Raw genomic sequence first — 288,358 nt, forward strand, 5'->3', positions numbered from 1 at the left:
CAGCAGGTAAGTATATGTACTTCCAGAAATATGATTCGTTGCATACTTCCGGTCAGTACCGCGAGGATTCTAGTATAACGTTACAACATCTCATATTATATATACCCATGTATATACATGTGTATATATATATATATATATTTTTTTTGTTTTAAATTAAAATCTCTTGTTTGTTGCGTGTATGCGCGTGTGTTGCATGTGCATGCATGTGTGTATTTTATACATACATATATATATATACGTATGTATGCCTACCTATATACCCGCCGGCATAGTTACGTGTATTATGTTTCTATCAATCAAAGTATCGGAGTAATCGTTAACTTTAATTTACTTTTAACCTACATTTAAGACGCACGTCACTTACCGGTTAGTAGTAGTAGTAGTAGTAGCAGTAGTAGTAATAGTTGCATTAATTGTAATAGTTGTATTTAGTATGTTATTAATTATTTATTATTATTTTTATTAATAATATTATTATTATTAGTAGTAGTAGTATTATAAGTGTCATTGTTGTTACTATTAGCAGTAGTTAATAGGTAAACTCCTGTTTCGACAATTTATAATCACGCGCACACACACATACATATATTTATGTCTATATATATGCGTGCATACATATGCGTGTGTATTATTTACCATAATAAATAGCGAGTGAATTGTGAGTAGTGTGCACAGTATAATGTATATTGTGTGTCTGTGAAAATTCATAACCGTTTCTCGCTCACGTAACAGTGATTTTTGTGTGTGTATACGTATATATATATATATATATATACATGTGCATATACATATATGTGTGTGTATATATATATATATGTATATATATATATATATACAAAAGTATACATATATGTATATGTATATAGGTATATATAATTATTCTTTCAGTTATAGAGATAGTTTTACCATTTAAATACTCATTTTTAATCATTATTTAAACATTATTATTACGGTGATTAGTAATATTATTAATATCATTATTATTATTATTATTCTTATTATTAAATATATATTTTTTATATTATTAAATATTAAATATAGGAACCATGTTGCTGGGTTTTGTGTGTGCGGAGGCTTGTGTCCGTGTTGTGTGTCACAGGTTACGTGCGTCTGTATTTTTGTTTGTGTGTGTCGTTTTCCTTTAGTTTAATTTTTTTTCCCTGTCAAAATAAGTGCGGCGGTTTTTTGCACCCTTCTATCGAGAGCCGTTTTCTCCCAAGAAATCCGACATTTGAATTTTCCCGCGTATCATGACCGTCGGAATGCGCGACTCCCGACTTCCGCGTTTTTTTAACATAAATTAGACGGTACGCTTGCGATTAAAAGCCGTTTAGGTAATTTATATGAAAATCTCGACTTGATTTTTGACTTAGGATTATACACGATGCTCGGTTCTCTCCCAGCTAAAGAGAACCTTCCCTCTCTTAATCAGGTTTCCGAGTCGCTTCATCTTGATTCTCTAACTCGCTCTCTTCGTCGACTTATAATCTCTAAACACACACACTATACATATACATATTTGATTCGCCGAATTTGCGATCACTAATAAACCGGGCTCGGGGGCTCGATTGCTAACGAATGATTCGAATTAATTGAACTACTATTATAACATGGTTTCGTGATCAACGATTCCAAACCATCGATTCGGTTGTTTTTTTTTTTTTTTCTTGGTAATAGTTGCTCCTATACTCGCGTCTCAACGTACATACATATATGCATATACAATCACATACATACATAGACATATATACCTACCGCAAATATCTTGCCGAATCGTATTCGCGTTTATAGGCGTAGGCAAATAAATATAGTAATTCACGTAACGTTACAAGTAGTACAGTGGTAGTAATTATTATATTAGTAGGAGTAGTAGCAGTAGTTGTTGTTTTACGATTTAGCATTTAATAGTTAGTTTATAGTTGTAGTAGTATAGCGTAGCAGTATTAGGATTAGTATTAGTGTTATTAGTAAGTAGTAACAGTAGTACAACATCATTTATTACTTTACATAGGAACGTTTGTCTGCCCAGCCTCGCTTTTCTTTTTTTTTCTTTCATTAATTTTTCGTTCTTTGCATCTAGCTTCAGGATCCGATTCCACATTTTATCCCCCCTTCGCTTTCAAGCTCGGTCTAATCATTTTTTCGTTTTCGTTTCTCATCATCATCATCATCATTACATCATTATTATAAATATCATTATTACTACGTTATTATTATCGATATCATAATTATTAGTATCATTATTGTTATTGTTGTTGTTATTATTATTATTATTAATGTTATTATTAATGTTGTTGTTATTATTATTATTATTATTATTATCATTCCCCAACCGTGACGTGTAGGAGATTCACATTAATTATATATGTTTATACATATATAATATATGTACGAATATATATATATATATATATATATATACATATATGTATACATACGCTGGCGTCGAAAATTCTTGAGTGCGGTACGAAGAACGAATTAACCATTACAAAAATAACAGACAATTATCACGTTACCGTATAATGTAATTGAATTTTATAAGGTTACACAGGGTGCAATGTTTTGTTACAGTACACAAGTTGAGGCTGTCGTTTATATATTTTTTTTTGTTGTTTTTTTTCCGTTCTTTTTCTCTTTTTTGTCTTCCACACCGTACATACGTATTACACATACATAGGCTGTCTATGTATATCGCAACATCGATGTAGTCAGTGGCAGACATAAGCTTGCGGCTGATGGTGTACAGCGTGAAAACGAGAAAGGATATTTCTCGTCAGACAAGTCAAGTTTCCGTATGCGAGGGCTGGAGGGGAGGGTAAACGGCTGACGATGAGCCACCACTCCCCGCACCTCTACGCGTCGCATTAAACTAGGCAAACGCCATATCGATGGCTGGATGGGTGATAGGTACATGAGACGTGTGTCTTTACCTCACAGGGTCGCAATGGGGCTGCAACGGGGCGCGGCGTCGAAGGCGATCAACGAAAACACCCCCGTTCGCCAGGTGGCGTCTTAGCGCGCTCCGGCCAATGCAGCGACCTCTTGCATCAGCTTCTGCCGCTTAGCTTCCGGTCCGTTGTTGTTGTCCTGATTGGCGCCCTGGCCACTTCCGGTCGTCGTGGTGCTTTCCGCGGCCGCCCGCGCCGCCAGCAGCGTTATTTGGTTCACCACGTCCTCCATCTCGTCCGTCAACGGGTTCACCTCCTCTCCCGGGAGCGGATTCATACCCTGAACTTGAATCCCCGGGCTGAAACGCACTCCCGTTTCAAGGTGTCCACGGTGCTGAGGCGATTCCGCGTGCCGTCGCCAGTCCACCAGTGTTTGGTACGTCGACGCGGAGGGCGAGGATGACGATCCGCTCATCTTGTCACCGCACAGAGTGCACGCGAACCGCTGTTGCACCAGCCGCAGTGCTCCTCGACGCTGCTGGTGGCCCAGGTAGCACGAACGCTGGTGCGCCAGAAGCGACGACTCCGACGGATAGGCTCGGCCGCAACGTCTGCACACCAGGCACAGCTCCGCCTCCACCTCCCTGCAGTGCGGCGGCATCGCCGCCCCCGCGTCACCACCCGGCAAACGCACTGTCTCGAGACCAGGGTGGTTCGGGTCCTGCTGCAGGAATGCCTGCATCAACGCCCGCGGCACCTGGACCTGCGTTCCGCCCTCCACCTGCAGCGACATCAACGGCCCTCCGGAGCCTTGACTGACAGATTGACTTTGGGTCGCTACTGGAATCAGAGAAGAAGAAGGTCTGGGCTTAGTTATAAGGCTCGGGGTTCGAGCGGAAGAGTCTGGCGGTGTTTCGGGGCTGGCTGCTTGGATGTATGGTTCGATATTCCGAATGCAATTCTGGATTCCGAAAAGCATTAACGGTTTACCTGATTCACAAAACTATAGAAACAAAAAAAAAGAAAAAAGAAACCGTTCGAAAAATTTCCACTTGTGGTATTTGTACCAAAGGTATAACTTTATAGTAAAAATGATATTGTGCAAATTCAAATATCATAAGCTGTGATACCAATAGTTTAAAAAAATGGTTTTCTAATTAGAACGTTCGTATTCATTAAACTTTTAGGTTTTTAATCCGGTTCTTGACCGGACAGATCTCCGAAGACAATCCTAAAATATTGTCACAATAGCTATAAACTTGCTACTAACAAGTGTTTGGGATTACAGTATATTCCAGCGTTCGCTAACATTTACCATAATACAATTTTACACTCACTGGACTCAGGTCGATTGTGGAAAAAATTATATTTACATGTACATGATTAAATAAACATGAATAAAATTTTATGGATTGTGTAGTTTCAGTGAAAATCCGACAACGATTTACCCATTTGTAAATTCTATCCATTTCTTTTGACCCTTCTTTCCGAATGCCGAATTAAAGTTCTTGCATTTACACTCAGCTATCGTAGTGAATTGCGACAACTTCGAAAGTCAAAAAATTTGTCTCGCCTCGCAGCGACTAGAGAGTAAATAATTGCAGACTGATTTTACGATTGGAGAAATTAATAACCGTGACGTGACTTTTCCAAATTTCTTGTTTCTACGTTCCTTCATCATAACCTACGTACTTACGGCTAACTAACTTCGGTGTGAAAATGTATTCAGAAACCTGTTTAGATAGGGGACAAGTAAATTGCCAGTTATTAGCGAGCCGCGGGCAGAATCACATTGACAGGATAATTCCTCGGCACTGAAGCATGTATAGATAGACTCAACGTTTTCGATTAAATTATTTATACACCCGAGGGAACGGTGGAAGCCCGAGTCTTGTCAATGCTTCCCTCAAAGCATGGCGACTAATAATTTCCCGATGAAACAAGAATAAGCGTTAATTTCGTAATTGATCAATTAGCAGAAACAAAAGTACGTGTATAGCTATATTTAAATTGGTTCCGTTGGTTGAGAAGAGCGCGACACTTACAAATAAATTTTCTCAATATAAAACCAAAGAAAAACCATTTTTTCAGGAATGACAAAATCGAATCGAGGAAGAATTATCGAGAGGCGGTCGTCCTCGGTGGGTGAGGTTGGTCCAGATGAGTGAGTGATGAGCAGTTATGAGGCAGGAAGCGTTAATGATAGCCCTGCTCATTCACTCAGCCCGTCTCGGTCGCTCTACTGTAATTATGAACGTTAGGGAGACACCGCAGGGAGCGAGTAGTATCAAAGATAAGAAGGACAGTTGGGTGAATCGAGGGAGGCGAAGCTGCGGATAAAAAACACCAGGGTGTTAATCCACGGGGACGCGATGAGGCGAAAGGTGTAAAAATTCGGGGGTTAATCAACTCATCAAACGGCTACGACGCTTTAAATTGCATGCAAATGGAGAGAGGCGTAGGCACCATATACAGCGTTACACTTGAAACTTCCCAGTTACTGCCGGTGTGTATACTAACCGAATAACAACTCACTAACACATGTCTTGCTGGGCTGAGGGCCACTTTAGAGTGTTACGGGCGCGCTTAATAGTAGTGGGAAACGATTTGAGACACGTTAGGCCGAGCGACTCGTTGCAGCCCGATATGGAGTCCTGCACTGATCCTAAGACGGAAATATCAACAAGATCGTGTAACGTTACTCTCATCAACTTCGGCGCTTGTCACCATTTGAACTCTTTCCTGTTCTCTAATTCATTCAATTAGCCAATTAAAAGTCACTTCAAGTGCTCTTCGAGTACGGGTTCAAGCCATTGGAAAGCGACTCCTGGTTCAAAGTCACTTAACCCGTACCCATTCCTTAAAGTTTTCAGTTCGTTTGCAATTGAAGATAGTTACCTGACGGTCACCCGCCGGTCATCAACGATACCAAATTCGAATGTAAATCTAAACTTGGCTATTGATGACTTTTTGTCAAGTTTAAGTCAATGCAAAGTCGTTGGAAAATCTCTGAGCCCAGACTCAAGTGACAATCATGTTCGAAGTCAGTCACTTCCAAGTGCACTGAACCATTCCTGAGAGTTCGCGGTCTGTTTGTCCGTGGGGCAAGTCAGTATGAACAGCCATAGCTCGGTTAATCGTTGCGGGATCTCGTGAGCTCGGGATGAGAAGGGTGGAAGGAGAGGCTGCGGACCGCTGATGCTCTTGAAACAAACGTACCGATTGAGGCGTCGGTTATTACGGTTAATGACTGCTGGTTATTTCTTTGAGTGGCTCTGATTCCCCCAGGCCAACTCCATCGTATCCCATGCTCAATCTTGGGGGGAATAAGAAGAGGAGGGAAGGGAGGAAGTAAGGACCGCCACTTGCCGAACCGCGGAACGTTTCCGTTAAAATGTGTCCAAATATGTGTGAGACACCGAATACGAGACGGACTTTGATGATTGTCTTGCAGGCTGCTCCCACGCGCAGCGGTTCTCAAATTTTTGTTGCTCATGACTTTAGTTCTCTTGTCTCGACTGGCTATAAACAGACTGCGGAAGAAACGCGGATTTTGTTTGTCCCGCTGACAATGAGAGTCCCTCTTCCAGAGATTGAGTGCCGGCTACATGTGCTGGAAATTTGTTCCCCGGGAATTTACGATCTGGTTCCCCCATCCATGAGCCCAATACGAAACACTACAAGAGCGAATATAGATCCTTACTCTACGATAATCTAAGACCCAACTGATTCGAACGAGTGTTGAACTCCTCGCTGGACGACTATTAACCAACGGTGGAAGTAGGGATTACGATTTTTTGTGATCGGCCAACTGTCTATGATATGTATAAACTTTTTTCGTCGTATCACGGTGTCGAGAAAGATCGAGGGGTTCACTGCCGTGCATGTATAATTGCAGGTAAACACTTGCTTGGAATTCCGTGTGCGATGGTGAAATTTTTGGATTCACGATGACGAAGAGATTTGCAAGAGTTGCACGTACCGCACAGTCATCACCGTGTAACGTGAAAATGAGCTGTCTATACCCAATGTAAATCTGTGATAGGTACGCGATACTTGCGTCAATTTGTACTCGTTTCGAAACGGTTTTCTTGCATTTGAAGAAATATCCATTCTTAGCGTAGACAGGATTCTCGATTGAATCACGAATGAATTTGAAGTGAAAAATTTGCTATATCCTTGATTGGCTCCCAGAGTTTTCCGAAAGGGTTAAAGACTTTTTTATGGGGTTTCACATACTCTTTTTCACCTTACTGTCTTAAAGACGAATTTATTCAATTGCGAATTCAGTCAACTACAGATGTAAAGTGTGTTCTTCGCGAGTCGAAATAAGTCACCTTTTCTAATCAGAGTTTAACTTAACTTATCGTCAATTTATAACGACCATTCTAACGTGACGAATAGTACTAAAATAAATTACCGCGAGAAAGTGTAAAAAGTTCTCCAATCTGCAAAAGCCGTGCAAAAACCGAGACTCGTATCTTTCGGCGGTTCCGCGGAAGTTGAGAGGTGCTAACTCGTGAATTAATTGGAAAGGGATATTTGGAATAGTCCGAAATCCTTGAGGTTAGTCAGATCGAGACCGGGTCGTTAATTGCTGAAAGAAGGAGAGGTTCGCGTAGCGCGGCCAGATATGCACAAAGTGAAGATCTCGGTACAGGGTTGAAATTGTTTTTCAGCTGCATGCGCAGCCGAGTCCCAGGATGGATGGTGTAAATTTTAATTAGCAATCAATAAATTCACGCGTGCCCTGGTCAGCGGAGGTTGGAAGAGCGAGTCCTGAAGGTATCGCTTTTACGACTGAGATCTCCGGCTGGCGTGCAGCAAGAGCGGCAGCATCACCATCAGCTCGGCTCTCCGAGGTCTCTTCGAGTCTCGCCCGTCGCCCGTCGACCAGATAACAGAATTAGTCCCGCACTAATTTATTTCCTAATTCCCGGCCGAGTGGAGGTGTGAAACACCCGACGCTCCGGCCCCGCGTGGAAAAGGACGATTGGGCCTCTCGGGGCCCGAGGAGCGAGAGCGAGAGACAGCGCAGCGGCGAGTGGAATGCTCTCTCGCCCACGCCTCTCTCCGTCTTTCTACATTTGTGTGCATGCGCCGGGGCCTTCGCCCCCCTTCGCTCTGGGCCCGTTCGCGCGAGGAATGCGCCGTCGCAGTACTTTGCGCGGACGGCGTGCGCCGCTCGCCTCTAGTAGTAGCTGCGCTGCGCATGGATGTGCGGACTGCAATATACTTATACTGCAATCACAATCCAGAGAAGACGTTGACTCGTTGACTCGGCTTCTCGCCGTCCATTAGGGCGGGTGGTAGGAGAGGGGGGGGGGGGGGGGGGGGGGTCGGTTTACTTGCCGTGATCCTCGCATCTCGCACCGCGAGAGCTCGCTATATACGGTCCCGGAATCGCAACGAGATCGGGGCCCGTCAATGTTCCCTGTGAAAAATATTCAACCTCTCGAATCATGCAAGTATTCACTCTCGTTAACAGTTGCATCCTGATGATATCGAGTTTCCGTGAAATGCTGCAAGTACTGAGTTGTATCCACAAACATCGAAGTTTGCTGAACTGGGGTCTTTAATTATTTTGGAATAACTATGCGAATTTTTTATTTTTCTATATCTGTGTATATTTTTTATTTATCGCTTTTCGACGTCGAAAGTGACGCATCTAAAAAAATGACGTTTTTGAATTATTGCATTCTAGTGAAGTTTAATGCATCGTAACTTTTGATGCAATGAATAATGCAAACTTTTTTAATACGCAAACTCTCCGCCAAATGGCGATTGATTATTCTTTGAAGTTGATACCAAGATTGGTATTTGTAAGAAAAATTCTGAAAAAAAACTTTCGAATCACGCTGGAGATGACCAGATCAAAAAGAGAATCTTACGAGTATCGCGAATTCGGTCAGTGTGAGAAAAACGAAAAGAGAGAGTAAAAAATAGTCCGAATCTACACACACGAAGGTTACATACAAGAAGAAGAAGCAAAAAAAAAAAACCTGAAAGACAGGGATGTCTTCCGTGATAGCGAGAAAGATCGATCCTCGAAAGAGGCGTACAAGGAATCCCTGTTAATGGATTTGAACATCTTCATCGCGAGGAGGAAGAACGGGGAGCGGAGGCGAGCGTACCGGGTGGATCCCGAAGGAAGGGCGTCGGAATTAAGATGCATTTGCATCCATCGCGAGGTTCCGGACCGTGGCTGGATTTTGATAGCTCGTAAAAAATCCCTTGTTAATTCCAGGCTCGATGCGATGCGTGCCATGGCAAGGAATCACCTCTCTGTATTAATTAACCGCGCAACCGGGGTGTCGGCGACCTTCGAGGAAAGGGTCAGGGGGCTGAGGGGCCCCGCTATCGCAGCTCCGTCGGACAAATTAGAATCACTCGAATTCGATAGCCGGGCAACAAATGCCGGCATTTCTATGCAAACGGGTCGTGAACGTGTTAGGGACCGGCCCTCGGCCCCCGGCCTCTCCGAGACGACGCTGCAGTCCCTTAGTGACTTTATCGCTCCAAGACTCGTAAATAAGAGGGGGCCTAGATACCCGCGACGCACCCGCCTACGTGCCCCTTTCGAGGATGCCCATGCACCGCACGGTCGACGAGATCGTATTTGTGCGCCTCTCGCTCTTCCTCCCTCTCCCTCTCTCTGCTCCACCAGGATGTCGTGGGATGTTTAAAAATAAACTCCGGTACGGCTAATTGTCGCCCTATCAATCGGCTCCTCGGGCCTTAATCCAACCACCGGGAATAACGTGATATACACGCGTGTTCACACGCGGCAAACACGTCGCAGTTAAGGAGGGAGGAAGGGAGGGGGAGAGCCGACCCGGCACACATCTTCTTCTCAATTTATCACTCGAATAAAGTCGTTAACCGGAGGTATTTTATTATCCACCCTCTTCTTTTATTTTCTCACTATTTTATACTTGCTTTCTTTGTTCTTCGTTATCATTCAGAATTACTTTATACACTTTTCGATATAACAAGAAATTTGCATTCGGCATCGATATGTGTTCTGTAAGAGAGAGAGAAAAAAAAAACAAAAAATCAAACCTAGAGAGCTTGGCCTGACAGTGTTTGTTTCTCATAATGATTCCAACTAGTAGGTACATTAAATATTTATGGTTCCTGTGAGAACTGTAGAACATTGTAATATCTCAGTTGTATGTCGATTATAAATTTTTCTCGGTGTGGCTTCTACATACTTTCCTACTTCTTACTCACCACTATCTGACATGACATAAGTACCAATTACTAGAATAGGTGTACTTTATCACAGGAGATAGTTTCAAAATAAACATGAATGAATTTCTGGCCCTTGAAATTAGCTCACAATCATCGTACGTAACCGATGTTTTAGATGTATTTACTACTACGGTCTATAATCACTTCCGTTAATTACAAAACTTCTTTCGATTGAATTCTAATCGCGAAATCTTTATCAGACGTTGGATACACATCGATTTTTTTCTGGAAGATCAATCAAAACTATAGATTCTTATCGCGAACAAGGAGCACCCTAATGCACTAGAAATCTATATCGAAAATACGTGGTAAAAACGAAACTTGAAACGATAAAAATACAGTAATTGAACGGAGGGAAAAAGGTGGGGATAAAAATGTTGAAATCTTCCAAAATAAAAGGTTAAATACAACGAATATTCAAAAACGAAAAAAACCACCTCAGATTATAATGAAATGTAAAGAGCCGTAGTGTAGAAAATTAAAATCAAAAACGGTGAATGCCGCGGCAAAGTAGGTGGGCAAAGCGTAAACATGTGTGTACACATCGTCATAACACCGCGGTATAATGTACACAGCGTTGTTTGAGAGAGGGAGAGCGAGAGAAGAAGAGAGACGCAGCAGTGTGGCGATTTGTTATAGAAGCATGTATGCCTGACGTACACACGTAACGCATCGGGTTGATTGGCGGCTGGTATCACCGGGTGTCAGGCAGGAAGCCGTGTATTATCTCTGCAATTGTCTCTCACCCACCCCCGCCGACCCCCTCATCACCCCTCGCCGCCCCCCGTGCTCCTTTTGAAGCGGGCGGTTGTTAACGATAAAATCATTATCGCCCCCCACCCCCGCCCCCCGTACCCCGTCTACGGTCTCGCGATTATCCAATTAATAGAAGGCTGTCCGTCCGGATCTTTAATTATTTAAATGCTGCTCTACACCGACTGCCAGCCATAAGCCAGCGAGCTGGGGGACTACGACGACGACGACGACGACGACGATCAACACCCGGTCGTTCCCTCAGCTTCGAGAGGCCGGTTATATGCTCTTGGGAAACGCTGTTGTACGCTGTGATTTCGCAGCGCTGCACCACGCAGGAAGTGGGAACGAAATACGCAGAAATAGTTGAAACGAATAATAACAGCTTGAAACCGAAGTGTATTACCTATACTGTAGGAGTTGTAATAAACGAGTTGGTTCTTTTCTCATCCTTGTCTCTCGATCGCGTATAATATAACACGCAGACACAGACGTGGACTGTCGTACAGAACCGCGCGTGTCATGGTGAATTAAGAGTCGTTAAGGTATCGGCTGGTCGTTAAAAATAATTGTCAGTCGGGATATAATTAAAGGGTGGCGACGGTCGAGGGTAAGGAACCCCTTTGGTAAAAGAGAAGGAGACGAAGGAGACGAAGGAGAAGAAGAAAAAGAAGAAGGAGAAGAAGAAAGAAGAAGTAGTAGGAGAATAAAGAAAAAATACGGTTTATGTGAAAGCCGGTGTAGCCACCCCTTACACCCCCTACTTCTCAATCTGCTTACGCTCCTCGCTGAGGCCTTCTTTATCTTCGGCTTGTATTTGTTGGCACATCGTTAGGAGACCGGCTGCAGGGGTGGTTGGTTTGAACAGCGACGGGGGTGAGCGGCCCCCAGGGGTGGATAAGGGGTCAGCCCGGGTCGGCGCGATCGAACAAGAGAACTTCTCGAGTACGTAGCTGCTTGTTAGGCAGATCCGCGGCGAGAGAGAAAGCCAAGCCAACTCGCTACGAATCAAATTCTAACCCCCATCCCCTGGTTTTCTCTCGGCAAATACTTTTTCAGGGAATGATCGTTACTCTGCTTGGAAAAGTGGATGGACAGAAAGATATCGTGCGAAGTGCAATATCGATGAAAAATTTTAATGATTTGGAGTTTTTGCAGAATTCTTTCATTTTTTTCTTTATAGCGAGAAGCTCTTTTTTTTATTTTGTTTCTTATACTCTGATTACTTAGTGGCGTTACTCGGGGTTTTGTTCCTTAAGATTGTCTCGGCGTCCCTCTTATTATTTCCATTGTTTGCATTTCTTCTTTTTCTTTTTTCCATCACGTTTTGTGCTTTTTAATATCCCTCAGTCCTATTTTTACTGCCCTGCCCCCGCTTCCCCTGCGGGGAAGGAGAGTCTGAGATTTATTAAAATCCTACTGCAGGTTGCGGTGAAGCGTGCTCGGTAGAAGTGCCTCCTCTCGTTCCTTTTCCCCTCCCTTTCCGCCCCTCGACATCTTTCTTTCTTTTTTCACTTCTTACTTTTTATTTGTCAAGTATTGTTTGCGCCCCTTGGGTGGTGCAGTGAGGTCGTCTAATTAGAAAATTCTCGGCGACCCTTCTTCCTGCTTAAAGCTAACCTTTTTATACCGTGTAACAAGGGGGTTGTTGGTTTTGGTTTTGGTCGTCATCGTCGTCGCAGCTTCGACTCCGCAAGAAGCGAAGAGGGGCCAGGCTCGGTAATTATTATTCAAATATTTTTCTTTGCCAAAGTTATGTAGGTATATATATATATACAGGCGTGTGCCATTAATATTCACAGCGTTGTCAGCGTTCCGACCGCCCCGTTCGGTATATAATTCATTCCAGCGCGAAATACGGTGAAGATGCAGTGAGATAAATAAGCGAGGGAAAAAAAAAATCAAAGAATATAGAACAAAATTTCTACCTCTCTCGAAACGCCGCTGGGTTTCAGATGCAAATTAGCGCAGACAGTTCTAGGGAGGCTCGGGGTGTCGCACCTCTGGGTCTTCTTGACTCGGGGGCTGCCTTCAGGCGCGATTTCCCGAGTGCCGGCCAACCGGCCTTTGGCTACAGGGGAAACGGCGCGGTAATTAGTAAGAGGGGGATGGAAAGTAGGGCGTTAGTGTCGGCAGACGGATTAAGAAGCCCTACAATTATCAGCCGTCTCCCGTAATTGAGATTCATCGACGGCCGCCGACCGGCTATAACGCCTCGACTCGAATCGCGTCCTCCTTCTCTCTCACGGCCGACACCTACGGACTCACAATGAAAGATTGACACCTCGGATTGACCGAATTGAAGCTGCCCGCCGGAAGTCCCGACCTCCGTGTCACGGAGAACTTTCCTCTAGGCGTCGGCAGCCCCGAATCACCCCCGGGAAGGACGGCCGGATACTGCTGTCGAGGCAAACACCGTCTTGGCTAATGAGTTAATGATCGAACTCGAGGAGGTCGTCCAGGAGCCACGGGACAATGACCTGTGATTATAAATTGAATTTACTCTCCAGCCATTTGATGTAACAATATATTTTTTTTACATTCAGTGGTTTCGTCAATTTTCCCGACTTCTTTCAACTACCACATCAGCTCAATTGCAAACACTAGCGATTACAAAATTTCATACTGCGAATAATAAAACCATTTTCATTTCATGGTCCATATACAAAACGAGCAATGTTTTCTGATTGTTGGTAATTACAGGGCATGTGAGTTTCCAGGAAGGAGTCAATGAAGTCAATTTCGATTCTCAGCATTAAATATGACCATGGCAATTCTAAACAAAATATCTATTACATTACAAAGTAGCCTCGTTCCTGGAAAGTTAAAAGGTGCTAAAAATTTAAATTAGTATAACTGCTTTGCTGTGAACTTTGTAACAACCCATTCATTGTTCAATAAAAACTATGCTATCTTAGTTTCTGTTGTCTTTTTCATGGATTCACCCTGATCAAAGATCACTTAGACTACTTCCCATTATCGTCATAAACTCATTTCTACGCAATAATCATTAGCCAGACTAAAGCGAGTATCACGAAGCCAGAGTTGCGATTACTAGATTTCTTAAATATTCCAGCTATCGATTGGTCATAAAACAGACCGCAGAAATCAGAATTGGGCCATATCTGTGCATGCAGTTACTATATTTCGCGAATTTCTCAAAGTCGGGTGCGCATCGCGGTGCCCCATATCGCGAGGTGTTCACCGAGGGTCCGTTTAGTGTCAACGTCACGGTGGTCAAAGGGGGTTTTTCTGTCTTGGCCGGTTAGCCGAGGCCCGTTTATCTGCCGTATGATCGGCCCAACCAAGGCGGTCTTGTCAGGGTGGCGCTCGCACCTGGTGCAGATAGTTGTCGGTGGATTTACAGCCTGCTAGGTAGTCGGGTGGAGTTGGAGCCTCGAGTTATCGTTATCGCGATCCCACAACGCGTTGAGGATCCGGGATCGCTCGCGTGCCGTTTGGTCAAGGTGTCGAAAAGCGACGTGAGCAGCAAAGGCTCATTCGAGGGGGTAATCACTCCTGAGGTTAGATGCAAGCCTGGCTTGAAGACTTGAGGACTTGAGACTAATTCGTGACTTCACGTGACTTTTTTTTCTATGGTTTACACTTGGACTTCAGAATGGTTACCACCTTGCGCATATTGTCGTCTGGTATCGTGTCACCCCGTTCAATTAGTCGGTCTGGTTTTTTATCTGGGGACCAGGACGCGTTTCAGGTGGTAACGGCGGAGAATTGATCGCCCCTTGAGCCTCTAATGCCCCGGAGCAGAAGGATCCCGTAATTAACCCGTTAGGAGGAAGAGACAGACGGAAACGAGGGTGTAATTAATTAGGCCGGCTGCAGGTCCGGGGACCGGCACCGCGGGAAGTTGACAACGGGAGGACTGCGCAACCTGTTGCTTCATCGTAGGATGAGAGGCCGAGGGCGGAAGAGTTTCGAGGGGCTCGGCGCTGATGCTGTGAGCCGGCAATTAACCCATCAACCCTTAATGAATGAACTCGCTCCAGCCTCGCGGCCCACTCCACCGACCTTCTCAACCCCATTAGCTAACTACCCCGGGGTATTTGCATGTCGAGTTAAAGGGGAGAGACCAGATTCCGGCGGACAATTATCGCCAAGCTTTGCAGCCGCAGAATTAAACGCCGGAGAGGATCATGCGCTCTGCAAATATGAATCAATGCCAGTGAGTGTTATATTGAGAGAGTAGAGGAACCCAAAGCGAGGAACAATGGTCACTCTTCTGCGGAGAATCACAAATTTTTTCAACATCCCACCGCTGTCACCGGTTCTTTTTATCGCTGGGACGGAGTCGCTCAATAGTTATCGTCCAGGCTTTTGCGGGATTAAATTGTAATTAGAATTTACAGGAGTCCGAGTCCTTTTTCTCTCGGAGATGGCGAGGTGGCGGATTGGAGAGAGACGGAAAAATCCAGCGGCCGCGAGTCCAAGGCAGTCGGGAGAGGGTGGCTGGCTGGCTGGCTGGCTGGCTGGCTGGCTGTTGGCCGGCCGGCCTTCGGACGAAGGCATAAACGTGAGTTATGTTAGCAGTTAGATAGTTGAATCTCAGTATTCCGTGGCGTGCTCTCTCGCCACGTTAATATCTTCATTACTAAATCATCCCCCACCGCCGGCACCTCTGCCTCTCCCGGCCATTTTCATCCGCTGACCATCTCTCTTCTATATGGCTATCTCTCCGAGCCTTCCGCCCCGATACGACCGCCACTCGCTAAACGAACTTTTGCTTGCAAAATCGTATTTTTTCATTTATTCATTTATTTTACTTCTACTCCTCCTCCTCCTTAACCTCTTCTTTTCATTCTCCAGGTTCTTTTTCATGTGATAAAAGAGCCCCACGTCGTATGCATCTCTGCTCCTCGATGGTATGCTTTTATATATATTACCTTATACGATCAAGGAGTCCGGGAGAAACCCCTTTCCATTTTCATTCAGAGCCGTTGATCTATAACCCTCGTTAATTAACCGCTTGTACGACTTTGGATTGTTCGAGTCTCGGGCTTATTTTCAACTTCTACATCGCTAATGCATCATAATTCTGAGAAGAAATTCCTCCTTCAGGTTAAGGCTAGAGAACACGAATTTCACGTCATAAAAAAAAAGTTTGTGATACGCTCACTATAATTTTATTTACCGGATCGGCTGATGGCCATAAATTTTCGTACCAGGTGTGAATTCTTAAGTTCGTTATAATTTTTAAACAACCCTGTGAGAAAAACGATGATCTTAATACTTTTATAATTGCAAAGAAGCACTTCTAGCAAACCTGTACAGTATCATTGAAATTTGTTTTCACGCCTGCAGCTTTGTTTAAAAATCATACGAAATTATAACAAAGTATTAAGCGGAATGAAATCGCGTGATATTTGTTAAATCTCACCCTTAGTCGTGAAGCAAAAGAAGAAAAAAAAAAAAAAAAAAAAAAAAACCTGAGAAAAAAAATAAATACAGGATAAAATAGAAGTTCGCGAAGAGAGAAAAAAGGCGGTAAGAGAGGGAACAAAAATCGTAGCGTATTTCTTCCCAGAACGCGTATAGATCTTAATACCGGGGGTTTGTTTCCCTTATGGTTAGAGAGCTGGTGCTGGGTTAGGGGTGGGGGGTTTCACGGGGGTACATTAGCAGAGTTATATTCCCGTGGGGCAAAGACGGGTAGCCCGCGGTGTATATCTTGGTTATTTTTTATTACGCCCGTCGGCGGCCGCGTAACCGAGCGCGTAAAACGAAGAAGAGCTGCCGGCCAGCGCGGAAGAAAGAAGAGAAAAAAAAGAGAGCGGACTAAAATCGACAACGGGGTAAAAATTTTCGCTTTCCGAGATCCAATCAGCGGCCGGTAATGCGCGTCGTGGATTATTAACTTCGTTAGCCACGCCGGTTGTTCGGGCTACCCGGGGGATGAAGAAGGGAGGCCTTGCGGATCTGCCCTTGGTTCGAGTCAGGCAACGGTATACGGAAAAGCTATTCCGCACGCGAGAGGGTACCGCGTTATATTTATGACGGGACATTAATGCCGTTTTTTTAATAATAGCACGAGACGTACGCGACGCTCATCGAGGGGTGAGAAATGCTAACACCCGAATTTGGGGTGCGATGCTACAGTACAGCGGCAAGGGGATGGCGAAAAAAATAAAATATAATAACAACAACACATCCCTGCAGCCGTATACAGGTCCGTGTGTAAAAAAGCTGCCACAGAGGGTGCAGCGGCGTTTTTTTCCTTTCTTCTTCGCTCGGCTCTTCCTTTTTTTTTCACATTCACCTACCCTCAAAGCGCGCTAGGCCGACCCATCCATCTTGCTTTCCATAACGGTAGACGCACGCACGCGCGCATTACCCCGAAAAATCATCCCTCTCGAATTTTAATATATTCGCAGACCGAGAAGAGAAAAAGGTAAAGGAAAAACCAAATTTCGTCCTGCTACCTGTGCGCTCGCTCATCTTCTGCAATAAGCAGACGACGACGACGACGACGACGAAGAAGAAGAGGAGTCGGCAGCACCTCGCGAGGCTCGTGTGCGTCATTTGAACCCGGGGCGCGACCTTGTCACCCGGTTTAGCCCCCGTCGGAGAGAGCGAACGCCGCCCAGTTGTCATGTAGATTTTTAGGCACATATGAACAGGCAGTCGGCGCGTGACGAGTTCTTTGTATCTCCACCGGCACGCCGAGCTTAGGAGCGCGTCTCTATACAGGGCGTCGTGTAGTCGGCATAATGCGAGAATGCATATTACATGTCCAACTGTTTGGGTAAACACGGCCACCCGCCTTTCACCGATACCCTTCTAACCCGGCTGAATTACGTCTCTTCGGTGGAAACAATACCGTCAACTCAACTTTTACACCGCGTTTCTCATCTCCCTCCATTATTCGTCGAGATTTGCTGATTTACCTGTTTTTTTTTTTTTTTTTTTTTTTTATTTATACCACGTTTACGAGGTGTCTTAAATAATGCGGGGATAATTGAGTGCGACGCAACGTAGAATACAAAAAGAATAAACGAAAGAACGCCGGTGTCGAATTACGAGTTCAGGTTTATCCGATCTAATTTGTGGCAGGGGATAATTCGGTATGTGGGGAAAAAAAATTTGGTTAGAAAAAAAGGTCTCACAAGAGGGTTGAGTTTACAAGTTTAGTATGCAGTTTATGCACTTCACCGTCAGAGGATACAGCGTGTGTACATAATTACAAGTGGCGGGGTGCATATAATAATCTTTTCGTCATAAAATCGGGGTGCGAAGCAAATTACAATCCTAACTAACCAGCGATCACGTTTCGCGCTTATGTTTGTTCCCTATGTTTAATGCTCTTCGACTCTCTCTCTATTTCTTTTTTTGCAGGCATTTTTCTCTCGCGACTTTAATTTTCCTTCCCTCCCCTCTTCATGGTCGCTGATACTTCCGAGCTCGTTTTCACCCCTCTGACAAGACTGACTAGACTTAATCCCTCGAATTACCCTGAGCTTCGCGACGTTTCAAATTAGCCGAGATTTAAGTAATTAAGTAACATCTTTTGTTTCTTGAGGCTTGGGTTCTGACTTTGGTGGAAAATCGCTGATCCGAGTAGCGGCAGAAGGTGTAATTGCATTATGGAATCGATCAGAACGCAAAAATGTTGCACATGCTCGAAAACTAGCGGAAATTAATCTGTCTTAAAAATTTTTCACTCCAAGAAAAAACTAAGCAGAAATAATCTCGGATATTTTCTGAGAACTTTGTACAGAATTTTCACTAGGGAAAATACTTGAAAAATTTGAAGCAAGATGTGAGTAAGCTTGCACATATATACGTAGATTAGTAGGCATGAAAATCGATAGTAAAAGCAAAATATCCTGCAATAAATTACATTCATCCGCAATATAATATTAACTCTACTATTTTCCTAGGCTACATTGAAACTACTTTTCCGCATAAATTCAGCAGGGTAAGTACATCGTAAATATGTAATATACAGTACGCACGTAGGTTAAATAGACAGTTACGTGAAATAATATACTCACTTCAATCGCAATTAGGCGTTTCATTGTAGGTAAAATTAAAGAACTACCGAATTATCATGTCCTTTGACACATTGATTACAAGCCACGCAAGCGACGTCCAAGAAAAATCTATCCTTGCAGTATTTTCTACTTTATTTTCATTTTACTTAGATTTAACTGCATTGATTTACGATTTTTTTTTTTTTTTTTTTTTATTTGCTACTTGCCAGGTTTTCAAGGGTCAATTTTTCCGGGTCGTCGTCCACGCATCGAGAAAGATATTTAATCTCCCATTCACCTAAGCACAGGCATACACACACACACACACATACACACACTCAAGTACAGGTACAATAGACGTAAGACGACACGTAGGCGTTAGCAATAATTGATGAATGTTACTGACCTGCTGTCGGCCAGCGCGTGACTGAGTCTTGGTGAGAGCGAGGCCTGCTTGGTCTACTTGGACTGCTGAAACTATGACAAGCATTTCTTTTTATTCCGTCCGAGAAAGGTTTAATTCGAGGTGGAAACATCTACTACTATACAGAAGTAAAATTTTTTTGTTTCTTCAGTGTTTTTTAAAAATATATTTTTTTACTGTTTGTTTAATTGTTTGGTTTTGCAATATTCTCTACGTCCATTTCCATTCCCTGCACAACGAATTACGACACGTATTACGCACCAAAAACACTCCATGGGCAATTTGATTCTAATCGTATTTAAATTTCGTGGCAAATTTGATCATTGATAATTGTAATTATTATGTATATAAGGCATGTGGTATAGAATTTAAATTCGCGGATACCGATAACGAGAATAACGCGAAACTTTCGGGTATTTACACTGCACGTTCAGTGACAAGAAAAATATAAAAATTAAAAGGAAATAAAAATATCATTTCTACGTGTACGTATCTCGCAGTACAGGCAAAGGCGTATGAAATGGGACACAAGTAATACACGTCTTTGAGACCAAAACAGGCCAGACTCTCACGCTCTAGTTGGCGCCTTCAATAACAAAATTGCGTTGAGAACTTCTTTTACTCAACGATTCGAGCAGCATATACCATATAATCTTATATTTGTATATAATACTATTCGACCAAACAAAAAAACATCCATTATACACACAGACCGGGGTAAGACGGGCGCACGCACACGACACGCACGCACACGCATGTATGATATGTATTTATACATAAAGCGAGTGATATCCTGAAAGAAAATTTTATAATCCAGCGAAACAATTAGTAAAAAAAAAAAAAAGTGATAAAGAAGTGAAGCCTAGAAAATAAAGTAAAATAGAAATTAACAGTATTACGTCAGAGGACACGCAGACAGTGGCGAAGAGTAGACACAGACAGATCTTAACGTACCCATTGTGGTGCACGTGATAGGTATTAAAGGCGTACATTTATACAGGCATAATGCCGTCGTATCGAATCGCGGGTAACGCGACGGCAGGACGTAGCGGATCGTCGAACAATAGAAATATGCTATAATTCTCACGAGTGCAGCTGCTCGATACATAACCGCGGCACGGTGTCGAGCGTGTTGGGCCAACAAAAAACTCTACACTTCTCAAAAACCAGAAGAAGAAAAAGAGGAAGATGAAGAAGGAGGAAGAGGAGGATGAGACGAAGAAGAAGAAGAAGAAGAAGAGGGAGATAAAGATCGGTCGCCTCAACTGATTCGTGGAATGTGACCCGGCGCTTCTCTCGATTCGACCGTGGACCGCCGTTCACCAACGATCAAGCGCACCGAGTTCGTCGGAAGAATTGGCAATGGCATTTATAAAAATAATTATTTTATGAAAGATGAGATTTTTCATGCTACACCGAATTCTTTTCGGCACGCTACGAATTGACAATTGAATTTCGCGCCTCCACCGCGCAGTGCATTATGTCATGCTCATCGGTTGGATTGAGACATCTGACGTCACGCGAGGTCAGAAGGCCGTTCAAACCCTGTCACAAAATCTCTATAATTTATTCCGGCTGATCTAGACGGTTGAGAATGCGTCGAGCGTTGATTCTCAATAAAGAATGTCATGGTAGGTTATAATTAACGGACCTGTGCTGTCTAATAGAAGAGTTATTATTTTTAGCCATTTACTTCTGGTAATTAAGGGAGAATTCATCCATAAACGAAATTATAGCCCGGATCTATCAAAATTCGATTAACACTTTACGACTCTTGGTATTGAAAATACGGAATAAGAATCTAATCTTTCCAAAGTTACAATGAGATTTTCAAGCTGTGTCTTTTTTTTTTTTTAATTACGTTTTCGAATTATTCTGATCCCGTGATGTGAAGTGATTAACGATGAAATTCAGTTCGACAAATTAGAGTTACACTGCATTAGTTTTTCTTGTATCAATTGCAATAGATATTGGACTACAGGTGCGTTATCTAGAGACTCTCGAGGTATTATTTTTATTGTTACAGAAACACTGTTCGGACAGGTTGGCCAATTAATTCTATCTGCTCGAGCCCTGATAAAAAATGTGAATAAACAGCAGAACCGTCACATTCTAGCTATCTTAAATTTTCAACACATTATAATCTCTAGACTCCTGCGAATTTTGACAGTCAACACCTGGCCGCATCTGATGCGCAAACAGATGAGAAACACGGTGCAAAGTAGCTGGGTCTAGAAATGTAATAAAAACGATGATTCCAGAAATCGCAAACTGATCAGTAGCTGATTCCTGGTCCTGACGAGATTCCGCGGGGGTCTGTAAGGAGCACATGCACGCACATAAGAGATGACGGAGTCATAAGTAAGGTTGCGGGCACTGCTTTGGTATCCAAGTATATACCTGGGCGGCGTTTCCGCGCGGTGTACATATATAAATAAAATAAAATGAAACGAAAACGAGGGAATAAAATGTGATTTACAACGGTGGAAAGACAATGGCCGAACGCGCGCTTCGCCACGATAATGTATGCGGATGGCGCAGACTGGCACGGGGACACTGAATTCTGATTGGTTCGCCCGCCAACCCGACAGGGCTACAACGGAAAGCGATAAATAACGGGCAGAGATAACTTCCAGCCCCACCCCCGGGTGCCCCTGCCTTACCTGCCTCCCTTCCTCCCGCGCCCCTCTTGACCCCCGATCCTCACCGTCGAACGTCGACGATCTTCCTCGCCGATTCCAATGCTAGGACGCGATTGATAATTGGCGTGAAACGCGACCCGTTATCAGGAAAATACCCTGCATAGAGCCGAGGAGGTGGAGTGCAAGAGTCGCCTTTGAACCAGGAACTGGTCAGTTTTCAGGTATTTGCTAGTGTCATCGATCGTCAGGAGAATCAGATACACCGACTGACGCAGTGTACAAACGTTTCTCCCGAATATCCATTCTTCACATGGTTGGGAGTTAAGCTCTTGGCGAATGACTGGAGGCAGGTATAGGTACCGAAATGTACCAACATGTAGTTTTTGTAACGCACCCTGTCGTTTCGGTAGACCTTTGTATACCTTTGTGTCTGCACCAGACGTTTTCCCAAAAGCGCCAAAAAGCACGTGTGAATTTGAACCACAGCTGACGTGCCCATGCATTGACTATAGGTACGGATAATCATTGATTAATTGGAGAATAGTTACAGGATATTTATTGAGCTGATGACTGGTGGCGTTAAACTGGGTTAATATGTAAAGAAAATTCGATTGAACGTATCATAAATGGGCGTATTTTATCGAAATTGCTATTCGTTAAGGCAAAAGTTTTTTGGGCGCCAAATTCTTCTCGTTCAATAAATCTTATTTGGATTTTTCGATCCAAATGTTCATTGCACCAGTTGTGTCCCTGCAATCATTCGCAGACGAGAGACCGGAAATCTAATTTCGTAGACTAATGCACTTCCACAGTATCAGACTGACTCGTCGACGATTCTGTGTAAAGAAAAAAAAAAAAAAAAATCGAATTGATAAATCAGAGACCTTCTTTCCATCAGCGTAATGAGCACATAAAATCCGAGTCGCGTTTCATCTCTGTGTCGATTGGACCATGGCCAGAAATCCACCCACGTCGCAACGAGCCTAATCACACTGAATGCAAGTTTCTCTCACAGAATCATCGGTCCGAGAGCGTTCGATGGTGCACACAACACGTGTTTCACTGCAATGAATGAGATGAGTTTTATATCAGGATTAAACTTGGCTGCGATTTTTATACCCTGAGTGGTCATCGTTCGTAATTTTTGATCATTTGGTTGCCTAATTGTCATGCTTGGGTTACTTTCGCAGTCTCAATAGGGAGTTTCGTCATATACTTTCTTTGTTCATCACCTTTGCAACTTTTTTAGTGGATGAGATTAGGGCAGTCCATGTTAAAATGCACTTTCACAATCAAGAAGTGTTCAAAGATGTGAATTTCGAGTTGGAAAACCCTGAGAGAACTTTTTTTCAAACAATTTTCGAACTAAACGATCGGGACTGCTCACGTTGCATCGAATCAGCCCAAACTAGGGAAATTATTCATCATCTCGGCTGTAAGCCGATGTTTCAATCGGAGTACGAAGTCACTTGTTGGAAGTTATAAAGCTCGGTCGAACCCTCCGAATTTCTTCCCGCACGGGTGGCCGCGAAAAAATTTCGTGGGTTTTCCTTTGGATTTAATAAAATTTAAATTTTAATAAAATCCCCAGAGATGCTTGCGCCCGAACCGACACCAGTGTGTTTTCCTCGCTCCCTCCCCCGAATTCCTTTTTCATTTTTTCCCCGTGGCACGGGAAGTCGGAAACAATGGCTAGGGGGGGTGGTTTAAGGCGATCGATCCCTTCGAGTCGGAGAGGGGGCGGGATGCGGGGGATTGCCTGGAACCGGGCGGAGGGCTTTACAGAAATATGATATTTCTCCCTCGTACCTTGTTAAAAAATATCCAATACCGCAAGCTCGACACTTCCAAAGCCCAATAACACCCTTTCCGTGGGCTGGAAGACTAAGAGGTGATCCAGGCGACGGATGAAAAATCCCGCACCCCCCTCCTCTAATCATCCGAAAAACTGCTTGGGCGTCGTTTTTCTCTTCTTGGACAATTTCGAAAGCTCCGTTTTGCCTGCTGAATAATTTCCCCGAGGTTTAACCTCCCCACGTTTTTACGCTCCCCCTTCTCCTTACCACCCCTCGAGAAAGCGATCGCTACACCGCGACGTAAAGGGCATATAAAACATCCCCGAAAATGCAGGGGAAGACGGTATAAATCAGCGACGAGTTGAGCGACGCGACGGCCTCCCCGAGTGTCGGATATCATGCGATTGTAGTGTAATAGGTGTAGAGCTTGGCCTATTGTTAGACGTGCAGTCTTCGTATGTATACAACTTGTGTGCTCACATCGACGCAAGTGTAGGTATCGCCAGAATTTTTATAACGATTCCCACTTTGTCACGTTATTTTACATTATATCACTCGAGACCGGGGCTTCTCGACGTGAAGATATGGGGAGAGGAACAGGAATACGATGTAAAAAAAGGAAGAAAGAAAAAAAGATACCCGGCATCCATGCTTCGCTCTTCTGAATAAGAGGGGCGCGATACGTGTAGTCGGTAGAGGAGTTGCATGTCTCGCTGAAATAGAAGAGGGTTGAGAGCGAGATAGAGAGTGTAGGAAAGAAAGAAGGAAAAAATATATGAATCCAGAAAAATCTAAAAATACATCACACGTCGCTTTAGCGAATGGTACGAGGTAGCGCCTAATCATTTCCGGATATCAAACAGATAAATATAACCGTTTTATTACTTCTCTACCCGCTAGTGAGGAGATTGTTGAAAAGTAAAAGGGACGAGAAATAATGTAAGAGTTTAGAAGCATAAGAAAAAAAGATACAGACCCACGTAACTCTCTTCGACACAGAGAATATGTACAGTTTCTGTGGAAGAATTGGTGAATTTTGTTGGAAAGAAAAACATACTAAATTGAACATCTTTTGACAAGATTGAATATTTGCAAAAATATATTTTTATTCTTGCAAAGAAAATGAATTATTTAATATTTGATTGATTTTCCGTCTGCTGTTATCGTTATTAGTTTTTCAACATGAGGTTAGGGGGCAATTATATAAAATAGCAATCGGGAAATGAAAGAGTTTTTCGCGAGGATCAGGACAACCGAGGGTCGACTGTATATAGGGGTGTGTTGGTGTGCATCAAGAGGGCGAACGACGGTGGAATATTTCGGGGATTTTTCGATGTGGAAAAAACTCTCTAAAGGCTTTTCCGAGCCGACGGGCAGCAATGCAAACCAAAAATCAAACTAGAGAGCCTTCCGAGCAGCCCCCGCGCTGCGCGAGCTAGCGAGGGTGAAAAGCCGGGCTTCCCGGAGGACGGGGAGACCGCGCGGGGTGTTGCAAATGTAGAAAAGTAGAAACGGGCGGCGCGGGGGAAAGCCGATCGCAAAAAGGGTATCGGAAAGAATGGCGTGAATTAGTCCCGCCGGATCAGACCCCTTCGATCGTTTCCAATACACGATACCCTGTAATGTATATCCATGTGCGAGAGAAAGAGAAAAAGAGAAAGAGAGAGAGAGAGAGAGAGAGAGAGCGTCGGGTACCTAAGGTAATTTTAAATTTACGAGGCAAGGGGTGCCTGCCCTAATTATTGTCCTTTCCCCCGACCCCCTTCGAGGAACCACGAAGATTTATGCGACTTCGGATGACTCAGAGTTCGCCGAATGGTGATTTCAGATCGATACGTACAGGCAGCATCAATTGAAAGAACTCTTTTCAATACCCGATACATTATACCCACATCAAAACCGTTACACCGCTCCTCCGATTTTAATAGCAAATTTCAGGGTTGGAAGTAAGTTGAAATTTTTTATTGATTCAAAATAGGATGACAAACGTCGAAATGCGGTTGGTTTAAAAAAAAGAACGCATTCTAATCACTTGATGAACAAATTCTTCTCCCGATCCTTTCAGTTTTAGCACTGTCGCGCGTTAAAAAATAGACGAAGAAAAAAAAAAGTATGAAAATGTCAAACCCCGTAAGAATCATCGCTTATACCCTCCTAACGAGGAATACCTCATCGATCAGTCGATTCAGAATCAGGATGGGTTTGCAATCCATATATGCACCTCATAATGGTTTATATAACACACAAGTTCGGGGATAAGGGGGGGAGGGGGAGGGCTGTTTGTCCCCAGAGACTGGAATCTCTCACACTGATACATCGCGTGGATTTTGTGTGCTTTTTCGATAAATGCCGCATAGTTTATTGTTGAAAATTTGATCGATGGATGTGTGCTGTAGGATCGTCACGCGTCGCGTTTTCGAGGGGCATTGAGGTGCCGTTGTGCCGCCCCCCTCGGCGAAAAGATTAAAGGCAGATTTCCGTGTTTGCCCAAGTGAGACCGGCGTTCGATCGAGTGAGCTGGCGATTGTAAGTGTACGTGATTGGTACGCTGCGAGAGTGGATGTATAATTCCGTGTAATATTGAGGTTTTAATTGCACCGCTATTTTATAAGGTGCTTGTAATTCCGGAAGCTGTACCGCGCCGTTTTAATATCTCGAGATTTCCGATGGCACTTTTCGCCCCTCGGATGAGAGAAGGAGGAAGGGAGGGAGGGAGGGAGAGAGAGTCGCGGGTCTCCCGGAGTCTCGTCTCCTTAAAAGCGCCATTTGTTATCCGCAAACTCAATTTTCTTTTTTCCTTTTCCCCTAGCCGGCTCGCTGCTTCCACCGCTTTCGTCTTCATCTCTTCGCGGACGAAATTCAAACGACAGGCCTTCTTTCCCCCGCCTCCCCGACTGTGCAGGGGACTAATCTTAAAAGAAGGAAGAAGTCGCGGGACGCTTTAATATTCTCGTGAGCGTCTCTTCTCTTCTCTTCTCTTCTCTCCTCTCCTCCCCCGTTACTCTCGCTCGCTCTCCCCATGTCTGGCTTCGAATTTTAATAACTCCGGGAATGCTCAGAATCCAATAATGTCCTCTCGTCTCCATACACGCACCTACACACCCGTCCGTCCGTCCGTTCGTCCATCCATCCGTCCGTCCATCCATCCATCCATCCATCCATCTGTCCGACTCGGTGCTCACTCATTCCACTCGTAGAATACGGTGCGCATACACGCGTCTCTACGTGCGCTCCGCGGCGCATCGCGCTCTCGCATCCCTCGAGAAATCTCATATTCCGGAATGACTCCGTCGGTTTCATCCCCTGCAGGCGCATAGAAAATATAGAGAGATAGAGAGTGAGCGCTCTTTGCGAGCGATAAGCACTCCGTTTGGGCTGCGTTAGTGGGCCCTAAGCCGGCGTCAGCGGGGAGAAAAATACAGAGGCTCTCTAGAGCGGAGAGAAAGAGAGAGAGAGGGTGAGAGAGAGAGAGAGAGGAGGAGAGTGTTCCGAAATGGAAATCGAGGGAAGAAGAAATAAGGTGGATAATCGAAGCAATCGGATAGTGGCAGACGGGCGCGGTGGTCTGCGAAATGAATTCCTCCCAAAGCGAAGAACGCCCACGTGGAGGATGAGGATGAGGAGGATCAGGAGGAGAAGGAGGAGGAGAAGGAAGAGGGCGAGGGAGACGCCCGGCGTTCGGATCGGGCCTCGAGTGCTCCAGGAATGATAACGGCGAACTAAGATTTGTGAATACATTAGCGCTTAGCCTCACCCTTCGCGCTCTCTCGCTATGCGTGCGCCAAGACCCTCTCTTCCATTTTCACCCTCTACTCCTCTCTTTCCCTTTCTCTCTCTTTCCATCTTCGATTGACTCAAGAGCGCGGCCTGAATTTCAACCTGAAGCCTGGCGGCAGCCTCGCGTTTACAGTATCAGAAGGAACGGGTAAAATGGTCTAAGCGTTCGGTAACTGACAGTTGTAATTTATTCAAAAAATCGATTGACCGTTTTATACTTCAATCAGCCTCGCATCGTCCATCGAGATTGCCGAATTTGTCGAATTCAGAATTAACTCGACTACGAAGAAAGCTAAAAGCGGATGAAAAGAACTTCGAGACTCCAATCGCTTGGACAAAATAATTAATCTATGAATAGCAATTTTCCGTTATAGCAAAAAATTCGCCTGCGACTTCTTGGTCTCCAAATCATGAATCGAGAACCACAAACCTTTTCTATTTTTTTAACCATATGTTATACATACACGAGTGAGACTGCTCCGCTACGAAAGTTAGTTTTTGGATTTGGTACGATCAAGGCGCAGGGTGGTCGATGACTGTGATCGCTACCGAGGCAGCGCCGTCGGTGAGATCGGGATCTGCATTCGGTGAGGAATAACGACGGTTAGCGTTACCTACCAGGCATCGAATTACGGGCAATTAAACACCTGGCGAGGTGCGAGCTGCGCGGCTCGAGGATGGCGTTGCAGTTGCAGCGAGTCCTGAGCGAGGCGAAGAAGGGCGATGCGGCCTGGCTGCGGAGCATTAATATTAAATGTTTCTTCCCGATGCACTCGGCATGGCCGCGGAGAGCCGAGCAGCCCGTGAGATCTCCCGATAAGATTTTTATAGTCCGGGCGAGGCGCGCGCATTGCTAAATCCTTACGACCCTGTAAATAACTCACTTAGCTCGTCCGAGAGACTTTCTTGCGATCCACTTCATCCGCGCATCGAAACCTCCACCTCGGATCCGCGACCAAGTTTTTTGTCACGGTCCTAGCGGGCTGGTGGATCCTCATCTGAGATCAAAACCACTCGCGAACACCGCGACTAAACCTTTCATCCCTCCTGGAATCTCACCGGTTCTCGTAGTTTCGGATGAGTTAAAGAACGAGCCGCATTTTTCGACCAAAATTTCCTATGGAATTCCAGACTTGTTTCAGATTCATTTTTGAGGAAATATACCCGCAGCTTCTTTAACTCAAGAGCTGAAACCATGGTGGCAACTGGAATACGCTCAACTTCGATACATCTAACAGCACAAGAGTTTGTGCAATTTTGTAAACGAAGCTTTTAATAGTCTGGCTTTTACCTCGACAGCTCAGCTCCTGCAATTCGGTAAGACCATCAGTGAACTTCCGGTAGCCGGAGACTCGTGCGGCTCTTTGTGCCGGATCATATTCTCGCGTGACGAGCTCTGCATGCGTATATGAATATTGGATTCTACTTGGGTATTTCTTTTTCGGTAAAGGCTCGAAACCCACTGTTATCCGTATCCCGTGCTGCGTTCGAATCCCGAACTTTTAATTTGTCTGATAAGTTTTCGTCGCTTTCGTGAGCTGACGCGTATGAATAAGAAATAATTTCCCGTCGCGAAAACTGCAGCGATAACAGCTTCTCTGAATAATTGGCATCCCTTACATAACCGGAAGCGATCCCGGAAGTCGATCGGCGATTCGCGTGACTCGCGAAACCCTTCGAAGGAAGAACTTCGCGGCTCCCGGAGATCCGAGCGACTCGAGGTGTTGATCTCGACGTCTCGCCGCTTCGCGCAAGGCGCTAATTAATATCGTTAATCGAGCCACGACGCTATACGCGCCAGGCTGGCGAATGACGCGGCGCAAAGTCGTCGTTAATGGAGATTAGAGGCAGGTAGACCGTGAGCAAGCGACGAGCTCTAGCTTCGAGAACCGACGACTGACGGCCTCAAGATACCATAGAATCCGAACAAGCTGGAAATTGACTTTCCCGAACATTGCCAGATGCTCGAAAGTCAGCAATGGGTTAGGTCAGTGTGTCTAAAGTGCAGATAAGAATTTACGTCACGTACTCCTGGTGCAAAAGTACTTTATAATAATGTAGAGAGTGTTTGTAGAGTGTATGGGCCTCAAAATGACAACGAATTATAGTTTGGCGATTCAAGGATAATACGTCCACGGTGTTATTACTGAAAATGGTTGACCTATACTAAAGAACACTTTATGTATTGCTAATGCGTAACAACTGTTACTAAAAAGTAGTTTCCTCGCTTTACATACTCGTAGTAAACTGACGCATCTTGGGGTACAACACGATGGTTCTGCGTTTTTTTACCACAACGTATAACGGTGAGGATGAAACACCGATTCGACATCGAACAAGATCACGTTTGTGCATACACGCCTTGACCGATTTAAGTACAATTCATCATTGTTCTAAGTAAGCAGAGTTCGGTACTCTAGTCCGGTTGATTAAAAATGGGTTACACGTGCCTAACTTCGTGCTCGATAAATCTGACAATGAAACAACGGAGGCCAAAAGAACACAGTTCGACGCTTGGCTTTCACCCACGTAATACCCCAGGTTTGCGAGCAACTTCAATACTTCCCTAGTCAAGTTTCACGGGTGGGTTATACGTGTAGGTACACACGGCGTGGGTGGGTAGGTGGAGCGGGCAGAGGTGGACCACACGTGTATAACGTTTGTGTATAGAAGGGGGTGGGTTACCGCGGGGTGAAGGGTGACGCATTCCAGAGCCCATTCAGCCGGCCATGCTCTACCCGGGTTGTCCGACATGTTCTGTATGCAGGAATTGACGCGGGGGGAAGAAGAACGCGCCCGACTTAATTGTCCCTGATTTCTGTTTCTCCGATTCGAACTTCGAGTCTCCGAGCGACGTGGCAATCGAACCGGAACGGAAAAGAAGAAAATAAATAACTAACGATCACCGCACACCTACACACCTTTCCGATCAACTCTGTAAATAAAAAGCGAACAGGCATCGAAAACAATTATAAGGTGATCCTGAGATCAGCCGCGCCAATGATGATTGTGGATATTGCTCGATGATCCGTCAAATTCGTGGCAGTCGAGTCGTCAGGATCCGGAGCGCGTATACCGTGCGGGAAGAAGCGGGGCCTGAGGGTCCGAGAGGAGGGCACACGGTGCGATGACGTGACACTCTCTTCGGGTTAAGTGGCGAAACGTGCGGGCAAAAAAGGGGACGAAAAACCGCGACGAAACAGAGGCTAACCGCGGCTAAAACAAAGGAACGGGAACCCGAGGTGCGGAGGTGTGACGAAATGCCGGGGCCAGCAGGGGCCTTGCAGCTAGCCGCCGTTGCAACAGTCGTCGAGAAATTAATTCCTCCGGCCGGATCAGCCTACCGATTGTTTCAACTTTTTGCTCCGCCCTCCCCTTCAGCGCAGTTCGGAGGACGCGATAGACCCCGGTCATCTTTTCTCGAAACAGTATGTAGCCCCCGTTCCTCCTCGTGTTTATAATCGGGAGGAAGAGAGAGACAGAGAGAGAGAGAGAAAGATCAGGCCCGCCGAGTTGTGGCCGTTGTTCCGCGATTCTTGAATATATACTCTCCCATTGACCCGCGTCTCTTTATCGCCCGCCATAGCGGGATACTCGGAGGCGGTGATCGACCGTTTGCAGCGGTGGCTGAAACGCGCGAGTTGTTCTTCTCGATAAGGATGGGCGTGAGGCCGGGGCCGATACGCGGTCGTCAATCGCCCCGTTGTTCTGCATCGAATGAAGTTTAGCCTCCGATCGTCAATATTATACGCCGGTTCGTTTAAACGTAGTGAATTCCTACCGACTGTATGGTCCGTCGTCTGTTGAAATTTGATGCGCAGATGCTACGATCCAAGAGTACAGACACGACAGACTGTCCCTGACCTCAAAAATGTCGACAGTATTCGGTTTGAGATTAGAAATTGCTCTCGGTTTGCAGCGCGTGCGCATTAAATTTTAGCAGAGGACGAAGCATGCAGTCTTTAGGAATTCACTCTGTATATAAACGACCGAAAGACCGGATTAAGAAAGAATGAGCGCCGAGAGATGATCTTCGGGAAGTATGTGCCGGGATGAAGATGAGTCATCTCAAATGTTAAACGCTTAAATAAGAACCCCGTGAACAAGGAAAAGGAAGAGCCTGCTAACAACAAAAGAAAAATGAGAGGAGTAAAGGGAAGAACGCGAACTCTGCGAAGGGGTGCAGAAACACCGCGCAGTTCTTCTTATATATATTTTATGCGGAGGGAGGGGCAGCCTGCATGCCGTCCGCACATGTGTACCCGGCAATCAGCGAGCATTGAGGGGAAAAGATTATATTAGTAATAAGCTATTGATATTTCATGGCTCGAAGACCGGGCGCGTAAACGCGGACAATCGCTGGCTGCTCCCTCTGGATCTAGAGACCATCGTAGGTACATCTAGACTCTCCTTCCCCCTCCCCCCATCCCCCCACCCCCGGCTGCATATTCCCCGGAGATCACAATCAAGGCGAAAAATAATTTTCTACCCCGCAAGGCTGGAGTTTCGCAGATCTTGAACATGTACGCCTTCTCTTACCTACCGATGCGATTAAATTGATCACGGACCCTTCGCCACCGCTCTGCAGGGGTTGAAAGAATGACGTTGCCGCCAGAATTTTTGACGAAACTTATATATTTGGAAAAACCGTCGAGTTTTAGGTGCTGTATGAATACAGGGAGAAGGGATTCGTGTTGAATCTACCAAATATATGTGATAGGGATCGAATATGTACAGCGAAAGAAATATGTTTTGAATGAACAAAAGAATGATCAGAAAAGTAATTAATGCTATTGAATGAAACCATATTTATTTGAGTTGAAAAAATATTGTCTCCGCCATATTCGATAAATTGAACCATTTGTTTTTTAGTATAGGGTGCTGATCTAGGCTATTAGGTTGGTGACATTTTGCGAATTTCGTTCAGCGCCCTTCGGGGTTGATCGAAGGGGTGCCGAGGGACTCGGAGGCGACATTGAAAATACATGGATAATTGAACAAAGCCAATATAATGAGATTGGGGGAGGGGGAGGGGGGTTGTATAAGGTATTTTCCCGAAAAAAGTTCGAGACAACGAGTTTGATTGGGGTCGGCGTCCGGGGCGACGGGGATGAAACCGGGGGTGAAAAAGTAATCGAAATAAATCTAACGGCCGGGGGAGAATGGTGGGAGGATCGAAACAGAGTTGAAAGAAAGAGGCAAGAGAGATCTGTCGGAGGGAAAACGGACGGAAGGAAGTGAAAGAAACTCTTGCATGTCAAACGGCAGTTTTTAAAATACGCCTGGAATAAAAGGAAAATATCAAGGAAAACTCGGCGAGCTTCGAATATAAGGGATGATTGCCGCGGCTCGTACGGAGTTGCAGGGGTTGCCGAAAGAGAGTACCCACCTAAATAGAGTGAGAATAGAGGCCGGGAAGTTGGCTATCCGGGCGCGGAATCTAGGCCGCGGATCCTGCAGCGGTCGCGGTCGAGCGTTTCGCAAGGGTGGAAACCCCAAACGCCCAGAAAGTATAACGACACGCTGCGTGTAACCGGAGCCAAGGCTCTGCGGGCAGACGGCCTGTATGAGCTAATTTCAAATTCATTCTCGCACCCCGCCCGCACGCTGGAGAAAAAATCTCATTTTCTTTGCCCCGAGGGCCCCGTGGGCCGCCCCCAACGAAGGCGCACTACGCAATATTTGCCTAAGGAAATTCAGAAAAGTTTACACACGAACTGCCGCGCTCGCTTTCGCTTCTTCTCTCTCTCGCTCTTTTTCTCCGGGGCGAGTCGAGTTGCCTTAGTCAATTTTCTCTCCCTGCCGTATCTTTAGAGCCGCCCCTCTCAGTCCCCTTTAAATAATATCGCGCAGCGTGCTCGGGCCGTGTGTGAGTCAGTCGAGTGTTCTTCTTTCCACCCCTGCAGACTCCGGGCAAAGACGGGGCGGGAGTGGCGTTCTTCATTTTTTATTCCACTCACCCCGTCGGCCTCTCGTCTTATTTCAGTTCTAGGTGGAAGGAACGGCTGCTCCGCAGTCGGTGCCGTTATAAGACGTACGTTTCGGGGGCTGTCGCTTCGACGAAATAGAACGAGAGGCGAAGCAAAGTGTCAACTGCGTGCCGTCAAAACTCTCGATCGTTACGCCGCGTCGCGGGTAGGAAAAAAGAAGGACCGGTTTGAAATGATACCTACGTGTATACATAATAATTGTTTTCCCAACGGTGCGGTGCACACGTATACGTCCATACATACATGTATAACATACCAACCCGGCAGAACATTTGCTAGATAATTGTCGAGGCCTCGGTGTGGCCGGAGTCGTCGCTCGGCAGCTAGGCTTACAAAAACTTCAATTATTACCGCATTACGTCCAGCTTGGACGGCATGTGGTCGCCGTTACTGAGACTCCGGTTTCCCCGTTCGCCGCGGGTTGCGCGACGCAATATCGCTGAGGATCTCAGCCGACGGAGACTCGGAGTGATCTCAGACGCTCGTCGATTCCCGATCCGTTTCGTAATTGTTCTCAACCCCGCGACCTTGGCGTACGACTGCAGTCGGGTCGACCGCGCCCTTATGACCCAACCCGTAACCTCGCGCCGTCTCGTTATCTTGGAGAGATAGGCGCTCCCATCCCCCATCCCTCTCCCTCCGCCCCTGGCGCGGAGACGGAGACGTAGACGGGGACGGAGGAGAATAGGAAGGATGGGGTGTCTCCCTCCGACCCGCGCCTTCTTCTCTCCCCAGCAAAGAAACACCATTATCACCGGAATCCTTATTTATAGGGAATCGATCGCCACCGACGTATTCAAATCCCCGAGCGTTTTTTCTCGCATAGTAGCGCACACCCGTGTCCTGGGCACATAGCGACCCGACTCGACCCGGGGATCCCGGGTACGTCCTTCTTTCCGTAGGTTCGAAGCCCCGAGTTCCCCGCCCCAAGTCGACCCGAGTCTCGGAGTGTATTCGACCCCGCGCGTTTAATTTATGTCAACAATCGGCTCGGAATCGAACTGCTCCCGTTCACCCCCGTTCCCGAATTGTCATAGGAGAAGGGCTCCCCGAAGCCTCGTCCTCGCGCGTCGTTCGATCAACCCTTGGAGAGCTAGTTACCCGCCCCCGGTGTGCCAAAAAATCTGGATCACCCGACAGCTCCGAGGCATCGACTGATCTTCGCGGCGGTTATTTTGACTGCGTTCCGGCCTGCTCGCGGCCGATCATGCATACGTATAAGGCCGCGGCGCGGCGGTATAAGCGCGGACTGATTTGAAATGTAAACCGGACTCGGGCGCTCCGTGAACGCGGCGAACGGTGGCTGTGTGAAATTATTTATCCTTGTGCATGTGGCCTCCGGTTGGTTCTCGGGGGTGGGCGGCCGGCATGCTATTCGGTCAGTTTGGTGGACGGCTCGTCGGTCCCACTGTCCATGCTACGTCCATCCATCCACCAGACGTCCGTCTCCGGAGATTCTCTCTCCGACTCGGTTCAGTATTCAGGGAACGGAGCTCGTCACTAACTCCTGCTTACAAGGTCCTCCTTCTCCCCCCCCCCACCCCCTTCTTTCTCGCTCGCAACACATAGCTGCATACATTCTACGACCGTGGCAGACTCGTAAAGTGTGGCCGAGTCTTCTCTCCCGGTTTACGTTTGCTTTGTAGGTAACGCTTTTTCATACCGCTGTATGCCGGCCATCTAAATATAGCCGAGAATGCTGAAAGGGTTTGTTGAAAGGGGTATTACACGCGGCAGCGAACAAGAGCGGATTCCGCTGTTCACCCTGCAGCCCCCTTATACACCCGACTACCAATAGTCGTTACGCGGATCGGCACCTCGCTAATTTTCGCATAAACTTTCGATTCCCTTCAAGCGTCGTCGCTTATACGCCGCATTCGATAACGAGGATGTATCTAATTAGGTCGAGAAAAGCTCGGGGAAATCGTTCGGCGTGCCGCACCCGGCCGATATGACTCAGAATTTCCTGCTTTCGCATTGGTAATGATAATTCGGCCGGGGGCTGGGCGTTCCGATTAGCAATCAATACCTCGCGGTGATACCCCCTATTTTTAGCCATAACCATTAACCCCCCCGCCCACCGCCTGCTAATACACCCCTTGTGCCAGCGCACGCACGGTGGTATAGAGAAGTAAAAACGTCTCACCGCCGATGATAAAGCTCGAGCAGGTAGGTATCGACGCGGCATCCGCCGCAACCGCTGTGCAGCTTCTGTGCCAATGAAGAATTCAGGCCTCGGGTGAAATAAAAAAGCGGGTACCGCGGCGTCGGGACGCCTAGTGGACCCAGGAGGCGCCGGGCGCACGGGACACCGAGGACGAGAGGCATACCGAGCAGGCATTACTTGATTGTCTCCGACCCCAGCACGCGAACGCAAACTCGGACGACCTGCCATCGCGGAATCCTCGAGTACCCGGACCTTCTCGACACGCGGTCGGATTGGCCACATGGGACGAGCGGTGGGTCGCGCGTGCACGTGTATCTAATGAGAAAAATTCCGGCCTATACGTGACCCCCAAATCACCCTGCAGACGCAGGGTGCATGTACGTTACATGTGTAATGTACAAGGGAAGGAGAGTGATCTGCATTCGAGGCTGGTCAACTGTCAGAATGATCATGGAATTTCGAGCCTACGTTGGGCTAAACCGTTTCGAAATTCTATAACCATTCGAACTGATGAGCTAGGTGCTTCGGCGTACCGAGAACGATGGAAGAGACGTTAACTTGCGAGAGACTATTTCACCATACCGTAACTTTCTCGCGGGTTAGAGGTGTAAGGCAAGAGCATAGTTATACAGGTTCGAAGAAGTGAAAGAGAAGGGAAAAAAACAAAAATAACATAAAAAAAAAAAAAAAAATTAAACCTCAGCGCAAGAAGCAATTACTAAGATCGGATTCACACTTACCGAACGACAATTATCGTCTCGACGCGGTAAACGGATACGCGGGTGCCTGGGTAAGAAGGAAGGTGCGTGGTACGTGGTACGTGGCGGAGCCATTAGCCCTATAGCGTTGTGTAATTAAGCGATTAACGCCAGTCGTGATTAGTTAAATAAATTAAGGACAAACTCGCGAGCTGGCCTCGCGGTGCGAACGGCGCTGGTTGTGAGACGAGGATCGAGGCAAGGAAGGAAGGAACGAACGGGTGAACGGGTGTGTAAGAAACGTTAAGTGGTCCCGAAAGCGCCCCCCCTCTCCACCACTCCCCGCCCCGCCACAACCCCCGTACGGCTCCCCTGTAATTAGAGGCGTGCATAATTAAGAGCGCTGATTGTTGACACCAAGCGTTAGCGGGAAGGCGGCGAGGACTGTTCTCTTCTTCTTCTTCTCCTTCTTCGTCTTCTTCTTCTAGGGCGCGTCTCAATTAGAACCTCTTCCGAACGATACGGGGATATTTACCCTGTCGTTTAACGAACCGTTAATTTATTCCGTAGCTTCTTGTTTATTAATTATTCGTGACGAGTTATACACCGCGCCAAACTAGCGTCGATACCGTCGTTGCAAGACTCTCAATTCTCTCTCTTTCTCATCCCATTCATATGATATTACCCAAAGTCATCAACACCTCAAGGTGGTTCATCTCCGTGGCAATCAGGTAGACGATTGGTGTAGGATGCATCCGAACAGTGAGCCTCAGAGAGTTTCATGTTCCGTTTAACGTATTCCGGCACTTTCACACGTGCAGTGTACTTCTGTTGCACAATGAAGTCTACTGATTGAGGCTACCAGGGGCTAAAGAATCGTGATACGCGCTACAAAAGTGCGTTGCACTTATCCATCACTCGGATGAATGCCTTGTCAATATGCAATATATTGCAGCGATATCGGTTTGCCAAACTCGGCGGAAAGATTGGATTTAGGGGTTCATCGACCTCTGGAAATGCTGGGTTCATGAAGTGGAGTAAGTCGGACGTTGGTTTGAGCAGTCGAAACAATCCCAATGTAAAACTTAAAGAAGTGGCTGACACTGTGCAAATCGGTTGTTCCTGATATTTCTAAAGTCAAGGGAGGTTGGAGTTAAAAAACGAGGAGGAAAGTACACTTACATCATATACTAATAATTTGGCAAAATTGACAACACGATTACCTCACCGCTATTTTCAAAGCTGCTGCGACGAACCGACCCCAAGTTTGCGAGATGCAAATTCCGGTCTAAAAACATGGATGATGCGTGTTCCCGGATCCTCGATTCGTCAAGCTAAGCCGCGGGTGATCCCGAACGCCCACCACTCTACTGAGGAAAAACTGATTCCGGAGTACCGGATGGTTTTTAAATCCTCAGCGTGTCCGCGAATCTGTTAATGACGGGGCTTGGGGCGATCGAGTCCTCCTTGGTTCTTCTCTTTTCGCGTAAGCCACCTGGAGGTGGCGATCGCCGACCATAGAGAACCCGTTTACGTAAGAACCGACTATAGAGGATGGGTGATAAGATGTAGAGAGATAGCTGAATACGAGGAGCAATGATCGGAATTAGGGAGCGACGAGAACTCTCAAAGTAGCAGAATTAGTACGTAGGTACAGTAAAGGTCGATAGAATTGATGTTCTGGTAATTAGTAAATAAGAATTCAGAAGTTGTTTTTTATAAAAACTAGATATTAGAATGGTCCGAACGGTGCAAATTGAAGAATAGAATCAGCATGCTCGAAAATTCACAATTCGAAGGTAATTGAACTTTTGGAAAGTCAGGAAATTTGAGATATCACTTTATCTAATATATTACAATCGCGACATAAAGTCACAATCTCAAAAATAAAAAGTACGAAAAGAATTAGCCAAAAAACAAAATAGTTAAAGCATAGAATCGTTAATAACAAGAGAATGAATTTTCAATCGCGATGTCACAATTTTCGGTATTTTGACTGTGTACAAATCGAATCTTGTAGTGCCTCGAAGCATTTTTCAGTTATTCGAAATTCCAATCCCATGAGCTACACTGTGAGAAAAATTACGGTGAGAACTTCTACAGAGATAGAATGATACATTTGGTATCAACCCGATACAATCCGTTATTTAATTGATCTAATTGATGAAACGAATAGTTTTTTAGTAGTCCAGATCATCGAATTTTCGTCAATTTCACCAGGATCATTTCTCACACTGTATCTATTCCAAGAATATAACTTAGCTAAATCACTAGAAATGTAAGTGCTCGATTTTCGCCTGCTCAAAATCGCCGCAAGGACCCTTTCATCTCACGATCCGTCTACGTCTTAACTTGGCGCACACAGTCTCGATTAAGGGGAAGAGGGCGCGGTCGGTAACGCCGAAGAATATCTCGCTCGGTAACACGTGGAAGCTGTTATTTATTGTTATGGGATGGTGTGGAGCCGGGGTACGCGGCGTGTGGGTGCCCGATCAGACGCCTCCGAATCTGAGCCCGGGTCGTTTCCGCCGCTCGAACATCGCGGACACCCCGTATACCCACGCCCTGCTGTGTGTCCAACACCTACTGGCCGCCCATTCCACCAGCTTCAGCCGGGGCCCGGCCGTATTTAACCAGTGCGACCGATACCGATTCTTGGCTACAGAACGCGGCGAGACCACTAAATTTATCCCGCTCCTACGGGGTAACGTCTTTATTACCCGCTCACCCCGTGGTCTTAATTCGAGTCGGAGCACCCGGATCATCCAGCCGCTCGTGTCGCGATACTTGTACTTGATAGTCGCGCACATTCTCAACTGGGGCTAATCTTGTTGGGCCTGGTTTGGATTCCGGGTTTCAGGAGCCAAAGAAAGATCTCAGGATTTTCACCTTCGACGACAAAAACTTGTATCGTGTCAACGTAATTCCTTCACGTTCGTTCTGTGTATTAGAATTTGCATTCAGTCGGTGCTCTGGTGACTCATTTGCGTCAATGATAAACAGCTGGTCCACTTGGTTTGGCCTTTCATTTTGATGCTGTACTTATACGTTTGATAATAAATTCATCCTTGAATGTTGAGACGGTAACTTTGCATCATATTTTGAACGGTTACTGAGGCGGAATTGATATTTCTATGAACACAGTCACATCAAATTCATTGCTCATTCTGGATTTTTTCTAGCAGCTCGATTCATTTATATTTGCCCTGCGTATACATGTTACGTATAACCTGTGTGCAGACACTAAATTGGCAGTGCCGTCACTTATTAGTAGTAGGAAATAGCGGAATCTCGACTATTTTTAACACTTTCAAGGCGAGGCTGAGAACTCGCAATATTCCGAATGACACTTGTTGTATCCAGCTTTAGTCGTTCCGAATAGATGGAAAAAAAGTGTACTGCACCGAGCAATTAGTGTCGACCATTTGCTTCCAGAGGTCACGGAGACGATGACCTCGTTTCGGAAGTTTCACATGGGTGACCAAAGCCAGTGCTTGGCTTACTTCATCATCTCCCATTTAAATCGGAGATCACTATTCAGACGAGATTCAAGCCGGGTTCCATTGTGTCACGGATTCGGTTACGCCGGTCTGTGAAATTCGGTTAATTATTCTACTCTGTAAAAAAATTCTCCGTGTCAATCCAGCGCTACTTCAATTCCTCGGTGGTCCCCGATATCCAGTGTTGAACACCGCTTGTTGCTACTCGACAAAGCGTAATAGTATTCTGGTATAGGTGTATAAGAGAAGTTGTTGTGAAAGAGGTTGAAGTTGGTCTTATTCTTAGTCGATTATCATCGAACAATCCCGTTGTTCGCTCTTCTTGACCTCATCCGAACTGTCCAAAAGTAATACTTACGATATCTCATTGTCAGGTCAAACGGTCGTTTAATTCTTGTTCGTGGGAGAGAATGTCACGTTTACTCTAACAGCGAAAACATAGATTTACTCCGGCAATAGTGCTGTCAGAAATTTGAAATCGAAGCCAAGCTAACTATCATGCCAAGTTATCCAGGAAATCATGTTCTCCACTTTTTAATACTGCATGATGTTTGGCATTCATCAACTGTTCGATTATACGTATCCCGATGTGAGAACTGTGAGAATGGGCCCGCGGTTTTGCTCAGCGTCTATTTCGTCGCTTCTCGAACAGCCGTAGCCTGAGAGGTTCGAATTTGACTTAGCGAGGGAGAGAAGCCCCCTGGAGGTAGTTCAAGATCATTCCGGGGGCCAATAACTCCTCCCGACTTATTGCGAATGATCGGGCCGAGCTGTAGCCGGGACCAAGAGGGTCCCTGGAAGTATATTTTTACGAGTTGAGGTTACGCTCCTCCCGCGCCCCGCACCCCGGCCGTCGCGAGTCCAGGGTTCGACTCCACGCGGTGGAAGAATATAATTTACAGCCCTCGCCTCTCGAGAGCCGACTTCTCGACGCGTTAACCCGGCCGAGGAACGGCTTTAATAGTGTCTGTCCGTCCAGTCCGTCTGTCCCGCTGCTCGTCCGCCGAGGCCAGCACCTCGACTCCTTGTCCACGTGTGGGTAGTCGACTTGCGCGTCTTGCAGTGTGCGTTAAGAAATTCACGGCCTCTGCCGACCAAGAACCAAGGCACCCGCGACCGGGAGTCACACCTTTCGTCCTGCAAACGACGGGGGAGACTCGTCCAGCTTCATGCAGCCCCCAAGTCTGGGTTTAGCTCAACGCCACCCTCGCCTCTACCCAAGACTTTGACCTAGTTTCGGCTAGACGGCTAGGTCGCCGGTTGAAGGAATGCGTGCAGCTTCCTCTGGCACTCCATGATCTACTGGGTATTTAAAAAATGCTGACGCAGTGTTAAATTTTGTCATCATTGAGTAGGTTAACTAATTAAACCAGTCGAATAATCGTTAGCTTCTTGAGGCAGGGGTGAAAAATCTTCGTACCTTACAGGCTCCCACATTTTCAGCGCCGAACGAAGCAGCACATGCAGATTCCACTGCAGTGGCGATTCGGATTCGGCCAGATCATCATTTGGCAAAAACTGGACCACGGAGACTCCCACCATCGCTAACTAGAGCGGAATCCCTGATCGGGTGAAAAAACCCAGCACTGGCCGAAAGAATCTCGTCGCTTTGCTCGCTTTTTCCGATCTTTCGCTTTCTTGTTGCTCCAGGCGGCGAGCGTCCTTCTTCGGGATTCTTCGAGGCACCGCAGACAGCTTGGGGTCGACCCCCTTCGGTGGGGCACCGAGGCTCCCCGAGGAAGAAGAAGAAAAAGAAGAAGGAGAAGGAGAAGGAGATGACGAAGAAGAAAGGAGCCTCCGAGCTTAAGGCTCAAAACTCGAGGGGACGCAGGCGCCCCTCGTTCGCAGCTCCATACGCGGGGTCGAGGGCAATGAAAAGTTACGAGCTGGAGATGCTTCGGTTCCTTTATTTTTTAACTCGCGCCGTTTGCGCGGGGTTCGCGGTTCTCTCCTTACCTTCCTCTTCGCTGCTGCTGCTGCTGTTGCTGCTGATTCTTAGCTCTGCTCGACCATGTGCTGTTTATTGTATTTATTTTAACTGCAAACACGCCTACGTCTATATGCATTGAAAATATAGCACAGTTGGGCTCTAGTTTATGAAGGGTCAGGTCGTGCTGCCTTAGTCCGGACCGAGAGCACGGAGAAGAAGCGAGGAAGAGGGAGGACGGAAAGAGGCCCCCGGGCCCCCGGGCCCTCGGGAAGGGATGAGAGTCCGAGGGACTAACAAGACTCAGTTGAGTTAATAAGAGGCATAGATCACGGGGAGTGTGTACTAAACGTTCGAAATACAAGTTTCAAGATAAACACCGCGTAAATCAAAATAATTAGTCCCGAAGTAGGCTCGGGGTGTATATACATAAAAAATGTGTACACATCTACATACACGTACGACTGCACGATGCAGCCATATTGTCTTTTTGTCTAATTTATATTTCTCATTTTTTTTTTCTTCCTCTCCACCTCTCACAGTCCTTTTGAAGCCTTTCGACGAGTTATTAATTACTTCCGATAATTTTTTTGTTCTTCTTCTTTTTTCACATTCTTATTTGAAATTAATGAATATTAAAAAAAAACATCTTCTGTAATCACGGATCACCTGCACGCGCGAGGGGCGACCTCGTTGAAAATAACGAATGGCAGCTTGATATCGAGAGAGATTGTAAAAAGAAGAACAATCACCCACCGTATCGCGGTATAGACAACGGCGTTGCGTTTCGCTTCACCGATTCGATTCTAGTGGGCGCCGTTCACGCTCGTTGTTCGAATTTCTTCAAAACACAAGTCCGTTTTAGACTCTAAGTCATGGACATGGAATTAGCGCCGAAACAAGCCTTTTAAAATTAGTCATTACAGTCATTCGTTGTTGCTACTCTCATTATTGTCATTATTGTTTTTGTTTTTTCTTTCACGACAGTCGCTACATGAGAATGTGAAAGTCTGACATCCGCTTTGCGATAATTTGCTTCTTAATTCTTCCTGCTCCCGAATCAGCGCCTGCAATATTCTCATTCATCGGTCCTATTTTTTGACCAGGTAAGATTATAATAAGGCCCTGCGATTGGGCCTCGAGACGCGGTGACAAATGAGTTTAAGGGACTAACTAGAAGATAATAGAGCGAGCCATTCGTTCGTTGAGCCATCTGTGAGGCCGTTTCTGGCCCGCAGGTATAGGGAGACTCGCCGACAGGATGTCAAAATGACCCGAAGAGCATGTGTATATAGGTATATTGTACAAGGTATAAACATAGGAGTGAGAAATAATGCGAACTAAATTGATAATGCCTGCTGCACCCGCGCCGGATGTCGACGATAATTATTTACTTTTTAGCAGCCACCACCGTCGACGTCGTTGTTGTTCTTCATTATTATACTAACTCTTATTATGGGCACCTTGCGGGAACGAACTGCGGGGAGCGAGAGGAAGAGGGTAAAAAAAATCTTCAACCACCGAACCGAACGGTATGCTATATACGATAATCGTACGATGGGCCAGAGGCTTCGCCAGTCTAAGCCTCTCGGCTCCTTTCAGATTAGCAACGCGCTCAGCTATTGTCTACGTTTAAGAATTTCCACCGACCATGCTGCATCAGAGATTTTTTTGTTACATCCTACTTCTTTCTTTTCTCTCTGAAACTGGGGGTTTGTTTTTTTTCTAAGAAACTTTCTTGGACCGAAGTTTCACAAGGATTCGATCATGCAAGCTGCATCAGGCGTATAATACGATAGAGAGTGAATGAGAGTGAGTTTTGAAGCTTTATGAACGCTTGTATGTATTCCTCAGAAATCATCAATCAATACATTTTCTTTACCGAGAAGCTCTCAATTACTACAATACTGTGTCTCATGAGAAAAATCCAATTACGTTGACTTGATTCAGGAGCTTACATGTACAGAAAATTATTTCCTTCTGGAATAAAAACTCGTAATGAACAGAACTTTACGCGACGTTTTTAGAAAATTTTTCCTCTGCTTGTGAATACGAAGCAGACGAGGAGCGTGAAATGAAAAATTCAGAGGAAAATACCACACATACATAAAAAAAAAAAGGAAAAAGAAAAAATCCAGGTGATCTCAGATGACCCGGAGGGACCGAGGTTGGTGGGGTCCATCGACAGGTCAGAGGCGCGATTGGGGCCGTGATGAAGGGCGGGGAGTCGGAAGGGGGGTTACAGGCAGGCATAGCAGCGTAGAATGAAACGATCCTAAACCTAAACCTAAACCTAAACCCAAACTAAATGGAATGAAATGAAATGTAATGAAAAGCCCACGGCACCCATGGAGTCGAGATACATCAAGATTGGGCTGACGGTTGACTCCTCGGCGGGGCCGCGCGACGGCCGAACTCGCGCACGACGGGGGGCCCGTAAAAACTGGATCCTAACATACATGCCGCCTTGCTCTTCCAGACCATGCCCCAGGGATAATGAGGACAAACTTTTAATCCCGTCTCAATTACAATTCGCTTCGTTCTACAACGTGGTCTGGGTGTGATGCTCAATTTTAAGGTAGTCCTTCCAATTTCTAATCATCTACCGAAACCCCATAGGTATTAGGTCGTAAAGCATTAAGGAGAATGATGTGCATTGGAATACTTTGTGAAGCGTTTCTTCGCTGAGACATTCGATAAACTGTGTCTGAGTCGGTCTTTGAATGATCATGAATTTGGACGTCCGATGTCTTGGATATACTTTGCCTGCTCGATCCATTCATTTCGTCACACAAAAAAAGTAAGATTTGTATAACAGACCGCGGTTTGTTGTATTTGACGAAGATCCGACATTCCCTCAAATGATAAAGAGCCGAGACAATCATTACACCTTACGTGGAGATGAATCTCTATCGTTGATTTGATTTCTCTTGATGTACCATACAAGAAGATAGATATAAATTTTGCAGAAAGTTTCGTTTCCCGGAGAGGTATCGTAAGGCCCTGACGTAAGGCGCGCCCCAGATCTTTCGGAACAAGGTGAACATTGTTCAACGGTATTCTAAGGATCTGGACGAAAAATCCCCAGCTCGATGAGCACACACCTGGTTCTCCGGGGCGGCATTAGGCCGGATCGTGGAGGACGGTGGACCTCGGAAGGTGTGTGCACGGGCGGGCGGAGAGTTCGTTTGGTATATCTGTGAGTGTATATTTTTGAAAGAGGGAGAATATGAGGAGGAAAGGACGCAGCGTTCTGTGTGCTTGGGACGCTCGAAAGGGGCACCCCGGCTGTCCCCTCCCTCCGGCTGCCCATAACCAAACGGAAACATAAATGACAAAGCAGTTTCTCTCCCGAAATGACAAAGAATTTCGATTCTGAGATTACCTGGCTGCTGGAGGGCCCGGGATCGGGGACCGGGGTCCCCGTCAGGCCTCGAGTTTACGAGTTAAATTACACGGGAGAAAAGAATTTTATTCCATAGACCTGGTGGCGGCGCTCGAGAAGAGAGACAGAGAGTAGGACCCGGTGTCTGATAACTTTCGTGTTTCTATTCCGTTCCCCGTCTCTATATACGAATCACCTTTTATATTGCCTCGAATCACACCCGTCCTGTACCCACACCTAGTAGCCCCCTTTCTTCCTACGCCCACCCTCTTCGTTCTCCAAAGATTCTCCTAAGAGCCTTTTCCGACAGGGCATACAGGCGTCTGCTTCTTCTTTCGCGCGCGCTTCCTGCCCACCGGCAATTATCATCTCCGTACAGATTCCGCGTTATGGTTTAGAGACAGCCGAACAGATCATCCTTATGACAGACATTCGATAGTGTTTTTATCCGTTTCAACGGATTCTCTGCTGATATTTTATTCTAATCATCGAGATGAATGTGAATTCAGTAGTCACTAGTCTCTAAAACCACGAGCTGAAATCGATTGACCATCAATGAAGAGTTTCTTTTCAAGAAACTACAGGAACTTCCATCCCAGATACTCGTCAGCTAGAAATTTCGTGACGAAGAATGTTCCGCTGATGGCCATGTGACCACTTCTCGGCTTCTCTTGTTCAAATTGAATCCAATACCTGCCTTACCGCGTCTCATCAAAGTGAAGACTTCGCGTCATGTGTGCCTGACATATCAATGAACAACAGAGAAAGGAGCGTCGTCAAGCATACGTTATACCGCATCGTCGATCAGCGGCGTTTTAAATCCGTGGGTGAACTTTGTTCATTCTTGTAATGGATTGCGAAGACGGTTTCACCGATGACGTACCAGGTCGCGTAGAATAGGACCACTGTATACCTCTCCGATTCCTTGTAATCACTCCTCTCTTCTCTTTCCCTCTGCTTCTCCCCTTCAGCCTTCACGAGCGTCAATATTCGCAGTAGATTGTCGAGCACAGGTACCCCGTAGACTTCCGGAGCTGCTATATCAGCCTTCAGTCATATCTCTCGTTGATACAGGGTCACAGGGGCGAGGGGTGAGTGCCAGCAAGCGGTAGTTGAGTTCGAAACTCTGGTGTTTTTTTATCCATTTTCCCTTGACAGTTTAAAAGAATCAGTGGGATCCAGCGATTAACTAGCTTTGATCTCCGCTATCTTAACGATTTTTGAATTTTGTACGCCAATAGATTAGCCACTCTCCATAACTTCTTGTTCTAGGAAGACGGTGGTTGTGCTTTCACGTAGTAAATCGGTAAGTCAGTCAGCGTCCTATTCCACGAATCGTTTGGCATAGCCGCGTGAAACCCCCATTGACACGTAATAGTAGCAACGCGAGTTACGAGGCATAGTTCCGAGCGTGAAGTGAGCATGCGAGAAGTTATGCAGAATCCGGTACCGGCGGCCGATCGTTGGATTTGCGAGGGCCGATGTCGTAGGTCAGGGGACCCGCGGCTAGTCGAGATTTGCCTCTGCGGATCCGAGCGTCTCTGGCGTCTGGCGTCGAATCAGGAGAGAGCGGGTCGAAGAGGACGCGACGCGGAGGATGGTAGCCGCGACACGAGGGCGGGGCGGAGGGGGGGAAGGGGGGCCCGTGCCCCGACACCGAGGCCTCGCGGGCCCCGGAGAACGTGAGCCAGCCAATCGGCGGATGGGACTCGTCTTCGAAGACGGCTGCGGCTGCCTCCTCCTCCAACTCCGGGCCGCGGGACGACGCCTCCGCTGTCCTCAGGGGGGGCCGAGGGGGGCCGGCGAGTTATCTCGTAGTGTGGGTGCCCCACACGTTACACGGGGGGCTGCTGCCGCCTCCGACCCGTGGCCGCACAATGCCAGGGACGCTCTTCGAGGACGCCTATTCCGCGGTGACGCGAACAAGATTTAGTGCCGACGGGTCTCACCGACGAATGTCTTCGCCCCCTTTTCTCCCCCCCTACGAGTATTATACTCTACCTCCTGCCGCGGATTCTCAGTCTTGCCGGTTAATGTTATTAGGGATTCGCCAGGGGCCCCCGATTTTTACCCTCACGGTCTCGTGTTTATTCTATTCTTTCTCTGTAGGTAACCATTGCGATTATATCTCGCAGTTCTCTCTGGGTATCGTTGCAGGGCCTTGTCATTGCCCCCTGATATTCCACGGTTCGGTGTAAAGAGCCCACAACTATCTTCTCCAATGACCGATTTCTTCAAGTAGATTTCAACCAATTTTGATCGAAATTTTTTGCGTCGAAAATTGACGATGACGTAAGCTTTGTAAATTGTTGCAATGCTGACTTAGTGCTGTATACGATGTAGATAGACGTAAGCTGCAAGGCTATTCAGTCGACAACTTTATCCGCATACTAGTTCGTTCAAGTTCTCATATATACAATTATGCGACTCACGTAGACTCATGTAAGAATCTATTTTTTTTTTATATCCAATCAACGATCTCAATAATCTAATGAACATGTTATAACGCGAAAAGTGAATAACGATATTTCGTCGCGGATTATAAAATCTCGACTGCTTCCAATTGTCTGGCAACCTTGTGCGTAGTGATTATTCTAACGTTAAAGATCGAATGATTAATCATTGACTACGGACGCCGCGAACTCGGTAAGTGATACATTTATGCAGGGAGGACGAAGGCAGGTGATGAATTGGGAATCGGCGAGGAATTTCAGTCGATGCAGGCAGATCCCGATCGCGTATACGGGTTTTAACGCATTTACAGGTACATAGACATTCATCGACGTATACTAAATAATTAGGGTTCCTGCGAATCTAGCGCATATTGCCAACAATTCATGCCGTCGATACGAAGTCCGCGTTATTCCAAGATCGCGCCAGGACGATGAATAATACATATGCATAATGCCGCGCCGCGGGATCGCGTTAAGCATTCTCGATGGCGCATAAAGAATGGCAGCGTAACAGTATAGGAGGCAGGATTTCTCATTTATTCTTAATAAGTTGGGCCAAGTGCGTTATACGCGTGTGGAGGGGCGAGAAGCGCTCTCTTCACTGGTTAGTCATACATTTATATAGACGATATAACCGCGCAGGGGATGCTGTGCCCGATCTGTGTCGGTGATACCCGCGTATCTTTGTATACAACACATCCATGCGAGAGATACGTATCTCCTGGTTATTAATGTACGTCTGCTCCCCCCTCATCCCTTAACCCCGATCCTCACCAGCACCCGTTTTCCTACCCAAAAACTCTCCCCCCAACCCCAAAAGCAGTCGATGTCTTGCCAAGAAGCGCGGAAAATCTGAAATTACGCGAAAACCTATCCAGCATATTCGTTCGCGGTGCTCAAACCAGTCTGACATTCCTTTCTTCGAGGATGGGAAAAAGTCTGAGTCTTAAAAAAGATCCTACGAACCAGTTTTTTCTTCTCTTTTTGAGTCTTGTCTCATTTCTGACGCACGGGACATTGATTTTCACAAATAAATTTGTTAGATTTTCTATTCTTGTATATTTAGCTAATGATCAAGAAGTAGTAAAGCAAAATTGGTTATTTTATGAATCAATTATTAATTTTTTTAAATTCTTCTACGATATGACAACGAAATCGTGCTTATTGATGAGTACGAGTGTACGCATTACGTGCCGGATAATAAAAATGTGACTAGTGGGAGTCTCTAAGAAACTTTCTGTAATAGATTTATATTTACCTTCCTTCTGGAAACATATCTAAGACAAAATATTTTATCGCGTTATTTTTCGAGTTTTGTCGCCTGTTTTTTTCTTCTTTGCAAATTGAGTTCGATTGGGGTTGGGTAAGATTGTACGTACCGCACTTTACATACTCTTACAACTTGTCGCATTCACCTGTTCAAGAAAATTTTCGAACTTTGGACATATCAATGCGACACCTCAGAGCACGCCAACGATGTAGAACTTTGAAGATGCAATCAAATAATTCGATTGCCTTAAATTAGATGAGAAAATCTCACGTACGCACACATATCGACTGATGATCTTTGTTCAAAATTGACCGATTGCCGGGCTTTTGGGCGGCTTGAGCGTAACGAGCATTATATGTATAGACTCCATCTGTATTAATATATATATATAATTCGTGATTTGTCGGAAACATGGATTCGAGGGCCGGGTTGAGTATCGCTGGGCTTAACCGACGTAAGAATGAGTCTGTATTGATCACACTTGAGAAGCCTCCACCACTTCTCGAGTCCCTCATCCCTCCCGCCCTCCCCCGCAACCCTCGAGATATGAATTCCTAATACACAGCCGCGTCTCGAACGGTGGAAAAACTCGGTAACGCGCTTCTGTTATAGGCCCCTTCCCTTTTCCTCTTGTACCCTCTTCCCCTGATCGTCCGCGTTTCATCCACCAGACGTGAACCCAGATCTTGGCCGCTATCCAACAGCAATCAGAGAGATATCTTTACTTTAATTTCCTTACTTTACAGAAGTGCGTACATACGCGAGGCAAATGTGTTATGTAGACCCGGATCTATGCAACTCATCATCCACGGGTAATTTGAAATGCACAAATGAGAGAAAAGCCGTTTTAACGGGTGCCAAGATTGTTGCAAATCAGCAGTTGTAAGAGATGACACATTTCGATCTGAGCGAAAGCAAGCAGTGCAAATTATGAGATTCATATTTATCCGCGCAAATATGTACACATATATACATATAATTTTATGCAATAAAATTTTACGGCTAAATCCTTTTCTCCAAATAAAATATTTCCAATTCTAATTAATAATGGTTTTCTCTTTCTTAGTCTACAGTTGGCAGGAAAACCCTTGAGAAGCCGTCACTCGGCATTGAAAGTTTGCAATATAAAACTATAGAAAAAAAAAGACGCGATGAGATAGTTTTGTTTTAGTGTGTGATGCGGTTAATAATATGATTCTCGTGTTTTACATCAGAGAGGAGATAAGATTCTGTAAAGAATATCTGCCGCCGCTTGTCGCTACAGGATTTCAAGACGTTGTTGTACGAAAAGCGATCCACACGGTGGATGAATAATTGACGCCATTTGGGTGTTTGAATTCACTTTTTCTTTTATCGACGACGGGTAAGCCCCAAGGCATGAAGTAAAATACAGGAGTCAAACAGACGAAAGCCTCGTATCCGGAATGATAAGCTTTTAGTTTTCTTGGTACGGGAGGATCGATAGAGCGTTGAAGCGATTGAACGAATTGAAGGGCGTGGGTAGCTATACCTAATACATTCTCGATTACAAAGGCGTCCTCGGATAATGTATAATCGGTGTAAAAAGCGGCGATCAAGGAGAAGGAGGGGGGGAAGGGAGGGGGAGGGGGAGGGGAGGAGGGATAATGAAAGTGTAGCGCGTTAAAAAAATGTCGATCGCATTTTCCCCTCCTATGTCCTCACCCCATTCATTTATTCTCTCTTCGTTCTTTCTTTCCTTTTCTCACTAGGCACATGACTGGCAGAAAAGTATTGTGTACCTGTATATATAGGGCTTGAAGATGTATTATTATACACATAAGCGTTGTGTAAAAAAGATAGTCGGTCGCTATAATGTGAGACGCAGAGACAATTATACAGGCACAGAGGAGTAACGCGCTCTCTGACAGAACCTTGTTTTAATGGTATTTTTGCGGGATGAAAATACGGCAACGCGACGCGACGTAGTAATTTCATCTGCGAGGGAAACGCGTGGATTATGTATATAGGTACCTTATAGCTATGTAATACGCATTGCCTGCAGCTAAACTAAGCTAGCTATAGCTCGCTAGCTATCCTCTTTGAGCCGGGTATAATCGGGCACAAGCAAATTAGCCGAATAATTACAGGCGAGGAAAGCGGGGGGAGGGAGACGGGCTCCTCTACTCTACTCTCCTCTCCTCCTTACCTGAGGTTCTCGCTCTCTTATTTTCATTCCTACTCCTCTCTCGCCGCAGAAACAATAATCGTCCGCGAAGAATCGCGTCATTATACCTGCCTGCCATGCCTGCCTGCTACTGTCTCAAACAGTTATTATAACCGAGTTAAGGGGGCAAAGCTGTGGCGCGGAGCTGACGACGAAGAAGTGTAACGACGATATGGACGATCTTACTACGTGAAGGAGAGAATTCACCTTTACTTTCACCCGAGTAATTAACTTACGCAATTATAACCGCGGCCCGGTGATCTGCTGCCCTTTGTGCAGGTTGCCTTATTTTCTACCGATGGCTGTTTGGTAATTTTCGTAACTCAGTCACGCAGCGTGAATCTGCTGGTGTGACTAACAATATTTTTGGGCCACACGAAGCATGTCTGCTGCAGGAACTGAGCGTCGACGAGTCTCGAGATCATCACGAAGAGCAGCTGATTTAGGATCGGTAACCGTTAACCAGCCCCTTCCACGAGCTTAGAAGAGATTGAAACAGATACGTGCTGCATTCTTGGCAAGAATCGAGCTTTCATGATCCGAAGTCTCGGTTCCCCGGTTCTGGAAAACTTTTTTTGACGCTGTTATTTGTGGCATTTTAGGGTACCTGAGTGTTTTCATCCAATTTTGCGATAAAAATTAGGGAGAAAAGACGATTATAACGAATCAGTAATATTATGCTTTGTTATTATTACGTATTAAAAATTAATGAAAAAATTACCCCAGTTCAATTGATTAAATAAAAACAAAATTACGTCACTCATGCTGGATTGTTAATTACTGCGATAAAGTCTCCAATTGTTGAAATATCAATCTCTATTCCCGTTCAATTAAAGACTGATTGTTTTTTCAAAAACTACAAATTCACCCACGCCTTTTATTTGATAAAATCGTGAATTTTTATTTTGCAAATGCCGCAAAAAATGGATTTATTATATAGAGACTCTAAACGCTACCCCAAAGCATTTGAACCAGGATATCGAACAATGATTTATTTTAGAATCAGAAGGCGGCCAAAAAACATCCCGAACGAGTCATAAAAATATTTTATTGATCAGGCAAAAGGTTTGATTGAAATTTTGTGAGTACAGAAAGTTAGCAAGTGGAGTGTATAGAAAAAGTCAGAGTTGGGTTAATTAGAATCCGCGGTGGCGTTCGCGTCTATTGCACGTCCCGGCGTTCTAATCCTACAGGCATCTGGTAGCTGATGAGGATTCCTCGCGGACGCGGAGGAGGAGGATGAGGATGAGGACACGAGCGAGCGCGGTTGTTGGGTCGGTGGCGAAGCGGCGGAGCGAGGAGGAGCGTAATGCCTACCGGATAGTAATGACGTTGTTTAATGTTTAATCATAGCCGGCAAGTACGCGGGGAAGTATAATCAGAGTATAATTTGAGACAACAACTGGAGAGCCGCGTCCGCGAGGAGATCAGCGCGACGGACGGTTGCGGTCACCGCGGCTCCTCCGCAGCCTCCGTCTTCGGGGCGGGTACGAGGTTCGAGGTTTCAGGTACGTGTGCCTCCTTACGCCGCGCCGTCTTCCCCGGCTCATTTCTCTCCTCACATACGGAATTCCTTGAAGGCATGCACCTAGAGTCTTCGCCGAGGACAGCAGGCCTGCGAGCCAGGCACCAAGTTAGTTCGGACACGGTATAGAGAATAATGTAGCACATTATAGCAGGGTATTAGAGTGGCCGGTAGCCGACTGGTCAGTTTTTTGCCGGATTCCTGTAGCGCCTTCAACAAACACGCGGGGAAGGAAGATGAAGAAGAAGAGGAGCGACGTCGTCGTTCACTCGCTTCACTCACGAGTTTTGTAATTTTAGAACCTCGAGCCGCACACTGCACACACAGGCCGAGGTGTGCCTGGGTGTCTGGGTGTCTGGGTACTCCAAGACCCCGCAACATCCCATCGTCCACACCTCATCCCATACACACCGTTTCACCGAATACTTTCTCGATACTCTTCGATGTCTTCTACGGGCATCGATCCATCACTCACCTCCCTGCTTCGTCTTTCTTCGACGGCAAATTTCAACCTTAACGTTCTATGGCTCGTTTGAATTAACCCAACCCAGTGAAGCAGTTTACTGTACTACTTGTTATCAATGCTTTTATCTATTATTTATATTCTAAATAATTAGGAGAGAAATGGGTAATTCTTTCCGACGATTCGTAGCGGAAAGTTATGCCAGTTTATTTTACCAAGTTGCAGTTAGGAACGTTATAGTATAACGATTCGTGCTGAGGAAATCCGTTACTTCGTGATTTTGGAACTGTTTGAAATTCGGTAGACCGCAATAAAGGAAACAAACTCATATTTCGAAGTCTTTGTTCATTCAAAGTCATTGTAAAAATAAGGAAATAGTGATTTTTTTTCTCCATGTTTCGTAACAATAACGCTACTAACTTCAATCCTGTACATTTTTAAGGAGTATATTGAAAATTTAACCTCAGGACCTTTTACCAATTGAATCGTAACGCTGTTTAATTTTCGGCAAATCATGGAATCGCGATTTAAAATGCTAACCGTAGAGTTTTCAAGTTTGCCAATCGAGTAAGAGTAAAAAGTGTAAGTATTTCGGTGAAGGGGATACGAGGATTCCAGAAAAAAAAATTAAATTAATTATTTGCAATAAATTTTGCGTTACGCGGATTAGAAACCGATGATTTTAGCCTTCACAAGATCATGCGAATCGCGTTGTAGTATTGACTGGAAGATTTTGTAGCATCGTCGGGAGACTTCGCATCACCGAATCTCCCTCTCCCGAAAAGTAATTATTGGGCATGGTATCAAGCCAGAAGTTAAAGAAAGCGAAGGAAGCAAAAAAGCTGAGACACTACTAAAGAGAGTGTCACGTTCTGAAGTTGTTTCTTCCCCAGTTTCAGGCAACAATCGTGGATCTGTGCGCGTGTGCTTTGAGGCAACAAACAACAACAACAACAACAAGTGAGAAAACAAACAAACGAGGAAAAAGCACGGAAAATACGGGTCGAATGGCGGAGAGGGGAAAAAACAAAAATTGAAACAAAGAGGAGCCGAGACTGAGGATTGGGCGTCGCGGTCGCGTGCGGCTGGTTTGTCAGTCTGTATTTACACGACACGGCCCGTATCGTCCCTCTCTGAACGATCGCGGAGGACAATGGCGATTGTTACTATTCTTTACTCTCCGGGTGCGTTTTGTCCGATTTAACCCTTCCCACCTACGCCGAGCCTCTACGTGACCACCGCCCAGATTCGATAGCCTAGTTTCAGACTCGTTCCTTCGATCGCGGCCGATCAATTAAATCGCGCAATTTCGATCTCTCGATCCCACGTAGATAAGTCACGATTCGATAAAATTCACGAATCAGGCGTATTTTACGCGATTCTTTGTCTCTTTTTATAAGAGTTGTACACTTAATCGATTGATCAGAGACTTCGACTATGATCGTCTGTTCGATTGATCGATTAATCGACCCTTCCTATTAATTGTTTTTTTTCTTCGATTATTCAATCATTTGGAAAAGCATCTCGTTAAAGTCTACGATTAATCGTGCAGCCGCAGATTCTGTCTTTCAGAATTCAAATTCAAATCAGACTTCGTCGTTTAGATAGATCTGGGTAACGTACCAGATTTCTTTGTAAGCCGAGTTTTATTTTTTGCAAGTTATTAAATCTTCAAAAAAGATGAATAAATTTTTATTCTGTTAACGATTTCACGTACTGATATTTCTTCAAATTTATACACCTACAATTGCAAAGTTAGCAAAATTTTTTTGTGTTTCTAAAATTTCGTTCAATAACGTAGCGATAACTTCGATGGTGAAACGAATGACAGAAAAGTTACCCAAATTTATTTTCACTAAAATTTGAAAATTCACTTTAAAAATTCGCAATCGCGATGAATACTCACGTCATAATAGTCAATCGTTTCAGGGTAAACTGAGAAGCTGTTTTAACAGCGTATATTCGGCGTAGGCTATACTTGTGTCATGGAGTTGCACCGCAGGCGTGATTTTCCGTGAAAGAAGGCTATCCTCTTTCTTTTATTTCCTTTTTTTACCCTGAAAAAATAGCTGCCCCCTAATCGTACACATCGGCAATAATTCGGGGTGGCGTAACTGCGACCGAGCAGTGACTCACGCACGAAGTATACCCACCTATAATAGCTGCAGAACTGCAGTAATGCAACGCGTAGGTATATAATGATTTATACTCGACTCGAGTTAGGTTTATAGTTCGCCCCTCGTTCCTGCTGCACGCGGCTTTTTTCGTCCACGCATATGTACGTATATGTACGACACATGTATAGAGATGGACGCGTGTTCGCGAGCGTATATGTATAAAATATTTTTCTCTCCATTTTATTTGTTCTCTTCTCTTCCCTTTATCGCTGTTTTAGCCTTTTTTTAGGGAGAGAGACGGAAGGAGGGTCCTTCTCTCCTCTCCTCTCTCACCCCAATGGACCGACTGCAGATCGGGGAAAGAGGCGGCCTTCCTCTCGCCTTTATATTCCTCTGTTCCGACGTCGCCGGGACGCGTTCCGCAGCCTGGATATTGTAGATCGATATAATTAATAGCGTCAAAGTATCGGGTGACATATGGCCGGAGAAACTGTAGCGACGCGAGGCTACCACCACCACCACCATCACCACCACCACGAAAACTATAGTCAGCCTGCCGATTTATACATTGATATGTATAAGATTACCAGATTTGAACTATCGCCAATTTTCGATTCCGTCGAACCGATCAGATCCCAATTCAATGACGCGAAAATATTCGATAATTCCTTGTACGCACTTGGCAAGTTTTCTACACAGTTGTTTTCCGGTTTTGAAACTCTGGAGGAATAGTTCGTTGGATATTGCGAAGAATCAAGAAGTTAGATTCGATTCCGTTTTTACAGTAATTTTTCTCCTAATCTCAAAACTGACGTATTATTGAAACTAATTTTGTTTACTCTTTTAAATGGCACATTAATACTTTAGATCAAAGGATTGTTTTTGAACAATCGTGATTCGTTCAACCTGAAAAAGAACATAATATACATAATTTGTTTCGAAAAACTTGCTTTCTACGGTATAATGTAGAATCGAAATGAGAAACTGTTTTTCTTTCTCTCACAATCAGAGGTAATAAAAGGAAACCGTAACCGTCTGCTTTCCGATTTCCATACTACCTCAATGAGGGACGAAACCACGATGCGGTGCAGGAAACGCGTGGCGCATAAAGATCTGCCCATATTTTCATGCAGAAGAATAAATCCGCGACGCGTGTAGCAACCCCTTCAAAAATCCGAGTTAAAAGAAATCATCTGCAGGCATCTTTCGAGAATCATCTCGAGTCATATAATACCTGAGCGCTGATTTATTATACGCGGTGGTTCTTTCATGCGAATGTACATAATATGCATTTCGCTGCAGCGAAGTGCAGAAGCTGAAGTGCAGACATCGACTTCAGCCCTGCACCCGAAGGAAAAAGGGGCCGGGACTGAATAGCTTTGCATGCATGTCCTCTCGTCGATGCTGCAACTCTGTTCACCGACTGAAAAGTGGTTTCATACATGGGTATAAAAATCGCATACAAAATCACGTACATGGTCACGCGCCGTCTTATATGCATGCATAATTCCTCGACCCCAAGGATTCGAATTCGAATTCAAATTCAAATGAAATTTAGATTTCGGCACGCGCCCAGGTTTCCGAGTTATTCTTTGAACCCAAGATCTTCCACTTCTCCCCTTTCTTTGAACTTTTGTTACCCCCATCTTGCATTCACTTTATTTTCTGCCTACCTCGTCTCCGCTTTATCGCTGCACACGGGATTAAATAATAGTTGTATTGAGTCCCTTTTGCGCCCTCATCACGCCGATCTTCCCCAGCCGTTGAGGGTGTTCCACGCGTGTCGGAGGTTCAAACGCGCCGCTCTTTCTAGGTGTAGGGTATAGACTATAGGAAATCAATTTTCCCAGCGAATATTCCGGCTTTCTTTACTTTTTACACCCACCATTCTTATCCTTTGAAGCTTTTTTATCGTCCGTTCTCTTTACTTTTTTTTTATTCTTATTTTTTCCACCTTCTCTCTCATTTTTTATGTATATTCTTTTTACGCCACTCTCTGCAGTCCCTTGTTCGTTTTTTTTTCTTTTTATTTACACTTTTTTGAATTTTTTTCTACCTCTACCTCCCTCTCTTTCTCGCTCTCTCTCTCTCTCTCTCACCCATCACTCTTTATAAATGACCGATTGTCCGGAGGGATGCGCTGTTTACGCGAAGACTAGACGGCGTATAAACCCATGGCTCGCGGCCGGAGAAACAGAGTCCAGATTTTATAACCTATCTTCACACCGGAGCAAGTCAATCGCTTGCTCGATCTCCGCGTATCGGATTATGACTGCGACCGCACAATAGACCTCACGAAGACCGTCACCACGTCAATCGGGGGACCTGAGAATTCTTCCCAAACTGATCCCTTTTGTTGGGATAAAAATGACCGGTCTTCCTTTACTCCTCATCGATTGAAATACAAATTGAAAAAAAGAGTAAAGCGTAAAAGTAGATATAAGAAAAATGAAATTTTGAAGAAATTAAATTTAAAATAAGCCGAAGGTGATCCGATTTTCACTTGCATTTATGATAAAACAAGACAATTTTGCCATCTTCGAAGAAATGTTTTTTTTTTTTTTTTCATTTACGGTACAAACTGGTTTTATCAGTTACGTGAAATAATTCTTCGTTTTTCATAGCATGTCAAGGATCGTTCAGAAGATGATTATTTCGCTGTTTGCTCGAGGCTTGTGACACAAGAATAAATAAACTGAAAATTTGAAACTAAATTCAAATTGAATTTCATTATTCTCAATTATGCATAAAAATTTTAATCATGAAAATAACTATCATTTCTTCTTATTTTTTATACATATATACGGATACACGGATATACGACCTTGCGGTCTAGAATACACGCGGTAATTCCCTTAATTCCATTAATTTCCACCGAAGGATTAATCCCTGCTGCTAAACTACACCGGCAGTGCTTCGCTGTCGGTTTCAATATAACGTGTCCAGGATAGGGTGCGGTCTTCTCGAGCTAACTTTTACTCGACGACGCGTCGATGTCCAGAGTTGACGCCCGCATACGCCTAATTACCCATTTTCATTCCATCTGTACAGCTCCAAATATTTCACACTCCACAGTCAAGTGTTCCAATTGTATCCCTGATTTTTTCCCAATAAACTTCAAGAGTATATCAGACTATTTTGACGATTCATTTGTGAGACGTAATCGAGTTAAGTGAATGTGTATGCACTTCATTATTAAATCCTGCTATACCAGAGTTATTTAGATTTCAGAAGCTACGACGATGGATTTGATGTAAAATTATTTTTCAAATAGGTACAGTTTCACCCATTGATTCGTTCGTTCATTATTATACGTATATATACGTCCTTGAATATTACAATATATTGTCACCTTATGTGTGTTTTATATAGGTATATAAAGCTCGTTAGTCGTAATCTACACTCCAAATGATCTATATATGAAATATTTTCACTGTCGTTAATATTTTACTTCTAGATTTTTTTCTCTTTCTAATTATACCTTTTGACACCCAGTGATGGAGTTTGAAAAATGCACCGAGTTTCAAATGATAGAATCTGCCTCTCTAATTGTCGCTCCCGTCGGAATACAATAAAAAAGAATAAAATATAATAATAACGTAAAGCATAATCACCTATTGAAAATACCTACTGTAGTGAGTAATCATTTCACAATATTCACAGATACTCGTCCAATACATAAGGACATTTCCTGAGCGGTGGGAAATGGGAAGAGTGAAATTTTTGGGTAAGCGAATGGTTGATATATATATATATATATATAAAAAAAAAAAAAACGAACGACTGAAAAAAAATACTAAGAAACAAGTAATAAAAACGAAACGATAAGGTAATCTTGTGATAGTATAGCTTTATTTTAGACTAGAACGGAAGAAAATAATATAATAATATTAATAATATAAAATAATAATAATAATAATAATAATAATAATAATAATAATAATAGTAATAATAATAATGATAAATTATGTACATAAAAGAATGGGGTCGAACATACATAACATTGTTTTGCATTTATGGGTGGGTGACAGGGGGTGTTGGGGGTGTGAGATTTTTCAAGGGTAAGCGAAAAACAGGGACCATACCCTCGCCGGAACGTGGCAAAAATCTGACATAACGCGAGCCTGGCCTTAATATCGTGCTTAGTGAAAAAACGCGTAACATATAGTCTTGTTGTATAAAGAGTTGTGTGCATCGAGGAGGCAGCGATCCTCTCGCCTCGTGTATTTGCAATATATTCGTCTTCGTCTACGACTCATATTGCAAACTTACGCTCGACCAAGAAAAGACCGAGTTTGTCTTCTTCCTAAAAAATATACTATTCCGCAAATGTTACGATTTTGTTTAAATGCATGCGACATAATTCTCATTTTATATCTACGCAGCCGAGATTCGTTCGATTCTCGTTATTACAAAAGCACGACTGATTTTACCACATGTGTGAGACACTCGTGTCATGGCGAGGACAGGTCAATCACAAAAAAGGAGAAAGATGACGAGAGTGAGAGAGAGAGAGAGAGAGAGAGAGAGAGAGAAAGAGGGATAATACTACAGTTAGAATAATTGGAAATAAATCGTGACAATAAAAATCGAGAGAAAAAGCATAAATAACTAACGCCTCAAACAATAATAATAATAATAATAATAATAAGAATAATAATAATAATGTTGTCGATAAAAATAAAAATCGGCATAATGACAATAATAATAGATACAGTAATAATAATAATGACAATAATAATAATAATAATAATAATAATAATAATAATAATAGTGATGATGATGATGATGATGATGATGATGATTCTAATCGTCTAATGATACAATAGTGACAACGATAGCGAATCGTAGCTAGGTATAGGTACGTATAGGTATATACATATATGTATACATATACATATATATATGCATATAGTCTAGTCGTAATATGGATGATCGAGGACAATTCGTAGTCATCTGTGTGTATGTGTGTGTGTGTGTGTGTAGTATAACTATTGTGAGCTGGTGACCGTTACTGGATGTCGGAAGCGGAATTTCGTCGAGTGGAGGGGAAGAGAGAGAGAAAAAGAGAGAGTAAGCACTAGTTTTACGGGAATTCCAATCACCCGTAAATAAATTTACGATAAATAATGTAAGAATGTACAGGTGTGTGGGACGAAAATCATACAGATTGTTCTCAGTTTTATTTTAAACACCTGTGTAGAGTCTGAAAGCAATTGTCTGATCCATACAGGAGTTATTTTACTTTTAATTTTATGTGATTTTACATTGATTGAAATCATAAAAAATTAGAAATAAAATAACTCCAGTATGGTTCAAGCAATCGTTTTCAAGTTTTATGCGAAAAAAAAAAAAAAAAAAAAAAAAAATGCATTTAAAATAAAAGTGAGAACTATTTGCATAATTTTCACTGACCTGACGCGATTTCGACCTACGCGCCTGTACATCCTTTTCCGTGACGAAAAATTACGAGAGAGATTTGTCGAGAGAAATCTATTCCACGCGATTCTTCTTTCAACAATTTCACTTTACAATCAATGAAATTATTCGGTGAAAATTTCATTCACATGTTTCAAACTATAATAAGTAGGTGTGTGTACACAGAAGTTAAGTAGGGAACTACCAACGGTATATCTCTTCCTCTCCCCGGCGATCGACGTTCTACGTATACAGCAACCCGAAACTATACAGGAGCTCTCCAGGTGTCCAGAATTGGGACCTATCGCCACCGAGAGGACCCTAATCTGGCCCCGTAGAAAAGCTTTGAATTCGGACACACAATATACGTATACCTGTGTAACATTTACCTCTAGAGCATATTCGCAGTTATGACATTATATCATTGTCAATAATGTGAATTGTATAATATTTACAAGGGGTTTGATACACCAGATTTTAATTCGCGCGGCTTCTCAGGGCAAAGATCGAGGCGAGAATTGAAATGAGGAGAAAAAAAAAAAACACGGAAACAAACTCAAAGTACTAAAAATAAAAAAATCGCTACTAGATATTTTGTTCTAATTCATTTGCTGTTTTCTTTTTAATATATTCCTTTATACGATTAAGGGAATGATAGATAACGATTCAAGGGCAAGGGCGAGGGGATAGGGAAAGTTTTCTCCTATTATCCTAAGTAGGAATTAAAGCCGATATAGTCTGTCCTCCGTTCCTGGCTATACTATAATGAACTAAACGGTATACTTTTTTTCCTTTTTTTTCTCGTCTTCATCCATTTCTTTTACCATTACGTTTCTTTCATCCTACTATGTATATATATCCGTAATAATAATAATAATATTCTAGATGATAATACTAATCGTTTATTATAATCGAGTCAGTATTAACACGACGTAGGATATATCTGTATATGCTAAATTGAAAAATATAATAATAATGATAAAATCGATCGTATGTGGATATAAATTCTAACATAGTCTTTACTATACATAGGTATAACATGATTTATCATCGTTCTGTTTCTACTATCGCTTCTTCCGTTTTCATCGAATATATCTACTTGTTCCTCATCTCATTAACTTAACTTTACCTCTAATTGTTATTATTTCTTATTATTTTTATTTTTCTACGCGTTTAAAAAGAATCACCGGCGATGTCTTGTCCACGGTGTTACGTAACTCGATCGTTCTACGTACCTAGGTATGTAACAGGTTACTTTCTAGGATAATCAGGATGTTTAAAAAGAAACCTAAACGTTTCTTCTCTAGCTGCACTTTTTCTTTCTCCGCGTATTTTACCTGTTTACATACTTAAATCTCGACAAATCTACGTTATTTATTCTCTCTTGAAGACCGCATCTCCTTCATCGTGTCTCTTTCCTTTCCTCTCTTTTTCTATCCGTGCTCACTTAACGCCTAGAATAGTCATCTGATAGGAACTTTCAGTATTGCCTAGCTCTGGATATATTATTTACTATGTACTACTACATTACATAAAGATCATAGATAGATAGTTAGAAAGTTATAGATTCAATATTATGTATATCGCGAAGTATGACGATTTCGGGGAGACGAGTAGGAACGGCGGGTCTTTTTTTCTGAAGGCAAGAGGGGTGGGTGGTGTATATGTATAGGAATAATGATAAGGGGGGTTAAACGATAAATGATAAATGATAAATAACGGGCCCCCTAGATTATCACACGGGCCCATAATATACATATGTATATATAGATATAATAGCGATATAGGCGAAGGGGGTAGAAGTGGGAGACGAACACGTACGGCGTGACATCTTCCCCTTTCTTTGATCGACGAAAAAATATTTTTTAAATGAAAAACAAAGAATAAAATTAATTTTCCGAGCCGTGTGTATCGTACATAAATAAACATGTATAGGTAAAATAAACGCACGCATACGACAACGACAACAGCAACACGTAGACGCAATGATACATATACGAATAATTTATACAAAAGCTTGCCGTTGCGAACATCGACGAGAACGAAACGACGCGACTTCGTGTATATTTAACGTGTGAAAGAAAAGGCGGGAGATTCAAAAGTCGATGAAAAACGAAAGGAAAAATACCGGTTCGGCGCGTTCTCGTTGACGTTCCAACGGCTTAGCCGCGTAACTTAAGAGTCTAAGAGGTCGGCCAGACACTCACCAGCGGTAGTGGTGGCCGGTGTAGCCTGCACGGTGCCACTAGCGTGCTGCTGTTGCTGGGGCGGAAACATCGCAGTTGGATGAAGAAACAAGGATCCGTACATCATGTTCTCGTCGGACTGCTGTTGTTGTTGCTGCTGCTGCTGATGGTGACTGGCTGGCGTCGTGCCGGAAACAGCTGAATTGGCGTTCGCGGCCGCGACGCTGGCCGGGAGGATGGGGGCACCGGGTGTCGGCGGCACAAGGGTGCCGTCTTCGACGGCGACCCTCACCGACTCGATGTGCCGCCTGGAGAAGACGTGCTCCTGAAGAGGGGACTTGGGCGAGTACCGGACCCCACAGAGCCGGCACTCGTCGGGCCCCGTGGGTCCCCGATGCGGCGGCACGGCCGAACCCTCGGCCGGCAGACCTGCCGCCAAGCGAGCCTTCTTTTCCTTGGCCCTCGCGTTCTGGAACCATACCTGCAACTCGGCTTCATTAGCTCGCTGACCTTTCCTCCGCTGCAAGATGGGGAATGGGGATGCTGCTCACCTGGACGACGCGCTTCGGCAAGCCGATCTCGCGCCCGAGCATCTCGCACTCGGCCATCGTCGGCGTCTTGTAGTCGGAAAACAGGGACTTCATCACCTTCACCTGGGTCGCCGACATCTGGGTCCTGTACCGTTTTCCACCGCCACCGCCACCGCTCTGACTGCCCCCGACGTTGCCGCCCCCCAGTTGACCTCCGCTGCCGCCCCCAGCTGCCCCGTGCCTCGAGCTCTGGGTGCTGGAGGCGGGACTCGCGGGGCCACTCTCGTCGTCCAGGAACTCTGTGGTCTCGCTCATGCTGTCCTCGTCGCACATGCTGCGCTCCGAGAGGTCGGTCAGGGGTCCGCAGTCGCTGCCACTTCTTAGATGGCTCCCGTGATGCTCGTCAAGGAGTCCGCTGAGTCCCCCAAGGCTCAGTTTGACCGGCCTGCTAAGGTCGACCGGCTTGCTGAGGTCGAGGGGAGACTCGCCTGTGCTGGTAGTCTGTTGGGTACCGGTATCCTGTTTCCCGTTGCTGGTGTGGGCCTGAAGCTCGCTAATGTACCGTTTCATCGACTCTTCGTAGTATTTCTTCAGGGAGGCTTCCATCTCGGTGTTGAAGGGTGGAAAAAGCGGCGGCATCATGTTCGGCGTGCTTGGATTCGAGGGGGCCGACTCCATAGATAGTTCCTCGTCCGGTATGTTGTCGATGTTGACCTCACCGCGCGCTACCTGATCGGCGTGCTTGCTGCTCAGGTGGGACTCGAGGGCAGATTTGACTTTAAAGAGGGCCGGACAGAAGGGACACCGCTTGTTGATGACCTGGCTGTGCGCCCGGAACTGGCCTTTTCTCTCGCGGGCTCGCGTATTCTGGAACCAGACCTGAACAACACGCTTCTTTAATCCGACCTCCCGAGCTATCGTCTCGAGCATTTTTCTCGAGGGGTTCGACTCCACCTGATACTTCTGGTAGAGATAGTCCAGCTGCTCCGGCAGAATCGTAGTTCTCAGTCGTTTGTCTTTGGGCTGTTCGGAGTGCTCGGAAGTCGCGCGACCTTCGGACCCGGTACCCTCCTCAAAATCATCAAATTTTCTTTTCCGATCTTGCATCATGGCTATCAGGGGATGCTGTGTTTCCGTGGTCACGCCGCTCGTTGCGTTCAGGGCTTGCTGTTGTAAAATTCCGAATGGGGAATCGGGTGGATAGGCAGGCGGAAAAAGCGAAGGGTTCATTATGTGAACGAGCTGATGTTCTCGCCACAATTCGAACCGTCCAAACATCAAATTGCACTTGTCACACTGGAAGCTCCCCTCCTTCGGCTCGCTCTGCGCGATCTGCGGTTGTTGCTGCTGTTGCTGCGGCTGTTGAATCGGCTGTGGCTGTGTCTGCTGCTGAACTTGTTGCGGAATCTGTTGTACCTGATGATGGGGTGGCGTTGTGGTAGTGGCGAGAGGTTGCTGAAGCTGCTCCGCGAGGGCCGGAGCGTTGGGTGGATTTGCGGGGGTTGCGTTGGTGGTTGTGGTCGAGCTGCTGTTGCTGTCCTCCGAGCTAAGAACGGCCGCGACCTGGGCCGCGGCAGCCTGAGCCTGAGCGCTGCGTTTGGCATCCTCCTCTTTGAAGCAGTGGGTCTTCTGGTGTCTGATGAGCTCGTAGTACCGTTGGAACACGAGCAAGCATTTGTTGCACTGATAGTTGAGCCCAGGCGTTCTCTGGAATCGGCCAGCACCGTCGTCGCCGTCCCTGCCGCCGGGGGTGACAGGCTCAGCGGCTGGCTGATTTTCGTAAACCTTACGTGCCTTCTGCCTAGCATTTTGAAACCACACGACGATCACACGTGGACTGAGACTGAGGAGCTTACTGAGGTACTCGAGATCATCGTCCTTCGGATAGGCGTTGTTTTCGAAGAACTCTTGCAGTACCTTTATCTGGTAGTCCGTGAACCTCGTGCGATTTGCCCTTTTCCCTGAACTACCACCCGATGAATTGCTGCCGTTGCTGTTACCGCCGAACGAGTAATCCGCCGGACCTCTTCCCGGACTCAATGACCTCTGCGGCGTCAACGCCATCGCAGCCATCGCCGCAGGAACAACTCCACCGGCACCTGGCGTCGGGCTGGCGAAATTCTGCGGAGTCAATTTCGGCGGGAGCATCGGCGTGCTGGGGATGTTGGTTGTGGTCGTCGGCGCGAGGCTCGAGAGATCGTGATGAAGCCCGGAGAACACGGAGCTCATGCTAAGCGCAGGCGAATGCGGTCGAGAGTGTTGGCCCCCTGAGCTGCCGGGCGAATGGTGCTGCGGTTCGTCCGGATGCTGCACGTGGGATGGAGGCATTGTTTGCGGTTGTTGTTGGCAGTGAGGCGATGGTTCGGGTACTTCCTGCTTGACCTCGGGTAGCTGGGATGTCGTAATGGCAGAGGTGGGCGCGGGTGACGGCGACGCCTGCTTGTTCGGACTCTTGTCGTCGGCTGAACTGCTGCCGGAGACGCTTGAGTTCAACGGCGTGACCTTAGCCTCGCCGGTCTTCTCGTATTCCTCAAGATTCAGTGTCGTGCTTGGTGGATTGTTGAAGTTGTACGGACTGTCCTTGTTTCGCTGTCGTTCTTTGAACAGAGTGTTTCTGAACCAGTGTTTTATCACTTTCGGTGGCAAACCGCTCTGCGCAGCCATGTCAAGGATCTGCTCTTCCCCCGGTGAGTTGTTTATATCGAAGTGAGCTCGAAGGATCTTCAACTGTTCGTCCGTTATTCGGGTCCTCGCCCGCTTCTGCGACGCGGCGGCGTTAGCCTGTAACAAAGAATAAAAAAAAAGACACAGAAATGTGTCAAGTCAAGTCGGAAAAAGGGGAATTGAAAAAAAAAAATGTTTCGAACTGACTGAATGGTAAACTTACCGCAGCAGCCTGCTGTTGCTGTAATGCCAAGTGTTGCTTGGCCAGAATGTCGGCCTGAGCATTGATCGGCGGATAGCCGCTAGAAGCCCCCTCGTACGGTGGCGGAGGAAGCATAATAGGAACTAGCGGCGGCTGAAGATTCATGGCCGCGAGAGCCGGAACGTTCAGGCCTAGAGGAAGACCCATCATACCCATCATAAGTCCGGGATACTGCTGAAGTTGTTGCTGAAGTTGCGACGCGGCCATGGCATTGAGGGCCGCCTGCATTTCCGACATTTGTTGGGCGAGCGTCATTTGAGCATGTTGCTGCTGCTGCTGCTGCTGTTGTTGTTGTTGTTGTTGCTGATGTTGCTGTTGTTGTTGTTGTTGCTGCTGCTGTTGCTGCTGTTGTACGTGGATTTGATTAGCGGAGGGAGCAGTCGGGGTCGTCGAGTCGGTACTGGAAACTGGCGTGTTACTGAGTGCCGGCGTCGTCGCAGGTGTCGTCGACGTCGCCTCGGGAGTTCGGCTGGTGGACTCTTTACTTTCAATAATTTCGTCCTTCTCCTTGTCAACACGGTGATCTTTGTCAGGACTAAGATCTTGCGGAAGACTCGAGGCAGGCGTCGAGCTCCGGGGCGCCGTGGTGGTCGAGGATGAAGTGGCGGCGGTGACGACAACGGACTTCTTCTCGTACTCGCATTTGAACTGCTGCGCGTATTTTTCGAGGAATTCGCGGGGCACGAGGTCCCTGTGAACTTCTTCGCAGTGAGCCTTCAGGACCCAGACGCTACTGAACTCTTTATTGCAGTGCTGACATGTGCTGCGAGTCAACTCGGGTATCGGTTCCTCGTCACCCGGTTCCTCGCCTTCTTCTTCCCGCTCCTGAGCAGCTTGCGCGGCCAAGGCCTGCTTTTGCTGTTCCTGTTTCTGCTGCTCCTGCTGGGCCTGAAGTGCAGCCGCCGCCTCCTCTTCCTTCCGTTGGCGTCTTTGGTGATTTTCGTTGAACTGCATCACGAGGTCAAAGCCGAAGCTTTCCAACAGGTGTTTGTACATTTGTGAAGTCTTGTGTCTCGGTTGGGACAAAATGTCTTGAGCGATTGGTGCCACGGATTGTTGGGGTTGTTGTTGTTGTTGTTGCACGTGCTGCGGGCCAGGGGTCGTCGTTATCGGTGGTGGTGATTTCGCGGTACCGGATGAAACGATTTGCTGAGAGGCAGCCAGCTGTTGAAACAGCGCCAGAGGATTGCTGAATATACAGTAGAGCTGCTGATGGGTGGCGAGTTGTTCTTGACTAACGAACAATGCGCTACACCGTGGGCAGGACAGCATGTTTCCGTTATTGCTATTACTGTTGGCATTCACTGTCAGATTTCCGGTGCTGCACGGTGGGCTATTGGGACTCGCGGGAGATGGTTGCTCGATCAACGGTCGTCCCAGATCAAGCTGACCGCTAGCCGCGAGATCGGGAAGTTTGCTGGCTCTAGTCTGATGAAGAACGCTCCTCATGTGAATATCCAGCGTACTTCCCTGGGAGTAGGCGACTTTGCAGATGTTGCACTTGTAGGGTTTCTTGTCCTGGTCCTGCTGCAAGTCCGGGGACTCAGTGGGACTGGCTGGCGGCACGACGGATATCAGGGTATTGTTATTGCCTTGTTCCTGCATAGCGCGTTTCAGTTTGTGAAGATGACTTACGCTGTTGTAGTGAACTAGGAGAATGTTCTTTTGCGTGAAGCTCTCCTTACACACGTCACACTTGTAAGGTCTGTTAGGATCGAGATACTTCTCCATCGGGTATGACATTTTCTCTCCTTTCCTGTGAAGCAGAGTCTTGTTATGACCTGTGAGATAACTTTGCCGTGTGAATGCGACCTTGCACCGATGGCACTTGAACTTGCGTCCCGGATCGTGATATGAGTCTTCAGCAACAGGCTGGCTGTTCAAATAATCCTCGAGAAGTCTCTGTTCCTTGTGAAGCGGCGACGAGTCGCTGGCATCACTCTCCTCCTCGTCACCTCTCACGCAGTCTTCGTCACCAGTTTGTTCACCCATGATGGCTTGCCTCTTCAGCGCCTCCTCAGTCAGTGCCTGAAGCAGAGGATGAGCGTGCAGCAGGCTCTGTTTGTACTGGGCAAGCTCGTCCTCGTGAAGGTCAGCGTGGGCGGCTTCGAGGTGGCGCTGAAGCGCCTGAACTGATCGAAAGGAACGCCCGCACAGGGCACACTTGGTCGCGTCTCGTATCGCGTGGTACTGCGAATGCTGCTGGAGTTTTTCAAGCGTTTTGAACGCCAGACTGCACTGGCCGCACCTGTACTTGTACACGTGTTTCTCGCTCACAGCTAGAGTCGGCGTTGTGGCGGGGTGAGCTTCTCGGTGATGCTGTTGCAGCTCCTCCAAGGAGCGGCAGATCCTTCCGCACACATTGCACCTCGCGATTTCCTCGACTTCGTCGCCACCGCCGCGTTCGTTACCTTCCTCTTCCGGCTGCTGGTGCGGTTGCTGCTGCCTGTTTACGGTGGTCGGTGACGTCGGCGTCGCCGCGGGGGTCGACGTGCTCCTGGGATTGTTATTAAGCCAGTGGCTCTGATCCACTAAGAGTAAAAGCCTCTGAAGGCCGTCGGCGTTAACCGAATGTATCTGCATGACGTGCCTCTCGAGCGCTGATCGCTCCTTGAAGCCGTCTTGGCAAAGGGGACAAAGCAGGTCCGGAACAGACTCTTCCTTCACACCTTCCGGCTTCTCCTCGGAGTCTTGAACGTGGGCCACTTGGAGGTGCTGCCTCAGTTCGTCCCTTGAGGTCGGCTGGTAGGTGCAATAAGGGCAGCAGATTTCCTCCTGCTCGGTGTCAGCCTCCTGGTCGCCGTCCTGGTCCACGTCCGGTTCCTGCTTCACTTCGCTCCCGCAGTCACTGCCCTCCTCTCGCCGCTCTGCAACAATAAGATACACATTTTGCTCGTGACGTTATATTATATCTGGGGCGGATGCGATTGATTCTGTCTGTATGTGTGTACACTGTGTACGTGTGTGTGTATTTCTGTGAGTGAATGCACACGGATATTCGATCGCCCACGGGTGTTGGTAGCTCGGTTATTTCGCTGGAGACGGTCCAGGTTACGGTTATTGATACCGGCCCCGTTACCACGGATTTCTAAAGAAGCGTTTCGTTTAATTATGCTCCCGTTTTAATTAAAAAGAAAATCAATAGGTGCTGGACCGCGGTTATAATATACCAAATCGGTGACGCAAAACTGACGTGCGCCTGCCTGTGTGTGTGCAGGTACGTGCCTCTCTTCCGAGTGGGGAAATCCGGTTTCTTTTTTACGATCGTTATTACGCCTGAATTTTGATCGCCTTAATTGATGAAAATTGTAATTACTTTTCGGTTCTGCTTTTATAATACATTCTCTATCAATTGTTTTCTTATTTTGTTTTTGGGAATACCCGATTCCCATGTATGTGTGTGTGTGTGTATGTGCGGAATATACGATACCTTGGGTCATAAAGGCCTACAAACAACGCGTCGGACGCATGTGTTGTAGGCGTGCGTTAAAACTTGCGCACGATACGTACGCCGCGCCGGGTGCTGCGCCAAGGAGCCGAGACGAGCGGATGGGCCACGGGCTATACGATTAATAAATTTCTATGGAGTAACACGACCGATAAGTTATTCCACAGGACGTTAACTGGTCACAGGTATTACAAAGTTCGGGGTGAAAGTATGGAATTAAAGAGAATTGAAAATTGAGCCGGAGGCGGCCGGTCGGTCGGTCGGCCGGCAAGGCGCGCAGATGGATGCACGGCGAACCACGGGTCCAAAGTGCCAATAATAGAAGTTAAATTATAGATCAATGATACAAAAAGTAAGTAATGACCATTTCCGTGAAAAAATTTCGACTCGCGGCGCGGCGTTTACGCATTGTCCTAAACCGCATCCCATCGGGTAGCGTCAGTTGCTCAGAGCCTCGAGCGCGTGCGTATCGTTCGGTTTCGATGGCGTGCGTATACTTACATGCATACAGTATACGTATATAGACATGCATATGTACGCGCATATTTTCAGCACGCAGCTCCCCCCTGCCTCTGTCACACACATGCAACCCTTAGCCATGGGCTCGTACAGGTGGCGTGTGCGCTCACGAAGTGAAGAGAGACTCGACAGGCGTAGATTGTAGAACCCCGAGGAGAGTGGGCACCATATGTCACGAAATTACTATCATTCCGAGATAATTGCGAGATAATCGATCAGAGTATTCGACATTTATCTTTCAGAAGCCGCGTGGAGTTACAGAGAGAGAACGGGAATTCTCGCCGCGACGTTGCTGCGACCTACCTATAACGTATAAACGAGCGATATGCGCTGATTTCAGCCAAACCGAACGGGTACCGCTAATTACGCTAATGATTCTTGCTAATTACTGGGTACACGCTGAAAGTTTTCTCACAAGTGCGTTTCGTTTACAAGGCCAGCCGGCTAACACCGAGAGAGAGATACGGCAGTTAACGGATAGACGGATAGATAGAGAAGAAAAAAAAAGATATTTTATAAACGGCAAAGGTTTGAATTCTATGTACAAATAATAATTAACTTTACACGAGTGTGTGTATGTATGTATATATATATATAAACACATATTATACGCATACGGAAAAATTAGCGCTGGATATGCCACGTATGCAAAAGCTGGTTATTCCGTAGATGAAGAAATATAGGAATTATAATCGTCGAAAGAGACAGATTGTTTCAAGAGTTGAATTTCATTCTTCGGAGGGAAAACTTTTTTTTTCCCGTTCGTTCGGCAGCTCTTCAGGGTTGAGGGTAGTGTATTTTCTCATCATTGACAAGGACTCACCGTTAGTAGCGTTTGGAGCTGTCGGTGTCGACGGTGCGGTGGGACTGGGCTGTTGTGCCGGGGGTACATCCGGATCAGGCACAACCTGGAAGACGTCGCCGATGTCAGTGTGCGGCGCCTCGGATCCCTGAACGCCGCTCCTCCTGTGAAGCTGGTGGAGCTGTTCCATCTGAAGGTGCCTGAGCGACCTGACGTGCTGAAGAAGCGGGAGTCGATGCCTGGCGCTGAACCCGCAAAGAGCGCAGTGATAAAGCTTGCCGGGTGACGGGGTGTTGGCGCTGGCGTCAATGAGGTGTCGGAGAAGAAGAACCGCTGCTTCGTGCCTCGGAGATGCTGCGTGCAGGGCGAGTTTGTGGGCACTGTTAGTGTAGTAATCGCAAGCGTGACACCGGAGCTGAGCAGCACCGGTCGGCGAGGCCATTCCGTACTTCAGTTTCCACTCGTTTCTTGGTCCGCCTTCTTTCACGTGGTTCACATGCTGCAGCCGCTGAAGATGCTTGTCGGTCTTGCAGTGCAGCTGGAAGTTCGCTTTAAGGTTTGTCTTGTAGGAACATAGTTTGCAGACGAAATGCCCGGCTACCAGAGCCAGGATCTCGCCCTCTCTGGTCCGCGTTCTGTCAGCGGCAAGGTGATGGCCCAGGGCCTCAAGCGAGTCCGTTGCGAAGCTGTTACAGACGCAACAGTGGTAGAGGTGGGCCGGATCGGGGTCCGCGGGCTCTGGCGGTGGCTCCATGCTGTCTGGCGAGAGGCCGACGTCACTGGCCAAGTTGCCCATGGCCCCCATGCCGGTCATACCGCCCATGAGGTCCGGCGGAAGCTGGGGCGGAAGTTGGCCCCCGGTCATCATCTGTATAAGAAGAGCCTGGTTGTAGGCCATGTCAGCCAGAGCCGCCTCGGCATGTTGGGGTTTGTCGAGTCCCCCGAGATGCAGAAGCTGTTCGAGCTGCTGCTGGTGTTGCTGTTGTTGCTGCTGATGGTGATGCTGCTGTGCTTGTTGCTGATGGTGCGACTGAAGCACCGACAAGGTTTGCATGTGCTTAACATTTTGCTGTAGTACCAGCATGTTGTGCGTGTGCTTTTCGCTCGTCATGTGTATCCGGAGATTCCTTGCTACGTTTGTCTCGTAATTGCATACGTCGCAGCGAAAGGTAGGCTTAGGTTTTCCCTGCTGACTGGTCTGACTTGTTAGGTGAGGACTGTGATTCTGCTGATGATGAGGACTCCGCGTGGGCATCGGTGCATCCTGGGATGACGAAGGGTTGCTGGTGCTAGATGCACCGCCGCCCTGCTGAAGCTCCTGCATGTTGTTGAGGTGTTTATCGCTCTGCATGTGAATGCTGAGATTGCCTTTCGTCGTTGTCGAATAGTTGCACACCTCGCATCTGTACGGCTTGTAGCCGCAGGTATAAGTCTCACCGCGGGCTAACCGGGGATGAGGCTGGCCGGCGATGCAGTATATGCAGGACGTCTCACTCTCGGGGTGTTTCTCTTTCATGTGAATCTCGAGCGTCTCCTGGTACTTGTAGTGCCAATTGCACTTCGGGCATTTCAACGTCTTGCACGAATTACGACTGTGAATTCCAGCGAGGGGTCCGCCGGGTCCGGCCAGGCGACTACTAGCTAAAATAAGCTCACATTTTGGGCACTCGACGCCGCTCGGTCGTCCCTGCATGTGTTCCGGACATACGCCGATCGTCGTTCCGGTAAGGAAGTTCGGGGGCTGCTGGGTCAGAGCCGCGTACGACGACGGCGAGCCCTTCGTGCTCGGCGGGGGTGACGTGTAGTGGAGGGCGTTCGTCGGATCGGCATTCTTCGCCCACGCAGCCGCGCTTACCTGGGCCCCGGTCCACTGAGGGTGCTGGCCCTGGACCTGTGAGGTCTGCTGCTGACTTTGCTGATGGTTATAGACGAGGGGGTGACTCGTGTGGGAGGTAGGTGTCGTGGGCGTACTCGGCGACGGTCTCTGCTGCTGGGGTTGCTGGGGACTGCTGGGTACCCCGGGGGTGGTGGCGGGCGTGCTGGTCGTCGTCGGGGGTTCGTGCTCGTTCGCCGAGTCGATGCGCGGCTGCTGCTGGCCCTGAGACTGATTGGGCGAGGACTGAGACGAGCACGTGGAGTTTGTTACGGGTTCGAGGAAGCTGACAAGCGCCTGCTTGCCACGACCGACCTCCTGGATTATGGCCGAGGCCGTGGAGTGCGAAAGCACCTGCCGCTCGTCCTCCATCAGAGTGAGCTGATGCTCGACCTGAGCGTGCGTCACGAAGCTCTTCGCGTATCCGAAGCTGAGCTTGCAGATGAAACACATGAGGATCGGCTTGACGGGGACCGAAGCGGCGGGAGAAGGAGGCACCGCGATGGGAGGCGGAGGCTGCTTGCCACCCTCGGCACTCCGGTAGCTGATTACCCTGTAGCTGTGCATGACCGGGAGATCGGGGTTCTGCTGCTGTTGCTGCGACGATGATCGCTGCTGTTGCTGCTGCTGATGTTGCTGCTGTTGGTAGGCCTGGTGCGCGTAGAGTCGGGACACGTAGTAGGCGCTCGCTATCTGCGGAAACACCAGTGAATGCGGCACCGACACACCGCGTCCGTCGACAATGCAACCGTCGGGTAGAGAGTGCGAGTCATCCTCGCTGAGCTCGCTCTCACCCTCGATAATGTAGGCCGATCCGTCGGGGTTGTAGACGATTTTACCGTCGAACTTTTCTACGTCACCCCCCGTCGGACTCGGACTGGGACTGGGGCCCTGCTGCGACTGCGATTGCTGTTGTTGTTGTTGTTGTTGTTGTTGCTGCTGCTGCCCGGTGATCGAGGTTGTCGTCATCGCGCTCGTGGCACTCGTGTCGACGACGATCGGCGTCGGCGTCGGTATCGCGTCGCGGTTACAGGGCTCCGTCCCCGACGGCGGACTCGCCGTCCTGGGGTGGTGGGGCTGGTGGAGAGCGGCCCCCGCCGCCGGAGGGGACCCGCCCCCACGGCCGCCCTCCTCCTCAGGGCTCATCTCCGGCTTCTCCTGCGCGTAGGAGGAATTTTGAAAGGCGCCACCGGCGCCGGTCACCCCCTGCAAGTGGTGCTGATGCTGGGCTGCAACCAGCTGCTGGTAGAGCTGCTGATGCTGGCCGATTACGCCGGGCGAGGAGGAGTGCGGCTGCGGCTGCTGCTGCTGGAGCTGGGAGGGAGGAATGTTGTGGTGTTGAAGGTGGTACTGGGGAGGATGGGGCTCACTGGAGGGCATCACCCCGAGCGGCGCGCGCCAGCCTCACATCACCCGCGGCCTCTGCGCCTGCGCCCTCCTCGGCGTAGATCCTCCGCAAGGTATCACTCTCGATTCGTTAGCGCCGCTGCGACCGCCGCCTGCGCTTCCACTCGTCCGACGCCCGTCCTCTTCCCTGGCGGTCCTCCTCGCCTCCTCGTCGCTTCTGATTCTCGTTCTGCCCCCGCCTTTGCTCGACGACGCTGCTTCTGTTGCTGCGACTGCTACTACCCCGACACAACCCCAGGTCTCACCTGAAACAGTCGAAAAACACCGATTCCTTACTACTTCTAGATCGTCCTGCCGGCCACCCGTCTATACTCCACACGCCGGGGATACAGAACGAGGAACGCGGGAACAAGGATCAAAAGGGTTTGTAATCCGGACAAATACAGATAACGTGAAGAGACCGCAAGCTGCGCATACTCACGCGGTGACCCGACGTCGTCGTCGTCGCGGTCGACGAGGAACAAGGTTTCCACTGTCCTGGCCGCCCGGGTTACAGAAAAGCCGTTATACCCGAGCCAGGTAAGCACCCGGCTCTGTTTGCGGCCCATCAACCAAACTTATCTATCGATTGGCTCTATCCTCGTGTCGTCGCCGCGAAAGCAGAAGAGAGGGGAGGCTAACCATTACGAATCCACGTGTACACGATACGCGCGTTGTCGCAACTCCACAATGCGCGTCCTGTTCTCGGTCCGATCGGAAACCGCGTATCCTGATTCGATTTTCAATTTGACGCCGAGTCCCGGCTGATATTCTAGTCCGCGTCGATCCGCGATGATTTCATAATTGCCCGCCTTCTCTCAATTATGCACGCTGCCCGGTACGTTTCCCGAGACGTGCATTAACCGCGGACCCGGGGCCCGAGGAACGCGAGGAATCTAACGGGCGTGCGGGGATAACTACATGGGGGAGGACGACGCCGTGACGGCCCGGGGCCCGGGCCCCGTTTCCCGCTCCACCCCGTCCCGATGTGGGTATCCCTTCTGCACCGTCGTGCAACCGAGTGCATTACCGCCCGCCAACCGAGGAGACCCTAGAACTGCCTCGAGAGAGATTCTCCGCGGTTTATAGCTCGTGCGCTCCGCTATCTCTGCCTATCCCTACGCGGCCGGTCCCCGTAATCCGGACCCCAAGCTATCCTACCTCCATCTACGCCAGATTATACCCACTTTATAATGCCCCGTTTCAACGACGCAAGCGAGCACAGCCGAGCTCCTCGGCGCCTTATTCTCCGCGAAACTGACGTTTCACATGCTAATTCTTCGTAACCACCGTAGGCGTCACAACAACGACAAAAACGATCAAGATGAAAACTCCGCACGGACTTTGCTAATTCATGGACATGAAGAAAATCCTGTAAAATCTTCGTATATTATGATCCCAGGTTTTGTCGGAATACCGTGTTATAATAATACACGAGGCTGCAGGCGTATTTTCGATGTTTGTCTGGGCGTCGAACGACGCTACGAGCGGGACATCTGCCGAGTCTCCCTGGGCCCGACCACCCGGGGCCCTACGGGTCTGAGCGAGGCCCACCTGGCCGACGAGACGACGAAGCTGCACCCAAAAGTCTCGGCTTTCCCGTTTCTGGTAATAATTTATTATACCTGCAGCTCTGTGATCCGGACTGACGAGTGTTGAAAACGTTCCGTCTCTGGATTCGCGTGCGATGCATGTTTGCAAGAGCATTTGAATGGATCTGGATATTTCATTACGCCTAGACCTACACCCCCAACTTGAAAAGGCCGCGGAGGTGAGCGCCGGCAATTAAGTGATAAGATCTTAATTGTTAGACCGTGGCGTTCCAATTTGATGTTTGCGTTTCTAACGCAGCCGCGATCACCCGCAGGTAACAGCTGTCACCCCGCCGACTTGGCGAAGGTGAAATTATTCGCAAAAAATAGATTTCCAACGTCATGGAAAGAATATATCGTATACATATACCTTTAACGCGCACAAAGCAGAATACGGGCTTTTACTTGCACCCAAGAGGATGATCGGATCAGGAGAAAGTCCCGATTCGACGGCGACAATGCAACGCAGCGTTGTAACGAAAAGTATCGAAAGCGCAATGCGAGCCTTTAAAATAAGCAGGTGTTTGACGTTACACGGAAGTTCGGAAATAAAGGGAGATGTTCCGGCACGTATTGGCACAACGAGTGATTACATCGACTCTCGAGTGGGTAAAGAAAAACGAAAAAGAATCAAACGAAAGGTATAATAAGGCCCTTCTCTTTCCGCGTGGTCCCATTGTCCGCGGCACACAGCTTGACCGGAAGCCGATCTTCTTCGCCTTCGATGTTCCACCTCGCACGCGGCCAAATTCCATTCCATTACATTGGCCTCGTCGTTAAAAATTTCGGCGCACGCAATCCCGAAATTCGTAAAATAAGGGCCGCGATGATCTCTGCACTCGTGTCAGCCTATGTGAGAGACCGATGCTCTGCAGTTGGTCCAGCAATACACGGCGCTTGTTTGCCGCCTCGTAACTCTTCGTGCGCAACGTGGCACGGCTATTATTGTTATAGCTGCCGTTGTTATTATCATTGTTGCCGTTACACCTCTCCACGGCTTTCTACTTAATATACACGGCTATCCACGGCTATCCACACCTTGACCGCCGCCCGTTCCCTTCGTTATAACCACGCCGGCTTTGAGCCTTCGAGTCTACCAACCTATAATACCTACAATGCACGCCCCCCGCGGCAACTTGCGCACACGCGCTAATGCACAGTCTGCAGCAGACTTCCCGCCACCACGGGTCAAACTAATTAGTCCTCAACTGCGTTAGAACTCCGTTACGTACGCTTTGTACACGCGTGATTTGAATTTGACGGATCAATCGATAAGGTTCTAAGGATTCTCAAATAACGTCAAGACAACGATACGATTTCGTTGACAGGCATGCGAAATCAGACGAATTTCTTAATTCGCGACCCGCAATGGGCAATGACGATGGTAATTTGTCAGCTAGTACACACAACTGTCGCATTGATTACACTGATCGTCAATAAAGGTAGAGAAATAGTTCAATCAAATATTGATATTTGAGAAACAGAATTTCCTCAACTAACAGTCGAAAGATTTTTGTTTGAAGAGGTTCGAAGATTGTTGATCAACGGCGTGAATTTGATAGATTGCGATATATCCTCGGATCATTTGTGAGCATACATTGTAGGCAGGTTTACGAATGGTCTGCGGGCGGATGGTTAAGAATAACGAACATCCATACATACAAGAAGAAGAAGAAGAAGAAGAAGAAGGGGAAAGAAAACGATGCGCGGGGGGATAAATATGAGAGGCATGCGTGTGCGAGATGAGCCTTTCTCACGGTGCATTGGGATGAAATTATAAGGGAATGAGTTAAACTTGGTCCGAAGAGCCAAGAGGAGCCGAAGGGGGGATGTTCGCCGCGAGGAGCGGCTCCGAGGTGCGGCGGCTCGGAGGGGGGGGGGGGGGGGGGGGGAAGAAATCATACTTAATTGATATCACAAAGAGGGCCAGGCGAGTTCCTCTCGTAGAGCCTCTGGCAGGCCGTTGCAGCGCCATGCTTCAGTCCACCGAACCTATAACGTCGTAATCACTCGCTCTCTCGGGTTAAACGCCTCGCCTTGAGGATATGCCTACCTGCCAGACTGCCTTGTACCTTTGTCGAGTCAGCAGCACACGTTACGTTAATTACTTAGCGACTTTGCGCGGAGCACCGCGTGCGTGTACGTAAGAATAAGGGGCAAGGGGAAGGCGAATACCCGCAAAAGAGATACTCAGCTTTCCACCTACGTCGAAATACCCGCGTCCCGCCGGCCGCGGTGTGACCGCGAGTCACGGAGTCACGGAGTACTTCGTCATTGGTCCCGGGATGGCAATTTACCGGTAATGACGAGGACATGCTAGACCGGCTGTAAGTATTTACTCCCCTCCGCCCCTCCGCCCTCCGGCGATACGGTGAACGCGATACTAGTTATAAACTTGAGAGTGCCGTTCAGCTGTGGTGCGCATGTGTCTGCCTGTGCATGCAGGTTGTTCCATAGTCAACTGCACTTTGGGATTTCTCTTCACGAAGCAGTTATGGGGGAGGAGTACAAGCAAAGCTGCGCTTCAGTCCTTCTGGTTCGCCGGACTTCAACAGTATTAAAATCGTACTAATATCAGAGTATAACACTCGACTATCCTTCGTTTCCTCCGCAAGGTGGCAATATAACGTATCTATAATCATTCACTGTCATTTTAATGGTTTCATTTCGTATCTGGCACCTGAATTTTTCTCATCGGAAGGCTCTATCGTATGCGTACTTAATCCAGGTGATGAAAATAGTAAAAACTACCAATTCAATATTCTAGAGGACAGGCAAGAAATTAAATACTTACTACACTAGACATCTAGGGTACTAGGTGAGACTTTACATTTTACAAGTTTACTTAGTTTGTGCTGTAAAATCTACTGAATAATACATAATCGCTAACTATGGAAGCGATAGATGACGGTAGCCATATCGGATTAAGTTGAATTAGTCAAGTTTAGAGTTTCTTAAGTTAAGAATTAAGTTGTTGAATCATTTCTTGAATGCGTTTGTATTCCATGAAATTTTCTCAGTACCTGGACCAGATGTTATACCAAATACGACATAATCCCCCAGATTCTTTCCCGTGGTGTGTATAAATTTCCTTAGGTTTAACTAGTATATACTTTTCAGTTAAATCAATACAAAGTAATTGTGTCTAAACATTTCTTCAAGCTCACTCACCGGTATACATAACACTTGCCCGCGAGGTTCTGAACTGTATAAAAGAAGAGCGTAGGCAGGTTGTAAGGTACATAAAAAACGGGTTTGCTCTGGGTCTGACTAGGATACGCATTCGACGGTTCCCCCCTTCCCTCGAACTTTCTTCTCTTTCTTACTACTCGAAGCTGGTCGCGTCACTTCTCTTTCGTCAAGACTGTAGTAGGCATAGGTAATGAATAAAAATCGTAGAGGTGATTTGTCGCGCGCTTAATCATTGCCGTGAATCAGGGATCGGGTAATTTGGAGCGCTCATGCCATTCGGTGTATAACGACCGCTGTTTGTACCACATATTTTTTTCATACCAATTCACTTCCACCGCCTTCGACGATTTACACATGTACTTACGCCGTTCGTCGCGGCGCGTTAACCGTCCGTTAATTAATAATAATTACTTTGGTCCATCGGAGAGGAGCGCTCTCGTTCGAAGATCGTTATGCTGCCAATAACGCGCCAATAGGTCGTTCACATTTGTATGATACGGAGACTTCGCAATTACTCTTCTAAGAATCGCTAACGGACGCCAAATTTTTCAGCTTGCTAAAATTTTTCGAAAAACCATTCGCGGTTTGATGAAAACAGATTTTGTCCTGACACACGCTTTGCGTTTGAGGTTGATAAAAAAAAAAAAAAAAAAAAAAAAACAGGCACTCGGGTCTTCATTTGTGTCCATTACGTCGTTCTTCCCCTTTCTCACGTCCCTTTTCAGGCTGTTTTTTTCCCTCCTCTATACTTTTTTCCACCCAAGCGGCTAGCTAAACCATTCGAGATAGTTCTAGCTTCGCGGGGGTTAGCAGCGAGTGGGTTGGAGGGTAGCTAATGACAAAATCAATGCGACATAATTAGAAATGGCGGCTAACCGCCCCCACCCCTACGTCCGTCCCACCGATGGCCACGAGTGGCGCATACGGCGACGGCGAAGTCACGGGGTGACCAGGCCGAGAATTATTGTAAAAACATTCCTTAATCGGATCGATACCTGGGGTCGCGTCCACCTAAGGAAACAACTCCAAGTGGACACGAGGAAAGTGCCGAAGGCGCTTCGCGAAGTGCAAGTTCTGCAGTGCGATTGGAGTTGGACAGGCTTATTAGCTCGATACTTGGTAAACATTTCTTGTTTTATGGCAGCTAACGTTCCGAAGACTAAGCAGAGTGCCTGCCTCGTCACATAGCGACCCTCGTTTCAACGCGCGTGTAACTCATCCCACCCACCCTAATAGCTTGGCAATTAATCAGAAGTGACGAATAAGACGGGGTTAAACCGACTTTGGACAGAATAAGTCAGTTAGCGGAGTAGAGGGGCTTAATTTCTTTGCTAGTGGTGAGTTAATGGTCAGTTGATGCCATTCAGGAGTCGCGTCAACGGTCAAGCTGGAAGTGTTCGGAAGACGCTTGATCCTTTTATTCGACTAATGTTTTCTTCCACAGTATTATGGAAGAGGGAAATTATCTTGTTATAGGTAGTACGAAAATTCGGGCAGGGTCGTAACTTACGCCGATGGAACATAACGTTACATTTTGAGTCGTCTTTCGCTTATAACGAGTGAGATAACCGTTCTAATTACGTTGACTAGTCATCAGTCGAAATACAGTCAGCCTGACCAATCGATCTCGTCGGTACATGATCAGTGCTAATCAATGTCTGGTATGCGTTCAAGTTAGCATAAATCTGATAACCAGTTAATCGATGCGTTAAGAAAAAAAGTGCGACAGAATGTTGATTCTTTAACACTGTTTAACAGCGATCTGCGTTACGATCAGCACCGTCAAGACGCAACTGGTTAACGATCTTGCGGGGAATAGAAATAGGCGTAAGCGTTAGGTATAAGAAAACGTTGAAGAAGCATTAGCCACGGGTCGATTGGGACTAGAACGGAATCGGTCTATGCACTCGACTGGCATCACGTATGCGGGCGCATTGTCCGATGCATGAGATCATATTGCCGGTAATAACCATCGGTCGACGTGCGGCAATTGCACTCGGCATGGGTTTTCGCACAAGTGTCTCCATGCCCCCCTGCATCCAGTATCCAGCATCCAGCATCCAGCATCAAGCTTTTGGTTTCTTATCCCGCTCGTCGTCGCAATCAGCATACGAATCGGCAATCACCATTCGATTAGCATTAAATACTCGGGTCGAGTGTCGTAGCAGACTGCAGTGCAAGCAGAATGGTGGTGCTGCAGGTTTTTCTTCGTTCCTTCGTTTTTGTCGAAATGAGAAACTATCCACAGGCGCAGTGCGACGAGGATCAGAAGACAACAATGATAATTGCAAACGGGCGTAGAGGAATCCTGAATAAAGAAAAGGCTCGATCCCGGCTCAACGGGCTTTTCGGGCTTTCCTGGAAGCAGGTGACCTGGCCGCAGGTCGCGTTCCGGCCGGCGATGATGCTTCGACCGCTTTTCCTCGCCCAGGTGCACGTTTCGTGCCCGTCCCTTTCCTCCCCTTGAGCACCCCCATAAAACCCTTAGCTGGTCACATTGTTGTCGCCTCTGCTAACTACCCACCCGGTCGGCAGCCCCTCTCCTAAAACCACCCCCACCACCGTTTTTCATAAGCGTTATGCGCGTCTCTTTGCCGAGAGGAAAAAAGGCTATTTTTCAACTTTTCGATGGACAATAAGGAGGCAAACGACGACGACGACGACGACGACGACGACGGAGAGCGTCGGTTAGTAACCTGCACCAATACCGATGCAAGAGGATTCCCGGAAAGAGAGCTGCATAATTCTCATTGTCCTCTCGCGTGGGATCCTCGCTCTCCTCTACCGGCAGCGGGAGATCTCGGGAGGATCAGGAATTCCTCTATTCTTCACCTTCGGCGCAGCATCCATCCCGAGGGTGCCCAGCAGTCTGGTCTTTGTGCCGATCCGGGACTTCTTCGCGTATACATAGGTATATATGTATATATATATATTTTTTTTCAAACAAATTTTTAATTTCTTTCAACGTACCTCGAGGCCAACGGATCGAACCCGAGTGTTTTGCACCCCCCAAAGCGTCGTTCACCGGCGATTTTAGCGTCGATTTAGCGCCCTTTCGCAGCGGTAAGGGAGGCACGGCAAATAGAGACGGTCCGAACGGTACTAAACGGCGGGCTGATTCGCCCTCGGATAAAGTTAAACAAGACCTTGGCCGCCCTGCTGCCCATCGGCCTCTAGGCGAGAGGGACTTCTGTTACAGGAAATGCCAACGTTCTATTTATCCCCGGCTATGTTCGTGCAGCCCTCACTATGCACCCAGCTACCACTAACTCCAGGCATTGTTTTTTCCCTGTTTCCGTTATCTCGTTATATCTTTAACCCTAATTTCTCTACGATCTTCGTGAAAATAGTTTGTTAAAATGGCCAGGGGTAAAAATGTAGAGCAATCGGAAGATGGAAGGGTCAAAATATCGAGTTTTCATGGAAGGTGAGTTATGTGTTTCGTAGAATTTCTAAACGTAGAGAGTCGGAACGGCATAGAAAAGCAAAAGTGAGAATACAAATCGTTAGAACGGATAAGAATATAAATGTAGAACCGTACGATGTTGAGTTACTAACGTTGAGGTAACGAATCATTGAACAAAAAATAACTATCTTACAGCATGAGAATAACTTTTTAAAAGCTAACCTTCCAAAATCATGCTAAAGAAATTTTCTCGTTTCACAAATCTCAACATAGTAACGCTTCTATATTCTAATTTTTCACCATTTCATTCTCACCCGTTCAAATTTGAAATTTTTCATCACTTTCACATTCACATTTTCAATCACTCGTTAAATGAACTTTTCCCTCGCAATCTTATTCATTGCATTTAAGTTCAGTTTCTGTTTTCATATGATCTTGACTTCAATACTTTCTGCCAATGTCCAATAAATTAGCGTGATCTCCAGCCTGATCTGAGCAACGAAACGAATGATTTCCAATGTATCGGGATACGTAACGGGTACGAAAGATTTTCAAAAGATTTGTTTTCGCCATTTTTCTCAGTTCAAGTACAATTATTTGGAAACCAGGCAGGTACCTGTACAACCATAATCAATTCATAAACAAATTTATGACAAGCATTAGTGTTGAATTCTCGGAAGAGTTTATAATATAGGAAACGCAGCATTGTCCCAACGGGGAATCCCGGTCGATTTCCATCAATTAGAACCGAACCGTAAATTACCTTGAACAGCGAGACCGGCAAACGAATTCCGTACCAATATTTCACCGAATACATGGGTACCTCGTTTTTGCAATTTGAAATAGCTGTTTACCTAAAACTTATAAGTATTAAGAATAAGATAGCCACCCTATACATCGCAGAGGTTTTTCTTTGGCTTCGGATTAAGCGGTTCGGTAGTGAACTTGGGCCTTTGTCAAATAGTCCGTTATGGGCCCTTCGTGTGGCTATAATACCGGCGCGCATGCATCTTTTGTTGCAAAAGGTAGAAGGTACACGTCGTTTCGACTCGTCGTCCTCAATTTTTGCCTTCTCTGGATGACAAGAAATCGCGACGAAAATGCTTCACTTGATTGATGTTTAGTGATTTTTGTCCATTTCTTCCTCATCGTGTGAATTTTGTTAATTTTTTAGTGCATCAAGTGATTTTCATTACATCGCTAATGATTACTGAGCGTTTTACGCTGTCTTCGGTAGTTTCCGGATTGGATAAAAACACGGAAAATCGCAACAAATCACTGAACATCGCCTAAAACGCTGGGAAATCATTGAAAATTATTTGATAGACTGGAAATAAAGTCAATAATTTTAATTCGTTTGGATAGATTTCCAGTGATTTCTATCTATTTCTTCATCATCGTATGATTTACGAAGTTGAAGATAGTAACGTTATAGTAATGAAACGTTGAGAAAAAATCACTATTTTCTTATTCTTACATTGGTTTTGAACGAACTAGGGTTTCAAAATACGATAACGTTACCAACTTCAACATGCTTATGATTTCCATTAATTTCCAGTGAATACTGAGAGTTAAAAGTTATTTTCATAGATTTCCGGTTTGTATAAAATTACTGTAAATAGCATTAATTTCTATCGATTCCCTCCTTATCGCGTAATTTCCGTTGACCTCCAGTGGTCGGTGAAAAATCACTGTAACTCAGCTATAAGGCTGTGAAATGATAAGAAATCAATAAAAATCCCTTGATAAACTAGAAACCAACGGAATTCCATGACAAGACAGAGACTAATTGTGAAAGAATGTTAATGAACTGAAACTACGTGGCGGTAATTACCGCAAAAGCAACAACATTTCCCATCATTACGAACACTTGCCGCGCGATTTCTCCCGCGCTATCCTGTGATCTCCAAGTGATCGGCAATGATACCGTAGGATTTCAGTCAACTCGAATGTGGCGCGAAGCTTGATTGGAAAAAAGGTCTTACAGAGTGCCCCCAGCAAAGGAGCCTGTCGACGACGGGCGTCGCCGCCTCTTCGTTGCGGGTTACAGGCGTAACGTGCGTAGTTATACCGTGTAGGTATCCTACATAATACAGGTATACATATGTAGGCGCTGCGGTTCAGTGCAGCTCACTAATGTCAGAGTATTATTCAATTAATCATTCAACATCTGAGTCACTTCGATCGTTTACCGCGGTATAGAGAGAATCGCGTTATTGATAGTTGCCCACGAAGAAGCGGCCCTCCGTGTCACGCTGGCTCCGTACTTTCGTTGTATGTACTTCCTTTTCCCTTTTTTCCCTCTTTTCCATCCCTTCCTCTAACTTTTTATCCCTTTCCCCGTTTTTCTCTCTCTCTTGCTCTCCGGGTAATTACACCTCGTCCGCTCTGAAATTACCCTTCTTCTCTTATCCTCTCCTCGTCTTTCATTTAACGCACGTGTATCATTTTCCTTCTCCTTATAGGTATATAATATACGTATATGTGTATGTATATATTCCCACGTTAACCGATACGTGTCTAGTTTTTCCCCTTTTTCCCTGTCCCCTACCCCCCCCCCCCCCCCCCCCCCCTCCTATTTGTTCCAGGCATGTGCGTATGCACAGCTGTTTTTTCCTCTTCTATCTATACACATTGTGAATCTAATGCCTGAGGAGTGCGTGCCGCGTATGTATCACGTTAATAACTGAAAGCCATTATTTGTGTGTGCGTTACACGATCTTGAACATTCGTTTGATCCACGTCAGGTAGGTGCCGACTACAAGTCCGAGCTGCATCGGCTATACCGAGCAATTATTCTTCAACGAGTAGCCGTTCTACGGTGCCTAAATAATATATTGCAAACGCGGAGTAGGAAGCCACGAGTAGGTGTTCTATTTACAAAGTCTCAAAGACTATGTGAAAGAACATTACAGCATTTGATTTCAACTTGATGTATTAAAGAAAAAAAGAAAGAATATAATGTGTAACAACATCAGGTGCGTAAAGGCTTTGCAATTGAACTGAAATATAAGCAAATCGATGACAATTGTTACTGCGCAGTTACGTTGGTATAACTCCGTTGATTCGTTTCACTTGTGCAAATCCAATTAACTCGGTTAATTACTGATATCTAAAATAATGATCACGTATACGGTAATCAACGCCATTATGAATACACGTATACGTATAGTTAAGTAATCAGACAAGAATTACAGTCACAGTGAACTTTTTTTCTTTTATTTTTTTTTTTCTACCAAAACGAACTGCGAATTTTCAAGTAATTGTGGAATTTATTCTTTGTCATATCGAAGAATCAAAGGTACATTTTATCCGGTTAATTCACAAAATTCAGGCATTTTGAAAGTAGAAAAATAAAGAATAATAAGAATTATTCGAGCTAGAATTATTCATTGAAAAATAAAGTTCGTCATAAACTGTCTCATATCTAGGTAATATATAAATAATATATCAGTCGACAGATCAAGCGGGTGTCCAATATCGCATAACGGACAGAGAATTGACGAGGAATAATATGGTTATATGTATACCTGCAATCGTTTCTCTGTATAACATACCATGTAACATTGAATGAAATTCGAGGTGTTGTCATGATCTCCCGTGTCAACGCCGTAAGTTCAAGTTATATATATATATATATATATATATATATATTATCGGTAGATATGACGGTCCGAAAAGAAATGAAACTTAAAAGAAATGAAAGAAAACTGAAAGGAACGGAAAAAATGATCTAGCAAATTCAAGGCTGACGGAGGAAATGTGCATAAAATCAAACCCACAAACGAGCAGCACGAGTGCCTTTGTGTATGTGTATATAGCTTCGGCAAAAACTGAACCCGATTTAGTCTAGCCAGGTCTATATATAGCCCCAGTGGAAGGACGATCGAATGGTTCGGTTTATATGCCCGTGCCGTGTGTGCCGCATGTTATACCGACTATATACCTACCTGCACGCCTGCTATACGCAAGTTTCGACACCGTGAAGCGGCGAGGGAACGACGGTAGGAGTCGTAAAAAAAAAAAAAAAAAAACACAAAAAAAAAGCAAAAGAAAGAAAGAGGAAAGATTTACCTGACCTACACACAGGCACACACGAGAGAGAGAGAGAGGAAGAGTGCAGGGATGCTGCGGAGGCATTGATCTATCCCAACGATTTGGTGCAGCGGCCACACGCGCGTGGATCCTTTGCATGTGTGGTACTAGTTACAAATTTGTACATAAATTTCATCAGGTAATATATACGCGGAAATGTCTCATATTGACGATTCTAACAGTATGCAGGGTAAATCGGCTTAAATTTGTGCAATTTTTGATACATTTTACAAAATTGCTTCTACATTCCGGCGATCGGCAGTAAATTAAACCGATCGATATTGGTCCGATCGTCGTTAACGATTGGCCGATTCCTTCTGCAAGAATACGAAAGAAATAAAGATCGTTAAGATGCAGTTCGAATTGCATAGATGCAGGTCAATTTACAGTGCACATATATTATACGTATATGCATATGTTCGGTCGTCCATTGGATATTTCCACGAAAGAACCGAGGTAAAGAGAGATAATAAGTAGAGATTTGAGAGGAAATAAAGGAAGAGGCGCGAAGAGGCGGGCGGCCGAAGGATGCGATATGACGGAGGTGGTAACGGGCGATAAATAACACCGAAAAACACTGGGACTCGGTTAATACAACCGCTTCTCGCTCCCGTCACACATGCACACACACACACACACAGCACGCACGGTGTGTGTACACAACGTGTCCGACAGTCCAGTCTTCTGGCGGTTGTCTCCGGTAACGTAGGTTATATACGCCGTGGGCGCCCATTCACGGTTTCGAGTTTTTAATTCATTCGGAGTATTGAACCTATGCAACAACGACATCACGCCTAAGATATGCGAGGGAGTGGCTCTCCTTTCGCATCTGGGCCTTGGACCCGACTCGAGCCGACGCGTACGCTGTGATTATCGCGATCGCGAACATCGCCGAGAGTAAGGATCGTCTTAGGAATTGCAGGGGATCCGTATCTGGATCGTCGATCGGATTGATTGGCATTTGTACTCCTATTGAAAGGCATGAGGAAACTTTTGGTCGCGGAAGGTGGTTGCTCGGAGATCGATCCTTGCTTTTTTTTTTTTTTTTTTCTTCTTCTTTTATTTCATCATTACGGGATAGTCCGTGCATCGAGTGCTCATAAAATCTTTATATTTGGAAGCCAAGTCTATTCAAAAATACAAAATACTGAATTCTTATGAAAAAAGACGTTTTTATATTGATTATTCGATTTAACTAAACGGTTTAATGCACATGCGCTAAAAATCGAGAGCATGAACAGTTGTTTTGTGAGGACGAACAAGATTCACAAATTCAGATGACAGATCGTTGAGATGATGTGTGTGACCTTAAATTTTCATTCGTTTTAGGATTTAATTCAAATTCTGTGAAATGAGATATTGATAACGACACGATATTACAGACATTATAAAGAAATAAAGAAAAGCGGTTTAGTTTGTTTGTAGAAAAAATGCAGTTGAGTAAAACAAGTCACTTTAGAGTGAAATGAAACGAATCTACTATATTTGCAGCTATTTTTTCTTGCAATCTAACAATAAAGCACTTCTCCGCATACTTCTGATCTAGAGACAGCAACACTCGTTCAGTAATTTTTTTCTCACATGATTCTTTCATTGTTAGTCTCCTTGACATCAGAGAGACGTATATATGATAATATGACTGATGTTTGGTGCTTTCGAAAAAAACATTTTCTATCAGAGGACGCGACAAGCTCAGCATCAAAATTCATTAATTAAACTGAAACAATACATTTCTTGTATCATAATGACGACGCTTGTAATAACTTTTTTCGGAAAAATGTAATCGCTTTTTATATAAATACGCTCAAGCCGAGTAAGTACAGCGTCAGTTATATTCCGGATTGCGCTTAGCTGAGAGAAGATTTTAAGAGAAGGCCACAAGCAGCGGTGCCGAAAAGAATCGAAAAAATGGTGGAAGCAAAAACTCACTATGCATATAACAGATCAACTTTTTCAGCCGGGATCGGTAAAACCCAGAAAAACCTACACGGTTTTGTGCTTTTTTTCCGGGTGAGTAAATTAACGCCAAGCTTGGGTGGTCTGATGACTGAACACTTATAAAACTTCGGACTGAAACAATGTACAGTGACAATGACGCCGCGCGACGATGACGAGTAAAAATGATCCAGATTAGAGTAGGTACCAATTTCAATAATTATTTACGCGTTAATACGTTCGGGATCTTTTTGTTCCTGGTACAAATAGAAAAATTCTACCGGGTGACGCGACGCGTTTGAATCTCCGCTAAAGTAAGATCATGATAAGAAAAAAATCTGGCAACCCTCGCTTTCGAATCTGTTTCTCATCCGCTTCCTGCACCATCCCCCCCCCCCCTTTCTCTCTCTCTCTCCCTGTGTTTTTCTTTCTCTTTCTCTCCTCGACACTAAACCTGCCCGTCGATACGCAGCGGGCATAATACTGTTCTTTTTATGCCCCCCTCTCCCAAGGGTAGAAAAAGGGCGCGATACGATCCCCGATAAGATGTGTCCGACTGCCAGATAGTCGCACTCCGCTGCTGCGATCGTCCTTACACCTTCCGGAGAGCGGTAGAAAAGGATAGATATACGGTCATCCATCCTTTTCCCGAGCCTGCGAACCGCGAATCCATTCGTTCTTTTCTCTCTCCGCTAAATTAGTGGAATTCAAACGAGCCGCGCTGGACGACGACGGTCAGAGTTTTACTCCGAATTGTGAATAATTCTGGAAACGATGTGTATAGGTATATATAAATTGCGGAGAACGTCGGCGTCGAGGAGAAGATGAGATGAGACGCGAGAGCGAATCCCTCTCGAGGGTCCTGCAGGGCACCGAAGAGGTTCGGAGGCGAGGTTCACATATGAATGTATGTGAAAGAATTTGAATTCACCACTATTAATAGACTTCGGTATAAGTTGCCGACATCGTCGTCGTCGAAGCCTGTGTGCTTCGGTCACAGTATATTAATCGTGTCTCGTTTAAGCGTAACGCGTGAGCGGCATACAGACAATATTTTACGTCGGTAACAATAGATACCGGTATCACATGCGCCTCTGCATGCACACAGTTTCGCGCACTCGATATGTGTGCCCATTTGACGTACGTATAATACAACGATAATCATGCTCGGCGACGTCTCACGCTATATGTTACAGGGCCTTCAATCTCTGTTCTGCGCAATGTTCAAATCTCAAGAGACACTGCCTAGATTATGCACTGATCGCGGTCAATTAGCTCCTGTGATTTAGATTCCCCGGAACACTGCAACTCGACCCCTGCTGTTCGTTGGAATGGAAGTAACATAAGAGGACGAAGGAAAAAGAGTTAAATAAAATTCAAGGGAAGAGAATAAGAAATCAAGTTAACTTGTAACATGTACCCTTTTATGGGAGGCCAGTCAAAAGAAAAAACAAATTGCTTGTCCTTGTTTCTCAGCAAATTTTGCACGCGTAATGTCTGGATTTTTAACATAAAGCGTTAAGATAAAAGTGGGAATTTGGTCACTTGTTTTCTTGTTGGAAAAATTTCTTTAAATACGATTACTTTAGTCCTACACCGCGACGAAGAGACAGTGAAGCAAAGTATATTTTCGAATTGGAATTTCATATATCGTGAACTTGACAAGCGATAAGCTTTCATCCACTTCTAAATATCGATGAAATAACCAGAATTTGGATTGCATGAAGTACGTACTGTGATCACTTCACAACTTGTTTATCGCTCATCTTGAACGACACCCTGTAAGATTTCATGGATGTTTAAAGATGTCGATAAAGAAGCGCTTCCCAGAACTACATATTTCCATCTGTTCTCTCAATGAACGTCACACCGAGAGAAGAAAAAGATCAGGTCTTGGTAAAAAAAAAAAAAAAACTGGCAGAAAAGAGGTACGCATCAAGGTTTTTAATAATAAAAAAAAAAAAAAAAAATACCCATGCAAACTATATCTTAGACTATAAATGTAGGAGATTTTACTTTTCACCCAGCGATCTTCACTACTTCTCGAGTAAATTGTGCACTTTCCAAAATACATATTACCAAAACTATTTTTTTCTACAGTTTTACTTTTTTTTTTTTTTCTTTTTCAAGTAAAATTTGCTCATTTATTCTCTCCGTGCATGTAATAAGAAGTTTCAAAGTTTTGAGCTGACTAAAGAAATGAGACGAAAACTGCGAACGGTAGCCAAAGCGGCTCGAATTATGCCGTCCCAACGCATCAAGCACGTCACAATCTCACACAGACACGACGAAAGTCTGGTCCACGGACACGTGAGGAGTTATAGGTCTGAGCGTGAGGCAGTTCGAGCGGATGAGTGGACTCGGGGTATATACCTACTAATATCGCCGGTTCTCCGAGGTGCAGCGGGAGCAGAAGCAGGAAAGCTAGCTGTGTTATGAGGCGGGGGATCCGCAGCTATGACTACACAAGCCGGCTAACGAATGCGCCGGCACAGTCCGATAGTGTCGGAGCAAATTAATCCGACGAGCTAACGAATCGACTGATTTGAATATTCCCTCGAGGCGAGTCTCGGAGGCTCCAGACTCCCCAGAAATCCTGGGCGCAGGGTCCTCGCCTCGACCGGGCCAACCGCACACAGGCATCGCCACTTTCCACTCGGTGATATTCACCATTTTTCCTATTATTACCTACGTACCCTAGCTAGCGGTGATTTTAATCTCTCGGCCATAATCCGGTCGCTCGTCCCATCCGAATCCTGGAGTCTTTCTGCGGCAGGATTCGGAGGTTTGGACTGATTCATCTGACGATCAGTAATAGTTCCTGGTTATTATATGTTTTTTAGTTTTTCCTATTACCATGCATGCGTTAGGGATTTTCAATGCAGGATAACTTCGAGACGATTTGTGTACAGCGATAAAGGACAACGAGGAGGAAATCTTGGACACAGGCGGTTAAATTTCCCAAGGATTTCGACTACGAATTACCACAAGTGTTACGGAAGAACGCGTGAGATGATCAGTGCATAGAACTAGCGATGGTGGGTACTTAATTTCGGACATGGGGTTAATTTGTTGAAGAGAATTTTCTTATTTCGTTCGGTCAAGTTTAAAGGACGATATCTGTTTGGAACGGTCCTTCGATTAATGTAAGTTAAATATCGTCTCTTCATATATCATTTCGCTGGTACGTCTAGCTGTGATTTAATCTTGAATTAGAAAAAGCATAATATTATTAGAGAAAATGTTCTTCTAATAGACTGTGTCACCACCTCCTCAATGGCCGCCATTTATTACAACTTTACAATCACACGAGTCTTTTTCGTTTGCATTTCATGCTGAACCATTCACAACAACCCCCTGTCCGACTGTATGGCGAATAATGCGTCAGAACGTAGCTTAAAAAATTTGCATAGGAAGTTTTCCTTGTTGTTAGAGTACTTATTTTACTGTATTAAAATATTGGATTCAAAAAAGCTGTACTTCAAATCAGATTCTGATTCTATACCTATTTCAAACACAAAAGAAGGAATTTGAATTCATAATATGAAGTCTACGAAAAGAAAGTATATTAACCGGGAAATTCATACTTAAAAAGCGCCAGAAGAGCGCTAGTCGGAGTGACAATTAGCTGTAAGATTTTTCATTCAATTCCACCGTTAAAGAGTTTATTTAACCTTTTCCTCGAATTATTTCATTCTTCCAGTATTTATCGATACTTTGAAATTGTTTTCGAGAGTTTGTTCTGCCTCCCGTAAGCTTAGCCTGCAGGGAAACGAAACTCACTCATAACAGAGAGAGTGGATAAAAAAATTAGTTTCACGTCATAGGACGAAGACTGCGGACAAGTTACAAGGTGAAAAAAGACGTCGAATATTAGGCTACTTTCCTGTCTATACAACTGTTTCAGGTCTCGTGTCCCGTGTCCCGGTGTTGTGACACGGTACAGACTGCTCGGCCGGGGAACTACAGGGCTTAATATAATTAGTCAGTGTCGGACAGCGTTATCCGTCCCGAAGCGCCGCGAACTCGGGCCAATATGCCCGCGTCAGTATATCAGAGAGATACGGATAGATATGAAGAGCGAGAGAGAGAGAAGGAGAATATAAGAGGGGAGAGCGAGAACAGAAGAGCAGAGCAGAGCAGAGAAGAGAAGAGATCCGGAGCGGTGATGAGATAATCTGAACCGGATTTCGTCCGCGAAGAAGCACACATACCTAGCGAAGCGTAGTACGAGCTACTTCCAGATGTCTAATATGTGTAATAAAGTATAACGTATACGTGTGGGACGTTCGTTTATTAATTTCAATCGAGATATTATTATAACCCGGCGGCGAGTCGTCCATGATATCTCGATCTGCACTCCCTGGACAAGTACAAATGCTTGGAGATAGCGCGTGCCTTCCTTCTCAGTGTCAAAGTCGAATATCAGTACCACACCGTAGTCGGCTAATGAGCGAGAACCACGGAACTAGTTCTGGCATTGAAACCCGGAACCTATCGCCCGGTCTCGGATTCAAATTGACACCCGCATTGGTCGCCGGAAGTCAACTTGAGGCGAGCAAACTCATCCAATAATTACGAATCAAAGTTGAAGTGTCGAGCGAATCGAGCCGGGTAACGAGCTCTAATCACATTCCAGTGAGTTAAAGACTTTTTCGGTCCATTTGCAACAAGTGACACGCGGTACAGTAGTTATCGGTTCTCGTTACGAGTCTGAATCGGTTAAACAGATCAATTGAGTGAATGTCGGTGATAATTTTCTGACAGTTTCAGTTAGCAAGATGAATTATGTCGAGTCGAGAGACCGAAAAATTTGACGAATCCCTCGGTCTCTCCGCGGACAAACACTCACAAATGATTTCAAAAATGTGAGAAGACGAGGGTCCGTCACCTGTTGTAGGAAAGCAATGATATTAAGATTCCAGGAGTGAGTGACAGGTAGCGCGTAGCTAGGATAGTGGATTATGATAATCCGACTCATTGTGTCTAGAGTTAGGTCCTCGTTTCCCGCTGCATGTTTGTGTAGTGTCTAGGAATGCAGCTTGAAGAACGCCGCAGCGCACACATCTTGAAACGCCATACAGCGGAAGAAGAGACCGCAGAAGCGTTGAACGAGAACCGCGATTACGTTACCGAATTCCCTGCCACCCTAGAAAAGGAGCAAGTGCAAGTGGTCCATGCTTCTAGTCCCTAAACGTCAACCCCGGAACATCATCTTCCTACATCCGGTTGCATCCTCCGATGTAAATGAGCCGTGCACTCCTGCCGCACTTGCCTTTTCCGTTTCCCCTTCGCACCTTGGAATGTAGCTTTAAGACTATAATAGTGGAAGTAATCCAGGAATGAACGATTTGCACTATTTGTACATCGCTACAACTAGCCTACTCAGCTGTGATCGTCAGTAAAAGATCGTATTTCGCTTCTCGTTGAGTTTCCGATCGTTTTTTCGCAACTAGTATCGCCGTTCAACGGCAGCTGGATCATCGGACGAAGCGAGCGAGTATCGCCTGGCAATCAGCGCCGTCCGACTCCGGAGATTTTAACGCACGTCGCCGCTGTCCGTCGGAATGCTGCAGCGCTTCGTGCGCGAATCGCGTATTCTGCTCGGTGCGTAACGGCAGTTGCGGATTTTCCGAGGCGGTTCGATAAATTCAGCACGTGAGGCGCGCGTCATTCTTTATTTCATTTGACGTGAAACACGCGATTTCGACCCTCGAACACCGCGAAAAGACACGTAACGCTGTAACGATCCTACCGCTAATCGGTCTTATGATATTATATCGTTAATCGCAGAGGGGTTAAATGGTTCTGTTACAACTCTCAAGGGGTTTGGACTTGTGCACGTACCTGGGTTCATATCCTGAGAACGTCCAATTAGAAGTAGTAACGCACTGTCACTTTTTTTTTCATATGTATGTATAAAGGTATGAATTATAAATTCACAAATTTATCTTTCCTCGTTGTTTTTTAATATTTATATATATATATGTAGATATGTATGTATATATACATATAATACGTTTTTCGTTTTTGTTTTTTTAAATCTTCTCTATTATACTTTACAGATCTTTTTCTTTTGCCGATTTATATTTGAACACAAGGTAGATCATATAACACTCGTCTGTTGTAGTTTTCGTGTAATCCTTTCGTCATGATTTTATTCAATAAAATGAATATCTAAGGTCGTCCGGAGTCTGTAGGCTGCTCGAATTGGACACGCGCACTGCACATACGCTGCACTAGTTAAATGTAACTAATCAAGTAGGTAGATGTATAGGAACTTTACCGATTCTCGCCTTATATATTTCCTTCTTTTTCATGTGTTTCTCTTTCTTTCGTTATTTTCACAAACAGCACCGCGGTACACACATGTTATACAGTATCGGTGGAAGCAATTTCCCAACCAAGAACATTGAACATCCGCAAAATTGTCAACGACTACAAGGGAAACGGAACATGAGTCGTATAGTGAATGAGTGGATAAAAAAATTGACCGAAAAGAAGTTAAAAGAAGTAGAAGAAATGAAAAAGATTGGATAAAATAATGTCTCTTTTCGTATTTTATAGCACACTTGATAACGAAGTTATCTTCCGTCTTCTTCTTTCACTGTATCATACAGCTGCTTATACACTCGCGTTCATACTATCGTATCCACTGCCTATCGAATGATTCATTAGTCACTCTCACGCTGTATTTCATAATATCGTACAACGTATTATTAGAGTGATCGTTGTGAAGTTTTATCAGCAGGACAAGTTCACGTAGACGTATCGCACATCACATCATCATACACACGGCATAGATACACCCGCGATTGAGTTAAGATCAGTTTCTTGTACAAGGTGAACTTTGAGTGAAAAAGGGATGGAAATGAACTGGGAACAACCGAAACGTATATGAACTAGGCACAGAAACCGAAACGAAGAAAAACGACTGTGTCCACTTTGCGTAGATATTTTCATATATATATATATATATATATATATATATATATATATATACGTATACGTTCGTCTCTTGTTTACATAGGTATACGTGTGTATACGTGTGTACCTTGTGTTATTTGTCGTCGGGATAGCCGGGATATTTGATTTCTTTTTCGTTTCCTTTTCTTTTTTTTTTTCTTTCTTTCTATCTATCTGCTTTCCTCCCTCATCTCGAACGTATCGTATAACAGATGTGACATTGCTATTATCCTTTCTCGTTTACGTTATGCATACAGCACATATAATATTAAGTTCACCAAAGATTTATTTGATTTCACACACACACATAATACAACAGATCCGTATACAACGCGTGCAACATATACGCGCGTTACGATGACAACAACAATGCTAAACTATACAGTCAGCGTGCAGGTTGAAACGTCTCAAGAGTATTTACAGCACAAACGTTGACGACGAACATTTAGATTTAGTCCTCTCGTTTATTAATCAACAATGATATTATTCTGTATATATTATATATACGCCCTCGACGCGGTCTCCCTCCTTTAGTTACGATCAAACTTTGTTTTTAATAACTGCGTCGTACATACATATATGTATGCATATATACATATACATATATATATATATATATATATATGTATATATATATACGTGTGTGTTTGTATGGTTTTTTTTTATGTTTATTGTTGTTGTTCCTCGTTTTAAATGTATACACGTACGTGCGATACTTGATTACGTTTTTTTTTTTTTTTTTTTTTTTATTTCTGTTTATTGTGTTTTTTATACAATTGTTGTTGTTATTGTTTTCGTCGTCGTCGTCGCGTTACGTGGATAGAGAAATATATGTGATATTATTTTAATGAAGAGAAAAGGCCGGACAGCGATGTGCCCAGGTCGGGTCGCGCTGCCGAACTGCCTCGCTCCCCGCCCCTCCGCCGGTACCATCCTCCCCTCCGTTCTCGCCGAGATCCCCACCCCGTCGACAAACCTGCGACTCTACGCGGCGCTGAGGCCGTTAGTGGGGGCAAGGCGGGGCTCCGCCGACGCGGGGCGTCGCCGACGACGCCGCGACTCACTCCGTACCTCCGAGAACGAAACCTCCTCCCCCTCCTCCGCCACCTCCACTCCCGCTCGTCTAAACCACCTACGAGAACTCGAATCCGCGCGGCGCGGCGTAACTCTCCCTCTGTCGCTTAAAGAAGCACGGACGAGGGGTGTAGGGGCGAAAACGGGGGGGAGGGGAGGGGGAGGACAGAACGCGCGCACCCTCCCTCACGTATTTCATTTCTTCTTCTTTTTTTTCTTCTTCTTCTTCTTCTTCTTCTCATCGCTGCTTCAAGAGAGAGAGAGAGAGAGAGAGAGAGAAATGAACGAAAGAAAGAGAACAAGCGTTGAGTAGCACTGTAGGGGGAGGAATATCTCGAAGGCGCGCGGGATCCTTGCCCCCCCCCCCCTTCCCTTCCCCCTTCCAACCCGTGATGTGGATAATGCGTATGTGTGTGGGTGTGGGGGAGGCCAGGAGACACACTCGGTCTCCGGAGGAAAGGCGAGCGAGTTCTCCGGGGCTTAAGTCCTTTTTTAATAAGCTCCCCCTACCCGCGTATATACGAATCGTCCATGGACCTCGGACGCTGCCTTGAACCCCCGACGGCAACGAGCCTGCATCGGAAACTCAAACCAACCCCCCTTGCGTATAGGAATAAATAAATGCCGACGGTGTATATAAGGTATACATACATAAGGTATGTATGTAGGTACGCTTCTCAAACCGGCCATTCGTCCTATACCCATTGTAACGTGTATAATTTTATACACCTTGCAACTAGTTTCACACTTCGGCAACGTTGTACCGTCGACTATATAATGTCTTTGATGTAGAAAAATGGATGCGAAGGAAGTGTACGAGAGAACAAAAAACAATAAGAGATTGACACGAAGATGATAGCAGAGAATGAATCTAGTTTTACATTCTGCAATAATTATCGACGGTCCGTACAATTTGCGGGGCTTCGAACGGAATTACTGCGAGTCAATGATCCACGGTTGTGGCGAATATACTTGTTTCGCGGAATACTGGAAGCTGTCCAATATTTTTTGGACCGGGGTTGAGAACCGATGACTTCCGAACGGCCGTGACGTGTGTTAGGTTAGGTCCCAGAGTAAATTGTATGAAATTTTGACATCCGGTAATGTGGTAGGTAAGTACGGTTAAATATGCCTTTTCGAACGTGTTCAAAAATACCGGTGCATAGCGAGTGTAATACGGGTGGTTACGTGTACGAAAATAACATAATAAGATCGTTGAGTTAACGGACTCGGAACGAGGATAGAAATTGCCCCTTTACTTAAAGGTAGACGTACAGTACACTGTGATCAGTGACTGTTCAGGATGCCTGTTGCAAGGTGAATTCAACTGTGCCTGCAAGTGCGGAAATGAAACGCGTGAATAACGAAAGTGCGAAACGTTGATCGTAACGATCCTGTTAAAAAGTTCCTACTCTCCTCGATGCAGCATAATTCTCGTCTACTCACAAAGTGTCGGGAATGAACACAACGCGGTAACGATAACCGATGATATTTCGAGGGTTTAAAAGATGCCGAGAAGAGAGTATTATCTGGAGGTCGAGACCGTATACCAACCAACTTGTGTACAGATAGAGCTATAGTGCTTCCTCTCTGCCGCCTAGAAAAGACCCGCGAAGAAGGAAAGGAGAGGACGGAGGGCGAGCAGCAGCAGCAGCAGCACCAGCAGGAAGAAAAGTGAACGATCCTCTCCCTGCATGGCCTATCCATTCACAAACTCAACCTACCACGTGACTTGGCCCACCCTTACGTTGCTGACCCAGCCACCACGGCGGCTACCCGACCTACCGAGAGAGAGCTAGAGAGAGAGAGAGAGAGAGAGAGATAAATAGAGATAGATAGATAGATACGAACTCGGCTGGATCTATCCCATGCGAGTTCGTAGGCTTGGGTAGTCCAGTATTTTTGCTGTTCAAAGGTTTCGAATCACCTGGAGCGGTGCTGGATCATCCATTTCCATTCTTTTTATAACACCGATTCTACATGCATATCGATCCTCACGACTGTGATTATTGCTTGAGTAGGTTCTTTATAGGGTGAAATAAATTATGTTCAGTACAATTGTACTGTCGAGTAATCACATATGGCTTGCATGGTTACTACAGCAGCGTTGCAGTTTTAGAAGATTCGTAAAAACCGTAAACAATGAAACTGCGTGAGATTTGAGATTTCGGATGAACTAACCAACGGCAAGGAACGATCGGATGTACATATAGCTAGTAAAATCGCTCGAAGAAATACCATTGTTCCCGGACAGTATATGATCCTCGAGAAGGAAAGATGCGGCTGATCAGTCCGACAGTCCAGCCTCCTGCAATCATCACGTACTAACAAAGATTGCCAGGTGCAGTTACCGGGCAATATCGTACAGCAAGCGGGCTCTCGGCGGGTTCTCTTCTTATTGTTCGCATGCCTATATTAAACCGGGGATACAGCAGAATGCAGCACCTTGTACCGGACTGTAGGTGCATAAACAACTTTGTGAAATCCTAGAGGCCAGGGTAGGGCACAGGCGGCCGAAGTACCGCAGTTGAAACCTTTGTTCGAATTGCTACTCCCGTGTATAAACACACACACACACACGTACACCCACGAATGCACACCGCATACATGTTATACCTGAACTGGTCTGTACAGCGTGGAAACGCGCGCGAGCTGGGCTCGACGACGAGTAGAAAGAGGAGGTGAAAGAGAAGAAGGAGATGTGCAGATGGCAACTGTGCTGTTGCAGAAGTACGTCAGAAGCTCGGCTTCACTTTTACGAGGGCATCAAAACGCTCCGTGATTCCTTGGTATGCGCAAGGCGTATAAGGTGTATACCTATACCTACATATACCTCTGCGAATGGATGCATAAGCGGTGGGATTGGTATGTCCTCGAACACTCGAGCATCTCATCCCGCTTCTGCTCCATCTGGGAATACGGTAACCCGTGGTAGATGCACGGCGTCAAACTATACGCTGGACATGCAGAGATATCGCAACGAAGAGTTAAACCGTGACGATACGGTAGCCACGCAGGAAGCTGGCTATGGCGATGAAGAAGATGGGCAAGAAGTCGCGTAAAAACGTGCCGGGGCCCCACGGGGTCCCGGAACGGTCCCGCGGCGGACTAAACGCTCGGAATGCCTGCGAGTTACGAGGATCGCGAGTTGTTTGGTGAGAAAAAACGACGAGACAAGATGGGGGGAAAATGGGTGAAAATATCTGACCGGACAGCCAGGTGAATGGAGTTTTCGGTCCGGCCCGAGGTGGGCATGCAGGTAGGTGCTGGTAAGCGAGGGAGATGGGAGGGTGAGCCGACACCCCTGGGCTTCACCGGGATGTCTAGACGTCCGGGAAACACGTTTACGGTATCAAGACCTAATCCCGGATGATCAGCCGGCGATAAAACCACGAAGCTTGGTCGATATGTTGCGGTGTAATGATCAGAAGAGAGTGAAAAATGGACGTCGAGGAATGCGAGTACAGATGTTAAATTCAGAGAGACTGCTGTGCGTCGGTGGAGGTAAGGGGGGAAAAAAAAGAAAGAAAGAAAAAAAGAAAAACTTGAATGGCAGAGCTCCACGTTCAGGTAGACATAAAGGAATCCGAGGGGATGCGAAGCGTTGCTTTCGGGGGCTGTGAGGGGAGGCACGGTCAGCCGACGACGTAACTTTCAAACTTGACCGCGAGTTATAACAGGCTGAGGGACCAGACAGTTGGGCGCCTTCGACTACCCCCGACGGACACCGACACCCATACAACAACCCCGAACCCACTTGTGTACCCTCGCAAACGCTTCCAGGCTAGGCAAACCGTACCACTTGAAGCTTGTCACACAAGCACGTTGCGGGGAAAATAAACTAACGGATGTTTCGACCGGTTGACGAATGCTCGAATAATCTGCATCTGTGCGATCTGCGTGCGGATAGTTTAATCGAAGATCGCAATACGAAAACAAGGTGAATATTGATGACACACTTTCAGCAATGAGCGAATCTGTGACACCTTTCCAGCTGAAGATCATCGTAAGAATGGAAACAATTGGAAGATTTTTCAGAGATAAAAACTGCACACGTTAATTTCGCTGCATGGATCAAGACTGCTACATCACGCTGGTTTACTTTTCAACAGCCGTACGTGGTAAGGATGTAGAAAGTGAATGTGGTATGCCAGTCAAACGCTTTTGCGAATACTATATTCCGAATCGCTTATATTTATTAACGAGGACTCTCGCTAGTCGATTAGGATAGAGATTTAACGGATTATTCAGTGAATAATATACCATAATGTGAGAATTTGTGTCTAGCTTTGCCTGCTATGGTTAATTAAGAAAACTCATTTGTTTTCTCTTTCAGGAATTCTTCGACAGCCATTAAACTAGGATGCAAGATTCCTCTTTCAGATTTTTCTTATAAACTTACGAAGAGTTTCGCGAGATCTTTCGCATTTTTTCAGATCGTTTCAAGAGATTGCGATGAGACGAAACATTGTACAAAAGTGTGTAACTTACACCGCATAAAATAAGAATTCCTAGTTTTTTTCTCAGTTCGATAAAATACTGGTAAAGAAGTTGACTCGTCCGGTTGATCATTTCCTTTTGGAGTTCGCGCGAGAGGAGATTCTCTCTTTCACAATTATAAACGCACCGACCATGAAGAGAATGAACTCCTCGTACAACGCTGCGAGGATAATACGGAGACGTTTTCCTTCGACTACGTTTTACGAAAGACACAAATTATACCGAGCAGCAGGATGTATTGATATTCCGGTTCAGAAGAGTTCGAGGATATACGGCGGTGGAATGTCAGTATATTCTCGCATATTTCTGGTTCCCTTAAATCTTGTGCGTCTTTTTAATTTTGTTTTGCTAATACCTTCTCGGAAATGAGATACCTTCGGCATATCGACATCGCGTCGTTTCTGGTTTCGACTATAAGATGCAGGTATGGACGCCGGGTACACATTCACACATCCTAAGCGGCGCGCGGCGCGGCGGCAAGAAAGTATTCCTGCTGCCCATAATATTATATCCTGTATTTGGCAGTATAGACGGGATTCCGTAGCGCGAGTTCCCGCGCGGGGTCGGTGATTAGGCGGCCCCCGCCGCCACACGTAAACACACGCATTAGCGTCGTCCTCTCCTCGCACCCTGAACCAGGCCCGTCGACGACCTCCGTCCTCGTCGGGACCATCGCCGAAGAAGGGACACCGCGCCTCGCCTCGCCTCGCCTCGTCTCGCCTCGTCTCGGCTGGAACCGGCCGACCGAGAGCACTCTAATTACGGCTAATTTCGTTAATTACCGGCCCAGCGTCCTCTTCTCTTATTCTTATACCGCTATAATTCCAGGTCTCAAACTTTGTGTCTAGACTTTAAACAAGGTTTATACTCCTGCGGGTCCGCACCGCGTGCAGTATTCCCATATATACCCACGCTGCCTGATTCCTCCGTGAAGCTGAAGCTCGATGGTAGATAAGTCGGTTGCCATAACCGCTGCTTTCTCGTGAACCCTACCGTTCAATTACTCCGATTCTCCGTTATCATAAATTTTTTCGGTCCCGCGTCGACCTAGAACGGTAGCTGAATCCTTGTCCGCAAAATTTGAATCATTCCAATCCTCGTTCACCGTCCATTCAACGATTCCGTGTCTTGATTCGTCACAGATTAAGGTAGCGGAGTGGTCGGTTCACAGAGACCCTGATCTTCGTACCAATCCTCATCGAGGTTCGAAGATTATCGGAAGTCCGTTAGTCGAAGAAACGGGTGGACCGGATTTTGAAGCTCGTTGGCGATGGGATGGATGAACTTTCACCGAGGTTGACCAAGTGCGGCAAGGTCCGGCTTTTCGGAGGGTCCGAGTGCACCTGCGGGGGTTGACTGGGGGTCGAGGTCGACAATGCAACACCCGCCACCAGCCGGCCATTGTGATCCATTGTGGACTAGGTGTCAGGGGTCCGATTCCCGCCTGCCTTCCGCCGACAAGTCTTACGGCGTAATCCGTTCCGATTCCTGCACAGCAGGCTGGTTCTTATATACGATCCGTTTACGGTGAGCCCTTTCGGAACTGCTGATGTCACTGTGTAACCGGGATGACGTCGAAGACCAGGAGAGTTATTTACAACTCTTTGTTTACAATTTGCTGCAGCTCGCTGTTATATCCGCGTGTAAGAACGCACCGCGCCTGACAAACGTCCAATTAAACCAGCCGGGCGCAATCCGCAACTCGAAATCGCATTCCTCGCCTCCCTGCAGCCGCTGGACCCGTCTGTCGGACATTGTCACCTCTGGAGCGAGTGAGAGGGGAATGCACTCGCCGAACCAGGTTGCCGAGGTAGGTACATCGGTCACTCCCACAAATCTGCGACACGTTAGTCCTTCCGTAGTCGAACGATACGTTAACGGAAGTCGGTTTTGAGCGGGTCCGACTCGTTTGAAACATTCTACGTACGTGATCCCATCTACGCAGCCATGGCGAGTGTAACGTCGTGCATTCCGTAAATGAGGAGAAGCACGCGTGAGGATCGAGAGAAAAGCTGACGAGTCTTTGTAAATGAAATTAGGAGATCAGAATGGGAAAATTGGTGATGATAAATGAAATTTATGGAATAGGAGAAAAAGGTTACCGATGCAGGATTCGAGTGGGTAATGAACACCGAGAGTTCACACACTCCTCGAGTGTCTGTAATATCCTCATCCACGACGTTTTTACCCACTACAACGCCTGCCCATGATTACTCGGAGAGTCAAGTTTCAGTCACTTCGAAATGATGACAAACTCCATCCGATTAGCATATTCATTATAGGTGGCACACGGCACGACGTGTGTATAAGACAGAGAAGACGTAGTGTACGCCGATTAGCGGAGTATGAATATTTGAATCCTCTCGAATACTTCAGATCGTATGATAATGCGATCGAAACTATGAATAATCGTCTGCCCACCTTGCCTCCGAGCACATGCAGTTGTAATACTAACACAGTAGTTGTGCCCTTCTTACAACCACGAAGGTCAATTGCGTGACCAGTGACGTCACTGAGTTAGGAGAGCTTGAACCACATATATATTGCACGATACGTGAAAGGTCAGTAACACACTGCTCAGGCAGCGAGAATGAAATTCTTGGAGATATAATAGGACTGTGACAACCACACGCGTGTGTTGAACGCGGCAAATAGATAACTTGCTTGTTTTTTCACGGGATTCCGGTCACCGCTGAAGTCCGATCGAGGATTCCAAGATTTGGGAAAACGAAGTTTTAAGCAAAAACTACTGAATTTAACTTGTTTCGGCGATCGTTAGCGGAGACAACGCGTCAAACTCGTCAGAAATCACCCTCCGAGTTTTTCACGACGATGGCGAGCGAGGGGTGTTTGAAAAAAACGCGTGGAGATTCCTCGCGCCGCGGCTGGATAACCGAGTGAATAAATTAAGACTGGGCGGGTGTGCGTGAATAAATAAGAGTCGCGTGTCAGCGCGGGATCGGCGTAGATAGGCCGAGTTATACACGTGTCGTGGTGGGTGGTGATTAGATCGATAAGGTAATTACCGTTGATGCCATGCCGACCGGTTGGCAGCGCACGACTCGTCGTCACCTGTACGTTTTCAGCAAGGTCGATACCTACATACCTTATGCGGGATTTCTACGCTGCATATTGCATCGGTGGCACGCAGACACGCGGTATATTGTCTCGTTACTCGCGTCGTCGACGTCGCTTCGCGGGGCCCTGGAGGCGCCGTCGAGGAGCAAAACGAGCCGCGGATCGACGGAACCCCTGCATCACGAACCCCCGGCCCCGATCGGGCCCCGGACTGAAGTGTAACATATATGTATGTATAGGTGCAGTGATGAACGCTGCCGTCATCAGTCTGCGGGCGGCACGAGTTCGTTTAATATAACACGAGCTAAAACATGGCCGCTATCTCTCTCGTATCTCATGCAATATTGTTGTTACAGGTTCCGTGCACTATCACGTGTGTCATTAAGTGTGATTATATTACCCACGTTGTTATATAGCGTACGAGTACTAGCAGCCCGCTGCGGTTCCACCCGCGAATATTTCCAAATGCTTTTCGTGGCAAAAGTATCAGACATGGCCATATGCTTTCGGGAACTTTTTTCTGAAGCTTATAGTGACGTTGAAAATTCTTTAACATGAATTTCTCTATCTGTTGTAAGAGTTTAGTCAGCGTTCACATGAGTGTGTGATCAGACTTGGCTTACAAATATCGTTGTATCTCCAGAACTGTTGATCTGGTTGTAACTAAATATGATTAAGAGGTTATTGTAGCTACCCGCGGAAAAAATAAGAATCGAAATCGGTTCGGTAGTTCCAGTGTTATAAACGAACGTACGATTAAATAGACAGAGAGACGTCGAGTTCTATGTATACCGAGGGGTTCTATTGAAAGGACCTCCTCGACAATTGCAGTTCGTTCAGTTCACATGCGCAGCCAACTTCGGAAAAATGTTACTTTGGTCATTCTTAATATGCGAGAGGTTATGGTTGACCGTCGCATGTGAACCGGTCGATTCTAGGGAACTTGTTCTTATCGGTGAAGGTTGATTGCTTCATGCTGCGAGAATGAATGCGAGCCAATGAAAATTAAATAGGTTGAATCGCGCGCGCTACGAGCAGGTCTCTTCAAGAGAACCTCTCGGTATATCCGCAGCAATAACCACACGCGTGTACATCACACACCAGTGCTCGACCCTCACCCGGCTTTACCTTACAGGGTCACGTTGCAGCAGGTCCGTATCAATGATTCAACTCTAATTTTCCCTCCCACCCCCCGTCATCATGCGTTTAAACTCGATGATCTATTTAAAACTTCAGTTTATAGGTACATATGTATAAAGTCGTGGCTCGAGCGGAAGGGAAAATTTCAGTTTATACAGATTTCAGAAGTACAGAGCTACGGTTGCCCCAATTTATTTAATGAACCATCATTTTCAATTATTCAATTATTCAATTATTCAAGACTCAGAAATTACTGTTTCCGAACGGTGCATGAATTCTTCGGTTGCACAATTACAATCGTAAACAGCGTCAGCGTGTTTTAGTGGTTTGGTTTAATTTTTGTAAATCATTATTCGGTTTCAAAATTGTTTTTTTCCCAGTACGCATGGCTCCCTATCCTAACGACAAGTATACGTATATCGAATGATCCGTAGTCGGCTGAAAGTTGTGCAAAGTCACGGAGTCTGAGCTTGGACACTCGAGGGGTTGAGGAGTAGGTCTGTCGACTCACGATCAGAGAGGGTCCCGGGTGCCAGCGAGACCCGAGGCATCAGGCGATAATTAAAAAATTACAGGAGGCGGGTTGTGTACCGTTCTTCCCATTGATGCGGCGCCAGAAAATAACGCCCGCAGAGGCGCCGCATCGCCTATATATAGTGCGGGGACCAGGTGCGAAATTAGACGTCGCGACGTCGAACCTGCAGCTTCAAGAAAAGTGGCGCAAAATGAGAATGGGATCAAATTGAGGTAGCTGGAATTCATTCTGGAGACATGTACGTGGTTGAATGGCAAACAATTTTTTGTTACAATTATCGCTTAGAAATGGCATGAAATCGTCTAAAAACGTCTTCAAATTAAGTAGAAACTGCTTGAAATCGGTTGAAACCACTTCAAAATCGTTTGAAACAATTTTTCATAATTTTGTAACGATATGAAATCACTTGAAATTATGTAGAAATCGTTTGAAGTATGTTGGAATCAGTTTGAAGCCGTTTGTAGTAATTTAGAAACGATTTAGTATCGCTTAACATCACGCTGAAATTGTTTGAACCAGCAGCTTGGAACAATTTTTAAACCTGTTCAAACCGTTTGACATAACTTTAAAACAGTTTGGACTTGTTTCTGGCTCGATCCGTAAGTGAATGGCCCCTCGGAAAATGATTTGAACGGTGTGGCTTGTAGGTTCGATGCGACAGCCGGTGGCGTGCTGTGGATTTTTACGTTTTGAAATTTGCCTCGCGTTACGAGAAGAGAGATAATATTGTTTATATATGGGTGGATGGAAAGGGGGAGAGTCATGCAGCGCGGTATTTGGCCTCGAGAGGCAACAACAGATCAATAAAAATTCGCGACTCCGGCATGTTTCAATAAACCGCGACGCCCGCCTTCTTCCCGTTCCGCGGATAAGATTTTGTCAATATTCAATGCCACCCCCGATGGCACTCAGGGTCCGTCTCCCGGGTCTCGGTGTTTCCACAAGTGTTTCAAAAGAAGAAGTTTTTTCGTGTCATCGCGCCCGGCCCGATTTAATCCGACGTCGCGTCGCGTCGGGGGCTCAAGGCGGGAATTCGCGTTTGTTAGCGAGGTGAGGGGCGGGGGTGGACGGACGGCCAGCCGGCGTCGCGACGCTCTTAGTTTGAGAAAAATCCGCGAGATGGGGACTTGGCCGTTACACCCACGAGTTCCGAGTGCCAGCGGCAAGAAGGCGCGAAAGAAACGAACCGGCGACGGAGGCTGCCGCCCTCAGCTCGGCCGGTACTCGGCGTCGCGACGCTCCGACGCCTCGGCCACCCCGAGCCAAAGAATGCGACGAGGCTTCGAGGCTTCGAGGCTTCGAGTCGTGCGCTCCTCCGGTTCACTCGTAGGTAGGATAAACCCCAGATTTTATTCGCCGATTTGTCAAACTAGACCAGCACCAACTCCTTCTCGACCCAGCGATCCAGCCTTACCCTCTGCTAACCTCGAACTTAACTCCCGCCTGCGCTTCCCTGGATTTTATACTCGCCCTTTTATTGGTTAATGGAAAATCACTGAAACTCAACCTGATAGCGAGGACTTGAATCTCGAGCGAAATCGCGTCAGGATACGTTATCTTTGAAACTAAAAATGGCAAGATAAAAGATTCTCTGTAATTGTCAAAAAAATGTGTCTTAGGCAATCAGGATCCAGAGTAATTTCAACTCGGTGAGAATCAAAAACTAGAATCGGGACGTGAGAGAAGGATCAAATATCGAATTATCGAAGAACGGAAAACCCAATTCTTAGAATATTCCAGTGTAGAAAGCCAAAATGTTTTCTATACAATTCTAATCAAAAAATGGAATTAGAATGATTGATAATATATCAAGTCATAATCCTGGCGATTCTATATTTTACCTCACTACGTTATGACTTTTCCATTCTCAGACTATCTACATTTTGAAACTCTGTCTGAAATAGATTTTCGCATATTTAAAAAAATCGATGTTGCGAACCATTCCGGGATGAAGTCGAATTGTAATCTTATATAATGCATGGTGTAAATAAACACGAATTCACTTTTACATTTCCAGCTCACGTATCAAAGTACATGCATGGCAATTATTTTTACAAAAATTTTGCAATGAACCGTAGTATGAAAAACCGTGCATATATACATATACGTATAAGAATGGTAAAAAGACGGAGAAAAATATTCGATTCACGCAAGATTGAAGACAGACGTTCCCAACCTAATCCGACCCTGCGGCAAGAAAATTTTCCTTGACAATTTTCCCCGGATATTTTAAACCACGAAGATTTTCTCCACGGTATTATTGGCGGGTATTCGGGGTTGAGTTTAGGACACGACTCCTCTCCATGGTGAAACTTCGTTGTCATGGGAATATAAAGGAGGAGATATATACACAGGACGTTAGCAAAGGTAGAGAAGGTGTCATCTCCTCCTCTTCCTCCGGCTCCTCCGCCTCCTCGTTCGCCTCTCTCGCAAGACGGGAACTCGGGCTCCTCTTCGAGGAGGACAAAGAGCCCCGCTCGAGCTGAGCTTCGAGCATAGCTAACTAGCTGAATCTGAATCAATACCGACTTCCGTCCCAGCCAACCAGCCATAGCCAGCCAACAGCCAACGCTAGATTGCGATACGTCTGCGGCAAATACCGACGACGATTCCTCCGTATCATTTTGTGAAAATCATTTTGCCAAATTTCGACTTGTTTTTTGTCTTCATTTTCTCTCACGTGATAATCACAGAGTCAAATTTTCAGCTACGCTTATTTTGTAAGCAGTCCTTAATATTGTGGGGTAACTAAAAAATGCAGTTATATGTAAAAAATGAGAATGAATTTTGTAGGTATAACCCAAAAATCTAGTATGTCAGTATTCGCAACTATACATTTGATTCCAATTAAAATATTTGCTTGTATGAAACGTTCTTGAAATTCTAAAAACATGTAAACTGCCACTGATTTTACAACATTTTTTCAGTATAATTATAATAAATGAAATTTTTCCGTCCGTCACCCCCGCCCCCGAGCATTCGAGCTCTAAAAGTCCCCTCGAGAAGTTTATGGGCCTACGGCAGGGTCGGTTCGCTTTTAAAACACAAGGCTTATCTTTTAAGTAAAAAGCATGCCGCAGCTCCTTATTTCAGACGTTCTTTTCCCCGCCACTAACGCCGGATGTTTGATGGAGATTTGCTTGCACCGCAGATTATTATGCGTCGGTGTGCGTGTATTTATTGCACCCTCCTCGAGAAAGTGCAGGAAGTAAGAGTCCGCGGAGGTAAATAATAATTAATAACTCAAATTTAATGAAATATATAACAAAAAGCATGTCGCATTTTTATTCCCGCTTCGACTGATGCAGTTGCTGTGGATTCCACGCAGCCAAAAGTATCAGGATTTCGCGGAATGAGTATAACAACGTTATATGCTCCGCGCGAATTCCTCCTGAATTAGCTGTATTAGTCAACGCGAAGCGTGAATAAAATAATAAAAATTAAATAAAAAGACTAGAATCGCGGTTGAATCGATTTTAATTTATTATCACAAACGTTTTTCCTTTTTCCAGTCTCGTCTCAGGTGATTAATAACTGCAAGGTAAGAATTATATTATTCAATTACTGTACATTTATTGACGTGTTTACGGTTTTTGTCGTTTCGCCAATACGAGACTCGTCAACTAAAGAAAAAAAAAAAAAAAAAAACAAACAAAGAGCACCGGTCATTAAACACAAAATTAGCACGAGTGACAAGCTACTCGTGACAAATTGCGATTAAGTCCTCGCCGATTTTTTCTCTGTTCTCTGTCTGTTCTTTTTAGCTTCGCTTGGTTCCTCCACATCGCAGATGATTATCTTTTACATACAACCATAAGCGGATAACTTAAATCAGTGATTCTGAAATAAAGCAGTGACAAACAACGTTTAAAAAGATAGAAAACAAAAATAAATAAAAGACAATTTCTTCATCTTGACGCATTAATTATTTCTCTCAATTGCCGAAGGAAAGAGGACGAGGGGAATTCACCGAGTATTTTTTATTCGAGTTTCGCGAAGTTTGATCATATGTTACTGGAGTGGGTGAATTTTCGCGATTTGCCACGTAACGCAGCGGAGGCTTGCGCTGAAACTCTGGTAATACACACAGACACATAGAAAACACCGGGGCACCTAATTAGCTGGGGATATTTCTGTAACGTGACGTCAGTTTCAGCTGGCCAGAGGCCAGCTTTGTACCAAACTATAAACCATATATTCTCACCCACGCGCGCCTGCAATTAGCATCCCAAACCGAACCAATCCGCTCTCAACCGCGACTGCCTGCAGGACGATCAAAGGGGCGCACAGATATTTTCGCAACAAGATTGAGAAGAGTGGAAAGTAGAAAAGAACAACGATTCGATTATATGCGATAAAAATTAGCAATTAGTTATGAATTAATTTTTTCCTGAATTAGAGCATTTCAAATACTGTATAGAAAGTTGAAATTTCACGTAAATCTAAGAAATTTACGATTCATCGATGTTTTCCTTCAACGTTACCATCAGAAAATTCTTTTTGGAGATCGGAAAGCTAATTAAAAAAAATCATATTTTGGCCTTGAACTAAAATTTAAACATTCTCACCAATACCACGAGGAAAAAATGGAGGAAGGAGAAACCCGAGAAAAAAGAAATGGAAAAAAACAAGTCGTACAAAAAGTGAACCGAATTGTCAACATTGCTGGTTGAGAAATTTTCTCCGTTTCTTTTTTTTCTTTCAAATATCGAGTGATCGATGAGCCGCGTCGCGCGTTCACCGAATAGTTGCACAGCTCGGCGGCGATGATAGCTCGAGAGAGAAAGGAGGAGAGAAAGAGAGAGAGATAGTGTGAGAGCGAGAAGGGGAAAAGAGTGTGTGGTGCGTGCACGTGTTGCGCGCAACCATGTCTTTTGGCACTGTGTCTCAGATCAGCTGTGGGTTTCGTCTGTATAGGCAGTCACCGACCGACGGACCATCGACCATGGACCTACCTCAACGGTGAGACCGAGAGAGAAAGAAGGGGAGAGAGAGAGGGAGGGAGAGGGACTACTTTTCAATAGCTGAGGAGCTGCTGGTCTTGCTGTGCTGCTTCGTGAAACGCGCGAACTGGGTGTTGCACTCTTTAATCTTCTTCCAGGCAGGGTTCTCCGACTTTCGTCCCATATCCGCAATTTTTTTCGGCCCCAAATCGGGCCCAAAATTAACGAATAGTATGTCCTGCGGTTTGGGCCTGTGTGGTTCGGAAAAAGCTCGTTTGAAAGAAAGTTCATTTATTTAGACAGATAATGAGTATATTGTCGTAAGATTTTACGCACAAAGCCTTAATACATTTTCAATCCTTCAACTTTTTGCAGTAGTGCGCTGAAAATTTTCTAGCAAAAGTTCCTTGCGCGTACAAATTTCATTCGATTTTCCAAAAACATTTTTCAAGACAGATGTTACCGTAATCTCAGCTTTGTTGGAAGAAATTTTTGATCACATCTTTTTCATTAATTTCAGAAATATAAAAAACTCGGTATTATCAAAATTTCACTGGAGTCCCCCCAAAATACATTTGGACGCGGGCGGAGCTGCGAATACGAATAGCAAAATTTGCTGGTCCGCCGAATAAGTTTTCTCCGTGTAGAATTTCGTTTGAATGAAAATCCAGAAATGAAGAGGAGAACGCCTGGAGATTCGCGAACGCATGCGGACGTTTTGCGACCCCAAGGAATAGAGATTTGCTCGCGTGCAGACCGCAAGGTACGTAAATAACCGCGGCGTTTACGCGCCAAAGTCAGCGCGATCCGCGGTCTCCGGGTTCCTGAGCGGTTTGTGTGAGCGTAATTAATCTTCGTTAAGTAAGTAAGTAAGCAAGTAAGTAAGCGGTAAAGCCGTCTCACCTTAACCGTGAGCTTGTATGGATAACACATTCACGCATACGTGAGAATATAACCGAGAAGGTGAGGCGATGCGAGGCGAGGCGAAGCGATGCGATGCGATGCGATACTCGCGCGCCTGCAGTCGGGCTCTGATTAAATCTGAGTAATTAAAGGAGTTAACCTCAAGTTAACTTGACTTAACGCAGTCACGCCCGCTTGGCTACCTCGCCTCGCTTCGTTATGCATCTGCGTTCATAAGACCCTCGGTTATTGTAATGAACGTGGAGGAAGATTCCGCAATCAATATTTAACCAAGTTTTTTGCCATTTCACATAAATTTTTACAATTTTCCTAATTTCTGTTATACCTAGACATCTGATTTGTCAAATAATGGTGATTTCTTCAAACCAACGTTCGTTTCAAAAGTTTCCTCCATTTTTTTATTCATCATGTTTTAGAAGTTCAGAGAATAGTAATTTGGTTACTTTTCGAACTTGGCCAGCTTAACTAAATTCAATATGGATTCCAAAACGGTACTGTGTGACGTCATGTGTGCTTATATTAGAGTATTCTAGAAATAATAAAATTTTTTTGTTTTTCAAACGCGCGTCAAAATTTCGCTAGAACATCTCAAATATAATATCTCAGCCAAATATGAGCTCTTAAAATTGATATTCTCTTTCTACCATTTTCTATTTAAATAACACGTAAAACAAAGCGGAAAATTTTTGAATTTCTTTTCCTCGTAAATGCCTTGATTTATAAACTATCTAAATGCAGATTCTTCTAGAAAATTTTACACTCCGTGAAAACGTACTGAGATAGAATTTTCTCAACTCTATCCGATTTGGAAATATTCGCCTATAAAGAACGCGTCATCTTGAAAATCTCATATCAACATATTATTGGAATTTTGATAAATCCTTGTCACGAAAGCAAGAAGCAAAATTCCATCCTCTCAGAAATCAACTCCTTTAAGAAATTGAAAGTCTTTTTCGATGCGGCTTTAATATTTTGTAAGGTTTTAAGCCGAGAGGGTGAGTGTTAAAAAACCGCGGATGATGCAAAGCGCCTCATCTATAATTGCACAATTAATCGCACCCCATAATTTTTGAAAGGCTTCGCTCATTAATTGCCTCGCACAATTAACCCCTCGGTAGGTACTCGTGAAATGGTTCTGCGAGCGTGGAAAGAAAGATTGCGGTGAAGCAGCTGGCGCATAATAATTAAGCTAAAAAATGATCATCTTTTTAAACAGTTGTACGCTTTACGAAGGGTTGAAGATCAGTTCCTTCCTCTGTTTTCCCCCTTTCGTATAATAACTGCTCTTCTCTCTCTCCCTCGCTCTGTTTGGAGGGAGTTTGCAATGCCGCGGGATAATATTTGCCAGCAATTAACCGGGCGTTTGTAAACGAACCATTGAGGCCCCTCGTTTCGCTCATTGTCTTTTGTCCGGCGTTTCACGGATGCTGGAGAGAGCTCGAGCCGAGGGGTGGACCAGCGGCGACCCTCATTCTTTTCGTTTCTTAACAATTATCTTTACCCCGGGTAATCTCGCGGACGTGGCTCCTCTTTTCACCGCAAAGAAATACCCCTCTTCAACGTCTCTCTGCAGAAGGCCGAATGAGAGTAATAATAATGATAATATTTTATCCGCAACAAAGAACCGCCGCTGCCTCCGCTCGCTGTACCAACTTTCAGCCACCGTAATTAACGCGTTAATATTATCCTAAATACAAAAAGGAGAGAAGAAGAGGAAAAAGGAAAATACCCCTCGGCCCGCAGTTCACCGGATGAGAAAAAATCTCAATTATTATATTTATTCTTGCCTGCCTCCTCCTCGCTTTTCCATTAAATGCCGAGGGGGAAGATTCTCTCTCTAATTTGGCTTGATTATTAACAAAGAGAAAGAGAATTCAAATTGTGTATCGATATCGAGAGTTGTAATAATAATAACGCGGGAGGGTTTATTAAGCCACGTACCGCGAGGCGTTGGGGTCGGGGGATGAAATTAACAAGAATCTAATTACACAAATTCCTGTAGAAGGTAGAAGAAGTTAATTAAGCAATAAAAAGTCGCCGGAGAGAAAAGAGAGGTGAGGTACAGAATTTCGTGGGGTCGAAGAGCCGAGAAGCCGGAGTAAAATTAAAATAAACATCCCCTAAATGAGTCGCTGGATCCCTCGGCTAACAGGCGTTAATTAATTCCTCCATAGCAGAGGTTGTGAAACTGAAAGAAAGGCGAGAAAGGGAGGGGAGTTGGCTGGTTCTGACTACCGGAGGGTGATAACAGTGGGCGAGGGCAAAGAGGCAAAGAGGCAAAGAGGCAAAGAGGCAAAGAGGTATTAAACACCGCCAACCAGCCACTGTCTCAGTCTTTAATTAGCCACGAAGTGCTGTCGGCGCGAGGGATCGAGGGTGCGGGACTCGGAAAGCAACAGGTGAGATGCAAAGCAAGGGTTATTTCCATCCCCGGGACGTACAGCCCGTCCCTGCCACTCGACACGTCGTGCATGCATATTACATTACGTACATCGGGAATGACGACTTGCTAGATGAGTAATTACGTGTATATTGTGGAAGAATCGGTAGGACAGCGATTCACGCCAAAGAATTTTCCTAGTATTTTGGGGTGGGGGTGAAAAATTGGAAGGGTCAATATTTGGAATGACGGATGTATCGGAATTTCAAACATGTGAAAATAAAATAACGATAGATTAATTGTTCGAAATCTTGAGCCATTGGTTAGTAGTCATTCTAATCAGCGACACTTTCAAAAATCAACATTCCGAACAATTCAGGTTTCGTTATTTTATTTTCGCATGTTTGAAATTTCGATGTATCGGCCATTCGCAATATTGACCTTTCCAAGTTTTCACCCTCACCCATATTTTGCATTATAAGATTTTTATAAGGTTTTCATTTTCACCGCAAAAACTAACAGGTTTCGGATTCCACCGCGAAAGCTAGTATGTTCGTCGAACTGAAACGAATAATGTTTATATTTTACAACGTTTTATCATTCTTCGACTGTGTACTGTAAAATATACAAATTACGTATCGAAGTTAAAGAATCGTGCTGGTTTTCACGGCAGTAATTTAAACGTGTTAGTTTTCGTAAGAAGAGTCGAAATGGTTGGCTGATTTTTTCGTTTTGTGTCTTGAGTTCTTCGGATCGCGTCGAATTTTTAATACTGTTCAATTAATATTCATGTTATTCGATAATTGGTACAATATTTTCAAAACATTTAATCAAAGCTGTGAAAAAAATTTAATTGTCTAAAACTGTTACGTAATTTCTTAAATTTGCGGTCTGTAAAGTTATCAACGTTTACAAAAATCAAAATACTCAGTTTTTTAATTCGATGATTTTTTTCGTTGTCAGATCGTTACTCACACTGGTTGGAATTAAAAATGAGTTCTATTCAAAATTCACTTGAGTCCATTGATTAATTTTGAAATTTTTGGTATTCAGTTTTGTCTGAACAATATATTAAAATGTTATATTTCAAAATCTCAAAAACCTCCATTTTTTGGCGATATAGTCTACTTGAAGAAGAAGAAGAAGAAAAATCTCCGCAGTACAGATTCAGCATCGATATAAATAAATCGTTTACAAGCCATAAATTTCACAAGCTGCGATACGTTATTTTAAAAATCAACGATATTTTAAAGAGTGTTTAATATAGATTGGCAAATACTTGCGCAACAAAATTTTGAAAATCCAATAATCGTTGTGAAAATTTCACAATGTGATAAAAAGCCCATTTCCAGTTCTGAAACGTAACAGCGCCAAACATGTTTATGGATCGAGAGGATCGTTTCAGAAATCAAGACCAGAGGTCGAGACCTGTTGATTGTCGTTTGCGAAAGGAGTAGATTGTGGAAGGTGACAGCGAAGGGGTTGCAGGCGCGATAAATATGCGAGGTTAAAATCAGCCCTCTCCTTCTCTTTCCTTCAAAAGGGGTGAAAGCTAATGAAAAGTACATTAACGAGGAGCGGGTCTTAAGCGCGATAATTTGCGTTGACGGGGGCGTTTGGCGTCCCAGAACCCTCGCTATTTAATTACAGTTAAAACATCCCTTAAATATTATCGAAGGGGAGCGCTGACACGAAAGGGTTTAACATTGAGCGAGCCGAGATTCACCCTCGGTGAGGGGTGGAATTATTGCAGACGTAAAACGTGCCAGCCATAAGGCGAGGGATGTGAAGCAAAGAAAAAGAATGCAACGTAGCCTCGATGCACATTCTTCGGCTTGAAGTTCTCCGCTACGAAATTAATTGGTAACCTAACCTTGAACCTACCCGAAATCAGTGCAAAAACTTTTCCGAGCAGGTACTTTTAACAAGTCGTTATTTCAGGACAGTTCAACTCTTGTGTTAAGCATTGAGATTTGAAACATGGTCTCTCATTGTTGAGATTTGCATTCATTTTACTCGAAACCAAGCTTTTTCAAAATTCTTCTGAAATCTCGTACGCGTTGGAATCGATCATAGTTTTGGAAAAAACTATAATTGAAGATATGCTGAAGTTCGATAAAATCCGGAAAGGCGTAATGAATAAAAATCACCAAGCAAACTAACAATCCGAGTGTTTAGAATGTGAAAACACATGTTCAGGAACAAAACGTATAAGCTCATAATGACGTGAAAGTTCAGGCTCGTCGAGAATACTGTTACCCGCTGAAACTGTGAAAACTTAAAAAATTGCGTAAATTTTTGAACCATGATAGTTTATAAAATGAATATAAAATTACAATCATCCGTTCAAATAATCGTTTTTTATTCGCGAATATTATCGTACAAATATCACCAGTTCCACCCAATAACTTGAATGAAAATGGCGAAAGGGTGAGCACCCCGCTTAATTCCGCGTCGCACGCGACAACCCTCAGCGGTAAAACAGCTCCCCGTTTCTCGCCAGTTGGTTTTCCCCATCCCCAACTGTCCACGGATAGAAGAAACAAGTGAAAAGCGTCGGCCCGTGTCCTGTGGGGTGCTTGAGATCCAAGGCACGATCGGGCGAATCAACAGACACAATTAATCGACGAAGGGAGAAAACGAGGAGAACAAATCCGACGTCCGACGCACGACCCCCTTGGCGAAAACCTACGGACGTCCTTCACGGTATTTCTTATTTTCTTTAAAAAAAAAAATCCCCAAAAAAAGGGGAAAAAAAGCTTCTCACCCCCAAAAACAAAGGATGATCGACGCCCAGCCGCAAAAATCGTTTGATTCGGGTCGTCGTGTCAGCCGTTCGGGTTCGTTGGCATCGTTCACACGAGGAGAAAGGGGCTCGATCGCCTCGTGTGTGGGAGCCGGAGGACGTACGCGGGGGGGAGGAGGGAGGCTTTCCTATCCGTCCGTGGCCGACGAGAAGAACGAGTTCAGGTCTGACCGTGACCTACCTCTTGCCTGACGTCATCGCTATGTGCTCTATGCGAGAGTGAGAGCCTCGCGTCAAGGGACGATCGCCGTGAAACGAAAGAACATGGGTGGATGTGGATAGACGTATCCGCAATTCGTGTTTCCGGTAAGATAAGGAAGAAGTACGATTTAACCCGTTCACTTTGAAATGAAAATATTGACTGAAAAAGCCATTATTTGAGTAATTTTTTATAGAAAATCGTAAAAAATTAAAATCAAAATTGTACAATATAGTGTGCAAAAAAGCGAAGGTTCTCGAGATCAGGATGTTTTTCGGAATGTGGTGAATGGTGATGTGTTGCAAGTTTGAAGAAGTTGCAGGTTCGATAAAAATCAAGGGCATCTATCAAATTGTTGTGTGAATATTTTTTTTTTGTAGACGGAACTGAAGCTCGTTCGATGATCCGTCGATCGTCATCGATCAATCGATTATAACACGGTTGGAGAGAAGTTAAAAATATCGATCCTTTTGGAAAAGCTCTTTATATCTATAAGTTCGTCGTGTTGGTTATATCGCAGTATTCCGAGGTCTCAGCTTTTCATAAAGAAACAACATCAAAGCCAGTGAAAACTTTTGACGAGAAATTCGTTCTCTAAAGGTGGTTCGAACCTCGGGCGAAGGAAGAAGAAAAAAAAAAAAGAAATGTTTAATATTGTCGAAAACACAACCGTCTTACTTCTCAGTATCATTACGTAAAATATTTTTACAAAAGAATCTCAGTCCAATCTTTTGTCCTCTTTATACGCAATGAAAATCGGAAAGATTCTTCAAAAAAGAATCAGCGATGCTGACAATAATTGTGACCATAAATCTACAACCAGCTCTCTGTTTTCTTTCTTACGTTTCGATCTTCGGCTACGGGATGAAAAGGGAAACGAGCTGTAAAAAGTAAAATGAAAAGAAAAATAAGAGGAATTAAATAAAGATGCGATGATAATATAACGACGAGGCAAAAATAAAATAGAAAAAAGGACGACGCGAACGCGGAGGAATTAATTAGGACCGGGCAATCAAGGAGATAGCGTGTCCCAAAGTGGCGAAGGAAGAAGAGGAGGAAGAGAAAAGCGGAGGAAGGGAAGGGAAGGGAAGGGAGGGGACGGGACCACGGCGACAACGACGACAAGAAAAAGGTGTCAGTTGCCCGCGGTATAAATACTCGATCCTGTTTAACACCAGTCGAACCAGACTCTTAACTACACCCCCTCCCTTTCTCCTCTTCCCCCGTCGCCAATCCAAACCACTCATCGTGTCGAAGTTTGCTAATCACAGGGATCTTCTATCAGCAGAAAAGGTTCGAATGAAGGGCGTAGAATTTTCAAAATGTGAACATGCAACGGATGGCACGTATTATTTCAACTTCCGGCCAGACTCTTATGAGTAAAAATTTCGATCTGGCTGCGATTGCATATGTTGTGGTGTAAGATAAGATATGAAAGTCCTGCAATTTTTATGACTTCATGTTTTACCGTTTACGAGAATCACTTTGATTAGTTTTATAACGATTTTCAGCACTCTCTGCTCTTGCCGAACATGAAATCTGTTTCAGGGTAAATTTTTGGTAACTGCGGAAGAAAACTAAAAAAATACTTTAGTGTGTATTTTTCTACACATTCGGTTCTTCAGATCCGAAGGGGATAAGAATTAATTGTCTTCATTTGTTTCGTGTTAAAAAGTAAGTAGAAAAATATATAAATAAAAATAAAATTAATAATAAAAATATATATATATATATATAAGTACAAAAATGAGATGATGATTAAATCGGTATAAGTATTCCAGTGATATAGAATATATATTCCAAAAATTTGAGATTTTTTAAATACTTATACGGATTTGATTATAATCCTAGTTCCAACCGATACTGAAAATCTCAGGATAAGCTTCGAAATATAAACTTTTTTACTAAACACTTCGCATCTACTTAATACAGGACTAAAAACGTCGGAAAGAATATATATTATTCTTCAATTCCTTAAGATATAATTAAAAATTGATTAGATATTCTGAAAGCTGATACTTTTTCACACAAAAAAATAAATTAGGTAATCTATTTTCGGCTGGTTGGAAGTGCGAAAAATTTCAAGGTGTAAAGATTGAATTAAAAATCTTGGTATAAATTACAACATAAATGCATCCAAATTCCAATTAGTTAAAAAACGTGAAAAAATCTAGACCCTAATAGACTCGTCTAAGGTCGGTGGATCTTTTTCCTCGTCCTTCCTTTACGGGTAGTGCAAACGCATCCCTTTACGATGAAATCGCGCACATCATTAAGCGATTCGTTATACACGTCCACTCGGCAAGATCGCAATAACGAGGTGGAGTTGGGTGGTTACCGGTGGAGGCGAAAGATGGGGGGAGGGGGGGGGGGGGGAGTCAGAGGCTCCGGGTTTTCTCTCCTTCGCATGAGTTATTAAGATTCTTGCGCGCATGCCCGCTGTTCTTTCATCGATTCATAAGAATATCCTTAGCTCCGCTGGCTATTCTCTCGAGGGGTTGAGGCCCTCCCGCAGTGCCGCATCCACCTGACGTCTCGAGATCCCGTATTCAACGATTCCACCCCCGCCCCCGGCATTTTAATTTTTTCATCTGGGTGTTTTTTCTTTATTTTGTTTATTCCGTCAAAGGTCAGTTTATTGTTAGATGTTGTAAAGGCGAGTGTGTATGTTTGTATGATTGCTCTTGTGTACAATGTGTGTGTGACCTTATGTGTATGATTTGAATGACCTGAGAGACCGATCATGTGAAAAGAGGTTTAGCGAGCAGTAAGAGCGTGAACGTCTGTGCTATAGAGTCGAGCGATAATTAAAAGATTAATATTGATATGAAGTTTATTGCTTCCGTGTCTATTTTGTTAATATAATTCATTTGCTTGGTAAAAATCCTTTCGTGTGTACCGACCACGTAAAGTCAGACTATAATATTCATTCACAGTTAATATATTAACATTCTTGCTGAGTTTTTTTGTTATTCAAATTTTGATTCTATTCTTTTGTTACAATAAAATTTCCTTCCTGTTTAACAATTCCGTTCTCAGCTTGATTTCTATTTTTTCTGTCAAGAATAGTGCACACGGAATTCGTATTCATGTATATTTTTACTCTTGATAATTTATAAATAAAAAACAAAAAATTAATAACAATATTAAAGCATGCTATGAGGTAGCAATATATTACATTTGTTCGAATCTACTAGTACCTTGGAGGCCCCAAGGGCTTCAGATTTCGAAGTCTGGCTGGCAAAAGCAGTGAGTGTCTTGAGAAAGAGCAGAGAACCATATATCGTCAATTTACGATGTTAAGGAAAAGAGAAGTCTGCAGCCCTCGCTCAGCTGGCTAGAAAATTCTAGAAACGAAAAATGAAGACCCTTTATGTAAAGAAGACGAGTGTCTGTCCCCCAGAAAAAAGCGAACCAATAGAAGTCAAAATTACGCTATCTTTTGCCTCTTTGTGTCCCTAAACAGAACCTGCATGACACTTATTTGAAATATCTAGAGTGAGTTAGACCAAACTCGTATCAGGCCAACATCAATTATCCTTTATACTTACTTATTACTATTAATATACTTTATAAATTTTGAAAAAAAATTTCCATTCAATTCAGATACTCATTAAACATCGAACCATTAAGAACTCATTACGATTATATGAATAGTGAAATATCTGTCAATTATAAACATTAATAAGCGCAACATGGTTTAAAATTTATTAAAAACCAGTCTGTGCACCTCACGTAAATATATTCACACGCAGAGCGAGTCTCAAAGTAACTGCTGGATACAAAGTATTTTTTTAATATTTGATTCTTTTTGTTAAAACTTTTCAATCAAGAATATCACACACACCGTAATTGAAACGTTCAATCCGTGGTATTCTTGACACGCTACTGTCCGCGTCGTTCGGATAAGCATTTTTCACCCCTGCATGCAGTCCAGCCGATAGTTGAATAGATAAAAAGAAGCGTCTAAGCATCGTATACGAACACGCAGACCATTGAGTAACTTTTCCCCTGCTAAGCGAGATCAAGAAATGAGAAATGTGGGTGGGTAGTAAAAGGATAGGGAAGGGGGGTGGGGGAGGAGGGTTAAATTGCAGCCTAGTGATATATGCGTTTAATTAACCATAGAGAAGCTCGCTCCCGACTCTTGTATAGAGTGAAAGGTATACTGAGATATAACCTCGCGGCCGAGAGTGTCGTGTATATACTTAGGGTGGGGGTTAATTTTGTCCGTATACACACCCCAGCACCCTCCAGGAAAAACTTATAATGTGGGTCTAGTTAGCCGGTCGCGCGAGGATGAAATAATACTTCGGTAAGAGGTAAACAGGTATATACATGTATAGTGCAACCACACTGATCTCCTTTTCTTCTTCGTTGGCTTCAACCCCTTCAACCCCCATTCAGCCATTTTTATTTCGCTGGAGTTTAACCGAGTGCATTTGTTGTCTACGCGGAGTGATTAATCCATAACGTAAAACGGGGGGGGAGAGGACCGTTACTTCCGTTTCTTTATACTCGTTTATTATTATCCTTCTCCGTCATCGTTACTAATTCTTCTTATTTTTCCAAATCTTCTACTTGTTTTTGATACCTATACTCTGTGTTTTATAGTCCCGGCTTGTTCTGATATCTATGTGTGATTGACTATCATTTCTAGGTGTAATCAGCGATAACGATGTCATAGAACAACGACGTGGTGGGTAATAATGTTACAGAAGCTAGCTGGTGATACTTATAATATCGATTAGTATCTTGTGAATAATTTGTTAATTAATAACATGTGTATGTCAATTACGTGCTATTACATTGCCAATCGCTTGAAACACGGATATCCTATCTATAATAATATGGACTGTTTTATCGGTATCTCATAAAATATCACCTGCTATCTATTCCATCGGTTGCTATTTTTTCAACCATAATAATAATGATGTTGCATAAACGTATACGACAACAACCAAGTGCCAGTATATACATATGTTTAATAACAATCACCGAGAGACGATGAAAGTGATAATGACACGTCACGATGACAATGGCGACACAGATGACGATAATGACGATCGGAGAGTCATTTGTCTACCCTGAGTTCTATTTTATATAACTATACTATTATAATAATGGAAGAGTATTTTGCGGTGAGTGAAATTATCGGATAATTGCCAGGCTATTGTTGTTACTGGCGATTGAGGTTGGCGGTAGGTGAACACTGGACGGTGAATTGTGTTTCACGAGTTTTACACGACGTACATATGAGTTTTTGTTGATGAATTAACGCCGCTCGACTAATGACTCTGTATTGGTGTAATAAAGCCTGATACGTGTCGCGCTGGACTTCGTCTAATGTGTGGGTCACGCGTTACGCGTGTAATGGCATCGCTGAGGTACAAGGTAGGTACATCGTACCGACGACAAGGATACAGAAACGTGCGTGAGTGCGTGAGTCGGCGCACCGTACTAACGATGAAACAGGAAATGCCTCATAACGCGAGAGCGACTTCCGCCAGTGAAACAATACATCGGAATTGCCCGGAGCTATGATAAATCCGGCGTAATTCCACGATGAAGTCGAGTCTTCTTCATCAGCGTATTTTCTCTATCCGTCTAATTACGCGCATGTGCAAATATTCACATCGCAATGAAATTCGGTTTAAAATCAACGACGGAATAAAATTTCCATTCCCGAGTGATTTCCGAGGCGCAGCTTCTTTCTTTCCTATGTTAATCTCTGGTTGATTTTATGGTTCCATTTCTCCTACGTCCCGATCGACAAATGTTTACTTTGGATGGAGGGCGCGCATTCTTATCGCGAACAAGTGATAACGGGATGCACGTATTTGCATAGGTAGTCAGGTACGGTGTGTCAAGTCTTCGTTTAAGCTCGTTTTAAGTAACTTAAAGTAGGTAGAGATACTGATCTCAGAGTATAAACTTACCGTGGAGCAGCGCCGGCATAGAGGAATTAACGATTTGGTGTCTTTCTGCAACAAAGAATCGAAAGAAGACTATGATTAACATAAAACATAAAAAATTTCGCCTCAACTCCAGTAAAACCCGTCACCCAACGTCAAACACCTTAGTTGATAAAATCGTGTCAAAAGTCGCACGCAACTGTCCACTTCTACAGATTCCAGTTCACCTAAAACCTTCTCTCAGGCCTGCAAAGTAAACTGACCAAACCACTTTCCATGAACGCGATACTGTAATACAGAACGACAATGGTTACATATGGGGTGAAATTCATGCCCCGGAGGTGTTTGCACGTGTCTATGTCTGTTTGGAAAAGAAGAGGAAGTGTACGAACCAACCCTGCGTGAATGGGTAAAACCAGCGGTGGTTATACGAGGCCGAGGACAGCCTGGTGTATGATTATGTTTTACTTTGGCCGGCTCGGGCCACGGAAGCTCTTCGGATAATTTCAGTAAATGGGGTACAATTATTCAGGGGGGTGGGGGGTTGGACTTGCGAGTGCCGAGTGAAGGGTGTCGTTGGCGGGCCATCCGTATCGATTCTGCTTATTGCTGTGCATACGTGTCGAGTCGCCGATAGCAAGAGCTCAGTGGGATGGCCAAGGCTTGTGCTTTTTCCCCAACCACGTCCAGCTCTCCGCCGTAAGCTGCGGGTGTACAAATATCGTCCCCAGGTAGGTGTACTGACATGCCGGACTCGCTTCTCCGCAAAAATTACCCCCGGGAAAAATCACAAATAACACGTTTCCGCCTTCGCCGCGAAACCTCCAACCGTCCTACCATATGCAGGGTAGGAACGGTACGGTACCGGAGACACCCTTGTCATTCTCCCTTTCGTGTGTATCGTGCAGTCGCTTAGAAAACACGCTGCTTCGTCGCGAATCGATTCTCGCGTAATTCTTCACCTCCTCGAGTTTACGGAGGACGTCTGTACTTACTCATCTGATTGCGGTCTGACTTCTTGGAGTAACTCACAAAATTTTACTTAATTACGAGGTTGATAGGAGAAAAGAACAGTTTTTGAACCCAGTTATGAGCTCGCTGACCCCGTAAGTGAGTTATTTTCCACTTCTGGATCGGTAAAACTCTTGCATTCCGAAGATCGATTTCGGTTTTTTTTTAAATCTTCATGATTTGAATAGATTGTTTCTGTTCATTATTTATCTTCAAAACGTCAATTTTAGGATAAAAAAAATTTACAGACAGACTTCAGGACTTCGTTGTAACAGAGTTTACATCATTGCTTAAAACATATAAGGCTCTATCCAAAAAATATTTATACACAACATCTGGTCAGAGAAGAATCAAACTTCTGACTTCGATAGTTCTTAATATAATTACAATCAGGCATTATAGGTGTGAAGAATTAGGTTAATTTCTCATTAAATTCTATAATTACCAATCTGTAGTACCTACTTACAAAAAATGTGACCAAAACTTTTCACGATTCGCGCAAGCTTCTCGTAAACATTGTAAACTGATTCTATCAACTTATAAAAATGTTGATGTTCAATTGCAACATCATTAATTCCATGATTAAACACAACTTTCAGAAACAATAGATCGTCCTTTTAACTCAACGCCACCAATCAAACTCGACATATCTTACGATCGACTTGTATTCCTCCCTATTTCCACAGTTACTTGAATTACTTATTCCCTGTACAAGTACAACACACCTTATATTCTCGAAAACAGGTGCAAGCCATTGAGGTAACACAGTCATACCAAGAGACGGGTGTGCGGTGACCCTTACGTGTCTATACATGTGCACAATTATCCCCGTAGGTACAAGTACAAACGAAGTGGTATATGAAAGGGTGGCACGTCGCGACGCGTCGCGTCGCCATCGGCCAGGGGGTGATTACGACCAAGTAAGTGCCACAGTCCAGTTTTTCCCTCCCCTTCCAGCTCCTCCCTCAACCGCTCCGTACTTTCCGTCTTCGCCTTTTTACTTTTTCCTGGCTTTTCTATTTCCATTTCTTTTTCTCGGCTTTGTTTTTTAGTTCTAATTATTTCTCTCCTCGCCTTTATCACTGCACTTATATCCGTAGTTCGAGTCCACTGTGTAAAGACTCGCGACTACCAACCCCCGTCATCCCCCGTCTCACGGATCAATAACTTTCAAACAGTTTCCCTCAGCCAAGAACACAGCTTGCTTACATGGTGGGCATTGTTAGGGGGGCGTGTTGAACTCCGTAAACGGTTTAAAATTGGGAAAACTGATTTTAAAACACGTCCTCGGTTCCTTAATGAAATTGTGCGATTTCATTTTGTGTGCACGGTTTAACAGGGGGGTTATATGTATATAGAAAAAACAGACATGGTTGGAGTTACGTGCATATTTAATAAGAAGAATTTCTGTTGTGCAATAGAACTGAATCTGAATAAGTTCAAACAACACGAGCCAACAGTTTGAGAAAGGTTTCCTAATTGGAACGTTTAATATGATCGAACTCTCGTGACTTTGGGTTAATTTTACTCGCTCATCAGCCATCCTCAAATTGTCTGAAAAACATTTAAGATATTTCACGCTAATTGAATTGTCACAAGTCTACTCGTATCCTCTCCGTAGATGAGCATAGCTTATAAATTTATTTTTAGGTGATAACTGGAGATTTTCGCGGTGATGAAAATGATCGGAAAGAAAATACCAGAATCAAATAATTTTTATCGTTTCAACCATAAAACCTTTTCCTTGAAGTTTTATTCTAATACGGAACAGTGTATAATACAATAAATGTACTACACAATTTCAACAAATTGCAACCTGATTTCGTAATTTGACAATAAATATTTAGTAAATTCAGAATCATGTTTAACAGTGGACGGTGGTGATCTCGGGGTTTACCGCCATTGTCGAAAGCCACGTTGTTGAAGATATTTTCAAGCCTTACTTTCTCTCCTCCCAACTCTCGATTCAGGCAGTGAGGCCCATTCATCCTCGACGCTAGAGCTTGAACTAGACATTTTTCCGGACGCGTGAACAGCGCCCAGCCGGCGGTTCACCCCCGTCCACCCCATCGCGGGGTGGTGAGCTAGGAATCGCGGATGTCCATGGCCTACCCCAACGAAGGCGGTTAGGCAGCGAGCGGGACTCGACTCTTCGCTGTTTTCGCCTCGCCGAGGGCTCTCCGGGTTCACCAGAGATCGATATATCGATTGTTCGTCGTCGGCTGGTCTGGGAGGCGTCGGGGGTGGCGGTCGTCGACCAGACTTTCGGGGGGACGAAGCGTCGCGACGCGGCGAGACTCGAGGCGACCCGGAGGGTGCGGTTGAGAGTTTTCTTGCGGTGAAACTCCTGCGGGACGCGCGACACACGCTAGAAACCAGCACGTCGTCGCCGTCCTGCTTGGTCACTTGTTGCCGCAGCGCGAGCCGCCCTTTCCTCCGTTCCCTTTCGAACTTCCTCAAACCTTGCACACACCCCCTCCCCTTGTTCTACACCCCGGTCTGTAGCTACACGAAACAGATCACGCCCACGTGGCAAACTTTCCAACCGCTCGCCGAATATTGGATGCAGTTTTATCAAGTCTTTCGTTTTTTTTTTGTTTTTTTTCTCGGAGGGAGGAAGAAGGCAGAATTGCTACACAAAAGAAGAATTTCCTATAATATACGTAAAGAATCATGAAAACGTAGAACAGTGAAATTGAATAATTCAGGAATGAGAAATATTTTACTTCCTCTAGCAATGATGTACGAAATTACGAAAATTTTACATATTTCCGTGTTATTTATTTTCACCTTTCTGTATGTTGATTTTTTTTAATCTTTGATGTATCTTGTTTCCGACCGTGAAGTTCGTGATATGAGTTGTGGAAAGTCGTTCACAGTTTCATATTCACTTATACTTGATTCGGTGTTTATGTCCAGATACCGGCAGGTGGTCTTCAGAAAATTTACTTAGTACCTGTTTCCTCAGATAAATAATAATTTTTACTTACAACTCACGCAGAGAATTTTTACGCAAGGATCCCAATTTTTAAGTTAAAGTAACAAAATTTCATTCATTGTCGTCAGATCAGCTGTTTTTGTGTTCATCTCCAGTCGGTTGATGTATAATTATTTTTCATTCTCAAGATTTCTATATTTCCAAATCGTACGAATGAATTCTAATCTACGATCTCAATCTGCTTTCTTCGCATCGTTCCTGCCATACTGATCGGTCGCTTTAATATTGTATACACCAATTTCATTCAAATTCAACCTCTTTTAAACGAAAACAAAAAAAGGTGCGAAAGAAATTTGTTAAAAAAAAGTGGCAAACTTATTCTGGGAATCGAGACGTGAGATAGCGAGAGAGATGAGTAAAGGAAAAAAAGGTTGAAAAATGCGTCATTCGTTCGTTCATGTGCCTTCACGAATTGTATCCTGGATCGACGTGTTGATACGAACGAGAGGCAACGATGAGAAAGAGTGAGAAGGAGAGTATCGATATCAGGTTTTCCTAGTCAAATACAACTGGCCAAACAAAAGACACGCACGTCGATGAGGCAAAGGCGTGTATAGAGCCGTGGCTCACGGTTACCTGAACGATGATGTCTCTGATACACGGCAATTCGGAATAAGCTGCAGCCAACAACAAGCGGTCTCTTCTTAACAGGCCGCGAGAGGACTTTGTTAGTTCCGGGGCTCTCGGAAACCGGGGCCTTATCTCGGCAGGGCCTTAAATTATCGGTTGACGATATCGGTCCGCGTACGAGCTGGATACGTGTAGCCGTAGATAAGAGGTTAAACACCAGATAATTCCCGTCTCATCCCGCCTCTCTCACCTTTTCCCCTGTACTTTTGCACCGAAGACGTCGAGACACCTTGAACTAGCCCTCGATGCTCCAGACTAGATATCTCCCTCGGCAGTCGGGCTGTTTGCTCTTCGTACGACGGTGTTTGGACCTTGCTTATAGCTGATAACGGACAGCCGCTTTATCTCTGTGGATTCAAGCATATGTAGGTACGGGAGAATAAGAAGACGTTCCACCAATTTCTGGATCGACGCTGCGCGATGAATAAAGAATAAATAAATTAATGAAATATGAAAATTAGGAGAATACGAGCATTTGACCAACGGCCGGAGAATCACCGCGGAATACTGACCAGCTCACCACGAGATCTACAGGCTAAGCGCGCAGAGCAGCATTGATACAGTACATAAATAGAAGGCGTTGTCGGCTGTCTTGTCCCGGCTACCAGGACACCGGCAGTCCCTCTCGCTGAGAAACTCATCCCGAGGTTTTATATTTTCACTAAAACGTTGGTCAACTCAAACAGCCCCATCCTCTTATTCCTCGGTATATACGCCTGCTTCTGCTTCAGGATCATCGCCTCGTCCCCCCTGCAGGTATACAGAAATTGTGTCCCCGTCCGTTCCCCGGCTCCTTTACCGAAATTACCAACACCAGTCAACTGGCCCGCACTGCCCAGGTGGCCGTTCACGCAGGGTGCGCTAGGCGTCGGGTCGCTTATAGAAAGCCATAAATCGAGCGCTTTTTTCTCTTCCCATATATCGAATAATTCACAGTGCGATCCGCTTTTTTAGCTCGATTTTCGACACGTTTATAATACCCTCTCATCTTATCTTTTTTTTTGTATGATACTCCGCAGTTCGTCGATTCGAGTGTAGTAGAAACGCGTTGTAATTATGCGATGTAACGGGCGTTCCGTCTTGTATGTACATAAGAACGATGAGGCACCCTGTTTAAACGCCTGGGCACAGTTGGACTCCGGTCTTCTTCAGGTAGAGCGGATAGCCGGTGAGGGGGATGAGGGCCTAGAGTTTGTCCGTCTGTCTGTCTCTCTGTGAGGATGGCACGCATATAGCAGAGATTTAGTGTAGATTTACTGGTCCGGGAGTCCGGCTCTGACCCGAGTGACACCGGTCCGCATGCATCTCCATACATTAGGGAGTAAAAATGAGCGGAGGAAATAGGTAGTCGGAGATATGACGAAGACGAGGACCATTTTGATAATCGCAGAGTAAGCGAACGACGCGAGAAAATTAAAGGAGGAAACAGCGGCGACGGGTAAAATTTCAAGATAAAGTAAAGAAATGAATAGGCAATCGGCTTCCACGAAATCTGTGCACCCCAGCCGTGATCCGCGGGGGTTCCGGCAGCCTCGAAAACGCACCTTCGTTCATCTGGATAATTAATTGCTCTGTCGCATCGACGACGATCTCCATTCCTCTCGGAACAATTGTCTGGCCACAAGATTCCCGCATGAATGCGTGAGTACCGTTTTCTGAATACGTTCGTTATGTGGTTATAATTGTAAACGCAGAATCGTATCTTGAACTGGCAAAGTCGACAGCGACCATTTTCTGGCCAGAACTTCAGTTATAACTCAAATGATGAACGCCAAAAGTGGTTCGACTAATTGTTACAGACAACTACTGAAATCTAATTCAAATCACTACTTTTTATATTCGTCTCCGCAGTTTTCCATACACTGTAAAGAACAAAAAAAAAAAAAAAGAAACGCGGTGTGGACTTCTGTAATCGACTATACTTGGTTTACGATATTATAATGAAACTGTAATATGACAAGAATCTCATTCTATTTGTTATTGAACTTGCGAATCGATTTAAAAAATGAATGCTCGACTGCATCGAATTTTGGTTATTTTGTTACAGCGCTCCCTTCATTGCACCTCATAAATAAGGATTAGACTTTAGTTACAATCATTGCACGTAGTGTATTGTGATCAATTCGTGCCTGATACCAAAATTCACTGACACTCGGTTAGTGCGTTGAGAAAGAAATCGCGACAAGATGTAAATTCCGGATCCACGGTAAGAGAAGAATCGGGTCAAGTCTGAGTTCAAGACAAGGATCTGGTGGTGTATGAACGACCGTTCGGTATGATCCGAAAATCGTTGCTCGAATCGATACATATCGATATTATACGAATGCATGTTATACGTTGGCATGCATATGGATTGAATTACCGGTTCATCTATCATGGACACACGGATACAGGCATAGGTGAAAAATGTAGTCGTGTGTACCGGTTGTATGTTCTTTGAGAGTGCAGAGCTCTAGGATGCTGAGCTAGCTAAGAGGGAGGGAGAGAGGGAGAGAGGGAGGCCAAGGATGGCATTGTCGATGAGTTACCTTCGCACGGCTGGTTCTGAATTCGGCTTAATTTTTTTTCTCTCTCTCCCCCGTCCCGAGGCTCTCGCACTCTCTCTTCATTCTCGAGAAAAGAAATTAAAGACGCGGCCATCCTTCTGGAAGGCTCTTAAAATATTCGAAACTGTAGCTCTCGGGGCGAGCAGGACCATTGTTGGGACTCGCGTTCCTGCATCGAGGCCCCCCACGTGAGATCGGGGTCCCGCGGTAGTGGACAAAGGGACTCGACGGCGAAGAGCGGGAATCGGGGGGCGGCGAAGGACCAGCCTGCTTCACCAGGAGTCGAGGTGACTACGGGCACTTGGAGGCTCAATGGTGCGAACTCTGGGCATCCAGGCGAGCTGCGACGCTTTCCGTTGCTGCACGGGACTCGGGTTCGTTAGTCGCCCTCGCTGCGACTGATTGATTATTGAATCCGAAGGTAGAGAAAAGGGGGAAAAGGAACAGGAAATCGGACAATTAATCAGGCGTGTATGTGACGGGTGCGCGGGCACGTAGAGCCGATCGGTTATTTCTTGTCTAGCATTTTAATGAGCGCCTTCGGTTCTATTTAATCGACTGGGTAGGTACTCGCTGCTCGAGGTACCTGCCTACCTTTTCAACACTTTCATCTTTCCTCCCGTTCGAAGCCCCGAAGGTCTCCTAATCTCCGCCGTTCGATCGGAATCAGGTACAAACACAACGGACTCTTCCAGCCGTTGCGAACCTGATACAGTAGGTGCATCGTCGCTCGCCTCGAACAACCTATTTCTAGACGGGTCCCTTCCTCCACTCGTACTTACACTCAGTACAATAAATGGAACTGAGATCCGGACCTGCACCGAGCAGTTTGCTTCCAGCCGTCGGAAGCGGACACAAGCAAACCAAGAAGAATGAAATAAATCAGCAGTCAATCATTCCGAAAGAGTTTTCTCCTCTTTCATAGACGAGAGACGGAGCTTGAGATCGAAAAATCGATGATCGCCGTTCGCAGGCGCTGATCCGACGGATTGCCGATTCAGATTTGAGGTTTCGAGGTCGCGAGATCGGACTAGGTTGGGTAGCCGTTGATGATATGTACCTAGAACGAGCGGAGTGGGCTTAGATTGGGCTAATTAATTAATGCGCACGTCCTGTCTCGTCCCGTCTAATTATCTCGCTTGTCAGTTCGTCCGTCCACTCCGCTGCTAATTCTTGCCGCGGCTGCAAGCCGCTGCTGCTGCTGCCTTGGCTCTGTGTTGTAATTGTAATTATACTAATTGTGACGTCACAGGATGCTACACCTAGAAAAATCGCCGCTGACACTGACGGCGCAAAAATACACTCCTCCTCTTCCTCCTTCGCATCATCTGCCACAGAACGCGATAATTTATATATGTATACGCAGCGCGTATGCTATACCTACTGGAGTTATGCCGCGCAGCTTCAACGCACCGCGATATCGTCTCCTCTGTGTATAAAGCGCACACGAATAAAGTTGCACCGAGCGCTCCGTATAAGTAACGTTAAACTGTGTCAAAACAGCTATTTCCGATTCAGTCGGTGTTTATTTTGGCTGACAAAAGCACTGATGCAGTTGTCGAGTAACGATGGAGCGGCATACTGCGGTTATGAACCTCTATGCAGGCTGGTCAGATATTCCTCGATCGTTAGCTCGCGATATCGAACGGCTACTCTTCTTCACAAGCCACGAGGGATCGTGCCGGATGAATTTGAATCCGAAATTTATTCACTGACCGTCTAGCTGCGCACGGAACATTTGACAAAGCCGATTTTGTCTCTTTTGGATAGTTGCGCATACCCGAATTGTTCCACGATTTTTTACAGTTTTCCACGCAAATTTGAATCACATTAACGAAATAGGAATCGACTCACGCGTGTCATAAATAAGAAAAAAGAAATCATTTGACGAATGAAATTGGGCATTTTATCTTATAGCCGACTCTGAGACGAACCCATCAAACTTTCGATCATCGATTTTGGATAACCGAGTCGCGAGATATTGCAATTTACAGCGGCGCTAGCGCTGCGATACGCGCGAGTGACGCTGCGCGAGTCGGCGAGCGATGAGGTTCAAACCGTGATATCTCGCGATCGGATTATGCAAAATTGACGTGCAAGGGCTCATCGGATTCGTCTTGTGACCAGCTACGAAACGAGTGTTATAAACCGGCGAATATCCGCCGCGATGATTAATTTAATTTGTCGCCGTTTAACGGATATTGGATACCGCTTTGTTTTCGTTCGGATACTCCGTCTGACTCGTAACGATGAAAAGGCGGAAAGGCAGCGGTTGACCTACTGTGTCTCCTGAATCGATAAATACATGGCGTTGAAAGCGCGCCGCTCCAGGGAACACATGCACGGAGTGCGCATTTGCACGTGAATTCCGTGGGAGCACGGGAGCCTCGGCTATAGCATAGACCGGAAAAGGTAGTCGTCACGTGACCGTTCTGGCGCATAGGATAAGCGCGCGGGCCGCGCGCGCGAAATACCTGGCATTACATCGCCCGGCCCCCATCCCCCCCTAACGAAATATGCATTTACAAGGCACGTAGGCATGCACTGGTGTGCGTGCTGCGCACAGCAACCCCCAACAACGTGGCTACTCCTCCCGGCGATCTTATCCGGTGCCTTACAAAGTCGAGTTTCCGAGTAGCTGCATAGCAGAGAAACGGTTAGAAAAATGATTTCTATAGTTTTTCCCTCCTAGCCCCCTGCAGGATGCGATTCTAGTACCCATCGTAAATCGATCGTCCTTTTATTCTCCATTCTTATTTTTTTCCTTCACCGTCCCAGGAGCGCCAAGATCAACTTTCTCCCTCCTGTATTATATATATATTCTTTCGCCAGCTTCTTCTCTTTCTCTCCACACAACCCGAAAGATTAGAGATCGTCAAGCTTCCCTAACCAGCGCAACGTATATTTTAATTGTATCAGAGCGGTATACTTTTCCCTCTCTCTCTCTCTCTCATCTCGGGGCTCTATCGTGTACTTAGGTGTTTCGGCATTTGGGTATTTGGGTCGCGCACAAGGGGTTCGTATCCACTGTTTCTATTATTGGCCCCTTTAGCCCCTTTGCAACAGCTCCCTTTCATAAATATATACACCCCACACCCATACGCACACTTGAAATCGTACATGCACGCGTTTTATGCTCTCTTTCATTCACCGACGACGAAGGGTTGATCTAGACTCACACCCCTCCTTCCTCTCTCTCTCTCTCGCTCTTTCTCTGTCTCGCTCTCCTCGTTTGTTGCCGTCATTATTGTTATTATTATCATCATAATCATTGTTACTACCGCCACACACACGCACCCATAAACTCGTCATACGCCATCCGACGTAGCGCTGCAGGTATCTGCCTGCAGGTATAATGTACAACGTGTCACGCCGGGGGCGAAAGGAGAAGCCGAAATGACACTTATACGCCCGGGGAGAGATCGGAATGAGAGAGAAAGAGAGAGAGAGAGAAGGATAAAAAATAAACGGAGCCATAGGCACAGTGCCCGTTCGGCGGTCGAGGACAATGAGGAGAATTAGGGCTGAGCGCATGAGGTGGTGGGAATTTTGGAAAAGGAATCCAACAAAAATACTCACACAACCTGGCTATATTTCGGTATATTTAGAGCATGCAGCATGCGATAGAGCTGCGAAACGATTCCCACAGAAGGAGGATGAATCTTCTCCTCATCGGCGTCTAACACCAGTTCGAATAATGCGGCTGCAGCCACGCAGCGGCGAGCCTCAGGGGTTGTTCGAGTTACGAGACCGCTCGATTCTCGAAATTATAAGCTCCAACCGTCGTCTCTAATTTTCAAATCATTCTTCCGAGCTGCGCGTAATTAAATTATATCGGTTCAAAATTCGTCTCGAGACCAATTTTCCGGTCAACCCTTATGCCTCGATTATTGTTTTTTTTCCCCCGTGTAAGATTGTGAATCGTGTCTACCTACCTATGCGGATACCGATAATTCTTCGTAGGCTAAAGTCACGTCCCTCCTTTCAACGACAAGTGCACAGCTATTCACTCACCCGATTTTTACCGACGACGTATGCAAATCTATAAGCTGCATACATTCTGCCCGTGAAAATCTTCCTCTCTGAATGATCTTGGCTCGTGTCTGCCTGCTGCTCGTCTGCCGGCAACCCAACGACGTCACCACCTTTTCATCGATAAATATTCAAATCGTAACCAAATTTGTATTTGAATTTAAATTCAACGAGCTCGCGAGCGTCGCGTGTGCATCTTTTTATCTGGCCCCGGGTTTTTAGCTTGGGGACAAATAACTTCTGCGGGATCCAAACGTCCAATGAATCTTGACGCGTGTCTGTTCCTCCTGCTCGGGTTCTTACGGGATTCACCTTTCAATCTCATAAGTCAACCAAACTTTTTCCCAATAACTAGATTTTTACAATAAATACAGTTCAAACCTTATTTTTTTGACCTCCATACTACAAACTGGGGTAGATATTTACCCCACGCATTTCTTGTTCGTAATATCGTTCCCAGAGAAATAATGAGACTCGTAAGTAGATGAATCTTCCCGTTCTTTGATCACGAAGAGAATGGCGCATAGCCAAATCAGTTTCATCGAAATTTAATTGGTGGAAGATCCATTCGAAGACAAACAAAATTATGAAAATCAGTGAAAAGCTTATTTTTAAAGGTTCGCCTGGCGTTCTAGGATTAATCAAGTAGATAATCTGTATCCTCAAAAACGGTTTGCACATAGATATTTCGATGCTGACCTATCAGAAAATTTCTTTCCAACGACACAGAGAAAAATTTATTCCCTTTCGTTGTATGTGAAAATTGCTTCAGATTCAGAGAATACCGTGCATATCTGAATAATATTTAAATCTACTTTAGAATCGACAATTGCAATTAAAATTAGAAGCAGAATTAAATCGATTCAAAAGAATGGTTAGTGTTTAAACCGTTGTTGTAACGACACCCATTTTACTAAAGAATCTTCAAGTAAATACTTAAAGTAAAAAACATCCGCGTGAGGTAAGGGATGAACGCGTCCACCGGTATCGGAATTCCGGAGGTACCTGAAGAATAAAGTCGCGCGCCCGACACGCACGCGAATATAAGCCTGCAGCACGCTTAGCGAGTAAATGCAGTGTACGATACACATTATATTTCACCTTTCGGAATGTATTCAGATTCGTAAAATTAGAATTAGAATCGGAATTAGAATCATAATCAACGAGGTGAAATTCATACGCGCGTGCCGCGTGCAGAGATGCAAATTTAAAACGCAAGCGGTGATCATCCCTTTCAAATAAAAAATAGATATTCAAATTCCCACCGGCAGATGGAAATTAAGGCAACCGGCACGCGTCTGGATTTTTCAAATAGAATTTAGGACCCGGAGAGTCAGGATGCGCGTATAAATTCAACTCTAAGCAGTTTCTTCGAGGGCTTCGATTCGGTCCACCCCTTACACTCAACGTCGGTTTATAGGTGTGTTCGTCGAATATGCGGTGCATGCAATTTTACCAAACTTCACCGCGCACTTTCCTAATCCTCTGGAGAATTCGATCATAACGAATCTATACAGACGAGATTCAGGCATGTATAATGTAACCGAGTCGCAGAAATCATGACTTTGAGATTTTTTGATATACGATTGATTGAAAAAAAAAAAAGAAAAACTTAAATTATCACTGTGAAATCGCACACCCGTTACAGACCTTAGATCGATCCGCCTATTTTTGTCTTTGAAATGGCATAACCATGCAAGGATGGATTTATACAAATCACTGAAAATAATGTAGGGGAGGGTGGGACAAAGTGGGCATCTTAAAATTGTCGATATCCCAAAAAATTTTGGGTCAAAGTGGGCCCCCGAAAATTTTTCAAACAACAAGAGATAAAATTAACGACCTCAACTTTTTGTTAAATATGAATTATTCGGAAATCATTTACTCGAGTAATTGCACATCCCATAACGCGAAACGTTTGAATTTGTGCTTTAACCTCAACTCGTCAAAGTCAAATAATTTTCTGAACTTGAATTTATGATGACTTTTTCTCAAGAAAGCTAGATAATAATTTAACATAATTGTTCATAAGAAAACTGACATTTTATGCCAATTTTAGGCATTATTTTCTTAAGGTTCCCACTTTGCCTCACCCTTCCCTATTTCACTCAACTTCTTACAAAAGCTTCAAAAATTCCAAACGTAAGTTTAGCGTAAGTGTAGTTTGAGAAAATGAATAAAAAAAAAAAAACAGTTCCGACCTAAACTAGCGAAGTAAAAATTAGGCGAATTAGAGAATAGAAATATCTCCGATACTGCGATAGAGACGATATTCAGTAGAGCAATGAGAACATAAATGAAGAAACATCGGCGTAACAAATCGCGTGCGCCCGGCGACTCAGATCGTCTATATCTAAGTACATGCTGTATACGCACGAGTATTGCGTGCCTATATAGGTATGTACAAGCGTGCGTACGAGTTGTAAATCACGTATAGACACACTCGGTGAAAGTGTACTACATTAACGTTTTTCATTGCGTGATTTACACCGTTATTAATACCTTCCACGTTTAAATTATACACAAGAGTTCTCCGTCTCTCTTTCTCTCTCCTTCTCTCTCCGTCGCACAGTTTTGTGTTAGAATATGCATCCGCATATCATACTTACGTATTTACAGTATATACCCGACTTGTGTGTGTTCATGAACGCGATAATCATTGGCGACTATTCTACTTTTCCTCGAACTACCGAACTGATTTCGATTCTCTATTTTTTATGGACAGCTTCAAAGTCTGGCCAATTTTAGGCTATATTTCGTTACAACCGGATAAACATTTTTGGAAATATAGCGAAATTTGTAATTCTCATGCAATAGAGTTTAGGTTAGGTTAGGTTAGGTTTCAGATTAAGTCAGATATCATCAATCTTTATTCAAATTTTTTTCCTATTCCTATATTACGATAATTTTCATCTTATTTCATTAGATTTGAATGCGAGCGGAGCAGCGACGGACTGCCAGTATTGATATAAAATAATTACACCGTATCCCCGAATTATATGTATAAATTTTCTTGAATTAAAGTTAAGAAGCCGACGCTCCTTGCGGACAAAGCCCGCGATACCTGCGCGAGTTTACAGTACGCACATGTGCACACAGCCAAGTTCGCTCGGTTTTGTTACACGGTAAGAACCGTGCGATAGCCATGCACGGGAATTGCTATACCTGGATGCAGGGCACCCCGGGGGTCAGGTCAGGTCGGGTCTAACACGGTCTGGATGCACATACTCTCCTCTCCTGTCCTCTCCTCTCCTCTTAGCTCCTCTTCTCTGTCTTTTCTTTTTCTTTTAAGACCGTCGCAAGCTGTGAGGCCCCTGCATCCACGGGGTCTAAGTTCATATGCACGCCCCTGGATTCGTCGATCATGCGTCATAAACGTCAAGAGTCGTATGTGCAAATAAAAATTCAGAGACAGAATGATCAGAATTCGGATCGACTGTTGCATTGAACGATTCGAACTACAGTAAAATCCAAAATTAGGGTTGATTGTAATTTGTGTATAACTTTTACCAACTGCGAAACCTGGAACGTACCTTTAACTGTTCGGAATGAGTATTTAATCAAGAGTCATGAGAAGATAAAAACCGGTTTGAAAAGTATCCAGCAGTGTACCTATCCTTTCTATGTAATAAAAATAAAAAAGCTATATCGACAATTTGAGAAAAGATTTTTTAATCAAAACGTTGAAAACGACTAAACTCCAGTGTTTGTGAGTTTATTTTATTCGCCGGATGAATCTCCAGAGATGGGTTTAAGAAAATGTCATCAACGGCTTGGCAATCATTGGCGCAAACGAAATTGCCGGTGAGATTTCTCGGACGCTTGTTTTCTCCAAACTTCATTCGGCGAGTACAGCCATGGATTCATCCTGAACACGTCTTGGGAAAAATAATATTCCCGCAGCTAATAGAACGTCCGCGAGGGAGGGAATTCACAGGCCGCAGCGTTTTCCCCGTCGCGTGCCAACTGCTTGTAATTACATACTCGCGGGAGGAACGCGAGTTGCACGAGTTGACCGGAGCTTAATCGATTCCCGTACATTCAAGGAGCTCTCCTTGAGCTCTGAGGAGTTTTGCATGGCCGATGAGGGGTTGATGGCTCCAGCTTCACAGAACGGTGCGGCTTAACCCTGCAATTCGCGCCGGGACGCTGGGACTTACCATGGAAATCGAATGCCAATTTTTACACAAACTTAATACATACCGAAAAATTTTACAGAATTTAAAAATTTTTTTTTTTTTGTTCGCCATATTGGATCTGCTATTTTGAATTTGCGAATCTCGAGTTCAGATTCGTAATTGACGACCCCAAAAACCATATTCGAGTTTCCGTCGTCCTGCGGGATCGCTTTAAGGATTACTCTCGTACAATGTTAACCTGATAAATCCGCAATCTTAAAAATAATTTCTTTATATTTGTCCCATGTCCAAAAACCTTTTCAATTTCCGAATTCAGTCGAATATCAATGGCAAGTATAAATTTTTATGCAATATATATGAATATTAAAATATTAAAATATATGAATACAATATTTGAATGGCATGCACCAATTTCTCACCGATTCAAACTCTTTAAAATTTTGTTCAACATTTTTTCATCCCCGAAATACGTATCAGACAATTTTTTTAAATTTCGTACAGTCCCGAGAACAGACCAAAAATGTCCAGCATACAAATTTTTAACTGAAATTCTCGATCGTTTCAAAAGAATCTTCTTATCCATAAAGAATAGAAATATATTCTGTATAATCTCATTGCAGTCTTCATTTATTTATCTCTCATGTTGTCTCCGGGCATCGATACGAAGATTGCGAGTCCACCACCTCAGCCACCCAATTCGGGGGATGTTTTGGGGAATGAAAATCGATATGGGAAGGAATCGCGCGTTCATCGCGTTGTACCAAGTCGGCACGAAGGCGAAGGGTGGTGAAGGACGGTGGGGAAGGGGGGAGGTGGGGGGCGGTTTTCCGCCGGCGATCAAATATTATAAGTTTTATCTGGCGCCGCCTGCGAACCGGAGAGACTCTCCCCCCGCATCCCTTCGTCCCTTTCTTTCTCTTTCTCTTTCTCTCTAATTATCCCAGGCATGCGGTCGGGTCGATCTGCAGGCGAGTTCGCTCGACGCAAACACGTAATTACCAGTAAACACTCGGTTCGTTCTCCGCAGAGAGGCATGCTCGCCGTTATTAATAATCGGCTATTAAAACGAAAGTTGCAGTATTATATATGCACACGTATAATGCCCACCCGCAAGAGGCAGAAACGTACCGAGATGACGCGTATTTTTGCACTCGCGAATTCTCGCCGATTTTTATGAAGTGTCTCTCCTTGGCGCGTTTATAAGCTTTATTTTCCCCCTCCATCGTTATTTCACTCTGTTCAACACGTTGTTCAACTTCAAGTTATGAAAAAGTTTAAAAAAAAAAAAAAAAAAGTTAGGAAAAGATTTTCTTTTCAAATTTTTTTTTCGAAATATTTTAAACCAAGTTGAGGGGTGATTATATTTATATATACATTGTATATATTCAAATTTATGAAACTATTGCTGCAGTGCAGTTATGAAGCGATAATTTATGTTTTCGACGGTGATTCGCGATAATTGTTGTCCGATTTTTTTCCGCCGATTTTTTATGGTTCCTTTTTTTCTTCGCTTCGCTTCCTTTCGCCGCTAAGGGAAGAAGTTTTGCCTAATGATCGTGCGCGGGTGATTACCGTTAATTTGCCTCGACCCTCTTCGCCCTCGACTCCCTTGCTTTCGGGGTTTTCTACCGGCAATTGCGTTTCTTTCCATCCGTTTCCGAATACATATAAATCTACGATGCGCAAATTTCTCAGTACCATACCAACACACGCCAGCGAAGAATCTGTGTCTATTGCATCATGCTTTATGCACAAGGTAAAAAGTACCATCTTTCGACAGTTTTTTCAAGGATTTTATTGGTATAACCTGAGTTATTTATCCTGGCTTGAAAGTGAATGATTTTTCTTACTTTTATTGTATTTTTAACTCGAGACTAACTAATTTTTTGATAACTCGTTTGAAACTTGTGCGAAAGTTTCTTCGCCCTCGTACTTCTTTATTAAAAAACGAAGAAAATGAGACCTACAGGATCCTTAACGAAACGATCTAGTCGAGAGATGGAATTCAGAAGATTGGTGCGTATTTTCACCCCCCGTTACCGAAATAAGTAAAAAAACTAACGTTACCGTTCTAGGGTTAATCGTCGACAAGAGCTTCTTTCGATCCTCGCATCTTTTTTCAACCCCCTTGCGTAATACTTGGCGGGTTTCGATTCACTGAAAACGATTGAGGCACCGATTAGAACGATCGATAGCTAGCCCCCACCCCTAACAGGGGGGTGGTGGGGGGATTGAGCACAGGTATCAGGATACACAGCGTTTGTCTTGTGCACCTCGTGTATCGATATCGGGAACCGACAACCGGCGGTGGCGGTAAAACCTACGCCGTTGAGTAGGTAGGTACGAGGGGGTGGGGGTGGTTAAAAGAGAGGGAGGAAAAAAGGTGGAGTGGAGTGGAGAGGAGAGGCGGTGTGGGGTCTTCTACCTCTTTTCCCGAAGGTGTGCGCGCGTGTTTGTGCGCTCAGCCACGCGTTCGTAATCTTATACATGGCTGCTGCCAGGGGGTGAGTGAGGGGGTGAGTGGCGGCGTGGCAGCGGTGCCGGTGCGGTGGCACAGAGCGTCGCCTATTGATTTTTACTTCTAATGAATTCGAGCTAAAAACCCCGGCCCCCAACCCCCGACCCCCGTGCTTAGCCGCTTGCTACAACCCTCTGTTCCACGAACCACGCCAATCACAGCCCGGCATAATTACACGAAGCTAGCGACTCTTGCCGGCACAAACCACCCCCGCAGCAGACTCGGGATCCCGATAGTGATTCTTTACGCCCTGCGGGAAGAACCCTCGCCGCGAGGTGTGCGAGGCTGATTTGCATTTTTCGCGATTTCTCATCGGCAATGCTTCGTCGGTATTTGACGTGCGCCGGTAGATCGCAGGGTTCGATTTTTCAAAGTTTATCACTGGTCGGGTAGCTGCTTTAATGTGAAAATTGAAAGGAGATTATTTTTAGAACGTTTGCTATAGCTTGCATGCGAGCTGAATTGAGCAAAGAACGAGAGGAATGAATTCTCTCGATTGACGAAATTCTAAAAATTGACAGTTTGGTAACATATTTTTTTTCATTCAAGAATAACAATGAATAAAACGTTTCACGAAGAGGTCAATTGGAAGGAGAAATAGATACATTTTGTAAATAGAATTAAAAAGATTATTCATTTTCCCAAAATTTTTCTTTCAAATTCCTGATCTTATATACGCGTAAAAATAAGCCTGCCGCTGATGCCGAAGGCACTTGTAAAATTTAAGAAAACTTTTTGTCCTCGATGTCGTCGAAGGCGAAAGAGCGCAAGGGGGGAAATCGAATGGAACGGAATGGAGGTGTGCGTATGTATTATAGGGGTGGAAGGTACACCCACGGAACTGAAGCGGGTGAATAAAATCGATTGTGAAAAGTGCAACGTTCGAAGTGAAATGTAAAAAATAAGATGTATCCATATATGTATAAATGTATACAGGCGATACACAAGCGTATGAAAGTTTCAACGATGGAAAGAAGTAAAGAAGGAAGGATGGATGGACGGACGGACGGATGGATGGATGGATGGATGGATGGATGGATGGAAGGAAGGAAGGGAGGCTCCATTATGTATGTATCTAGGATGTAGAGGAGAAGAAGGTAGGGAGGGAGAGAGGGAGGAAAAGAGAAGCCGTTAAAGGAGCCTTTCGTTCCTCCTTTGCAGGGCGGTGTTAGGTTCTCACCGTCGAGTCGCGTCGCGTCGCGTAACGTCGAGGACGAGGGGATATTATTAAATCGAAAGAAAAAGGAGCCAAGAAGAGAGAAAAAAGTATACACGAAAGTATGCGAGAAAAAAAAAAAAGAAAACTATAAGTGTATAGGTACTTCGATTGAATCTATTTGCACGTATAGAAAATCAGTTAAAAAAATCACGGGTTTCCCTTTAGGACCTGAATCGTTCCCTTCCAAATTCTCTGCAGGGTCATTAATTCGTCAGGAACTTGCATGCTGACTATTATTATCCTGAACAGTACACTGCAGTTCTCAAATTGCCTTCAATCGCATTTCAGTCACGATGTTTCGATAGTTTTCATTTTTCTTTTCCGTTTTTTTTTTTTCTTTTTAATACTTATAATTTAATTTTCAAATAGTCGTTGATCCTTGCGACTATATATGCGACAAACTTGTATCGATCAGCTTGAAATCAAACCAAAAAACTATTTATTGAAGGTGAACGGGGTAATTTTTGAAGTGATTTAAAATATGTCAATATATATCGACAATCATAATCACACTAAACAGTTATATTTCTACGACATTTTCTTGTATGTAGTTAGACTCTTATTCTATAAACAATACTTATTGTACTATAATTCACGACTACCCAACAATAAGAAATCAAATTTTTCCCATTGTATAAGGTGCATAACAAACATTTCCCCTTACTGTTACAATTATTTCTTTTTTTCCTAGTTCGTACACGAAAACCGTTACATATATACAGGCATGTCTACAGGTAGCGATGTCATACATACACACGTATAATAGGAAGAAAAAAATTTACTTTCAGCGGGTGCACCGACACACCGAAGCACGAAGAGACGAGGACGTAGATACATACGTGTATACGCCGTGACGGAGATGCAGGCAAGGGCATGAAGGGGGCAGAGGATTGGGGCTTGCCTATTCCCGAGGGGTTTCGAATCAATCGATAGGGAAATATCGGCATAGGGGTGAGTTAGAGAAGAAGACGCTGCCTGCCTGAAAGCGCGGGGTGGATGCCGTATATATATATACATATATACTATAGTATATGTATGTGTTGTATATATATATATATATATATGTATAGGGTATGGGGATGCATAAGGGGTGGCATTAGTCGAGGCGACGGCGACGCCGGTTGCTCTGGACTCTCTGTCCTCTCGTCTCCTCTGCGCCGCTTTTCTTGAAGAAACTCTTTGTTCGCGAAGAAGGAAGAGTAGAAGGAGAAGAAGAAGAGGAAGAAGAAGAAGCTGGAGGAGGCAAAGGTGGTGAACGAAAAAGATTTCTGTCACCGCGCCCTTCCACCCACCGCCCCTATTTCGTTCATTATTTTTTTCCCGTTTCCCTTCGTCCTTAATTCCTCATTCTGTATATCATAACTTCGCTCTTCAGTCGCCCCGACTTTTCCTCCCGCCGCTGAATTCGTCGTAGCAATATTTATTCATTTCCGCCGCAATCACGCGCATCCTGTTACACGAGAACGTGATTGTTTAATTTCAACTTTCAAGTTTTATTTCTCCTTCTTCTGCTTCTTATATCTTGCAGCGGTTTGAATTACACCTTATCGTTAAGTTCTTGAAAAATGCATTTTAATCCTCGGCAATTCTGTCTTTCTCTCACTCACTTCTTTTTATTCCCTCTCATCGTGCCTCGACGTGTCGTAACTCGTTTTCCCTCCCGGATATTCATTTCTGGCATTCTTTACTTATCAACGTCGCTTCATCACCAACTTTACTAATATTTGAAAACTGCTTAGATCCTCATCCCTTTGCTCTTAATGACGATGTAAAATAATTATCTTTATTTTCTGACTTAAGGCTGACGTAAGGTTTTTGATTTTAACATTTTCTATTTTATTCTTCATCATTTTATACCTTATTTTTTTTTTATTATATTACCGTTCAGAATTGGTTTAATTACATTCCAAGCCTTCTTTTATTATCATAATTTGGCTATTTATCACGTGTGCTACATTTCATATCATTTTTGTATTTTCTTTATAAGCATACCTATATCAATCAAGCAATCAATCAATCAATCAATCAATCAATCAATCGATGAACTTCTCTCACGCTTTTCGATGCCTAACAAAGTTCTCTCCGCTTTAAAAATCCCGGAGACAGGAAGTTGGACAGAGTCCGTCGTATTCGCCTATTCGATATTACTTCGCCGTTCGATTTCTCTCTCCACGGATTTTCTATTCGTTCTTATAATTTCAAGATTCAAAACAGAATTAAGAAGCGCGAGTGACTCTCCTCGCGTGGGTGCAGCAGAGGGGGGGAAAGAAGATTCTTAGGGCACGGAAGGATGACCTACAGGTGTGCATACATACACGTATGAGGAGAGAACTCACCACATACGAAGAAGATACGTGGACAACAGGGACTGACTTCTTTTACCCATAAATACGGATTTAGTCACGCGGTTTACGAGCTGAAACGGACCGGGCGTCGCCTCCACCTCGCGCGCCTAAATTATTAAAGTCGTAAACGATCAGGATCATCGTCGTTAAAGGTCGGGCGCGGCGGCCCTCGAATGAGAAAAGCAAAAAAGCAGTCCTTGAGGGAAAAAAACTTAAAATTAAGGCCTTCATTTTTCAGCCCTCGTGATCGAGCTCAGCTGCGCTGGGAAAACGAAATAAATTCTCGCCAGAATCAGCTTCGCCTTAATTCAGAAACTATGGGATACGAGGGTAGAAAATTTGGGTATTCGTTGAATTGTTTCAGATTTGGGCATTTTTTTTTTTTTTTTTTTTGATCTTTTTGTCAAAGTCTGAACGAAGTATTTGAGTTTTTGTCGAACTTAGAAAAGTACCTCAGTAGGTACTCCCTTTCACTCATTACTATTCAAATAAAGTTTTAAAAAGTATACTATTTCCACTCCCTTGGCAATATTTTACAAAATAATTACGTAGTAGAGTTTAACGGTTGGATTGGCTTTGATTCAATCTCAATGATAACGTATCTGATTTCTTGGACGTTGAAAGGTCGGTTTTAGTCAGCAATTTTTTTCAAAAGGTAGGTACAAAAGATACGAAGAAACTTGAGTGAATAAGATTTCTTAAATGTAATTTGAGTGGGAGAAAGTCACATGAAATCTGGCATCGGATTCCTCATCTCAAAATTACCCTAATATGGAATAGTCTCATATATCTAATATCAAATCTGTATTCGTAATTTAGTTACTCACCGATAGGGAAAACGGCAGACGACTAGGTCTACTCCTTTCCTGCGACCTGAAAAATAGAAACGAAACTATTTAGAAAACGGGAATTGGTGTGACAAGTGACAAGTCTTATGTTTTTATTATTAAACTTTTAAAGACTGCACTCAGGCTAGAGTGAATCTTAATAAGCATGTGGTTATCGTTAATTACGAGTTAACATGATTCTGAAAACTACGCAAAAAAAAGCAGAATTTCGAAAAAGGAATCTTTTAAAGATCTCACTAAAAAATATCCTCAGTTATTTTTCCATTAGAAGAAAGAAAAAAAAAGCATGGTAAAGTAAGAAATTCATTCACGAAACCGAGGAATTCCATTCACTCGATTCACCTATTAGCCACATTTTATTAAGTAAAAAACAGGATTCGTTTGATTAAAATCAGTCTCTTTTTATGAATTCTAATAAATTTATTTCAATCAAAGCATTACGGAGATTTAATTTAATTAAGTATTTTGTTCGACAAACTAAACGACTAATCAGGATTATGTAAATGACCTGAATTTGCTGATTGTGAGTTGACCAAATCTTTATTACGCTTTTTATCCGGTCAATCGATCATTTAATATAACAACCTGATACTGAGTGGGCTAGAAAGTGTATTTTGGTAGATTTAAAAAACGATTTGAATCAGCTGTCGTCCAATAGTCGACAATAATAAATATCCAATAATCGACTAAAATTATAAATATGTATGCATGAATTAAAACACACATTTTTCAGGTCTAGATAGTCCTCATCCGGACCGTAAATATTGCTTAGAATATTCAACTTTACGGCGGTTAAAAAAAAGTTCGCATCTCAGTCAAGTGAGGTAGCTTCTCGTATTTCACAGAAACATTTAGTTTTCTAGTAACAGAAAATATTTAGTTGTTCGATATCGGAAAAAGGTGTCACGAGTTATCGTGGCCACAGCAAGGATACTTTTTCCTAAGGGGTTTTTCCGAAAACCAGGTCTAAACGGTAGAATTTTCAAAATTTTTCAATGAAAATCCTACCAAAGATTCTTCAAATGTTGTTCTTTTACAAGTTCAATAGTTTGAAAAAAATAATTCTTTTGTTACGTCGAAAAAAACAAAAAAAAAGTTATAGTAAATATGCTTTTTTTTTCATCCTCAAAACCCGCGTTGTAATCCCTTAATGAAGTGTAAAAATACGTGAAGATCTGTACTGTGTGTAAGAACCGTTCGATGGTGCAGCGGAGGGACTCGATGCTCGTGTCAGCTCGGAATTGACAGTCGAATCACACGAGTAAGTAGTAGAGAGTTACATGAATACAGTATATATGTTTGCATGTAGGTACAGTGGAAGAGATCTCATCCGGTAAGCCAACGTCAACTCGAGAGTTCGTCGCTCGGTTAAAAATGCAAATCGAAGTGCCCAGACTTTGACCTTGCCTCGCCTCCTCTCTCCTCTCTCCTCTCTCCTCTCTCGCCTCGCGCCTCTCGTCTCTCGTCTCTTCTCGTCTCTTCTCCTCTCTCGTCTCGTTTTCCTTGGGACCGATGGACAAGCCGTGATTAATTGTCCTATTATATTACACCGCGAGGTCCTTGCTGCTGCGGCAGAGTATGAACGACGAACGAATGAACGAATGAACGGTCCCGTCTTGCCTACTTCGTACCGTTACTGCAACGGGTGAGTGGGTGGCTCGATAGGAAGGCAGGTATAATTATTAATTACCTGCGAGAATGATCGGCACGTATGGATAAAGCGCGATTCAAGTTCAGCCGGCTACCTACCGATCTGCAGATTTTAAGATCCGCCAATTTATTCGCATGTAACCATGTACAATAACTCGGAAATATTCCCGTTGCTCATTCATTGATTGAGTAAAAATAGAAGACGAAGAATAATTAAAGAAGCAACTTCACGCGGAAGGAAGAAAAAAGATTCCTCGATATACTGCTGCCTGCACAGAAACGGCGTCTGTTTATTGCTGTTTTGCCAAAGGCGGAAAAATAATTCATTCCGATACGTTAATGTATGTATATATACGAAATAAAAAAAAAAAAACGCACGAGTGCTAAAGTTACTGAACTTTTATCTATCGTGCGTAAAAAAATTTTTAAACCCATATTTATGAGAGTATTTCATTAATTTTTTGACTATTGTATGGAAATACGATTATATTTTATAAAGTGGTAAGAAATTTTTATTTCAAGCTATTCTGTATGGCTGTGAGAAAAATTATTATCGATCTTGTATTAAAGATATGATAAAAAGCATTGTTTCAAACCATTCAAAATCACTTTAAAACCATTTTTAATAATTTAAAAATCAGTTAAAATCGCTTGACATCATAGAAAACGTTTTGAACTTTGTTCGGAATAACTTAAAATCATTTTCAAACGGCTTGAAACGGTTCCGAATCAATTATTAAAATATCCGTGAATGAATAGCCCCTCGGTAAACAGTATATTGGCAAGTCAAAAAATTGCTAACTATATTTACGGTTATACCATAAAAACAACAATAAAAAAAGAAAACCGGAATAAAAAAAGCCGTTTCATCGTACATCGTGTAGAACAACAAAATACGGTGAACAGTAAAGTACAGAATCAAGAAAAGCAGAGAGACAAAAAGGGCGAAAAGAACAGAGAAAAAAATATATGATCAACGATGCAGAGCGATTCGAGAAGGACAGAGAGAAAGAGAGAGAAAGAGAGAGAGGTAAGGAGGATAATGCCGAGGAAGGCGTGAAGTCCGGATCATGATCGCATCGTCCGTTGGTGGTCGATTGAAAATATTCCATGTTATAAATTGAATAGCAGCGCGACGAAATCAGTTAAACCAAGAGAGATGAAGGGGGGAGGAGCGGGGGGTGGAGAGAGGGAGGGAGGGAGGGAAATTACGAAAGCGGGGTCCTCGTCTCTCGGTCTTTTCCAGACCTCGAAGGTACGACAGCGACGGGGGGCAGTCATTTGTTGCTGTTTATTAATTCCTGGCAAGGCGAGGCGCGAGAGACAACCGTGTCTTCGAACCTTCGGTTCTACTCCGCGCCCACGCGCTGCCGCCCCCCTCCTTCCCCCATTCGAGGGACTTTCTCTCTTCCTCTATTTTTGTCCATAAGAAAAAAAAATGTCAATCTCTCTTTCCCTCTCTCTCTTTCTCTCAAGAATGCTTCTGATATTTCTCTCCTCTTCGAACTGCACCGCCTACCTGTAACACGTTTGGGCACGAGTTTGGGCATTCAGGAACACACACGCGGTTTATATACTCAGGTATTGTGTTCCGTAGGTGTAACATCCTCTACTGAAATTCAGCCGACGGTTCGGATCCTCGACCAATTTTGTCTCGTCAATTTCGAAAACATGAAAAATTATCTCGCGACTCATACCGCGGGGAAAAGGAATGTTATAGGCGAAATAAAAGTGCGAAAAAGTCACAGATGTTGGGGATACTCGTGTGTAGACAGTTGAATGAGCTTTAAGATCGTGACGTCAATGTAACGATGCATCTTTAGGAAATATCGTTACTCCGCAACTTTAGGGTCGACTTGAATCAATATTTTATAAAATCAACTTCTTTCGTGTCACTTTTGTCGATGTTTCGTTACGTTAAGGTTGTCAACTTCAAAATCGTATGATTAACTAAAATCAGAATTACTGGATCAGAGTAATAAAAAGTCTTTATGTTTTGAGGTAAGAGAATCTAAAATATCGTCTGAAGCGATATTTCGATCATCTGCACAGTTTTTTCACCGTATAAAATTTGGATATCCGAATCATTCGAGTGACTAGAGTCCGTCGAAATTTCTCGATTTTTCTGTGTATTCCAAAGAAACAAATACCATTTTTCTTAGTTTTCTCTATCATTAAAATCAGGGATATTAAATTGCACGATCAAAAATGCAGCATCGCTTTCCGCATAAAACGAAAGAAGTTGCGAGTCGAGGGAGCTTTTCGTTCGCCGACCGCGTCTCCAGGTCTACATATCATACTTTTTCTCTTTCTCTCATTTTTACACGCTGCAGTCTCTTTCGTTTCATTTGGTCTTATTTCTATCTCGCTCCGTATAACCGTTGTAGAAAATGATTCTGGCACGGGCTAAGAGATGTAAATTTATGAAGGCCTGAGAGGCCTCCGTATCGCGCTCCCTCCTTTACTGGTACTCGTACACGGATATAACACGACGAATGCACGCACGCATTGTTATGCTGACAATGAATTAATTATTCACTGATTAATTATACGTCCATGCATATAATAATATGCATGCGTGTATATGTCATGGAGGAATTTTCATTCTATGTGATCACAGCGACAGGTAGATGCATTAATTACTCTTGTCGTGTGAAATTCGACGAATGCAGTCTTGTTTCTCTCTGTATTTTTCGTCCTTGGTTTGAAAAAGAGTAATCAAAGCGTATAAGAATAAGCAAAAGAAGAATTCGAAATAAAAAACATGTTATACGCTGCAGTGAGAGAGAATTGTATATCAAGATCAAAAAAATTCTCATCATCTTTCTCCATTCTTTATTATAATTATTGTTCTCTTTCATTTTTTCCTCTTCTTTGGAAATTCAATATTTCCTCATAATACACGATTCTTTATATACAACAAGAGTACGTTACGCGTTTTTTCGCGAAGCATAAAATTCAGGTTAAGATCTCGTAGTGTTAGATTTCTTGGCGACAGCGCATGCGCGCAGTACAGAAAAGTCCACTTTCAACTCCCAGGACATAAAAGTAGTCTTTTCGGTACTCCGCACATGCGTATCAGCAGACTCACTCGACCTTTATAGAAACGAGTACTTTGTGTACGGAAAACACGCGTTGTATAAAATAATATGTGTAAAAAGCGAGGGAAAAAAGAAAATAATAAAAAGACAAAAGTAAAGAAAAGAAAACTTGAGGCGGAAAAAAATTACACGTGTGGCTCCGAACCTTCTGTGTATTATGTGTATCTCCAGAGTGGGAGCTGGCAAGAAGTCATCGAGCAATTAATTAATTAGCACTTCGAAGCCGAGGATGGTATAAGAGGTATATAATGTATAACCTATAGCTACGAAGATTCGTCTCCTCGTGTCGTTTACGTAGGCGTATAATATAATCGAATGGAACTTTGGGACAAAGTCATTAGGCAATCGTGCGGATAGGTATTGCATACGTCTGTATATCTGTAATAAACATGTACCAAGCATACGACGCGTTTGACGCACACTATCGTTGAAGGAACGTAAAAAACATCAACTATACGTAGAGATAAAGATTCGGCAGAGTTACACGACGAGTGGGTTTAACGTCGCATTTGTTTACGTGGTTTCTAAGTTAAAACATGAGTATATTATATTATTTTAGACCAGCGATATCACCTATCATAGAATTACGATCCTGCGCAGCTGTGTGCGTTTAATTAATTTTTCTAATCTTACCAACAATGAGAAAAATAAGAATAAGAAGAAGGAGGAAATCTAATCGCGAGGATGAGGAAGGAGAGCTTACGTTACTATGAATAAACGTATGAATGTATCTTCGCGTGATTTATAAATCATAATTTTCTCATGCTGATTGTTCCTTGTGTTAATTACACTTTGTCGTCGTACATATATCATATTGTGTGTGCGTATACATATATAGTGGGTTATACATTAGCACGTTAGTTTCAATCAGTGTCGTCAAATTCAAAGAACTGCAGTCAGGATGATTTGTATAATTATTAATTAAACGGTTGCGTAAAGTAATCAACGTCCACGTACGGCGCGGGAATAAAGGCACGAACTGCGCAACTTGGCTGATTGGTAAACTCACAATGGTAGGTATAACGTACATACATCGGTCTCTCATCGACTAATTACGTCGCCGCAGCATCTCATCGCCGTATTTATATATATGAGTCGACTCGGTGAGGTAAAAACAAAAAAGGAAGAATTTTATCGAAAAAAAACGAACAAAATTTTTAACGATAATTAATTATTGACGGAAAAAATACGGCTGTGAAATTTTCTACACATCAGGTACATGTACGTCTAACACGTACCTATATAACACGTACACACGAATACACACACGCCTTAGAGGAGAAGCATTATACACAATATGTGATCGTGGGACGCGAGTCTTTGCATTGCGTCATAGACGGGCGCGTTAATCTCGCGCTATTCGTTAATTAGTCATTAATAAGAAACAGACTGACTCACTGTGGTTAGGTATATAGGTATATACTGGCTGAGGCACACGTTCAACGCATTACCAGAGGGATAATTACGAATGCAAATTTTTCATCTACGTTTGCACACACGCTTGCTTGCGAGGAAAAAATAAACGAGGTATAAGACAACAGGAAGAGGAATTTGAAAATAAATTTATTTAAAAAAAAAACAATCACGTTCCTCTTCTACTTGCTTAGGAAATATAGTCAATCTTTTACAATATTGATTCGTGTGTTTAGTTTGTCTTTAACTTTTCTTTTTCCTCGTACGAAGCGTCGAGTGCGAGTTAGCTATAAATACATGTAACATTTTGCAATCTCGATACACTTTCGCCTCCATTATAACCAATATTAGACAAATTTTTATACGGAGTGAAGAGTGAGAAAAAACAATACAGCAGATTGTATTCGATCTTCTTTCCTCCGCAGATTAAAATTTTACCAATATTTATTTCTTCTCCTGAAAAGTTATTACGATATATATATATTAATTCAACAATTGTTTCTCATTTTCTGATGGATCACAAACGCGTTCATTGTTCTAAAATATTTTGGTATAGATTAATTTTAAAAAATCCAAGAGTAAAATAATGAAACAAAAAGTTGATAAAACGCTCGAGGTCAATAACTTGTGTTTTTGAAAGTCAAAACTACGCATTTGCAATAGTGGCTGCAGTGCTGGTATCCCGATCAGAAAAATAATGATGAATCTCTGTGTAAAGAAAAACGAGGTGTAAAAATATTGAATATATACTTGGAATTACTCAAGTAAAAGAAATGTATAATATTCATCTTCTCGATCTGTAATTTATTCCACTGTTATAAGAATGTTCGATTCTACTATTCAATCATTGACCGTTATAGGTATATATACGTATACCTACAATTTTGCGAAGTTGCAAGTATTTCTTCACTGTCAAAAATTTCAAGTAATTTTTCGTGTAAAATTTCACTTAATATTCTGCTACAAGATCCGCGATTTCCATGATTCATTTCGATTCAAAACAAATTTGTCCTCTTTGGAGTGAAATTCGTATAAATTTTTACAATCTCGAGTAAAATTTGAGAAGCCAGTATAACGGATTTCTACTACGCGAATATATTCAACAGGAACGCATGCACAAATAATGTTTCTAGATAAAATTTTAAAAATCCCCTCAACTCCAGAAAACGAGTATTGTTACTCCATAATCTTAAAATTTCTAACTGTTACAATAAAAATATATCCAATATTTCACTTGAATCAAAAAGAGAGATAAAAAAAAGTCAGGATTGTTCCCGCGTTACAATTGTGGAGGGTGGCTGTGAGGGGTGATAATTATCAAAATATCTACCTATGACGCAACGATCGAGACGTGTAACTTAAATGCAGGGGATGCGTTTGGCGAGGCATGCAAGGCTTGGTGGAAGGAAGGCGAAGGAGGAGGAGGAGGAGAAGGAAGAGGACGAGGACGAGGACGAGGAGGAGGAGGATGATGAGAACGGGGGTAGTTTTGAGGGCACACACACTGGCCGTCGTCTGCACTTGAGAGACGCGACGGGGCTTACACGTCGACGTAACGCGTCGGGACGACGTGGAGGGGGCGTCGGCGGTCGCTACGACAGAACTAGAGCCAGAAAGCGAGGGCTGTTTCACCGAAAGCCCGGAAAGCTCTTCCGCGCCGACCTCCCACCATTTCCCTATTTTGCATAGGGCCTGCGCCGCGACGCTTCTCCCTCTCCCTCTCTCTCTCTCTCTCTCTTGCTTTTTTATATTCCTTCTTCTCCGCTTCTCGCGACGCCCGCGTCCTTCCTCCCCCCATCGCCACCTCCCGACGCCTGCAGCGACAGTAAAATCGAGTATAAGACGCGTTTCGATTTGTCGAGGGTCAAATACTGGCTCTCGTTGTATTTTTATATAAATACTTCCTTTGGGGGGGGTGGAATAAATATTGAAGATTAATTAACGCGTTATGGGTAAGGACTAAGGTGAGGATAAACCATACAGAGAAGAGAGATTGTGCGATCTTGTCTTTTAAAATCAATTTACAAAATGCATGGTCCGGATATCTCTGTAAAGCATTTTTCATCTTCAATTAGCTTTCTTCCTACAGAATAGCAATTATTGATTAACAATTATCGAGTCGAAGATGAGAAAAAATTGAAAAAAAGAATAATAAACAAATGGTAGAAGATAAAAAATCCCCTGACGTAAAAAAAGCTCGCAACGTTATTACTGGAATCAAACTTGTATGCAATTTTTAGGATCTTGATTTCAATTTGACCGAAATCTGGAGGTCGAATGTAATACGAAACGATGAAATATTAACAAAATTGAGTGCGTAAACATACGTGTGTACTACATTGTACACATGTGATTAAATCGTGTATGTACGTAGAGCAGCGTTAGTTGCCCTGCGAATTTCATCGTCCTATAGAAATATGTTTTTCTCGAAAGACAAACGGGAGGATGAGAGAACGGCGGCTCGTGATTGGTAGATTTCAATTGGCCGGTGTTCCAGCTTCAGAGTGCAGAGGAAGGGTGGTTTCGACTCGGGTAAGTTGACGCCTACGAGTAATTAAAATGAGGGAAGGCCTGTGGGGGAAATCGCGAGATGGAAAGAGCTCCTCCTCCTCCTCCGTGGCGAGAGGGAAACCCCGAGAGAGAAAGAGAGAAAGGGAGAGAGTAAGAGAGAGGAGGAGAGGGTTGGTTTCCCGGCGATAGCGCATGTATAATTAGTCCGGGAGAGGGAGGATGGGGACAAGGGTGGAGCCGGATGTCCCGCGCATGATCCAGCATCCACACCGCCGAACCTGTGCCTCTCTGATGTATTCATAACGCCGGCGCCGTCCGTCACCCCCGAGGCGTTCACCCCCCACCGTTGACACATATAGTACACATTAGACTCTGTCAAATTATGGCAGTATTAGTTTTATTTTTTTTTATGCTCGAAGAAGGTTTGCACGAACGTAAATTCTTGTGCTGCGAAAAATCCTGTCGTAAATGTATGGGATTTTGAAGAATTTGAGGGATGCGCACCTCACGACGTGAGACTTTTTTTTAGCTGTAAAAAAATTGAAGAAAAACGATAGAGAAAAGTGGCGAAGAATAAATTCTAGAAATGTTCACAGAAGTGAAAATCTTCGATTATTTCCAATTTCGATGTTTCAGATTTTTTAAGTTTCTCATTTTCGTACTTTCGAAACTTTGACTCGTCGGAGTTACGCGCTTTCGACATTTTTTCCTTTTGCAACTTTGAGCATCGGGTTTTGGACGATTCAAAACTTTGATGTTACGTCAAAGTTTGATTTCTTTACTTTAAGTTTCACCAGCAAAAAATTCGGGTTTTGGGGCTTTCGAAAGTTTTCAAATTCGAAATTTCAACCTCGCGCTTAATTTTTTTATTTTCTATTCTTGTACTTATAATTCTATACTTCGGAAGGATTTTTGGTTTGGTAAAAACTAATGTTTACACCTCGTTCCAGTAAAAATAAGGCAAAACAAACGTTTTCAACAATATTTCGCAACCCTTACGAAGAGAGCGAAGCGACGCTGAATCCGCCGATGAGTTTACGAGGTCGGAAATATCCCGGCACCGTAATACGAGTCAGTCAATAAATAAGGAGAGGGTGGTAGGTATGTGCGTCGGGGGTGTATAGCTAGATATCGCGGGGGGGAGACGCATCGTTACGTGCTCGCGGTTTTGCTCGGCTATATACACGTGTTAATGACCAAACGTCGTCCCTGCGGCTCGACCTAATTGCGGCTGATGACACTACGTCTTTAGGGTGACTCTCCTCCGTCTTCACCCTCGCCCTCGTGTCTGTCGCTCGCTTTCTCGACGCCCGCAGCCGGTCCTCGGGACAAACCCAAGCGAGGAAACCACTTCGACGAACACGTGAAAAATTCTAGGCAGCGATTGCTTCTTCAATTTCCGTGGACCATGTTTTTTTGGATAAAACAAAGACGGGAATCGAACGAAAGTAATGTTTAGATATCGGAGAAAAATCCTTCTTGTAACCCAGCGATTTAAAACGAGATTTTGAATTTGATTAGAACTGTCCTCGAATTACAGAGCTGGAGACTCGATAATTTTATTCGATACCTTTTTATTCAAGATTTATTTATTTATACGATATTTCAAAAACACATTCACCAAATAAAATTGATTTACCACCTGTCCAATAATGTATAATCATGCAAGTACATATTATTGTACTTCGTGTCCAATTATCGGTGATAAATTTATTAACCATTGGGCCTCGGATACGAATGAATGAATAAATGAATACGACATGATTATGTGGTAAAACGGAAGTGAAACATAACATGTGAAAAAAAAACAAAAATGAAAAACAAGAAAAATTAAATAAAAAAAAATTATCATCCCTGGTAAAGATAATGAAATTCTTTCGTCAGATTATTAGGGGTTGACTTTTCCGGCTTGACCGGCTCTCGTATCTCTCCTGTCCTCCGTATCCCCGGGGTGCACGAGGGGGTTGAACTACGCGGTGCCATCGAGGACACGACACCGTCTTATACGCGACATGGGGGTGTGAGTTAATTAGACCGAGTATACGTAGTGCACGGCGCCTAGAAGGGGTCGGGGAAGGTCTCGTCGTAATATCTGCTACGTGCCACAGGTCAGGCCGCTTATTAAAAACATCGAGCACACTGGCTGGTCGTGCAGGACTGACTCCATCCCTTCTGTCCGTGCGGCGTATCTGACGCGGTATAATTTCAGCTTTCACCCCCGTGATAGGTTGAAATACAAGCCAGCCAGTGCAGCGGTTAGAATTTAGGAGGTGCGAAGGCTCGGGCCGATTTTTTAAATTGTCGTTTCTCTGGTTTCATTGTCAGAGAGAAAACAGGAAGTTGGTGTAATTACCCCGAAATCGAAAAGTTGAGTTTTCACTAGTCTCCATATTTTGAAGTTTATAGAATCACCTCCAATCGTTTTCAGATGAATGTGTGTATGTGTGCACGTGTGTGATTTATATGTGTGATGATTTTGGTCTCAATCGACGCGATTTTTACAAACTTAGAACTGATTAGAATTTGGCTTCAATCGGTTCGGTACGTTTTCAATTATTTGTATAAGAAATTTCGAAAAAAATCAAACAAAAATCATGATATCTCAAGAAGGGTTGAATGGATTTGAACGAAAATTGGTACTGAGAGGTTTTTTGGGTCTGAATTGGAATATCTAAGCTTTTATTTATGATTCCAGTATTTTCTGTCGCTATTTTTTTCACAGACTTTCGCATCTTATTACGTTTACAATAATTTGATAGATACTCAATCTACGACAATCTCGTAACGAAATTACTAAAGAATATTAATTTCCGGCCAATCAACCTTATCAAGATGCCTATTCAATAAAAGTTTCGATTACTGACTGATGTAATTGTGCAATGATTAAAGACGATTCGCCGATTGTCCATTCCTCGTATTCTTCGCTGCTAATGAGATACTTTCGCAAGAAAAAAAATCGAAAAAATGACGATAATAATAACAATGATAAGCAAAAACGAGCTGCTTTTTTCCCGCTTCTTCCTCATATATGTATACCGGCTCATACCTAATATTCTCCTTGATTAGTATAAGCGCGTGGGTGTTCGAGATCCGGGGTGGTTAGGGTGGGTGGTGGGATGGCTTCGTAGGGGTGTAATCGGGGCTCGATCAGGGCACCCTCGCTGTATTACATTAATGATATTGATTCAGAAAAATAGAATTTACCGAGCTGCGCTACTACGCTATTCCCGGTATTGTGTTATACCTATATATGTAGATACCTATACGCACGTATTTCCCTTGCGCAATACTCACTCACACAACTCACACCCTCTACTTATCCGCTAGCCAGTGCGTGTTTCCGGACTTTTTTTTCTTCCTTCTCATTTCGTTCACCTTATATTCTGATGCTGCGCAGCAGATTCGCCAAATTCCGAAATCCCTCTTATTAACAGATAATCAAACGCCCTCAATTTATCGCTACACGAAGGGAACGGAATTCTTGAACCAACGGAATAAATTTTCTTGGAGTCCACTCACTTCGATCTAGTATCATTCTTTTCATCCATAGTCTAGTAATTTCATTCTTCTTCATCAATATATTTTCAGACTATGCAATATAGTTCAGTACAACACGTGAATCAAAACTCATTTACACGATGATATATTTTTTTTTATACAATTTCAATATAATGATTATTGAAACTTTTCCGCGTAGTTCGCTTTTCGCTTTTGCTTTTCTAATTCCAAGGAAATTAAATAATCGAGACTCCAAGTCTCTGACTGACCGAATAATCTCAATTTCTGATATGCGAAATATCGGCGAAAAGAGCGAAGGTGCGAAAAAATAGGCGCAGATTACTTTTTTCCCTGACGATGGCTAGACAACCCCTCGAAGCCAAGGGTGGCTGAACTCGCCGGAGCGCGTGGAACTCCTTCATTTGCACACTAATGCGTGTTTCTACGTCTTACGCGCGGGTTAGTTCGCGCCAATTTATCATTTCATTTCATTTCTCACTTTTCTTACCCCCTCCTCGATCTCTCTCTCTCTCTTGGGCCTTTCTCTTCGATTACTCGACGTCTGGTCCCTGCGGGTAGTATAGACCTGTTCTAATGGCCGTAATTTCCAGAAGAATATAGAATATATATATATATTTTTTTTTCTTCATTCTCTCTCACTCCACAGTGTTGGTGGTTTTTTCTCTCTCTCTCCTGTCTTTTTTCCGTATTTATACCGATTGTAACAAATATCCCAGACCGATCGATACGGAACTAATCAATTATTGACTGGCCCGTGTCATCCGGCTTGTAGGAACTGCTTTGCCACTATACATACAACCTTTATTTTCTTGCTGTTGTTGTACTAAGGATGGCCGAAAATACTCGATTTTCCATTAAATCGATTATATTTTCCCCGATTAATCGACTATAATCAATTATTTTGCAAACCCGATTAATCGACCAGCTCGATTATTTCTCCTGACAATCGGTTTTTGGTTAAAAAAAAAAGTAATATTATTTTATGTGATCAACGTTTCGATTGTTTATTTGATACAATAAGTGAAACATGAATGAAGATTTCAACCTGAAGTTGAAGAATATTTTTAATTATACTATAGATTGTCAAAAAAAGTTTTCTACTATTAAGATTACAGACCGAAATTTTCGAAATTCGTTTTTAAGTACACCCTCTCAAAAAATTACGAAACAATCGATTAATCCATTAATTTGTGGCGATTTAATCGAGTCATGTTCGAGTATTTTTTTTCAATTCGATTAATCAAGTCATCGATTATTTTTAGCCGAGTGGCCACCATCCTTATGTTGTACGAATCGCTGGCTTCGAACAAAATAATCTCGGCGGCGAAAAAAAAAAAAACGAAAGAAAAGGAAGAAAATTATCCTGCAGCGTTAATTAAACTGCACGGCAAAGCGATTGCGGAGATTCAAGGAGAGAGAAAAAAGAATATAAACTTGTATTTGAACTAGCGCTGACACGTGTAATTATTAAGCATATATATATATATACATACGGTCTGCGATCACGTTGCATGTGAGACTCGTGATCACGTCGGCATTAACAAATATACGAACGGCACACGCGTATGGGTAAAAGGCGCATTGAACAATTACGAGCAATTAATTCAGGTGCAGAGCTTACAGGCTGGACTATATAATTCTACGGATAAGTGCAGGCGCATGTATATTCATAATATTCACACCGTGCCTGTGCGCATGCATATTCTCACAACGAGGGGGTAAAGCGGGGAGAAAGAGATGATGATATGTTGGAAAGTGACAGAAATAGGCATTGCGGCTGGTGAAATGGTACCTACGGTGAAATGACCCAGTAATGATCATGCATGTGATTTATCACATGACTGATGTAATTTTAACGATTTCGAGATAATATTATATCCGTGTGGCTATATAATATACCAGTCATAGTTAAATACGCCTGATATGACTCCGTCGTGTTTTTTCTACTTTTTTTTCCATTTTTTTGAACATGCAGCTGTAATACCTATGTACTGAAAATTTATCGATCAAATCGGATCGACGGCTGATACATGTATTCGTTACGCGAATGAAGAGTGGAAATCTTCTTCTGCTATTTATTTTGTTACGCGAACGTCATCGAAGAGTGCAAACACGTGACTGAACATTTCACTACCACGCTGGCAAAACTTTGGAAGGATTTAAATGAAAATAAAATTTATAACAATCCTAGTAAACCTAGAATCAGGCAAACGTCTCGTGCGAAATAGTTTTAGAGTAAAGATGAATGAAGAATCGCGAGAGTTTGTACAACTCGGTAGTCGATTGAACAAGTGCGACGTGTACGTTTAATGTACCATCTCAGAATGATGATTTCACCGCTCTGTATTTTACTCGAACGTTGGCAATGAGTGCCTGGCTCCAATAAGAGGTTAAAAATCATTCAAAGATAATCGATCGACGATCGATGGGTACGTAAATGTAATTACTAGGTGATTACATAAAGTGCAGCTACCGACTCACAAGGCGATTCAGGCTCGAAGAAAGTCTTTGACAATGAGAATCAGAGTCTTCAGATTTCTTTTTTAAATATTCTCGGGAATTAAGAACATAAATCAATCCGTTTCTAATCGAGAAGAATCGTAAGAGTGGAATCGAGGGAAATTCTAATTCATATCGTACGGAGAAATACTTGTCTACTAGTTTTTCCCAAGCTTGTGAATCGAGTATAGAAAATGATTATTAGAGTTATTATCGTTGGATATATATTGTAGCTAACTATTAATTTTTGGAGCCGAAGAGGGTGTACAAAAGTATATGAAATCACGAATTATTGTCAGACTGAAGTTTGTAACGTTGTTGTGATAATGCATCTTTGGAGAAACTCGTCATTTTGCAATTTCGGAGGATTATTCAAAATTTAGAAAACCGTTAACAGAGCATTAAGAAACTCAGAACTTGTAAATTCAACTTCTAAAGTTATTCCAAAGGTGCAAAATACTGCTTTTTCACTAACTTTACTAACTTCAGCCTCGCGAATTATTACGATCGAATATGTATCATATCTATCAATTTGTCGTTGTAAAATTGTTCATAAATTTTTGGTGACGAAAATTTGCGGCTCCGAAGCGTAAAGAGCTCTGCCTCCAACCTCAGCACCCTTTAGAATTGAAAAGACACGTCGGCCTCCCTTGAGAAGAAGCAATTGATTAACCCCTTCGGCGAAAAAGGCGAGAATCACCCTGAATAACGAGCTGCGGTGAGAGGCAAGAGCGTGTCGAGCAATGGAGCGCCGCGGGACCTTGCGTAGTTTAAAAGTTGGTTAATTATAAATTGTAATTAGTACAACAGTCGTCTTGACGGCCGTCCGGTATAACACACGAGCATAAAGTGGCTCGGGCATAAACTCGGAGAGGCGACGCGTATGCCCGATTAATTAACGCCCCTCCGGCTATGAATTATTAATTGCCAAGCCGCGCGGCCGGTTGCCCGGCACCTTGCAGACATCCGGCTGTCTCTGCACCCCGCGCTAATTACACCAGGGACGTAATTACGGGAATTAAGGAATTCGGTCCCTCGACCCGTTCGGGACACGTATGTAGGTATACCTACGCAGCTATACGCAGAGCGCGAGCGTGCTTCTTACAATGATAATACCCACCTCGCGCGTCGTCCACTGCTACTGATTGAAACTCTGCGGCTGGTAGGTATTTGCACAAATGGCGATAGTCTCGAACACACTCTCACACACTTCCAATGCCGCGCTGCACTAAGCACTCACACTTGCGCGTCGAAACATCCGTGCGCATCGAAGTCAACCGCAGGGTCCACTCGGGCCTCGATGGAAGAACAATCGTCATTTTCGCATGCTCGCTTAGAGTGCGTGGATACAACGCGCGACTACGATTCTCCGAGGGAGAGAATAGAAAGACACTCGGGTGTATATGGTAAGTAAACACAAGTCCCGCGTGTAGCCCTTCGTCGGAGGTCGAAAGGCACGTTGGCGTTGGCGTTGGCCTAGGCCGGCGAACACGTGCTCACCCAAAACACGCTGCACACGTGGCCGAGGTGCGGACGAAAAGAATTCAGCCGAAAGTATCTCGAGCGGAAACGACGTCGACGGTTCCCTTCTTATACTTTCCGACTCGAGTCTCGCCTGACAAAGAGATTAGAGCTGTCGTCTGTTCAAGCTGTCGGACAAGTCATTGTGCAGACACCGGGTGAACTTGACTCCGAGGATAACGTAGGACATTGCGGGTAATACTCGTGGTTGCGGATCGCGGCGAGAGGAAGGGAGATCGACGGCGTACTGCCGGTAGCAGGTCCGTCACGTGGTCGTTTAGCGCGAGGAATCGGAGGTAGGCGGGTGGATGGACGTACGGTTGGGTGGCCGCGCCGCTTCCCCCTCTCGATAACTTTCCCCCCAGAAAGGGGTGTTCGCGCGTCACTCGCGGTTTTCCCGTCGCCGTGGCGGAAGGGCGGAAGGGCGGAAGGGCGGAGGGGAGGGATGAAGAGGCGAGTAATCGCGGAGATTCCCGTTCGCAATTAGCCGCGTGGTCCGCGCGGGCAGCGTGCGCCTCGTCCAGCGTCCGACACGATACTACTACGCCCCCTCTCTCTCTTGCCCCCCTCTAGCCGTTTCCCCCCCCGATCGTCGCGGCGAGGTGCCGCCGCCTGCTGTCTGCCGCCCGCCGCCCGCGCCCGCCGCCTGGACACTCGTTAAACAAACGCCTCGGAGTCGTGACGTCACCTCGCGAGGCGTTCAATTTTTATACGAGGGTACCTGCCTGCCACCTCGCGGTCCCGATCCTCGTTAGCCCATTGTGCGGCCTCAGCGGACCTGTATTTCCAGTTAAGGGCCAGAAGGTCCCTTCAATTGGAATCGGAGCTTTCCGAGAGGCGCGCGAAATTCTGCGCCAAGCGATGATCGCGCTGCGCGTCCTTTGACTTCTCGACACTTTTCGACCTGTTACACCAGAGGAAATTGGAAAACTTACCAGATCGAGCGTGCAGCTGCTCTGCGCATGCGCGAGATGTGTCGGATTTTCACGCAGGCTGGCCACCACAATCTCCATCCGTCAAACGCGGATTGTTTGGAGATTCTGTAGGTGGTGAGAATTTTTTTTAGACTAAGCAGATCGCGATCGGTTCATGTAGCAATTTGGATGGACTTGGCAAACTTTTATTGTTAATTGACTGAAGGCCGATGACTGCTGAGATTTATCGCGACATCATTTTTCCAATTCGATACTCAACGCGGAAGAGTTTGACATCTCGTGTTTAGTTTTGAGTAAATTAGCTCCTCTCTTTTGCGGATATAAATATTGCGCGATATCGTCTCGCCGACCAATCGAATTCGATTGTTTTGCGCATGCGTAGTGCGGCGCTTAGCATGCTAAATTCTATTGTTTCTCCTCGTTATTCATCATGATTTATAGGTTGAGTTATAAATATAGCACATGCATCTCTTATTCGACTAGACTCTTTTTTCAATCTGTGTCTTAAACCGGACGAGCGAAATATGAGTAACGAGGATAATAACAATTAATTAGAGCACTACGATACTGTTCGGTGTCAATTCGACACTAATCGACCTCGTTCGAATCTATCCACAACAAATCGAATACATACGCTCTTCATTTGACGCGATTTATGTACCCCGCGTAACAAATATTGTTCTATGAAATATATATTGGTACCTGATTGAGAAAATATATTTAATGAATCAGCCGTAGTAAATTTACTATTTTTGTGACCTGTAAAATATTTATTCAATCCCAATAAACGTAACTTGGCGAAGCTAAAAGTTAGCCATAGCAGGCGACAATTGTAATAACCAAATTCCTCTTCTTTGAAATAAATGTTTTTTTTTCAGTTCGAAAATGAATTTTAGCTAAATGAACAAATTTTAATTTTTCTTACTGTAAAGCCAGTTCAAAATCTCTTTCGCGTTATTTTGGTACACCGTTAATTATCGTTCGACACTTCCAGAAAATTTATTCATATAATATCAAATATTATAATTGAAGAGCAAGAGATTAAGCAAAACTGAAACGGGCCAAGAAAATAGAGTAAATATAAAGAGTTCGCAACTTTTTCCTTGCATGTCGCATTTGAATTTCGGACGATAAAATTTAATCCGAGCAATTTTAGCCGCGTGGCTAGTCCAGGATGGTTCTAACATATGTCCTAAGTAGTGGGTATAACCTGGGTGTTGTTGCGAGTGTGTGCCAACGACGCAATCAAACCGCGCAGCCTCGACAATTACTGGCGTGGTTTCATTTTACGACAAATATAATTATTGTTGACTGAACACGGTCTATAATTATTTTCAAACAATGGCGCGAACAACAAAGTAACACATGAGTCTGTCTCTACTTGTGTACGTACATGTGTATGAATGTAAATACATAACTTTTTGTACCTTATGCGGATCGGGGACGACGACCTCGGCCGAAACTTGCCATTTAAAAACGGAGAATAAACTAATTCACGTTCGACAAGTAATTGTTACTAGTGAGTTATAAAAATTATTCGAAACTATGGAATTTATAATATATTTGGATCGAAACAGAATGAAATTTATGTAATACTTGTTATACCTCAACAACTTTCTTTCGAACATATTTTCCAAAAATCAAACTAATCGATCAACGATGAAGAAAGAATTGATCAATTGTCAAATACATTCAAAGAAGCGAAACTTGTCTTCCTATCTTTTTTTCTTTTCTCCTTCTTCTCCTCTTTAACCCTAAATCCTGATAAACCGCGAGATATAATTACCTACTCGAAGTGAGTGTAAGAGAATACAGACATAGGAACCTCAGCGATTCTGAAGTCTGACTAGAAACCGGCTTTACTACTGTTACGTCTATACGGCAAAGCCACGATATTCCTCGACCAAAATTGGCAGATCGAAATGCAGGTGCAATGGAAGGAAAGTACCATTTTCCCCAACATGTTTCCGTCAATGATTTGAATGTGGCGAATCTGGTTCGGCTACTTCGCTCCGAACACCCTGAGCACGCGTTCGAATGCACCATACGTGGTAACGCCACTTGGATTGCGTAAACAAAGGCACTTCCGAAAGCTGCGACGTTTTTTGCCGAGTTAAGTGCTATTATATGGTTCGCGTGTTGTTTAGCCTGGTTCGAGGATCCGCTGGGTTGGGTTGGGTTGGGTTGGGTTGGCTCAGGCTTAGGCACAGAGCACGTCGGTCACACACACGTTTACGCATATACAGGGTGTCCCGAGAACCGAGGATCTGCAGCTATCGTGCAAATTTGGCAAGACTTGCGATATCGTTGATTGGAAATCATCCACGGATTGTAGATCGCGGAATTTCACGTGGAGAGTGAATAAAAAAAGCGATTCACGTAGCAAACCACAAATTTTCAACAATTTTTTAATCGTTATACACACGTATTTTTGTCCAATTTTATAGAATAAGACTTTAATGTTTAAATACAGATGTGAAAAAAAATTAACGTTTAATTCTACGGTGATTGTTGTTTGTCAAAGCTATTTCGATGAAATTTAAAAAAATCATTTTACTACGCTGGAGACAAAAAAGAAAAACGTTTGAGGTGGTTGAGAACTCCCGAAAAGATTCATTCAATCCTTGTCGAGAGTCGAACAAAGTACTCGAAAATAGACTACTTAAGCTGATAAAAAAATAAAAAAAAAAAACAACTTCTGCAAATATGTTATAACATATAATGATTTATTTCCGACAAACGCCGATCAGAGGTACGATGGACTGTAAAAACGCGGATAACATTGAATGAAAAGAATAAAAATCGAATTAGCTACGAACGCCGGGATGAATCGAAACAAAACAAACGAGGCACCATTGACAACGAATCTCTACATACCTGTACAAAACTCAAAGTCCACTGCAACTCCGGAACTATCCAAACAACACAATTGGCAGAACGTTAACTTAAGTTCGATTTTTTCGGCCATCCTTGAAACACCAACAGATACACAACTTTTTAAAACCGAGTTTAAGTCTAGTCGAAAATACCGACGCGTAATCGACGTGTATTAAATGGCTGTTAGCCATGTCTTAACTGATTTTCAAGTCAACTAAAAATCGGGTGTAACACTAACTCGACTAGCTGACCGCAGGTGGCGCTAGTAGCGTAAAGCCCGAGTGGTTCTGGGTAATTTCCGTGAGTTGATCCGCGCCGTGAAGTGCGACGCGAAATTGTTATAAACGATATATCGAGGAAGTTTTACGCGCGGCAGTTGTTTTGTTTGTTGAAGTATGTTCGTAGTCGTGTGTCGAAAGTGATTAAAAGTGTTTCAACAACCAGAGTTTGGCCGAATATCCGTGAAAGGTAAGAAATTTTATCTCATCCGCAAATGTCCAACGATTTATACGACTTTTGGTTTCTCGTAAAAACGTAAACGCGTCAGTGACACGTCTGTGGTACGATTTGTACTTCTGTATTGATACGGATTTGTGACTCGCGGAATCCACCAATTTTGCGATGATGAGAATGAGCGTCATCCGATGGTGTGAATCGGTAGATTTGAGTGTTTCTTTTTCGTAGCTGGAACGGATAGAGGTATTCTCAATGATTGTAAACACGATTGACCTCGCGCTATCATCGCCACGTTAGTCGCCGATGTTGTTGATGTTTCTATTGTAATGTGATCTACGAGTATGAGAAGGTCGTTCAGTTTTATAATTCTATAGAATGAGGATTTTAGATTCAGTTTACTGACGACAATAATTCGGTTCCCTCAATTGCTCAGACGAAGTTTTTCGTAATTTTTCTTTTCTGTAATTGAAATTCGTTGATTTCAATGAATGATTTTTATAAAAAGACAAATTTCTCGTATACACGAGAAGCGTTATTTGTGAAAGTAGGAAAAACAAAACCGTTCGCGTATCTTAGAAGAAATATTGTTTGAGAATAATACAATAATTGTCGCACAAGATCACATTCAAGTTCTTAGTTTTTCTCTGTAAACAGCAATTAACTGAAACCGAGAATTAACGAAAGTGACATAAATTTGGCGTGTCGTTGATATTTCGATATTAATATTAGTGCTGTATAGATAGCTACAACGTCGGGCCAAGTTTTAAGTCATCTTACGTTACAATCAGATCAATAGTTTTTAAGTTGTAATGATATTTGAGGAGCTGAATTTCAAAAGGGTATCTTTTGATGAATTTTCGATTTTTTTTTTTTAAGAATCTAGTAGAAAATCCTAAACTCTATTGATATTTTTCATTAAGCTATATGAATTCAAATTTTTTTCGGCATAAAAAAATAATTAAATTTACGCTTGGGATCAAAAGGAGATTTTTTTGTAAAATTTAATAAATAATAATCATTTGAGTTTATCAAATCAATCATTTTGAGAGAGGAAATGAATTATTTTTGAAAATTAATGATCCATCGTCGGTATTTTGTGATTTGTTATTCATTTTAAATGGTCTATTTTTTATAGTGGTTTTATAAAATATGTTATTATTTTCAGAAATAAATAATTTGTTGAAAAATTTTTGTTTGTTTTGGATAAAAAAAATATTTTTCGATGAGATTATTTTAACCAAGTAATCCAGAAACATCTTTAATTATTTTAGATGAAGAGAAATTTTTTTGTAATACATTCGAATTAAAAAGATACATTGTTCAATAACTTTTGATCAAAAGGGTACATTTTTTATCACTTTAAATCGAAAGGGTACTTTTTTTTATGACTTAGGATCAAACGGGTATCTTTTTATAAATTTGGATCAAAAGGGCACTTTTTCTAATTTTAAATATTAATTGGACGTGAAATTAAAAAAAATTTTCAGTAAAAATTAACTCACGGCTTCTATCACCACAAGCACTATGCATGTGAGTAAAAAAAAATTAACAAAAAAAAATTATAGCTTAAAGTAGCAAGTTTTTTACTTGTATTGAAATAAAATAAAAAATAAAAAGATACCCTTTTGAAATTCAGCTCCTCATTTGTAAGAAAAAATTTGAACGGGATCATACACTCATGCGAACGTTGACTAAACTCTTAAAAAGAAGTTAGGTTTTAGGTTTCAGGTTTCAGTTTTCGGGTTAGGTTAGACAGTACAAAATCAGTCTTTAAGACCTTCAAATATTCTTAACTGTAGGTTAGTCTAGTTTAGGTTGGGTTCGGTTACTTCAAGATAGGATAGGTCAGACATTATGAATCTTCATTGTCACTTGAATAAAATTTTTATTTCGTTCCAAAAAAACGTGGACGCGAGCGGAGCCGCAACGGACTCTACGAGCCGACGTTGAACCTTGCGGATCACTTACGCGCTCTGGGCGACGATTGATACCTTCGGAACGTTCACGAGGTATCGACGTGAGGAGTATGCCTTACGCACGGCGAAAGATCGCGTGTTTGAAAATGAAACCCGCCACCCCGTACATGCCGGGAGTAACCAACACACGGCTCGATCGTCCCGTACACCATCATCATAATCATCATAATCATCACCGGGCACACCACACTGTCGAAATAAGAGGCGCATACTACGTTAGTACCTCGCACAGACGTGCAATAAAGCGATTGGTGGTGGTGGTGGTGGTGGTGGTGGTGCTGGATGGCGGGCCGAGTATCGTATTGTGATGCAAATGTGTCTAATCGGCCGAGGCAGTCGACCATATGTCCGTCCATCCGTGCGTCCGTCCGTCCGACCGTTCGTACGTTCATTCGCCGTCCCGTTTCGGGTCGCGTTCACGAACGCATAAGCGCGTAATTATTGCGCACACGAATGTGCCCTGCACGGGTACCTGAAACGCGCAATTTCGAGGAGAGTCTTGCGCCGGAGATCTTCGATCCTGAAAAAAATAATCGATTCTTCGATTCGTTGGAAAATCGATTTAAATAATGGTAAAAGTGGAAAATTAAGAATTATTTTTTAAACAGGTTTATGTTGAATTATCTACGTGTGTTGAAGTTGATTTCTTTTTTTTCTAACGACGAGTGAATAGAACGTGATTTTCAAAAGAAGTATTTTATTGTATAAGAATAAAACGATTGCTTGTTTTTGCGCATATTAATGATGTACAATTTCACCTTAAAATGTAAAAGTAGAATTAAAATATAGATTGAAATGTAATGAAAATTTTAGTTCCTGTGTCAAAACTCGTTGATAGTTTGCGAATCGAGAATCCGAACTGAATAAATTAGAAGTCGTTCAGAATTTAAGACAATCGACGAGACGATTCTTGGTGTGAAAAAATATCGATTCATGCGAAATCGAAATACTTATAAGAATCGATTCGAAAGATCGATTTCCTCCATCTTTTGTATCAATCTAGTTGGAATAGAGTCGAGATTATCCAGCTCTCGTTTGCACAGACACTCCGCTATCCGCCCCAGGGTTTATTGCGCACTAATTACGAAGCGCGCAGCGGCGTTCGAATAACTCGAAGTGCATTGGAAATCCCTGGCGGAATCCGCGGGGAGGAAAATACCACGGATAACAAAAATAGCGGAAATTACTCTCGTATGGTATAAGCTCGCGTGGCGTGGATCGAAGTTAGAAATTAATTAGAGAAGAGTGCCGAGAGAGAAAGAGAGCGAGAGGGCGGGAGGGAGGGAGGGAGGGAGAGGCAATCAACGAGCAGATGAATTAATGGCCGTGGCAACTACCCCTTGGAGATTCCGTAGGAGAAGCGAGATCCTCGCGTGTGTGAGACGCTGGCTGCTCGCCCGACTCTCTTATTCCTCCTCCTCGTGAAATAGTCTTACTACTCTACTTCGGCGCGGGGTGAAAGGGGATGAAGGACCCCTGGAATCCAGGCGTTATCGCCGCGCCGTGCCAGAGAAGACCCGGCAAACCCCCGACAATCTATCGCTCGATTTTACGCTCGGGGAGATCATTTGCTCGAGCGCAAAAACATCCCCCACTCACCCTACCCCCTCCCCCCCCCCTTTATGTGTACGTACATCGAGTTCGAGCTGGGTAAGCAAACAGCGGCGTCGGGGGTGCGCGTGAAAATTCCGAATTGGAAATTATATTTGGGTTGTATGTTTCATTCGAAAGGTTGATCACTCATCAATTTTGGTGTAAACTCGATTCCAAGATTTCTGGATTTCAAATTATTCCAAGAAATTTTCACGGATTTAAAAAAAAAAAACTTAAGGATTTTGAAGAGATTTGATCCGATTTTACAAAATTTCAAGTGATTACATGGGATTACAAAGTAGTCTAAAGATTTCAAGGATTTCAAAACACTCACGGAGGGGTGTTTGTTGTTTGTCAGTCCGAATTAAAGCCGTGCAATTAACTGATTGATCGATTATATGATTGATTGAAGGGGCTAATCATCGATTGATCCGAAAAATGGATAACGGAAAAGGTCGGTTAATCGATCAATCGAATGAACGATTCATCTGAATCCCCGATAATTCGAAGTCTGTACTGATTAATCGTTTAATCGCACAGCCGTATTTCAAATAGTCGAAATTCTGACTGGTACAAATTCTCATCGATTCAATCCCGAGTGATTCGATTCCGCATATGTGTATTGTTTAAATCCCAAACGGTTTTCCAATGAATTGAAGCAAACTTTTTGTTAGACATGAGGAACTTTCAATCCTATTTTTACCTTGAAAAGAAAAAAAAAACAATATTTGGATAGGCTTCCAATAAATATTTGCATAAAAGGCATTCATTTTCTCAGAGCGAAACAAATGTATTTAAAAAATAGCACTCTTCGCACAATTATTCACAAACGCAGCTACATATTTTTATTATACATTACCACAAAAGTATATCGAGCAATTTCTCATTCTCATTTTATATCATTCCCAGTCTTAAGCTTTTTTTTCCATATACGCTCCACTATAATATTTACTTCAATTTCCTCTCATTACTACTATATTTATTTTTCACGAGAAATTCTGTCCACCTATTTGCTTTCTCTCTTTCTATTTTATCGTGATTTGCTTATTTTTAGTATCCGATATTAACTATAGGCACATTAATTCTTACATATCTATCTATTCATCCATCTATTTTGGATTTTTTATACAATTATTTTTTTTCTGCGGATTTATAACATTATACAAGTTTTTTCTTCTTTTACTTTCAAGCGTATTCAAACGGACGAACTGAACCCGCTCGGAATATTGCTGATCTGAAAAGTTGACCCTGCAGGCGATATGAACCGAGAATTGGTTTTCTTTCAGGACTTTTGCAACTCGTATTCGTTTTTCTTTCTTTATATTTATTTATTTTTCATTTTTTTTTTTTTTTATTTATTTCTTATTCTGTTACCGGCGTAACCACTAACGGCTAATTATCGATCGAGGCCAACCCTGATCGTCACTGGAGGCTGCATCGCATGGCGGTGGTTGGACGAAGGAATTGCGCGACGACCCTGAGATCGGCGGTCCAGCTGCTCTTAGGCGGGGTGGAGAGGGGGGGGGGGGAGAGGAAAGGCGAAGGTGGAAGAGCCGTGAGGCACGGATGAGAGTGCGGGGAACGAGAGGATATTATAATGCGTTTATACTGACCAGCTTCCCACCCGGGGCGCTCCTGATCTACAGGCTCTCTACCCTGATCTGCATAAAAATTGTGGCGAGTAGGGCGACGCTTAATATGAGATCAGATTATGAGTCTACGGAGATTCAACTGCCCCCAGCGCCTCGGGACCAGTCGTGCCTCGGTATCCGGGATTTGGCAATCGCGAATTGCGAATTGCACGATCCGTCGTTGGACTGCAGCTGCACAGACTGCGAATACCTACGATAAGTTTATATGTATATGCCGCTTATTTGGATAAATGTACACGAAAGTACGTTATTTTACATTTAACGTTGAATAGTGTAGATACGGATCAAGGTTCAAGTTTTTTTTAAACTTATTCTGGTTCCAAATACGATTTGCAATTTTTAATAGTCACTCGAAAGTACGGGAATTACTACTCTTCGGTATTTTATCTATAGATTAATGTGTTTCAGAAAAAAATAATTGCGATTTTCACCATGGTACACCATAAAAAGTTTGTTTAAGTTTTTCTTTTGAATTGAACACTTTTTTCAATTCATAAAGAATCGTGGGTACAATTTTTTTTCATAGCTTACATTATTCGTAAGATCAATTTACGTTACGAAGTACACCGAAACTTGTAATATTAGGTCTCTATTTGATGTTTGCGAAGTGTATCTGACGACTTTTTCATTATCAATTCAATCTTATAAGATAGTTATAATTTAATATGACCTTTTAATTTAGGAGAATAAAATTCACGGTTGATATATTGTTGTGTTATAGATCGTGATCTTTGGGTTGAATATAAATGTCAGGAAAGAAATAATAATCGAAATACTAAAACGTGTTTCTACAGATTCAAAAAAACGTTAAAAAAAAATGGAAAATAAAATGAGCGCGATCTTCCACATAACTTGGAATGCTTATCTTTTGATAGAATCTTACTTTTAACATAAGCAAACTTTTAGGGGGAAAAACGTAAATTATTTTTTTTCAAACACCCTCCTATATATGCCAAAATTAGAATTCATTGCTAAGAGATTGGCTGGAAAAAGAAACAGTTATACAGATTTTTGAAGTACGCACATTGCAATTTGATCAATCGTTGCTTTACGAAAAGGTTTTTACAACTGAATTGATTGAAATATCATCCATAAAACAATTGATATCTTAATTTTCTATACAACTTGAAAATTCAGGAACTTTAGCCAATTGAAGTCCGACCGATGATCATCTCGCAGGGTAAAAATTACCGAGTAATTCTGTTTTTGTAAATGGTCGTTTTTTTTCGGAGTACGCCGAAACAGTACCTCGGGTTTACCACGAGCATAGAAAAAACTGGATGTCGTCCAAGAAATGTCAATTTATCAAGACTCGATCCGTATGACCAAGATTTGTGGTTCCAGTCGTGGCCAATTTCTGACGAAGCTGAACAAAACATTTTGTCAAATAACATAAAAGAAGTTCATAAGGTTTGAACAAATCCCCTGTGTTTCATTCTTACAGACGATTCGTAGCACTGTTCCAAATAATATCTTCCGTTTAATTCAATTACAACTCTCTTCAATAAAACCCAAAGCAACGTCGTATCAACGGTTTGTTTTCGCAAACACAAGAATCCAGACCGCCAACGACATTGCAAAATCACAACGATGGACTGCCAGTGAAAAGGGAACAGGGCTGAATCACACCACGGTAGAGACACTGTTGAGTTTCCACAGTGTCGAGAGGGGCGGATAAGGTGTTGCTCGAGTTGCGGACGAAGGTTTGAGAGGCGGCTTAAGCCGTTCGGAATGGTTTAAGATGGTTTATAATGGCGGTAGGTAGTCAAGCAGGCAGGCAGGCAGGCAGGGCAGAGAGCGGCGGTACCCGGCGATATATTTCTCTCCGCGCATTGTCTTGCGGGCTGCGACAGTCGAGCAGCCATTATATCAAGATTAACTCTCTTATGCGGAGCGGGGGAGAGAGGAAGGAAGGGAGGATGGAGGGGGGGGGGGGCAGGGCGCTGGCTGGCAGTCCCATATACACACAATTCCGTACGGGACGAGCCAGGAGAGCCCTGCAGGGTCCGTGCGGGGCCCTACCGCGAGATTATGGCGTCGCAGCGTCTTCGACCCCGTGGCCTCCCCGTCGGCGGAGGGTGGCGGGGGTGGCTGGTGCACGCCAGGCATCCCGCAGAAGAGGACATTATAAGGAGTTATGAGGTCCCGACCGGCACTGGCTCATACGTGCCCCGAGATCTCCTTGCGCGTGATCTGTGGCCGTTCTTAATGTCCCTTTTAATGTCCCGCCCCATCGGCTCCATCCTCCCTTTATCTTTCCGCCTCTCGGCCGGGTGCCTCATCCGGCTGTACACATTCACCCTGCGATCGCACGTCTGTCGTGGACCATTTCGTTCACGGATTCTTCCGTCGACGCGAGCCGAGGAACTAGACCAAAGTCAATGTCACCGACGACTCGTCGTGACCCACTGACTCGGCCCACCGGAGCTCGATCTTAAGCCAAGTTTTACAACTAGCCTTATTGCCTGTCCCAACGCGCACGCACGTGGCTTCTCCGCCCCCGCGTCCAGCCTCGCTGCCCCAGGAGGACGAAACCTCGTGGCTGCGTGGGCAAGTGGATTTCTATCGCCTATCGACCACCCGGCATGAATGGTCGGGAATGCAGCGGAGTCTCTTCCTCCGTCATCCGGGAAACCCGAGTTGGCCCGTTTCGATGTCCCGATTGATCGGGAATCGATGACCACATCCTTACTTCGACTAGCAGAGGGTTGCAGGCGGGAGAAAAAACGTCAAGGACAAACCAAGTCAGCCAACTTTGAGCGTCTAACGGCTGCTTCTACTCGCCGAGTGTGCAGGGGACCGTTCGCACGGGCCTGATTCCAGAAAGACAAGTACGGTGGCCCAATTAAACCGGGGAGTTGAATGGGCGCAGCGAAACTTATTCGACAGTGTTTCCCCTCGGCCTGCTCTGTTCTGGATCGCGATATCGGATGGGGATTGGCCATCAGCTGCGCTGGCCTTCTCGATTGTTCTTCTATTCGACAGGATCAGAGCCGAGGTTCTCTGGACGCCACGCTCCCGGCTCGTCGATGCATAAATTAATTCATTCGGTAACGAACTTTGCGCACTCCTTTCGCCAGGTGATGACCGGTCGGGTCGGGTGATGATCGCATAATGCCGGGGGTAGGAACCCTTGGACCGAGGATGGCTGGGGTGGCCTCCCCGTGTGAAAGCGAGAGTCCTTTGTCTTGGTACCATGCGAGGAGCGTATAGACGCGCGATCCTGCAGACTGTCCCCGATGGACACTTCTCAATGCTTATTGCGTTCCAACGGAGAGACGAAAAAATGTTTGCACGTTTTTCAAACTGGATTCAGCCAAGGTGCACACCACGCTATGGGGTGTGTACGGGTATATTAAACGCACAGGGTCGTGTCCTGTTAATACGGGAGCGTGACGCCGAAAATTTCGTACCTGACAACCTTATCTTGGCTTAGATCTGTTGTCTTATTTACTCGTGTTGTTTTCTTCTCTATCCTCGGTTTCTTTTGTTTTCTTCAGTTTTGGGACGGTGTTGTTGTGCTTCTTCTTCTTCTTTTTTTCTTTTTTTTTTTTTTCTTCTTCTCTTCTACTCTCGTTCTCTCTCCTTTTTGGTAACGCAGGACAAAGAGGACGGCAGGACGATGAGAAGGAGGCATGGGCTTAATCGAGCGTGAAAATACTACCGCTGGGTGCTGCTGCTGTTACTTCTTCTTCTCCTTTCCCATATCTTGTTTCCTCGACCGCTCCTGTCCGTATCCCGGGGCTAGTCTTCGGCCTCGGGGCATGAAAATTATGAAAACAAAGCCCGGCTTTTGTTTTGCCCACGATTTCACCTCTGCGTCTCTCCCGTCTCTCTTTCTTTACCGCTAAGTTTTGTGCATCGCGGTTCTTTTCAATTTCTCACCGCGTCGGCGTCGAGATCACCGTACAGTACGGGCGACCTTTGACACCGCCGAGTTAGTCATCCCGCTCGATGAGCCGGGCTGCTTCCATCCGTCTAGTTATACCAAAGAGTGATTGTCCCGTTTTGTCTGTCTTTTTCTTCGGCTCAGACCGTGTTAATTGGTCAGCGCTTTGTGGCCGAGCCGCTCGTACCGCGGAGGCGCGGAAGGTCTTTGCCCGATTCGCCGTCCTCGGCGCGATTGGATCCATTTCGTGTGGGTACGAAAAATATCGATCATCGGAAAGAATTGTAACGAAGCGTGAAAGTTGCCGCGGGATTTCATTATTCCTTGCTCTACGCGGGTATATGCGTGCTGCTTGCATCAAGCTGACTTGTCTTGCAACGCATAATGCATTCTTTCCTTCGAGCGACGCTTTCGAAAGGTGTCGATCGTTAATTTTTTTTTTTCTCTCTCTCTTTTCTTTTCTCAATAACAGAAACGAAGACGGATCGCCGTCCAGTTTCACACGATCACTCGAGGCGTCCTGTTTACAACGCACTTCCTCGGACGGTGATCGTTCCTCGAGGGAAATTTTACGATTTCACAGAAATTTTCTTGTCTAATGACTTGCGGCTCCGCTCCCTACCCCCTACCCCCTACACCCTACACCCTCCCAGCACCATTTACCAATAATATCAATGGGCCCGTTCCAATGGTCCGATGAGGCTGGGCACCAGGTATGCCACATGAACAGGGCTCGGGTCGCATGCGCGACTGCTTCTTCTAAAGAAAGACCTTTTTTGGTTATACACAGAGGCCACCTCTAGTTAATTCTCTCCGCACCGTTGCTGGGAAGGGATGGACAGGCGTCAGGGGAGACAAAAGGGGGTTGCGAGGTGGGGCTTTCCATTATTTGGCTGGTCGCATGGTCGTCCTCTACGACTCGTTGTTGTGCCCAGGTGAAATACTGTTTCTCACGGTGCAGCGCATGGCGTGGCCGGTGCACGGATAGATTCCACAGGTCAGCGTGGTCCAGGTAGGCTTTCAGCCCCATCACGCCACGATTAGCGAGGACCGTTTCCCCGATCCCGAGACTGGTGTCGCCTTTCCCTGACCCGCCACATCCGGGTTACTCGTCCTCGGAGATTAATCGGAAGAGGAGCGCGGTCAGCAGATCTGCGATATTTGCAATAAGTAAAGGTAAATTTGAGAAAAACACCGATTCCCTGTAGGGAGTTGCTTGATTTTGGCGTCGTCTTAGGTGCAGGAACCTCGTACCGGTGCAACGGAGTGATCCCATTGTCAGCCGGTGGGCTTGTAAAATGGTTAGATTCGTAGAAATTCCGGGACTCAACGTGAGGCCAACAAAGACCGAGGACAGGACAATGCCAAAAGGTATCCATCTTTGGCGTTCATTCACGAAAAGAATGAGCCCGGAGACCGAGGGAGCGAGTCCTACAGTCAAATAGGTTCACCAGGACCCAGTGCGTCACGCTCGAGGCAAACGGACGGCGCTGCGGAGAGAAAAGTGGTTTTAATCGGGAAAGGAGAGCCACCACATGTAGCAACCTTCATCGTCGAGTCGTAAAGATTCCTCTCTCACTGTCTCTCTTCTTCTCTTCTTACTTCTTGCTGGTTAAGAATCTGTTTTACAAAGCCATAACACGCCGCTCCTCGCCTGCTCCTCTGCAGCTCTCTCGGTTTCGGTTCAGGGGAATACGCACCCATCTCTTTGCCGTGCTTCTTCATCTTCGTATTCGGGGGACCGAGGCGAGGGGTCCATTCCGCTCCGCGGGATGGCCAGTAATAACGAGTGGTCGGTAAGTACATTGTCATGCTAATCTGGCCGAGACCTTAGTCCTCCTGGTCTAGCGCGGACCTGGACAAAGGGAGGAACGAGGAACGAGGAACGGGACCGGTCCTCCTTGAGGTGCGGATCCATTTTATTTCATAACGCGTTCCTGCCTCTCGGAGAAGCGCTTCATCCGTCCGTTATCTCTCTTCTCGCGGAATCTCCTTTCTCCCCGTTCGCGATGCGACCGAAACGTCTTCTGAATCCTCGTTCCGGCCGATATCGGGCCACGTGTTTTCCGAAGCCGGTTTTCAACGAGGGGATAAAAAATCCTGAAGGATCAGGATCGGGGCCGAGACTTCTCCATTAACTTTCTCACAATTAACGCTGACGCCTTCTTCTAATTCCGTGGGGACCTCTAGTCTCCTTTTTTCTCCCTCCTCCGTCGCTGTCTTCTTATTCTTCTTCACCCACATGCTGCACAGGGCTGAATTACAAATAACCGAATGTCTCCCGGATGAATCGAATCGCGTTCGAATTAAACTGACTGACTGAACGAATCCGAGAAATTCTTTAACCGATCTGTCTCGCTACGATGTTGAAGCCTTGCTCCGGGAGAACCGTCAATTTTCCTTAACCACCTTACTCGAGTAGCAGGGCCGTATCTGTTTCCACAAACAGTGACACCCGAGGGTGAAAGCCTTCCAATTTTACCCTGGAAAATTCCGATCGATAATTTTCGATCCGGAGACACGAAGAGCATCAAGATACCAGGACTCGGTTTTTCAGCAAAGTCCCTCGGCTCGGCTTCCGCGAACCTGGAACACCTTGGCATATAATATTCCATTGTGCAAGCGGAGCAGTTTTGCAAGGGACGTGTCAAGGTGACGATGAAATTTCGAAATAGATTTTTCCTCCTCCCTTGCAACCGTGGGCGAGTCGAGGGGCTAATTCGCGTTGGGTCAGGCCTGCGTGTATGAGAGAGGATCAGGTATACCTCGCCTACGTATAGTTTTCGGCCAGGTGTGCCTTTTGGTATTTCTGAGGGTGGTATTTCTTTTTCTCAGAGTTTATTGTTGTTTAGTTTACATAGGGCTGACCCGCTGGCATGGCGGTTGCTAAACTATTTGTTTACTAATGACGGATTGTCCTGATCCTCCCGGACACATTGTAAGAGTCCCACTCTCCTATCCCTCCTCCGGGCAACGGCAGCGGCACCGGTAATTCGGTCCTCTCAGCTCGGGCAGCCCGCCCTCTTCTACCACCTCATCTACCTACTCGCGAGGTAGAATCCCGACCGAGTCGTGCACCAGGCGTCGTGGGTGTCGGACAATGGAAGATGCTTGCGCTTTATTGCAAGCGGATTTCTCTCCGGAGGTGCACGCCGCGTGTATGCGTGCACGCGTGTACGCGTGTACGCGTGTAGGTAGGTAGATATAATAACGCAAAGGGACACCATTCTTCTCGGCAAATGTATCTCGAGTATATACATATATCTACGTGCAAAGCGGCTATTCTCCTCGCATCGCGAAATTAGTTCTCGAACCGATTTTCCCGGCCCGAGTGTAGGTACCTGCATTACGGGTATTATAGGCGCGATCCTTTCGGGTGGGGAATATCGCGGGCTCGTTGACCTCTTTCACTCTCGCCGAAGGCACTCCTCCTCCTTATCCTCTCCTTAACGCTCCTTATTCTCCCTCTCGCTCGGCACCCGGCGTGGGAGTGAGATATCGAGATCGCTCGCGGAAAGCATTGCCGGTACAATCTGCACGCGGGAATCGGTTATTTGCGAGCTGCTGCCGCAACGAGCCAACAAAAGCGGCGAGCTGCAGCAGGCCTCCATATTTCTCGAATCCCTCAGGTACCCTGCGGTTGCACATGCCCTGCGCTCGCCTGCCTACCTACGCGCATATTTTTAGCCCTCCGTAAGGAATTAGCCCCGTTTGTTTGCGCCGCTGACCCGCCATCGCTACGACTGATGCTGATGCAGCGGCGGAAGGTTGCAAAAAGCAAATTAATCCACCTGGCAACTGGCTACTTTAATATTAAAACGACCGGCCGGCACGACGCGGGCGCAAAAAATTACAACAAGTGATTAATCACTCTTAACACACTTATCCTTTTTTACCCTCCTCCTACCCTCTGCGCCACCCGAGAGCCACCTCAATGACACGAAAAACATCACGGTATACTCGTATAAAAGCGTACAGGCTGCGTCTCGCCGGGTATAGCGTCAATTTTCTCAACACCAAAGCGCGCCGAGAATTCTGCACATCGTTAATTCTGTTCTCGCTGTGTAGGTACCGGTCGCGGAGGCTGTAAAGACGAAATCGTGAAGTTTGGCGAAATTCTAAAACACGAGAAGACGAAGGGAAATTGGGTGTAGTTGGTTTTGATGAGGAAACTGCGAGCGGTAGGTACTGCAAATATAGGATAGAGAGGAAGTACCATAATAAGTAAATAAAGGAAAAAAGTAGACGCGGAGCTTAATTAAGGGAAGAAAACTCGCGGCTGCTCTTCTTCTCCTTGATCTTTTCTCTTTTCTCTCCTCTTCGGTAAGTTCCGCCGGGCAGCTCGCGGAGCCGATCCTAGCTAATTGGCCCCCACAGGTAATTACGCGCAATTAGGAAGGAGTAAAACTATATGGTGTATGCGGTACAAATTGGAGAGAAAGAGAGAGAGTGAAAGAGGGCGAGCTGCGGCTAGAGAGCTGGCTTTGGGAAAAGGAGATAGAGAGGCTAGAGGCCCCGGAGAGCAGGTACACAAATTATCTGGCGACGAAAAAACAACTGTGGAACAGCAATTAAATAATACAACGTCGCCACATAGTAGCGAGTGCTTGCAGCACCGTCGACCTCGTCGTCGTCGTCGTCGTCGTCGTCGTCGTCACTGTCTGATGTACAGGGTGGTCGGTGAAACATTCAACCGTTCCGAATACAAAGAACGAGTCTATTTTCACCCCGGTATTTTATTTATTCTTTTTTTTTTTCTTCCTTCTTTCTTCTTTGACCCCGGAATAAAGAACCTATGATTGGAATGTTCTCGGAACAATTTCGAATCGCTCGCTCGCTCGCATTATATACGCGTATCAGTCGTATTCACGTTTAACGTACGAGTCGCCGTTGGCTCGAATCGATAAAAATAATATGTGAAACTCCTTGAAGCGTGGGCGAAAGCGACAGACGCGGATGTACCGTACACGCAGTCGATTCGGCCCGATTTCCCCTCTCGCCCTTTATACCGATAAGTAGCAAAATGGATCGGGATCGATTATACGTGGGCTGCAAATCGTGGCGGTGAAAATGTGCGCCCGGAGTTCCTACACGATGAACAGACACCGGAGAGCTTCTCGGTGTAATTTATTCGCGAGCTTATATTGCGGAATCGGCTTCATTTCCGTGGGGTTCAGGGGGTGCGCAGGGATTTTTATTATCTTGTAACTCAGATCGAGTTCAAAATTCGTTTCTACTTTAGCAACTATTCTGAAATCGAGTTAGGTTAGACTTAATAACGAGGGTCAATGCTGACAGGAAATTCTAAAAGTTATAATCAAGATCATTTATAATTCTGATCTTAGTCTGTTGGCGTGCAGTAAAAGTTTATCTTCTGACAAACAGTCTGGTCGGATTAACAATAAAAACGACAATTTGCATAACTTTTATTGCGACACGATCGGCCATCACGTATTCCTCGAATTATGAAATTCCTCGGCTATGAAAATCGTTTTAAAAATCACTTTGAAGTGGTCAAGAATCCAGCAGATTTATTCGAATTCGCTTTACTATGGCTCTTTTTTTTTATCATGTAAACTTTGTTGAATACTTAATCTTACAACGGTGCATCGGTATTGATTGTAGATCAATGATTGAAAAAAAAAAGAAAAAATACATTTCTGTTCCGATGAATTTGTAGAAAATTGTCTTTTGCATAAAATCAGCCATCGTCGTAGAGTGAAAACTAACGATTCTTCTGATCTCATTCAAGCTTTTCTTCACAATTCCAGTACACTTTCTATTCATATATTTTCTGAGAAAACATTCTACCTTCCAAAGATATTATATCGACGATATACCAAACGTACGACTATCTCGTAACCAAAGGGATGAAAAGTATCGATTTTTAGTAAACCAGTCTCCTCCTCGATGGAACTGCCGAAACGTGCATCACGACGACTCACACGACGAAAAAGATCCGTTTCTTTTCGTAGTGAAACAATCTAAAAATCTCACATTATTTCTGCAGACATAGGTGGATGTAAAAAATTGTTTACTTTCGCGAAATCGACTTGCGGGTAAAAAAGGTGGATGAACGCACACACACACCCGGTATACATCTCGACGCACTTCGGGAAGGAAATATACCCGCCTTAACGTCGTGACGTGTGCTGCGTGGGGCGAGGCGGGGGTCGAGGGGTGGTGGCGATGCATTAGAGCAACCCGACTCATTACGGCTGGCACAATTAAGCCCCAATTTCAGTCATAATGGCCGCCAATCTGGCAACAAAAACCTCGGGAAAGGTTTCGTTGGATCCTCGAGACGGTGCAGCGTATAGAGTGTATTACCTACTCTCGGCTCTGGGCGACTCGAGCCTAGTCCGAAACAGCCGCGCCGCCATCTAATAACTAATAACCCCCCAAATTCATAGGTTGCGGTCCTTAGGCCCGACTTTTCGCTCTCCGCGTCCCGTTTCCTTCCTCTTTCTCCGCCAGTCCTGCAGGTTAGGGCGTTCAATTATTCCGAAAGAGTCGATTCTTGCGTCCGACTTACTTAAAAGTCCAATCTAAATGATTGTAAAAATTGAAAATTAATTTCAATAGAGTTCTAATTACACGATTTAATTTCATACCTATAAATTTTTTATATCGATCATATCTTCATGGAATACAATTTTTTTGTTACAACTTTTCTATTTTTAGCAACGTCTTATGTAATTTCTCACTTCGTCACTCACAAAAATTTTCGTTTCAGCATCAAGACTCGGAATTGCAGAATTGCAAGACTTTTCGGATGAATCTTGTCAGAATTGAACCGAGAGCATCGCCGTACAAAAGATGGGGAAAAAAGAGTGAGTATTTTATTTCACATAGATATGATTTTGGTTGGTGTTCTTGTTTTGGTAGCGAATCCGCTTCGCTTCACTCACCATTTTTGCATGCCAATTCCGCCCGATGCATTGTCCCCTAGACAATGCGCCAATAATTACGCTATAAACGGGAGCCATCAATGCATCCGCGTTGACACCATGGGATGGGTCTCAACCTCCGCATGTCGATACCGTTGCACTTATATTTTCCCCTGGCCGCTGTTCTGCCTCGATAATTGACGGTAGTGCATCCCTTCGGGAATTCCCACACCCCCTGAAAGTGTTTCTATCGATGGTTATACGCGGAAATGCATATAAATTTCTGCAATTGGGGATAAATTTTTACGATTATGTTGGGTGAGTTGTAGAACAAGTGTTCAATCAGCTTGACAAACAATCTCGCTCGGTGTACTTGAGAGAAACAAGCAACCGACGAGACAAGAGATAGTTTCGTGAAAATCAAGATTTGTGGCTGTGGCATCGGCTACACGAAGATCAAAGCCAAAGTGTTTAATTTAAGATACACTGAATATTCAAATCGCAGGGTATTTGTATCAACTATTAATCACCAGCTTTTTCTCCAATATCCATGCTTTCTTGACACCGATTTATTTCCCGATACCCGCTCTATACTCGGTTTATTTTTTCTAACAAAAACATGCAGTGTTCGTCGCTGCTTATGAACCGATTAAACCAAAGACTCGACATGGTTATCACCTATATGTGAAATTTTTGTGTACAGGATTTTTGGCGAACATAATAAATTGAATTGAAACTCGATCAGAGAAGTGGCTGCAGAATCAGCCACACCATGCACATCGTACCAAACGTGCTCGTGTTTGTTCAGCGAGTCTAATCTCTCGCCGTCAAGAAACGGTGGAGAAGAAGTCGAAAAAGGCGAAAGGTAACGTGTAAATGACTTGAACGAAAAATAAGCAAACAAATAAATGAATTGGCTGGCCGTGGATGTGCCCGGGGTCTGCTGCATGAAGGTTATACGCACTGTTCTTGGTCAGCGTTAGGGAACTTTAAGCGGTCGTTTAGTATGCATCGAAATGCCCGCAGTGAGACGCGGGAACTCGAGTACCTCGAGAGTGCTATGCGCCAGGACAGACTTTCCAGCGGGGCAAAAATAAAGCAAATCTCAGGCCTCTGAGTGATTTCGCGTCGCCTCTGGGCCCCTCGCCATGGACTGTGCACCATCTCATTTCCTCCTCACTCTAATTTTGCGCACGGAAAAGATCACGGCGTGGGTGCAGCATGCAGCGTGTTTGCAATAGTTGGATTTTTAGCGGGAATCGAGTTTAAGATGCAAATATTTTTAGCTCGATGAAAAGGTTTTGCCCATCGTTGCGCTTTTTTATACACTGAGAGTAATTTTCAATTGTGATTAGTGTAGTTCGTTCGTGAATATCTTCGATTTTCATCGTAATTGGAGAATGAAGTTTCGGGAATAATATGAAAATTAATTTTTTTTTAGATCTTAGCAGAAAATCTAGTACATGCAGAGAAATTATTTATTGAATTACCATATATATGCGGAAGGAAATGTTATTTGATTCAACTAAAAAAAAGTGGTCAACACAGTAATTTGTGTTATCAAGCGAAATCACATTTATTTTAATTAACAAAACAATTCTTTCTCCATATTTGGTAAATAAAACAATTTTTTAAGGTTTCACGGGGCGATATTATTTTGAATAAGTATTACTTACATCAAAAAGCAACTTTTCAGCGTTTCTTTTTCTCACAAAAGGCAGTTTTTCCACACGTTTTATCAATCCCATGATTCGAAAGTGATTGTAGTGTTAGATTGGAATTAGATTATAATGTTAGTTCGACATTTGCCAGTGTTGAATCGACGTCAGATTAATATGTTAGATTGACATTAGATAATGTTGAACTAACATCAGATTAGTGTTAGATTGACATGAGATACTGTTGAACCGACATCAGATTACGGTGTTGAATTGACATCAGGTTACAGCATTAGATAGACACCAAATCGTAGCGTATCGAAATCTACTCCCCGATTTTTTCTACAATGTACACGCTTTTCCATTGTCAAAATTTCAACGAACCATCGAATTCCATAATATACTTATCCTCTGAGATCCACGTTCTTTGCATCCACGTTACCTACGCCAAAAGGCATTTAATCCGGTGTAAAATTAGGGCGTTTTATTGGTGAGAAGAGGCGGCCAATACGGCAATCGCAGGCGTCGTTATGAAATAGATGAAATTGATTTATCGAGACAAAAGTCAGCGGGCAGAGAGTCTGGTTACGGTGGCGGTAGAAACTAACCGGGATTTAAGAGGGACGGAATCGGTTCCATTGTACCAACACCCACGAAACGACCCACGCTGCTCCTGCCGCGCATGAATTTTGCTACGGCGTGCGTGTGTCGATCGGTACATGTGTGTGCAGGTGCTGCAGAAACGGTGCGCCTATATATATATCGACGTTGACGCGGCTGACGAGGTAGCGACGATTGAACAACAATGCATTTGGTGTATCGTGATCGGTAATTAGTCCGGTTCCCATGCGGAATAATTATGCTCTCGGCTTACGGCGGTGCCCATCGACCTCCATTCTACCATGCATTGACTCAAACGGCCGATCAATCGGCTTGCTAATCGCCGTTTTCACCGCAACGCGAAACGCGACGCAGCTGGTGCTGCTACTGCTGCTGTGCTGACCCGTTACGTCACTTCCTTCCTTCCTTCCTTCCTTCCTTCCTGCCTCCGGATTTGTACCTACTCACGATCATGTCCGTAGGCTTCGGCCAGCTGTGTACCTTCTATTAGGATCGCGACGCGTGTCGACCTTTCAATCGATCTCACGTGCCCCCCTCTTTTCTCCTCTCTAGCTGATTAATTGATTTCGATCCCACCCGGTTGTATTTCAATCATTCTTTTAGGTCGATATGCTAATCTCGATGGCGAACAACCCCCAACGGTGATGTATGCTTGCTTCGATGACAGTTTTGTTGCACTGGTTTTCGAACGGACATTTTTATGGGGATCGATATTTGATACGCTATGGTTAGGACGAATTCTTTTATTTGTATGAATATGAAGCGAGGTGACATCGTGACAAAAAATAGAGTCAGGCAATAGATAGACGAGGTTTAAAAATCAAATGGTCAAAATCATTTACTCTAACTGTGTAATTGCAACTCTTTTGCACCTTATGGTTGTGTGACAACATCTACGGCATTATGAGGGATTTCGAACTTGACGTAACAGATAAGATTTGTTAGAAAATTAAAGTTGAGTAAATTTTGTTTCATTCTCTGCGATATTTAATTATTATATGTCACTCTTGAGATTCTGTATCGAGGAATAAATGTATTGTGGGTGAAACTGAAAGTATGACTTGATGTGAATTATTATTCTCGAGGATAAGAGGAAACTGCTTTTCAATCATTCGATGGATAGACGCTGCGAAACTCTTGAAGACACAGCAGAGGTAGCTTGAATTTTCGTCCGATAAAATTTTTCGTTGAGAGGCTGATATAAAAACTTGAAGAAACAGAAATTCCAATACATGCAGATAGTCGCCTAGCAATAAATCTGGGCAAAGTCAGCTGCTTGAAAAGGACACGGTTCAAGACTGGAGGGCGAGTCTCGAATGATTTTTCAAATAAAACTCAAAAGCAAAGATGAACCTTGTTCGATATGAATTGACTATTTTCAAGTTTCTTTCTTTACTTGCGTTCACTTTTCCTTTATTTTCGGTGGATAATAAATAATATGCTGCGTATATATTTTCTTTTTACATCCAAGGATCAACAATTTTTAGAAATATTATTTTCTACACATGTATATCGGCTAATTCACGGTATCAATAAATATTGCAGAGATGTAATATGTCTGGGAGAAGGAATGAGTAAACAAAACAAAAAAAGAAAAAGTGAACATCGTACAAAATTAACTTGCCCTTGCCCCGCTCCGCGAAAACGCCGCTCGTAGTAAAAGCAAGTAAAGAGTAAATGTACCAGGAGTTTATGATAATAAAAAAGAATAGTGTAATCGCACGTATCTATACCAGACTTTCTGGTTAATACAGTGACAAAAGTGGTTTCCATTTTGCATCCAGAATCACATTCTTCGGTTATTACTAAAAACGGTGATACTTGAGTCACACCGCGTAGTAACCATCAGAACTAGAAACTTCTCTCCGTGGAATGGTATAGGTAGGTGGTCGTTGGCTGGATGGTCGGCAGTATAGAATTACAGGAATATGTATTAGGTACATTGTAATTGCGTTCGGGTTTCGTGAGTAATTGGAATAACGGCTGGGACTGTATGCACGGACGCACGGACGAATGCGAGATCAGTAACAGTCACGTACATTACGCCTCTCCCCATCTCTCTTTTCCACCTAAATACACGGTGGGTTCGCGTTGCGCCACGTTTCTATAATTAGTGATGGTGCGCGTATAAGAAGATTCTTATTTTTATTTAAACTTGAGCGTCCTTGCTGCGACCGATTATACGTATATGTGTAATGTATCCAACGACGAGAGAGCTGCAATTCTCTCTCTCGAGCGTCGCGACGCCGCCGCAGCGAAAATCTCTGTAATAGACATAGACATGGTCGGATGGTCCAGAGTCGCAGGTGATCGAGAACGCAAGTTCGCCTTTATCCCCGGGATACTAGGCAAGACGTCCGAGGATTTAGCAATAATAATTATTACCGAATGTATTTTTTCACCCAGTCTCGTACCCTTGCAAAGTCGATCGCCCCTCTCCTCCCCCTTCATGCTCTCTCTCTCTCTCTCTAGTCGGCTCGTATCTCGTCCGATGTCCGCTGTGCGCTGCTACTAATTCATTGTCAGCTCGTGTTCTTAAAAACAAATTTATAAATAAAAATACACGGCCCCCGGACAGTGGTCCGTTCACTCTATGCAACGATCGGGTCTATTCACTTCGTCGCCAAGAAGAAATTAATTCACACCTACGCGAGTCGTGTTCCTACCTGAACCTAGCTGTAGGCAGGCCTAAGACACCGCACCGCGGAACGGGAACACAATACCGTGGCATTCCAGCGGTTGCAGGAATCGACGCCTTGACTCACCGTCGCCTTGCCTTTTACACCAGCTACTCTAGTGACATCGCATTATAACCACTTACTGTATTTAGAATCCTTTAACCCAGATCGAAAGTCACACTGAAGGTATTTCAGTCGCTTGTACCTCTTATGTTGTATATATATATATATATATATACATATACTTACTCTCGCACGGGTTCACTAGCCCGTGTACCAAAATGGATCGGTCAGACCATTTCTCAAAGATTTAGGATTCGAACGGATGACATCGCTCCTTCGATTCGATAACACCTCTTTAATCACTGGGTACTTACACCGATCCATACTTGAATTCAGTCAAACGGTACCAGAAAATTGCGATAATCAAACTTGAACCACCTCTAATAATTGACGTAATCGTTAGTTTCAATTACACACGTTGCGTAAGCTCAGATCATCCAATTAGCAAGCGATTCGTCGTCGTTCGACGCCGAGAATGAAAAAATGACTCGAACATTTGTCTCTTCAACTCGAAAGCATCCTTTCTGTCATTTGGGTCATCCACGCTGATTTTAGAAACCAAAAGCTTCAATTCCAAGTTCAGATCATTATATCCGCTGAAGATACTCCGGCAGTGAGAGTATAAGTGTGACTCAAAAATTGAATCGTCGGAAGGACGATTGGGGGGGGGGGGGGGGGGGTGGTACATAAGAAACGGAGAGAAAGACAAAAAGAGAGAGAGAGAGAGAAGGAGAGGGTGAAACGTTGGTTTGTGTGCAGCTAAACCTGGCTCAGTTAATTAGAGACGGAGGCAGAGCAGAGAGAGGATGGAGCGTGTGTATGTGTGTCAGTGTATGTGAGTGTGTGTGTCCAGAGAAGAATTACGGAGTGCCCCTCGCCTCCCCCGCTTCCCGACGACTGCTCTCCTTCCCTCCCCCCTTTCACCCTCTCCTCGCACTCTTTCTTCGTCGGTTTCGTTATACCGGCGATTCCTCCTTTCCTTCTCGCTTATTTGTGTTTCCCTGTGTTTGTTTAATCAGGCGCAGAGCTCAGTCTTCATTACCCGCACTAATTTATCTACCCTGTCGTACGCCTCTGCAGTCTGGCCTCATCCTCCGCCGCCGCCACCGCCGCCGCCGCCGCCCCTGGGGGTTAAGAGATTCCCCACCAGAGCCTGCAGCGTGGCATGGCTTACATCGACGAGAACCACTGTGGACACTTCGCGTCGCGGGTTTTCCGCTTTGCACCGATGCTATCGCCGAGTGAAAAAATCTCGAAGAGGGGCGGGGAAGGGGAGCGTCTTTCAGACCGCGTCTTCATCACAATTACAGATCCCCGATCCCGGACTCCCCCGATCAGAAGGGCGACTTCTGGGTCTGGATATCGATGGCAATATTCGTTAAGTCTCGGAACCGACTTATTTGTCGGTGGATACGTCGCGGCGTGCGAACCGGGATCACCGCGTCAATAAGGTGTTTGTTTAATTTGCGGATTCATCCGAGGCTCCGCATTTCCTCCGTCGTTCGAGCAGCGGCGCTCATCCCTTGGCGAGAGACGGGAGGAAGGGGTTCGTCCAAGACAAGAACACAAAGCGTCGGGAGTACGGCGCCAATTACGTAATCCGGGTGTCTTCCGTCATTTTAGCGTCGAAATCCGGGCGTCGAGGGCGAGCTCTGACACCCTGACGAAGGATCCCAGGATCCGGTCCAATATAGCATAATACGCAGGGCTTAGCTGATATTCCGGTGGCGTCCTCGTCTCGCTCGCTCGGTTCACCCTCTCTCGCTCCATCCTCGCGTCGGGAGGAAAGTCCCGCTCCTCCAGGTCCGGCTGGGCACGGTGGTCAGTGCTCCTTACCCGCCCGGCGCTGCTGGGGCCGCGTTGGTGGCGAGTCTGTTCTTAATTAACGCCCGCCTCTTTTGCTGCAGCCCCGTTCACCCCCGTTCAGCCCCGCTCAACCCCCGGCCGCTGCCCGGCTGCCGCCAGTAATGAGGGTGGTTCCGCGTATGCGTTCGTCGATGAAACACCCCCACAACCAGCGGCGTCGTCGTGACCTAGATGAGACGCGGGCACCGTCTAGCTAATTCCTTTCTTCCGCACTGACCGCCGGAGTAACTATCACGTCTCCCCCCACCCCCCTCCACACTCCCTTCTTCCTTCGTTATGTGTAGATATGTACCTATCCGCTTTCCTCCTCTATCTTCGCTTCTGTACTTACTTACCTTTGGGTCTCGAACTTTTTTTATTCCCCTCGGTCCATTTTTTTTTTTTATTAAATTCTACCCCCAACCGTCGGCCAATTTTTTAAACTTGAAATTATTTCGATGTGACTGTAAATTTGAGATATTATAGGGTGAAGTGCGATACGAAAATGATATCATTGTCAGATCGTTGGGCCAGAAATGTATTGTTTAATTTGATTACGTTTTTGAATTGAACCCCTTTCGTTGGATTTTTAGCTTCCTGTTTGGAAAAAGTAAAGATTCTGGAGTATATTCTGAAAGTTTTATATGCTTATGAAAATACAATCATAATTTAATCTGCATGAACCTTCCAGGGATTTTGAATTTTATATGGTTTTCGCATATAAGGGATTGAAAATGTAAAAAGAACGTTCTTCTGGCGATTCCTGAAGATCTACCTTAAAAGGAATTTGGTATTCGGAAATATCAGACATGTTTACACAAAAACATATTGAGCAGTAATTTTTTCTAACGCCAGGAAAGGCGAAGAATTTCAAGACAAAAGTTCAATTCAATAATGTGCTAAGATCGATTCACGTGTTTAGTGCAAGCGTTTAGAAAAGCGGGTCTGAAAAATTGTATGATTTTCATATCACGGTGTAGACTATTGACATAAATTAAATTTGCAGCCAACTAGAAATTCGTATACTACCAAAAATCTGGTAGAAAGTTGATGGATCGATCCATGTATCCGATTATTCTATCAGCTCGAAAATCTGTCAAACTTTCGTTTTACAATTTCTAAGAAATTCGTCATTGTCGTAAACTTTCTCAATATCTTCAGATCTTCCGCTGCGAACGTCTTATTATTTCTTTTGATCGTTTCCACGTTTGATTTTTTCATTTTTTCATTTTTCATCCTCAAAGTTGGAGACAAGCTAAGCAGAATAAGTCGAGAGCGAAACATGACGAGTTCATCGAGACGTCTCATTAAAAACTTTACTCACGAGGTCGGTGGATTTCGACTTGTATTCAATGTCAAGTTGCAGGAAAAATTGTTTCGAGAGATACGCAAGATGAGAAAAAGTTTTCAACAACCGTACCGATTTAATTGTCAAATCTTGTGTTGCTCGTTGTTAAACTTCCTTCAGACGATTTACACACGCGTTACAAAGGCAACAAAAACATTCTCACTCAAACCGACGTCGGCAAGACGTAGCAGGTATCACGATCACCGAATGCAAAATTGGATAATTTCTTAAAGAAAATGAATTATTCGAAGCCGTATACCGGCGTCCGTCACGGGGGTAAATTACACGCTGTCAGGAAGCACAATGAATTGTCGTTGTGCGTTTGGTAATCATATGTCTGGGGGGCGAGAGAAGGAACCAGCGGTAAAGGAGAGCGGGGCAAGGGGCGAGGGGGCGAGGGGGACGGGGCAAATGACCGCTAACACGACAGCCAAACTACAACCGTTATTATAATTCCCACTTTCGATTGAATTCATTTCTAAGCTTTTTTCCCCCCTCGCTCGCTTTGGCGATACGACTCTCCCCGGTGGGGTAGGGGGGGGGGGGGGGGGGGGAATCTGCGGCACGCAAAAGAGAGAGAAAAACAGCGGAAAGAAGTCGGCCACGATAAGGCTGAATGTGAAAATAAGTGGAACTGGGTAATAACAACGAGAATAACCTTTTAATTATAATCAGGAACGAGGGGCGATGGCGAATCTCTTCTTACCTTCACATCTCGAACGAAAATACGCACGCACACAGTCAGGGCGGTAAAATAATCAGAAGAACGGTGGACCTCGGTGTGGCCGGGGGCGGGGGTGGAGGTGGAGGTGGAGGTAGAGGCGCGTACGTTCATTGCGTGACCCAATCTATGTAATCACATAGAGCCTGCACAGCTAGCCGGTCGATACCGCAGATATATGTCCGCGTATACTTTCCTTCACAAGACGGCATGCATGTGGCGAGTATCGTCGCAAAGCGGTCAGTCTTCGAATCGTGCATCAGCTACGTCTAAGGCTCAGTGTCTGGCAATTTGACCGGAGGATACGAGACGCAGGATACATGCCTGCGAAACGCGTGATCTTTCTATTATTCAGGGCCTCAACTTTGGCTGGCGAACTGATAAGTTGCGGCAGTTCGTTAAGGAATAGTAACCTATATTCTAAGACGAGTGCGGAAAGTGGGAGATTTACTACGAGTGAGAAGTTTGCAACGTGAGCGAAGGTTATATACAACGAATATTTTTTACAACACCTTTGAATGAAAGTTTGATTTTAGATACAAACGAATCTGATGTAATAATTTGAAAGAAGTAAAGTCAAGGGTAATCACGAGGTACTTTAAATTAAGTTATCGAATATTGCGCATGCGCCAAGAAAATCCCAGCTTGTAAAATTGAAAAGTTAAAGCAAACGCATGCGCGAGACTTGTTTTACCGTACTGTTCAGAAATATGGTAATTTACGCACCATGCACAAACTTTGAAAATTTTAACTTCCAACCGTATGTTGAAAAAAACTGTTTCGTGATGTACCTACCATTGTTATTCAGACCTGTAAGTATTCGGATGAAATCATTTACCATTTGAGACAATGTTGCTTTGCAATAGTTTTTTTTTTTTTTTTTTTCTTTCATCAGCTTTCAGGATGTTTTTTTCTGAACCGGAACCATTCGTCATGCGTTCGGAGTGCACTAGCGTCGTGTCGTGCAATACGGACAGCGACTATTGTCTCATTAGGTAATTATACACGGTCAATGATGCCGCTGCACGACTTGGATTGTATGATCACTCCAAGCTTGAGAATGAATGAGTCCCATCGTCTGAATAAAAACTTGGGGAAAAGATGAAACCGTTCTAAAAATCTCCGGCGGTGTTATTAGCGAGTAATTTGAGGGTAGGTATTATATTAGTACTTTCAAAATAACGGAATTCCAGCGTTCTTTTTTTTCCATCAAATCTCAAGCTTTTCGGGCTATTACTTTATTCATCATAGCATACAGATATTCAGAGATCACCTGGACAATGGATAAATATAGATTAGTATAGATTATACGGTACAACAAGTGTTCGTTAGCAATTGCATTTCCGTCTTGTAACTATATCATGAATGTAAGATTCCATGAATATTTCTCAGGAAATTTGTGGGAATCCGGTCAGTGATCGGAATGTGCTCAAAAGCGTCGAAATTGGATGAAAAGCACGAGAGTCTAATCATTTTGACCGTTACCATAAAATATTATCTAAAACCGTTACTATCTCAGTATATTATTCGAATCCGTTCATCGCCAAGTTGACTTTGCGTCTCATTTTTCCTAACTTTTTGTTCGGACGGTGCTGCCGAATCATCCTCAAACGAGGCTGAATTTGGTTCCCAGCTTCAGCCCTCCCCCCGAGTCCCGGCTCGGTGCAGGAATTGCTTAATTAATTGATCACGCCTCGTCCAACGGTCCTTTGCGGTCCCGTATATCCTGCCACTGCGTCCTCCTCCTCTCCCATGCAGAAGAAGGAAGAAGCGTGAAAGAGGCCCCGGAATCGGCGACTCGCATCCCCTGCGCGCAATCGCCCGCAGACAATGGGGTGGTTTGACGGGCAAAAAACCGTCCAACTGTTCGTCCTCGACGGGCTCGAGGGGCTCGAGGGGTGGACGGGGATGAAGATCCACAGGGGTGCGAGACCGCGAGAGCCGATATTTGCGACGGGACGCGGTACAACAGGTTTTACCCTTTGTTTCAGCCGGAATTCCCATGCCGACCGGTGTCCGGCGGTCGTCCATCCGTTGCAGGGCGAAGGAAACCGTCGTCCTTTCGTCGGGAGGAGAGGGACGCCGAAGACGGTCGATAAACGTCCGGTAGTCTCTCCTCCTTGGCCGGATGCGGGGTGCCCTGCAGACGCATCCGTTTCGTTCCTGCGTTCCCTCGTCTAGTCCGGCTGGACGGGCGCGCGCGCGCGGATAACAGCAATTAACCCCCGTTAATAGAGACGATTGTGATTAATTCTCGAAGTTAATGACCAGCTACACGTTGTGGAGGCATATACGCGCCATGGAAAAATTAGAGACCATGATTCCTCCGGCCCGTCTTCAGGGCGAACCGAGCGAGAGACCCGCAGACCGGGCGTCGCGCTTCGCTGATCTTTCAACCGGCAATCACTCGCCTTACTTGTGGGACTGGGAAGAAGGTGCTCGCTGCTGTTCCTCTCCTTCTCTCCCTCTCTCTCTCTCTCTCTCTCTCTCTCTCTCTCTCTCTCTCTCTCTCTCTCTCTCTCTCTCGCTCGGTATTGCGCGCTCCTCGCCCCCGCGCCTCTTTCTCGGCGCTGCATGCACGTATGTATGTATGTATGTAGGTACGTAGGTACTTTCACAAATGAAGACCTAGGATGCAAAGTACCATTTCGGATGGAGTCAAGTTTTGGGAAGAGAATTCATTTTCCGGTTATACCTTTTACCTATACTTCGCTATCAGGATATTGAAGAACCGGTTCGAATACGCTTTTCTTTTTATTTGTTTATTTTTTCTTCCTTTTACTCGTCCTGCGAATAAAGCTACGGGTCGCTTTTACTCCACTTTTTTCCACTCGCCATTTCCTTATTCTTCAAAGCTTACCGCCTCGTTATACCTACATCGTATGTTATCCTAGATCTAACTTATTTCGTAATACAACTTCACAGCTGGATTTCTCGTTGATAGGTCTGGAACCGTGTTTCTATTACTATATATATTTATTAATACTGGGATAAAAGCATTTGAGAATAGATAAATTCGACGAATTAACACGCAAGAAACGAGCTGGAAGACCAATCGGAGACAATAATTTGCTGCTGAGATTCTGCACTTTCAATTAGCTATCTCAATTGGAATGAATTACGTATTGAATTTGCAATAACGGGATACAACTTGAGGAAAGAAATTGACGATTAACACGTGAATAAGATTCGAAGTTCAAAATCGAAATAATAAAAATGGTAGATAAAAAAGCAGATTCATGAACTCTTCTCGGATCGCGATCGTCAATTATTATATAATCAAACTGAAGTTATTCCATTTCTTCTTTTTCCCCTTACTTCGGTCGGTTGCCATACATTTTTCACACCTCAAGTCCGATTAGGTAGGTACAAGGTATGGCGTGTAACGTAAATACGCGATGTCGAATCTACTGCGTCCAAATAAATATGCGTTACACCTATAAAGCAAGTAGGAACGGATATAATACCTCGAGGAGGAGCCTGCGGTGTGGCAAGAGCAATGAGCTCATCGTCAGAGACCGAATTTAACCTGAGCCGAAGCATTTAAAAATAATTCGTAATTATCATTATTATTAATAGTTTGCACGCTCAGCAACCACTCGCAAGCTGTTCTCTCGCCTCGGGTCGAATCTGATCTTCGTCGATGAGTCGTGATCGTATAATTCAAAGCTCCGCGGCTGTTATAAAATTCACCACCGGACGCGGAGAGCATCGATATAATAATTCAAGAAGTATAGAAAAACCAAGAACCAGGCACGCTGTCTTTGATCGGATAATAATTCAAAATAATTATCACACTTTTCGCCAATTTTTATATTTTTTCCATGTCTCCTCAGTTTTAACGGCAGCTGAAATTCAATTTGTTGATTTCTTAACGATGAAACTTATGGAAAGCACGAAACTTGGCAATTTTCAATCAGTCAAGAAGTTTGAATAATTAATAAAACGCTAATTTATTACAGTTTCGTAGAATAGAACTTGACCTAGAAACAAAATAAATGCTCGTTAGCAAAAACATTTATTCGATGCTGATCTGGCACTGAAAAATACGATAAAGTAGCGAGTGCCAAGCAGATGTCGTATGAAATTCTTGGAAATTTCGGAAACCTGACTCACCGGGGCTGGCTATTGCATATTTAGCATTCTTTCAATGAAACAACGCAAGGAGACAAAACAATCGCTAAATTTGTATAATCTTCTTCTAAATATCAGTCGCCACCACTGAAAAATGATGATTGATTCAATCAAAATGACAAATATTTGAATTGAGTGATTAAAAATTGCGTCGGTGCAGCAGTAAAAGAAAAAAACATTTATTCAATGATATTTCTGTCTTGAAAAATTCATTGCCTTCAAATTTCCAGCTACGTCTTAATTATTTTTCTTTAATTTGTTTTGTTATTTTTTATCATGAAAGATGATATCGTTTTGGGTACAAAAAGAAAATGAGTTTTTAAGCTGTAATCAGAAAATTTGATACTGGTGTGTTACTATTTTTTTGTTTATCATTGTCACGAGCATTACATTTTATTGTAACCATTGCGATAATTTGATGTTTTGGAACAAGGATAAATTGATGTCAAGTCCTTATTTGACAGGAAAAACATAGTATCGATAACTACGATTACCCTAAAGAGTAACTTGTATCAAATTTTCTCATAATTTTCATAACATTTAAACTGTTATTCTAACGATGTTTAATTCAATAGAATATTCTTTCGATTAATTAAAAAAAGAAGAAAATTCTTCTCAACAAAATATCGCCGTTCAATAAATATCATACCTATATGAAGTGAATAGAACGAACGAGACATTTTTTAACATCCCCAACGATGCAGGGGAGCAATTTCCCCCTGTTTATGCGAGCCGATGGGGTACAGTGCCTGGGATATGCGGTTCTGATCCGGTGTGCAGGGCCCACACGTGGGTCCCCGGTTGCACGCGGGGGTAGGGGGTAGGGGGTAGGAGAATTCTGGTGTGTTTTTTCCACCGAGTTCCTCGTCGAAGTATCGATTGGGTTCGTATAATAATTACCTCTCCTACATTAGGGTCCCCTTTCCTCCCCTCTGCGCCCCGGTCTATTAGACTAGACGATTCCCGTCGTCAGGGAGCGATCGAGCCAGCCAGCTAGCCGGCCTAGGCTAGCAGCAGCTGCCCAGTCGCGGTGCCCTTCTTAATTAATTATTTAACCACGCCGTGAAATAAATATTCATCCTGCACCGTCAGCGCCGCCGTTAATAATATCGGATTATATTTTTGGAGTTGGGGTAGATCGATAGCCGGCCGCATCGCTTGTCTGCGTTTCACTCAATGTGGAAAAGACTTTCTCGCATCGTGGCAGCGTCTTTTTTTCATCTCGAACATCGTTCGGACGTTACCTACGCTTTTTGCTACATTTTTAAAATCCTTCTCAAGCATACAGGATTTTTGCCTCGAGATTTTACGAGAATTTTTCGTAGTCAAATAACTGGTTGGAAAAACTTATTCGTTCCAGTTTCTTCGCGGAATTTTTATGAAATAATCGCGAGTAGGTACGATCTTGTATATCTTATCATCTTCAAAAACGGTAATTCTGGTAACCTTCTTTTTTTTTCACGCAGAAGTAGCTTTTTGTCCAAAACCTTGTTCTTGTACCTTTTGTTTGCAGATTCCTGAAGCTAACTTTCCAAGGTTTACAAAAACAAACGTGTTATGTATTTGTATTAAAACAAAGTCAGTTCAATCGTCACATCGTAGTACCTTCACACTCACTTTGTAAAATCCTACTCAATTACAAACTGCTTAAATGGGTAAGAGTCACATGGTGTAGCCACTGTTGGACTTGAGCGAAATATTCTGTACTTCGGGAGGATTTTTGGCTCGGTAAAAACCGATGATTGGAAATTGTTCCAGCAAAACAAACGAAAAGAGAGAGAGAGAGAGAGAGAGAGAGAAAAAAAACAAATTTATGATTACGGTCCATTCCAAAAGCAATTACCTTAAAATACACAAGTGCGTCGTACAAGCGAGGGATAATCGTGGGTGGAGGGAAAAGTGGAGCATAAATCGGTGAAGAGTCGTGAATAATAATGCATGCTGGAAAGTGCGCCGCTGCACTAACTAACTACGCGGCTCACTCTCTTTTCTTCTCTTCTCTTCGCTTCTCTTCGCTTCTCTTCTCATTTCTTCGCTTCTCTTCTCCTCTCTTCTTGAACGGTCGAGAGAGCTTACAAGTCGGATGGCGTGAGTGGGTGGATGCCAGTCCGCGGGTATTTCTGTATCTAATTATAATCCTGGACGAGGGGAGCGAAAGGAGCGATGTGAGGTAGCGGAGTGTAGATCGGCTAAAATTAGACTATATAGTCTGCACGGCGTTATTTTATATTTCACCTCTCCTCTCCCCGTCCCCTCCCCATCGCGCCTTCCTTCTGCTTCTGCTTCTGCTTCTGCTTCTGCTTCATTCCTCCCTTTTGCTCTCAATTTGTAACCGAACACTCGGTCCTCCTCGTCTAACACGTCGCCCCCGACACGCCGCGTTATATATGCATCACATACGGTCAAAATAAGATGAAAAAAAAAGAAAATCCCCGCTACGAAGCACAGACAAATACCATAAGATCATAGTTTCCCTCAAACAATTCAACGCGGTTCAACGAGGCAAAATTTTTATTTTTCTGCTGAAGCAACTTTCCATCTCGATGATTGACTTTATTTTTAGGTTCACTCTTAGAATATAAAATAATACCGCACTGCAGGGATTAGTCATTTTGTTATTAACCTTAAGGACTCGTTTAGTCAGCTGACCAACGTACAGGTACGCATTCATCTGGATTTTATACCGGCTACAACCGTTCACCGTGACTCCGGCTGTAAACCTGCAGGTTCTACGGATCTAAAGTGCAGACGTTTTAATCCACTCTGAGTCGAAGGTCTGCATTCAATGAGGCTGTTCCAAATCCCTCGTCAATTTCACCACGAAAAGACGCATGGATTGAAGGCGGTCTGCTTGTTGTCTATATTGAATATCTGAACGTGCATATATTGAGAAATTAGATCGAATGACGGTGGCGCCTTTCACCGTCACGCGTTTCGGCATCGGAAGTAAGCTTGGAAAGGAGACCCAAGTTTGGTTAACAAATAGCTGAATATTTCATTATCGAATGATTTTTAGTTTTATTACAAGGTACGCGAAGATTCTTTTAATTGTGCAGAAAAGCCAAGAATGAAAAATGAAAAAAAGTGTCCGCCGGGATCAGAAATGAAGGAGAACAGGGGAATGATATATAGACGCCCACCTGCACGGGTTCGCCGATCATTCAGAAGGCTGGATCGATCGAGAGCCCTCGTGTAATTTGACTGAACGAGTGCAGGAATAGAGGAGAGAGAGGGTGGAGGGATTAAAGCTGGGCGCTTTGTTCAACGTCGCGGTGAACAAAAAGAAGGCTAGAGCTTTACACGAATGAAGAGAGAAAAAAAAACGGAGAGAGAGAAAGAGAGAGAGAGCGGGATAATATTCGTAGAAAAATAATAATAAAAGGAGAAAAAGACTGACAGCTTGTGATTAGGCACCGTAGGAACAATAATCACGATAATGACAGGTTTACACCCCTGGCTGAAGCCCTCTCCCCCCGCCATCCTTTCGAGGGGCGGAAGGGGCAGGGGTCGGGGGATTTGTTGGGTTAATTGTTGTGTGGCGTGTGGCGTGTCCGCGTCGTGCGTCTGCCGCACGCAAATGTCACTGCAAGGTACCGAAAAAGCGTATTCTTGTGTAACAGCGACGCAAACACCTCGCAGGGCAAACGAGCAAGGCACGTTGCTCGCCCAGGAAGATCTTGCTCGAAGGGAAAGAGAAAGGGAGCCGAAAAACGACGAGGGGAAAGAGGATTCCTCCTCTCGGGCTAATAGCTGCACGGCTATGCATATAACACGCATCGCACACGCGTGCTGCGGTACACCGTCGAAGCTCCCCCCCCCCCCCCCCCCCCACACACCCTTGCCCCTCGACGATGCTTTTGACATTTTTACAAGGTTAAACGGATCCTCTCGTCCCGCTATCTGCTGTCAATCTGGCATTTCGGCACGCTTTCGTTACAAGCCGGAAAATTCGTGACGAATTTCAATGTCCGAATGTTACTTTTGAAAGATCGGAAAAGGTTTCAATGATGGATCACGGAGAGATGATTTTTGTCTGGAAAATATATTCCACGCGCCGTGTGACTTGGCGTGGGTAATTGAAAACAACGGAATTCCGCACTGCTGGCCTTAGTGTATTACATAAATATAAATAGCTACGTAGTGTTCGGGGGTTGCCTTTTTCAACCTGGTACCGCGGGATAGATGCGTAAGTTTTTCCTAATGGAATTCGGTGGCGGTCTTGATTTTTTTCCGTGATGTAAACAAAGCTCTATAAATAATTAGAACCACCTCGGAAGTTGGGCTAATAAGTTTTACGGCTTTCCTGCAGAGCTACGATTCTTCTGATACATCAATTCTGGAGTCGCGGCTCTCGCGACCGGCTAGTAAAATTTGGGATCAAACGGTCGGCGCGGCGGGAAAAGAAAAGAAACAGATTCGAGTTGAACCCGTTTCGGTTGATGGCCTGAAAACACACAAACTGGAACAGCGCGTCAACGGGTCCACATCAAAGCGCGAAGGGATGCTGCGAGATGCGACGAGTTGCAGGGTCGCCACGGCTCTCGAGGTGCATCGTGCCTCAAATATATAAGTAACCTCGGGATTTCGTGATCCGTTTGTAACTAGCGCCCGCCGCTCATAAGGGCGTCATTAAGATTATATTTAGGTGTCATAAACGAAGATATGCGCCGGTGGCGAGCCAACAACTCGACCTCACGGCATCGCAAGCGCGTAGATGCCGAAAACGCGCTGCACATTTTCTCCCGCGACGCGAATCGAGACCCGGAAAACACGCGGACTAATTGCCGGGCGACGATTCGGCGACGGGGGTTGGATTCTGCATGGGAGGCGCGATGGACCCATTTTGAGATTGGACAAGGGGTTGGATATGCCGGGTATGCAAAGCGGGCGGTGAATTTCGAACGGTCCTGCGCAGAGTGCGGCCCTCACCTCGTGCTCGTTGAGCTGCGACCCTCCTCTCCGCTCCCCGCGGCTCAATCTTCGCCTCTCTCCGCACCTTTCCCTCTTCCCCAGCGAGATCAAGGCGCACAACACTGCAGCGTGGGCTATTTTACTTGTTACACCTATAACCCGTTGAACGATACGCCGCTATCCGCACCGAAACACCGTCTATGGGGTACAGCAACGTGTGACGAAGCTGCACGAAAAGCTCGCATCACACGGGCTTGACAGTTGGCCACGCGATTTTACTTTGACTGGTTCAAAACTGCGTCGCGCACTCTTTTGCCCGGTGCTTGTTTGCTTGTTTGTTTATTTGTTTGTTTGTTTGTTTGCGTTACGTTTTTTGTTTCTTATTTTCACGGACGTACGATCGACCCGCGACTTCCGGCGCTTACGGAACTCCTCGCACTTTCGACGAAACCCCCGCGGTTTTGCGAAGCCTCGATGATCCGCGTTCTTAAATCCGTTTTCCTCGGGAACGCGGAAAAGAGAAAATGGCTGCTCGCCACTCCGCCGCGCCTCGACTACTGACTTGCCTCCCTCGTTTCACCGCGCACACATACATTCCCGAAGCACGCACGCGACCACGCGCCAACACACACTCCCCCGCAACCCATACACGCTACCCCCGCGCACGTGTTCGCGCGCAGAACAGCTGACTGCTATGACACCGCCGCCGTCAACTCGCGTTCGAAATTCAAACGCAGGCGCCAACGCGCTCGAACAATCTACGCTCATCTTCGTCTGGCCAACTTTTTTCCTTATATTCCTTTGTTGTTGCCTTATATTTTCTTGTTTATATGCACTCTAGCGTCTAAGGTGCGAAAGAACCTCGTTCTCAGCTGTTTCAAATCTCGATTCAACGCTTCTCGACGTATCCATAAACGAAACTTGTTATGCCTTAGAAACGTCGACGATTCGAAAGTCTGGCTTCGACGGATACCCGGCTGCACCAAGCTCGGCTGATTTCACGTCTGCGTCGAATCGGTGTAACGAGAGCCCCTGGCCTAGTTTGCGCTCTTACCGCCTCGCGACGCTCTCGTCAGTCAGGGGTGAACATGGCCGCCCACCCGGCACGCGCAAACCCCTGATCAATATTTTCTACATATTTTACAGGTTTTCCTTAATTACGCGTATCTCGACGTCCACCTGCGGCACCGCTACACCCTCTGCCTTTCATCGTACCACTTCACCCTCGGTTCTCCTTGTCACCGCTTCGTTGGATTATAGAACAGCTCATTATCACCTCGTGTCATTCTTCACCCCTGCAGAAGTGGACAGAAGCGTTTTTCAACAGTCTTTAACGATTTTTCAACCTGAGCATAGATTAATCGACTTTGATAATTTCTCTTTAGCAATTTGTTAATTTCGGCAAAACAGATTTCTGCGAGAATCTTTCCGGACGAAATTTGTACAGTTCTTCATTACTTAACATCCGAGTGCGCGAAGTGAAAAGATGATGTTGGGGGTGGTATGACGAAGGGGGGAAGCGAAGTGTTATGAAATAAATTTCTATATTGCCAGAAGGAAAAATAAAAGCGCCGGCGGTCAGTTTTAATTAAAGAACTTGAGGCGCCAGCTGCTAGTTGCCCCGGTCGGTTAGTAGCCGGTTCTCTTATTTTAGATCGTCCGTGTGCAACGTGCGCGCGGGCGTCGGGACGTCGAGGTGGCGGCGTCGGCGTCGGCGGCGTCGTCGAGGTAGAAGGGGCGGGGGACGGGGGGATGGAGACGGGGATATTCCAAGTCCACGACAAACATCCCCCTCCTACGGGAAATACACACACGCGAACACGCCGCGATGCTCTCTGTGCCTCTGCAGCTACGCTACGGCTACCAGCTATAACCCACCCTTGTTCGACTCTTTTTTCCGACGTATCGCTTCATACCCGATTGATCATTCGACGAGCTTTCGTAACGCGTTGTTCACCTGCACGCGTGTAAGGATTGGACCGTTGCATGATTTTTAAAATAGAAACTCACCGCCTTATTCATTTGCAAAGTTTCTTTGAAGGCTGTATGTTAAACATACCGATTAAACTCTGCGATGCATCACAGTTTTTTTTTTTTTTTTTTTTTTTTTCATGGTAAACAACCTAGTAGACGTAATCTAGGGCGCAAAGTTTTTCAGTGTTTTCTTACGAGCGATTCTGACGCGCAATCGAAAGAGATCCTCACCTTGATTGGTATAATGAAATTCGATGTACAACTGGAAGGTTTTTGGTAACCAATAATCTGTCTGCTCGAGAACTTACAGTTTACATATGTAGAGAAGAAAGTTATTCCTTAGAACAAAACATTTTATCTGCTAATTAAATCATTCAATCTGAACCGAAAACGCGATCGAAGTATTAGTAGAATAAATTGTAAAAAAATTAGATTATTTGATCGAAAAAAATATTTTTTAGATAGAACTAGGTAGATCATCCTTCGGAATAAAAATTTTGTTTGAATACATAGGTGTATGTATTCAGGTGTCGCAAAAAAAAATTCCACTTTTCGTATTCCTATCCCTCAAGACTTGCAGTTCAATTGAGTTTGAGTTAACGTCTACGTCTAACATTTTGGAAAGGAAAAATTTGAAATCATGGGTATTGTATTTCAAATTAGGAGAAACAACGTTTCATTCAATCAGATTTTTTTTATTCCTCATTTATAAATTCTTATAAAATTTTTTGTATAAATTACAAATTAGGAATAAAGAAAATGTATTGAATGAAATTTTGTTTCTCTGAATTTGAAATACAATCACCATGGTCTCATATTTTTCCTTCCAAAAATATCGTCATAGACGTTGATTAGCTGTTGTAGTTAGAAACGTACTATGATCTATAGAGCTCCCTCTTCGCGAGGATATTTTTTTCTAACAAACCTGGAGTTTTGAGGGGTAGGAGCATGAAAAATAAAAAAATAAAAATTTTTGGACACCCTCATATGTATACATAATAAATGAATTTTACTGCTGTAAAAAATAAACGATGTACTTGTGTTAAACAAATAAGATTATATATCAGTGAAAAAATAATTTGAATTTTGAGTAATTTTATTGAATATAGGAAACTTTCCACCCATAGTTCGACGAAGTTTGTAAGAAATAACGGAATGCTTGCGCAACGCGTTCGTATAATTCCCGTTGGTTATAGTATAAAGAAAATCTGTATGAACAAACGAGCAATAAACAAGTCTTCCTTTTTATCCCCGGCTTCTTCTCCCTCGTCTTTTTATTTTCGTCTGGATATTAATTAGTCGGGAAATTTTTTTGATCGATCAATGTATCAACGTTGCATACGGCACGCCGATGGTGGCCTGCACCATCTCGGTGTGGTCTGTTCCTGGTTCCTGACGCCTTCGATTAATAGCTAATCATTAATTAAATCGAGCTCGTAGCCCCGGAGAGTGTTGCGGGCCTCGCGGGTCCCCGTTGCAGGGCCCCAGGGCGCTCGGATGAGAAGGCGAAGTTTTTGTTCGATCGTAATTAAAATCTCGGCTGATATTGAATGTGAAATTGTCGAAAACCGGGACGTTTGTTTCACTCTGGTTGCTCGGATTCCAACGGATCCCGTTCTTCCCCGATCGAAGATACCACGTATAGAAACCCGACAAAAAACTGGGAAAAAGGAAAAGCTCAACTACTGGAAAGGCGGCGCTGACAGCGTCGTTGTTTCCACTTCTTTACTCACTTACTTCGGCACAATGCTCCTGCGGGCGTCTGCCTCTCCTACCCAACCATGCTGGACCGGAACTCGCACGGCAGCCTTTTGTTTTGCTTTACGCCCCATTAGAGGGGCTAATTGCCCCCCTCATACGCGACCGCCTTTGTCTATCGCCTTCGGTTTCTTTTCTTTCTTCGCTGGGCTAAACCAATAGGGCTTGACGATAGATAGGCGGAAGAATTTATCGAGAAGTAAAAATCGAAATGACCACTAGGCAACAGAATCGAGGGGCTATTCACTCAAGGAAGTCGTGAATTTAACAGTCGCACCGACTGAGCGAAAATTTTATTTTTCATAGGTATTAGAAAATTCTAGTAAAATTGGTATCGTTTCAATGATGCTTTAAATACTTGGAAAATTTGGGTGTAAGCAGTTATTCAGTATGGTTGTAGTTGGGAATAATAATATTATTTTTTTTTTCTTGGTTTACCACGTTTCTTTATTTAAATAAGGCAACATCAATTCATTGTTGCACTAATATTAAATCATCACAAGAGTTACAAAAAAGTATAGTCTGGTAACCATAACGAAATAGAATGGACACACATGCATACTGAATTTCCTGATCATAGCTACAAAACTCATGTTCATTTCGTATCAAATGTTGATTTTCATCGGTGCGAAAATAAAATTGTGAATCAGTGGAACTTAAGACTTGAATGTTTTTTTTTAAATCCGTATGCATAATCGTTTCAATTCATTAACACCGATGTCGACTATTTTACATTGATTTATATCCGGTACGTGTGCGTTCGCGATTCTTCATTTTATCAAGTGATTTCTATTATTATATATTATTTATAGATATTTTGATTTTCTAATGTAAGTTTATCCCACCGTAAAATGACGTAAAATTGCTGTCAAATAATTGGAAACTACGTAATGAATTAGAAATCAGTAGGAATCACACGAAATCAATTATTTTGATGAATAGAAATCCTTGTACATTCGATTTCTAAGTGAATGGCTCCTCAGAAATAACAATACAACGATTGGGGACAAGATATTATAACCAGGACTTGAAGATTTTATCTTCAGAATGACTAATCGATCTACTTATAAGTTCCATTTTTAATACAAGTTAATTTTACAGGAAAAACCAGAGCAAAGTAGGTCCTGTCAAACCATCGATAAAAAATCTCTTTTACAGTTCTTAAATAGCTTAGTATACCTCACTTTGGCGGGAAGAAGAAAATTTCTTCAATGATCGCTGAAAAAGTGGAAAATCCGAAACTATTTTCCGAACATTCAATCGTCCCCCATTTTGTTACGGTCTACCCCAACTAATTATACAATATATGCAAGTTTTTCAAGTACTGGATTCCGGTCGTTCTATCCAACGTTTTTGCTTATTTTTTGTCCCCTTTACCCCTCCGTTTCCCGCAGGGCATAGCTCGAGATCCGGTGCGAATTTGAACGCTGATTCGCCCCCTCGCGAATTTCGGGCACGAATTTCGGCAAGGCCTTACTCTCGGATTTCTCTGAACCGAGGATGGATCGGTTTTTGCCGCGACGTCGGGTTCGCGGCGGAAAGAAGCGTCCGTTTCAAAGCCGAGTTGAGCTACCAGGAGCAGACGCGCGAGAAGAAGAACCGATTGCGACGCGTCAACACGCCTTTCGACGCCCGGCGTCGCCTTGGTGCCTTGGTGCCTCCGCTTGCCCGCCGATCACGCGTGCCTCAGGACGGCGGTCCCTTCGCCGCGTTTTTACCGCCCAGGCATCCCGCGAGCTAGAGACTCGGTATATTTATCGACTTTTTAACAGTTCCTCTTTCAAATTTATTACCCAACCCCTCCGCATTGTTAGATCATTTTGCGATCTTCGCGATACTTAACTCGGACACTCGATATGCGTATACCACCCGTCTTCTTATGCGCGCTTAAAACTTTCGCTGCGCATCTCAGTGGTGCGCAAACCTTTGGAATACAAATTTCGAACGTTGTCATTAGTTTTGGAAATATTCGCTTGTTTCACTTTTTATTTTGCACAGCTCCTGTAGGGGACGTGTCAGTCTCGAATCTCGAAAGTTACAAAAAACAAGTATACAAGGATTATCTTTCTTATTTGGATCTTCACTATAGTTCAAATTATGTGAAAAATTGGTTTGCTCTGGAAAGTTTCTTGCGTTTTGACTTCGGCTCTTGAAAATTTTCGATACTTGAATAATAATTAATTGGCAATCAATTGACAATGTGATGTGATTAACTATCAAACTGTGCCACTCGTACTTGCGAAAAAAATTTAAAATGATGAAAACAAAAAAAAATACACAAATAAAGACGGTAAATTTCGGTGACAATATTGTTTCTACAATAAAATTTTTCTCCATATCAAGATAATCTCTTTTGATTCGAAAATTTAAATTTGTTGATTAATCATCGTATGGCGAATTGCGTGCTAATTTTTTTTTCTCCGGGAAATGAGAAAAAATGTAGTGAAAGGAACTTTAATTTATATCATTAGAGAAGAATCGAATGCAATCAATCTAAACTGGCAGGAAAATACTTGTCTCGTGAAACTATGCTGATCATCCAAAATTAATATGCTTCAAAAAATAGGAGCTTAACCCTCAAACAATCACTGATATAAATTATGTTTTTGACTCTCTGATACTTATGACTCGTTTGCTTAAATTCTCATCAGCAATTCGCAATGGTTACGTTTTCACTAAGAGAAGAGAATTATTTCTTAAAATCACTGATCCTTTGTTGCAATTAACTCCGTTGTAAGTCCGCAGATTTCCAAATGACAAAAAAATAAATAATAATAATAATGTTAAAGTTAAACTGGATAATTCATTAATATTTGCAACATAATTTTTTGTCTCATTGAATACCAGTTTTTTCCACAACAGGTAATAAAAATTCCTCGCACGACTAAAAGTGGTTCGGTTGACCGCGGAGACATCGTTCTTCCTCAAACTGCTCGAGGAAAGATTTTGCCTAACCACAGTAATGGAATTTCTCGAGGTTTTCTTGCGGCCAATGATTCTGAACTTACTGAAAGCTACAAGAATTGAAAGTTTTTCTTTACGGTGCGTGCTGCTAGACCACAAATAATTTGTACCGAGTTTGCCAATCGGTTCTCAAGCTTTTACTAGTTTCTATGGTATTTGGTAGATAGAAGATAAGATCTTTCCTATCGAGTACCACAGAAATGAATTAGGCGAGGTCCGTACGTCAGCTGCTTTCCTGATTTCACGAATAGCGTGCTCCATCGGTTGAAAATACTCTCCGCATGGACCCTATGAGCCAATATATAAAGGACAATAGAACCGAGCGTCACAAGTCTGAAGAGTGATCATTGTCGGATAGGATGCGGCAATCCTTGGCTCGACGGAGAAAATCATAATAAAGCCAATAATTAAGTGACAATACACCGACCGGACTAGAAGTGGAAGTCCTTCTCTCGTTTTCTTCAGCAAGACCAAGGAGGGGTTTCCTCCTTCCTTTATTTTCCTTTTTTTTTCTTCGCATTGTGTGTCGAGGGCGACAGAGAGGGGCTTATTCGAGTAACGGGGCGATGAAGGAAGCCAGAACGAAACAATAACCAGAAGAGAATCGCACAATGCGGGAATTATTAGCTTTGCGCCGAATTAAAACCTCTCCTCCTCTCTTTCTCTCTCTTTCTTTAGCTAGCTTCGACCCCGCGGTCTCATCTCTCCTTATTTCATTTTTCTTTTCATATTACTTCACCGCGTCTTTCTCCTTCTCTCTCTCTCTCTCTCTCTCTCTCTGTCTGTCTTTCATCGTAGCTTTCGGCACCTCGTATTATCCTGCGGTGTCTTTATTCCCGCAGAACGTCGGGAATTGGAAACGGTATAAGGTATGACCGCACGACAATTCTAACGAGCGCAGAACCTTCGTTCCGCCTCCGCATTCTCAACGACAAAAGCGAGACGTAATACTAAAAAGGTGAAAGAGAAGAATGAGAAATGAGAGAAAAGCAGAAAAATAAAATACGTTATAGAAAAAAATAAGAATGTATAAGGTGAAGGTAGAAAGAATAATATTTCGCTTTGATATTTCACTTTCATTACTTCGCCGTACGGCACTGCTCACGTATCAACGAATTCGACAAATTTTCCGTGAAACTATCGGGGAGGCAAACGAACTTGCGCCGGATCGAGTTCTGCAGGGTGGCGTTCAAAGATCGAAAAAATCAAACTGTGTGTGACGAAATATCAAAATTTCGAATGGTCCAAAATCGGGCAAGTCAAAGTTCCGAAAGTGCGAAAATGAGAAACCTAAAAAATCTGAAACATCGAAACTGAGAATGATCGAAGATTTTCACTTCTGTGGATTTCTGGCTTGATGAAATTTCGCCACTTTGATCTTTCTCAGTTTTGGGTTTTCGATATTTCAACGTTCGGAATCCTGTTTATTCTGATTTTTCTTATTTTTCACACCCACTTGTTGGGTGTATCAACTACGCTGCTTCAACATATTTTAATTTTCGGAATTTTGCACTATCGAATCTTTTAATTCAACTTTCGCCAGCAAATAATTCGGAACTAAACGCTTTCGCAAGTTTTCAAATTCGGAATTTGAACCCCGCCTCAGTTCCGCGCATCGCTGCGTAGTCGAGTAGCTATCGTCGAGTTGAGCTACGGAGGCGAGAAAGAGACGACGCGACGCAGGATAGAACGGCGGACATGGCATGTCCCCCGCAATTATACCGACAATAAAACAATTTTGATAATTATCTCAACTAGTGTATGGGAACACACGACATTAGAGTGCCGCGACAGTGATTGCGAGTCCCTCTCTCGCTCTCTCGCTCTCTCGCTCTCCGGCAATGCGCGTGTGGGTGCGCTGCACAAGGTGCCCCTGGCGCACAACAGATTCGAAGGGGCATGGGCACCCACAGCGGTAACGCACGCACCCACACCCTGGACCCGCCTACTTATACCAACGCAAACCGTGGAAAGCCGAGTGTATACCTGAGCCAGGACACACAACGAGCCGAGGACAATAATGACAATAATTACCATTTATATGCAAGTGGCGTCATTACCTGCACACGAGTAGACACGCATTCAATTTCGTATCTAATTTGAATAATTTAAACAAATCTCGTTTTCCTGTCTCCGTACCTATCCTATACCACCTATATGTAGGTAGGTATACGTATCTACCTACCTACCTACCTACCTACCTACCTCCTTCCATCCAGCGACGTACCTGCTACAATCTAATTCGTTCGTTATACGTGCCCCGGTTACTCTGTTAACCTTATTATTTTGCCTCTCGCCAACGTGCGGCAAACACGATACGCTACACCGTCGGATATTGCGGGGAATTGATAAGTTGCTGGATATAGCTGTAATTGGGCTTCCAATGTCATTATGGAAGTATTCGTGTGCATGGGAAGCAGATGATTCGGATTATGCACGTGTCCATGAACGATGGAATGAAGCAAAATTAATATAATTAGATGTTTTTCCATTTTTTTTTTTTTGTATAGATCCTTCTCTAGGTCAAGTAAACGCATTTGACTCGACCTGGGTAATTGATTTATATACAAGTGCGATTGTCTGACAATGAGAGGCAGTTTTTTTCCTTGCCAAAATCCGGGGCTTCCTCGATTTGGAAGCAATTCAAAAATCATTTCCGAAGGAATACAGTCTCTATAACTAATCGTTGAAGACGAAACGATGTAATTCATTCAACGACTGGCTTGCTAACATTGTTTTGAGAAGATCGATAGCCGCTATTCCAAAGAAGAAATATCAAGCAGCTTTTCGTTTCCTGCTTTTCAATTCCCCCTGAGATTTTTTTCACCGCATCATAGCGCTCAGTTTAGAGAAATTAGTTGAAAATTGTTATTCTCATATTTTCGGATTTGGTAGATACTCAATTTCACAGCTACGGTAGGTACCTAATCGCAACGAACTCTACCTTTACGTCGAGTGATCGTGAGTTAAATGAAGCTTAAAGAGAGAAACGAGTTTCCTTGAAAACTGCGAAAGGATTTGAGAGTGTGGATGAAGATGCGTAACGCGGTCGAGTGACGGCGCGGTCATTAATCAGCGAGGGATGGGAGGCGAGGAAGGGAGAGAAGAGATTTGTTATATTATTGAGTTTGTATATCGGCGTGGCTAACGTCGCGCCGGTAATGAACGCTGAGTGCCCCTATCAATAATAATTGTAATATTTGCCCCGTAAGCTCGCCTCGCGGTCTATTACCAATTAATTCGGTCGTGCGAAATATGCAGCAGGGCTGGCTCGTCCGCGCAGTTATAGCGAGATGCCCGGTTGAGCCAGCGCGCGTTATATTGCCGTTGCGTTAGGCCTGCCGGGGTTAGGCTGGGTTATATATCGCGTCAGTCAAGTCGTCCAGCATTAAAAGTAATTACGCCGTGATTGACCGAAGCCCGGGTGAGAGAGGGACGGGTAAATCATCGGAGTGACGCACGTAGCTCGTTGCTGGCCTCCCAATTATACAATCAGTGAGACAAGAAGAAGAGGTGGCCAGGGGGCCGGGGGCCGGGGGCCCGGGGGCCCGGGGGCCACGATTTCGTTCCACTCCGGGCGAGAGAGACGGAGAGAGAGGTGCGGAATGGAAACAGAAGAGGAGAGAAGGATCGGAGGAAGGGTGATCGCGACGGCGAGGGGGTTGCCGACGGTGGCGGATCGAGAAACTTATCACGATCATTATTGTCTATTACAAAGCCGAGCGACCGCGTCTCGCCTCGCCTTGACGCTCTCGTGCAGCTGTCTCGGACACTGAGGCTGCACCGGCAGAGCGCGATTCAGTAAGGAATAATGGCACGGGTGGAATTGGACGAGTCCGATCAACCTCGATCGGAGTACCGCACGATCCCGCCGTCCTCGTCACTCGATGATCCTCGCAGGCTATCGGATATCAAAAATGATTTCTTACCGCGACACGCTCTTCGCTTTTCGCTCTGACAATGAAACGAAACGTCCGAAGAGGGCATGAAGGAATTATAAGAACAATAGTTTGGGATGATTTAATCAAGAGAGTCTTTATGAAAGCGACTCCGCTTGCAGGGATATCCGGTCTCGTAACTAGTTGCTAGATCACGATTTGTACATTCGAGGATAGCGGCCGAGTACTTGAGGATGGTATTCCATGCGGCGGGGAAGGTTTGAACGTGCGGAAGACCGATGATACCGATAGTGGCTAGTGGATAGTGGGATATGGTGTATAACGCGAAGAAGAGCGAAGCGCTGGTGGTGAACAGTTATACATGCGTCCAGGTAGGCAGATAGGCAGGCAGGTAGATCTACACTTAGTGGTTGACCTTTTTATAGCTGAAGATATAATACTCTTAGTTGAAATAACTGTTGTTACGTTACGTTAAGGTGAACGACACGAAATAGTTACACTTTTAGCTCTAACGCGGTATGCCATGCCGGGAGGCCTTTCTCTCCCTTCCACCTACATGCGCCTGATGAGAAAAGTAGGGACGTTTGTAATCGAGGTACCGGAATTACGCGAATATCGAGGATGACGAGCGAGTGAGGCGGGGGTCGAGAACCACGCCTCGAATAAGTGCACTGCGGTACACTGTCGTCGTCACACATGTGCCGATTCCTTGAGAAGATTACCAGCGAAGCGGGTGCTGCTTCGCAGACCGACACCCACATGTTCGCAGGAGTTGAGTCGGTATTTAGGAGCGCGGAGGAGGCACTGGTTCTGTCGTTGTAGGTCGGCGGCGGTTGGTCGTCGGCTGTCGGTTGGTCTTTGGTTGAACGACCCAGCCCGGATCCGTACGGCCCCACGTCCATACTGATCGTCTTCCGTCTCTGTCCTTGGCGGTCATAAATACACCCGGCGAAGAGAGCCGTCTCTCTCCTCGCGATACACACCTTCACCTACACGCCGCGCCGTCAAGCGCCTAGGTAGGCCACATTAAACACGTTCTTCATGTAGGTACGTGATCGGAGTCGCCCAACGCCGTTAACCACCGTCTGAGTGACGTCGCGGCGATGCAGATATCGCGGGAGGCTGAATTGGAGGAGGAGGAGGAGGAGGAGGAGGTGGGGGAGGGAGAGGAGGAGGCACAGGCTTTTCGTCACTTCTCGTCATCGAACTGCAGTCGATCTCGACGCGGAACGGTCCGATGGCCACGCAGCTACCGCGGATCCGTTCGCAATGCTTTATCCGGAGCTTCAAGGTGCTCGAATTAGTGAACGTTGACTGACAATTTGGTGTGGCTCGTTAAAACCGTTGTGTTTCTTTCGCGGATCGCCACGCTCGGTCGATCGCCAGGCTCCCGGCGTACAAAATAGCCGGTAATAATTACAACCAAAACAGTGATCCGCCGGCTGTGAGAGGCCTGTGGGACTCGCCGAGACCAACGGCAGCCACGCCAAAACCGATGCCGAGGAGACGCCTGACCGCAGCAATTATCATAAAACAAAAGGCGATCTTGTCCGTGGTGTCGATGATGAAGAAGCGGTCGGTGTAACTCGTCGGGAAGGGCGGGGGAGGAACGCTGACGCTTCGGACCACTGCCGATCGACAGAGAAGAAAGTACTGCCTCCGCATATGTGAAAGAGAGGAACGGAGGGTGCAGGTCTTCGGCTTCGGTGGTGTGCCGACAACGTCGGATCGCCGCGGTACACTTGCCACGTATACGATGCTGGCAATAGTAGGCACGAAGTTGGTAGTCCGGAGGCAGCCAGGCTGGCAGGCGGGAGGGCGATTTTAGAAGGATGTGGTTGCACGCACTGCGATCGACTTAATTCGCGCTCTGAACCGACTCGTACTAGAGACACACGGACAAAATCGTCGCCACGCACACATCGGAGGGATGGGCACACGCAGAAATATTCTACCTTCGTCCTGATCTTTTTATTCCCATTCAGCGTAACGCCGTTCCATCTCTTTACCCCCTCCCCCCTCTCCTCCCTCCTTCATCTCTTTCTCTTTCTCTCGATTTCTTATTTATCCCCCCAGTCACCGCCGGTCATCATTTTCAATTCTCCGCGGTGGTATGCAGCCTCCACTCGCCCCTGAAAGTGGTAATAGAAAAAGTCGGTAATGTCATTACCTCGGTTCGAAGACCTGTATATATACTGGCGAGTGATTTGCCTCGAACCGAGGAAGGGCTTTGCCACCAGCTGCAACGTCGATCAGTTCAACAGCCATCCCCTGGAGAATGAAACTGAGAAGTTGAAACAATGGAAGTGATTTCTCGGGAGTAACAAGAGATGATCAAGCGCCTGTCGTGGGCTGAACAGGTGATGAAAAAGAACGCTGTGTACCAACCGGCCCCATGCATGCGTGTACCCCGGTGGTACGGCGCGGGCTATTTTGGTACTTGAGATTGAGATACGGATAGTAAGATGTCCCCGCGTCGAGTCGAAATAAACTTAATTCGGTAATAAAGAGTCCCAGGCACGTATGTTATTTTATTTAGCTTCCCAAACTGCCACGGCTTAAACGCATCCATAATTACTTGGATGTACGTGAACTGCTTAACTTATAAACTTTATCCGCGCAGCTTGTACTCTGCCTTTACCTCTACGGCTCTTCACACACACACACGCGTGCATACGTTCATGCCGACCATAGATGCACACGGACGAACACAGTCAGACAGACCACCGTTCGGCTAGCCGTATACCGTGAACGTGCGCGCGTATATACCCCCGGAGTTCCCCGAGACCGAGGTAAAGACTACACAGAAGTACGTGTAGTCATTTGTACCGCATACCCGTGTCCCACGCCGTCTAGGTATATCTTATACCCTGCTCCCCCACCCCCACTGCCACCCACATCCATGCACGGGCATCACGACGGCTAGCCTCGATCAACGGGGTACATCATCCTGGGGTGGACCAGACCATGGAGAAGGGTCTGATGATTAAGGTGTTCATCTAGTTGTTGAGGAAATCTACCGTCTGGGTCGAAATTTGGAATTCGACAGGGTGCGAGATAGACCGTTGCATCGATTCCAATAGTTCAAATAGCCTAATTTCCGAATTGCTAGTTAGTAATTACGGAATGTTGAAGTCAGAAGTGTCAAAGATCCGAACAGTTATTTCATTGGAATTAGTTAGTATGTACAAAGTCTGTTATTATGAATGGTTGAAGCCCCAAATGGTGAAAATCCCAAATAGGTTAAATTTGCGAAAGGTCAAGAGTCCGAAAGTTATCAACATACGCGGTAAACACTGCACACTAATCCTCGACAGTTGAGAATATTTACTCGCACCCGAAATCTTCCATGGGGATGAAACTCTAGTGTGCACTTCTGGAATTGAGAATAGAGTTGACGGCTGTTCTCTTCTTTGAATGCAGTCTATCAAAATATAAGACTGTACCAGACCACCCCAGCGTCGATACCAGCTCTCAAGAAGACGCGTTCTGGGCTGAGAAGAATAAACGAATCCTCGAGAAGTTGGTGCGCCTGGAGTGCGTTGAGAAAGACGGTGCAGTATGAGAGGTCGAAACGTATCGGGTGCGGTATTTCGGCCGTAAAACAGAGCGGAGTTTAAGCTGTTGCCAGAGCGGTTTGTGCCGCGCCGTGAAGCGTTTACCTCGTTGAATCTTGGATCCCTTTGTTGAGAAGCTGCGGAGTAGACAATGGCGGGATATTCTGGGACGTTGCCGTTGCGGGCAACCACTAGTAGGTACAGCATACCGTGCCGCTCACAGCCGCCGCAGTTCCGCGGCCATTCCGCCGCGATTTTTAAACCCGCCGTTAGAATAACGCCGGGCGAATAATTTCCTGTAAGTGGATAATGCCTCGAACGGCAGCTCCTTGCCTACGCACCGGGATGTATATTGTAGCCTCCCTCGATACCTACTGGGTACGCTATCCTGGACCCCCCCGACCTCGCAGGCCCCTTATTGCGGGTACCCGGACCCTTTCCAACGCCACTTCAACCGTGGAACCTGCATTTTTTTACAAATTTTATCGCGGACGTGGTTATTGCGATCATCTTTCTACCGTCTGCAATTATCCTCCGAGGAGGTGAGATACTCACGGTAACAACGCCACGAACCATCCAAGAACAAGATACGACCGATTTACGACGCCGCGTAGATCGCGGTGGGTTCCCTCTTCGTCCTGTGGGTGGCTACGTGATGTTATTGTGCAATTTCCAACTTCGATGACAAGTCACTGTCAGTCTATCGTGGACTCCAATGTCCTGGTTCACCTCGGGTCAACTTTGATCGGCCATTTGGTTCAAAATAAATCTTCCAACTCCCGATAAACTTCGTACTGTAGTATGCTCGAAAGAAATTTTGCGGAATTTCATCATGTTCCAAAACTTTCCAGTGATCACTAAGCGAAGTAAAATTTCTCGATACCACTTATAAAGTCTTGAGACACCATGAACCTTGATCAAGCGTACGAGTCGTGATACCTGATGTATTCAATGTCTCCAAGTGATCAAAGGCTCCATTCGTAACCACAGAGTATAACGATTACCCTCCGCATTGAGTGAAACGCGTTGTGCATGAAACCGGAAAACCTGTCAAACATAGCCACTGAAAATATGGAGGGTCCAGTCAGTCACCTACGCCTTTTCAGTATGACTGACTGCGTCTCTGTCCATCAGTGAGCAGAGCGTCCATGCCGATGATTACCATCAACGCAACAACGGTGGGAACGACTCAAGTTTTACGGTAATTCCCAGGGTCCCCGGGAGCAGGATGAATGGAGAATATAATGAAATAAAATTCCAAATGACAACTGAAAATCATAACGTCCGCCGAGCCCGAAGCGCTGCGACACCTCCGGGATCGTTTAAAAGATGCGGACATCGACAGGCGGCAGGCTCCATATCGTGAGACCGTTGGGCATACACCCAAGAAACAGGTAGGCACCCACTGGGCCAGGTAAGCGTGTGTGGCTGGTTGACGGGTGTAGTTTTATTACAAGAATCATACAATATTCCAGTCATGGACGCGGGCGAACAGCGGGCAGCGAAGAACACGTGTTGAATGACAACGATACCATTGAAAGCCTGGGTAATTGCCAGCTTAGCAATCATTATAACATAACGTTATAGGTGGATGTTCACGGGGGACTGAACTCGGCTGAGGTGGATTGGGCCAGGTATTAAAGATAATCGCGGAGCCTTGCCAAGTTCGAAACGAGGGCCGCAAAAGTACGACGAGTGTGATTGTACCTCGCGTGCTTTCTAAATTTTACCGCTACGCCCGCGATGCATCACTCCGCGCTTTGGGTTTCCCGCAATACATTTTTCAAGCTCACTACACCGTTCGTCGTTTCGTGAATACCAATTCTCTACGTAGGTAAGTACGGCGGTAACGTCGATGAACGATTTTGGTCGCTGAGAATGAGAATGGGAATTCCGTGCTTCGAGCCACGATTAATTAGAATTACGTGATGACGAAGAAGAGGCTTGGCTCGCTGGCACGTGTTTTTTCAAACAGTTTCAACTGTAGCACGGACGCCACCGAGAACTCGGTCAAGGATTTCATTCTGGGCCGATCGAAGCAGCGGCTTGAGAGAAGTTCCTTTCGTTTATCGATCGACAGCTGATGAGCTCGACAATGAAGCGTCGTCTAACCGACTCACCGACTGACTTACAACAGCAAAAGAAGAAAAAAATCCGAGCGTAGGATCGGAAATTCAGTCCCAAGGAATGCCCTGCAACGGCGACCAATCGCATAATAGGTGTAGAGCAGCGCCTTTGCCGTATTGTCACGCAACAATGAGACAATTACAACGCTTGCCTCCATTGTCTCGAATAGCTGTGCAGGGTATACTACTCTACTCGTACGAGTCGGTATTGAGCACTTCTTCGAGTGTGTACAGGCGCCTACCTATATCAGCACAATACGCATTGTGCTCCGAGTTGAGTACCAGTCAATATAAAGTCGATAAAACTCTTCGTCGAGCGACTCCACCATTATGGTAGCTTGAAAATGATTTATTGTTCTTGAGTGGAGTTGCCTGCGAAGTGATTTAACCAATTATAACTTGTCACCCGGGGACACTTTCGGAATTTGGAAAACAGACACTCTTGGATCACGAGCTAAACAGTTTTCTAACTGTCTAGTCTACCGAATGCATCTCGACCCCGAATGTCCAATCTATATATACATATATGTACAATTCCGAAGGTAGTTTCTGTCGCGTCTCAAAAACGAGCACATTGTGCCTTCGACGACGCACCTATCTTCCGAATCCAAAAATATTTCGTTTTCCGATGTTCTTTTCTGGATGCGAATAAATTGTTTAAATTGTAAAGAGTGAATTATGCGCGGCCAGTTTATTATGTGATACAGTTCAAAGTATGAAGCAGGTACCACTGGGTGTTGACAACCCTGTGAAAGGAGTACGATTGGTGTGCGGAAGAGAAACTGTGAATTTTTAAGGATCAAAGAACGAGGCGAGCGAAGCTCGTAAAAGGTAATAGCGAAAGTGCGGTTCCAGTTGAGAAAATCTTTCTGTTCATGATCTTGAAACGATTGCTCGGCGCGAAGGTGAGGAAGACGGTATTATACATGGATAAGTTATAGCGAATGGTTAGAACCGAGCCCCTCGTGCATGTATTCATAAATCTGAAACGAGCCTGTCTCTCTCTCTCTCTCTCTCTCTCTCTCTCTCTCTCTCTCTCTCTCTCTCTCTCTCTCTCTCTCTCTCTCTCCTCGCGGAGTGCGCACTGTCCCATATAAGGAAGGAATGAGGCCCGGAGGGGGGAAATAGGGAGCTTCTAATGACGGACCCACGCGTCCACGTCCTCGAGGATAACCTGCGCCAACGAAAACACCTTCACCGTCGTCGAGGCGTTTGTCTCACCCGGAGGGCGAGGCAGCAGCGGCAGCAAAGTGAGCTTAGCCGTCCCTCTCGCTCCGCTGCGCTGCGCTGGGCCATCGCAAGGAGCTCAGCGCGCATTATATGATTTACCTTGGAGCTAACAATATCTCCTCTCTCTTCCTCTCTCTCGCGGATTTATTAGTGCCTAGGTTGCGAGGCCAGGGATGGCCAGGATTCCCGGGATGCCCGGGGCCACGCGAGCCACCCGGCACCTCATTAACCGATAATTTACTACGCGAGTAATTAACTCGAAGGCACACCATACACGCACACCACCTATAACCGCGGCCATATTTATTGCCCCATCTTCCATCCCGCCGCCGCCGCTGCAGCTCTCCGTTCGTTCCCTTGTTTATTTCCACGTCAGGTGTAAAGACCCCGATGCAAGCCACGGCCAGCCCTGCATGGGGAACGAAAAAGCTTCGCCTGAGCTGAGGGCACCCCGAGGTTAAACGGACTCGAGCCTTTTCTCGTCAGTCATCTCGAGGCGTCGTCGCTGCGGATGCTGCGGATGCTGCGGATCCCAGAGTAGCCTCGGGGCTCGAATTTCGCAAAATAATCACTGTCGCGCGGGTCGAGGGTGTTGATATTTCATCCTTGCAGCTTACTTGCAGATTCCACGATTCGACCTGCGTGAGGGCGAGCTGTCCGTTTGCGGCGCATCTGATCGAGCCAGCCGGCATGCTAATCAAGCCTTGCTTCGCGCGATACGCGCAAGAATGACAAATTGACGAGAATGAAATTGATAAACACCTCGTACAAGTGGTGGTGCATGCGTGTGTCTGGCTGAACCGCCTCGGCATACTTCGCATACCGCTGCAGTCCGACTTCGCTGTTGAATAATACTCGCCGCGGATGGATGGACGGGATCGGCTGATGTCTGATGCGACGGAGACACGGCTAGACGGATGGAAATTGCGGAAAATGATCGTCTAGAGCGGAAAAGTAATTGCGAGGGAATCTATCCAGGAGCCGATCGGTCGTCGAGGCGCGGATTGCGATCCGCGTCGAGGAGCTGCCGGACGTGACTGCAGAGTTCAATCAATTATTTATATCTATATTCGCTGCTTCCATAATCGAACGCGGTAATGCCTCTATAGCCAGGGAGGAAATGAGGCTGAAGCTGAGGCCTGGCATCGATCGTGGGTAACAGCAAGTTCATTGTCACATATACAGCAGCAGAAGCAGAACCAGAAGCACAAGCGCCGCCGAGTGTCTGACTCGATGCAAGCATCGCGAAAGATTATCGAGACGATATCGACGGTCCTTTAACGACGACAATATCGATACTGAATTTCATTCGAAATACTCGTCGTTCGACTCGACAACCAGTTGGAGGAGCGGTGGCGCGGAGCACAATAAACATGACCTCACCCTCCATCCCGACGTCCATATATTTGTCTACTTCTGTTCATCTACTAAAGTTCTCCTCTTTACCAAACTAACGCTCTCGCAGGAGGCGAACGGGGGCGATAGACTGCGGTTGGCGTATTAAGAAACGACCTGCGCCCCATACACTCGCCGGCAAGAAGAGGGCACTAAAATAATAATGCCTCTCGAAGAAGGAGCCTCGGGGTTTCCTCTCGGCGCGGCGGGCCGCTGCAGCGCGATGCTTCCACGAGGATCGAGGACCATGAGGTGGTGGAGCTGATTAGAATGAGAATAGGCGTGGGTGTGAATGCATGCGCGACCGACAGGGAAGAAGCGGGAGAGGAAAAGAGAGCTCGGAAGGGAGACGAGGCGAGAAGAGATGGGAGATAGAAGTGGGCAAACTAAATAATAACCCCTCCCATTGCACCGGTGCGGACCACCCGGAGGAACGCACGAAATAAAGAGTCCGTAGAGAGGACTGCGGCCCGGACTCTCTCCTCTCCTCTCCTCTCCTCTCTTCTCTCTCCTCTCTCCTCTCTCCGCGCTCCTCTCGCCACGGGGCCAAGGGGGCCCCCGTCTCTGGAGTCACGGGCTCTGAGGTGAGCATTTGAAATGGTAATTGCGTCTTGAGACGACCGATCTCGATAACCGATTCAGCTGGACACCCTGTTTAATGCTCACTGATAAGTGTTTCCCATTGACCTTTGCATTTCCTGCTTATCTCGTTTTATCATCTATCCACTGTAAGTATACTTCACGCTTAGCTAATAACATCATCCTCGCGGTGGATCGGCATATTTACCACAGGAAACGGGACATCGCATAGATAACAAAAAAAAAAAAAGATAGAAGAAAAAAAATAAAAGAACAGGACTAACCAAATCTCGACGATTTAGAATGAACCGCTCCGCTGCTTCTCGTATACATTGGTACAATCCAATGGTATAGTGCCTTTCGTATACGTAATTGAAGATCCGGGCACGCATCAGCAATTCGTCTTCTACGTGTACATTTTGCTAGGCCATTATTTCCCAAGGCAACTAATGGGCATGAGAAATTTATCCTTCTGTAAGTGCGTTTTCCGACCAATAATATTACGCAAGCTGATCGTCAATCGAAAAAGGGTAAACGGAGCGTTAAATATTCTTGCTACTTCAGTATTTGAATATAAACGGGTATTCGTTGAGTCATAACGAAGTAATTGACTTGAAAAATAGCTAAATAGAACACCGGAGTAAAATGCTGCTTTTGGCTGCAGCGCTGAAAAGAGGGTGTCCGTGGTAGAAACAGGCGTTCGAACACAATGCGAATTGTCGGTTATATCGGCGGGGATAAAACGAGGTCTTTTAGGACGCGTGCGAGGGTACAATGCGATGATTTGATCTCTCGCCTTGAAAACAATGGGAGTTTCGCTCTTCGTTTCGCCATCTCGCCTCGGGTCTTAGAGCCTCCTCGAGTAGATATTTAATTGGTCGATAGTTATTCGTATCGCGGTTTGCATTGGTATTCCGAAATCCCTAGTAAGGCGTACACCACGCGCGCATACTGAATTGCGATGGAAACAACCAAACGCTGCTCGTCCCCTGCCCCACCTTCTCAATAAGGCAACTACAACGACGATGATGGCGTTACTCCGGAGCGTCGTTGGCGATCGTTTTCACCCGTTTATACATACGTATACCCAGTAGCTCCGACAGGGAGGTCCAATTTACGGTCTATACCTCGCAGTCCGGCAGGGCCCCGATTCGCGGGGGCCCAGTCTCGGCCCTGAGCGGAGCGGTCCGAGTCCGGGCCAGTCCTCTCTCCTCTCTCCTCCCTCTCTCTCTCTCTCTCCATCCCAGATATATCCCGGCAGGTATGCCCAAGGTGCAGGCAGGTATGCGATGTACGCGACTCTTATGAAGGGATCTGATTGAGTTCTGAGTAGCAGAGTGCCAGCAGTCCGCTGGTTCTCGAGCTGCTAATTAAACACCCGCCAGGCGAAACCTGCACCACACCATTCCACTCGACTCCACCGCCGCCCGCGCTGCCACTGATTGATATTTAAGCCCGAGCTTAACCCTGCCGCAGCCCCCTTTCCATTCCACCCGGGCACAGAAGTCGTTAGCGAGTTATACCCCGACGTTGATTCGCGCACACCTGGCTGTCCTCCACGGGTACAACGTGTTATACCATGTTCTCCAGACTCCGAATTACAAGAGTGTGTGTCTCGGAGAACCGGACATCGGTACACTTCTGATGTGTCCTGCAGTGCGGACCGAATGAACTCGACGCGTGTAAATTCAGGACCAGCGGCATCTGGGTCCACCAGGAATTCATTCGACCCCCGAACGCCCCCTCGGAAAGACGCGTTGCGCGAACTATATACGCAACTATACATTAGCATTACAAAGACTACATCTGCACCTTCGGGTAGCCGGAGGAACTCGGTCGCAACGGAGCTGCTCTCAGCCTCTCTTACGATGCATGTGTGTGTGTCGGTTGCAGCACTCGCACAGCCGAGTTGCATCGCGGATGCAGCGGAGGGACTGGGAGAGAGACAGAAACAACGGGTCCGATCACCCCGGCGTCGTTCGCGGCAACGTGTAGCTACGGGGTACCTGAAACACGCTCGCACACTGCATCATCGGATGTGTGGTATGGTATGACGTGAATATCGACGCGAAGGCGAAGAGTGCCCGATTGGTTTTGCAACGGTGAACACACACTCGAGATCGATGCACGAACTGGGACTCGCGTCATATGAGATGTGCCGGATAATTATCGACGGATTCGTTTCCTAAAGTCGCCCCTTTTCCTTCTCTTCCATCTTTTTTGCCACGTCGAGGGACACGCGAGGTGTCTTATTCTCGTTTCGGTTTTCGGACCGACCAGCAACGCCTTCGGCGTGCCGCAGCATGTGCATCGGGGAAATAATCTCGTGCATCATTGGAGAGGGGTAATTCTCTACGCTCCTAAATAACATGCGAATAACGCCGTAAATTACTTTGGTACAGACATAAGTTCAACAAAGCGGGTACCACGGAAGAAAGACGTCAAATATTAACTGCGGCCAACGACACCGTGACAACCGATTATTATTTTATGGTACAGATCGTCATAATATATCTGATCGGAGATTATAAATGGTACAGTTAAAATGCAATAAATTCTTCTCTGCTACATTTTTACCAAATAATAGACAGCTTCGGAAAAACGGCGACTGCTTCGTTTCATAGCAAAAACCTATCAACGGTCTATCAAGATTTGATACCAAGTGTTGAAATTTCTACAGCAATCGCGCCATGTTAATGGATTCGTTAACTTCTACGATATACAGGCATGTCTAATTTCTTGATTAATTCTGTGCGTATGATGCGTGAGGAAAAAAGTAAGAGAGAGAAAGAGAGAGACAGAGTGAAAGGAAAATTGAATACAAACAAAAATACAAACAGACCGTAGAGTCAAAGGGGAGGGAAAATTTGAAGGGGAGGTGAACACGAGCATGGAAGTAAGGACCGCCTGTTGGAGTAAGCGTATAAATGGGCGCCCGGTGGACAGCTAATTACCTGTTAAACACCGTAATTAAATCGTTTCTGAGACGAGGTCGAGTAGGATGGTTGGGGTCCAGATCGAGGCGGGTGCCCCTTTTGTCGGTGGGGCACCCATCGAGTCCTGTGCGTGCGGCGTTGGTTGGTGTATACGTGCGTATAAAAGCCGGTAAAAACCTTCCAAAGTCCAAAGCAAAGGGGTGCCCGCGCATTGAATGCCGCGGCTCAAAGAGTTGAATGGGGGAGGATGTGCCCGCAGCGTCGCAATGCTTTGCCGTTCTCCGCATGCATATCCTCGTACCTTTGTTCTTCCCTCTTTGTTCTTTGTTAGCCGGTACAAAATTAGCTGCCTTCAACTATCACTTTCTTTTCATCTCTCGGCTCCGTGCTCACCGCTGCGGTACCTACGCTACTTAGGCCGCCGCCTGCCTGCCTGCCAACCCGCCCAGGTACCCGCTTTATATTATATACAAGGGAATAAAAAACTACTTATTACGCTAATTATGACAAGGGAATCGACGGATTATCGGGGATTTTAGACCCGCCAGTTGCTCCGAGGCCTCGAACAACTGTCGAGATTTTTACACGCTGTATGCAGTAGCCAGCCACCTCGGCTCGCAATCACTCCGTATCGTGTAACGGAAAATGCAGATGCGATGAGCGTTCTGCTGTTGGGTGAAATTCCGCATAATTGGGGCGTACCTACTGCGGATGGTGAAGTCGTCCGATTCGGAATCAGCATCCGTCGAAACGTCCGTCCGGCACGGAATATTAAAATTTCACAAAGAAAGAAAGAAGAATCGGATGGTACCTACCTGCCAGCAGGAGATCGAGCAGCCGGCCTGAAATCGACCGGGTGATTCACAGCGCATACATACTTCGGCTGGGATCGTTCGCGAGGCTAATCCCCGCGGTCGCTTGACTGATTTATCTGTGCGACGTTCAAATCACGTGGATTTTTGTTTCGGTCTATTTCGTTTTTTTTTTTTTTTTCTCTCTTCGTCTTCTTCTATTTCTTTCATGTGGATTTAATTTTATCACCAAGAGCCGGCCGGGGCTTACGTCGGGATCTTTAAGACACGGAAAGATAATTCAACAGTCGTAACGCGAAAGAGTCGTATTATATGTATAGGCAGGAGAAAAGAATGTAACGAATATTTTATTGAACATTCTAACGGCTGGTCGATACAAGCCGACTCGCTACTCAATACGACTGCTCATGAATATTTATATTAATTAGAGATAAAGAAAGACGCTCAAGTGCGGATCTATACGTCTGTTCGTGTGCATCCTCGCGACGCGGGCGGCACAGAACCGTGACCAACACGTCTTAAAGGTCAACTTGGGAACTGAGATTCTCTTCGTGTCGGTGACAAACGATTTCTACCTCGGTGACGTAAGCTGGCTTGATCCACGCCGCGGTTGCGGCTTTGCTACGCCTGACTCTTCGGTCAATGGGCAAATTATACGGAGAGAACCAACAAACAAAGTGTCCGGTGAAATCAACAAACAAGTATTTTTAACGACCGTTGAAAGTAGATACGGAAAGAAATCGCGATACTCGCGAGAATTCCGAATCACGAATTGTATTGTTGAATTGAAAATTTCTGCGACTTTCGGTGTCGTAATTTTCTTCCTTTACTCCCTTTCACCTTCCGTTTCGATAGCTTCCGGTGAAATCGCTCTGCTTTTCGAGTTCTGTACGAGCGAATCGAGGGGGGGTCGCTAGAGTGACTAATGGACAGACGATAGTGGCTTGGTTTGCAGGAGTGTCTCTGGCAGTAAGAAACGCACATCTTGCGCGTCGAGGAGGAGGATGGTGTACGAGAATCGAGAGAGGGAGGGGAAACGCGTCGGCCAAGAAAGACGAGATGGGAAACTTGTAATTAGAGGATACCGCGGTAACATTGGACGGGGGGAAAAGCAACTTTGCTAATAACCCGAAAACAGGGTGGCCAAGAGCACTTCTAAACTTTCTTGTTAACTTCCGCGGTGTACGATAAGCTGCTGCAGTCTTACCCGGGTTCTGGGGCGAAATCAAAATCACGAGAAAACGGGGATCAGATTCGAGGTACTGCTTTCCAAATTCCAATATTCAAGACTTTACATCTGCGCCCTCGTAATTAGAAAATGAGCCCTGAGGCAACTCCGTAAGAAAAATATCGCCATACTATAATTTGGTGCCAATTTAACACCATCTGGTGAGAAATTTCCAAACTGATCGAAACAATTTTTCAATGGTAATACACACCGGCTAATTTTGGCACCATACGTTTTACAGTGTGTATGTTATGCTACCCTTGGAACTTGAGTGTATATCATTTTTTGTTAGTTCGAAGGTTTTCCCGTGCTCTAAGTGACTCCCTGGCTGTTTTGCAACGAATTATTGAAGAGGGATGAAATTTTTTACCGCCTGTGATGTGCCGGGATGCCCGAGCGAGTGTTGGAGTTACTCGAAATGGAGTGTAACTTTATTGTAAGTCATAATATTGGAAGGTAGAGTGATCAATAATAATAGGAAATGATTGCGACCGCAAAAGCACGTGATCCAATGACTGTGCCCCGCTGAGACGGACGTCGTCTTGTTGGTTTCGTTTCAACGGCCGGCTAGCCAATGACCTTAGGCCGGCTTACACGCGGCTCAGGACTGACTGCATCAGGGCCTCCAAATATCTTTAAGATCGTTTTCCTTTGTGTGGCGGAATATCTCACACCGGTTACGTTCACCCGCAGCCAAGTGAGAGTTTCGAGGACTCTGGGGTAGCCGCGGACGTTAATTGCGCTCTCGAAGACTCGAAGACTCGAAGACTCGAGGATGCGATTCAATTCCCGATCAAATTTCACCATTTTTCTATCTTATTCCATCAGCCGCGACGATTGACCGTTTTCAACAATAACACCATAGGCAAGCTGGCAGGTAGGTAGGCAGGCATGAAAAGGCAGGTACCTACTCGATATTCCTCCGAAACCAATCATGCAGGGAATGTGCACGTAGTACTTGCCGAGTATCCACGCTTCCAGAACTAGATGGATCGATCTCGATAGAATTATCTGCAGAATTAGCGTGCTGAAAGAAAGACACCGTGGTCAACATGTTGAATCCGTAAAATCGAGAACTTCGGCGAATTTCGATGCCTTGCATGGATGCCGGAATGCGCGGAGCGATGTAGAGTTACGGTGAAGGTAGGATGGATGAGTTCTCGAAGGTGTATAACAGCCGATGGTCTCTTTGGCTCTTTGTTCCAATATATGGACACAACCGCGAGGTTCGAAGGTTGCGGGTAATTATTTGGGATAACGACTGCTATAGTCCGTTCCGTGAAAATATCCCAAGTATTAAACGAAATAGAGGCAATTTTAACTATAAATGCTGACCAATCAACGGACCAAACAGGCCAAAGGGCTCGTTCCGAACATAATTACGCAGGCTTTTGACGGCTGCTGCCTCAGAGGATTCAATATTCTCACCCCACCTCGATCGCTGATCGTGATGGGGCTTCAGGGGATTTTACGTCTGTAGCGACAAACTACTTTCAAACTATAAGAGTTCCGAAAAGAAAATAATTATCAGAACTAACCGCTTGATTCACGCTATGAACCACTTTCATCTTCAAATGATTTACGAATTCGGATAGTTTCGATCCTACCTTAAGTTAAACTCTATTCGGTACGAAATGTGGAAATGAAGTAGAGATTAGGATTAGGAAAAGAAAACGGTACGGAATATTTTTTTGTTTTTAACTTAGTTCAGAATTTTCGTAGTGATAAAACGACGTTGATAAGATATTTTGCATCAGTAGTCAGATCCCTATGTACTCTCTTACCTTTTCGAAAGAGTTTCTCGTTTTGCTAAGGAAAAACCTTCAGCTTCTATACCAGTAACATTCCTGAATTTTGGTACTCAGTTGTAGGATGCAGTTTCCCAGTTTCGTGGCTGTGAATATTCTAAAAAAATCCGATCTTTCATACACCAATTTTGAGACTTTGAGACTCTCCGATGACTTTGAAGACATCGGACAGTACTTGGATCGAACTACCGCAGGGTGTTTCATCTCGGTTCTTCGACGAGGGGTCGAAGAGCTGCAATTGTAAGGTCGTATCGGATCAGGATTGTTTCGTAACGCAAATCCAAGGGTATATTACCAAAGACTGCGACGAGGGCGGTGAATCGCGGAATGAAGAAGGCCCGGAGGGAGTTGGACCGCCGGTAGATATATAATAGATCCCGAAGTAAGTATTAACTTTTTGATAAAGTGGTCATAACGCTCTAACGAGTACGGGTAATTTCATAATTCGGCATGGCGTGCCCCGCACCTACCCGCCTACCTGGCTGGCTGTCTGCCCGCGACGTCTCGCTCGCGAGTATGGGTTAGACTTGAGGTATTCGAGATAATGATTCGATGATTATGCGGCCATATCTCACCCACGGCTTCGTCGGCGGTACATACCGGTTAGAAAGCGGCCTCCAGAACGGCGCTCCAGAGACAACGGTGTTCCGGCCTCCCACGCTCCCTAAGGGGTAAGACTGTACCCGGCGAGCCGGAGTAATTCCCCCAATTATAAAATTATTATCCTGCGCTTGGCACCCCCGGGCAACACGCGTCTCCCTCGCTCTCGACTCTCTCGTTCCCAGTTCTTCGTTCCCTGCGTTCCGCTTCATCCCAAGGAACGCGGCGCACCCGCCTTACGGCCAGAGTGTGTTGCACCCGCGCCGATGTTGATTGATTCGTCGCGAAAGGCCTGTAACGCGATATCGCGACTCCGGGCATTCGATCTTCCCGAAGTGGGTGGAGTGCCACGGATGTTTCGCTGGATAGTGAAAATTGTTTATTGAATGGCCGGCCGCGGGCTTCCTGGGAGTAGAAAACCGGGGTCGCAGGGATGCGCGACAGGGCGAAGAAGGGGCGGCGGCAGGACGGGTGCCGTACGAAAATTTATACCGGTCGTTAAGGGAGGGTGGTGTAAAAAGCGAATAGGAAGAATAAATAAAAATAAAACATAACGGAGAGTAAATAAATACGGTCGAAGCAAGCCTCGCGCGGTGGCAATTCCTCCTCTAATGTTCGCTCGTCCATAATCCGCCCGTTGGCTGCCGTTGACTTTAACTGAAGGGGGTTTAGCGGGGTGGATGGCCCTGTAGAGGGTTTTCCGTCAACCGCCCGGTCCGCCTATCCGAGAAACGGGGGTCGGTTTTGCTGTGGATACGTGCGTGAACTTCAACCCGCTGCCTTGCGAGGACGCGAGGGTGATAGGGAGGGAGGGAGGGAGAAGAGGAGTGAGTCCGTTTCACGGGAAAGCGGAAAACAATTGAAGCCAAAAGGAACCAGGACTCGTGACCCTTGAGTATCAGGGCCGCCCTCTTTCGGGGTAAAACATTCCCCCGTCCTCCACTCATCGGTTAAAATATACGCGCAACCCTCTCATCGGCAGGATATTCTCGAAAATCGTTTTCAGCTGGTGAATTCACCGTAAAGAAACGGCGCGTCTTCCCGCATCTTCCAGATCTTCCTTTCAGCCCGGTGGGACCAGGGCACGAAAAATTAGCAGTCCAGCCCTTCCGCAGGAGTCGGCTGACACGTTTCTGGACCATTAGTCTCCGCGGGGAGAAGGGCAGTCGGTCCCTGGGTGGGTGGGGAGGGGGGATAATGGGGGGAAAGCCCCCTCGCGCGAGTTAAAAGGACAAGAATGTTTGACAGTCATTTTTCAATGATCACGCCGAGTTAGTTATCGACGGCTGGCATCTCCTCCTCACCCCCCGCCGACGCCCCGGACCATTCTTCTTTTTCTATTTCTCCTCTCTCCCAATGAAGAGAGGTTATCTCTCATCTCACCGTTCCGTTTCTCCTCGGTATGTTTGCGCGTGTGTGGTTACACGCACGCTCGACCGTGTGGATTTACAGATATGCGTGTGCGATTGTGTGCGCGCACCGTTCTTCCTCCATTACGTCTCCCTGAGCCTAGCTGCGATTCTTCGCCTCCCCGTCTCGTCGCCCTGACGGACGCTGCGGCTGTATTCTTGAATAAGAAAAAAAAAAGAAGAAAAAAAAGTAATAAGGAAGGAAAAAATCGAATGCGGAATACAAAAAGAATGAAAAGGGGAAAACGAGAAAAGGAATCAAAAAAATCTCTAATGCTAGCATTGTGCCCCTAGTTAGCGCGCCTCGGTTCGGATCGCTCTGACCGCCCACAAAACTTCGACGGCGGGGCCCCGCGGTACGGGAGACGGTGATTTATTTTATTTTTCGAAATTTGATTGATCGGAAATTAGGGACTAAATATCCCCCGAGGCCACGACACGTCCCAATAAAGATCCTAATCTTTCGTAGATTCCTATAGTAGCGTTCATCCCGGACGGTGCAAGCTCTACACAATGCACAATATATACACGAATCCTCGTACGCCTGTAAGCGTTACACGAGGAAACACGTCTGTATCCATCAATCCTCCATGCATGCATCACATGCGCGTAACCCCATATCCAATATCCATGTTGATTTTAGTTTATCCGATTGAGGATCTTTCTCCGGGGATGCACTAGGTGCGTTGATACACCGAGAGGAACGAAAGGCATCTACCGATTAACTCGGCTCTTACACCAGCGATACGTCCTCATAACTCATTTATCAATCTTCAATTCGCAATCAATGTCAGGCGAAATGTGGCACCAATTGCAGCAAACTTTACAGCGAAGCATCCGCATTTCTACAACTTGTGATTCAAGACATGGAAATACCGGCTGACCAGGATCCCTCAGATCGCTATGAAAATGATTCCGCAGAGTGGCCCGCACGATTAACAATGCGCACACGTACACACGGCCCTGTCCATTCTCCTGCGCGTATGCGTGGTATATATACAAAAACACACACACACATATTATACCATACACTTGTCAAGATGGCGCATGGAATTAATTAAATTAAGCCTGCCCTCTCCTCCGCATCGACGAGACGAGGCAACGGAGAGTGAGAGAGAGAGAAAGAGAAGGAGATGAAGAGAGAACGCAGTCGACGTCGAGTGCAAGTCATTCTCGTCATTCCCTGCTCCGTAGGCATCTCGTAAGTCCTGGTGTTCGAACTATGCCTCGGCCACCAACCTGCCCAAGTATAATATGGATGAAGTGTGTTTTGACGTCTGCCCTCACGCAGGTACCAGGCCCCTCTCCTCTCCCCCCTCCGCCCCTGCATCACCATCCGCCATCGGCGATCGCCCCCGCCGCGACGGAATTTCAGTCAACCGTTTAGAGCTCTGCGGCTCAGCGTTGGGCTGCTGCACTCCGGTTGTGCAGGCGAATGAGGAGAACCGATTACCCGATTCGAGAAGAACGAGCGTAGTGCAATACTGCGCACTGGGCGCAATGCGGCCCAGCATCTTCCCGTGAATCTCTGTCTCTACCGGGAATGGTCGTTCCGCGGGGTTCGGCACTGGGGCCAACAATGCGCGGGCAATCCACTTCAGGACGTTGCAGGGTTAGAGTCTACAACGCACCGCGTGTTATGCTCGTTTGGCAGCCGCTAGCCGGGCCGGCTCGTTGACACCTGCCCTCTGCAGCGCTAAATCGTCAGATCAATCCGGAGGAGCGACGTGTGCCCACGTCGACTGCGGACCACTCGGCTTCCTCACCTCGGGATGCTCGTACGGCACGGCCGCGACCCGGGACCAAATAAAGGATGCAAATCCTTGCGCCGGCCATCAAAATCTAATTAACCGAGCTCGAGGAACGGCGAAAAAGAAATTCAAAGAAACGAGTAAAAGGAAACAGGAGAGACGGGCTCCGGCTTAACGGCCGAGAGGTGTCGGAGGACCCTGTAAAACTCGCCAACTCTCCTTCTCTCTTCCTTTCCAACGTCTCTCGCTTCCATACTCGAACGGCGTCCTCTTCTCGTCGACACGACAGAACCGCGGTGCAACAAGACTCGTGCACGCGTCTGTCCGCTCGTCCATACGAGCGGGGTGGAGGAGGACGAGAAGAGCAAGAGAGACGGAGTTAGTGCCAGAGAACGAAGTAAAGAAATCTCTATATAGCAAGCGTCGTTATGAGCAGAGTTTATGTTGTTCTCCATATATAACACCCTGTGCTCCTCGTCCGCCGTTACAGGTATACCAACATGCACGCCGTATCCTCGGCTGTACTCCACCACGTGCACGGGACTCTGCAACCCGTAGTCGGATCCTCGGAAAACGAGTTCAAAAGGCCCCGGAATCATTGCGTCCTTTTTTATCCTCCTTCGCCAGACGTTGCCACTAGCGAGCAGAAATTGTCATGCCTCTAGGTCTCGAACTCTGTACTAATTATGCAAATATTGGCAACTCACAGTGTCATAAAATGCCGACATTGTTGTCCTCTGAACAAAGTTTTCCGGTTGATTAATATCCCGAATATGCCACCACTTACTCAGCATATCAACGCGAAGACTTTTCGCCAATTTTTGCAAACGATTGGTGACCCATTCGTTAAGAGCATTGGAAATGTTTTGCATATCGTTTGTATTGCAGTTCATTTTCATCGAGATCAAGAACAATGTTTTCAGAATCGAAGAACGAGTCATTTCTGTAACTTATAACACCTGAATCAGTTGCAAGTGTTCTCCTGCATGAGGATCTGGAGAGTTGGTATCCTTGTACAAATTCCTGCGCAGTAGTCCAGTCATTGTATATGGAAATCAGTAAAGAATTCATAATGACCGAGTGCATCAGAAATGGAAGTATAAAACGCGGCATGCCATTGGAGAACGCTTTCTCGACTACAATGTGTATCGTGATTGACACAATGTCAAGGACAGCTTGTGCCGTACAGCCAGTAAGGATTGCTTCACCTACTAGCGTAGGATCAAGTAATTTCCGTCAACCTAAAGTACCATCGTAACCGAGATTATCGAACCCAAAACAAAACTAGACTTTGACTAACCTTGATCGACTGCCGAATGGTTACGAGAATGGACGGTCGATTCGTGTGCCAGTAACATACTACACCCCAAGGGTTCGGGAAAACCGTTGAAATTGTGATACTCAGAAACCTAGCGATGTGAAATTTATAATGTCAGCCCTTCTGGCCTGTTAGCACCCGCATGTAAGTGTGATTGTACATCTAGTTACGCACTAGTTGACGGATCAGAAACAGCGAAGGGTGAGCGCCGGTGATTATCATTGAAGGATTATCTCACCCCTTTACGAGGAGCTCTTTCGTCGCCATCTGTTGCTTGGGATTCGGTCGCTCCCCCAAAGAGCAACGAGCATTGGTAGGCAGGATCGGAGCAGACACGACCATGTTGATAATTACCAAAGCTCGTGATTGCCCCGCGTTAAGTATTTATCAACGTCTTGAAATGGGCCTTGCTCATACCGTTCTCATTTCGAGGTCAAGAGAGAGATTGCGAGACAGAAAGAGAGCGAGAGTCAGAGTTGTTCGCTTGCGAAAGGGTTCTGCAGTTGAAAACGAACTTCTTCGCGCGAGGTCAGAGGCTAAATACCATCTGACGCGCGTCACTCTCTCCGTCTATCGTTTCTGATCGAATGACTGATCCAGATTCACATTCAGATTTAGTCCAAGATCTCTCCATTCTCATTTTTGGGCCTTTTCACAACACTCGTTTTCGATTCATCGTGATCATCCTGAGCTGGTATTTTAAGACACACGATTGAATACCGTAGAGGCAGCGTTTATACGGATAGCTAGCACACGAACTGGGCCCATTTCATGTACACAACGCGACGGGTCTTATCGGCGTATTTCGGGCCGTGCACGAGCCAGTGGGCCCTTTTCCATCTCTATCATTCCTCCAGTTCCTCTCGCTCGGTCCTCCGCGCGTTCCTTCTCCGGTTGTCGATCGCCTTAATGGATTAAACGAAAGCAAGCTAGAATAAAACAATGCCAAGCCCTGTGAGGAAAGCTCCGCTCTGCATACAGCCCTTCAAGCATATCGGAATCATGCGCTCCTACGATTGCTTCATCCCACTCCAGCGCGTCGTGAATAGATAGATCCCTCTGTACCGGATACCGGGATTCTTTAATATCCTTCACGATTCCTCGGGTCCGAGGTCCGCGCCGTTGCGTGGGCCTTAATCGGAGTAGTTTCCGATGTCGCCTTCCCGCCGTGGCCACGAGCAAACGAAACGTCCCTGCTTTGGTAATTCGCGATCCGTGTCGGCCGTAACTCGTTCGCTGAGCGCGGCTTGGAATTACGCCTGGAGTTACGGTCCCGCTCCCGCGGAAACAAGCCGCCGATGAGTGCGCTTCCCTGTTACAGCCGGACGGTCCACCCGGATGCCGCCGCGTGCGTCCCGATCGTCGTCTTCGCCTACGGAATCGAGGTTGAAAAATGTTTACAGAAGAAGTTTGAAGAATGTTTAATGTTCGTAATATAAGCGAGGAGGGTGGCGGTCCTTCTCTTTCGACTCTTCCCTAGTTGGTTGGCGTCTCGAGAAGGAAGGAGAAGGAGAGTCACCGAAGAGGTCCTCGCTGCCAATAAATACGATCGATTTCTCGGAAGTTTCGAGTATCGGGGATGGCGAGGAGGGCCGACAATCCCAACAATGCATCGCGATGCTTGCGAGGTTAAGAGGGCAGAGGTCTGCTTGCCCAGTTTTGCCCGAGCTCGCGTTTCAGCCCCCGACCCGACCCTTTATCTTCGAATACCTTATCTCTCATCCCGCTTCCAGCTCTTCACCCCGGGCTCTGTATGAATACCAAAAATATCTTTCGGCTTTGCGAGTCCGACTCGAATCACGTTGGCCGCATACAGTCGCCGGAATCATACCTTTAATAAACTCCGGGCGCAGAAACGAGTCTTCGTGTTGTACCTACGAGGCTCTGGCACGTGGACGAATGGAGATGGGAGGAAAAAATTTGACGCTCACTGAACAGTCGCGAACTTTCACTAATCTGAGATTACGTGTCCGGGTATATGACCTAATTTTGGTGATTTCCGATCTAATGACGGTGAAATTAATTCATAGGAGAAGAGTTTGCCATTAGGTTACATAGATTACGGACCGTCAACTGCTTAATATAGAATTTTTAATAAATATTGTTACTAATCGTGAGTTGCTTGAGAACCAAGGTAATGGATGGCCAGTGTATTCTTTCTTTTCTTTTTCTGTTTCTTGTTTTCATTCAAACAATCAGACTTAACTACACGTGAAATAGTAGACATTGCACAGGAAAATTGATAGCACAATAAAGTAGCACAATTTACACTTCTGAAGAATTATTGTTGTCATGCCGTTGTGTAATTTTTTCCCGTACATCAAAACCTATCAATAATCCTGGTTTCGAATTTAACGAGATGCAGAGCGAGGAAAGAACTCGCAATGCAATATCTGCGTTTGTGAAACCAACACCGACACCCGTTTTCTTTGAGGGGGGAAAAACAAGGTCGAAAAAAAAAAGAAAAAAAAAATTCACGGTATCTACTTGAACCGCAGAACTCAAAGACAGGATTGACTTTCGATCGTAAAATACGCATCTTCGAAAGAAGGTAGGGAAGAGGGAAGAGGCTGGAGGGTAGGAGGAAAGAGGCTGCCTACAGTCTCGATGACACTCTAAGAGTTCGCAAGCGTCTCGCGTTACTGTAGAAGGTCCTTGATCGCGCCCTTTGATCCTGGGCGCATACCCTGGGCCCACAGGTATACCTATAATATCCGTGCCTACTTTGATTATTTAGCAGCGATCCCGCAGCAAGGCTTAAAGAAACACAATAAAGCTTCGCCTTGACTCCGCCAAGTCCCAGCTCTCTCGACCCGTATACTATAAAACGCACACAACTGATCCGAGGGAATTGAATTCCAGGCAAATTCCTTACCACCCATTATACATACGAGTGTACCTACTTATACATGCACGGATGTATGGGTACGTTTGCAAATGTGTATACACGCGACCGCGAGCTCCGGATCCACGTGCGGATGAAATCGAGTATTGAGGACGTTAATTTGTCAAGAATCGATACTTTTTAGTAGCTTTACAAGGAGATTGTCTTACACTGAGTATTTATCAGATTACCGTGTTCTTAAGCTGCGAATATATTTTCAAAAATATAAAAATACTTCAAACAGAATTTATTTAGATGCCAATGCTTCATTTCGAATCGCTTAAAAATTGTTAGGAATTTAGTAGGATCGTTCGATTTCACTCTGTTTTTCCATCGTTAGTTTAATATTGCTATTTCTTGGTCGGTATGAATGTCTGTGAAAAGTTGTAAAATTTAATATTCAACGATGCCAACATGATGAAAAAATCTGTTCCAGTGAATTTGTAAAAACTAGTATTGAATAAAATGAGTCGTCGTAAAGTAAATAATGGAACGAACCCAACCCAATGGTCGTTGACCATTTCGAAGCGATTTGAAACTAAGCATCGATGTCTAAGTTTTTGTTTAAAATTCCAGCACAAATTCTGAGTCCACGACTAAGTCTTACAAAAAATATTACTCAAAAGAATCAATTTTCGGCCAACCAACATCCTCAAATCCTGCAAAGTCTCAAGAAAAACGGCGAAACTAACGATGAGTATCCGCGATATTCGCAGTCGTGGATCGAGTTCAACCGAATGAACAAACCAATCAAGGATCAAATGAAAGACCGTCGCGGTATGCGACGCGCATTGCGTCGCGGACACCCCGTATATGCACGTCGAAAGTCGCCGTAGAGTCCTAAAACAACAATGGAGGCATTAAGATGATCTACGACCGCGTCGCTTGACCCCCTGATTCAAAAAAGGTGTTCGACTCGCTCGAGACGAGGATGTGTGGGTGTCGGCTTAACGTTGCGCGCATCCCGAGGTGTGCTTCCAGGCTCACCCAGACCGACGCTGTACCAACTCAGACACACTGTGCGCACTGTGACTGCACACGTACATGTTATATACCCGTAAGGGCCTGATTAAATATATATTAGAAGAGGAAAGGAATGGGCTGATGCAGCGAGAGGGAGGAAGAGGGGCCTCACGGCGGGGGTCGTGGTATTTTTTCACCGCCGAGGGGGAGTGGGCCCCCCCCCCCCCTTCCTCCTCACCATTCGAACCCGAGGGTGCGGTCGACCGTTGGTCTTGCAACCAGCTCAAATTCCGAACTCGATTGTCTACCTAAGTATGTATCTGTTATTGGTATGCGATGCTGCATGTTTGGTATTTTTGTTGATTCGGAACGTAATATCATTGCGTTTCGTACATAATCCGTGATCCCATGATTTTTACCGGTTTTTTGTAGCTCACTTAGTTTTTTATACGTTAGTGCGTGTACTAACTTTTGGAAATTTCCTTTTTTCAACATGTTTTGATCCAATTATCATTTTTTATTTTCTTACTCTTCTTAGGTCAAATGATCGGTCGCATTTTGTTCAAGGTGGCCATGAAGAGTGATATTTCAATTCTTTTTTTTCTTCCAAATTTTATTAGATTCAAAATTCATTTTACTCGTCGCTAGACAATTTGATAATAATAGTTGTATATCATTTGTGTAATGTATCGGTAAAAATTTCATATTTCACGATGTCAAAGGCTTCTGTACAATCGCTCATTATCGTCTTCTATGTTACTTAGAAATTCATGAAATCGATTGCATAGACCACTAAATGTTCCGCTGATCGGTCGCGATTGTGGATATAACATCATTCTGTCCGTCTACAACATTTCTAAAAATTTACCTCAAGATTTAAAAGTTTTCAAACAGCGTGACCTTCAACGACGATCTAATGATTCGCGAGAACAGACGAATGTAAATTTTGGCAAATAATCCACAAGTAAGAAATAAGTAACCACATTGTTCCTTTGACCAGATAGAAACGTTATCCAGTTTTCTTATCACCGTTCTCTTTTCTCTTTCACAACAAAGTTGTGCGGTAGATCAGGTGCGCAGTGCCTAGTCAAAAGAGAGCCAGATTAAGACTGGTAGCACCGGTCAAAAGGGTTAAGAAGTGGTATATATACGGGTACTACGTTCCAACGGCTTAATTTCATCCTCGTTAGCCTCTCTGGACTTCGGACGAGCCTGTCCGAAGAAATACCCAGACGCACAGGCATCAGCCACATGAATGAACACAGAGAGTATGCGGCACAATGCGCATACTCGTATGGAAAACGCCTTGAGTAAAGAGGCACGATTTTAAGGGCTAAGTACTGGATTTCCTCGATATTTATTTCTCGCTTTGCGCAGGGTAGAAATCCCGCAGGAACTCTCCTGCAGCTCGGTCGACAGTGATCCGTGTCCTGGTCGCAGGAGCGAGGCTGACGATGAGGTGCGCCTTCTTGTCCGTCTCGAAAAATTTATCTCAGGCTCATTAATAAGAGGCGACAGCCGCCGATAAGATCCGTTCAAGGAAAAGAAAACAGGAAGAAGCAAAAAAACATAAAAAATGGAGAGAAAAAACGCCTCAGGTAGCCCCGAGCTCAATCCCTGAAGCTCCGCGACTCCGTACACGTCCGTCAACCACGCTCGACCAAACCTCCGCAGCAGCCAACGATCATCAGTCATTAACACGCTACCGGGTGTCTCGGAAAATGTTCCTGTCTAATGAGCCGCTCATAATGAGATCGCTGCTCTGTCTCGACTGCCTGGCTACAGCCTCTTATATTCCCTCACTTCCTATCCTCAAACTGTCCCTTGCTCCCGTGACCAGCTAAAGGATTTGTTCCTTCTCCCCTTCTTGTATCTAGGACAATTATCCGGCTGGACTATCGAGTTCTGTCGAAGTGGGTGCAGAATTTTTGACAGATCATGAGACTGTACGAAGCTACTAAAACTACCGAAGAAAGTTTTTTGACGTACTCTTAGAAGAGCATGAAGATCTTGATGATCTTGATCGGCTTTGCAGGGTTTCAGGAGATTCGATGCGCGGTCGTTTGAGAAAAGGAAACGGCGAACAGTGTCTCAGTTGGGTTTGAATAGTTAAGGAGGTGAGAGAGAGTCCCACCCGGTATTGTCTAATGGTGTCACATTAGGCGTCGTCGTTTGGATCCGAATGAGAGAGCGGTGCTATATTAGGAATGCGAATGCGCAAGTTCAGTAGGGACGAGGAGATAAGTCATAACACTGGTTGCGAGCGGGGCAGTTGGGCGGCACGTTGTTAATAGTCGACACGGGATAGCTGAGAGATAGCGCTAATGCACGCATTTATTTGAAATATTAAACCGCGCGAGAGGTATGGAGCCGACAACAAGAAACGGGTGAGAGAGAAAAGGTGAGGAAGGGAGGGAGAAAGAGAAAGAAGCAGGGATCCTGTAGGGGAGGACCGACGGACCGTAGAGGCGGCGGGGTGACGGGGGCAATTATAAATGATGATAATTAGCAAAGATTTTACCGGTCACTGCGTGACTTTACAGTTACACACTGCCTACACTCGTCTCATGGGCCCCGACTAGGCCCTCCTCGCCTCCTCTGGCCCATCCTGCCAGCGCATCGCCAGGGTCACCCACCAAGAGGATCCTTTATTTTTCGATGCTCAAACGATTTTTTATTAGACGCACGATTATTGTTTCGCTCTGAGACCCGGGGACCCTGGAGATGCTCACCCGCCTACCTTCCTACCTTGCTTCTCCTCTACACGATGCCTGATCAAATCAACCGCGCCCACGGATTGTGCTTAATTATTAATGGGTGTATATGGGCTCGACTCTGGAATCATCGTTCGCGGTGTAAATGATCGGGTGTTCTTTTTTTCTACAAGGATTTACCACGGAGAGCCATCGTTCATTAATCACTGCGTATATATACGTGACGTCAACAAGTGAAACGGCGACAAGTTCTGATCATTGGGAGAAAAATAAGAAAAAAAAAAGAAGGAAAGGAAAGAAAACGAAAGAGTCAAATCCAGTACAGATTAGGACCTGGAACTCTCTACGTCGACATTAATTCGAAGGTAAAGCAATCCTGGTCAAGTGTACATTATTCACTTGTCCGATGACAGTGCAGTATCCGACTGAGCAATCTAATGATCAGTCAAATGCATTGCCATGAAAAGAATTCCAAAAGAGAAATTACCGGTGTTGCTGGGATTACGTCAAACGTCAGGCAGATATCGACGACGCTGCGTATAATGGTGCAGCCGAGTTTTTCTTCCTTTTCTTCACACTCTTCGTTACCCACGCGTTGCACTCACGACTTTACTCATAAATTGAGAAGACTGTCACTCCAGAACAAGCCTCTCACGGTCTTTCGAATGTCGAATAAAAATCATCCCAGAAATTCTTCAGGCTGAAACACTCTTCGACACCATGTCCGTGAACACAATTTCAATAGTCTCTCAAGTGAATTTCGAAAATACTGTTTATGGTAGTTTAAGTTGAAGACTGTGCGGTAGGAACGGAAGTAAAATGAATTCAGGAACGATGACAAGCACGTTCTCCTTTTAATTATCAGAGTGTGTGGATCGTAAAGTGGTGGTGTCGGTATCGACGGAGACCGTAATTAATAACGGGGTTTAATTACGCCTTGGCGATGAGGATCAAGTGCCGAGGACGGTCCTGGCTATATACCTGCAGTTTTACATAGACACGGGCCGAAGAAGTAGGTGAATGAAAAATCCCGTGGATAGGTTACCTGGACACGCATCGTAGACGGAAGAGACGGACCGTACAGAAAATCCCGGGTCCATCCGACTGGGGGCGAGCGGGCTGGCAGGCAAGCATATTAGCCGGGTGAGATATTGAATAACGAAAATGATTAATCATTAGGTCTTCGGTTCCCGGGGTCTGCGAGGGTCCTCCTCTCTGCACCGGTCACTCTCACACGTCTGGCGCATGCCTATTATACAGCGCGACACACAGGGACACATCATCCTTCGTTCCATGTCAGAGAGAGGCTGAGGAAGACGAGGATGAGGAGGAAGAGGAGGGCCATCCCTGGCCGCGGTTCGAACCAACTAACCGACTCAAAGATCCTGTAGATCTCTAACGGAGATGATGATGATCGCTTCTCCTAGCGGGTATAAATCACCCTTGGAGAAGTGTCATCCCGTCCTCCCCTCACTCTGGCCCTCAACCCTCCTCACCGCTACATCCAGAGGAAAAAATTCCATCATTCGGATATCGGCTCACCTCGTGTGGGGCATACATACGCTCATTACGCCAATGGCTAAATTACCTGCCTATGATCCAGGCACCTGATGATCTTCAAGATCGGATATCGGTTTGTGAATAATCGAGAGCACTTCGTCTGGTGTTATTATTCTCAATGGTAGATTATTTATTATTTGAGCGTTGGTATTGTTTTACGTAATCACGATTCATCATCGCTCGATTGGTTTTACAATGCCTACTCGGTGATTCTAGTTATTTTTAAGACCGATTGCGAGGTCCATATACACTAGCTTATCAATTCATTGAAGCAAAGGAACGTTTCTGCCCGGGGGGTTGCAATTTTCAAATTTTTTTGTAGTTTGTATTTCTGTTCTCTTTCTTCCCCTCTTATTTTTGTGTAAACAGTGTACAATACGACATGGTCGCATTAACGAGGCAAATACTCATATAACCAAGTTAACGTCCCATTTTCATGATTTCCAGGCTCTTGCAGAGTAAGATGGACTCGACGAGTACAAGTGGACTGTAATCAAGGGATACACAGATCGAATCGATGATCCAATGTACCGTGGCGTAAGTATCTTACAATTAGTTCTCCTCCTTGGTTCCTTCTGCAGAATATAATAACGTACGTCGTGATTAATAATGAAATACCGAAGAAATCGTTCATCACGGTGAAATTTTTCAGCAATTAAGTACCTCGTGTAAAGAAAATAGAAGAGATAAATGTACAAGGATAAACTTTAGGAAGAAGTGATAAAATAAAATATCGCGGTATTTGTACCCGTATGACTTTGGGGTAGGCATCAACGGGTGTGCTTTCCAAGGGTAAACAGACCTAAATTATATCGAAGAAAAATTACCTGGAGATAATAATGATTAATGGTTGCCCCGTGGTACGGTTGGCGGGGTAAAATATGACAGCAAATCGTGATCCACGAACCGGGCTCCATCTACCGGCAATTTAATTCAGCCGTTGGCTGCACGATGTCCGTACATATATGCGCTAAGCGATGGCAAAGTTAAGGAGAGGGCAGCCAGCAATCTAGTCTAATTAACACATTAAGATTAATCAGAGCCAGTTAGGTATCTTCTTTAGAGCCCACTTGCCTAGATTTAACGTACCTCTTAAATTAATTGTAATTATTTTCAACCTTCAATGAATTATGACCAATAAAGTCACAAGCGTCGTGCATATTACGTATATCATATATACTCTGTACCAGCCATCATCACATCGCGCTGTCCCACGATCAATATATATATATATATATATATATGTATATATTTTTCTTCGTATCCCCTTTTCCTCCTACTCCATCTTCTTCGAACAATACGCACGCATTGCAGTGACTGATCGTACTTAATTATCGATCCACTGATTTACCATTATTGGCCGTTCAATAGTGACACGAAAAAGTTAAAGTGTCGGTTATTAATCATCGCAGTACCACAGAAAATTAACTCGAACTTTTTTAACGTCGAGTTATTTATTTCATTCTTAACTTTTTTTCTGTACTTTTGCTTTCGCATCCAGATATTCATTTATGGTTAAGGAAGATAAGAAGTGATTCTTTTATCACACAATTTCCTACCCCCTTGCGTCCCTCGCCTTCCTCTACGTCTCAAATATTTACCCCACTCCCGGATAGATTTGTCCGGGCTAATCGCGGTTATACGTGACTTTTTTCGCACACGTATCCTACCTCCGTTTACCCGGCCTCCCTCAGCCCCTTTCGCACTATCGGCGAGGGTTAAAAGGTCTCTGATATATATCCGTTTCGAGGTCTCGGAGATGCCGCGTTTTACCCAGACTCGGATTCTGCAGATACACCTCTTACATACATATACATATATCAATACGTTATGTACGTATGTATATAATGTCGTTGGACACATTCATTAAGAAAGTAAAATGCATAGAACGAAAAATTTGAAAGAAAAAAGTGCAAGTCCGGATACATTTGAGTCGACTGGAACTTGTGGAACAATGAGAACTTTCCTCGTCTCTTCCTTTTCTTTCCAATTTTTCTCTACAATTCTTTCTTCCGTATCACATGAACGCGCAAGTGAGCGGGCAAGCGCATTTGCTGCGCGATCGGATCTAATGGTTATGCGGTTAATAATGTATCGCTCATTACGTCGCATGGGGTTCGAAGGAGAGCAGCAGCGCGCCATATATTCAGCTCATCTATAAAAGTATTTACGCGAGCCATTTCCAACGGAAATTGCGAGCAACGATGAATATTTCAATACCCAGTGACGTACCGTAAGTATACATGTAACCACCTACTCCTTCCGCGTACCTACCTAATCTCGTACCTCATGAGTACGATATACCTAGTCGGTTACGAACGGAGAAGGTGGAGACAGCGGAAACGAAATTATTTGCTGCTGTTGGAAAATTTCCTTTCCCTTTTTTTATATTATTTTTTTATACCGTGTAGCGTAATAATTTCTTCGAATCAAAAAATATCACAGTATATGGATTAGATGGTTCGACATTAGGACAATGCTTTTTTTCTTTCCATGAAACAAGGTATAAGCTATAGTTTTTCTTGAGTTTCCCTTGAACTATAAATCCTCCCGGCGTATAAAAGTTTTCACATCTGAATAACGTGTAAAAAGTATATCTACTCCAGTTTATTTTTGCAAATTTTCCAAAATTGTTCGTTCCAAAAACCATATGTTCGTATATAATTTAATTATCTAAGACACGTGTTGGACTTGAACTGCAAAATTTTATACTTCGAAAGCATGTTTCGATCGGTGAAAATTAACTTAATTAAAATTAAGTTCAGACTTTTTTTCGGCAACAAGAAAAAAACACATTTAGGTATATATGTGTTATTCTTATTTAAAGCAGTCTAATATGGATGTTTCAATTTGTTGACTCTTTTTTAACGTCGACAGAGCATTGAAGCGTTGTATCTAGGTAATTTGAGAAGTAGCTAGGGAGAGGACAAGGAACTTATACAGCAAACGAGAACAGAGGAAGAAGAAGACAAAGAAGAAGAAGAAGAAGAAGAAGATTGCCACGTCCGATGTGACCCTAGATAGCGAGGAGCCAGCTTGAGCTCAGTTCTCTTCTCTATACGAGTACATACCTGTAGGCTGAGAGAATTCGACTCTCGAGTCTCGGACTCGCTTCTATATAGATTATAATGCAAGCGCGCCGGTTCTGTTCCGCAAAAAATATTCGAACCAGTTTCTTGTGCCATCTTCCCTCTACTTGCGGGCACGCGCGTTTCGAAATACCCCGCAGAAATGGAAGATTGATCATGAAATTTAACCCGATGTTGCTAAGACAAGAAGTTGTTTGAAACCTGCTGAAATTTTTCACTCTAATAATAATTGGTCAGTATCGCTTATGAGGTGAGAAAAAATTCAAGCACAGTCACTGCCATTAGAATTTTATTTCTCCGCATGAAAGTCATGATTTATTATTAAATTATTTATACCGAGGGATTAAAATCCTTTAATGATTTTCAGGATTTTTATACCTATAGTTTTTACCTACAATCTTCTGCACTGACATTTTGTCCTCTATAGGTACTTAATTTACGTTAAATGGGAATCGTTCACTATACTATACAAGAAAAAAAAATGGTTTCTACAATTCTATCACTATTCATTTTCAACTACTGCTTATTTATTAGCCTAGGCTGATTGAACCGGTGAATTATGTCACTCAGGTATCGGATCTGGAACACCTATAAGGATCTACAATTGTATGTTCACTTGTTTAGTACCGCTCAAGAGTTTAACAATTTTCGCAACGACGACATAAATTTATAATCTCTGTGTGAAGAATATCTTGATGTGCCGCAGCAGGAAAAAATGGAACTTCCGGATCAGGATTACACTCAGGATGCGAACTTCGAGGGGTTCAAGCGCTATTCCGGACCCGCAACTCAACTCCACGCACGTGTGTCATTACCGTATGAAAAAATGATGGGAACCGCTGCAGGAAGCATAATCATGCCTATACGGCTGCAGTTTTTCCGACATTATCCTTAATCGCCACAACTGCACCAGTTATCCTTCGCCGATATCTGATAATGTTGGTGTTTCTTCCCGAAGGGTTGAGCATAAAATATAAAGCATAATAATCAGTATGTCTTCACCTCGTCTAAGAAAATTGTTGTTCTATTCGTACTACAAAATGCAACAGAGCTCGAAGTTTTGTATTTCGAATTCATAGTATTTTCTATTGAATGCCGTGAATTTGAACGTACAAATCTTCTGAATTTTTAATCTTGTCGATGATTGCACAGAATTTCAAAATTTCAAGCATTGGTATCTTCATCTGATGTCTATGTTTTAATCACATGATTTTTCCTATAAATTATTTTACACAATCAGGACAATTTCTGTTCATAAAATTTGAATTTGGATTGAATGTAAACGCATCAGACAATTTGTCTTAACTCTTTTACAACGTTTGTCCATTCCAGTTGAAATACATTTCAAAAATTCATAATCAAAGGTTCAATCATCAGATTTCTTTCTTAAACGGATCTATTTTGTCAAATATCCGAGGCCTGTAGATTTACATACGAATGAGCAGGTTTGTTTCGACCGGATTAAAATTTTTAAATATTACAAATTTAGCGTCAAGCTCCAGCAAAGGAGGAAAAGTAGAAAAGCCCAAGAGCTCGGCAGTGGTCAGCCAGATTTTCGTCGACGTTAGACAGGCCGCGCCATCTCTGAAACGATGGTCGAACCATCGGCGAGCCGTGGAATTGCGGCGTTTGAACGATGCTATTGAGTATTTAAAACTATCGCTATTTCGTCGAGCCACGAAGTGTAATTACAGGATTTCACGCCTTCCTCTATGCGGAAGGTGTACACATCTAGGCAGGTACACCAGGCACGTCTTACTAACGAACACCGCGGTATTAAATTTCCGTTCCGTTATCGATTGCGTAATTCGAATGTTGCGTTGTTAATTCTGCCTGTGTCAGTTTCTTTTAACTTATTCTTTCATCATTTACTTAGCATTATTTTCATTAAATTTTACACGCTTTGTACGCATGCATAGTTGGAAACAGTAGCCGACAGTTTTATTGGCTCCGGATTTAGTCAACTCCTTACTGCAGGTATGAGGCGTAAATGGGAATTATAGTATGGCAACACCGTAACTCCAACGGTCTCTAAATTACCATTCCTTTTCTCACAGTTCAAAATTTTTTCAATCACATTCGCAATGTCGAGCAATCAAGCTCGCGGGTAAAATTTAATGGAAAGAGGTTGATATCTTGTATCTCATGACTATGATGAAAGACTACTTCATTGGATCAATGCTGAAAAACGCCAGCGTGTAATTGTTTTTAAAATTACTCAATTCTCGGTGCCAGAGATGACGTCAAGGAATTAGGTTCAAAATTTCTGAAGTAGTCAAACTTTACTGTATAAGAGAAGTAAACAAATGACCGTTCACAAAACTGAATCGATTACCCTTGAGATTCCAAGTTGAAAAATTGATCTGAATTAAATTGTTATGGTCACCATTGGTTCGTATAAGATGAAAATCTATCTCAGAGAGCTATTTTTGGGAAAATAGTGACTGTTTTGTCACGACTTGCAAATTTTCGCCTGTCACAATGAATCTTGATATCTGGGGCGATGATCAAGACCGATCAGGGCACGAAATTGGTGCTCGGTTATATATACCTAATCCCGGCAAAGTCAATGTTGTGCAAGAGTATAGCAGCTATATGTATAGCACCGCTTGCCGCAGCTGAGGGCAATTTTTGGCGGTGTGATTACGTATTTTCTCAATATTGACGGTGATCGATAGCGCGGCGTCTTCTCTCCAGTCTCATCTTGAAATTCTCATCACCGAGGATTACTGTGTTCATACTGCGGACTTAGTCTCCTTTTCTCTCTATCTATCTCTGTCGCTCGATCTTCTAATAAACACTCCACGCCGTGCTAACAATCAATTCACACTTCGGAACTGTATAATCCATCCTTGACGAATAAATACGAAAAATCAACAGCTTGAGGTATGCGACACTGTATAATCGTCATAATTACGAAGTCGGCTTCCAGAATTATCTTACTATACATTTTTTGCGATCCATCGTTTATCTTTCATCCTTAAGCCGAAAAAATGTCTTAACTATTTTCACTTTTTAACTTCATCGAAAAATACTGATCTGGTTACAAAATGAATACTAGTTTCGTAGCTGTGATTAAAAAATATCTTTATCAAGATTGATCTTATTATGTTTGCTCATGGCGATTGTGACAATCTCATACTGGCGCAGCGATTTATTGGAGTTGAAAGCGTATTCATAAACTGAAAAATTTTAGTACACCCAAGAAAAATATTTAATGTTGCAATAACCGTAAAATGTAGTATCGAAAACTATAAATCACACTTAAATAGTTACTAGTACCAAACGAGAATACCAAATCCGTTAAATTTTGAAACGATACCACGATTTTACTCATAAAATTTTCTAATGAAAACTGTGAAAATCGAAATTTAGTCAGCGTACAGAATCCTGACTCTTTGCCCAGAACTGTGCGTAAGCCGAAACTCGGAAATCCGTTTCGATATGACGGTGCTGCCGGATTCGGATAACAAAGCTGCGTGCTTCTGACAGTTTGAATTTCACGGGATAATTTAAACAGCCTTACGATTGACCCCGGCAACAGCGTCTCGCGCATGATGGATTCCTGCATCCAGTAGGTATATACATAGGTTTGAGTCTATGCGGTGTTTGACGTATGTGGGCACACGTGGATCGTGTAGCTGCAACACAGTTTCAAACTTCTGGCTCTATTAAAATCCAATAACATAGCCAAGCTCTGCACCCCACCTATACGTACGTGCCATGTCTAAGTGTTCGTGCACCGACCCGTGCATTGGATGCAGGGTATGGATATAAGGCGGTATAAATAATAAGCATTTAGGGCTTAATGTATGCATTGAAAGCTATTAGGTATTCAAATATACTCGGATTGCATTACGTCGTAATGCGCCGCTTCCTCTAGTAGAGGGCTTGTAGGTATATCTGGCTCGAAATTGCTATGATTATTAATAACAATATCGCTGTTGTTATTGTTGTTATCGTCATCATTGTTACACTATCATTCTTGCGCCGCAGTCGGGTCGTGTTGCATTATTAATGACTATGCATGTCCGCATGTATATATACAGCTGAGGTATTACCACTGTGTGCAGGGTTTTGATAGCTTCGATTTTTAGATTCGAAAGAGATTACAATCTACGAATTATTTTCTTCTTATTTTCTCTCTCTCTCTCTCTCTCTCTCTCTCTCTGTTTCTCACCTTTCTTTTACAACATCGCTTTTTCGAATGTATTGTACGTTCGGCGTGAACAACAAATGAAACAACACACTGCAAAGCTATTTTCAATTGTGAAGATATAAATAGATCTTAGGTGTTTTCCCGAACAACAGTCATTGAATTTTCATGCTTTGATCAACGGGGGGTCATAAGTAAATTTTACTTCTTTGAATTATTCAGCACGTTTGTGTAAGCAAACTTGACAAGCTTTCATTCGAGAGATTAGAAAAATTTATACCGAAAAGTTGCAGCCATTTTCCTTCTGTCTCGAAAAATTATACCTTGTATATATTCGGTATACGGTGTGAATTGCTAATGGTAAAATAGTCCGTCGTCTGCTGTAGTTTGCTACTGCGCTTGCGCTACAGTCTGAGAGCAGTTGTTTGCCAGGGTGACCAACCTTCATGAATTTAAGCTATCGGTGTTGAACACAACTACCATCGACAATTGTAAAAATTTTCCATGTTACGTTCATGACGGTTGGTCGTCCTGGATTTATTAGCTGGATCCCGTATTCGAAACGAAAATCCAGATATTCTAATTTCAAATATCGATTCTATCGCCAGCCAGCCGTGTAAGCGAATATATAATTTTTTTACAATCTTTCTCCGCGCACTGAAAACTGATGACGCGTTTAGTGAACAACGAGTAAAAAGCAAAAAAGTATTAGAATAAAAATAAAACAAGGTCTAGATTGTATATTTGTTTGATTCTCCCTCTCTTCTATCTTTCTTGTCTTTCTTGTCCCGCAAGTTGCAGTTCGATGAGTCCTGACTCCGGCATGTATCTGCGACAAGTTTGTAACCTTTTGACTCTTCGCCGCTGGTCGTCGTCGTTCAGACGTTGCAAGCGTCACGTTTGATTGCCGTCGCGTTGTACAAGCTTCCGAACAAAACGGTATCACAAGAGCGAGAGACGATCAAGGATTGGAGCGGATCTAAGGAATTTGAGAAAACGCGGTAGCCGTGGAGCCGTGTTTGTGCTCAGGCACAATAGACGTGGGCAGGCAACTGCGTGCCTACAACCCAGGTGAAAAAATATCTTCTTCGGGATCCCGGCGACGTCCAGCGTCGCGGCGGTTCGGGGGAGAGGTTAGGCGCGTATTATAGCGTACTGCAACGCTGCGCGAGAAATGATCAGCCGCGTCTCGGCTCATTAGCGACGCTTTTTTCACCGCGGGTAAGGATAGGTGTGTATAAGAGCCGGTGTGGTAGCCATACCGACCGAGGATCTCTTTGTCGTTTTGTTATACACGGTACCGCTGCCACGCCACCCTGTATATAGAAATCGAGCCGGAGGTAAGAAAAAAATTAAAAAATTGAAAAAGGAAACCGTTTTTTAATCAACCCAATGAAAATAGATAAAATCAAATAAAAATCTAAGTAAAATTGAAGGCTTGTGCGCAGTGGAAAATACTCTATCGCGTATTATGTGTATAGATGTATATTAGCGTTAAAAATGGTTGCGTAATTCCTGTAGGTACACTTGGCGTCAGTAATTCTGAGACGAATAATCTTTTCGACAAGCCATTGCCGGCCAGTCGCGAAACACGTTCAATCTTTGTAAACATACCACAACCCATGACTGTCAATCTAACTCAAAAGTAAAAAATTTTGACAGTCCTAAATATATTTCAGGATTTTTATCTTAACTATTAGCCCTGTACCCAGACCCCAAGGTCAAAGAGGAGCAATAATGAGTAGAGAGGCTGGGAATCGAGGGGTTCGATTTAAATTGAAACATTCGGAAACAAAGGAACCACCGACGAAATTAAACAATGCCGTAGCAATATCAAGGGGTGAGATGAAAAGGGGGAGGGAGAGGGATGCAGGACCGACGGACGCGGAGAAGATCCGGAGTCGAGCTGGACCGATCATGGGGGCTACAAAGGAAAGTTCACACCCGATTAGGCAGCGTCCAGATCAGCGCTGGAGGAACGGGAACGGTGCAGAAGAGAGGAGCCCGGGTCAGCGGAAGAGGAATGTCTAATAAAGGCCGCCGCCACCGCAGATCCTTTTGCAAACTATTCCCCGCAAATTCGATCATCGGGAACATTTGATCCCCGCGCTCCTGAGCTGCGGTGCCTATTGCCTTGTACGAACTTTGCGTGTCATGGATGTTAGAGAAGAATCCGTGATAACCGTAAAGAATTGCTTCAGCTCTCGTATGAAAATCAATTTTATCTATCGATCCTATCGCCCTACGGAAATGAACTAATAACATTTTTTTAGGAAAGTGGCCTTCAAGTCGAGGTGTGACTCGGTCGTGAATTTATTTGGTCACCGGATATGTGTATTGCTAGAAGAAAAGCACTTAGCTTTCAAGTGATCGAAGTGAATTCACATTATGATAGAATTGTTGGCTGTAGAACATGTTTCAACTGTGATAACGAATTTTGAAAATATCTATAAATGGAATCAGTAAGAAAATTAGTAAAAGAAGGAACGATGAAACATGCTTCTTTTTCATATGATGGGGAATTTGACGGTTAAAATCGTAGTAAGGATAAATTTCAAACGTTGAAAGTAAGAGTTCTTTGGGTCGAAAAGTATGATAATTTCGTTATTTTTCTGTGATCGTGTATTTCAAATTAGTTGCGGTCGATGAACTAAAAATTTTGAAAACCCGAACCATCATTCATATATCACCGGATTCTTATTTTCATTAGGTATACTAAAGAAAGAAATCACGCCTGTATAAATTTGTATTTTCTACGATTATCGAAATATCCATTTTTGTACAATTCACGCTACAGATCTACATCGAGCTTAAACTACTATAATAACAAATACGTGTCATTTTTTATTACATTCCTTCAACATTGTATTCATGGGCGAGAATTGAAGCGATCCGTTAAATCCGGTCAATTTTTACCTCTCTACCAAGATGTGTAGGTATAAAATAATATACAAGAATAAAATACCGTTCGAGCGCATTGAACTATTCCTCATCTTATTCTTCTTATTCTCTATCTTCCTGAAGATATTACGGTTAAAATATATCATACAATACACCGTTCACACCGTACCGTGCACACAGCTTTATTTTTATTTGTGTGTATAATATAGCAGCAAGCCGCAAGAAAAACGCTCTCTCAGTTATACAGAGACGACGTCCGTCCACTTGTAGCGCATAGGTGGTATTTCGATTAGGAATAATTTAGTCATAGCCGCAAACGGTGGCCGCCCGCGCGTTTCGTTTTGTGGAACGTTACATCCTCGAGGCCATCGGCTCAACCCGGGTTGCATACCCATCATCACCTGGCACCGAATGCACAGGTATGTGTGCACAATATACCTACCCGGACTTGTTGTTTTTATTTATCAATCCCCTCTCCGGCTTCCGAACTTCATCTTGCCCTACTCTTTGGACTTTTTTCTATTCTATAACCCCGGATTCTCACACCGCGGTAATACGGAACGTGAAATCCCAGGGGAAGGCTCGAGTATCGCTGCAGGAGACGAGGGGGGACCGAGCTGCTGGCTCGCAGGATGCAGGCAATTATATTGTTTAATGATCGGACAGACCAACGGACTCACGGCCTCACGGGACGGACGGATGGACGGACACGCCGTCACGACGCCGCGCCGCAACGCCTTTTGCTTCCTATTCCCCCATCCCTCCATCTAGCTTCTGCTTCTCGCTCTCTTCTTCTCCGTCTTTCCCCAATCCTTGAAACAAATACGCATTATACGTACACGCGAGCGTTTCCGCTTAGAATTTTAATTTCCTTTCTGATGTGTAATTTTGATCTGTTACATACCTTACATGGGTATATATAAATAGGCCTAATTGTACTACAAACTAGTTACCAGATCATATAGATACGGGAACGCTGTATAGATATATCTATGATAAGTCACGAAATTAAACCTGGCTTCACTTTTTCTTGCGGGGTATAAAAGTTTGCTTCGAGTATAAGCGATGAATAAATAATATAGCGATATTCTTGATTTGTAATTTTCTTTTCAGTGACAAAGGGAATGTCGAAGTGAAATGAAGGAAGCCTTTTTAACCTGCTAACCATAATGAGCAACGAGCTTTGTAATAAGACTGTATGGTTGGTGGGCACATGCTCTTTTTCCCGATCGATACGTACATATTTCAGCCGAGTGTATTTGTTGATTCTACGCCTTTGACGATCCACCCTGCATGCGTTCACGATTGCCATTAGATATTTATTAGATTTTTTTTTTAGAGACTAACAACATGGAAACGAGGTCAGAGTCCAGCTCCCTCACTTCTGCCTCGTTTTACGTTCAGTATTTTATCCTTTTTGTTTAGATGTCGGTAATAAGAAACCCGACTTTTTCATATATCGCGAGCTGAAACAGCGTTTTCTTTTCCTTCTTCTCAAGGTAGAAAAAAAATTCTATTCGATGTATTGCGAAGCCGTGATGAAACAGGTTATTTGTTAGCAACGCTAAAGAAATGTTTCCCTTTTCTTATTGTCACAGAACTGTAGAAATAAGTCTTGAAAATTGTTGGATTCAAGATTAACGAAAAGAGGGAAATCTTACAAAATTATCGTGCCATTAGTCTCGACTCCATACATGCAGAGCGCAGATGAAACCGTTGCGTGATTTTGACGAGGCAGAGGGCTGGATTTTAATCCTGAGAGAGCAGCGTTGGCTGGGGGAAGACGCGAGATCGTGTATACATGTATATATATATATATATATATATATATATACCTACATACATAGGATTTTTAAATTAAAGAAATAAAAGCGTCTCCCTCGATGTATAGGAGGGAGAGAGAAGTTTTGAAATGAAACGGCAGGGTGGACGAGAGTGACAGAAAGGCGGGGGTTTCGGGGTGGAGTGAGAACTCATTTGCACTTAAAAAAATGACGAGCGATAAAACTAACACTCTTCTTGGAGGGGAATTAATGACGGAATAAGAAAGTGGAAGGGAAAGAAAAATAAAAAGAAAAAGAAAAAAAAAGTAAAAGTAAAAGTAGAATGAGGGGCGCTAAGGGAGAGGGGAAGGGAAGGGAAGGCAGCGTAGCAGTTAACAAATGAACGGTAGCTTTATCGGGCGGAAGTGATTTCGATTTGATGAGTTCTTATTTAAATCTTAACGTCGTCGCGCAGACTCGGCTCTTATATATTATATACGCACGACGACGCCTCCGCCGCTGGTTTCTTTAATTGGATTTTTAATTGGAACGATTCTCGCTACATTAATTCCTTCAGCCCTGCACTGCGGACTCGGAGCCACTCGCTACAAGAAGATGGTGCACACCGCCAAGCGATACACCCTCGTTCCTTCCTCTGCACCCGTGACTTTCTTCAGTGTTAACCGCCTTTCCGTTCAGTTTAATCGGCCCGATTTCCCGGTTGTATTATGCCCACCCAAGTCCCTTGGATTCTCATCAACTCGAGCTTCCCGTTCATCCGCAATTAATCTATTCGTTATCGCAGCAGTTATGCGTTTCGGCTGCCTGCGCGGTGAAGAAATCGAAAATCTTTGCAGGGTGTAACAGCTAATGTACGGAACATTTTTTTTTTTTTTTTTTTTTTTTTTTTTTTTTACTTTCAGTTTCTGTAGACGGGATGATTTTTTGTAAGTACAATTAGCACTTCGCCGGATATTTAACGAACTTCGAATTCGAACAACCTGTTCTTTTCATAACGTATCTGTTCGTTTCAGCTGATTCTTATTTATTTTTTTTTGTGTATAGAATTTCTAGAGATCACATGGATTCTCGTCAGAAATTTGTTAATCGCACGAAATCTCTGAAATATTCAGCATCTTTTGGTTTATCAATTAATTATGATTTACACTCACTATAGAAATTACTTTTTGCAATTGGGGATAAAAATAATTGAATGCAAATAATTATGTAGGTACTGTTGAACAGATCAATTTTAATTTCAGATTTCAGATTTACATGTATCAACCATCAAAATTTATAAATTATCGTTCACAATTGAACAAAATTTCAACGAGTATGATTAAAATTTCAAGTAATACTGTAGCGGGTGAAATATGAATTCAAAACTATATAACATTGGGATTCAAATTACTTTTTTTTTCGCTTTTCTGTGCGCTTAAATCGTGACGAGTTTGATATTTTTAACAATAAATCTGAACGATAAATTTCCACAAGTCTGTAAAAAAAAAAAAAAAAAAAAAAAATATTAGCGATACCGCAGCCATGCAAAATTTTTGTTGTGATAAAATAAACTCCAAATAGATCGTAATGAAAGACAGGTGATAAGAATTTCTGGCTGCCACGAGAAATAAAAAAAAACAAAAAAAAAAAAAAAATGAAAAGAACACGGCATTGCATCGCATCAGATATACACCTACGTACAGTGCTGATAATTCAAGCTGCAGGGAGCAGTTGCTGCTGCAGAGGATATATCTGCGGGAGTTATCGCGTTAAAACTATGCGCATATAGTCGAATTTCCGTCTGCCCGAGAGTATCGGCTCGTATTCCAGGGCTACAAAGCCGGAGCGATGCATCTGTATACATGTATAATAATAGCCCGATGGAAATCAATATGAAATCTGTGAATGCAAATTCGGATCGCTGTCGTCGCCCTCCGTTTCCGTTGGCGTTGTTCCTCTTCCTTTCGTCCGTCGCGTTGCCGGGACTGCAGGGGGATACCGGTTTAATTATTGAGTTAAACGTAGCGAACCTTGATTCTGATGAGAGTTCCGCATTGAAACGTTGGGCACCGAAGTACGTGACTGCCACCCGCTCGGCTAGTTAACAAACTAACGGCCTGCCGAGCGGAGACGAAACGGACTCGAAACCGTCCTCCAGCGGACGATTCCCCGGATGCTGGGAGCACGTATAGGCTGATCCCGCGATCGAGGGGTGATACGGCACGCCGAGGAGCTAATAGACCGCCGATCGCATTGTTCGCACTCGGATTCATATTCAAATTGCCCTGCGAGATTGTCATTCTTCATCCCGTTCCTGATGCAGCCTGGTACATGGTTACTCGTCTCCTCGATTATCATCGTCCTTCTCTCTCGTCTAACCTGCAACATTGGTACAGCCATCACCAGGATAATCGCATGTCCGTGAGTAGTAATCGCAATTAGTTAGTAGGATTGTTGTTACTGGCCTTATGAAAACCTTGAAACGCAGAGGTTCTTATTTTTTTAAACTTTTTTCGAAACTGAGGGTGTTAGGCTGGCCATCAGCTAGCCATTGAACTTCTCGTTTTTGAAACCACTTTCCGAGCTGAAATGATAACAATAACATCGATAACAACAACAACAACATAGTCTTTATCTTATTCAAACTGTGGAAGCTCATAGTTAAATTCGTGATCAGCGATCCAAAGAAACTTCGAGTATCAATTTTCATCGTAGTAGAAACGTTCTTTTCAACATATTGAATAAAATTAAAATTTTGCAAATCTGACTTTAAATTCGTGATCAATGACTCAAAGAACCATGTCGTAGCAGCTTGACGCAGCTTTCCTCAGCTTATGAGTTGACGAAATCACAGATTTTATCGGTCATTTGGTTTTTGAGTTATTTAAGTAACAAAATTGAGACATATTCATTCAACTAGACTCTTCATGATTCTTTTCCTTGATACAAGTATTCCATCGGTAGTCCGGAATTAAGTCATCGTTTCTGGGACCGGATCAGAGGAAATTTACTTAATTAAACCGAATGAACAATCTCATAGGGTCAAATAAGACATAGTTGAAGGGGTGAGATTCTATAAAACCTGAAAGACTTACAACTAATACGATTTCTGTAAATCTAATACCTATTTTGTCAGTGTAGTTTTGTCGTTTTCGTATATTGTAAAAGAAGCCTTTCCCACTCGAGCAATATCTAATTGAAACAAAACCCAGAGAACACAATTTGAATTCTGCCTCAGTTTTCCACTATTTTTGTAAATTTTGTTCTCCTCTTCTCTTTTCGAACAAGAAAGAAATTGTTTTATTAGTCAATCGTCAGATGCAGGCTTTGAATCCAAAGCAACTTTGAGATCAAGACTGCAAAACCGCAGTGTATAATCGCACCTTATTCATCCAACTACCGATCCACAATTGCATTCACTGTGAAATAGAAAAATAGAATCGGGAGTGACGTAGGTTCCGGGGGTTGTTGAGGCGAATGAAGCGTCGCGACGACGATATGGGCGTCCGGGGTTTTGCCTGTGTGTTTTGTAACAGCAGCGTCGTGGCGGCGTTCTATTTTTAAACGGTTTCCTATTACCCTAGGCAACTATCTCCGGGTATGGATCTACGACGATTTCGTTTGTCTAGCCTCTCGTCGTTTTTACCAAACCGAGCACAGGTTTTATTCCCTTTTATTTCCATGTAATTGCTGGGGCCAGTCACCACTATCGCCACCGCCGAGAAACCCACCCCCTCTCCACTGGAGGTTACATGCCCTGAGTTAGTGGGTGGGTATACATCCACTCACCGAATGTCTCTCAGCCACGCGATAGCCTCCCCACAATTTTACGTATTATTATACCCACCCAACCTGCACCCACCTTCGCGTCCCGTGCCTCATTCTTTCGCGATACGTTACTCATCCACACCTCGGCACCCCGGAGAAGAAGGATCCGGGAAATCGCAATCTAGAACCCGGAATCAATGCGCCGCAAGTGGCTGGGGAAGAAGGTGTTTCGGTACTTTGACAGAATCACCAAGCGAGAAAATTTTTCAGTCAGTCGTTACAAGTATGTTCAACCATATCAACACGGCAGACGAAAGTCGATGCTTCTTATCAGTTTTATTACGTGTATCCATCAAATTATTGTATTCGTTAACTACGAAGATCTGTTTAAACATAGAAAAATAGAAAATACTGGAGTGATGAACAAAAGCTTAGACATCGTTACTTCATTCGAATTTGAATCAAAATCGTTCGATATCGTTTTAGTCAGAAAAGTACATTCTACACACTTGTTTAAACATTTTTTTTATCATGTTAGAATCATTGAATAATAAATTGCACAACAATGTACTGACATTCATAAAGTATAACGAATTACTAATAAATCAACTTAAAGGACCTTCAGTCAAGTGATCAGCGTGTCAATATCATTTGAAATGATCTCGAAATCACACTGTAATATCGAAAATCAGTAATATTGAAACAAAATTCTGTATTAGTAACGATTGGTAGTCGTGAAAAATCATTTAGGATTACCAAAACCTCTTTGTAATCGCGAGAACCTCCTCCAACAAGATCCTAAAAATATATTGTGAAAATAGTTACACACGTAGGAAATTTTTTGGTGATCAGTACAAAATTGAGGTGGAGGTTAAATAGTTGAGTGAGCATAATTCGAACAAGCCTATAACCTATTCTCAACGATGGTGGGTATAGTGTTCAGTGTATTGTCTCGGGAAGCGGCGCAGGTTGAGATTGCTTTTTACGATTCTTCTGCATTTTTATCCCTCTACTCCCGAGAGAGAAAGAAAGAGAGAGAGAGAGCAGCCTCCCTTTTCACCCAAGAGAACAGGACTGATGCGTGTTCGGGGTGGTTGCACCACTATTACGCGTGTGTATATGCGTATGCCGTATATCGCGGAGTCGCGAAGCATGGTTGCTAGTTAGTATGCATGGCGCGGGAGTAGCCCGGAATGAAACGTCAACCCGAGACTCGTCATCCTCCCCTCGCGCCACCCTTAAAGCCCCCCAAACCAACCAGGACGACCCGCGGAGACCCGGGCTGCTCACCCTCGTACCTCACGTTCACCTCTTTTGTCTAAAAACGACGCTCCTTTTCTTTCCATTCGAGCTACTCGCTGGGTGTATACGTAAAATGAGTGCGGAAAAAGAGATCCAGACCTCTCTGGATGCTCAACGTTTACGGAATGTAGATTTGTTTTATACTTCTCGACTCTCTCCTTCACTGACAGATAAATTCAATTTTTATATTGACACAAGGATAGAGAAAGAAATAAGAAAATAAAGGTAGAAATTAGAATGCGGGAAGGAAGGATAAAAGATACCCATCTTGAAGCTGGAATGCATGGTATAAATGTTCTCATTTCTCGCGCAATTCAAAGTTTTTTCTATCACAAGAAAAAAACAAATTTCAATCGGATAGCATCGAAAGAATAGTCAGAGAAATATTTCTTCCACTCAAACCATTCGCCGTTATATTCCGAAAGGTGCTAATCAACAAGTTTTTCTCACTTATAGCCTATAATTCCCAAGGGTTTCGTTATGCTCGATGAGTATTGCTGTCACGTGGTGTAATTGTTCAACGAACTGTTGAAGATTACTCCAACCCCATGTCACGACGCATGGAATCAAGATTCCCAGATACCGAGTGTAAGATATTTACGTGTTCTATATTTGCTCGTTAGGCTGATTACCCCTTTCGCTGTGCACGAGAGTCGGCTGAATCGCGATGAGAATAACGCGCTTTGCTTTCGAGACGAGAATTGGTTGGGACAGAGGGAATTCACTACCGTGTAAAAGTATAATAGTGCAAGTATAAGTGTAAGTATAAGCAGGCTAACCCCTTGCGTCCGGTATAATCCAGCCCCTCGACATGCGGTGCAAGCAGCTCGGGATCATATCGCTCAGAGCATCGCGATTTCCACGTCAATTAAAGTTACTAATGTATACCCACCCGGGGAACTGGGGCGAAGCGAACCGCCGTTAAGGGTACAAATGCCCGCAGGGGAAGACAATTTTCAAATCCGGTATTAGAGCGTGAACAGCAAGATGTTGAGGCCCGTGAATAATCAAGAAAATTTCAGGATTTAAAGATAAAAAAAAAAAACAATTATCAACTTTATCTCTGCAAATTTGTGCATCGTTATGATAACGGTTTAAATATTATCGGTACTGCAAAAAAAAAAAGATTTGGTACTAATAACATTTTATTCTGATCACAGTTCTCAAATTTTGAAATGATAATTATTTACGAAAACTGAGAAAATTCTCATCAACCTCAAGGAAATTAGTAACTACAATATATTTCGATGCTCGATTATTCTTCTTATGTGTTTTGTTGATCCGGCTATAATTTATTAACTGAAATATGCTTCGTAGATACGAAAGGAGACGGAAGAAGAGACTAAAAGATCGACGAACCAAAACAAAGCAAAATTATTTTGATAGCTGAATTTTCGCTGCACAGTGGATACAGAATAATTCAAGGCCCCTCGAATCTGCGTGTCAAAGGGGTTGCGAGATCCTACGGGAAAGGAGGATGGCGAAATCCTGTCGGAAGATCGTCGCTAGGCTGTCGGGGTCACGAATCGAGGCAAAGCACGCCTGAGGAGCCTCGACCCAATTTGGGCTCATTCATATCCCACCAATAATTGTCTCTGAGTCGGTTTATCGCTGTAGCGTGTCTACGTAATTCAACCAATCAGCCCCTGCAGCTCTCTCTCTTTCTCTCTCTCTCTTTGTCGAAACGCAGCGGCGCGTCGTTAGTCATTTGTTTCGAAATAAATCGCGAATCACGTATGCGAGCTGATAAAGGGTGAAGGGGCGTCGAATATTGTCACATGTTCCAGGGTGATTAGGCGAATTTAAGTCTAGTTGACAGGCTCTCTATAACGAGCCCCCATTATCCTCTCTCTCCTTCTCCTTCTCCCTTTTTCTCTTTCTCTTTATCCCCATTATAACACGGTGTTATTCACATACGTTCACGGTCTTCTTCGACAACGATCTCGACCGGATTGCGGCGTGAATTGAATATATGTAGCAGGTTTGAGTCATGCGGTTCAACATTGTCGAGTAGCGATTCAAGCGTATATAAACGAAAGCTTGAATAAATTTTCACAAATCGACAAGGTTCAAACATATTTTTCATACAATGATTCCACCTCTTTGACTAAAATGAACATAACTTAGAATGACACGAATCTTACTTACAATTTGTTTTTGTATTTTCTCTTGTTTTGATAATACATAACATTTTTTCTACAATTATCGCAGCTGACTGCAGAGAGAAAAAATTCTAGTAGTAGAAACCTATATATATATATACACTTTTTTGAAAACAGAACTTTATGTATCGTTCATATATGTATAAGCTCACGTAGTCGCGAGGATTATCCTTGCGACTGAATATGCGCGTACATACGACCAGCTACATTTATGGGTATATGTATAATTTTTGCAATTGAACGCGGGTCCATTTTGCACTTGGCAAATCTCACAACATACAGGTTACATATAGACGCGACCGTTGACCGATGATTACGTGCAGATTTCATCTCCGCGCTGTGGGAGAAGCCTGAAAAACGCCAGGTTATTGTACCTGGATCAAAATAAGGCAAATTCAATCTTCGTCTTCCTCGGACCTCGCACCTGAATGAATATTGAGTAAAGGTCTATGAGTGATGATTTTAAATTATTGCGGTCTGGACTTATTCAAAATGAGAAAAAGCTTACGGAATTTACTTGCTTGGTATCTAATCTTAAAAAAAAAGTTTGTGCAAAATTTGTTTGTTTCAAGTAAAATCTGCAGAAATTTTTACACTGGCTTTAAGTCTTCCACATATATACTGTGTGATGTGTACTATAACTAACTATTCTTAAATACATTCTGGAACTTTTTCAATGCTGTGTACAGTATACATAAGAAATGAGTTTGATTCCGACTGTGGTATCATCTATCAGTTGTTTTATAGTAGTTGAGTCACCTCGCAAGACTGATAAAAAATATTCGTCTAAGGTAATAAGTAATTCGAAGGTGATGTCATTGGATGGGGAAATTTCAAATCTTGACGTATCCTACATATTTTGTATTTCAAATGACTTTAGGATCCCAGAATTCAATCGTCTACACTGTTGAAAAAATTTCACTAAACATAATGTCCCACAGTTTCCACAGAACAACGTCAAATCTTGCGCATGCGCAGTGGACGCTCAGCCTGCTAACAATAAGTTTCGCCATTTTCGCTGGGTGTAGCATAAAATCGTCCAGTAATCCATAATCTGACCAACAGAATTTGAAATTCCATAACGAAATTTAAGGTGTATCGGAAAAGAATCTGCTCGCAGTTGGCACACGAGTATATCTCATTGTCAGAGATGATAATAACAATGGTAATGCGGGTCGCGGGGTGGGCCTCAGCGGCCGGCGTATAGTTTATTAGCGTTGGTGAGACAATGGGGGTCGAGACCCGAAAATAAGAAGGAATCAAAAAACATAGGAAAAAAATGGTGGATAAAAAATAAAGGTAAATAAGGCCAGAAGGTACGAGCGAGAAACCGAAGAGCTGTTGCTGCTGCTGCTGTTGCTGCCGCTGCCGCTGCCGCTGCCGCTGCTGCAGCGTTCGGTCCATATTTAAGTATGCGCGTCTCCACCGCCGCCGCCGCCGCCGCCGCCGCCTCGAAATTTATGCCCGGCGACAAATATTTCAAAATCATTCCTCGTCCAGCGAGCTGTGCAATGCGTGTGTTATGTATGTGTGTGTGTATGTTTATACGGGGAATAATAAACATGAAAAAACAAAAGAGAAACAAGGAGAGAAGCACGGAGAGGGAAGAAGAGAGAGAGAGAGGGAACGGAGACAAAGCGTTCGTGCGACGGACGGTCAGCTTCGCTGCTCTTCCGATACACATATTATGCTCGCGTGTATACCGTATAACCTACGTTGCATAAATTTTTACGTGTAACCAACACATACCGTAAAGCATGTAACGTGTAATGTCTGGTTTGACAAAAATATTACACAGATATGCGGGGAACCCATGGCGCAGAAAACAGCGAGAGGAACGTCGAGGTCTCGCCGTTTGAGATATTCGAAAATTCAAATCCTCTATTAGAAGAGCCCTGATGTTACGTATTCGACGAGCGATGCATAGGTGTGCGAAGTGCGCGGTGCCATCGTAATACTTGAGGTTAAGAGGTGGTTCGTAGAAAACGGTCGCGCGACTCGTTCACCAGGGTGATCCCGACGTGCGATAAGCGGCCTGCCTCCTTCACCGCCTAGCGGAATCTAGTCGACGATGCGCAAATTACGAGTCGCGAGGGGCGCAACAACCTACAACCCTTTTGCAGAATTCGTAGTAGTCGTGGAAGTGAGTTTGTAAATATGTTTTTATTTTTTATTTTTATGGGGATGAATGAGCATGGAATAAAAGTTAAATAAAAGACAAAGAGCCAAAAATCGTTTTGAGAATCTTCAGAAGTATCCGTTGTATCAATATTAATAAACGCTAATGAATCATTATGTAATAGGAATGAATTTTGATTCTTGGTGTAAATAATATTTGTGGAGATTTCTTCAACTCGTTTCTTTTCTTTTTGTAACCGTTCATTCGCGCGTAGTGGCTCATTCATTTTGAAGTTGATAAACCAGCGGCTCAAATCTACTAACGATCCTGCGTAAAATAACAAGTGTCACAATTACAGCGAGTGAATTTTTCTTTTACAATTAAAATTGTGAGTCGTACGAATTGGTGTCAGAGGTCATTTCCCAGTCTGTGAGGATCTAGTTTGAACAATTTCTTATACAATTATGTTTAAATTCAGTAGTCGCAGGGGAAACCCTTGGATACCAAGTTTCGCAGAAATTGAACAATTTTCAGAATAGAATTTCGGTGTACGACGTGTGATTAACCAATATTGCAATTTAGAAATTTCCAATCGTCTTTAGAAACTTTAAAGACTTGTTACATGCCCTTTTTGAAAAACAACTATTTGAAGCACTTCAAATCAATCAATCCGACGGTATTTTACTTACAGTTAGTTTCCAAACATAGTATTTTAACGCTCTTAGTGGTTCTTTCTCTGTGAAGTTTGCGGTATTTGGCTGTACCGATTCCCTAAATTTGACACATCTTCTCCACGATTACAAATGTTTGAATTCGGCTTCAGCCATCCTCGGGGGCTAGAAGTGGAAACACATGTATGCATAAGGTGTTGATCCGTTGGTGCAGCAGTGAGGTCAAAATTTGAGACAGTGCGGTATAAAAACGAGTTATGTGCGCATTTGTGTACCTGTCTTATTGTGTACATAAAAGTCTCCTGCAGTGGTAATACGAGAACGCGGCACCGCGTAACACAAGCACAAATATTATAGGTAAGCATCAAGAAGCAGAAGCAGAAGTAGAAGCAAAAGCAGAAGCAGCAACGGCAACGCGAGCAACGCGTGGTGAGCACGAAGATATAATCTCTATACGCGATTATGAGACGAGATGCTCTCGCGAGTAAGCGAGAAAGCCGCGGAAGGCGAGGACGGAAATGAAGATAGACCGTCTCCACGATTCAGGATGAACTCAAACCTTCGTCTTGGCTGCTCTAACTCGAAATATCTCAGCCCGCAGATATTCCTGCGGATCCAAGAGGCGAAGGTTGAAAGTCTAAGTCCGAAATACTGAACCAACCAGAAAAGCCCAAGTTCTGAGTAGTAGATTGGAATCAAGTATAAAAAAATTTAGGTTTCAAGCTAGTCTAGGTTTGTCACTGAATTCTCAAGATTAACAAGATACAAAGTCCAAGGATTGAAATCTTAATTCCGCAAAAAAAAAGTTGACTGTTTGCAGTCGTAATATAAAATCTACAGTCCAAATTCCAAAATCCTAATGTTCCACATTTTGAACTGTGGTATCGAGAATTTACAGAATCGCACAGATGAATATCCAGAGTCCAGGATATACTTAATTTCATAGTAAAACCATGAAGATATACCCAAAATTTCAAGTCTATATTGTGAATTTAAAAATTCAAACTTCACAGTCCAAAGTCTGTGCCCTAAAGTCTGAAGTCTTATCAATACCTACATCTTTCTCATGATGCTCATTACAGTAATGTGGTAATAATCCGCTGCATGATCGATATCTGCACGGATGATCGTAAAGAGTGAAACCAGCGCAAAAACATTTGAAAAAAAAGAAAAAAAAAAAAAAAAATTGAAGGAGACGAGGTAAGAACTCGACTGCACAAGCTACTTGCCACGGGATTGGATGGATACACATGCTCTGCACCTTCCTACATCGTCGGTATGAATAATATAGTGTAAGTGCATCAGGACGCGCGGATTATATCGGTATAAAGAGGGCTTTTAAGACCTCGTCGTGCATCGGTGAACGTCTGGATGGGTAAACAGCCAAGGAATGTGAGCCGATCTTTTTCCGGACCTTGCCAGATAAGCACGGGGTGTAGGTATAATACCCACAGTCTACGAACGAGCTACGTTCTTATAATGTCGCGCATTTCTGAACGACGACAGATATCGCCGTATAGTTACGAGCCCGCGATGAATAAATTCACTCAATTCACGCCCTTGGGCCAGACACAGTGAAACACATTTTAAGTTTGATTGTAGTGTGCGAAGCCTAAGCTTGACCGTGATGGGGCGATGGATACAATTTCCATACCGCAAATATACCTACTTTGTTCTAGAATTGTCCAAGTCCACACTCGTACCATCGTTATCTAGATCAGATGCGGAGGCGACAAGGACAGCGAACGGCGAGAATCAAGAGAAAGAAGAAGAAGAAGAAGAAGAAGAATAAGCAGCAGAAGGAGCGAAAATAATTTTATGGTAATCATTGAATGGGAATATTCTCGCTCGAGTCCAAGCCGTGACTGCGTTGAGACAACACGCTGCAGAAACGGAACGAAGAAGGATTTTTTGTCAAGAGGCGAGATACAACGGGGACGTAAAAAGCGTGAGGACCATCGTCGAGGACGGGAGCCGAGCCGAGAAGAAGATTGTGTCGCGTCTGCGGGGGAAGCGGGGTAAGAATATCGAGTTTCAAATATTCATTTCTGTTTCCAGACGATTTTAATATTCCCAGCGAGCGAGCGAGCGACCGGACCGTGCTTCTCGAGATACTTAGGCTGTACCTTATATCTCCACTCGTCTCGTCTCCTCGGAGTAGCCCTCCTATACCTACGCTCAGAGGAGGAGTCGCGGCGAGTCCGCAGTGACGACCATCTCGACGAAGACGAACTGTCGCCTGTCACTCGCTCAAGAAATACGCGATCTCCTCGCTATCTGGAACGGGGAATTATACGCCGGCTTGCGTTGTATAATTTGCCTAACTCACATTCAGCCAGCTCTAATTATGCACGCTACTCGCCTGCCTGCCTGCCTGCCTGCCTGTACTAGCCGCTCCTCTGCGCGACATTATTCGAGCGCGGAATTTACGCAGCGATTTTTGAACACTTTTATCGGACTGATAATCAAAGTGTACCCACTTCGAGGACACGAAACTGTCTGGATTCTTTGTTCTTTATCACTTGACCTGGTGCTTTCCAGCTGCTAGGAAGTCCCTGATTTTGATGGCTACCTACTTGACACCCTGACTTGGATCATGACTATCATTACATCTAGCCTAATCTAATGTAAACCGTCAAACCAATCATCCTTGGTAATTTGACGGTCTGGACTGCAAGAAAATATGGTGTCGATGCCTATAGACTGTACATGATGGTGAATTTCCGGACTGAGCTCACTCACAAGGAAACTATCAGGACGCCGGATGATGATTTTTTTTTTGAGAGTTCCATGGTTATTTTCTTGCTTCAACATGTGCACCTCTTTTCCCATTGCTGAATATAATACCAGATCAGGTCGTCAAAAATTTGTATTTACTTCACTATTGTTCTGAAATGATGTATCCATTCTGGTTTCGATATATGAGATCTTACCATCGATACTTCGTCAGTCACTCATCAAACTGCTGACATAATCAATTCTAACCAAAGTTTAAAGCGGCTACTAACCAGAAGCCACGTACTTCACTCTCCATATATAAAGTCAACGAAACAACATCAGAAGCTTAAGCAATTGAGAAGCATTTACGATATAAGCACTAGATGGAACAAGTTCACCATGCAAGCTTGACCTATGTCACCTGGCTCCGTGAATATTTGAGGTGTTCGTTCGGGATGGGTCCCAGTGCGAGTCGCGCAATAAGGAATAAATTGAAATTAGCGTTCCAGACGCTTGAGCACGGGACCCGGAGAGTGATTAAAGGAACAAGAATCGGCGGGACATTAGCATAACCGAGGAATAGGCCGGTGCGCAAGCTGGCCGCCGCATAGGAACGGGTCGGGTTGAGGCGGGGGGAGGATCGGCGAGGGTGAAACGGAAACAAAGAGTGATGGTATCTGATTGTGAGCCGCGCGTCACGCAGCCGACTCGACTCGCCGACTCTACTCGTCGGGTGGGTTGAGGCGCGCGCGCGCCGTTTCCCGTCGGCCTTTAGGAGTTTATGCTCGTAGGCCAGCCAGGCCGGCTATCTCGGCCCGGATCTCTATAATTCCGAAACAAGGGGTACCGAAGTGTTATCAATTATCAACTCTGTCAACTCATTAAGCGTTACAAACTCGCTACTTCCGCTTCGCACATGTTATATACGCTCCGTTCAACTCGCACCTTACACTGGTTACAGTACCTTCAACACTTTGCCCCACGTTACGCCCCGTATGAACAACCTGCTGGACTGCCGCGAACTTTCGCTTTCGATCCCACTCGAGTACCTACTCGGGATTTTATTGGATCGACAGACTACCTTTCACACCTGAATTTCTCACCCGGTAAACGCCATGTATTGCAATGATCAGATTCGAATTTTAGTCGTAGGTGAAACGAAGACGAATATCGCACATACCGAGGCGAATAGACAGTTGGTGCTTTGTTGCAGACGATTCTTTGTACAACAAGAGTACGTTATGTCGTTTTTCACGAAGCTTGAAATTGAGGTTAGGGTCGCGTAATCTCAGATTTGTTCGCGACAGCGCATGCGCGCAGTACAGAAAAGACCACTTATAACTCCTAGCAGTTAAAGGTTCGAAAAGACCGCGCACGCGCATTCCACAGACTGACTCTACCGTCATATAAGCGGGTACTTTGTGTACGGAAACGCATAAACATGCTCGCGTTATACAAATATAATTATACAACGCGAGCATGTTTCAAGCGTTTTCCCTATACAAAGTACCCTCGAAAGTACCCGTTTCTACGACGGAAGAGTGTGTCTGCGAATGCGCATGCGCGTAATCTTTTTTGTCGTGGGCGCCTGCGCTGTTGCAAACAAATCTGACATTTCGCGAGCCTAACCTCAATTTCATATTTCGTGAAAAAACACGTAAGACTCTTGTTATAAAAAGAATCGTGTGCAACAAGGAGGCAATGGTCTTTTTGCCTCGCGTATTTGCAGTATTCGTCTTCGGCTCACCTACGACTGGTATTAAAAATTTACGCTCGACATGAAAAGATCGAGTTTGTCTCTTTGTTACACGATGTATACTATTGTAGGTAAAATGGACCAGAAGAGACCTCTAGCACCGTGAGTAAAATTTCTTTGTGGAACTGTACAGACTATAATTTGATGTCAATCTTACTAGCAGAAAAATGGTTATCTGTAAAGTCTAGTTCGTGAACCAGCCCAGCTTATCGATACATTCTTTGCAGTGCAACGTTGAAGCTGGAACAATGTGATTCACATGATACAGTATTCTAATTGTTTGGTTAGCTTGATGCGTTGAAGTGATTCGTATCGTTTCGAATTTCTTAAACAAAGAGGTGCTTAAGCTGACGTGCTTTTCATCCATTCACTAGTACTACAGGAGTAAAAAGCGATTACACCAAGGATTTTACGTTTGGGTTTTCGAATCCCAAGAGTTTGAGGATTCACATCACTGCGAATCATTTCATTTGCATAATAGTCTATAAATGATGCTGAAATCTTGACATTTCCAGGATATCCAAATCCTCTCTGACCCGTCGCCATCATGCTTCGAAGGAAGCACTTTCGCAGCTGATCCTCGTCGTAATTCTAGATCTTGGCGGTGACTCTCGCTTCTCAGATCAAGTTGCCTTACATGTAACTTGAAGGGGTGACAACGAATATAGATAACACCGGCGTCAGAGATCACTCTCTCGCTCTGTCCGTAGTTGGAGTACCCAGCCGGTATGTCTGATGATTTGAGGGTGAATTTATAGTTGAAACAAAAGCCTATCGATCAGCGTGCTGCGTGCACGTATAATAGGGCTGGCGTTGTTAGCATAGGGAATGGTCGTCGTCAGTGTTCGAGTGGGTTTTCTCGGCTTGAGCTAGGCGCTCGACGGGTTGGTACCTACTCGGGTGAAAAAGGGATAAAAAGGTGTGGGGCTCCCCACCGCGTTCGATTTTTGAATTTTCGGGTCATTAATCTCCGAACTCGAAGGACCGACTGCTCCTCGCCGTTCCCCCGCCTGCAGCCTCCAGTCGGCCCGATCCGATCGACGCACAACCATGACTCCAGACACCGTTGGAGATATGTTATACATACTAGCCACGAGAGACACCAACGCCACCAACACGAGCTGCGGGGCACCAGCCACTCGACGGCCATTGTTCTAATTCAAATCAGCCCGATTCGATCTAACGCTATTTCATTTCAAACCGCGCGACGACTGGATGGCAAGGGAAGGAAGGTAAAGGCAAAGGGACCGTTTGCAGCCCAGCACATATGTGCCTACGATGCATGAGGTGCTGACTATTATAACCGATCTCTCTCAGCTATGCTGTCTAATATTCTACAACAGTTTCATCTACCAATCGAATCGTAAGCTTCTCTCTTCTCTTGGAAAATATTTGTAGAGATAACAACAAGAGCTTCAACGACAAACAATGTGAAATGTGTAACACCACAATGTTGCTGCTCGGTACGGAGTGGAAATGAATTCATCGGTTCACCAACATTGAACGTTACTCAATGATAGATTTAAAAAAAAATTTTGGTGACAATTGTCCTCAATCTTCATTCAATGTCAAGACGGGCAGTCAAACTAAAAAACAGGATTGAGAACCCACGCGATATATTTTACCGTGAGTGTATTTTCCAAAAGAAGCTTAACTCTCTTGAACATGAGCGATGATAATTGTTGATAGCTGAACGTATCTCTTTATTTTCCGATGATTATTGTACAGTCACTTGGGGGGGGGGGGGGGGGGGGGGGGGGGGGTGGTGTCTTGTTTGTCGATTTGAGATCGTGGCATCGATTTTTGAATTTCAATCCCAAATTTTAGTTAACAATTTTTTGATCGAAAAATGAAATTTGTTGTTCATAAACATCTTTATTTGAAATTCCATACTCTGAGTTGCACGAGGAACACGCATTGAACGCGCACACTGAAAACGAATGGAGCTATCATCAGGTAGGGGAATTTCAAGTGGTTAAGTATTTTATGTACCTACTCGAAGCCTTGACATTCGCCAGGGCAGTGAATTAATTACCCATAAGATACCGGCAACACAAGCCATGAGATATATTACGCGTGCGCTTCGGTATCGTCCGGGTACCTGACGATGCCTTTTTGGTTCCGACCACCTGCCATGCCGCCGCGTTCCTATGGGTTAACAAAATTCCTTCTTCCGGTATATTTGGGGACAGCAGTGGCGACAGTGGTGATCAGGAACCGGCCTATCCTATCCATGTCAACAATTAAGCCCATAAACTTAGCACCTGTTATTCAGATAAACATTCTCCACTTAAGGCACACACATGCCTGTATCCAGCGCATAATGAGGTGCAGGTACAAGGCATATACGTTACACCAAGTCTGAGGTATGCGTCCCTGCGCATACCGGGAAAAGTGACTACTTCCTCTCCTCGACGACATGTTTATCGCTTTAAATACATGCGTGAATCCATTATCTTATTCGAAACGGTTTTAACTACACAAAATGTCCCGTTTTCACCGCTAATGTGAGCCGAGGATTATGTGAGTTTTTAGGTTCTGCTGTGATTGTACGATTCCCTGCAACTACGCGAGTCCCTTTTTAGTCGACATAATCCCACGAGAAGTTATGTGGTCTCATTCCAGTGTGAAGGTAGATTATTTGAATGATAGATTTGAAAAATTACTGAATATTAATTAACTGGACTTGAATTGCAAGAGATTTTTGATCTCACCTTCAGCAGATATCGCGTGACTCGACTCAGACATTCACGTGGTTTTATGGTTTCTATAATGGCAATACACCTAGAGGAACAGAATTCGTAGTCTCGTGGTGCATCATTGTCCTTCATCTACCCGCCGGAATGATTTTTTTTCGAAACGGTCTGCCCGCAGCCCTCACTAATGGGTGCCGATGGTCATGTGAATGTTCACATTTTGCGCTCATTGCACGATTCCCAAACCATGAGCATGACGTTTTCTGAAAATGGAATCGCGAGAAGTTGTATCCGGAAATTGAGTGGGAGTCAAAATTTGGAAGGGTCGATATTCCGAATGGGTAAAATGTTCGAAATCTTGATTTTTGAGAGTATCACTGATTAGTAGTTATTCTAACCAGATATATCAGCCATTCGAAGCATTGACCCTTCCAATTTTTGATCCCCACCCTGGAAATTTTAATGAGTAATGGTTCGGTCTAACTTCGATGTGAAGCCAGAACATTTGAAGTACCGTCTCAGAAAACTTTTAGAAAGCTGGCACTGAATTTTTATGAATGCGGATCATAATTATAAGTGATTCTCGATGATTTATTATAATGACGAGACACCTAGAATATCAGAACCACGAGTCCCACGTGCTTCGCTGTCCATCGCGGTTGTACAAACTCAGGTATGATACACGCGTGTAGATATAACGTTTCTTCTTAACGACGACGCTCTCGTTTATCCGTCATTTAATCTTAATTTCCGTCGGCCTCTGAAGCTCCGGACATTTGCCCGAAGTGGGCTGCTGCTGGTGGTGCTACACGACGCTGGAAAATTATTATACACGTTATTCGGCTACACCAACACCGGCTTAGAGGGTGGACGAATGTATAACGCCGGTAAAATTCAGGTTTACGAAATCCCGAGATGACGGATTGTTCCGGCACTGAACGTGCTCCTTTCGTTCTTTCCCTCTTTCTCTGATGCAACCGCTTTCTTGTTTTTATTTCTCTAATTCCTGTTCACTCTCTTTCTCTCTCTCTCTCTCTCTCTCTCTCTCTCTCTCGCTTTTCTCTCCTCCCTCGGGGGTGGCACCTGGGAGGCTATATCCCGATCTACGTCTCTCTCGGAGCCGAGATTCTTCTCCTTCTTCTTGTCCTTCTGTCTTCTCAGATCACACCGACAGATTGCGGCACGTCCCGAGAACCGGAGGACTCTGCGGGAGGAGAAATGGAGAACTCGAGGACTCGACCTGCTGCGGTGCGCATGAATGGGACGAAATGAAACTCTTGTAATTCAAATATTTAAATTCATTAGGCCATCTCTATGGTCGCCGCAAGCTACGCCACCAGATACCGCCGTGCATGAAGCTTCTCCGACACTCGAGTACGACGTGCGAGGCGGAAAAAAACCGATACTTTTCACTGAAACTTTCACAGAAGTTTTTCATATTGCTGTACTTCGTGCTGTCGCTGGATAAAAACCGGTAAAATAAGGATCGAAACACTCAATAAATTACTCAATTTTTATCGTGATAGTGAATTTTTGATGCCAAGTTTTTTGCACAATACTTTAACTCTCTTTTTTATCTATTACGTAAGAACCTGATGACAGATACTAATTTTCCAAGTCGAAAGACTTAGTAAAGAATTGCACAAAATGAAAGGCAGGGGATAATCGTTTTGTTTTCAATATAATTTCACCGTTTAATTACACGCTTGTCTCTCTGCCTCGATTGCGTTTTACTATTTCAAAGGAGTGTAACGATCGACCTAGATACGTATCGATGCTTGGTGTACATGTATGCATGTAGATACATTGGGTTACACAGAAGGTGCGTTTCCAACGTACCTTTTAGCTGCGAGTGAAACTCAGCTGTTATAGGCAGGAACAAGAATCCAGGCGCCACGACGAAGCGAGCCTGTGTAATTAGCGTGCGATATCTAGTCGGTAATTAACTCTGCATGCAGCGATTAGCGAGTCAAGTTTACCGTGTAGTCGATATAACGCAGGTATCCCGCGTACGGCCATAAAGGTGAGTATAAAAGTATAACTGGTATCGACTCTTGCACGCCTCTAATTTCTCCGATTATACTCCGAAATAACAATAACAATGACAACATTACCATTAAATTAAAATTCATCTTACGTTTGTAATTCTTATCTCTCTTCATCGTCGTACAAAACAAGCCTAACATACGTTCGTGTATACCTGTAATATTTACAAATCAACCCGCAATAACGGCGTAGATTTGTTAAATGAGATGAGTGTATCCGGTGAATAACAATAAAAAAATTATCCCGAAGAAACAACAAAATTAACCAATAATTTCAAATGAAAATAGGGAAAATTGTTTTCTACAAGGAATGACTTGTTCAACTTTTGTTCTTTTATCAGTTCAGTTTAATTGCTTTTGTGGAAATTCCTGCGCAATTGATTTGCACGGGAATTTTTGAAAGTCGAATATTCAAATTGGTTACAAGTATAACCTTCATGCGTGTTACAAAATTTTATGAATGGTCGGTGGAGAGGGAAAGCGGCAAAAGGCAAGCGCGAGCCAGGGTAGGTAACTAACTGACTGACTGACTGTGGCTAAGAAGTTGACTCCGGAAACGCCGGCTGAATTTAAATGTACAAATTTCCGAGCGATGCAGCAGTTGTTTGTCTAGCTACGAGATCTCGATCACGTCCTACACCTCGCTACGGGATCCTCTGATTCTGTCTTCTTCATGCTGCCTACCGCGAGCTAACCGTTAACCCGCGCCTTGATTCAACACGATTTTCAGAAAACCGGAACACTGCATAGCCGATGCTGAAGAACAACGAATTAAAAGATCAAGAAAAAAACCGACAGAAAGGAGAAACGGACGACGAGTATCTCTGTATCTGTTAACTCACTTCAATTCTTAGGTTCATAACAATGTAATGTTCACGGAGGACTTCAGTGAAATTTTTATAATACCGAGATTTTTGTTTTTGTAATGAATGAAAAATACGTAAATGAAAGTTCTATCCAACCGAATTTAGATTACGGCAATATGGAGCCTGATAAAAACAGTTCAATTTGCTACGATGAAAATTTATGCGAACGGAATTTTTGGCAAAAAATTTCCCGCGTACCACTGTCAAAAATTCCTTGCGCGTAAACTTTCATCGCAGAAGATTAAATTTTTTTCTGGGTGGGGGGGGGGGGGGGGGATATATACTATCATAATCTAAATCCTGTGGAAAAAAATTTTTGATTGTAACTTTTTTAGTCCTTTTAAAAACGAAAGGCTCGGTATCATCAGAATTTTACAAGCATCCCGCATAAAAAGTACTAGATAAAACTACGTTATCTAACCAAAAATGAATAATTTTTATAAAATTCATAACGATGCAGTTATACATTGAGTAATTATTAAATTATTATATTCTCAAATTACAGAGATTTCGACAAAAACAGGAGTAAGAGAATATGCTGGAATTTAAAAAAAAAACCTAGTTATCGATACTTTATTTCAAATCGGCACAGAATTTTTAAAAAGATCTGATCAATTTGTTAAATTTGACGTTAACATGCCTCATTTTCCTTAGAAGACTATTTTCTACAAATTTACTGAAACAGTTTTTTACTTTTTCGATAGTGAACTCGATATAGCCATTTATTGATCCTAATCAATGTGATGGATCATTGCAAAATTAAATATTCAATAACACCAACACGATAATGAAGAATTGTTGCATAAAATTTATAAAAAATAGTCATCTGGATGAATTCAGCCATCGTAGAATGCTAATTTGAATGAATCTGATATGCTTTCAACCATTTTGAAGCCACTTGAAATACACCATCGCCATCTAAGCTTCTGTTTTTTTTTTTTTTATGTGTTCGCGAAGAAATTTTTTTATTGGCCAACGTAATATAATTTGATGAATACTCAATATATAACGATTATCTCGGAATAATATTGATGAAGAGTGTTGATTTTGGCCGAACAACCTCCTCAAATCGGAGATAATATACACCTTGACAGTCTTCAATGAGCAGATAAACAATTGATTTTAATAAAATTTGCTTTATTCAATAAAAACCAATTTCATTACAGATAAACTCACTGTATGAGCGAGTGTCAAGATTTAAAGTCGTAAAATATATTTTCTTGAATTCATTGAGCCCTTCTGTTGAAATGAATTTTTCCTTAACATGCTTTTAAGCGTACAATGTTGGAAAGATGAAATTTTCAATTTCGTTTACTTATTTTCTTTCCAATTTACAGTTGCATTCGAATGGCATAATACGTACAGTCTACTTGCATCTGAAACTACGATAGCTGCAAGCTTCGCGACGATGTGTGACTCGGGCTGCATAGTTTCAGGCGCAGAGACTTGTGCTGAAGCTAATTTTTACGAATCCAGAGATCGGGTGCGAGATATTTCAATTGTTCCGGAGTAGTGTACGATGCGAAATCCCTTAAACGAAACAGCTAATATTCCGGGAGGAACAATTTCCAGGTTTTACTTTTCTACGATTCATTTTTGAAAACATCTTTAATTTTTATGCATGGAAGTCCAAATGTTTCCGGAGTAAAATTATTTACCGATAATAATCTTTTTTCTTCAACTTTTGTACTGTGTTCTTAATTTAAAACCCAAATTTTTCTTGCTCTGTTGAAATTTCGCAACATGAAAGATTATTAGTAACTTCCGGAATAAATAATTTTGTGCGATTACATAAACATTTATTAGTATTATGAAAATTTCTTATCATCATAATCACAGAATACAATCTTAATGGCGATTCGCGTGGATGAAAATTTATAATAAATTTCTTCTACATTAAAAATTCTTACATAAAACATTTGAAACTTGGCTTATTTTTTATATCACACCTCTTGGAATTTTTGGATGTACGTATATTCTACAATATCTTAACCTATCGGTAGTACACAACATTCTCAAAGTTATTAATCGTCCATCATATCATTTAAAATTCCAGCACCATCATTTAATACAAATTTTCGAAATCCTAATTCTTCTGGCTAACCGGACATAGTTTATGTGAAAATGAAGAAAATTAAAAAAATGGAGGGTGTCTTCAAGCCAGAGACATTTTAAGATTTCGATGTGTCATGTCTTTTTTAGAAGGAGGAACGTAAGATTTAATATCGAATCCAGTTTTTTTGCTCTTTCTGTATTTTCAATTTGAGCTCGTTTGCGTATTTTTCACGCCGTTTTCATCATCCTTCCGTTTTTCTCGATTATTCACCCCTTCTCATTTAATTTTCACCTTCCAATTCCACGTGATTTCCGCCTTTTCGGTTCGCACTTATTCCACTTACTTCCATCCTAATTCACACACCAGTCGCAACTTTCCAGCCTAAGTCCACGGATCGGTCCAGCTCGTTTGTTCGCCTCAATCCGATTCAAGAACGAGATTCAATCCGCCTTTCGATCGTTTCTTCTCTTCCCTTCTCGTTCCTTCAGCCCCTCATCTCTTTCCATTTCTTCTGTCAACCTAAACCGGCAGTCCAGCTTTTTTCTGCTGCAACCCTCCGGCTCTTCTCTCCACACGCAGCCGTTTCTTACTCCTACAGGAGGGCTCTGACGTCGCGTCGCGGTTATTCGCCGACGTTACGTTGACCGGAATTAGGAGCTTCTTAATTTTTCAAAAGGTCCCCCAACGCGCTTTAAGGCCTCACCCTAGCCTCCGCCGTCCAATATTCAAATGTCTTGCTTCGAATTCACAAAGAGCTTGACGGCGGTTGGGTTTGTTCGGGAATTCGATTTTAGGTCTGCTTTTCCTCGTTTCTTTTTTTTTTTTTTTTTCTTTTTTTTATCTTTTTCTTACATCGTACCCAAGGATATTGGGACTAGCTGATGTTTCCTTTTTTTTCTTCCTTTTCTTGCCTACATGAAACGACCAAAAACGACTTTATGCCACCATGCGTAGGAATTAAAGATGGAAGTGAATCGATATCAGATAGAAATGAACCCGATACAAGTTTTCTATGTATTATCACGACTATAGGTGAAATGATTTGATTCAATATTCGTATTTTTTTTTTTCAATATCTTACTAATTTGATTTGGTTTTCTAAATTTCTCTACATTATGATTCTGTCTTATCATTGTCAAAATGAAGATTTGGAAAGACGGTGAAAAATTATAGAAAAATCATGGAAAAATGAAATTTTACCCTTGGTCGTAACACTGAAGAATAATTTTTTTTCCTTGCTTAATTTCAATTTCCACACCACATAAATCATCCTCAATTAAATATGTTAACAATCTTCCCATATCCGAGGATGACTTTCTCTCTCTCGAAGTATATACTATATATTGAAAATCTATATTTAAACCACATAGAATTTACTATAGAAAAAAATGGTGAAATTAAAAATTTTAAAGTACATGAAACGTCAAATTGACTAAAAAGAACAATCTTATATAATACATGCATGCATAACCCTGATCATATATTCAAGCTTTTGCGCTCTCCAGGAATCCGCACATAGGAAAGAAATTGAATAGACAACACGGGGAAAACGAAGATTAAACAGAATGATGCAAAAACGAAGAACTCTTCTGACACAAGCTCTCGCAAGAGGGATCGGCGGATTGGTTATACCGAAGTACGATGGCGGGTTTTGTTTGTTCGACGGCAAAGATCAGCTCCGGCAGCTTCTTTGCTTGCCGGATCGGCCTATCCCATCACACCCCATCCTATCCTATCCTATCCTATCCTATCCTGTCCTATCCTATACCTCGGAAAGTTTGCGAACGGTTTAGACGCGTACACATAGCGTTACGCGTTTTCGCGAGTGTGGGTATATCCATCGCTGCGGCTGTTTCCATTGTTCTGCTGCACAGAAGCCGCGAAGCGCCAGCGACTACCGAGAAATGGTGAATGCACGTCTGTCTGTCTGTGTTTGAATTTCGAATCGAGCTGCAGAGAATCTGATCGTTTATTGTTTAAATTTGTAGACCCGTTCTTAATTTGAATTTAAGATTAGAATTCGCTGCCGCGGCGCGCCTCGCGTTCACCGCTGCACGCCGACGTACGATATTTGACTTGGTGATGGTAAATGCCACCGTCACCTTCCCCCTCTTCCCCCCAGGATCGCCGTTCTTGGATCTCGACACTTTCCTATCCCGCTCTCCTTATACTCTTCGCTCACTTTCCGGTAGTTCGCACATGCGTAATCAGATCATCCCGATGAGATGGCGATTTCTACAATTAGAGGTAAGCAATGGGGTGCAAAAATTTCGATTTAGCTGCACTTTTTATACGGTATGAGGTGTGCCAAGATGTAAATTTACTCGTAATTACAAATCTCCAGATTTCACTGCTCACTACGGATACGTTGATTAATTCTACTATGAAATTTTTCTTTGGTTCTATATTTTGGGAATTTATACATGACAGTGCGCCACGATGTATCTATAACATTAAAAATTTTGACGGTTAGAATTCTGTTTCTCTCTTTCTCTCTCTCTCTATTATATATATATATATATATATATATATATATATATATATATATATAACAACTGTCTGAATCTTCATTTCCGCCATTTGTCAAAGTAACTTTTACACAAGACCCGATCCCCTAAGGATGAAACATTGACCGTGGGCGCAGGTTTCTAATTGCTGTCTAGCAGTCAGTGACGTTTACACCAGCTCGACATTAACGTTCGTGTATTTGTATAAGTTGTACACAACGTGTATATACATGTATTGGTGCTACCATAAAAAATTATACGACCTTTACCAACCGGCTAATCGAGTTAGAATTTGATTAGCCAAATAGCTCCTCGTGTTTTTATGAGACCAGGATAGTAAGAGAAAGAAACAAGAATTCGGGGCAAGCTATAAGGTGCAAGCAGCAGGTACAGCACAAAGGGGATAAAGAAACAAAATGAGAAGGAATGAAAAAGGGGGCGAATATAAAAGTGAAAGGAAAAAAAAAAACAAATTGAATAAATAAAAGTAAGAAGAAGGGACGAGGGGAAAACAAAGTGTACGTATGGAAAGAAGCCGGAAGAGACAGTTTTGCCAGCCCGGGTAGCAGGTGACGCCGGTGCGCCTAAAACCACGCTGATCCCCTCGCCTCCTCTCTCTTCTTCTCCTCTCGTCCTTTCGTTTAGAGAATAAATTTAAATTTCGTGCATACGCATCTGTTCCCGATGGACTAATTCGGCCTAAAATCCGAACTCTACGACCGACATGATGAGCGCGTGTATAGTTATGGTGCAGATAATGGAAATTTCGTGCAATCTATGTTATACATATACAGATATACACGTGCCGGGTTAGGCGTGGGAGACGATCCTCCGAAAGGTCTATGGATCCATCTGGGTTGGGGTGTGCGTGTATCTATACACAGGCGAATTCGCGTATAGAGCTCGAAACTATATACCGAACAGTGGAAGGAATTAAGCGAATTTGAATTTGGAATTATTCATAATTGCCGAGCTGGTGCCCCTCCCCCCTCCACTTTGGCTGAGGCACAATATGACGCCGAGCCTCGATGGATCAAACGCTCGTTGCTCTTTTGTTCGTTAATTTGATTGCTGTCTGAAATTTGAATTCAAAATTGCTGCCACCGCGCGGCAGCCCTGATAATATGCGAAACAGTCATGTGTGCGCGTCTATGTAAAGCTAACGAAGGTGCCCTGCCTCAGGTGTAACATGAATACGTGTAATTCCCTTGCATATGGTGAAGTGAGACAAAGCAGCATTATCAAACGCGCCTGCGGAGTGCGGGGCCGGTTATACCTACTCTCAATTTCATCTTTCAGTGATCCTGATCTTACACCGAGACGCTACGATCAAAGTACCTTATGCAGGAAGTTTTCTGTGAAACTCGGTGCTCAACGCCCGAAAATAGGCAACCCAAGCTGCATTTTATGTTGCAGCTACATATTCACCACGCCACGACATTAAGTGATGAGTTTCACAGAAAACTTTTCGGTACAACTTCGCCTAACTGTAGTTTTTTTTCTCTTTCTTCCTGTCTCTCTTCGTGCAACATCCGCTGCAGCAACGGTGAGTCGAGTTTCGAGTAAATCTGCGCGGCTCCAGAGTATAGCTGGTCTTAATAACTTGAAAAAAAATTACCTTCTCGGTATAGCCTGTGTATAATGTATATATATATATATATTATATACATATATATGTACAGATATAATACAGGAGCCTCCCTCGTCCGTTCCTGGGCTTAAATAAATTAGTACCAGGGAAAACAGGAGGCAGCTCTCCCTGCACCACCGCAACAACGAACGACACGAGATTAACTTTTCGCAACGGCAATGTAGACGTATACATGTATACATGCATACATACATAGGTATACATCTAGTGTAATACATTGTATATTCTTCCAGCTCATAATATATTGATGACGAAGGAAAGAGAGGAAAAGAGCGAGAGAGAAAGAGAAAAGCAAAAAGGTAGATTAAAAGATCTGCTCCACGTTTCTGCGCATTATATAAGTTTGCACGATGATTCTTCATTTTGGTGATTCGAGTCGCAATGTTTGAGAATAATATATATTTTCAAAATAATGGAAATGAATCATACAAGTCTATTCAAGGTGGCGTTATTTCGCAGTCAGAAGATAAAAAGTGAAATACGTTTTGTAGGCACATGATACATGTATTCATTCACCTAGTACACATGCTGCAAATTAGTACAAAATGTGGTTTAGTCCAGAGGCGTTGAAGCCTGAATTTGCTCGCGATATCGGCTGGTGGGTGCGGGGGATTGAGAGGAAGAGAGGGACGGATGGAATGGAGATTCGATGCAAATTGGGCAGTTGTGGGTTCAAGAGCATTTGATTGGGCACTTAGGCAATACGTTGATTGGATTGTCGAGCTGGCTAATCACGCAATTACACTCCCCCGGTTTAATTTTATACTTAATTAAATCCAATACCGAGCCGCAGCTGTGTTCTCCGCACTTGAATCGCGCCACCGAGGCGAATAAAATGTGCTGAGAAGAAAGATAAAAAATTATACGAAAATTCGATGTTATTGAATCAAGCGTTGATTTAACCCACGTAATTGTAACGTTACCTCGTAATTGTCCGATCATCAAAGTTGAAGTGTTATTGCAGTTGAAAATAGGTTGAATGTAGCAAAATCTGGAATGTTGTAGTCTCTAGTGGCGCGTTTCACGGGAGAGCCAAGAGCTCTGCGACATCTATGGGTCACCCTTCACCTCATTTGGTGTTCCTTTATCTGAAAGTAGAAGAAGTTCGGAAGTTTGGAACCTGTGAGGACTCATTAACAAAACATTGGCGAAACGTTGGATAAACTTGATGACTAACTCTGGATAGAACAAGCTTCAAATTGCAAATGAACAAAAAAAATGGCTTCATTTCGCAGCTTCTGCTTCTGCTTCTCGTCCCAGTTGGTTTTGGGCTCTGGAGTATCCACTGTTTGGCTGTGCCGCTTGCGCGAAGGGCGTGTGTGGTGGCTGTAGGAGAAGCTCGATGGGGATGGAGGAGGTGGTGGACGAGGAAAGGGATCGTGGCGGCGTAGGGTTTCGCTGGGAAGAAACGTTGACAAACGAGCGTGTTGACGTCACCCACCCCTGAAACAAAACAACGTAGCATCGAGCCTTCATATTTCATATTTCGAACGTTCCTAGATGGCCTCTCTCACTCTCTCTCCCATGCCGTTGCGGGCCTCTCGACCTCTCAACTCCGCCAGGCTACTTCCACGTCGTCGTCGCGACGCTGGCCTCGTCCATTTCATATTTCGAACACTATACCGAGATTAATTCTTGATGTACGATCCACGTTAGGCGTTTTGTCGAGGGTATTCCCGAGCAGGGCAAGCATACCTATAAGTATATGAAAAAGTGGAGAGTGAAACGGAAGGGGAAGTGGAAGTGAAAGAATAAGCCGAAAAACGAAAACGAGAAGATGGCTCAAGAGAGAGAGTGAGGGGGGGGGGGGTAAAAGAAAACGGATGGAGTGACGAAGAGAAAAAACTAAAACAGTCCCGAGCGTGGCGGAATAAAAAGCTTAAAGAATCCAGGGAATTCTCGAAGTGGTGCATGCTGGTGGTGGTTATGGTTGGATAGATAATACCTACGTTCTGTAAGAAAACCGAATAAACGTCCGTCAGCTCTTTTGACAGTTGTGAATGACGTCACTTGCGGAATTTTTTACTTGAAAACGACCGCGTTGCGCACTTCCTCTTGTGTATAGCCCATCCGTCATTCCATGAACATTGTGTACACCATACATGTAGTCTTATACCTTAGTCTCCACTCCTCGATCATCGCCTTTCCAACTCTCGCCTATACGCAATTTTTGTGTCAACTCTTATTCAAGCCTGCACGTCAAGAGGCAAGGTGTGGATCAAAATCGAAGAGCTATTCAGTCAAGGAAGCCATGGATTTAATAGTCGGAACTCGAACTCTACATCAAACGAACTCGAACGACTGGAATTGATTGAGATTAATGAAATGATTGGAAATCATTGAAATCACTTGAAATTACGTGACAGCTCCGAAGAAATTGGATGGTTTCAATGATTTGCAATTTATCAAGCGGTTTCCATTTACTTTCAAGGATTTCTTGTAATTTTGTCTACTTTGGAAATCGCTGGAAACCTGATAGAAAACTATACAGGACATTGTTAGAATTCGATGGAATTCAAATGGTAAACTGGAAGTTGATGAGGAAATAATCAATAGAAATCACCTGAATTCTTGAGTCAAGGAATGGAAACGTTTCACTAGGAAGAACCATCACAATTTTTTTTTACGCAAATTTTGCGCAACTGATAAGAACCATGTGAACCCTTCGTTATAAGGGAACAACCTTTTGGAATTTCTACAATTAAAAAATAAGAACTTTCCACCGTTGATAATTTGATCAAAATTCGAAGAGTGGAGTAATGTCAGAACATAAGTTCATTTGGTAAAATCGTAGGTACAACTCGGTGGCGGTCAAATTTTTCAGGTTCAACCCTCTGTAGTATGCTATACATGCTATACAATGTATATGCCTCAAGGAAAGAGAGAGAGGAAGAGAGAAAGAAGGATCACGATACTCTCTTGTTTCATTTGTCGGTGGGCGTCGTAATTAGTCCGGAGTTCCCGCCTTTGAGAGCGTCGCGGCGCCGAATGTTGCGGGGGCGACGATGCCGAGATACGGGGGTGGGCGTGGCCCGAGGGAACCTAGAAACAACTGAGTACGACTTCCTCCGGCCAATCAACGCCTGCTAATGAGCGACAGCGCACTGTATTGTCTGGATATATATATATATACACATATATATATCAAGGGTCGGACGAAAAAAGTGCGGACATGTCAAAGAAACTGAGCTTTCCAAATTCAAATTTTTTTTTTAAATCCACACCGAATCCTTTGAAATTACACAGGCTTCATAATGTCGATAGTGGTAACTCGGTACTAAGAAAAGACCGGTCTGTGCGTCAAAGTTTTGATAGTACTAATCGTAACATTATAAAAATATGAAAAAATGGATAGTACCGGTGAGAGGTTTCGAAATTTTTGTCTCGCAGTTCTTTATATATAACGTATGGATATCCTTAACGGCTGTAAAATTATTCAAGAATTCACAACAGGATTATTAACGTCTCGTGGAGCATATGTAGAATACAATAGTAGAATGATCATCAACTTTCCATCCCCTTCCAGTCACCGCTTATAAAATTAGGACGTTCTCTTAAGTTCTGGTTTAACTCAGATTCATTTATTTTTCGGAAATTGAAAAAAAGCAATACATTTGTGTTATCTTCCCAATTTTATATTTTTCTAAAGTGTCTTGAAATTTCTTTACAGCTTGTAACATTGCCTCCGTGCCAGTATCCGGCCTGCCCAACACCTGCGGCACTTCGCCTCGACACCTACTCTCCCCGTGAGGGGAAACAGGTTCATACAGAGGGTATCTGCGTAAGCGGGACTCGGGCAGCAGCACCAGGGATGGAAAGTAGGGTGGCAAGGGGCGCTGAAACGGGCAGCAGGAGCTTCGGGGTGGCAAGAAGAGTAGAAGAGGTCGGTCTGGGTGTCGGTACGCCGGGGCGAGGATGGAGGGAGCGCAGTCGTACAGATTCCAGTTTAAAAATACAAATGGAGTATACTATATATCGAGCCTTGGGTAAACTCGCCTGTGTGTCTGTAGGTGTCCGTCACATGCACGAGAATACTGGGGGTGCCTGGTGAACTAGCTGAAGATGCCGGAGCCGAGGAAGAAGAGGGAGGCGAGCGGAGAGGGCGGAAGTGACTGGTGGGGAGATATTTCAAAAATCGAATATTGATCAGAGGGCTGCCAATCCTCAGCGGCAAGAGCTAGCTAGCTAGCAAAGACACATACGTGGCCCTGGCACATGTAGGTATGTAATCTGTGTTCGTGCCGCGACTTGGGTCTTCTCACTCTCTCTCACTCTCTCTCACTCTCACGCTGTTATTCCCTCTCCTCAGACTCGTGTGTGTACCCACTCCACTTCTGGCTGTACATATCCCTAAGTCCTCGCGGGAAGAAGCGAGTGGCAACAGCGAGAGAAGGAAAGAACGATTCCATGTGCATGTGTGCTCACCATTTCCATCTCTCTTACTCCCTCTTTCTCCGCAGAAGAGGAGAATCTGGAATGAAAATAAGAGAGAAGGGTGCAGGGTGCCTCGCGGATTACTCACCCTCGTGCCATGTGCGGAGAGATGGGGAAGCGGGCAGGAAGAAGGCTCGAATTTTTTAATGGCGGATTTTTCTTCGCCGTTTCTACCGTGCACACGGCTCCCAAGTCGGTAGTGGCACGTTGCACCAGGTTTGATCTTCTGGACGATCAACGTAGTTGTATGACTATGATCCTCGATCTGAAGTGTTACTACAAGTAAGTAACTCATAGTCGACTTATTGTCGAAAGGAAGTTACGTCAAGTAATTGGAGTAGACTGACAAAAAACGTGTCAACCAGATGTTCACAAATGTCCGGCAGGTTGTCAATTTACAATCAACAGTCAAAAAATTTACCTTAAATTAGTTTGTCGTCATAAAAGAATACAGTCCAGCGAAACTACGAAAGTTCGACAATTATACATGATTTTTTTTTGCTCCTATTACACAATTGCGAGTACTATATGATACCCAGTTTTTGTATTTGACATTGTCTTCATCGCAACGTTTTTTAGAATACATTCGCGGAGCTTCATCTTTATTAGGCTCATTGATAAGAATCATTACCACATCAGAATCACGCGAGTAGTCTCTCGTGTCTTGCTGACTTCTGCCAATTCCAATAAAAAAATGCCGGCTATGACACTTGGTCAAACGACAGTTCACATCTCGACAAGTCGGCAAGTATAGTACCTGGAAAAACTGCACATGTATACGTACTAACTCTGCTCGTTCATTGGGGACAGTGTAGAGTCGAGATCAGCAGTAAGCCTGCAGAAGCTGGACCGTTCATTGATCCGGGTGGCGGTGCCGCTCTCCAGCGAATTAGGAATTATAGGCACGAAAACGGCGACGACTTCGACGACTTCGAGGAGCCATTGGTGTGCAGGCTCTATACTCACCGCCGCGGCTCTGCATACCCTGGAGCGCAGTGTCGCAGGAAGGAAATCTCGAGGAATTGTCCAATTAAAAGTAACTGCGATCGCAGACTCGAGAGGCGCGTTCGTACTGCGAGTAGGTGGGCATAGCACGCGGTAGCTGTTAGTAATGGACGATAACCTGCACCTTCACCCACCTCTCAGCCCAGGCTCGCTCCTCGCCGAATACGGCAGTGGCAGATATACTGTACACCTAGATACGTATCTCTAGTACTTCCCCTTCGTTGTCCCGAACATCGAAATGTATCGCCGCACACTTTACGCCCGAAGATTTTACCGCTTCCTTTCGTTTCGGGCGTCTTGTGGTTTTCCTGCCATCTAGCGAATGCTGATCTTTAGTGACTGTTTCGAGGACAGATTGTTGGGTAATCAAAGGATCATCAGTGAAAAGATTCTCCGCATTAATTATAGCGGTCGTCTGGATGATGGTCAGTTCATTGAAATCAGTGTTGCCGTAATATGCTGTGCCATGCATTTGGGAAATAGTCTGCCGTATGGATTGATGTAATATGTAGTTTGGATTTGAAAAAAATTCATGATTGGCACCTGAAAAACATTCAACCTGATCTCTGTACAAACGGACAATATACATGGTAGATTCCTCTGGTTTTGTGATCACTAAGTAAATAAGTCTGCAGTCATACGATCACTCGCTTCTCTCTCTCTAACGGTGAAAAATGTGAAAAAGGTAAATCAGTAATAAGTTGAAGGTGACTATTATCGGAACTAAAAGTAAAAAAATCAGACCCAGTTCCACAATGGATAATTCAAGTCTTTCATTTTTCGATATTATATGATTTGTAAGAAATATAATCGTAATTAGTATCAAGGATGAGGTGTCAAATCTTCCCGAAATTGCGATTTTGGCAGAAGTTCAGTTCTGTAAAATTGGAAAAAGATAAATTCCGTATTTTTCTACGAAGGAATTCTGCGATCGTTCGCAGCATTCAAAGTCACGAGTAGGTACCTATAATGGTATAATGTGTCCCAGACTCGGTGACAGACATAGAGTGGCTGTTGGAGCCAGGAAAGGGTAGTTCCGTGTCTCTTGTTCAGAGGGCCGTACCCCGTTCCTCTCAGCCAGCACTCTCTTCTTCTTCCTCCTCCTCTTCTTCTTCTTCTTCCTCCTATTCTACCTCTTCCTCCTCCACCTTCTTCTTCTCGTTGAGATGCCCTCTCCCCGAACACGTCTATCCGAAGCCGAGGCCGACGCCTAGCGTCGTTCCAAAGACAAAACACTCGGGCGTCTTATATTCCAGAGAAATAAAACACTAACGAAACAGTCCAACCCCCGGCAGCCTCGCATCAACCCCGGCGCCGCGCGTCCCGCGCGAAACTCCATCTCAGCCTCAGCGGTACCCTTCCTCCCCCTCCTTGCCTCCTTCTATCCTTCACGAAGAAACCCCAGCCACCCTCCACCCTCCACCCAGCAGCACCATCTAACAAACGAGTCTCGACACCCCGAGGTAATGGGGGCGGCGTGTGTGACGTCACGTGAGTAACACACACACACGAGGTGGCTCTCACACGGTACCGGTTGCCGGGAAAATCGCGAGGAGGCCTGGACTACTCCGGGACAAGAGCAGCGGCAGCGGGGAGAGGGGAGAGGGAAATCCATATTTTACACCAAACCTCTCCTCCGAGAACGGAGAACGGAGGACGCCGCCGGGTCCGTCGTCGCTGCCGCGTTCAGTTGTTTCGCTCGCTACCCCAGCCTCCGGCGGCGGGACGGGGAAATCGGGGGCCGGTGAACCCCCAACTCCTAAGATCACGCGCCAGTGGCCGGACCCTCATCTCCGCGGAGCCCACCGAGTCGGACATTTTTTAAAAATGATTTTCGCCTCGCCTTCAACCTTATGGATTACCCTCCCCGGCCCTCGGCACCCCGAGCCACGCGTATATGTATAGCTCTGGTCTAAATTCATACACCACTCGCTCGGAGGGTGTGGATGAGAGCGGCCATGCATTATACATGCATACGCGCGTGTATTTTTGCACGCTGCCCATCTTAGGACTGATTGTTCTCTCTAGGTACGTATATTTTCCGGCCTTTTTTTTTTTTTTTTGGTCACCTCGCCTAAAGTTTTTTCCTTGTTCTGGCCGCTAGCAGCGCCGCCGAAAACTAACAAGACCAAGATGATTGAAATCTGGGCATCGCTTGGCCGGGAATGCAGTCGACCCCGTTACCTCCGCTGACAGAAAACTGATTGTTAATCCCGTTTGCTGACGTCCAGTTTAATCAGCACTGTCCGGCAGTTAGTCTGGTTTAGCTTAATCCGGTGTTAAAACATGCCGGACACTGAGTGATTGGCCGCTGGACAACCGGTCAGCCAATTCGTACCCTGGACTGTCACCCCCTGCCCTGTGACTCCATTCTTAAGCTGACTGATTGATCCGCATTAATTAAACACTCTCGTTCCTCCAATTCATCTGCGTTCACGGTGGACGTAAAGTTACGCCGAAAACGGAGAGCGCAAAGCCCCGTCGTAGTGACGAGGGAAGGAAGACGAGGGGAAATCGAGACCGTTAGGAATTGGAAAAACGTCGAATGTACATGTGCGGCGGCGGTGGCGGCGGCCTGTTCAAGCATGCAAAAATCAATAGTTCGTATTTGAAATAAATTTGGGGCTCGTTTTTATATTGAGGGGTTACACTCCGGTTGCTGGGGTTTGCCCGCTGGCTGGGACCAGTGCAGCGTAACGTTGGCTTTGATCAGGTCAATTGCCGGCCGACCGAGGCTTCGAATATCGCAACGGTGAGAGTCGCAGACATTTAAATACGAAATTAAGACTCATTCGCACGGCGTCGATGAGGAACGACGTACGTATATATTGTTACACACACATACATATATACTTGTATGTATAATAAATGTATACGTGTGTGTATAATATTTCCGAGATGAGTTTGGGGCCGTGGGACCTTCCCGAGAGAAGATTGCATATCGCGATCATGGACAAGGAGGAGGACAAGGGTGCAGCGTTGGGAGTCTATGGCACATAGGCAGAGCACGTACCGACTTCGTTTTGCTTTCATAAACCTCCCCTGCAGGTCTTCCGTCCTCTCCATCACCCTCCCGCGCGTCTCCGTTTTCAGCCCTCCGCCCCAGCTCCAGCGCCATCTCCTCCTCCTCCTCCTCATCCTCATCTTCATCCGCCTCTTCTTCATCTTCACTCACGGTGACTGAGCAACTCTGCGACTGTGCAATACCTATGCGCGTATATATATAAGCGAAGTTTTGTCACGAGTCACCGGCTAAGAATGGAAGAGGACAACAAGTGTAGGAGGAAATGAACTCAACGCGAATAATTAGCTCCACCACAGCGGCGTGCAGGGAATTATCGCAGGAGGCAAAAGGTCGAACATTTTTCACAGTGAGTGAGTGAGCCATCAGAGCTGGTCTGAACCCTTTACAGTCGCTCGTCTCTTCTGTGACGCGCCCAGTCTTATACGGCTGCGTATCCACATCCAACATCCCAGAACCTTATACTATATACGTGTAGCGAAGGACGAATAAGGGTAAATAGGCGGAGGAGGCGGAGGAGGCGGAGGAGGCGGAGGGTCGGGGCGGGAGATCACGGATGAGTATTTCCCAGAGGAGGGCCTCCGAGTCAACTCATCAGGCGACCCTAACCTTAACACCAGGGTTGCATAATAAAACTGCCCCATCTCCAGCCCCCGTAAGTGAAAGTCACGTGGATGATTTCGTGGCAAGACTCGAGGACATTCGTGTGTGGCACGTTGATGCGAGGTACCGAGTCACATCGCCCAGCCTTACGCGTAACCCAGTCATCGATATCATAAGGCGTAGGAATTCCTTCTACGGTATCGAAAAATCCCAGAAGCACCTAGTTCATCGAGCGTCGTACTTCGAACTACAGATGAACAAAATGCGAAGTCGCTATGTGAGCGATGGAGCGTGAACGGAGAACCGAGTGTATGCTGGTAAATATGAGTGGAAAATTTATGTGCATACCAATTATCATAATTGAGTCTAAGGATGGAGATTCTCTGCGTAAATACAGTAGCTATGCCTTTTATGTACGGAGCAATAACAATCTTCCATCATCTCGTTCTCTCGTGGGTGAGTGGTACTACCGTTCGTTGCATCTTACCCAGCACACCTACAATCATCTATAATAATTCAGAAATAACGGTACACCATTGAGTCAACATATTCTCACAAACAATTACGTAATAGAAAACAGTGTTGGAAAGCGGAATTGAATGACTTTTACAGGTCATCGGACGATCAAAAGTAGACGATACGAAGTGGCCGATAATTGGTACCGAAGACATTCAGCGATGGTTTGGAATCTAAAAGCTCCTGATAACTTAGCAGGCGCTCTCTTCACGCATACATGTTTTGGCAAGTACCGCCACCTCTGTTAGTCATCGTCACCACGAGTGCGAATATCTGCCTGTACAGTCTTATCACGAATCTTCAATGAGGCAGAGTCACAGCGTGAGAAATTGAGTGAATAGAATGAAGAAGCGCCGATTCTGGAAGCGTAAAGCTCGATGATGCGTGCATCTGAATGACAGCAGCGGATGTCAGACACAGAATGCTATATCGAAGGGAGTGTGTGCCAGCAAGAGTGCGAGGAATCATATTTTCTAATCATTTACGGCAAGGTGAGGCGAGACCACGGTGGAGCACATATATATATGTAGCAACGTATAAACGTCTCTGTCGTCGTATTCGTCGTCTTTGGCGTATAATTTTCGATGGCAAAAAGCACTTAGGTGCCCTAATGGGGTTCGCTCGATCCCCGTCCCCACCCCCACCCCCATCCCCATCACCATCACCATCGCCATCGCGATCCAGCAGTATAGCGTATCTTCACACCAGTTTGTCCCGTTCCAACTGGAGCATTTCGGCAGGCGGCGGCGTCATTTATATAGGTATATCTCATACCCACCTAACCCTAAGCACTCCGGTCTTCGGTATGGCGACTACGTCTTGAGGGGGATGAGGAACGAGTCCCATGTGTCGCACTATGACTCCATATCTTGCAGCGGACCATGAAATCAATAAATGAGCTGAAATGTGGGAGTATGAAGGAATTTTTTTTCTCCCAGAATATTCATGAACATTTTTCACGCCTTGAGGGGATTTCGGTTACCGGAGGAATCTCGTCGCTGTAACGTGACGCGGATGAAAGTGCACCGCATACCTATTACTTGCAGAAAATGACCATTTTAATGATAATTACCACCGTGAATTCTTGGGCTAAAAACTATCATCGTCGAACGAGTTACCGAGCAGCTAGAGATAAAACACAAACACCGCGAAAGAAAAGGGGTGGATTCTGAACGCGTGGTGTCGAGTTGCCCCTGATAGCGACGCGTGTGTATGTGAGATCGGCGGGAGCGGGGAATGCCGGGAGGTGAAGGAGGGGGAAAGGGGAACCGGAGAAGGGGGTCGAGGAATTAAGTCAGACCCCCAACCTGGGAGCGACACCTCTTCGCGGTTCTCCTCGCATGTGTCGGATTCTCAAATAATCCTGC

The 288,358-nt window shown here is 44.3% G+C and overlaps 1 protein-coding gene and 1 long non-coding RNA gene across 6 annotated transcripts; one reads left to right on the forward strand and one right to left on the reverse strand.

The window, feature by feature from the left end:
- Positions 1 to 2,338: 2,338 nt before the first annotated feature.
- Positions 2,339 to 199,777, reverse strand: LOC124407118 (zinc finger homeobox protein 4). 5 transcript variants are annotated; one of them, XM_046882958.1, is made up of 9 exons: positions 199,739 to 199,777; positions 145,239 to 145,284; positions 122,998 to 123,042; positions 71,056 to 74,559; positions 66,227 to 69,132; positions 63,361 to 66,120; positions 62,831 to 63,290; positions 19,293 to 19,363; positions 3,625 to 3,731 (listed from the first exon to the last, which is right to left on the reverse strand). In XM_046882958.1, exons 4-9 carry the CDS (start codon positions 74,285 to 74,287, stop codon positions 3,729 to 3,731), a joined length of 9,432 nt encoding a protein of 3,143 aa, XP_046738914.1. In that variant the 5' UTR covers positions 74,288 to 74,559; positions 122,998 to 123,042; positions 145,239 to 145,284; positions 199,739 to 199,777; the 3' UTR covers positions 3,625 to 3,728. The 5 variants fall into 5 exon arrangements, with proteins under 5 accessions (XP_046738910.1, XP_046738912.1, XP_046738913.1 ...); XM_046882954.1 differs by lacking the exon at positions 19,293 to 19,363 and having other exon boundaries at positions 2,339 to 3,731; XM_046882956.1 differs by lacking the exons at positions 19,293 to 19,363; positions 199,739 to 199,777 and adding an exon at positions 161,073 to 161,232 and having other exon boundaries at positions 2,339 to 3,731.
- On the forward strand, positions 40,896 to 53,402 carry LOC124407127. Its single transcript, XR_006929291.1, has 3 exons — positions 40,896 to 40,907; positions 50,072 to 50,074; positions 53,308 to 53,402. It is a non-coding gene; the product is annotated as an uncharacterized LOC124407127 (long non-coding RNA).
- Positions 199,778 to 288,358: the final 88,581 nt, after the last annotated feature.

This window comes from Diprion similis, chromosome 6, assembly GCF_021155765.1.
Source record: "Diprion similis isolate iyDipSimi1 chromosome 6, iyDipSimi1.1, whole genome shotgun sequence".
NCBI lineage: Eukaryota > Metazoa > Arthropoda > Insecta > Hymenoptera > Diprionidae > Diprion > Diprion similis.

What these genes read in the sequence shown, in the direction of transcription:
- LOC124407118 (XM_046882957.1), bottom strand. Translation starts at nt 74,287, where the DNA reads ATGCCCTCCAGTGAGCCCCATCCTCCCCAGTACCACCTTCAACACCAC. An exon ending in AGCTCCAAACGCTACTAACG is followed by an intron (nt 69,133 to 71,055) that starts GTGAGTCCTTGT and finishes TTATTGTTGCAG; the next exon opens with AGCGGCGAGAGGAGGGCAGT. An exon ending in TGCCGAAGCGCGTCGTCCAG is followed by an intron (nt 63,291 to 63,360) that starts GTGAGCAGCATC and finishes GCCGAGTTGCAG; the next exon opens with GTATGGTTCCAGAACGCGAG.